The 288,358-nt window shown below is 42.5% G+C and overlaps 5 protein-coding genes and 2 gene segments (V, D, J or C); 4 read left to right on the top strand and 3 right to left on the bottom strand.

Moving 5' to 3' along the window:
* Positions 1-25,655: 25,655 nt before the first annotated feature.
* Positions 25,656-27,154, top strand: LOC140190662 (immunoglobulin lambda variable 3-9-like). The segment is given in 2 exon segments: positions 25,656-25,764; positions 26,844-27,154. Coding segments are annotated over 2 exon segments (420 nt in total).
* A 24,629-nt stretch (positions 27,155-51,783) lies between these two features.
* LOC140190606 (T cell receptor gamma variable 3-like) lies at positions 51,784-53,341 on the top strand. The segment is given in 2 exon segments: positions 51,784-51,892; positions 53,031-53,341. Coding segments are annotated over 2 exon segments (420 nt in total).
* Positions 53,342-124,999: 71,658 nt separating this feature from the next.
* LOC140199073 (immunoglobulin gamma-1 heavy chain-like) lies at positions 125,000-137,228 on the top strand. The gene is made up of 5 exons (XM_072260544.1): positions 125,000-125,071; positions 125,173-125,335; positions 131,966-132,280; positions 133,863-133,940; positions 136,750-137,228. The coding sequence occupies exons 1-5, from the start codon at positions 125,015-125,017 to the stop codon at positions 136,881-136,883; spliced, it is 747 nt and encodes a 248-aa protein (XP_072116645.1). The 5' UTR covers positions 125,000-125,014; the 3' UTR covers positions 136,884-137,228.
* A 13,584-nt stretch (positions 137,229-150,812) lies between these two features.
* On the bottom strand, positions 150,813-186,213 carry stard3nl (STARD3 N-terminal like). 6 transcript variants are annotated; one of them, XR_011886331.1, is made up of 9 exons: positions 186,143-186,213; positions 180,709-180,982; positions 172,053-172,130; positions 171,889-171,966; positions 169,143-169,196; positions 168,920-169,040; positions 168,535-168,633; positions 159,246-159,341; positions 150,813-153,143 (listed from the first exon to the last, which is right to left on the bottom strand). XR_011886331.1 is itself a non-coding variant. In XM_072260516.1 (9 exons), exons 2-8 carry the CDS (start codon positions 180,931-180,933, stop codon positions 159,304-159,306), a joined length of 693 nt encoding a protein of 230 aa, XP_072116617.1. In that variant the 5' UTR covers positions 180,934-180,982; positions 186,143-186,213; the 3' UTR covers positions 150,813-153,143; positions 159,301-159,303. The 6 variants fall into 6 exon arrangements, 2 of the variants coding, with proteins under 2 accessions (XP_072116617.1, XP_072116627.1); XR_011886334.1 differs by having other exon boundaries at positions 150,813-153,140; XR_011886332.1 differs by lacking the exon at positions 186,143-186,213 and adding an exon at positions 181,369-181,486.
* A 30,628-nt stretch (positions 186,214-216,841) lies between these two features.
* epdr1 (ependymin related 1) lies at positions 216,842-234,987 on the bottom strand. The gene is made up of 3 exons (XM_072260492.1): positions 234,687-234,987; positions 228,933-229,141; positions 216,842-218,764 (listed from the first exon to the last, which is right to left on the bottom strand). Exons 1-3 carry the CDS (start codon positions 234,956-234,958, stop codon positions 218,574-218,576), a joined length of 672 nt encoding a protein of 223 aa, XP_072116593.1. The 5' UTR covers positions 234,959-234,987; the 3' UTR covers positions 216,842-218,573.
* Positions 234,988-247,015: 12,028 nt separating this feature from the next.
* Positions 247,016-263,072, top strand: LOC140190535 (secreted frizzled-related protein 4-like). Its single transcript, XM_072247228.1, has 6 exons — positions 247,016-247,439; positions 247,760-247,831; positions 248,609-248,674; positions 252,798-252,996; positions 261,125-261,188; positions 262,893-263,072. The coding sequence occupies exons 1-6, from the start codon at positions 247,016-247,018 to the stop codon at positions 263,070-263,072; spliced, it is 1,005 nt and encodes a 334-aa protein (XP_072103329.1).
* Positions 263,073-275,122: 12,050 nt separating this feature from the next.
* Positions 275,123-287,866, bottom strand: LOC140203787 (uncharacterized). Of its 2 annotated transcripts, XM_072269983.1 has the most exons (4): positions 287,741-287,817; positions 285,116-285,257; positions 284,536-284,774; positions 275,123-276,849 (listed from the first exon to the last, which is right to left on the bottom strand). In XM_072269983.1, coding segments are annotated over exons 2-4 (1,053 nt in total). In that variant the 5' UTR covers positions 285,118-285,257; positions 287,741-287,817; the 3' UTR covers positions 275,123-276,037. The 2 variants fall into 2 exon arrangements, with proteins under 2 accessions (XP_072126084.1, XP_072125996.1); XM_072269895.1 differs by lacking the exon at positions 285,116-285,257 and having other exon boundaries at positions 287,741-287,866.
* Between the last annotated feature and the right edge of the window lie 492 nt (positions 287,867-288,358).

The following is a 288,358-nucleotide window of genomic DNA, read 5'->3' as shown; positions in this document are numbered from 1 at the left end:
ACGAAAGGATATCTCTTTGAGCCCTACTGAATATGCAGACTGGGAGATCGTTTCGCTGAACACCTACGCTCTGTCCGCCCAAGAAAGCAGGATCTCCCAGTAGCTACACATTTTATTTCCACGTCCCATTCGCATTCTGATATGTCTATCCACGGCCTCCTCTACTGTAAAGATGAAGCCACACTCAGGTTGGAGGAACAACACCTTATATTCCGTCTGGGTAGCCTCCAACCTGATGGCATGAACATTGACTTCTCAATCTTCCGCTAACGCCCCACCTCCCCCTCCTACCCCAACCGTTATTTATTTATTTATATACACACTTTATTTTTTTCTCTCTCTCCTTCTTCTCCCTCTGTCCCTCTCACTATACCCCTTCACAAATAAACAAATTAGATATCGTCCTTTCAAATTTCACAGCGGAAGCCAATGTAAAGTAATATTTACTTACAGGTTCTGCCCAGGTGGAATAATTAAACCCACCTTAATAGGGAAAGATGAACAGAATCACAGACATGGCACAGATGGCATTCGGTTCATCAAACATCCCACCCAACGGAACGTACACGGAATTCGGTCGCGGCGACGGGGGCGGATGCGAGACAGGTCCAGGGTCGGTACTTTCAGAGCGCGTGTGGGGAGAATATCGCTCTCCTTGTTCTGTCACAGACTCCGGAGACAAAAGATTAGACAAAGTGAAGGTCAAGACGGAGAAACCGGGGGTGTCTGTGAGAATTATCTCCATGTACTCCTGACGTCTGAAGGCGCCGAGCAACACCCCAACCCACCTTTTCCCGTCCGCCGCTCTGAAACCACTTGCTCCAACTGTGGTGTTCGTCGGGAAATTTCGGGAATGTCACAAAACATCGATAAAGGGAGGATAAATATTTTAAATATGTTGACGTGTAACTGAAAAGACAACTGGCAGGAGATGACTAATTTGGGGAAAGTTTTGTGATGGACCGGTACCAGATCGGTTAGCGTAGAGCCAGCGACCAAGGTTAAATTCCATCGTTGTCCTGAAAGGAATTTCTACATTCTCCTGTGACCGCGTGGATTTCTTCCGACTCCTCCGGTTTCCTCCTATGTTCACAAGACGTAAGGATTAGTAGGCGCCCAAAGCAACATACACAAAATGCTGGAGGAACTCAGCAGGCCAAGCAGCATTTATGGAAAAGAGTAACTAGTCGACGTTTCGGGCGAAACCCTTTTTCAGGACTGGAAAGGAAGGGGAGAGTGTCAGCGTGAAAAGTCATTCAGCATCTGCAAAATTTCTCCTGTTTGCGGGTTAGTAGGTTCACTGATCACATTGATAGAATTGGATGGCCCAGGCTTGTTGACCCCGAAAGGCCTGTTATCGTGATGGATTTATTCACGTTAAGCGAGAGCAAGTTCGAAACCCAAAAAAAATCGTCCAATGAACTGCTGTGCAATTCTAACAAAATCTCATTTTATGCAGAGGAAATAATAGTGTTGTGTTCAAATGGGGTTGGAAGGCGTGGTCTGTGACACGTTGAGAGAAAGTGGGACGTGAAGCGTGCTGTTATTTATAACTAGCCAGACCACGTCTAAATCCGTGTCAAATACAGTCACAACTCGACAAACACCATGCGGCTGGGTTGCGTGGCTTTTGTGATACTTTTCCTCCGTTAGTTGATTGATTTTCATCCGTTTAGTCTCTGTTTGTTTCAGACTTTTAAACACGTTATGACTTTGATTTCTGTTTCCACAGGCAGATGTCTCGGTGCTGAATTGATACAGTCTCCGATGTCCATCACCAGAAATGTGGGCAAACGTGCCGACATGAGCTGCGATCTGGGGTCAGCGAATACGGACTATATCCACTGGTACCGGCAGCCAGATGGGCAACGCCCGGTCAGGATCCTCTATTACAATAATGGGGGCATCGTACGCGAAGCTGGAATTGATAACCGATTTACAGCGTACAATGCTGGACCAAAGCAGAATATGCTAACTGTGACCCGTCTCGAGAAAGAGGATTCCGGCATCTATTACTGTGCCTTTTGGGACCCACAGAGTTAAAGTGCAACCGGAGCTGCTGACAAAAACTCTTCCTCAGGGTAGAGGTCACACGAATCTTTTCCGACTCAGCAAATTCGCGGATTACGCCATAAATGCCATCACTTTTCTTCGGATAAAGAACTCTATCCAATTCCACGAAAGTTACCCGATCAGCCTTAGCGAGAGTCTATTAATTTACTCCCGTCGCTCGGGAACAGTAAATTGAGAGAATATTTCCGCAGGGTAAGAGAACCCAAACTAGAGACGATAGATTTAAAGTGAGCGGGGAAAGATCTGTAAGAGAACTGTGTGGTAGGTTCTTCAGGGAAAGGGCGGTGGACACAGGCAACAAGCTGCCAGTGAAAGAGTTAGAGGCAGGAACCATCCTGCCATCAAGAGATTTAAAAGTAATTTGGGCATTTACATGGATAAGAAAGGTTCAGATAAATACGGGTTAAATGCAGGTGATCAGTAAGGACGAGTTAGGCTGAAGGGCCTGATTCTGTGCTATTGAGCTCAATGGCCCTTAGAATTGTTTTAAATCACTACACGGTCACCAGTCAGACTCCTTTATTCCGTGGTAGACAGTCCCAACATATCCGATCTCTGTAACTAAAATCCTCCAATCCCAGAAACATACTTGTGAATCTTTTCTGCGTCCTCTCTAGTTCAATCACACACAAATAATTAAGCAATAAATACTGAGGAAATGAGGTGAATATCCTTGACAGTGAGCCCATATATTGTGGGAAAATTTCAGTGATGTGGCAACTGAAGTTACACAATTTGGTTCAAGAGCCTGATTGTGGAGGGGTAATACCTGTTCCTGAACCTGGTGGTGTAGTTCTGAGGCTCCTGTACGTACTTCCTGATGGGAGCAGTGAGAGGGGAGCATGGTCTGCAATGTGGGGGAGGGGTGGGGTGTCTGGCGTTTCTGATGACGGATGTTGCTTTCCTTAAAACATCACTTCTTAAACATTTCCTCGCTGTGGATGTAAGTGATACTGGACTTTAGTCACTGAGGCAGGTTACCATGTTCTACTGAGGCACCAGAATAAGTAAAGTCTGATTGAAGCAGATTTGGTACATCAGGCAAAGAGACAGGTTAAAGATCAGTGAACAGTCCAGCCAGTTGATTAACACTGGTCTGTAGTATTTCGCCAGGTATCATGTCTGGGCTGGATGATATTCCTGAAGGCTGCCAGTACATCAGCCTCAGAGACTAAAATCACTCGATTCTGGCGCTGTGAATGTTTGTTTTGGTTCCTCCATGTTTTGACGGTCGAAGCAAGCACAGACGGCATTGCGTTCATCTGGAAGTGAGCCCTGTTGTCACCTTTGTCACTTGATTTTACTTCATAAGAAGTGATAGCATTCATGCCCTGCCACAACTATTGACTATCCGTTGTTGATTCAGGTTTAGTCTGGCAAATAAGGAGTCTTTGCCCATAAGGAGGCTTTCCAGAGAATGTACCAGAACCTCTTGTAAGTTTATTGGTCACCAGACTTGAATGCCTCTGACCTGGCCCTCAGCAAATTGCTGATTTTATGGTTCATACAAGGCTTCTGTCGGGAAAAGACTCTGAATGATTTTCTGGGGAGACACTCGTTTACAACTGTTATTCTGAAGTCGATAATGTAGGTGCCCATTGAACCTACATGGTGCAGGTGTATTTATTCAGATCCATAGATGTGTCCTTGACAATGGCCCAGACCATTCGAAGGAATACCGTATAGAAATAACCACTCCCTCAACCAACTCATCGTTGTCCTTTTCTCTACAGATTATATCCAGTTCCTTGATTTGCCTCCCTCATTGCTTGACCTATCCCTCACACGGATATTGGCTTTTAATGAATAATGTGCAAAGGCACCCTGGGCCCTCTGAACATACACACCTTGCAAACTCCCATCATTCGAAAGAAAGTTACGATTAAACGGGATAGGATGACATCATATTTTCCACTATTCACCTTCAGCATCAAAAATTCCTTTGGATACTACAGTGGGGGGTGGCGGAAGAATGACCTATCAGTGCACAGCAGCAGCAGTCAGCCCAGTGGCAGTATGGCCGGCTCTGTGGCTCAGCAAGGAAGGGTAAAATCAGGTAGAGAGATAGTGATAGCAGACTCAGTAAATGGGACTGGACAAGAGATTTGAGGGCCGTGACAAAGACGCAGAATGGTGTGCTTATTGGTTCCTCTCCAGTTTGGGTGAAAAGTGTCCTCTTTGCAGAGATCCCACCTGCCCTGGAATGGAGTTCAGTGATCCAGAAACTCTGAAGCCCTCTCCCATGCACCATCTGCTGAATCACATGTTTCTTTCTTTTGAAATCTTTTTATTAATAATTACTGAAAATCAACAGAAATTACATTAAATTAGTCAAATCAACATATCAATATATACAATGAGAGTTAAACTATCAAATAACTGATTAACCAAGCTAAACAGTATACCAATAATAATAAGAAAAGACAAAATGTTAAAACTATTTCTTTTTGGGAAAGAAGAAAGAAGGAAAAAAGGAACCTCTACTAGGTAAAACAGAAAAAAAATCCCTACACCCCAAAAAAAAACAAGAAAAAAAACCATTGGGAGCACAACCCCAGAGCTATACGCCATGCAAGCTTCCATAAAATAAAAACATCAATCTGCCAACCAAAACCAATTACACAAGAATCAGATGGCGACCACCTTAATTAACTCAGATCAAATGGTCGTTGCGGGAAAAAGAACCCACCTTTTCTCAAAGTCAAATCGAGGATCAAAAGTTTGACTTCTAATTTTCTCCAAACTAAGATATAACATCACCTGAGAGAACCATTGTATCAAAGTGGGAGCAGGGGCCTCTTTCCATTTCAATAAAATTGCCCTTCGGCCAATAATGTGACAAATGCAATTACACGTTCGTCTGATATGGAAATACCGTGAATATATTGAGGAAATATACCGATCAAAACTGTCAGTTTATAAGTCATATGTTAAACTGCACAGTCTTCCTTATTTTTTACCTCACTACAATGAATAGCTTCATACAATCTCCATCTTGGAGGTCCTGTCTTTTAACTTCGTACCTTATTCCCTAAACTCATTTTGCAAGTTCTCGTCATGTTTCCTGCTTATATCATTGGTATCAATATGTACCATGACTTTATCGCTTCTCACCCTCTCCCTTAAGATGGCTATGGTCAATTCAAGATATCTCTGATCCTCTATACCTGGGAGGCAATATACCATCCAAGAGTCTTTTCTTGTCTCAGGTCATCCTGTCTGTTTCACTAACCAGTGCCGACCAATGACCTCCATCACTACTACTGCCCGCTTCTTCCTCCCCCACCCACCTTCCTTTCTGAACCAAAGAGACATACTGATTGCCAAGACCACAGACCACTGTGATAGGTCATCTCCCTAAAACTATATAAAATGCTACATTTGTTGAGGGGAAAGGCCACAGGGGTATTCTGCACTGTCTGCCAATACCCCTTCTGTCACAGTGGCGGGGGCATAGGGAGCAAGGGTGGACCCAAATGCAAGACACATCTTGTGAGGTTAATTAAATTTAGTTTATTGTTCGATATCAGGAGAGCTAGGTAGGAGCAGGAGTGGCGAACTGGACAAGGACTGAGGACTACAACTAGGCTGGGACCAAGAGTCTGGGCTAGGACTCGGAATCGGGTCCCAGAACTAGAGGAGACATGAAGAGGCTAGGGTATGGACTCTGAGCCCAAGACTGGGCAAGGACCCAGTACCTGGGTCTTGCCTCGAGCTCGGACCCCAGAACCAGGAATGGCTAGGGAGAGGAGGAACATGGGAACACAGAGCCTTGGTCTCAGGAGAGCAGGTACATGGAACCATGGACACATACACAGAACACAGAGTCGGGACCCCTCCTTGGGTACAGGACATAGGGCCGGGACTCATGACCCTCCGCGAGGCAACGGCAAGACGGCCTGACTTACCCAACGGAGGCGAGGACAAGACAAGACAGAACATGACCCCCTGCGGGGCAACGGCAAGACGACCTGACCTACCCCACGGAGGCGAGGACAGGACAAGACAAAACATGACCCCCCACGGAGCAACGGCAAGATGGCCTGACTTACCCCACGGAGGCAAGGGCAAGACAGGACAAGACCAACACGAATGAACACCAGACAGTACCTATCTAGCTCCGGCGATGGAACTAGACTGAAGTGCAGGCGGGGGCTGCAGACGAGAGCTAGAGGCGAGAGGGGAAGAGAAAGGATTCAAACAAGGGGGTAGGACAGGAATCACAGACCGCCAGGGACAGGACTTGACTCAGAGCTGGGAAGCCACCAGGGCAAAGACTTGACTTGGTGCTTGAATGCCGCCAGGGACAGGACTTGACTTGGTGCTAGAATGCCACCAGGTCCAGGCCTTGACTTGGTGCTAGAATGCTGCCAGAGAAAAGACTTGACTTGGTGCTAGAATGCGGCCAGGGTAGGGCTTGACTTGGTGCTAGAATGCCGCCGGGTAAGGCCTTGACTTAGTGCTAGAATGCCACAGGAGCCAGGACTTGACTTGGAGCCTCCGGGTAGTGGCGAGCTCTCGAATCAGCCCGGGAACAGTAGACAGCGGTTCTTGATTAACTGACGGAACCACCTCGTTGAGGAAACTTTGCAGGCTCGCTTTGGTCTCGCTGTATAACAATAAAGAAAGAAGTTTGAAGAACTTAAACTTGTAGAAGTTTATAATATCATGAGGGGTATAGACGGGTCAGAGCCTCTTCGCCAGGACTGGAGAGACAAAAACTAGGGGACGCTGATACAAGATAGCACAGAAGAGCGTTAAAGGAGATCTAAAAGATAATTTCTTTATGCAAAGGATAGTGAGCTGCCTGAGGAAGTGGTTGAGATGGTACATTTGTAATGTTTAAGATGTATTTGCATAGGTAAATGGAAGGAAAGGGCCTGAAGGACTATGACTCAAATGCAGCAGCTGGAACTAGCAGAGAGGATGCTGTGGCCAGCATAGATGATTGGGGCTGAAGGGCCTATATCCAGGCTCTGTTACTCAATGACTCTATGAAATAAATTCATAAAATGCTTAAAATACTCATATGGACAGATGGCATCTGTGTAAAGAGAAACAGAGTTAAGGGAGGTCAAAGATAGCATGAAAGCAAAATAGAGGGCAGGAAGTCTGTAAAAGGACTAGAATAGATTAGGAAAATGGACAAAAAAGTGGCAGATGGAACACAGTGTAGGGAAGTGTATGGCCATGCACTTTGGTAGAAGGAATAAGGACATAAAATATTCTCTGAAGAGAGGGAGAATGCAGAAACCGAATGTGCAAGAAGACTTGCGAGTTCTCGTGCAGGATTCCCGAAAGACTAACTTGCTGTTTGAGTTGGTAGTGGAAAAGGCAAGTGCAATGACAGCAATCATTTCGAGGGGTCTGAAATATAATCAGAATAGAATGGGAATCACGCTTTATATCACTGACATCGGTCGTGGAATTTGTTATTTTGCAACTGCAGAACAGTGCAAAATACAATAAAAACTATAAATTACAATAAGATATATAGTAAATTAAATAAGTAGAGAAAAAGAGAGCAAAGCAAAAGAAAATATTGAGGTAGTACATGTGGATTCATTGTCCATTCAGAAATCTAATCAATAAAAAATCGCAACGTTGAGTATTTGAGAGATCGGTAGACTATATATGGAGTATTGTGAGTAATTCTGGGCTCCATATCCGAAAAAGAATGTCCTGGCATTGGAGACGGTGCAGAGAAGGTTTAAGAGAATGGTTCCAGGAATGAAACGGTTATCACATAAGGAAAGTTTGATGGTTCCCGGCCTGTTCCCGCGGGAGCCTGGAAGACTGAGGGATATCTCTTTGAACCCTACTGAATATGCAGACTGGGAGATCGTTTCGCTGAACTCCTACGCTCTGTGCGCCAGAGAAAGCAGGATTTCCCAGTAGCCACACATTTTAATTCCACGTCCCATTCCCATTCTGATATGTCTATCCACGGCATCCTCTACTGTAAAGATGAAGCCACACTCAGGTTGGAGGAACAACACCTTATATTCCGTCTGGGGAGCCTCCAACCTGATGGCATGAACATTGACTTCTCAAACTTCCGCTAATGCCCCACCTCCCCCTCGTACCCCATCCGTTATTTATTTATTTATATACACACTTTATTTTTCTCTCTCTGTCCCTCTCACTATACCGCATGCCCATCCTCTGGACTTCCCCCTCCCCCTTTTCTTTCTCCCTAGTCCTCCTGTCCCATGATCCTCTCATATCCCTTTTACCAATCAACTGTCCAGCTCTTGGCTCCATCCCTCCCGGTCCTGTCTTCTCCTATCATTTCGGATCTCCCCCTCCTCCTCCCACTTTCTAATCTCTTACTATCTCTTCTTTCAGTTCATCCTGACGAAGGTTCTCGGCCCGAAACGTTGACTGCACCTCTTCCTGGAGATGCTGCCTGGCCTGCTGCGTTCATCAGCAACTTTTATGTGTGTTGCTTGAATATGTAAAGGCCTGGGCGATGAGAGGATTTTTCCAGTAGTGGGGGAGTCCAGGACCAAAGGGCACAGACACATAATTCAATATCATTTCAGAACAGAGATGAGGAGGAATTTCTGAGAATCTGTGAAATTCATTGCCACAAACTGCTTTGGAGGCCAAGTTATTGTGTTTATTAAAGCCGAGGCCGATAGGTATTTGATTAGCTATGGTGTCAAAAGTTACTCGGAGAAAACAAAAGAAATAGTTCTGAAAGGGAAAGGTAATCGATTAACCTAACCTGTCCTAAAGGAGTTATGGGAAGAAGATGTTAACGAATGAGTTGATTTCAGGAGAAGGTTTACAACTAGGACTTGGTTAGTTATAGCACTTGGAAGTTTACAGCGACAGGAAAGAAGGTCATGGGAACTCAATAAAGGACGTACACTGCCCAGGCAGGCACCGCGGTAACGTAGCGATTAGTGCGACGCTATTACAGCTCCGGGTTGTGAACTGTTCCGTGATTAGGTTAGGATTAATAGGTTTGTCGGGGGTGATTGGGCCTACTTCCTGATGTATCGTTAAATAGACAAATTAGACATCGTCTTTACAAATATCACAGCGCAAGCCAATGTAAAGTACTATTTAATGACAGGTGCCACCCATTTGGAATAATTAAAACCACGTTAATAGGGAAAGATGAACAGATTCACAGACATGGTGCTGATGGCATTCGGTTCATCAAACATCCCACCCAACGGAACGTACACGGAATACGGTCGCAGCGACGGTGGCGGATGCGAGACAGGTCCATGGTCAGCACTTTAAGAGCGCGTCTGGGGAGGAAATCGCTCTCCTTGCTCTGTCACAGACTCCGGAGACAAAAGATTAGTGAAAGTGAAGGTCAAGATGGAGAAACAGGGAGTGTCTGTGAGAATTATCTCCATGTACTCCTGACGTCTGAAGGCGCAGAGCAGCAACCCAACTCACCTCCCCCGTCCGCCGCTCCAACTGTGGTGTTCCGCAGGAAATTTCGGGAATGTCACAAAATATAGAGAAAGGGAGGATAAATATTTTAAATATGTTGAAAGAATTGAAAAGACAACTGGCAGGAGATGACTAATTCGGGGAAAGTTTTGGGACGGACCGGTACCGGATCGGTTAGTGCAACGCTATTATAGCGCCAGCAACCCAGGTTAAATTCCGTCATTGTCCTGAAAGGAATTTGTACGTTCTTCCTGTGACCGCGTGGATTTCCTCCCACGTTCACAAGACGTAAGGATTAGTAGGCGCCCAAAACAACATACACAAAATGATGGAGGAACTCAGCAGGCCAAGCAGCAATTATGGAAAAGAGAAAATAGTCGACGTTTCGGGCCGAAACCCTTTTTCAGGACTGGAAAAGAAGGGGAAATCCTTCAACATCTGCAAAACTTCTCCTGTTTGCGGGTTAGTAGGTTAATTGATCACATTGATGGAATTGGGTGGCCCGGGCATGTTGGCCCCGAAAGGCCTGTTACCGTGACGGATTTCTTCATGTTAAGCGAGAGCAAGTTCAAACCCCAACAAAATCGTCCAATGAACTGCTGTGCAATTCTAACAAAATCTCAATTTATGCAAAGGAACTAATCGTGTGTCGTTTTCAAATGGGGTTGGAAGGCGTGGTCGGTGACACGTTGAGAGAAAGTGGGACGTAAAGCGCGCTGTTATTTATAACTGGCCAGGCCACGTCTAAATCCGTGTCAAATACAGTCACAACTCGACAAACACCATGCGGCTGGGTTGCGTGGCTTTTGTGATACTTTTCCTCCGTTAGTTGATTGATTTTCATCCATTTACCCTCTGTTTGTTTCAGACTTTGAAACACGTTATGACATTGTTTTCTGTTTCCACAGGCAGATGTCTCGGTGCTGAATTGATACAGTCTCGGATGTCCATCACCACAACGGTGGGCAATCGTGCCCTCATGAGCTGCGATCTGGTCACAGCGAACACAGACGCAATCCACTGGTACCGGCAGCCAGATGGGCAACGCCCGGTCTGGATCCTCTATTACAGTAATGGGGTCAACGTACGCGAAAATGGAATTGATGACAGATTTACAGCGAGAAATGTTGTACAAAAGCAGTATATTCTAACTGTGTCCCGTCTCCAGAAAGAGGACTCCGGCACCTATTACTGTGCCTATTGGGACCCACAGAGTTAAACTACAACCGGAGCTGCTGACAAAAACTCTTCCTCAGCGTAGAGGTCACACGAATCATTTCCGACTCAGCGAATTCGCAGCTTATGCCATAAGTGCCATCACCTTTCTTTGGATGAAGAAATCTATCCAATTCCACGGAAGTTACCCGATCAGCCTCATCGACAGTCTATTAATTTACACCCGTCGCTCGAAACAGTGAATTGGCAGAATATTTCCGCAGAGTACCAGAGCCCAAACTAGAGACGATAGCTTTAAAGTGAGCAGGGAAAGATCTGTGTGGTAGGTTCTTCAGAGAAAGGGCGGTGGGCACAGACAACAAGCTGCCAGAGGAGGAGTTAGAGGCAGGAATCATTCACAGATTTAAGAGTCATTTGGGCATCTACATGGATAAGAAAGGTTCCGAGAAATACGGGTTAAATGCAGGTAAACGGGACTGGTTTACGTGGGTACCTTGCTCGGTAAAGACGAGTTAGGCTGAAGGGCCTGATTCTGTGCTGTAGAGATCAATGCCCCTTAGAATTGTTTTAAATCTCTGTACGGTCGCCAGTCAGACTCCTTTATTCCGTGGAAAACAGTCCCAACATATCCGATCTCTATAACTAAAATCCTTCAATCTCAGAAATATACTTGTAAATCTTTTCTGCGTCCACTCTAGTTCAATCACACACAAATAATTAAGCAATAAATACTGAGGAAATGAAGTAAATATACTTCGCAGTGAGCCCATATGTTGTTGGAACATTTTAGTGATGTAGCAATTGAAGTTATATCATTTGGTTCAAGAGCCTGATTGTGGAGGGGTAATACCTGTTTCTGAACCTGGTGGTGTAGTTCTGAGGCTCCTGTCGGTACTTCCTGATGGGAGCAGTGAGAGGAGAGCATGATCTGCAATGTGGGGGAGGGGTGGGTGTGTGGCGTTTCTGATGACGGAAGTTGCTTTCCTTAAAACATCACTTCTTAAAACATTTCCTCACTGTGGATGTAAGTGATACTGGACTTTAGTCATTGGGGCAGGTTACCATGTTCTTCTGAGGCACCAGAATCAGAGAAGTCTGATTGAAGCAGATGGGTGCATCAGACATAGAGACAGGTTAAAGATCAGTGAACAGTCCCACCAGTTGATTAGCACTGGTCTACAGTACTTGGCCAAGTATCATGTCTGGGCTGGATGATTTTCATGGGTTCATCTTTCAGAAGGCTGCCCGTACATCAGCCTCGGAGACTAAAATCACTCGATCATCTGGCGCTGTGAGTGTTTGTGATGGTTCCTCCATGTTTTGATGGTCAAAGGAAGCACAGACGGCATTGCGTTCATCTAGAAGTGAGCCCTGTTGTCACCTTTGTCACTTGATTTTACTTCATAAGAAGTGATTGCATTCAAACCCTGCCACTACTATTGACTATCCTTTGTTGATTCGGGTTTAGTCTGGCAAATAAGGAGCCTTTGCCCATAAGGAGGCTTTTCAGAGAATGTACCAGGACCTCTTGTAGCTTTATTGGTCACCAGACTTGAATGCCTCTGGTCTGACCCTCAGCAAATTGCTGATTTCATGGTTCATACAAGGCTTCTGGCTGGAGAAGACTCTGAATGAGTTTGTCAGGAGACACTCCTCTAAAACTATTTTTCTCACATCTCTGATGTAGGTGTCCAGTGAACCTACATGGTGTAGGTGTATTTATTCAGATCCATAGAGGTGTCCTTGAAAATGGCCCAGACCACTCAAAGGAATTCCATATAGCAATAACCACTCATATGCCTCCCTCGACCACCTCGTTGTTGACCTTATCTCTGGAGATTATATCCAGTTCTTTGATTTTCCTCCCTCATAGCTTGACCTATCCCTCATACGGATATTGGCTTTCAGTGAATAATGTGCAAAGGCACCATGTGCCCTCTGAACATACACACCTTGCAAACTCCCATCATTTGAAAGAAAGCTACTATTAAACGGGATAGGATGACATCATATTTTCTAATATTCATTCACTTGAGCAACAAATATTCCTTTGGATATGACAGTGGGGGATGGGGGAAGAATGACCTGTCAGTGCACAGCAGCTGCAGCCAGGCCAGTGGCAGTTTGGCCGGCTCTGTGGCTCAGCAGGGAAGGGTAAAATCAGGTAGAGAGATAGTGATAGGAGACTCAGTAACTAGGGATTGAACAAGAGATTTGGTGGCCGCGACAAAGACGCAGAATGGTGTGCTGCCTCCCAGGTGCAAGGATTAAGTAGGTGTCAGAGCAGCTGCAGAAGAGGTAGGGTAACCAGACATAGGCCGAGATGTACATTGACACCAATAACATAAGTAAAAACAGGGAGGAGATTTTGCACAGTAAGTATAGGGAGTGCTGGAAGAGGCCACAGAGCATGTGTAATCTCTGGATTACTCCCAGTTCCGCGTGCTAGTTAAGGCAGAAGTAGGATGAATGAGTGGTTGAGGATCTGGTGTAGCGGCAGGGTTTCAGAACATTGGATCATTGGGATCTCATCTAGGGAAGTGTTGCCTTGTACAAAAAAGATCGGTTAAACCTGAACCCAAGGGTTATCAATATCTTTGTGAGTAGGTTTGCTAGAGCTGTTGGAGAAGGTTTAAACTAAGTTACCAGGGGATTGGGAACAGGTGTGACGGGGCTGAGGATGGGGTAGTTGATGCAGCGTGTAGCGAGACTGTGAGAAATGTCAGGCAGATGATACTAAAGTAATGCTCTCTCCTGCCAGTTTAATGTCTCTGAGGTCAACGCCAGTCTAGGTCACATCTTTCCTCGCACAAGCATAGCTGTCCCAGTAATTTGGGGAATAGAAACAGGTGAGAACTGTCAAACAGTCAGATCCAGGCCCAGATCGAGAAGTTCCTAACCAACTGTTTGCCCCTGCCCCTGTGTATTCCTAAATGTTGGTCTGGGGTCACTCTTCCCATCTGGTTGGCCATCCAGGGATTCAACAGACCCTGGAATTCATAAATAGATAATTTACAGTGCAGATTGTTATTAATGAATATGATATAGTTGGGATCACAAAGAAATGGCTCCAGGGTGACCAAGGATGGGAGCACAACGTTCAGGGATATTCAATATTCAGGAGGGATAGACATGAAAGAAAAGGAGGTGAGGTGGCATTGCTGGTTAGAGAGGAGATTAACACAATAGAAAGGAAGGACATAAACCGGGAAGATGTGGAATCGATATGGGTAGAGCTGCATAACACTAAGGGGCAGAAAACACTGGTGGGAGTTGTGTACAGGCCACCTAACAGTAGTAGTGAGGTTGGGGATGGCATTAAACAAGAAATTAGAAATGTGTGCAATAAAGGAACAGCAGTTATAATGGGTGACTTCAATCTACATGTAGATTGGGTGAACCAATTTGGTAAGGGTGCTGAGGAAGAGGATTTCTTGGAATGTACGCTGGATGGTTTTTTGATCCAACATGTCAAGGAGCCAACGAGAGAGCAGGCTATTCGAGACTGGGTATTGAGCAATGAGGAAGGGTTAATTAGTAATCTTGTCGTGAGAGGCCCCTTAGGTAAGAGTGACCATAATATGGTGGAATTCTTCATTAAGATGGAGAGTGACATAGTTAATTCAGAAACAAAGCTTCTGAACTTAAAGAAGGGTAACTTTGAAGGTATGAGACGTGAATTAGCTAAGATAGACTGGCAAATGACACTTAAAGGGTTGACGGTGGATATGCAATGGCAAGCATTTAAAGATCGCATGGATGAACTACAACAATTGTTCATCCCAGTTTGGCAAAAGAATAAATCAAGGAAGGTAGTGCACCCGTGGCTGACAGGGGAAATTAGGGACAGTATCAATTCCAAAGAAGAAGTATACAAATTAGCCAGAAAAAGTGGCTCACCTGAGGACTGGGAGAAATTCAGAGTTCAGTAGAGGAGGACAAAGGGCTTAATTAGAAAGGGGAAAAAAGATCATGAGAGAAAACTGGCAGGGAACATAAAAACTGACTGTAAAAGCTTTTATAGATATGTGAAAAGAAAAAGATTGGTTAAGACAAATGTAGGTCCCCTACAGACAGAAACAGGTGAATTGATTATGGGGAGCAAGGACATGGCAGACCAATTGAATAATTACTTTGGTTCTGTCTTCACTAAGGAGGACATAAATAATCTTCTGGAAATAGTAGGGGACAGAGGGTCCAGTGAGATGGAGGAACTGAGCGAAATGCATGTTAGTAGGGAAGTGGTGTTAGGTAAATTGAAGGGATTAAAGGCGGATAAATCCCCAGGGCCAGATGGTCTGCATCCCAGAGTGCTTAAGGAAGTAGCCCAAGAAATAGTGGATGCATTAGTGATAATTTTTCAAAACTCTTTAGATTCTCGACTAGTTCCTGAGGATTGGAGGGTGGCTAATGTAACCCCACTTTTTAAAAAAGGAGGGAGAGAGAAACCAGGGAATTATAGACCGGTTAGCCTAACATTGGTGGTGGGGAAACTGCTAGAGTCAGTTATCAAAGATGTGATAACAGCACAATTGGAAAGCGGTGAAATCATCGGACAAAGTCAGCATGGATTTGTGAAAGGAAAATCGTGTCTGACGAATCTCATAGAATTTTTTGAGGATGTAACTAGTAGAGTGGATAGGGGAGAACCAGTGGATGTGGTATATTTGGATTTTCAAAAGGCTTTTGACAAGGTCCCACACAGGAGATTACTGTGCAAACTTAAAGCACACGGTATTGGGGGTAAGGTATTTATGTGGATAGAGAATTGGTTGGCAGTCTGGAAGCAAAGAGTGGGACTAAACGGGACCTTTTCAGAATGGCAGGCGGTGACTAGTGGGGTACCGCAAGGCTCAGTGCTGGGACCCCAGTTGTTTACAATATATATTAATCACTTGGATGAGGGAATTAAATGCAGCATCTCCAAGTTTGCGGATGACACGAAGCTGGGCAGCAGCGTTAGCTGTGAGGAGGATGCTAAGAGGATGCAGGGTGACTTGGAAAGGTTAGGTGAGTGGGCAAATTCATGGCAGATGCAATTTAATGTGGATAAATGTGAAGTTATCCACTTTGGTGGCAAAAACAAGAAAACAGATTATTACCTGAATGGTGGCCGATTAGGAAAGGGGAGGTCCAATGAGACCTGGGTGTCATTATACACCAGTCATTGAAAGTGGGCATGCAGGTACAGCAGGTGGTGAAAAAGGCGAATGGTATGCTGGCATTTATAGCAAGAGGATTTGAGTACAGGAGCAGGGAGGTACTACTGCAGTTGTACAAGGCCTTGGTGAGACCACACCTGGAGTATTGTGTGCAGTTTTGGTCCCCTAATCTGAGGAAAGACATCCTTGCCATAGAGGGAGTACAAAGAAGGTTCAACAGATTGATTCCTGGGATGGCAGGACTTTCATATGATGAAAGACTGGATGAACTAGGCTTATACTCGTTGGAATTTAGAAGATTGAGGGCGGATCTGATTGAAACGTATAAGATCCTAAAGGGATTGGACAGGCTAGATGCAGGAAGATTGTTCCCGATGATGGGGAAGTCCAGAACGAGGGGTCACAGTTTGAGGATAAAGGGGAAGCCTTTTAGGACCGAGATTAGGAAAAACTTCTTCACACAGAGAGCGGTGAATCTGTGAAATTCTCTGCCACAGGAAACAGTTGAGGCCAGTTCATTGGCTATATTTAAGAGGGAGTTAGATATGGCCTTTGTGGCTAAAGGGATCAGGGGGTATGGAGGGAGGGCTGGTGCAAGGTTCTGAGTTGGATGATCAGCCATGATCATACTGAATGGCGGTGCAGGCTCAAAGGGCCGAATGGCCTACTCCTGCACCTATTTTCTATGTTTTCTATGTTACATGGCTGCCTATGTCCCAAGATGTCCACGACTTTGTCTCTCCCTGTCCCATTTGTGCCCAGAACAAGACATCACATCCGCTTCTTGCTCGTTCACTCTATCCACTGCCTGTGCCTCTCTGCCCTAGGTCCAAACTCTCAGTGGATTTCATTACTGGTCTGTGTCCGTCAGATGGAAACACTACCATCCTGATGGTTGTCGACCAGCTCTCTAAAGCAGCCCACTTCTTTGCTCTCCCCAAGCTCCCATCGGCTCATGAAACTGCCACTTTGTTGGTTCAGCTTTTGTTCAGGCTGCACAGCTTCCCCCAGGACAGCAGGCCTGACTGAGGGGCACAGTTCATGTCCCATTGTTGGAATGCTTTCTGTTCTCCTTTGGGAGCCACAGCCAGCCTCTCATAACTTTTCCACCCACAATCTAATGGCCAGACTGAGAGAGTGAATGAAGAGCTGCAGACAATCCTGCACGACCTCCTCTCTTCCGACTCCATGACGTAGAGCTCCAAACTCGGAGACTGCCCACAATAAGCTGGACTAGCATGCCCTCCTGTGAATGGCAAAATGGAGTCCAGCCACTGATCTTCCCAGACCGTGATTGACATGGGAGTTCCTGCTGTTGAACAGTTGGTACAAAGCTGCAAGCACACATGGAGATGGGCCAGGGCTTCCCTGCTGCACACTCAGAAACTATATGCCCAGCAGGGTGATCAGCTCCTCCGAGTGGTGAGGCTTCTCAATACAGGGAGAAGGCCTGGCTGGTACCTAAGGATCTTCCTTTGAATGTTGGGAGCCGCAAGGTTGCCCCACGCTACCTGGGACTATTCACAGTGGGGAAGGCTATCAATCGATCTTCCTCGAGACTGCGCCTGCAATCATCTGTTAGGATTTACCTAGTATTCCATGTTTGCAGCTCACTCTGGTGACTTCCTCCCACCTTGCTCCAGTTAGACCCTCACCCTCCTCTCATCTTGGTGGATGGGTCACTGGTCTATTTCTCCTGGTGCCTCGCCCAGTGTGGGACAGGGTCCAGTACCTAGTGGACTGGGAGAGATAGGGCCCAGAGAATATTTCTTGGGATCCAATTCGTGACTTCCTGGACAAGTCACTCATCCAGGACCTCCAGCCAGGCACAGGTCTCTAGTGCCTCTGGAGCTGTGCCTCGTGGCGGGGTAGGATTGCGGGGGTTTGGTAAGGGTGCTGTAAAAACCATGGACTCTGCCGTGGAGTGGGCAGCTGAACGCGATCATCAGCAATCACGCTCGTGAGAATGCACATTGCACCCTAATTTCACTCCCTCAGTCTTGTCGAGTCTTGACTCTGTTACGTAACCGGCAACAATGAATATCAATTGAGTCAGATTATATAAAAACAACCAAACATTTATTAAACACTGATAAACAATAAAAAACAAACGAAAACCGTAACCGGAAGTTAACAGCTATGTGGCCGTTCAACAAACAGCCTCTCAGTATTGGTTCTTAAAGCGATAAATGCGAAAACAGTTCTTAAAGCGTTAAAGTCAAATACAGTTCTTACGATGGTGAATTCGGAAGTCCAAGAGATTTATACATTCAATTGGGAGAGACTCCACTGGAGAAGGATTTCTTCATAGACACGACTTTCCTGCTGGTTCTGTCCAAAGGATTCACGATGAAGGAAATAAACGGCTTAAAAACAACTGACCTTTCTTCTGGCGAGCAAATCCTGCATGAACTACCTTGCTCTTTTGGCAGGAGTTATCTGTGATGCAAGTCGCTACTTCTTCAACGAAGACTCGGTAAGGTCCATCCTTTGTTAACTGACGAACGATACCAACTTCTCTTAATCCTTCAGGTCCTGCACTTCCATAGCATCTTCACTCTCCAATACTATTTAAAAAGTACATCAATAAATCTGGCAGAAATGGGTAAACTGCCAGTCCAGCACTATTGTACCTTACAATAGAACGTAAAACCTCCGTTTTAAAAATGAAACTGCGTCATGAAACAGATACGCAATGGAACGGAGACTCTGCCCAGCACTCTAGCTGGAAAACTAACTGCGTCTCCAGGCGTCCTCCCTTTTATACCCGTGGTGAACATGTCATCACGTGACCTCACATCGGCGGCAAAATTACATCAGGTGACCTCCAAAAGACCATGACATCATTCTCACAAGCAAGTCACAAGATCTCCATGAGGTATGTAACAACTGAAGCACAACGACGGCGACACTCCCCTGCTTACCTTAGCCCACTTTCCAAGATAGAAGACACCAATTTAGATTAACGCCTTAAAGGAGTGGTACTAACTTACTATTAAGTTACTGCTTCTGAAGCTCAGTGTCAGCGTTAGATTTTCAGTTTCAATTTTAGTTTGTAGCCCTATTGGCTTCGCATTTATTATTTTCCTTTTATTTTGTACCGTTCTTATTAAATTTCGGTTTACCCAGAGTCAGTGTTGAGAACCCTGTTATTAATTATTATGTAAATAATTTGGATGTGAATGTATACAGCACGATGTTCACTATACCCTCAATCTTGATATCATCCAGAAATTTGCTGATTCAGTTTAACATATTGTCATTTAAATCATTAATATAAGTGACCAACAACAATGGATCAAGCACCGATTCCTGCAGCACAGCACTAGTCACAGGCCTCCAGGCAGAGAGTCAAACACTAACCACCATTCTCTGGCTTCTTCCGCTAAACCAACTTTGAACCTAACTGACAACCTCATCCTGAATACCAGGCGACTTAATCTTCTTGACAAGTCTGCCATGTAGTAATTTATCAAAGGCTTTTCTGAAGACCATTGTGTTTCCTTCATCAAATTTCTTGGTAACCTCCTTAAAAAAATCTCTATAAATTGTGTTTGTAGTTATACATGACTTATCATGCATTAAGCCATATTGCTTATCACTTTTCAGGCCCTGTCTATCGAAACACTGGTACATGTACAGCCTATCCATGAAAAAAACTTCCGAAAAGTTACCCACGACTAATGTCAGTTTCACCAGGTTATAATTTCCTGTTCATTCTTAGAAACATTCTGAAACGTTAGCGACCCTCCAGTCCTCCAGTACCTCACACATGGGTAAGGATGTTTTAAATATTATTGCCTTGGCCCCTGTAATTTCTGCACTAGCGTCCCACAAGTTTGGAGGGGACACCTCGTCATGACTTTGGGACTTATTCACCCTAAATTCTTCTCAAGACAGCAAGCACTTCCTCCTCTGTAATCAGAACATGGTCCATGACCTCTAGTGTTTTGCCAGATTCTATAGTATCTGTATCAGTCACCTGAGTAAATGCAAACACAAAAATAAACCGCTTAATATTTTTTCGCATCTCATTTAGCTTCATGCATATATGACCAACTTGATTTTCAAGGGGACCAATTTTGTCCCTTGCTATCCTCTTGCTCCCAGTACCTATAGAACGCTGGTTTACCTTGTCTGCTAGAGCAACCACTTATCCCTTTTCAGCCTTCCTGATCTTTCGCTTGTGATCTCTTGTATGTCTTAAATTCCTCAAGTGCCCTATTTAACACCAGCTGCCAATACCTGATATGAGCTTCCTTTTTGTTTACCAGGTCATCAATATCCAATGATAAATAAGGTTCCCTCAACCTGCCAACCTTACTTTTTATCCTAATAGAAATATACATATTGTGTACTCTCAATACTCAATTCTGCTGAAGACCACCCACCTGCCAGTGTGTCTCTGTTAGAAAACAGCCTATCCCTATCCACACCTGGCAGGTTCCGTCTGATGCCATCAAAATTGCTCTTCCTCCAGTTTATAAACTTAATTTGAAAGCAAATCCTATCCAATCCCCCTAATTGTTTTGAAGTCGAAGGAACTATGATCATTATTTCCAAAATGTTTCCCTATTTTCACTTCTCTTACCTGCCCTGTCTCATTACCAAAAAAGAAATCTAATATTGCGCACTCTTTAGTTCAGAATTCTGCATATTGATAATGAAACTTTCTTGAACACACTTGACAAACTCCATCTCATCCAGTTCTTTTTCAGAATGGGAGTCCCAATCAATACGAAGAAAGTTAAAATCACCCACTATCTCAACCTAAACACTAGAGATTCTGCAGATGCTGGAAATCCGGAGTAACACATAAAAAATCCTGGGGGACCTCATGAGGTCAGGTTTTCCCATAACATGTAATAAATCGTCAACGCTTCAGGCCAAGACCCTTCATCAGGACCCTTCATGAGACCTGATGAAGGGTCTCAGCCAAAACCATTGACTGTTTATTCCTTCTGCAATTGCGGCCTTCCCTGCTGAGTTACTCTTGCATCCTGTATGTGTTATTGTAACAACCTTATATTTCTTGCAACCGTCTTCTATCACCATAGGAATTTGTTTATCCAAATCCTGCTAACTATTAGAAACTCTACAAAGTCCCATTAACGTGATCATCCATTTTTTATTCTACAGATTCATGAAAATTGCCTTGGCACATGAGCCTTCTGTATGTCATCTGAGCATTGCTGTTACATTATCTCTGATGAGTAATTTGAGTACTCCCTCCCGCTCTAATACCTTCTTCTCTGACACGTCTAAATCAGCAGAATGCCAAAACATTGTGCTCTCGGTCTTCGCCTTCCTGTAACCATGTCTCAATAATGATTTCAACATCGTAAGTCCACACATGGATTCATGCTCCATGTGCATCAGCCTTACCTACAACCGTCCTTGTCTTGCAATAGATGCCACTCAGAACATTTATCCACCCTGCTCAATCTTGCAGTTTCCATCTCTGCTTAAAAACGATAAATGCCGCAGATGCTGGAAATCAAATGCAACATTCAGAAAATATTTGCTCGTAGTCATGACATCTCTTTTTTTCCACAACCACTTCATTGCTGTCCTTCCACTCTGAATACCATCCCTGTTACACATTAGTTTGAACACTTCCGAGCAGGATTAACAAACCTGCCTGTAAGGATATTGGTTCCTCTGCAGTTTGGGTGAAAAGTGTCCTATTTGCAGAGATCCAACCAGCCCTGGAATGGAGTTCAGTGATCCAAAAACTCTGAAACCCTCTCCCACGAACCACCTGCTTAGTCACAAGTTTCTTTCTTTTTATAACCTTTTATTAAATATTTTTGAAAATAATCAAAAAATACATTAGTCAAATCAACATATCAATATATACAATAACAGTTAAACTATCAAATAACTGATTAACCAAGCTAAACAGTATAGCAATAGTAATAAGAAAAGTGAAAATGTTAAAACTATTATTTTTGGAAAAAAGAAAGAAGGAAAAAATAACTCCTACCAACTAAAATAGAAAAAACACACTACGAACCAAAACAAAACGAGAAAAAACCCATTGGGACCACGACCCCGGATCTATACGCCATGCAAGCTTCCATAAAAGAGAAACATCGATCCGCCAACCAAAACCAATTACACAAGAATCAGAAGGGGACCACCTTAATTCACTCAGATGAAATGGTAGTGCGGGCAAAAGAACCCCATCTTTCTCAAAGTCAAGTCGAGGATCAAAAGTTCAATTTCTAATTTTCTCCAAACTAAGACATAACATCGCCTGAGAGAACCATTGTTCAAAGTGGGAGCAGAGGCATCTTTCCATTTCAATAAAATAGCCCATCTGGCCAATAATGTGACAACTACAATTACATGTTGGTCTGATATAGAAATACCGTGAATATATTGAGGAATTATACCGAACTAGACTGTCAATTTATAAGTCACATGTTAAACTGCACAGTCATCCTTATTTTTTACCTCACTACAATGCATAGCTTCGTGCGATCTCCATCTTGGAGGTCCTGTCTTTTAACTTCGTACTTTATTCCCTGAACTCATCTTGCAAGTCCTCGTCACTTTGCCTGCTTATATCATTGGTATCAATATGTACCATGACTTATCGCTTCTCACCCGCCCCCCCTTAAGATGGCTATGGACTCAATTCAAGATATCTCTGATCCTCTATACCCGGGAAGCAATATAACATCCAAGAGTCTTTTCTTGTCTCAGGTCCTCCTGTCTGTTTCAGTAGCCAGTGCTAACCAATGACCTCCATCACTATGACTAGCCTCTTCTTCCTCCCCCACCCACCTTCCTTCTGAACCAAAGAGACACACTGAGTGCCAAGACCAGTGACCACTGTGACAGGTCATCTCCCTAAAACTAGATAAAATGATACACTTGTTGAGGGGAAGGGCCACAGAGCTATTCTGCACTGTCTGCCAATACACCTTCCCTCTCTTCATGATCACCCAGCTACCTGTTTCCATCAACACTATCTCTCTGTAACTCCTACGAACTCCTCAATTTTCTGAATGATCTGAACGTCATCTCGCATCAGCTCCAATTCCCTAATACGGTTTGTAAATGTGGATGCACTTATCGCAGGTATAGACATCTCCCTAACTTCCACGTTATGCAAGAGAAGCACACCACTGCTCTAGCTTCTATTCCCACTGGTCTCTCTGTATAACAATAAAGAAAGAAGTTAGAAGAACTTAAACTTGTAGAAATTTATAAAATCATGAGGGGTATAGAGGGGTCATAGCCTTTTCCCCAGGATGGGAGAGAGAAAAAACTAGAAGACACTGATACAAGATAATAGAGAAGAGATTTAAAAGAGACCTAAAAGGTAATTTCTTTCTGCAAAGGTTAGTGAGCTGCATGAAGAAGTGGTTGAGATGGTGCATTTGTAATATTTACGATGTATTTGCATAGATAAATGGAAGGAAAGGGCTTGAAGGACTCTGACTCAAATGCAGCAGCTGGAACTAGCAGGGAGGATGCTGTGGTCAGCATGGACAATTGGGGCTGAAGGGCCTCTATCCAGGCTTTGTTCCTCAATGATTCTATGAAGTAAAAACATAAAATGCTTAAACTACTCATATGGACAGATGGCATCTGTGTAAAAAGAAACAGAGTTAAGGGAGGTCAAAGATAGCATAAAAGCAAAATAGAGGGCAGGAAGTCTGCAAAAGGACTAGGACGGATTCGGAGAATGGACAAAAAGGTGGCAGATGGAACACAGTGTAGGGAAGTGTATGGCCATGCACTTTAGTAGAAGGAATAAAGGCATAAAATATTCTCTGAAGAGAGGGAGAAAGCAGAACCTGAATGTGCAAGAAGACTTGAGAGTTCTGGTGCAAGATTCCCAAAAGGCTAATTTGCTGTTTGAGTTAGTAGTGGAGAGGGCAAATCCAATGACAGCAATCATTTCGAGGGATCTAGAATATAATCAGAATAAAAATGGGAAGAGGTTTAATATCACTGACATAGGTCGTGGAACTTGTTATTTTGCAGCTGCAGTACAGTGCAATATATAATAAAAACTATAAATTACAATAAGATATTTATTAAATAAGTAGAGAAGAAGAGAGCCAAGCAAGACAAAAATATTGATAAATTACATGTGGTTTCATTGTCCATTCAGGAATCTAATAAATAAAAAACTGTAATGCTGATTCTTTATAAGAGATTGGTAGACTACTTTGCTGTATTTTCAGTGATTTTTGGCCTCCATATCCGAGAAAGAATGTCCTTGCATTAGAGAGGGTCCAGAGGAGGTTTAAGAGAATGGTTCCAAGAATGGAAGATTTATCACATAATGACGTTTGATGGTAGCAGGCCTGTTCTCGCTGGAGCCTAGAAGACTAAGGAATATCTCTTTAAAACCTACTGAATATGTAAAGTCCTGGACGATGAGAGGATTTTTCCAGTAGTGGAGGAGTCCAGGACCAAAGGGCACAGACACATAATAGAACATAATTTCAGAACAGAAACGAGGAGGAACTTCTGAGAATCTGTGAAATTCGTTGCCACAAACGGCCATGGAGGCCAAGTTATTGGATGTATTCAAGCCGAGGCTGATAGGTACTTGATTAGTCATGGTGTCAAAGGGTATTCGGAGAAGACAACGAAACAGGTCTGAAAGGGAAAAGGAAGCAGATATGATTAAATGGCTGACCTGACTCAATCGATCGAATGGCCTAATCCTGCTCCTGTGTCTTATCGTCTAACGGCTGGGAGAGCGATTGCAGTCGGAGCATGTACACAGGAAGTGTCTGAATTGATTAACCTAACCTGCTAAAGGAGTTATCGGAAGGAGAAATTGTTAACGCATGAGTTGATTTAAGGAGAAAGACTTAACAATAGAACCATAGAAACTACAGCACAGAAACAGGCCTTTTGGCCCTTCTTGGCTGTGCCGAACCATTTTCTGCCTAGTCCCACTGACCTGCACACGGACCATATCCCTCCATACACCTCCCATCCATGTATCTGTCCAATTTATTCTTAAATGTTAAAAAAGAACCCGCATTTACCACCTCGTCTGGCAGCTCATTCCATACTCCCACCACTCTCTGTGTGAAGAAGCCCCACCTAATGTTCCCTTTAAACTTTTCCCCCCTCACCCTTAACCCATGTCCTCTAGTTTTTTTCTCCCCTTGCCTCAGTGGAAAAAGCCTGCTTGCATTCACTGTATCTATACCCATCATAATTTTATATACCTCTATCAAATCTCCCCTCATTCTTCTACGCTCCAGGGAATAAAGTCCTAACCTATTCAACCTTTCTCTGTAACTGAGTTTCTCAAGTCCCGGCAACATCCTTGTAAACCTTCTCTGCACTCTTTCAACCTTATTTATATCCTTCCTGTAATTTGGTGACCAAAACTGAACACAATACTCCAGAATCGGCCTCACCAATGCCTTATACAACCTCATCATAACATTCCAGCTCTTATACTCAATACTTCGATTAATAAAGGCCAATGTACCAAAAGCTCTCTTTACGACCCTATCTACCTGTGACTTGGTTGGTTATGGCACTTGGACGTTTACAGCGACAGGAAAGAGGGTCCCTCGATAAAGGACGTACACTGTCCAGGCACCGCGGTAACGTAGCGATTGGTGCGACGCTATTACAGCTCCGGGTTGTGAATTGTTCCGTGATTTGGTTAGGGGTAATAGATTTCTCGGGGGTGATTGGACCTACTTCGTGCTGTATCGCTAAATGAAAAAATTAGATATCGTCCTTTCAAATTTCACAGCGGAAGCCAATGTGAGTTAATATTTACTGACAGGTTCTGCCCAGTTGGAATAATTAAAACCACGTTAATAGGGAAAGATGAACAGATTCACAGACATGGTGCAGATGGCATTCGGTTCATCAAACATCCCACCCAACGGAACGTACACGGAATACGGTCGCGGCGACGGGGGCGGATGCGAGACAGGTCCAGGGTCGGTACTTTAAGAGCGCGTGTGGGGAGGATATCGCTCTCCTTGCTGTGTCACAGACTCCGTAGACAAAAGATTAGAGAAGGTGAAGGCCAAGATGGAGAAACCGGGGGTGTCTGTGAGAATTATCTCCATCTACTCCTGACGTCTGAAGTCGCCGGGCAACACCTCAACCCACCTCCCCCGTCCGCCTCTCTGAAACCACTTGCTCCAACTGTGGTGTTTGGCGGGAAATTTCGGGAACATCACAAAACAGCGATAAAGGGAGGATAAATATTTTAAATATGTTGACGTATAACTGAAAAGACGAACGGTCCGGATCGGTTAGTTTAACGCTATTATAGAGCCAGCGACCCAGGTTAAATTCCGTCGTTGTCCTGAGAGGAACTTATACGTTCTTCCTGTGACCGCGTGGGTTTCCTCCGGCTGCTTCGGTTTCCTCCCACGTTCAAAAGACGTAAGGATTAGTAGGCGCCCAGAGCAACGGGCACAAAATGCTGGAGGAACTCAGCAGGCCAAGCAGCATTTAGGGAAAACAGTAAATAGTCGACGTTTCGGGCCGAAACCCTTTTTCAGGACTAGAAAGGAAGGGGAAATCCTTCAGCATCTGCAAAACTTCTCCTGTTTGCGGGTTACTAGGTTAATTGATCACATTGATGGAATTGGATCGCCCGGGCTTGTTGGCCCCGAAAGGCCTGGTATCGTGATGGATTTCTTCATGTTAAGCGGAGCAAGTTCGAACCCCGAAAAATATCGTCTAATGAACTGCTGTGCAATTCAAACAAAAACTCATTTTATGCAGAGGAAATAATAGTGTTGTGTTCAAATGGGGTTGGAAGGCGTGGTCTGTGACACGTTGAGAGAAAGTGGGACGTGAAGCGTGCTGTTATTTATAACTAGCCAGGCCACGTCTAAATCTGTGTCAAATACAGTCACAACTCGACAAACACCATGCGGCTGGGTTGCGTGGCTTTTGTGATACTTTTCCTCCGTTAGTTGATAGATTTTCATCCGTTTACTCTGTGTTTGTTTCAGACTTGTAAACATGTTATGACTTTGATTTCTGTTTCCACAGGCAGATGTCTCGGTGATCAATTGATACAGTCTCCGATGTCCATCACCAGAAATGTGGGCAAAACTGCCATCATGATCTGCGGTCTGGGCAAAGCGAACACGGAGAATATCTATTGGTACCGGCAGCCAGATGGGCAACGCCCGGTCCTGATCCTCTATTTCAATAATGAAGGCAACGTACGCGAGGATGGAATTGATGACAGATCTAAAGCGACAAAAGATGGACCAAAGCAGAATCGTCTAACTGTGGCCCGTCCCGAGAAAGAGGATTCCGGCACCTATTACTGTGCCTATATAGACCCACAGAGTTAAAGTACAACCGGCGCCGCTGACAAAAACTCTTCCTCAGCGTAGGGGTCACTCGAATCATTTCCGACTCAGCGAATTCGCAGCTTATGCCATAAATGCCATCACCTTTCTTTGGATGAAGAACTCTATCCAATTCCACGAAAGTTACCTGATCAGCCTCATCGACAGTCTATTCATTTACACCCGTCGCTCGAGAACAGTGAATGGGGAGAATATTTCCGCAGGGTACGAGAGCCCAAACTAGAGACGATAGATTTAAAGTGAGCGGGAAACATCTATAAGATATCTGTGTGGTAGGTTCTTCAGGGAAAGTGCGGTGGGTACAGTCAACAAGCTGCCAGAGGAAGAGTTAGAGGCAGGAACCATCGAGAGATTTAAAAGTCATTTGGGCATCCACATGGATAAGAAAGGTTCAGAGAAACACCGGTTAAATGCAGGTAAAAGGGACTGGTTTACGTGGGTAACGTGTTCGGTAAGGACGAGTTACGCTGAAGGGCCTGATTCTGTGCTGTACAGCTCAATGGCCCTTAGAATTGTTTTAAATCTCTGCAGGATCGCCAGTCAGACTCCTTTATTCCGTGGGAAACAGTCCCAACATATCCGATCTCCGTATCTCAAATCCTCCAATCCCAGAAACATACTTGTGAATCCTCTCTGCGTCCTCTATAGTTCAATCACACACAAATAATCAAGCAATATATACTGAGAAAATGAAGTGAATATCCTTGACAGTGAGCCCATATGTTGTGGGAACATTTCAGTGATGGGTCAAGTGAAGTTATACCCTTTGGTTCAAGAGCCTGATTGTGGAGGGGTAATACCTGTTGCTGAACCTGGTGGTGTAGTTCTGAGGCTCCTGTACGTACTTCCTGATGGGAGCAGTGAGAGGGGAGCATGATCTGCAATGTGGAGAGGGGTGGGGTGGGTGGTGTTTCTGATGACGGATGTTGCTTTCCTTAAAACATCACTTCTTAAAACATTTCCTCACTGTGGATGTAAGTGACACTGGACTTTAGTCATTGGGGCAGGTTACCATGTTCTACTGAGGCACCAGAATCAGAGAAGTCTGATTGAAGCAGATGAGTACATCAGCCAAAGAGACAGGTTAAAGATCAGTGAACAGTCCAGCCAGTTGAATAGTACTGGTCTTTGGCCAGGTATCATGTCTGGGCTGGATGATCTTCATGGGTTCATCGTCCAGAAGGCTGCCCGTACATCAGCCTCAGAGACTAAAATCACTCGATCGTCTGCACTGTGAGTGTTTGTTTTGGTTCCTCCATGTTTTGACGGTCGAAGCAAGCACAGACTGCATTGCGTTCATCTGTAAGTGAGCCCTGTTGTCACCTTTGTCACTTGATTTTACTTCATAAGAAGTGACAGCATTCAAGCCCTGCCACAACTATTGACTATCCTTTGTTGATTCAGGTTTCGTCTGGGAAATAAGGAGGCTTTGCCCATAAGGAGGCTTTCCAGAGAATGTACCAGGACCTCTTGTAGCTTTATTGGTCACCAGACTTGAATGCCTCTAATCTGACCCTCAGCAAATTGCTGTTTTCATGGTTCATACAAGGTTTCTGACGGGTGAAGACTCTGAATGAGTTTGTGGGGAGACACTCGTCTACAACTGTTTTTCTAATGTCCATGATGTAGGTGCCCATTGAACCTACATGGTGTAGGTGTATTTATTCAGATCCATAGATGTGTCCTTGAAAATGGCCCAGACCTTTTGAAGGAATTCCATATAGAAATAACCACTCATATCACTCCCTCAACCAACTTATCGTTGTCCTTTTCTCTGGAGATTATATCCAGTTCCTTGATTTGCCCCCCTCATAGCTTGACCTATCCCTCATACGGATTTTGGCTTTCAGTGAATAATGTGCAAAGGCACCCTGGGCCCCCTGAACATACACACCTTGCAAACTGCCATCAATTGAAAGAAAGCTACGATTAAATGGGATAGGATGACATCATAATTTCCACTATTTATTCCCCTCAGCATCAAATATTCCTTTGGATACTACAGTGGGGGGGGGTGGAGGAAGAATGTCCTATCAGTGCACAGCAGCAGCACCCAGGCCAGTGGCAGTATGGCCGGCTCTGTGGCTCAGCAGGGAAGGGTACAATCAGGTAGAGTGATAGTGATAGCAGACTCAGTAATTAGGGATTGGACAAGAGATTTGGTGGCCGTGATAAAGACGCAGAATGGTGTGCTGCCTCCCAGGTGCAAGGTTTAAGGAGGTCTCAGAGCGCCTGCAGAAGAGGTAGGGTAACCAGCCAAAGGCGGAGGAGTACATAGACACCAATGACATAGGTAAAAACAGGGAGGAGATTTTGCACAGTAAAATCCCCGCTGGAAGAGGCCACAGAGCATGTGTAATCCCTGGATTACTCCCAGTTCCGCGTGCTAGTTAGGACAGAAGTAGGACGGATGAATGGCTGAGGATCTAGTGTAGCGGGCAGGGTTTCAGATCATTGGATCATTGGGATCTCATCTAGGGAAGTTATGCCTTGTACAAAAAAGATCGGATAAACTTGAACCCAAGGGGGATCAATATCTTTGTGAGTAGGTTTGCTAGAGCTGTTGGAGAAGGTTTAAACTAAGTTAGCAGGGGACTGGAAGCAGGAGTGATGGGGCTGAGGATGGGGCAGTCGATGCAGCGTGTAGCGAGACTGTGAGGGAGATTAGGCAGATGATACTAAGGCCGATGCTCTCTCCTGTCAGTTTGATGTCTCTGAGGTCAACGCCAATCTAGATCACATTTTTCCTCGCACAAGCATAGCTGTTCCAGTGATTTGGGGAATAGAAACAGGTGAGGACTGCAGAACAGTCAGATCCAGGCCCAGATGGAGAAGTTCCTAACCAGCTGTTTGTGCCTGCATCTGTGTGTTCTGAAATGTTGGCCTGGGGTCACTCTGCCCATCTGGCTGACCATCCAGGGATTCAACAGACCCCAGAATTCATAAAGAGATTATTTACATGGCAGTCTATGTCCCAAGATGTCCACGACTTTATCTCTGCCTGTCCCATTTGTGCCCAGAACAAGACGTCACATGTCAAAACAGGGGACGTTGGGAACGGACCCAAATGCAAGACACAGACACTGAAGTACTAGGGACAGGACTAGGATGCAGGACCTGGGATAGGACATGGACAGGAAACAGGGAAACCGGACAAGGAACTATGAACTAGAAGTCTGTCTTGGGATCCGAGCCAGAGACTGGACAAGGACCCAAAACTTGGGTCTTGCCTCGGGTTCGGGCCCCAGAACCAGACAAGGACATGATATGACTACAAGACAGGAGGGTGGGGTCTTGAGGCTTGAGCTTGGAAGCAGGCTGGAGTCTTGAGACTTGAGGTTGGAGACAGGCTGGGGTCTTGAATCTTGAGCTTGGAGACAGGCTGGGGTCTTGAGGCTGCAGGCTGGGGTCTTGGGTCTTGAGGTTGCAGGCTGGGGTCTTGGGTCTTGAGGCTGCAGGCTGGGTGCTGGGTCTTGGAATGCGGTGGCTGATAACTCGGAGGCTGGAGCTCGGAGACAGACTGGGAACTGTACATCAATATAGACCGGGACTCATCTTTAACACGTCACTAACATGAGACTAGACAGTACATAGACATAGAGCCGGACTTATCCTTAGACAAGCCCCTGGGACTCATCTTTAACAAGACACCAACATGAGACTGGGCAGAACATAGGCATACAGCCGGAACATAATTAGACAAGCCGGGACTCAATTTCATCTCCACACCAAGGTGGGAAAGGTCCCTCCATCGGGTAACGGCAGAACGGCCTGACTTACCCAACAGAGACAAAGACAAAACAAGACGGATCCCCCCGCAGGGCAACGGCAGAATGGCCTGAGTTACCCCACAGAAGCAAGGACAAGACAAGACAGATCCTCCCGCAGGACAACGGCCAAACCGCCTGACTAACCACACGGAGGCGAGGACAGGAAGAGACACACACATCGAAGAACGACAGACAGTTCTATCTCTGCTTCGGGGTTGCTCCGAGTCGCAGTTAAGGTCAGCGATCTCGGCTGGCTACGGAAACAGCTGGATCCCTCCCTAGCTTGGAGTGGCTGACGGCCACTCAACTGGTCCGGGAAACAGCAGAATCCATACCGCAAAGATATCTCCGACTACTGACAGCAAGGCTCCATGAGGGGATGGTTCCCCAACGCGGCCTAAAGATGAAAAGTGACCGCTCCAGCCTTCCACCGGCAGGTTGCTCCCAAGAGATCCTGACAAGACAAATCAACAGCCCACAGTCGTCCCCAAGGCTATACATATTCTAAGCGTCAGGATGGGAATCAGAAGCCTATGATTAACCAAACCGAAACAAGGGACAGCCGGAAGACCCGGAGTCCTTAGTCCCTGGACCGGACCATGACCCGGAATGTGGACTTAACGGACCGGATTATGACATCACATCAGCTCCTTGCTGGTTTCCTCTATCCACAGCCTGTGCCTCTCTGCCCCAGGTCCAACCTCTCGGTGGATTTCATCACTGGTCTGTGTCCATCAGATGGAAACACTATCATCCTAGTGGTTGTGGACCAGCTCTCTAAAGCAGCCCACTTCATTGCTCTCCCCAAGCTCCCATCGGCTCATGAAACTGCCACTTTCTTGGTAAAGTTTGCGTTCGGGCTGCACAGCTTCCCCCGGGACAGCAGGCCTGATTGAGGAGCACATTTCCTGTCCCATTGCTGGAATGCTTTCTGTTCTCCTTTGGGAGCCACAGCCACCCTCTCATCACTTTTCTACCTGCAATCTAATGGCCATACTGAGAGAGTGAATGAGGAGCTGGAGACAATCTTGACTCCATGACGTGGAGCTCCCAACTCAGAGATTGCCCATAATAAGCTGGACTAGCATGCCCTCCATTCAATGGCAAAATGGATTCCAGCACTGATCTTCCCAGACCGTGATTGACACGGGAGTTCCTGCTGTTGAACAGTTGGTACAAAGCTGCAAGCACACATGGAGATGGGCCAGGGCTTCCCTGCTGCAGACTCAGAAACAATATGCCCAGCAGGGTGCTCAGCTCCTCCTAGAGGTGCAGCTTCTCAATCCAGGGAGAAGGCTTGGCTGATATCTAGAGATCTTCCTTTGAATGTTGGGAGCTGCAAGGTTGCCCCACGCTGGCTGGGACTATTCACAGTGGGGAAGGCTATCAATCGATCTTCAGGGAGACTGTGCCTGCAATTATCTGTTAAGATTTACCTAGTATTCCATGTTTGCAGCTCACACTGATGACTTCCTCCCACCTTGCTCCAGTTTGACCCTCTCCCTCCTCTCATCTTGGTGGATGGGTCACTGGTCTATTCCGTGCAGCACCTCCTGGCGTCTCGCCCAGTGTGGGGCAGGGTCCAGTACGTGGTGGACTGGGAGAGATAGGGCCCAGAAAATCTTTCTTGGGTTCCAATTCGTGACATCCTGGACAAGTCACTCATCCAGGACCTCCAGCGGGCACAGGTCTCTAGTGCTTCTGGAGCTGTGCCTCTTAGCGAGGTGGGGTTGCGGGGGTGGTGACGGCGGTGATCTGTGGAAACCATGGACTCTGCCGTGGAGTGGGCAGCTGAAAGCGATCATCAGCAATCACGCTGGTGAGAACATTACAGTCAATTAGGGATGCATTACAGTTTTATTTAACTTCCTTCAGTCTTGTCGAGTCCTGACTGAAGCACAATGACGGCGACACTCCCCTGATTACCATAGCCCACTCTCCAAGATTGAAGATTCCAATTTAGATTGATGTCTTAAAGGACTGGTACTAACTTACTATTAAGTTAGTGCTTCTGAAGCTCAGTGTCAGCGTTAGATTTTTAGTTTGAATTTTAGTTTGTAGCCGTATTGGCTCTGCATTTATTATTTCTTATTAAATTTTAGTTTATCAAGGGGTCAGTGTTGGGACCATTGTATTTAATTATTCTGTAAATGATTTGGATGCAAATATATACAGCATAATGTTCACTGTACCCTCAATCTTGGTATCATCTGCAAATTTGCTGATCGAGTTTAACATATTGTCATCTAAATCATTAATACAAGTGACCAACAACAATGGATCAAGCACCGATTCCTGCAGCACAGCACTAGTCACAGGCCTCCAGGCAGAGTGTCAAACACTAACCACCATTCTCTGGCTGCTTCCGGTAAGCCAACATTCAACCCAACCGACTACTTCATCCTGATTGCCAGGTGACTTAATTTTCTTGACGATTCTGCCAAGTCATAATTTATCAAAGGCTTTTCTAAAGACCATTGTGTTCCCTTCAACAAACTTCTTCATAACCGCCTTAAAAAAAATCTCTATAAATTAGTTGGACATGACTTACCATGCATTAAGCCATATTGCTTATCTCTTTTCAGGCCCTGTCTATACAAACACTGGTACATGTACATCCTATCCATGAAAAAACCTTCCGAAGATTTACCGACGACTAATGTCAGGTTCACCAGGCTCTAATTTCCTGATTATTCTGAGAACCATTCTTAAATGTTAGCGACCCTCCAATCCTCCAGTACCTCATCCATGGGTAAGGATGTTTTAAGTATTACTGGCCAGGGCCCCTGTAATTTCTGCACTAGCCTCCCACAAGTTTGGAGAGGACACCTCGTCAGGACTTTGGGATTTATTCACCCTAAATTCATCTCAAGACATCAAGCACTTCCTCTTCTGTAATCAGAACATGTCCATAACCTCTCGTGTTTTCCAAGATTCTATGTTATCTGTGTCTATCTCCTGAGTAAATGCAAACACAAATATAAACCATTTAATATTTTTCTGCATCTCTTTTAGCTCCATGCATATATGACCAACTTGATCTTCAAGGGGACCAATTTTGTCCCTTGCTATCCTCTTGCTCTCAGTATCTATAGAACCCTTGGAATCTGGTTTACCTTGTCTGCTAGAGCAACCACTTATCCCTTTTCAGCCTTTCTGATCATTCGCTTGTGTTCTCTTGTATGTCTTATACTCCTCAATTGCCCCATTTAACACTAGCTGCCAATACCTGAAATGTGCTTCCGTTTTGTTTACCAGGTCCTCAATATCCCATAATAAATAAGGTTCCCTCAACCTGCCAACCTTGCTTTTTATCCTAATAGAAATATACATATTGTGTACTCCCTATATTCAATTCTGTTGAAGAACAACCACCTGCCAGTGTCTCTTTGTTAGAAAACATCCTATCCCAATCCACAGCTGGCAGATTGCTTCTGCTGCCATTAAAATTGCTCTTCCTACAGTTTAGAATCTTAATCTGAAAACCAATCCGATCCAATCTCCCTAATTATTTTGAAGTCAATGGAATTATGATCACTATATCCAAAGTGTTTCCCTATATTCACCTCTGTCACCTGCCCCGTCTCATTTCCGAAGAAGAGGTCCAATATTGTGTTCTCTTTAGTGGGAATTCTGCATATTGATAATGAAGTTTCCCTGAACTGTCATAAGGAAGTGGCTTGGAACGGACCCAAGTGTAAGGCACAGACACTGACGTACTAGGGACAGGACTAGGATACAGGGTGAGGGTAAGGACATGGATACGAAAACCGGGAACCCGGAACACGACTGGACAAAAGAGCTAGGAGCCCGGGCTTGGACTCCGAGCCAGAGACTGGACAAGAACCCAGTACCTGGGTCTTGCCTCTGGCTCGGACCCCAGAACTAGGCAAGGACGAGGCTTGGACTGCAGGCAGGACGAGGTTGGAGTCTTCAGGCTTGAGGCTAGAGACTAGAGGCGAGGCTTGGCACGAGGAAGGAGTCTGCAGTCTTCAGGCTTGAGGCTAGAGACTAGAGGCGAGGCTTGGCAGGAGGAAAGAGGCTGAAGTCTTCAGGCTTGATGCTAGAGACTAGAGGCGAGGCTTGGCAGGAGGCAGGAGGCTGAAGTCTTCAGGCTTGATGCTAGAGACTACAGGCAAGGCTTGGCAGGAGGCTGGAGTCTTCAGGCGAGGCAGGAGGCTGGAGGCTGGAGATGAGGCGAGGCTTGGCTGGAGGCTGGAGACTTCAGGCGAGGCTGGGCAGGAGTCTGGAGGCTAGAGGCTTGGCTGGAGACTGGAGACGAGGCGAGGCTTGGCTGGAGGCTGGAGACTTCAGGTGAGGCTGGGCAGGAGGCTGGAGGCTAGAGGCTTGGCTGGAGACTGGAGGCTAGAGGCTCCTCCTAGGCAGGGTGCGGTACTCCTGGGCAGGACGCGGATCACCACCCGATGGAGGCAAGGGACAGGAAGGGACAGAACCAACTGCAGGTAATGGCAAGACGGCCTGGCTTACCTGACGGAGGCAAGGGACAGGAAGTGACAGAGCCAACTGTAGGTAATGGCAATACGGCCTTCCTTACCCAACGGAGGATAGGGATAGGAACGGACAGAACCAGAAGCAGGGTAATGGCAAGACAGCCTGACTTACCCAGCAGAGGCAAGGGACAGGAAGGGAGCTAGGTACAGTATGGCTCCAGGACAAGACTGCAGGCGAGACGAGGCGAGAGTTACCAGCAAGACAAGGCAAGGCTTCAGGCAATGCAAGGCGAGACGGGAACTTCAGGTGAGGTGAGAGTTACCGGTAATACAAGGCAGGGCTTCAGGCGAGGAAACAGAAGGCACAGGAAGGGTTGCAAGGAGTAAGGACAAGAACAATCCAACAGCTACACCCTGGTCTCTGAAGGTATTTATGCAGCCAGCCCCAATGAGCATCAGCTGGCTCAATTAGAGGTCAACAAGAACAGAAACAGGGTAGACAGGAAGTCCTGGAGCAAGGGGTGATGGACCGGACCGTGAACCGTAATACAGACTTCACGGACCGGACCATGACATGAACACATTTCACAAACTCTATCTTATCCAGTTCTTTTACAGTTTGGGAGTCCCAATCAATATGCAGAAAGTTAAAATCATCCACTATCTCAACTTGAACACTGGAGATTCTGCAGAAGCCGGAAATCCAGAGTAACACATAAAAAATCCTGGCTGAACTCATGAGGTCAGGTTTTTCTAAGAAAAGGAACAAAGCGTCAATTGTTCAGGCCAAGACCATTCATCAGGACCCTTCATGAATCCTGAGGAAGGGTCTCAGCCAAAAACATTGACTGTTTATTCTTTTGTAGTTGCTGCCTCCCCTGCTGAGTTACTCTTGCATCTTGTATGTGTTACTGTAACAACCTTATATTTCTTGCAACTGTCTGCTATCTCCCTATGAATTTGTTCCTCCAAGTCCTGCTGACTATTAGAAACTCTATAAAGTCCCATTAACATGATCATCCATTTTTTATTCCACAATTTCATGAAAATTGCCTTGGCAGATGAGCCTTCCGTACATCATCTAAGCATTGCTGTGACATTATCTCTAATGAGTAATATGAGTACTCCCTCCGCCTTTAATACCTGCTTCTCTGACATGTCTAAATCAGCAGAATGCCAGAACATTGGGCTGTCAGACTTCCCCGTTATGTAACCATGTCTCAATAATGGTTTCAACATCATAAGTCCACACATGGCTCCATGCTCTATGTGCATTAGCCTTGGGGTGTATGGGGTGTCAGGAAGGGGTAGCACCTCTGGTGGGGGAACATGTCCCGTCCTTTTCAAGCCAGTTAGTCCACCTTTGATCCCCACCTGGCACTCAAATCTCACCTGTGCCTCCCCGTAGCAGTTTGCATGCGACAGCGGCCACATCCCGGGCGACGGCTTCGACAAGCCGGCTAAACCAGGGGAGGGTAGCCGACGGGTCTCAAACCTTCAGTGCGATAAGAGAGTTGTCTATCCCAGCATGTGAAGACAGACTCCGGCGGATTGAGCGGACAAGACCAAAGGTCCAACGGTCAAGAAGACGGTCTCTGCAAGCGTCATAGAACGTGTAGAGCAGGTCAAATAGTCATAGCCATACTTTATTAATCCCGGGGGAAATTGGTTTTCGTTACAGTTGCTCCATAAATAATAAATAGTAATAGAACCACAAATAGTTAAATAGTAATATGTAAATTATGCCAGTAAATTATGAAATAAGTCCAGGAGCAGCCTATTGGCTCAGGATGTCTGTCCCTCCAAGGGAGGAGTTGTAAAGTTTGATGGCCACAGGCAGGAATGACTTCCTATGATGCTCAGTGTTGCATCTCGGTGGAATGAGTCTCTGGCTGAATGTACTCCTGTGCCCACCCAGTACATTATGTACCAAGATGGCATGCAACTTAGACAGTATCGTCTTTTCAGACACCACAGTGAGAGAGACCAGTTCCATCCCCCAAATATCACTGGCCTTACGAATGAGTTTGTTGATTCTGTTGGTGTCTGCCACCCTCAGCCTGCTGCCCCAGCACACAACAGCAAACATGATAGCACTGGCCACCACAGACTCGTAGAGCATCCTCATCATCGTCCGGCAGATATTAAAGGACATCAGTCTCCTCAGGAAATAGAGACGGCTCTGACCCTTCTTGTAGACAGCCTCAGTGTTCTTTGACCAGTCCAGTTTATTGTCAATTTGTATCCCCAGGTATTTGTAATCCTCCACCATGTCCACACTGACGCCCTGGATATAAACAGGGGTCACCGACAAGACACAGAAGATGTCCTGGTCATCTACTGCACCTAGTCCCATCTCCAGTCGTCTCGACTCTGTCTTGCCACTGGATCCAGATGGGAATTGGGTAGAGAGAGTGAGGCTGACGCTGTGCAACTCTCCCTCACTTAAATCCAAACCACGCGCTAGTCTAAACGCCATAATACTGGTGTCGAGGTCTTCATCGACGTCGACGATGGACGAATGCATTAGCCTTACCTACAACTGTCCTTGTCTTGCAATAGATGAAACTCAAACTACCCAGCTCAATTTTTCAGTTTCCATCTCTGCTTAAAAATGAAAAATGCTGCAGATGCTGGAAATCCAAAGCAACATCTACAAAATCTTTGATTGTAGTCATTACATCTCTTTCTTTCCACAACCACTTCATTGCTGTTCTGCCACTCTGGATACCATCACTGTTAAACTTTAGTTTGAACACTTCAGAGCAGGATTAGCAAACCTTCCTGTGAGGATATTGGTTCCTCTCCAGTTTGGGTGAAAACTGTTCTAATTGCAGAGATCCCACCTGCCCTGGAATGGAGTTCAGTGATCCAGAAACTCTGGATCTATGAAACCCTCTCCAATGCACCATCTGCTTAGTCACGTGTTCAACTGCACTGTCTTCCTAATTCTTTACCTCACTAGCATGGATAGCTTCATCTCCATCTTGGAGGTCCTGTCTTTCAACTTCGTACCTTATTCCCTGAACCCATTTTGCAAGTCCTCATCACTTTTCCTGCTTATATCATTTGTATCAATATATACCATGACTTATTACTTCTCACTCTCTCACTTAAGATGGCTATGGACTCAATTCAAGATATATCTGATCCTCTATACCAGGGAGGCAATATACCATCCAAGAGTCTTTTTCTTTTCTCAGGTCCTTCTGTCTGTTTCACTGACCAGTGCTAACCAATGACCTCCATCACTACTACTGACCTCTTCTTCCTCCCCCACCCACCTTCCTTTCTGAACAAAAGAGACATACTGAGTGCCGAGACCACTGAGCACTGTGGTGGGTCATCTCCCTAAAACTATATAAAATGATAAACCTGCTCAGGGGCATGGCCACAGGGGTATTCTGCACTGTCTGCCAATAACTCTTCCCTCTCTTCATGATCACCCAACTACCTGTTTCCAGCAACACTGTCTCTCTGTAACTCCTATGAACCCCTCAATTTTCTGAATGAACTGAAGGTCATCTAGCATCAACTCCAATTCCCTAGTACAGTTTGTCAATGTGTCATGGTCCGGTCCATGATGTCCATATTCTGGTTCACAGTCCGGTCTATCAACCCTTGCTCCAGGTTTTCCTGGCTACCCTGTTTCTGGCTTGTTGGGCTCTAATTGAGTCAGCTGATGCTCGTAGGGGCTGGCTGCATAAATACCTTCAGAGACCAGGGTGTGGCTGTTGAATTGTTCTTGTCCTTACTCCTTGCATCCCTTCCTCTGCCTTCTGTTTCCTCGCCTGAAGCCCTGCCTTGTCTTGCCGGTAACTCTCACCTCACCTGAAGTTCTGTCTCACCTTGCTTTGCCAGAAGCCTTGCCTTATCTTGCCGGTAACTCTCACCTCACCTGAAGTTCTCGTCTCGCTGTCATGGTCCGGATCGGGGTCCCTTTAAATTTACCTTGTTTATGTTACAATTCGAACCATTGATTCTCTGTTTTCCCATGTCCCTCGACTTTGGTAATTAGAGGCAATTAATGCTCGGCTGAACCGGTAGTTTATCTTCTCCGGCTTTCAGCCGTTCGGCGCAGGAGCATCTGCAAAGTCATTTAAGGTACGGTGTGCCGATGTCATCTGGACGGAGCAAGCCTAGTTTCTGCCGAAACGAGTGCCGGTAATTCGCCTTTTCCTCACCAGAGCAACCCTGTCCAGTTACCTCGCCAAATCGAGCCTGCAAAGTTTCCTCACTGAGGTGGGTCCGTCAGTTAACCCGCCAGAGGGAATCAAGAAACACTGTCTACTGTTCCCTGGCCGAGTTGAGAGCTCGCCACTATCCTGAGGCTCCAAGTCAAGTCCTGTCTCCGGTGGCATTCAAGCACCAAGTCAAGTCCCGGACCTGGCGGCATTCAAGCACCAAGTCAAGTCCTGACCTGGCGGCATTCTAGCACCAAGTCAAGTCCAAACCCTGGCGGCATTCTAGCACCGAGTCAAGACCCGGCCCTGGCGGCGTTCTAGCACCGAGTCAAGACCCGGCCCTGACGGCGTTCTAGCACCGAGTCCAGACCCTGTCCTGGCGGCGTTCTAGCATCGAGTCAAGTCCCGGCCCTGGCGGCGTTCTAGCACCAAGTCAAGACCCGGCCCTGGCGGCGTTCTAGCACCGAGTCAAGACCCGTCCCTGGCGGCGTTCTAGCACCGAGTCAAGACCCGTCCCTGGCGGCATTCTAGCACCGAGTCAAGACCCGTCCCTGGCGGCTTCCCAGTTCTGAATCAAGTCCTGGCCCTGGCGGTCTGTGATTCCTGTCCTACCCCCTTTTCTGTATCCCTTCTCTGCCCCTCTCGCCTCTAGCCCTCGTCTGCAGCCCCCGCCTGCACTTCGGTCTAGTTCCATCTCCAAAGCTAGATAGGTACCGTCTGGTGTTCATTCGTGTTGGTCTTGTCTTCTATTGTCCTCGCCTCTGTGGGGTAGGTCAGGCCGTCTTGCCGTTGCCACGCGGAGGGTCATGAGTCCCGGCCCTATGTCCTGTACCCAAGGATGGGTCCTGGCTCTCTGTTCTGTGTGTGAGTCCCGGCCCTATGTCCTGTAGCAAAAGAGGGGTCCCGGTTCTCTGTTCTGTGTATGTGTCCATGATTCCATGTACCTGCTCCCCCGAGACCGAGGCTCTGTGTTCCCATGTTCCTCCTCTCCCTAGCCCATGTCATGTCCTTGCCTGGTTCTGGGGTTCGAGCCTGAGGCAAGGCCCAGGTACTGGGTCCTTGCCCAGTCTCAGGCTCTGAGTCCATACCCCAGCCTCTTCATGTCTCCTCTCGTTCTGGGAGCCGATTCAGAGTCCTAGCCCAGACCCTTGGTCCCAGCCTAGTCGTAGTCCTCAGTCCTTGTCCAGTTTGCTACTCCTGCTCCTGCCTAGCTCTCCTGATATCGAACAATAAACTAAATTTAATTAACCTCACAAGATGTGTCTTGCATTTGGGTCCACCCTTGCTCCCTATGCCCCCACCATTGTGACACTTGCCTTCCATTGCCTGAAGCCTAGCCTTGTCTTGCTGGTAACTCTCGCCTCACCTGGCCTGCAGACTTGTCCTGGAGCCACCCTGTACCTAGCTCCCTTCCTGTCCCTTGCATCCGCCCAGGTAAGCCAGGCCATCTCGCCGCTACCTGTGGTTGGTTCTGTCCCTTCCTGTCCCATGCCTCTGTCGGGTGGTGATCCGCGCCCTGCCCAAGTGTACCACGCCCTGCCCAAGCGAACCACGCCCTGCCCGGGAGGAGCCTGCCCGGCCTCAAGTCTGAAGGCTCCGGCCCGCTGCCCGGCCTCAAGCCTGAAGGCTCCGGCCCCCAGGCTCCTGCCTCTTGCCAAGCCTCGCCTCAAGTCTCTGGCCTCCTGCCTCCTGCCTAGCCTCACCTCAAGTCTCTGGCCTCCTGCCTCCTGCCTAGCGTCGCCTCAAGTCTCTAAGACTCCAGCCCCATCCTGCCTGCCAGCCAAGCCTAGTCCTTGCCTAGTGCTGGGGTCCGAGCCAGAGGCAAGACCCAGGTACTGGGTCCTTGTCCAGTCTCTGGCTCGGAGTCCAAGCCTGGGCTCCTAGCTGTTTTGTCCAGTCCTGTTTCAGGTTCCCGGTTTTCCTGTCCATGTCCTTGCCATCGCCCTGTATCCTATTCCTGTCCCTAGTACTTCAGTGTCTGTGTCTTGCACTTGGGTCCATTCCTAGCCACCGCCTTATGACGCAATGTGGATGCACTTATCACAGGTACAGACATCTCCCTAACTTCCACGTCATGCAAGAGAAGCACACCACTGCTCTAGCTTCTATTCCCACTGGTCTCTCTGTATAACAATAAAGAAAGGAGTTAGAAGAACTTAAACTCGTAGAAGTTTATAAAATCATGAGGGGTATAGACAGGTCATAGCCTTTTCCCCAGGATTGGAGAGGCAAAAACTAGAGGACACTGATACAAGATAATAGAAGAGATTTAAAAGAGACCTAAAACATAATTTCTTTATGCAAAGGATAGTGAGCTACCTGAGGACGTTGAGATGGTGCATTTGTAATGTTTAAGATGTATTTGCATAGGTAAATGGAAGGAAAGGGCTTGAAGGACTATGAGACTAATGCAGCAGCTGAAACTAGCAGGGATAATGTTGTGTTCAGCATGGACCATTTGGGCCGAAAGACCTATATCCAGGCTATGTTGCTCTATGATTCTATGAAATACAAACATAAAATGCTTAAAGTATTCATATGGTCAGATTGTTCACCAGATTGTCTTGATCACAAAGACATCCTTGCCATAGAGGGAGTACAAAGAAGGTTCAACAGATTGATTCCTGGGATGGCAGGACTTTCATATGATGAAAGACTGGATGGACTAGGCTTATACTCTCTGGAATTTAGAAGATTGAGGGGGGGATCTTATTGACACGTATAAAATTCTAAAGGGATTGGACAGGCTAGATGTAAGAAGATTGTTGGGGAAGTCCAAAACGAGGGGTCACAGTTTGAGGATAAAGGTGAAGCCTTTTAGGATCGAAATGATGGAAAAATTTCTTCACACAGAGAGTGGTGAATCTGTGGAATTCTCTGCCACAGGAAACAGTTGAGGCCAGTTCATTGGCTTTATTTAACAGGGAGTTAGATATGGCCCTTGTAGCTAAAGGGATCGAGGGTATGGAGAGAAGGTAGGCACAGGGTTCTGAGTTGGATGATCACCCATGATCATACTGAATGGCAGTGCAGGGCCGAATGGCCTACTCCTACATCTATGTTCTATGTTTCTATGGTATCTGTGTAAAAAGAAAGAGTCAAGGGAAGTCAAAGATAGCATAAAAGCAAAAGATAGGTCAGGAAGTCTGGAAAAGGACTAGGATAGATTATGACAATGGACAAAAAGTGGCAGATGGAACACAGTGTAGCGAAGTGTATGGCCATGTACTTTGGTAGAAGGAATAAAGGCACAGAATATTCTCTGAAGAGAGGGAGAAAGCAGAAACTGAATGTGCAAGAAGACTTCAGAGTTCTGGTGCAGGATTCCCGAAAGGCTAACTTGCTGTTTGAGTCAGTATTGGAGAAGGCAAATGCAATGACCGCAATCATTTTGAGGGGTCTGGAATATAATCAGAATAGAATGGGAATCAGGTTTAATATCACTGGCATAGGACGTGGAACTTGTTATATTGCAGCTGCAGTACAGTGCAATATATAATAAAAACTATAAATTACAATAAGATATATATTAAATTAAGTAACTAGAGAAAAACAGAGCAAAGCCAGAAAAAACAGTGAGGTAGCCCATGTGGATTAATTGTCCATTCCGATACCTAGTAAATAAAAAATTGTAATGTTGAGTCTTTATAAGAGATTGGTAGACAATATATGGAGTATTTTGAGCAAATTTGGCTCCATATCCGAGAAAGTATGTCCTGGTATTAGAAAGGGTCCAGAGGAGGTTTAAGAGAATGGCTCCAGGAATGAAAGGGTTATCACATAAGGAACGTTTGATGGTACCAGGCCTGTTCTTGCTGGAGCCTAGAAGACTAAGGGATATCTCTTTGAAACCTACTGAATATGTAAAGGCCTGGATGATGAGAGGATTTTCCAGTAGTGGGGGAGTCCAGGACCAAAGGGCACAGACACATAATAGAACATCATTTCAGAACAGAGACGAGGAGGAATCTCTGAGAATCTGTCAAAGTCATTGGCACAAACGGCCATGGGGGCCAAGTTATTGGGTTTATTGACGCCGAGGCTGATAGGTATTTGATTAGTCATGGTGTCAAAGGGAACTCGGAGAAGACAAAGAAATAGGTCTGAAAGGGAAAAGGTAACAGATATGATTAAATGGCCGAGCTGACTCAATGGATCGAATGGCCTAATCCTACTCCTGTGTCTTATCGTCTTACAGCTGGGAGAGCGATTGCAGTCGGAGCATGTACACAGGAAGTTTCTGAATCGATTAACCTAACCTGTCCTAAAGGAGTTATCAGAAGGAGAAATTGTTAACGAATAAGTTGATTTAAGGAGAAGGTTTGCAGGGGGTGTGCAACTAGGACTTGGTTAGTTACGGCACTTGGACGTTTACAGCGACAGGAAAAGAGGGTCCTGGGCATTCGATAAAGGACGTACACTGCCCAGGCACCGCGGTTGCGTAGCGATTAGCGCGACGCTATTACACCTCCGGGTTGTAAGTTGTTCCGTGACTGGGTTAGGGTTATTACCGTTTTTCGGGGGTGATTGGGCCTACTTCATGCTGTATCGCTAAATAAACAAATTAGATATCGTCCTTTCAAATTTCACAGCGGAAGCCAATGTAAATTAATATTTACTGACAGGTTCCACCCATCTGGAATAATTAAAACCACGTTAATAGGGAAAGATGAACAGATTCACAGACATGGTACAGATCGCATTCGGTTCATCAAATATCCCACCCAACGGAACGTACACGGAATACGGTCGCGGCGACGGGGCGGCTGCGAGACAGGTCCAGGGTCGGCACTTTAAGAGCGCGTGTGGGGAGGATATCGCTCTCCTTGCTCTGTAACAGACTCCGGAGACAAGAGATTAGACAAAGTGAAGGTCAAGATGGAGAAACCGGGGGTGTCTGTGAGAATTATCTCCATGTATTCCTGACGTCTGAAGGCGCCGAGCAACACTCCAACCCACCTCCCCCGTCCGCCGCTCTGAAGCCACTTGCTCCAACTATGGTGTTCGTCGGGAAATTTTGGGAATGTCACAAAACCGCGATAAAGGGATGATAAATATTTTAAATATGTTGACGTGTAACTGAAAAGACAACTGGCAGGAGATGCCTAATTTGGGAAAGTTTTGGGACGGAACGGTACCGGATCGGTTAGTGTAACGCTATTATAGCGCCAGCAACCAAGGTTAAATTCCGTCGTTGTCCTGAAAGGAATTTGTACGTTCTTCCTGTGACCGCGTGGGTTTCCTCCCACGTTCACAAGACGTAAGGATTAGTAGTCGCCCAAAGCAACGTACAATAAATGCTGGAGGAACTCAGTAGACCAAGCAGCACTTACGGAAAAGAGTAAATAGTCGACGTTTCGGGCCGAAACCCTTTTTTCAGGACTCAGATGACCAGAATCCGTGAGAAGTCCTTCAGCATCTGCAAAATTTCTCCTGTTTGTGGGTTAGCAGGTTAATTGATCACATTGATGGAATTGGATGGCCCGTGCTTGTTGGCCCCGAAAGGCCCGTTATCGTGACGGATTTCTTCATGTTAAGCGAGAGCAAGTTCGAACAGGAAAAAAAAATCGTCTAGTGAACTGCTGTGCAATTCTAACAAAATCTCAATTTATGCAAAGGAACTAATCGTGTGTCGTTTTCAAATAGGGTTGGAAGACGTGGTCTGTGACACGTTGAGCGAAAGTGGGACGTGAGGCGTGCTGTTATTTATAACTAACCAGACCACGTCCAAATCCGTGTCAAATACAATCACAACTCGACAAACACCATGCGGCTGGGTTGCACGGCTTGTGTGATACTTTTCCTCCGTTAGTTGATTGATTTTCATCCGTTTGCTCTGTTTGTTTCAGACTTTTAAACCTGTTCTGAGTTTGATTTCTATTTCCACAGGCGGATGTCTCGGTGCTGAATTGATACAGTCTCCGAGGTCCATCACGAAAAACGTGGGCAAAACTGTCGTCATGAGCTGCGATCTGAGCAGAGTGAGCACGGACTATATCCACTGGTACCGGCAGCCAGAGGTCACACGAATCATTTCCGACTCAGAGATTTCGCAGATTATGTCATAAGAGCCTTCACCTTTCTTCGGGTAAAGAACTCTATCCAGTTCCACGAAAATTACCCGATCAGCCTCATCGACAGTCTATTCATTTACACCCGTCGGTCGAGAATAGGGAGTTGGGAGAGTATTTCCAAAGGGTACGAGAGCCCAAACTTAGACCCTCTCCCTCCTCTCGTCCTGGTGGATGGGTCACTGGACTATTCCTCCTGGCGTCTCGCCCAGTGTGGGACAGGGTCCAGTACCAAGTTGACTGGGAGAGATAGGGTCCAGAGAATCTTTCTTGGGTTCCAATTCGTGACATCCTGGACAAGTCACTCATCCAGGACCTCCAGCGGACACAGGACTCTAGTGCCCCCGGAGCTGTGCCTCGTGGCGGGGTGAGGGTGGTGATCTATAAAAACCATGGACTCTGCTGTGGAGAGGGCAGCTGAAAGCGGTCATCAGCAATCAGCTCGTGAGAATGCACGTTGCAGCCAATTAGGGTTGCATTGTAGTTTTATTTGACTCCCTTCAGTCTTGTTGAGTCTTGACTGAAGCACAACTACGGCGACACCCCCCGAGTACCTTAGCCCACTTTCCAAGATAGAAGACTCCAATTTAGATTGACGCCTTAAAGGAGTCGTACTAACTTACTATTAAGTTACTCCTTCTAAAGCTCAGTGTCAGCGTTAGATTTTTAGTTTGAATTTTAGTTTTTAGCCCTATTGGCTTTGCATTTCTTATTTTCCTTTTATTTTGTACAGTGATTATTAAATTTCAGTTTACCCAGGGGTCAGTGTTGGGACCTCTGTCATTAATTATTCTGTAAATGATTTGGATGTGAATGCATACAGCACGATGTTCACTATACCCTCAATCTTGGTATCATCCGCAAATTTGCTGATCCAGTTTAACAATATTGTCATTTAAATCATTAATATAAGTGACCAACAACAATGGATCAAACACCGACTTCTGCAGCACAGCACTAGTCACAGGCCTCCAAGCAGAGAGTCAAACACTAACCACCATTCTCTGGCTTCTTCCGCTAAGCCAACATTGAATCTAACTGACTACCTCATCCTGAATGCCAGGCGACTTAATTTTCTTGACGATTCTGCCATGTCGTAGTTTATCAAAGGCTTATCTAAAGACCATTGTGTTCCCTTCAACAAACTTCTTGGTAACCTCTTTAAAAAAATCTCTATAAATTAGTTAGACATGACTTACCATGCATTAAGCCATATTGCTTATCTCTTTTCAGGCCCTGTCTATCCAAACACTGGTACATGTACATCCTACCCATGAGGAAACCTTCCGATAATTTACCCACGACTAATGTAAGGTTCACCAGGCTCTAATTTCCTGTTTATTCTTAGTACCGTTTTGAAATGTTAGCGACCCTCCAGTCCTCTACTACCTCACTCATGGGTAAGGATGTTTTAAGTATTACTGCCAGGGCCCCTTTAATTTCTGCACTAGCCTCCCACAAGTTTGGAGGGGACACCTCGTCAGGACTTTGGGACTTATTCACACTAAATTCCTCTCAAGACAGCAAGCACTTCCTCTTCTGTAATCGGAACATGGTTCATGACCTCTAGTGTTTTGCCAGATTCTATGGTATCTGTGTCTGTCTCATTTCATACTTTTCATACATTTCATACTTTTCCGCATCTATTTTAGCTTCATGCATATATGACCAACTTGATCTTCAAGGGGACCAATTTTGTCCATCTCTATCTTCTTGCTCCCAGTAACTATAGAACCCTTGGATTCTGGTTTAACTTGTCTTCTAGAGCAACCACTTATCCTTTTGCAGCTTTCCTGATCTTCCGCCTGTGTTCTCTTGTATGTCTTATATTCCTCAGGTGCCCCATTTAACACTAGCTGCCAATACTGATATGTGCTTCCTTTTTGTTTATCTGGTCCTCAATATCCTATGATAAATAAGGTTCCCTCAACCTGCCAACTTTGCTTTTTATCCTCATAGAAATACACATATTGTGTACTCTCAATACACAATGCTGTTGAAGACCAACCACCTGCCAGTGTCTCTTTGTTAGAAAACAACTTATCCCAAGCCACACCTGGTAGATTGCTTCTGATGCCATCAAAATTGCTCTTCCTCCAGTTTAGAATCTAAACTTGAAAAACAAACCTATCCAATCTCCATAATTATTTTGAAGTCGATGGAATTATGATCACTATACCCAAAGTGTTTCACTATATTCATTTCTGTCACCTGCCCTGTCTCATTTCCGACAAAAAGATCCAATCTTGTGCTCTCTTTAGTTCGGAATTCTACATATTGATAATGAAGCTGTCCTGAACACATTTGACAGACTCCATCTAATCCTGTTCTTTTACAAGGTGGGAGTCCCAATCAATATGAAGAAAGTTAAAATCACCCACTATCTCAACCTAAACACTAGAGATTCTGCAGATACTGGAAATCCGGAGTAACACATAAAAAATCCTGGTGGGACTCATGAGGTCCGGTTTTCCTATAAAAAGGAAGAAAGCATAAAAGCTTCAGGCCAAGACCCATCATCAGCACCCTCAATGAATCCTGATGAAGGGTCTCAGCCAAAAACATTGACTGTTTATTCCTTCTACAGTTGCTGCCATCACTGCTGAGTTACTCTTGCATCTTGTATGTGTTATTGTAACAACCTTATATTTCTTGCAACCGTCTGCAGTCTCCCTAAAAATATGTTTGCCCAAATCCTGCTGACTATTAGAAACTCTATAAAGTCACGTTAACATGATCATCCATTTTATATTCCACAGATTCATGAAAATTTCCTTGGCAGATGAGCCTTCTGTATATCATCTGAGCATTGCTATGAAATTATATTACTTATGTAAGAGTAATCCTTCTCCCTTTAATACCTCCTTCTCTGACATGTCTAAATCAGCGGAATGCCAGAACGATGGGCTGTCAGTCTTCACACTCCTGTAACCATATCTCAATAATGGTTTCAACATCGTAAGTCCACACATGGATCCATGCTCTATGTGCATCAGCCTTACCTACAACCGTCCTTGTCTTGCAATAGATGAAACTCAGAACATTTATCCACCCTGCTCAATCTTGCAGTTTGCATCTCTGCTTAAAAACGAGAAATGCCGAATATGCTGGAAAGCCAGAGCAACATCCACAAAATATGTGCTTGTAGTCATTACATCTATTTTTTTTCAACAACCACTTCATTGCTAGTCCTTCCACTCTGGATACCATCCCTCTTAAGTATTAGTTTGAACACTTCTGAGCAGAATTAGCAAACTTTCCTGTGAGGATATTGGTTGCTCTCCAGTTTGGGTGAAAACTGTCTTATTTACAGAGATCCCGCCTGCCCTGGAATGGAGTTCAGTGATCCAAAAAATCTGAAGCCCTCTCCCATGTACCATCTGCTGAATCACATGTCAAACTGCACAGTGTTCCTTATTTTCTACCTCACTACAATGCATAGCTTTGTGCGATCTCCATCTTTGAGGTCCTGTCTTCTAACTTGGTAGCTTATTCCCCGAACTCATTTTGCAAGTCCTCGTCACTTTTCCTGCTTATATCATTGGTATCATTATGTACCATGACTTATCGCATCTCACCCTCCCCCTTAAGATGGCTATGGACTCAATTCAAGATATCTCTGATCCTCTATACCTGGGAGGCAATATACCATCCAAGAGTCTTGTTCTTGTCTCAGGTTCTCCTATCTGTTTCACTAACTAGTGCTAACCAATGACCTCCATGACGACTACTGGCCTCTTCTTTCTCCTCCCCCCCCCCCCACCTTCCTTTCAAAACCAAAGAGATATACTGACTACCGAGACCACTGACCACTGTGGTAGGTCATCTTCCTAAAATTATATATGATGATACACTTGTTGAGGGGAATGGCCACAGGGATATTCTGCACCCTCTGCCAATACCCCTTCCCTCTCCTGATGATTACCCAGCTACCTGTTTCCAGCAACACTATCTCTCTGTAACTCCTATGAACTCCTCAATTTTCTGAATGATCTGAAGGTCATCTAGCACCAGATCCAATTCCCTAATACGGTTTGTAAATGTTGATGCACTTATCGCAGGTATAGACATCTCCCTAACTTCCACGTCATGCAAGAGAAGCACATCACTGCTCTAGCTTCTATTCCCACTGGTCTCGCTGTGTAACAATAAAGAAAGAAGTTCGAAGAACTTAAACTTGTAGAAGTTTATAAAATCATGAGGGGTATAGAAGGGTCATAGCCTTTTCCCCAGGATGGGAGAGACAAAAACTAGAGGACACTGATACAAGATAATAGAGAAGAGATTTAAAAGAGAACTAAAAGATAATTTCTTTATGCAAAGGATAGTGAGCTGCATGAGGAAGTGGTTGAGATGGTGCATTTGTAATATTTAAGATGTATTTGCATAGATAAATGGAAGGAAAGGGCTTAAAGGACTATGACTCAAATGCAGCAGCTGGAACTACCAGGGATGATGCTGTGGTCAGCATGGACGATTGGGGCCAAAGGGCCTCTATCCAGGCTCTGTTACTCAACGATTCTATAAAATAAAAACATAAAATGCTTAAAATACTCATATGGACAGATGGCATCTGTGTAAAGAGAAACAGAGATAAGGGAGGTCAAAGATAGCATAAAAGCAAAATAGAGGGCAGGAAGTCTGCAAAAGGACTTCGACAGATTAAGAGAATGGACAAAAAAGTGGCAGATGGAACACAGTATAGTGAAGTATATGGCCATGCACTTTGGTAGAAGGAATAAAGGGACAGAATATTCTCTGAAGAGAGGGAGAAAGCAGAAACCGAATGTGCAAGAAGACTTGCGAGTTCTGGTGCAGGATTCCCTAAAGGTTAACTTGCTGTTTGAGTCAGTAGTGGAGAAGGCGAATGCAATGACAGCAATCATTTCGAGCGGTCTAGAATATATTTAGAATAGAATCGGAATCAGGTTTAATATCATTGACATATGTCGTAGAATTGGTTATTTTGCAGCTGCAGTACAGTGCAATAAATAATGATGCCTATAAATTAGAGAAAAAGAAAGCAAAAAAAAATATTGAGGTAGTACATGTGGATTCATTGTCCATTCAGAAATCTAATCAATAAAAAATTGTAATGTTGTGTCTTTCAGAGACCGGTAGAATATATATGGAGTATTGGGAGTAATTTTGGCTCCATATCCGAGAAAGAATGTCCTGGTATGAGAGAGGGTCCACAGAAGGTTTAAGAGAATGGTTCCAGGAATGAAAGGGTTATCACATAAGGAACGTGTGATGGTTCCCGGCCTGTTCTCGCTGGAGCCCAGAAGACTAAGGAATATCTGTTTGAACCCTACTGAATATGCGGACTGGGAAATCATTTCGCTGAACACTTACGCTCTGTCCGCCAGAGAAAGCAGAATCTCCCAGAGGATCCACATGATAGAACGTTCTTTCAGAACAGAGACGAGGAGGAATTTCTCAGAATCTGTGAAATTCGTTGCCACAAACGGTCATGGAGACCAAGTGATTGGGTTTATTAAAGCCGAGGCTGAGAGGTATTTGATTAGTCATGGTGTCAAAGGGTATTCGGAGAAGTCAACGAAATGGGGCTGAAAGGGGAAAAGGAAACAGATATCATTAAATGGCCGAGCTGACTCAATGGATCGAATGGCCTAATCCTGCTCCTGTGTCTTATCGTCTTACGGCTGGGAGAGCGATTGCAGTCGGAGCATTTACACAGGAAGTTTCTGAATCGATTAACCTACCTGTCCTAAAGGAGTTATCGGAAGGAGAAATTGTTAACGAATGAGTTGATTTAAGGAGAAGGTTTGCGGGAGGTTTACAACTAGGACTTGGTTAGTTACGGCACTTGGACGTTTACAGCGACAGGAAAGAGGGTCCTGGGCATTTGATAAAGGACGTACACTGCCCAGGCACCGCGGAAGCGCAACGATTAGCGCGTCGCTATTAGACCTCCGGGTTGTAAATTGTTCCGTGACTGGGTTAGGGTTAATACCGTTTGTCGGGGGTGATTGGGCCTACTTCGTGCTGTATCGCTAAATAAACAAATTAGGTATCGTCCTTTCAAATTTCACAGCGCAACCCAACGTAAAGTAATATTTAATGACAGGTTCTGCCCAGTTGGAATAATTAAAACCACGTTAATAGGGAAAGATGAACAGATTCACAGACATGGCACAGATGGCATTCGGTTCATCAAACATCCCACCCAACGGAACGTACACGGAATACGGTCGCGGCGACGGGGGCAGATGCGAGACAGGTCCAGGGTCGGCACTTTAAGACCGCGTGTGGGAAGGATATCGCTCTCCTTGCTCTGTCACAGACTCCGGAGACAAAAGATTAGACAAAGTGAAGGCCAAGATGGAGAAACCGGGGGTGTCTGTGAGAATTATCTCCATCTACTCCTGACGTCTGAAGGAGCCGAGCAACACCCCAACTCACCTCCCCCGTCCGCCGCTCTGAAGCCACTTGCCCCAACTGTGGTGTTCGGCGGGAAATTTAGGGAATGTCAACAAAATATCCATAAAGGGAGGATAAATATTTTAAATATGTTCACGTATAACTGAAAAGACAACTGGCTGGTGACGTCTAATTTGGGGAATGTTTTTGGACGGAACGATCCCAGAGCGGTTAGTGTAACGCTGTTACAGCGCCAGCGACCCAGGTTAAATTCCATCATTGTCCTGAAAGGAATTTGAACGATCTTCCTGTGACCGTTGGGTTTCCTCCGGCTGCTCCGGTTTCCTCCCATGTTCAAAAGACGTAAGGATTAGTAGGTGCCCAAAGCAATACACAAAAAATAATGGAGGAACTCAGTAAGGCAAGCAGCATTTATGGAAAAGGGTAAATAGTCGACTTTCCGGACTGAACCCCTTTTTCAGGACTGGAAAGGAAGGGGAGAAGTCAGCGTTCGAAGTCCTTCAGCAACTGCAAAATTTCTCCTGTTTGCGGGTTAGTAGGTTAATTGATCACATTGATGGAATTGGATGGCCCGGGCTTGTTGGTCCCGAAAGGCCTGGTATCGTGACGGATTTCTTCATGTTAAGCGGAGCAAGTACGAAACCCAAAAAAATCGTCCAATGAACTGCTGTGCAATTCTAACAAAATCTCATTTTATGCAGAGGAAAAAATATGTGTGTGGTTTTCAAATAGGGTTGGAAGGCGTGGTCTGTGACACGTTGAGAGAAAGTGGGACGTGAAGCGTGCTGTTATTTATAACTAGCCAGGCCACGCCTAAATCCGTGTCAAATACAGTCACAACTCGACAAACACCATGCGGCTGGGTTGCGTGGCTTTTGTGATACTTTTCCTCCGTTAGTTGATTGATTTTCATCCATTTACTCTCTGTTTGTTTCAGACTTTTAAACACGTTATGACTTTGATTTCTGTTTCCACAGGCAGATGTCTTGGTGCTGAATTGATACAGTCTCCGATGTCCATCACCAAAAATGTGGGCAATCATGCCGTTATGAGATGCGATCTGGGATCAGCGAACACGGAGGTAATCCACTGGTACCGGCAGCCAGATGGGCAACGCCCGGTCAGGATCCTCTATTACAGTAATGGGAAGACCAGACGCGACGATGGAATTGATAACAGATTTACAGCGAGAAATGTTGTACAAAAGCAGTATATTCTAACTGTGAGCCGTCTCGAGAAAGAGGATTCCGGCATCTATTACTGTGCCTATTGGGACCCACAGAGTTAAACTGCAACCGGAGCTGCTGACAAAAACTCTTCCTCAGGGTAGAGGTCACACGAATCATTCCCGACTCAGCGAATTCGCAGCTTATGCCATAAATGCCATCACCTTTCTTCGCATAAAGAACTCTATCCAATTCCACGAAAGTTACCCGATCAGCCTCATCAACAGTCTATTCATATACAGGCGTCGCTCGAGAACAGTGAATTGGGAGAATATTTCCGCAGGGTACGAGAGCCCAAACTAGAGACGATAGATTTAAAGTGAGCGGGGAAAGATCTATAAGAGACATGTGTGGTAGGTTCTTCAGGGAAAGGACGGTGGGTACAGACAACAAGCTGCCAGAGGAAGAGTTAGAGGCAGGAACCATCGAGAGATTTAAAAGTCATTTGGGCATCTACGTGGATAAGAAAGGTTCAGAGAAATACGCGTTCAATGCAGATAAACGGGACTGGTTTACGTGCGAAACTTGCTCGGTAAGGACGAGTTTGGCATAAGGGCCTGATTCTGTGCTGTACAACTCAATGGTCCTTAGAATTGTTTTAAATCTCTGCACTGTCGCCAGTCAGACTCCTTTATTCCGTGGAAAACAGTCTCAACATATCCGATCTCTATCACTAAAATCCTCCAATCCCAGAAACATACTTGTGAATCTTTTCTGCGTCTTATCTTTAATAATTCAGCAATAAATACTGAGGAGATGAGGTGAATATCCTTGACGGGGACCCCATATGTTGTGGGAACATTTCAGTGATGGGTCAAGTGAAGTTATACCATTTGGTTCAAGAGCCTGATTGTGGAGGGGTAATACCTGTTGCTGAACCTGGTGGTGTAGTTCTGAGGCTCCTGTCGGTACTTCCTGATGGGAGCAGTGAGAGGGGAGCATGATCTGCAATGTGGGGGAGGGTTGGGGTGGGTGGTGTTTCTGATGACGGATGTTGCTTTCCTTAAAACATCACTTCTTAAAACATTTCCTCACTGTGGATGTAAGTGATACTGGACTTTAGTCATTGGGGCAGGTTACCATGTTCTTCTGAGGCACCAGAATCAGAGAAGTCTGATTGAAGCAGATGGGTACATCAGCCAAAGAGACAGGTTAAAGATCAGTGAACAGTCCCGCCAGTTAATTAACACTGGTCTTCAGTACTTGGCCAGGTATCATGTCTGGCCTAAATGATTTTCGTCTTCCAGAAGGTTGCCCGTACATTACCCTCAGAGACTAAAATCACTCGATCGTCCGGCGCTGTGAGTGTTTGTGATGGTTCCTCCATGTTTTGACGGTCGAAGCAAGCACAGACGGCATTGCGTTCATCTGTAAGTGAGCCCTGTTGTCACCTTTGTCACTTGATTTTACTTCATAAGAAGTGACAGCATTCAAGCCCTGCCACAACTATTGACTATCCTTTGCTGATTCAGGTTTCGTCTGGCAAATAAGGAGGCTTTGCCCATAAGGAGGCTTTCCAGAGAGTGTACCAGGACCTCTTGTAACTTTATTGGTCACCAGACTTGAATGCCTCTGACCTGGCCCTCAGCAAATTTCTGATTTCATGGTTCATTCAAGGCTTCTGGCGGGAGAAGACCCTGAATGAGCTTATGGGGAGACACTCGTCTACAACTGTTTTTCTAATGGCCATGATGTAGGTGCCCATTGAACCTACATGGTGTAGGTGTATTTATTCAGATCCATAGATGTGTCCTTGAAAATGGCTCAGACCACTCGAAGGAATTCCATATAGCAATAACTACTCATATGCCTCCCTCGACCACATCGTTGTTGTCCTTATCTCTGGAAATTATATCCAGTTCCTTGATTTGCCTCCCTCATAGCTTGACCTATCCCTCATACGGATATTGGCTTTCAGAGAATAATGTGCAAAGGCACCCTGGGCCCTCTGAACATACACACCTTGCAAACTGCCATCATTTGAAAGAAAGCTACTATTAAACGGGATAGGGTGACATCATATTTTCTACTATTCATTCCCTTCAGCATCAAATATTCCTTTGGATACTACAGTGGGGGATGGGGGAAGAATGACCTGTCAGTGCACGGCAGCAGCAGCCAGGCCAGTGGCAGTATGGCCGGCTCTGTGGCTCAGCAGAGAAGGGTAAAATCAGGTAGAGAGATAGTGATAGCAGACTCAGTAATTAGGGATTGGACAAGTGATTTGGTGGCCGCAACAAAGACGCAGAATGGTGTGCTGCCTCCCAGGTGCCAGGATTAAGCAGGTCTCAGAACAGCTGCAGAAGAGGTTGAGTAACCAGACAAAGGCGGATGTGTACATTGACACCAATGACATGGGTAAAAACAGGGAAGAGATTTTGCAGGGCCACAGAGCATGTGTAATCTCTGAATTATACCCAGTTCCATGTGCTAGTTAGGACACAAGTAGGACGAATGAGTGGCTGAGGATCTGGTGTAGCGGGCAGGGTTTCAGATTGTTGGATCATTGGGATCTCATCTAGGGAAAATATGCCTTGTACAAAAAAAGATCGGTTAAACCTGAACCAAAGGGGGATCAATATCTTTGTGAGTAGGTTTGCTAGAGCTGTTGGAGAAGGTTGAAACTAAGTTAGCAGGGGATTGGAAGCATGAGTGATGGGGCTGAGGATGAGACAGTCGATGCAGCGTGTAACGAGACTGTGAGGAAGGTTAGGCAGATGATACTAAGGCCGATGTTCTTTTCTGTCAGTTTGATGTCTCTGAGGTCAACGCCAATCTAGATCACATCTTTCCTCGCACAAGCATAGCTGTTCCAGTGATTTGGGGAATAGAAACAAGTGAGGACTGCCGAACAGTCAGATCCAGGCCCAGACGGAGAAGTTCCTAACCAGCTGTTTGTCCCTGCCTCTGTGTGTTCCTAAATCTTTGCCTGAGGTCACTCTTCCCATCTGGTTGGCCATCCAGGGATTCAACAGACCCTGGAATTCATAAAGAGATGATTGACATGGCAGTCTACGTCCCAAGATGTCCACGACTTTGTCTCTGCCTGTCCCATTTGTGCCCAAAACAAGACGTCACATCAGCAACTAGTGAACTGGGAGAGAAAGGGCCCAGAGAATCTTTCTTGCGTTCCAATTTGTGACATCCTGGACAAGTCTCTCATCCTGGACCTCCAGTGGGCACAGGTCTCTAGTACCCCTGGAGCTGTGCATCATGGCGGGGTGGAGTTGCAGGGGTGGTGAGGGTGGTGATCTGTAAAAACCATGGATTCTGCCGTGGGGTGGACAGCTGAAAGCGGTCATCAGCAATCACGCTCGTGAGAATGCACATTGCAGCCAATTGGGGTTGCATTGTAGTTTTATTTAATTTCCTTCAGTCTTGTTGAGTCTTGACTGAAGCACAACAACGGCGACACTCCCCCGATTACCTTAGCCAACTTTCCAAGATAGAAGACTCCAATTTAGATTGACGCCTTAAAGGAGTGGTACTAACTTACTATTAAATTACTCCTTCTGAAGCTCAGTGTCAGAGTTAGATCTTTAGTTTTAATTTTAGCTTGTAGCCCTATTGACTTTGCATTTATTATTTTCCTTTTATTTTGTACAGTTCTTATTAAATTTCAGTTTACCCAGGGGTCAGTGTTGGAACCTCTGTTATTAATTATTATGGAAATGATTTGAATGTGAATCTATAAAGCACAATGTTCCCTATGCCCTCAATCTTGGTGTCTTCCGCAAATTTGTTGATCCACTTTAACATATTGTCATTTAAATCATTAATATAAGTGACCAACAACAATGGATCAAGCACCGATTCCTGCAGCACAGCACTAGTCACAGGCCTCCAAGCAGAGAGTCAAACACTAACCACCATTCTCTGGCTTTTTCCCCTAAGCCAACATTCAATCTAATTGACTACTTCATCCTGAATACAGTACCAGGCAACTTAATCTTCTTGACGATTCTGCCATTTTATCAAAGGCTTTTCTAAAGCCCACAGTGTTCCCTTCAACATACTTCTTGGTAACCTCCTTAAAAAAGTTCTCTATAAATTAGTTAGACATGACTTATAGAGCATTAAGCCAGTGTTCCCGGGCCGCGGACCGCTTCCGGGCCGCAATGCATGACCAACCGGGCCGTGAGGAAACGATGTGAGTCAGCTGCACCTTTCCTCATTCCCTGTTACGCACTGTTGAACTTGAACATCGGGTTGCCATCTGTCCCGTCTTTGCCGGGACATCCCGTATATTGGGCTAAATTGCTTTGTCCCATACGGGCCCGCCCGTGTTCCGTATTTCACCCGCTAACGTAGAGTGTTCCTTTGAAACCGTTCGTGCCGAAATGGCGTGAAGCGAAGAAGCATGTACCATTAATTTATATGGGAAAAAATTTTCAGCGTTCCCAGACCCAAAAAATAACCTACCAAGTCATACCAAATAACAAAAAAACCTAAAATAACACTAACATACAGTAAAAGCAGGAAAGATATGATAAATACATAGTCTATATAAAGTAGAAATAATGTATGTACAGTGTAGTCGGGAAGATGAAGCCAAAACCGACAGGCGGGGGGTAAAAAAAATTGGCACATACGCGCATGCGCATGCGCACGGAGGTGCTCGCGCAAGGCTTCATAGGCATGGTAGTCTTTCACGGGGTAAATCTTAATGTCCCGTATTGGACTTCAACTTTTGTCCCTTATTTGAGAGTGAGAAAGTTGGCAACCGTAACTGTAAAAGAAATGTTGAGGTGAGTTTAAGCCTACTTGAACAACCCCCGCCCCTCGTTCGGTCAGTCCGCAAGAATTTTGTCAACATTAAACCTGTCCACGCTGCAAAAAAGGTTGGGGACCACTGCATTAAGCAATATTGTTTATCACTTTTCCGGCCCTGTCTATTCAACACTGGTACATGTACATCCTTTCCATAAGAACAGCTTCCGATAATTTTCCCACGTCTAATGTCAGGTTCACCAGGCTCTAATTTCCGATTTATTCTGAGAACCATTCTTAAATGTTAGCGACCCTCCAGTCCTCCAGTACCTCACCCATGGATAAGGACGTTTTAAATATTACTGCCTTGGCCTCTGTAATTTCTGCACTAGCCTCCCACAAGTTTGGAGGGGACACCTCGTCAGGACTTTGGGACTTATTCACCCTAAATTCTTCTCAAGACAGCAAGCACTTCCTCTTCTGTAATCAGAACATGGTCCATGACCTCTAGTGTTTTCCCAGATTCTATGTTATCTGTGTCTGTCTCCTGAGTAAATGCAAACACAAATATAAACCATTTAATATTTTTCTGCATCTCTTTTAGCTCCATGCATGTATGACCGACTTGATCTTCAAGGGAACCAACTTTGTCCCTTACTATCCTGTTGCTCCCAGTACCTATAGAACCCTTGGATTCTGGTTTAACTTGTCTTCTGGAGCAACCACTTATCCCATTTCAACCTTCCTGATATTTCGCTTGTGTTCTCTTGTATGTTCTAAATTCCTCAAGTGCCAAATTTAACACCAACTGTCAATACCTGATATGTGCTTCCTTTTTGTTTACCAGGTCCTCAATATCCCATGATAAATACGGTTCCCTCAAACTGCCAACCTTGCTTTTTATCCTAATAGAAATATATATATTCTGTACTCTCAATACTCAATTCTTCTGAAGAACACCCACCTGCCGTGTATCTTTGTTAGAAAACAACCTATCCCTATCCACACCTGGCAGATGGCTTCTGAAGCCATCAAAATTGCTCTTCCTCTAGATTAGAACCTTAGTCTGAAAACCAATCCTATCCAATCTCGCTAATTGTTTTGAAGTCCATGAAATTATGATCACTATATCCAAAGTGTTTCCCTATATTCACTTCTGTCACCTGCCCTGTCTCATTTCCGAAGAAGAGATCCAATATTGTGCTCTCTTTAGTTAGGAATTCTGCATATTAATAATGAAACTTTCTAGAACACATTTGACAAACTCCATCTCATCCAGTTCTTTTACAGTGTGGGAGTCCCAATCAATATGAAGAAAGTTAAAATCAACTGCTATCTCAACCTAAACACTAGAGATTCTGCAGATGCTGGAAATCCAGAGTAACACATAAAACAACCTGGAGGAACTCATGAGGTCAGGTTTTCCCATGAAAAGGAATAAAGTGTCAATGTTTCAGGCCAAGACTCTTCATCAGCACCCTTCATGAGAACTGATAAATGGTCTCAACCAAAAACATAGATTGTTTATTCCTTCTGCAGTTGCTGCCTTCCCTGCTGAGTTACTCTTGAATCTTGTATGTGTTACTGTAACAACCTTGTATTTCTTGAAACTGTCTTCTATCTCCCTATGAATTTGCTTGTCCAAATCCTGCTGACGATTAGAAACTCTATAAAGTCCCATTAACATGATCATTCATTTTTTTATTCCACAAGTTCATGAAAATTGCCTTGGCAGATGAGCCTTCCGTACATCATCTCAGCATTGCTGTGACATTATCTCTGATGAGTAATATGAGTATAATCTCCCCCTTTAATACCTGCTTCTCTGACATATCTAAATCAGCAGAATGCCAGAACATTGGGCTGTCAGTTTTCACCCTCCTGTAACCATGTCTCAATAATGATTTCAACATCATAAGTCCATACCTGGATTCATGCTCTATGTGCATCAGCCTTCCTTGTCTTGCATTAGATGCAACTCCAAATATTTATCCACCCTGCTCTATCTTGCAGTTTCCATCTCTGCTTAAAAACGAGAAAATGCCACAGATGCTGAAATCCAAAGCAACATACACAAAGTATTTGCTCGTAGTCATGACATCTCTTTCTTTTCCCCCAAAAACTTCATTGCTGGTCCGGCCACTCTGGATACCATCCCTCTTAAACATTAGTTTGAACACTTCCGAGCAGGATTAGCAAACCTTCCTCTAAGGATACTAGTTCCTCTCCAGCTTGAGTGAAAAGTGTCCTATTTGCAGAGATCCCACCTGCCCTGGAATGGAGTTCAGTGATCCAAAAACTCTGAAACCCTCTCCCACGAACCACCTGCTTAGTCACATGTTTCTTTCTCTTTAAATCTTTTTATTAATTATTATTGAAAATCAACAAAAAATACATTAAAGTAGTCAAATCAACATATCAATATATACAATAAGAGTCAAACTATCAAATAACTGATTACCAAAGCTAAACAGTATACCAATAGTAATAAGAAAAGAGAAAATGTTAAAACTACTATTTTTTTGGAAAAAAGAAAGGAGGAAAAATGAACCCCTACTAACTAAAACACAAAAGAAACTACTAACCAAAACAAAACGAGAAAAAAACCCATTGGGAGCACAACCCCAGAGCTATACGCCATAGAGGCTTCCATAAAAGAAAAACATCGATCCGCCAACCAAAACCAATTACACAAGAATCAGAAGCGGACTACCTTAATTAACTCAGATGAAATGGTAGTGCGGGCAAAAGAACACTACCTTTTCTCAAAGTCAAATCGGGGATCAAAAGTTCGTCTTCAAATTTTCTCCAAACTAGGACATAACGTCACCTGAGACAACCATTGTATCATAGTTGGAGTAGGGGCATCTTTCCATTTCAATGAAATAGCCCATCTGGCCAATAATGTGACAAATACAATTACATATTGGTCTGATAGAGAAATACGATGAATATATTGAGGAATTATCCCGAAAAGCACTGTCAATTTATAAGTCACATGTTCAACTGCACAGCCTTCCTTATGTTTTACCACACAACAATGGATTGCTTCATGCGATCTCCATCTTGGAGGTCCTGTCTTTTAACTTCGTACCTTATTCCCTAAACTTATTTTGTAAGTCCTCATCACTTTTCCTGCTTATATCATTGGTATGAAAGTGCACCATGACTTATCGCTTCTCACCCTCCCCCTTAAGATGGCTATGGACTCAATTCAAGATATCTCTGATCCTCTATACCTGGGAGGCAATATAACATCCAAGAGTCTTTTCCTGTCTCAGGTCCCCCTGTCTGTTTCACTAACCAGTGCTAACCAATGACCTCCATCACTACTATTGGCCTCTTCTTCCTCACCCACCCACCTTCCTTTCTGAACCAAAGAGACATACTGAGTGCTGAGACCACTGACCACTGTGGTAGGTCATCTCCCTAAAACTAGATAAAATGAAACACTTGTTGAGGGGAATTCCCACAGGGGTATTCCGTACTGTCTGCCAATACCCGTTCCCTCTCTTCATGATCACTCAGCTACCTGTTTCCAGCAACACTATCTCTTTGTAACTCCTATGAACCCCTCAATTTTCTGAATGATCTGAAGGTCATCTAGCACCAGCTCCAATTCCCTAGTACAGTTTGTAAATGTGGATGCACTTATCACAGGTATAGACATCTCCCTAACTTCCACATCATGCAAGAGAAGCACACCACTGCTCTAGCTTCTATTCCCACTGGTCTCTCTGTATAACAATAAAGAAGGAAGTTAGAAGAACTTAAACTTGTAGAAGTTTATAAAATCATGAGGGGTATAGACAGGTCATAGCCTTTTCCCCAGGATTGGAGAGACAAAAACTAGAGGACACTGATACAAGATAATACAGAAGAGATTTAAAAGAGACCTAAAAGGTAATTTCTTTATACAAAGGATAGTGAGCTGCCTGAGGAAGTGGTTGAGATGGTGCATTTGTAATATTTAAGATGTATTTGCATATGTAAATGGAAGGAAAGGGCTTGAAGGACTATAACTCAAATACAGCAGCTGGAACTAGCAGGGAGGATGCTGTGGTCAGCATGGACGATTGGGGCTGAAGGGCCTCTATCCAGGCTCTGTTACTGAATGATTCTATAAAATAAAAACATAAAATGCTTAAAATACTTATATGGCCAGATGGCATCTTTGTAAAGAGAAACAGAGTTAAGGGAGGTCAAAGATAGCATAAAAGCAAAATAGAGACAGGAAATCTGCAAAAGGACTCGGACAGATTAGGACAATGGACAAAAACGTGACAGATGGAACACAGTGTAGGGAAGTGTATGACCATGCACTTTGGTAGAAGGAATAAAGGCACAGAATATTCTCTGAAGAGAGGGAGAAAGCAGAAACCGAATGTGCAAGAAGACTTGAGAGTGCTGGTGCAGGATTCCCTAAAGGTTAACTTGCTGTTTGACTCAGTAGTGGAGAAGACAAATGCAATGACAGCAATCATTTCGAGGGGTCTAGAATATAATCAGAATAGAATGGGAAACAGTTTTAATATCACTGACATAGGTCGTGGAACTTATTATTTTGCAGCTGCATTACAGTACAATATATAATAAAATCTATAAATTACAATAAGATATATATTAAATTAAATAAGTAGAGAAGAAGAGAGTTAAGCAAGAGGAAGATAGTGAGGAAGTACATGTGGATTCATTGTCCATTCAGTAATCTAATAAATAAAAAAATTGTAATGTTGAATCTTTATAAGAGATCGGTAGACTACATATGGAGTATTTTCAGTGATTTTGGGCTCCATATCCGAGAAAGAGTGTCCTGGCATTAGAGAGGGTCCAGAGGAGGTTTAGGAGAATGGTTCCAGGAATGAAAGGGTTATCACATAAGGAACGTTTGATTGTACCAGGACTGTTCTCGCTGGTGCCTAGGAGACTAATGGATATCTCTTTGAAACCTACTGAATATGTAAAGGCCTGGACGATGGGTGTCCTTCTCACGTCCACATCTCACATGAGAGGCACATTACCATCTCAGGAGGCATTGTAAAGACCAACTGCAAACAAGCTTGTCCTCCGCCTCTTCTCGTCGAAGCCTCTCAAGTCAAAGCCTCAAAGCTCTACTCCTTCACTGGCCCACTCACTCACTGGCCGCTTTCCACAGGCCGCTTCGCTTGAGCTATCCCTCTATTTATCTGTTTGAGCTATTCAAAATGCATGGTCAGCTGACCTCGATTCCCAATCAGCTTCTTTCTGCTGAGTCTGAGCTATTCAAATCTCGATTGTCCAATCAACGACTTTCTGCTGATCTATTCAAATCTGGATTGACTTGATTGTACAGACCAACTGCCAAAACTGCCAGAATCTCTCGAGTCAAATCCTCAAAGCTCCACTCCTTCACTGGCCCACTCACTCATGTCTGGCTGGATGATTTTCATGGGTTCATCTTCCCGAAGGCTGCCCGTACATCAGCCTCAGAGACAAAAATCACTCGATCATCTGGCGCTGTGAGTGTTTGTGATGGTTCCTCCGTGTTTTCACAGCCGAAGCAAGCACAGAAGGCATTGCATTCATCTGGAAGTGAGCCCTGTTGTCACCTTTGTCACTTGATTTTACTTTATAGAAGTGATAGCATCCAAGCCCTGTGACTACTATTGACGATCCTTTGTTGATTCAGGTTTGGTCTGGCAAATAAGGAGGCTTTGCCCATAAGGAGGCTTTTAAGAGAATGTACCTGGACATCTTGTAACTTTATTGGTCACCAGACTTGAATGCCTCTGATTTGGCCCTCAGCAAATTGCTGATTTTATGGTTCATACAAGGCTTCTGGCGGGAGAAGACTCGGAATGATTTTGTGGGGAGACACACGTCTACAACTGTTTTTCTCAAGTTCATGATGTAGGTGCCCATTGAACCTACGTGGTGGAGGTGTATTTATTCAGATCCATAGATGTGTACTTGAAAATGTCCCAGTCCACTCAAAGGAATTCCATATAGCAATAACCACTCATATTACTCCCTCGACCGCCTCGTTGTTGTCAATTTCTCTGGAGATTATATCTAGCTCCTTGATTTGCCTCCCTCATAGCTTGATCTATCCCTCATGTGGATACATGTATTGGTTTTCAGTGAATAATGAGCAAAGGCACCCTGTGTCATAGGGTGGTGGCTGGGAATGGACCCAAGTGCAAGACACAGACACTGAAGTACCAGGGCCAGGACTAGGATACAGGCTGAGGGCAAGGACATGGACACAAAAACCAGGAACCTGGAACAGGACTGGACAAAAGAGCTAGGATCCTGGGCTTGGACTCTGAGCCAGAGACTGGACAAGGACCTAGTACCTGGGTCTTGCCTCTGGCTCGGACCCCAGAACCAGGCAAGGACGAGGCTTGGCAGGCAGACAGGACGAGGCTGCAGTCTTCAGGCTTGATGCTAGAGGCGAGACTTGGCAGGAGGCTGGAGTCTTCAGGCTTCAGGCTTGAGGCTAGAGGCTAGAGGCTAGAGATGAGGCAAGGCTTGGCAAGAGGCTGGAGTCTTCAGTCTTGAGGCTAGGCAGGAGGCTACAGTCTTCAGGCTTGAGGCTAGGCAGGAGGCTGGAGTCTTCAGGCTTGAGGCTAGGCAGGAGGCTGGAGTCTTCAGGCTTGAGGCTGGGCAGGCTCCTCCGGGGCAGGGCGCGGTTCACCAGGACAGGGCGCGGTACTCCTGGGCAGGGCGCGGATCACCTGGGCAGGGCAGGGCACGGTACTCCTGGGCAGGGCGCAGTACTCATGGACAGGGCGCGGTTCACCACCCGATGGAGGCATGGGACAGGAAGGGACAGAACCAACCGCAGGTAATGGTGAGATGGCCTGGCTTACCTGGGTGGAGGCAAGGGATGGGAAGGAAGCTAGGTACAGGGTGGCTCCAGGACAAGACTGCAGGCGAGACGAGGCAAGAGTTACCGGCGAGACAAGGCAAGGCTTCTGGCAAAGCAAGGCGAGACGAGAACTTCAGGCAAGACAAGAGTTACCGGCAAGACAAGGCAGGGTTGCAGGTGAGGAAACAGAAGGCAGAGCAAGGGATACAAGGAGTAAGGATAAGAACAATCCAGCAGCCACAACCTGGTCTCTGAAGGTATTTATGCAGCCAGTCCCAACGAGCATCAGCTCCCTTAATTAGTGCTTAACAGGAACAGAACAGGGTAGACAGGAAAACCTGCGGCAAGGGTCGATGGACCGGACTGTGAACCGCAATACGGACTTCACGGACTGCACCATGACACCCTGGGCCCTCTATACATACACACCTTGTAAATTGCCATCATTTGAAAGAAAACTACTATTAAATGGGATAGGACGACATCATGTTTTCTAATATTCATTCCCTTCAGCAACAAATATTCCTTTGGGTACTACAGTGGGGGCTGGGGGAAGAATGATTTATCAGTACACAGCAGCAGCAGTCAGGCCAGTGGCCGTATGTGGCTCAGCGATGACGGGTAAAATCAGGTAGAGAGATAGTTATAGGAGACTCAGTAATTAGGGATTGGACAAGAGATTTAGTGGCCGTAACAAAGACGCAGAATGGTGTGCTGCCTCCCAGGTACTAGGATTAAGGAGGTCTCAGAGCAGCTGCAGAAGAGGAAGGGTAACCAGACAATGTCCAAGGTGTACATTGACACCAATGACACAGGGAAAAACAGGGAGGAGATTTTGCACGGTAAGTATAGGGAGTGAGGGAAGATGCCACAGAGCATGTGTAATCTCTGGATTACTCCCAGTTCCATGTGCCAGTTAGTGCAGAAGTAGGACGAATGAGTGGCTGAGGATCTGGTGTAGCGGGCATGGTTTCAGATTGTTGGATCATTTGGATCTCATCTAGGGAAGTTATGCCTTCTATTAAAAAGATCGGTTAAACCTGAACCCAAGGGGGATCAATATCTTTGTGATTAGGTTTGCTAGAGCTGCTGGAGAAGGTTTAAACTAAGTTAGCAGGGGATTGGGAACAGGAGTGATGGGGCTGAGGATGGGGCAGTTGATGCAGTGTGTAGCGAGACTGTGAGGGAGATTAGGCAGATGATACTAAGGCCGATGCTCTCTCCTGTCAGTTTCATGTCTCTGAGGTCAACACCAATCTAGATCACATCTTTCCTCGCACAAGCATAGCTGTTCCAGTGATTTGGGGGAATAGAAACAGGTGAGGACTGCTGAACAGTCAGATCCAGGCCCAGATGGAGAAGTTCCTAACCAGCTGTTTGTGCCTGCATCTGTGTGTTCCTAAATGTTGGCCTGGGGTCACTCTTCCCATCTGGTTGGCCATCCAGGGATTCAACAGACCCTGGAATTCATAAAGAGATGATTTACATGGCAGTCTATGTCCCAAGATGTCCATGACTTTATCTCTGCCTGTCCCATTTATGCACAGAACAAGACGTCACATGTCACAACAGGGGGTGTTCGGAATGGACCCAAATGCAAGACACAGACACTGAAGTACTAGAGACAGGTCTAGGATGCAGGACCTGGGCTAGGATACGGACAAGAAACAGGGAAACCGGACAAGGATCTATCAACTAGGAGCTTGTCTTGGAATCCGAGCCAGAGACTGGACAAGGACCCAGAACCTGGGTCTTACCTCTGGCTCGTGCCCAGTCCAGAGAGTGGTGAATCTGTGGAATTCTCTGCCACAGGAAACAGTTGAGGCTAGTTCATTGACTATATTTAACAGGAAGTTAGATGTGGCCCTTGTGGCTAAAGGAATCAGGGGGTATGGGGAGAAGGCAGGTACAGGGTTCTGAGTTGGATGATCAGCCATGATCATACTGAATGGCAGTGCAGGCTCGAAGGGCCAAATGGCCTACTCCTTCACCTATGTTCTATGTTTCTGTATTTCTATGGTATCTGTGTAAAGAAAAACAGAGTTAAAGGAAGTCAAAGATAGCATAAAAGCAAAAGATAGAGCAGGAAGTCTGCAAAAGGACTAGGACAGGTTAGGACAATGGACAAAAAATTGGCAGATGGAACACAGTGCAGGGAAGTGTATAGCCATGCACTTGGTAGAAGGAATAAAGGCACAGAATATTCTCTGAAGAGAGGGAGAAAGCAGAAACTGAATGTGCAAGAAGACTTCAGAGTTCTGGTGCAGGATTCCCGAAAGGCTAACTTGCTGTTTGAGTCAGTAGTGGAGAGGGCAAATGCAATGACAGCAATCATTTTGAGGGGTCTAGAATATAATCAGAATAGAAAGGGAATCAGGTTTAATATCACTGTCATAGGTTGTGGAACTTGTTATTTAGCAGCTGCAGTACAGTGCAATATATAATAAAAACTATAAATTACAATAAGATATATATTAAATTAAGTAACTAGAGAAAAAGAGAGCAAAGCAAGAAAAAAAGTGAAGTAGTACATGTGGATTCATTGTCCATTCAGATATCTAATAAATAAAAAGTTGTAATGTTGAGTCTTTATAAGAGATCGGTAGACTATATATGGAGTATTGTGAGTAATTTTGGCTCCATATCCGAGAAAGAATGACCTGGCATTAGAGAGGGTCCAGAGGAGGTTTAAGAGAATGGTTCTAGGAATGAAAGGGTTATCACATAAGGAACGTTTGATGTTACCAGGACTGTTCTCGCCGAGCCTAGAAGACTAAGGGATATCTCTGTGAAACCTACTGAATATGTAAAGGCCTGGACGATGAGAAGATTTTCCAGTAGTGGGGGAGTCCAGGACCAAAGGGCACATTTCAGAACAGAGACGAGGAGGAATTTCTGAGAATCTGTGAAATTCGTTGCCACAAATGGCCATGGAGGCCAAGTTATTGGGTTTATTAAAGCCGAGGCTGATAGGTACTTGATTACTCATGGTGGCAAAGGGTATTCGGAGAAGACAATGAAATAGAGCTGAAAGGGAAAAGGAAACAGATATGATTAAATGGCCGAGCTGACTCAATGGATCGAATGCCCTAATCCTGCTCCTGTGTCTTATCGTCTTACGGCTGGGAGAGGGATTGCAGTCAGAGCATGTACACAGGAAGTTTTTGAATCGATTAACCTAACCTGTCCTAAAGGGGTTATCAGAAGGAGAAATTGTTAACAAATGAGTTGATTTAAGGGTAAGGTTTGCAGGGGGTGTGCAACTAGGACTTGGGGAGTTATGTCACTTGGACGTTTACAGCGACAGGAAAGAGGGTCCTGGGCATTCGATAAAGGACGTACACTGCCCAGGCACCACGGTAGCGTAGCGAATAGCGCGACGCTATTACAGCTCCAGGTTGTAAATTGTTCAGTGATTGGGTTAGGCTTAATACCGTTTGTTGAGGGTGATTGGGCCTACTTCATGCTGTATCGCTAAACAAATAAATTAGATATCGTCCTTTCAAATTTCACAGTGGAAGCCAATGTGAGTTAATATTTACTGACAGGTTCTGCCCATTTGGAATAATTAAAACCACGTTAATAGGGAAAGATGAACAGAATCACAGACATGGTGCAGATGGCATTCGGTTCATCAAACATCCCACCCAACGGAACGTACACGGAATTCGGTCGCGGCGACAAGGGCAGCTGCGAGACAGGTCCAGGGTCGGCACCTTCAGAGCGCGTATGGGGATGATATCGCTCTCCTTGCTCTGTCACAGACTCTGGAGACAAAAGATTAGACAAAGTGAAGGCCAAGATGACAAACCGGGGGTGTCATGAGAATTATCTCCATGTACTCCTGACATCTGAAGGCGCCGAGCAACACCCCAACTCACCTCCCCCGCCCGCTGCTCTGAAACCACTTACTCCAACTGTGGTGTTCGGCGGGAAATTTCGGGAATGTCACAAAACCGCGATAAACGGATGATAAATATTTTAGGTATGTTGACGTGTAACTGAAAAGACAACTGGCAGGAGATGACTAATTTGGGGAAAGTTTTGTGACGGAACGGTACTGGATCAGTTAGAGTAATGCCAGCGACCCAGGTTAAATTCCGTCATACTCCTGAAAGGAATTTCTACGTTCTTCCTGTGACCGCGTGGGTTTGGTCCGGCTGCTCCAGTTTCCTCTCACGTTCACAAGATGTAAGGATTAGTAGGCGCCCAAAGCATCACACACAAAATGCTGGAGGAACTCAGCAGGCCAAGCAGCAATTACGGAAAAGAGTAAATAGTCGAAGTTTCGGGCCGAAACCATTTTTTCAGGACTTAGATGAACAGAATCACACCCATGGTGTTGATGGCATTTGGTTCATCAAACATCCCACCCAAAGGAAGGGGAGAAGTCAGTGTGAGAAGTCCTTCAGCATCTGCAAAATTGATGGAATTGGATGGCCCAGACTTGGTGGTCCGGAAAGGCCTGTTATCGTGATAGATTTCTTCATGTTAAACGAGAGCAAGTTCGAAACCCAAACAAAAAAAATCATCCAATGAATTGCTGTGCAATTCTAACAAAATCTCATTTTATGCAGAAGAAATAATAGTGTCTTTTTCAAATGGGGTTGAAGGCGTGGTCTGTGACATGTTGAGAGAAAGTGGGACGTGAAGTGTGCTGTTATTTATAACTGGCCAGGCCACATCTAAATCCGTGTCAAATACAGTCACAACTCGACAAACACCATGCGGCTGGGTTGTGTGGCTTTTGTGATACTTTTCCTCCGTTAGTTGATAGATTTGCATCTGTTTACTCTCTGTTTACTTCAGACTTTTATTTTTTTTTAATTTTTTATTTTTATTTGGATAACGAATTCACAAGTATCATGGACTTTTTTCACATGTATAACCTTTTCCATTTTTCTTTGTATATGTATAAAACTATAATTATTTATACATTCCTAAGTACACATTAAGATGATATAAAAAGAAAATAGACACTTAAATAGATAATTATGTGCAGTTGAAATTCTAATCTATTAGGCTAAGTAATGATATTAGTTGTTAAGAAAAATAGTAATAATAGTGGATTAATAATAATTTCTATATATCTCTCCTGGACCATTTCTTCTGGTCCAAAATGTTGTATGTAAGCCTATGTAACAACCATTATAACACACATTAAAGTTGCTGGTGAACGCAGCAGGCCAGGCAGCATCTCTAGGAAGAGGTACAGTCGACGTTTCAGGCCAAGACCCTTCGTCAGGACTAACTGAAAGAAGAGTGAGTAAGGGATTTGAAAGTTGGAGGGGGAGGGGGAGATCCAAAATGATAGGAGAAGACAGGAGGGGGAGGGATAGAGCCAAGAGCTGGACAGGTGATAGGCAAAAGGGGATACGAGAGGATCATGGGACAGGAGGTCCGGGAAGAAAGACGGGGGAGGGAGGGGGGACCCAGAGGATGGGCAAGAGGTATATTCAGAGGGACAGAGGGAGGAAAAGGAGAGTGAGAGAAAGAATATGTGCATAAAAATAAGTAACAGATGAGGTACGAGGGGGAGGTGGGGCCTTAGCGGAAGTTAGAGAAGTCGATGTTCATGCCATCAGGTTGGAGGCTACCCAGGCGGAATATAAGGTGTTGTTCCTCCAACCTGAGTGTGGCTTCATCTTTACAGTAGAGGAGGCCGTGGATAGACATGTCAGAATGGGAATGGGATGTGGAATTAAAATGTGTGGCCACTGGGAGATCCTGCTTTCTCTGGTGGACAGAGCGTAGATGTTCAGCAAAGCGGTCTAACAACCATTGTAGGTGTTTATATCCTAACTTGGTCATGTTTGCTCCTACCCCCAAACATAATTATCCAATCCCTATCTACTTATTTACTTAATTTTATCATTTTTTATCCCTTTCCCAAATCTTTTCCTTTATTTGTGTTAATTCTTTATTTTCCAAAAAAAAACAAAAACAGTAAACATTTAGACCAGGGGTGTTTACGTTAGCAATATTACTGTGTTGATAAGAAGCGCAGTATAAATCATTAGGAGAGTCATCTAAAGTCTGCTCGCTTTGGGGTTATATATTCAATCCATTTATTCCAAATTTGATAAAATTTTTCTTTTTGAATTCTCAGGGAGTAAGTCATCTTTTCCATTTTAAATATTTCCAAGATAATTTCGTGCCAATCTTCTAATGTAGGTGGTATTGGATTTAGCCACTTTCTGGTGATTGATTTCTTACTTGCTGCTAAACGGGCCTGAAGCAACTTTATATCTTTCTTCTGTTCAAGAAACAATACATGCCCCAAATAGAACGTCTCAAAGTTCAGAGGTATCTGGGTCTTAAGTACCTTAACTAATGTTCTATGAATACCTTTCCAAAATAAACTTAATTTAGGGCAATCCCAGAAAATATGGAAATGATTTGCCTCCTTGGAGCCGCACCTTCTCCAACACGTCACTTTTGTGTCTTTATATTTTTCCTGATATGGTGTCTTGAAGTATCTTATAATATTTTTCCAACAATGTTTTCTCCAAGTCAAAGAATTAGTCGAAGACCACTGAAAGCTACATATTTTCCCCCAAGCCTCCTCTGAAAGTACCAACCCCGCTTCTTTCTCCCACTTCTCTTTAATATACAATGTGTTTACATTTTTAGCATGGGACAGTGCATTATATAATCGAGAAACTGATTTACTTGGTATTGAACTGCAAGCCGAATTCAGAATCTTGAAAAATTCTAGTTCTACTGTTGATAGGTCTGTATATCTACAACTCTGGTTAACATTGTGTCGTACTTGAAGGTACCTAAAAAAAATCATTGTGTTCTAGGCCATGTTTGTCCTGCAGGAATTGGAAACTTTGTAATACTCTTTTATGTGTAAATGAGAGGTAGGTTGTAAGACCTTTCTTCATCCATAGTTCAAATCTTTTATCTCCTCTGTTGGGAAGGAATTTGGTATCATATGCACACCATCTGAAAAGTTTTAACATGTTATCGATTCCACATGAATTAACCACCTTCTGCCATATTTTTAATGTAAGATTTATCCAGCTGATTTTCAACTTTTCCAACTGGGCCATCAATCCTTTGTCAGCTATTGAGGCCTGTAGAGGAAAACTGTCAACCAATCCAAATTCTAGTCCCTTCCATCTAGCCTTATATTCCCTATTACACCAATATAACAGAGGGGTTATCTGTGTAGCATAAAAATAATTTCTCAAGCAAGGAAGTACCATACCTCCTCCTTCCTTCCCTAACTGTAAGGTGTTATATCAAATTCTAGGTTTCTTTCCTTGCCAGATAAAGCGGGAAATCCATTTGTCCCATTCTCTGAATTGATTATCATCCACCTCCACAGGTAAAGTCCAAAAAAGATACAGTAACCGAGGGAGAATATTCATTTTTATGGTAGTTATCCTTGAATTTAAACTTAAAAAGGGGATAAGATTCCATCTATGCATATCTGCATCTATCTCTGAAATTAATGGCCCATAATTTACCTGTGACAGCGTTGAAAGATCCTTCGGCAGGGTTATTCCTAAATATTTTAATGATTTAGCTTCCCACTTAAGATCATATGTATCCTGCAGTTTTTCGGATGGTGTATAATTTAGGGACATAACCTGCATTTTCTTTACATTTATTTTATAACCTGATATTTTCCCAAAGTCATCCAACAGTGTAAACAACCCTATAAATGATTTTTCTGGTTCACTCAGATGGACTAAAACATCATCTGCGAATAACGCCACTTTCTGTTCAATCCCTGCCACCTTGATACCTTTTATGATTCCGCTTTGTCTTATTAGTTGGGCAATATATAGCGCAAAAAGGAGAGGAGAAATTGGGCATCCCTGTCTAGTGCCTCTCTCTAAAATAAACAAGTCAGAGAGATCCCCATTTATCTTAATTCAAGCTGTAGAGCTGTCATGTAGAGTCTGGATTACTTTAATAAACTTTTCTTGAAAGCCGAATCTTCCTAACACTCTGTATAGGAATCCCAACTAACTGAATCAAAAGCTTTCTCAGCGTCTAATCCCACTACCATTGTCTCTGTCTCGTTCTTAATAACTTGTTCTAGTACGTGTAGAGTTCTCCTTATGTTGTCCTGTGTTTGTCTTTGTTGAGTAAATCCAGTCTGGTCTAAGTGGATTAGGCCACGTAAAAACTTTTCCAATCTGCACGCTAATATAGGTGTAAATAATATGTAATCTAAATTAAGAACACTAATTGGCCAATAATTACCACATTCTAGTTTATCTTTACCCTCTTTAGGAATAACTGAAATAATCGCTTCTCTCCAGGAAGGTGGAGTTTCTCCTCTCTGCAAGACCCAATTAAAGGTGTTAAGTAGTAATGGGGCGAACTGTGACTTCAGCCATTTGTACCACTCTGGGGTAAACCCATCAGAACCTGAAGACTTTCCAGCCTTTAATCTAGAGATGGCCACATTTAGTTCTTTGACAGTTACTGGTTCTAATAGGCATTCATTTTGTAAATCTGTAAGCTTGGGTAGATCTAAAGAATTCAATAAAGTGTCTATATAGGCCTCATTGGAGGCCCGGGGTTGGGAGTACAGCTCTCAATAATATGTTTCAAAACTCTCTTGAATTTTCCCTATTGTACTCTCCACAAGCTTCGTCTTTGGATTCTTTATTTTATGAGTTGTATTGTCTGCTTGTTGTTTTCGTAATTTATATGCTAATAATTGAGCTGATTTACCTCCTACTTCATAATTCTTTTGTCTCAGGTAAAGAAAATTTCTTTGAGTTTCCAATGTATAAATATCATCAATTTCACTTTGCAATTTTCTAATTTCCTGTTTTAAATTAGAATTACTTTTGTTGCTATCTACAACTTGAAGTTGTTTTAATTTTTCTTGAAGGTCTGCTAATTTTTGTGCATTGATTTTTTTCATGTGAGTGGTAATGGAAGTAATTTTTCCTCTCAGTACAGCTTTCAATGTATCGCATAAGATCACTGGTGATGTTTCTCCCGTGTCATTCAGGTCTAGGTATTCTTTGATTTCTCCCCTTAATCTGTCCATTACTTTCGGGTTATTGAGTATATGTGAATTTAACCTCCACAGTGTTTTCCTCATTTTCCTTTCCAGGATTAGAGACATAGAGACTGGGCTATGATCTGACAGATCAATTGTAGTAATATTACAGTTTTTTATCCTGAGTCTATCTGTATTAAAGATAAAGAAATAGTCTATCCTTGAATATGCTGAATGAGGGAAAGAGTTATCTGTATAATCTTTACCAGTGGGGTGTAATTCCCTCCACACATCTATAATTCCCAACTCCTCCATCAATAAATTTATTTTCTGAGTCAGAGGTTTATTCTGAGTAACGATTCTTGAAGAATCTAATGCAGGATTTAACCTAATATTAAAATCCTCTCCACAGATTACTACCCCTTAAGAACTGACCATTAGGTCAAAAATGTGTCTATAGAATAACCATTCACAATCTGGTGGAGCATAAACATTCAGCAATGTTATTTCTGTACCTTCTATTCTTCCTGTAATTTTTACAAATCGTCCACCTTTGTCTTCAGTCTCTGAAATATGTTCATAATTAAGAATACTTGATATTAAAATAGCTACCCCTCTTTTGTGGCTCAATTTATATGATGAATAAAATACATGCTTAAAGCCCATTCTTTTTAATTTTTCATGTTCGGGTTGGCTCATATGTGTTTCCTGAAGGAAAGCTATTTGTGCCCTCTCTTTTTTCAATTTAGACATAATCTTATTTCTTTTAATTGGATTCAAAACCCCATTAACATTATAGGAAATTATTTTTATCAATTCAATTTGCATTTTTCTCTAGTAGAAAAAAAACCCTCCTTTTCTAACCAAACAGTAAGCAATCCCTTCTCAACAGTAAACCAAAACATATAACCACATCCTAGACATTTTTGAACGTGTAACATTTGAAAATTTTTCCCGACTTCCCACAGTGAGGCCGGAGCACCGACCCGCCTCAGTTCAGAGGAATAACCTCTATCTTCACCCTGTGTTAGAGGGCCCTCCGCAGTTTGCATAATCATAGAGAATTTTCTCCTATTTATGTCTCGACCATATTGCTATCATTCAAGTTATTCCGTCTAGTTTATTTTCAGTTATCAGCTTTCATTTTACTTTTAAATCCGATTTACTCTTTTCAGTCATTTCTCTTAATTAATCTGTATTCTCTGTACATTCGCGTCTGAATATTTGCAGCTTTTCCTTGTAGTTTGACACTCTGGTTCGTGTGGAGCGTCCTCGCCCCACTGACTGCCACGACTTCTGCCGAATCCTCTCCAGTAGCGACTCCGGTTGGGTAATAACTTTAATAGGTAGTCCCCGATCCGCCAGGTCTGACGTTGCCTCCTCCACCGTAGCGTAAGTTTTTGTTCTTTCATCGTAAAAGACTCTCAGCCGAGCTGGATACAGGGTCTGGAATCTGATGTGGTTTTCCTTCAGGACCCTCTGTGTTTCAACATATTCCTTCCGTCTGGCAAGTATCCCCGGTGCGTAATCGTGGTCAAAGCTGATTTTACAGTTGCTCCACATGAAACCTTTATTTTGCCATGCCCGTTTAAGCACCTCTTCCTGCGATCTGTAACTGAGAAATCTGACTAGAATTGATCTGGGCTGGGCGCCTGCCGGGGGTAGCAGTGCCAACGCGCCGTGAGCCCTTTCTATCTGTAGGTCTTTTGCGTCCGGTATATCAAGGTTCTCTCTAAGCAGCTTCTCCACGAAGGGAATCATCAATCCGGGTTTACCTTCAGTTCCTTCGGGAACTCCGTAGATCCTCACATTTTCCCTTCTTGAGCGGCCTTCTTGGTCTGTTAGCTTCCACTGGAGCTGCTCTTGTAGCTTCAGCATTTCTGCTATCACTTCCTCTGCGTTTTGTAGCTTCTCCTCAATTCCTACAATCCTCGCTTCGGCTTCATCTATCCTCGAATTAGTTTTTAGTATTTCTCCTTTAATATCTTCCAGCTGTTTATTGTTATCTTGTCGGAACTCGCGAATCTCTCCGAGAATCAAAGACAGATTCACCGATTCCTCCTCATTATCTCCGTCCTGGCTTGCCGTGGGAGAGCTAGGACCGTTGCCTTGCTGCGTCTCTTTGTGTTTATCAGCCTTCTGAGCGGACTTTTTAATCTTGTTCTTAGACATCATCCTTGCCCCCTTTATTAATGTAGTTATATAATATTAAGTATTTGTCTAATTTCGATTTGGAGGCAGTTTACCTTTTTTGTCGAGAGACCTTTTCCTTACGCCGCCATTCCCTTGATGACCCGGAAGTCCAACTCCCTCGGAATCCTTTTGTTTTAGACTTTTAAACATGCTCTGACTTTGATTTCTGTTTCCACAGGCAGATGTCTCGGTGCCGAACTGACACAGTCTCCGATGTCCATCACCAAACAAGTGGGCAAAACTACGGTCGTGAGCTGCGATCTGAGCAGAGTGAGCATGGACTATATCCACTGGTACCGGCAGCTAGAGGTTACACGAATCATCTCTGACTCAGAGATTTCGCAGCTTATGCCATAAATGCCTTCACCTTAGTTCGGATAAAGAACTCTATCCAATTCCACGAAAGTTACCCGATCAGCCTCATCGACAGTCTATTCATTTACACTCGTCGATCAAGAATAGGGAGTTGGGAGAATATTTCCAAAGGGTACGAGAGCCCTAACTTAGACACTTTCCCTCCTCTCATCTTGGTGGTTGGGTCACTGGTCTATTCCTCCTTGCGTCTCGCCCAGTGTGGGACAGGGTCCAGTACCTAATGGACTGGGAGAGATAGGGCCAGAGAATCTTTCTTGGGTTCCAATTCGTGACATCCTGGAAAAGTCACTCATCCAGGACCTCCAGCGGGCACAGGTCTCTCGTGCTTCTGGAGCTGTGGACAGGTGGGGTTGCGGGAGTGGTGAGGGTGGTGATCTGTGAAAACATGTACTCTGTTGTGGAGAGGGCAGATGAAAGCGGTCATCAGCAATCACGCTGGTGAGAATGCACATTGCAGACAATTAGGGTTGCATTGTAGTTTTATTTAACTCCCTTCAGTCTTATCGAGTCTTGACTGAAGCACAAAGACGGCGACACTCCCCTGATTACCATAGCCCACTTTCCAAGAAAGAAGACTCCAATTTAGATTGACGCCTTAAAGGAGTGCTACTAACTTACTATTAAGTTACTGCTTCTAAAGCTCAGTGTCAGCGTTAGATTTTTAGTTTGAATTTTAGTTTGTAGCCCTATTGGCTTTGCATTTATTATTTTCCTTTTATTTTGTGCAGTGGTTATTAAATTTCAATTTACCCAAGAGTCAGTGTTGGGACCTCTGTCATTAATTATTATGTAAATGATTTGGGTGTGAATGTATACAGCACGATGTTCACTTGTCATTTAAATCATTAATATAAGTGACCAACATCAATGGATCAAGCACCAATTCCTGCAGCACAGCACTAGTCACAGGCCTCCAGGCAGAGAATCAAACACTAACCACCATTCTCTGGCTTCCTCCGCTAAAACAACATTGAATCTAACTGTCTACTTCATCCTGAATACCAGGCGACTTAATCCTCTCGACGATTCTGCCATATCGTAATTTATCAAAGGCTTTTCTAAGGACCATTGTGTTCCCTTCAACAAACTTCTTGGTAACCTCCTTAAAAAAAATCTCTATAAATTAGTTGGACAGGACTTACCATGCATTAAGCCATATTGCTTATCTCTTTTCAGGCCCTGTCTATCCAAACACTGGTACATGTACATCCTATCCATGAAAAAACCTTCCGAAGATAAACTGACGACTAATGTCAGGTTCACCAGGCTCCAATTTCCTGATTATTTTTAGAACCATTCTTAAATGTTAGCGACCCTCCAGTCCTCTACTACCTCACCCATGGGTAAGGATGTTTTAAATATTACTGCCAGAGTCCCTGGAATTTCTGCACTAGCCTCCCACAACTTTGGAGAGGACACCTCATTAGGCCTTTGGGATTTATTCACCCTAAATTCTTCTCAAGACAGCAAGCACTTCCTCTTCTGTAATCAGAACATAGTCCATGACCTCTAGTGTTTTGCCAGATTCTATAGTATCTGTGTCTGTCTCCTGAGTAAATGCACACACAAAAATAAAACAGTTAATACTTTTCCGCATCTATTTTAGCTTCATGCATATATGACCAACTTGATCTTCAAGGGGATTAATTTTGTCCATCTCTATCTTTTTGCTCCCAGTACCTATAGAACCCTTGGATTCTGGTTTAACTTGTCTTCTAGAGCAACCACTTACCCTCTTTCAGCTTCCTGATCTTTCGCTTGTGTTCTCTTATATGTCTTATATTCCTCAAGTGCCCCATTTAACACTAGCTGCCAACACTGATATGTGCTTCCTTTTTGTTTATCTGGTCCTCAATATCCTATGATAAATAAGGTTCCCTCAACCTGCCAACTTTGCTTTTTATTCTAATAGAAATATACATATTGTGTACTCTCAATACACAACACTGTTGAAGACCAACCACCTGCCAACGTCTCTTTGTTAGAAAACATCCTATCCCAATCCACACCTGGCAGATTGCTTCTGATGCCATCAAAATTGCTCTTCCTCCAGTTTAGAATCTTAACTTGAAAAACAATCCTATCCAATCTCCATAATTATTTTGAAGTCGATGGAATTATGATCACTATATCCAAAGTGTTTCACTATATTCATTTCTGTCATCTGCCCTGTCTCATTTCCGATGAAGAGATCCAATCTTGTGCTCTCTTTAGTTGGGAATTCTACATATTGATAATGAAACTTTCCTGAACACATTTGACAAACGTTATCTAATCCAATTCTTGTACAGTATGGGAGTCCTAATTAATATGCAGAAAGTTAAAATCACCCACTATCTCAACCTAAACACTAGAGATTCTGCAGATGCTGGAAATCTGGAGTAACACAAATAACGTCCTGGAGGAACTCATGAGGTCAGGTTTTCCTATAAAAAGGAAGAAAGCGTAAAAGCTTAAGCCAAGACACTTCATCGGCACCCTCAATGAATCCTGATGAAGGGTCTCAGCCAAAAACATTGACTGTTTATTCCTTCTGCAGTTGTTGCCTTCCCTGCTGAGTTACTCTTGCATCTTGTATGTGTTATTGTAACAACCTTATATTTCTTGCAACTGTCTGCTGTCACCCTATGAATTTGTTTGCCCAAATCCTGCTGACTATTAGTAACTCTACAAAGTCCCATTAACATGATCATCCATTTTATATTCCACGGATTCATGAAAATTGCCTTGGCAGATGAGCCTTCTGTATATCATCTGAGCATTGCTATGACATTATATGAGTTATGTAAGAGTAATCCCTTCCCCTTTAATACCTCATTCTCTGACTTGTCTAAATCAGCGGAATGCCAGAACGATGGGCTGTCAGTCTTCACACTCCTGTAACCATATCTCAATAATGGTTTCAACATCGTAAGTCCACACATGGATCCATGCTCTATGTGTATTAGCCTTACCTACAACCGTCCTTGTCTTGCAATAGATGAAACTCAGAACATTTATCCACCCTGCTCAATCTTGCAGTTTGCATCTCTGCTTAAAAACGAGAAATGCCGAATATGCTGGAAAGCCAGAGCAACATCCACAAAATATTTCCTTGTAGTCATTACATCTATTTTTTCTCCACAACCACCTCAGTCTTCGTCCTTCCACTCTGGATACCATCCCTCTTAAACATTAGTTAGAACACTTCCGAGTAAGAAAAGCAAACCTTCCTGTAAGGATATTGGTTGCTCTCCAGTTTGGGTGAAAACTGACCTATTTGCAGAGATCCCGCCTGCCCTGGAATGGAGTTCAGTGATCCAAAAACTCTGAAACCCTCTCCCATGCACCATCTGCTGAATCACATGTCAAACTGCACAGTCTTCCTTATTTTCTACCTCACTGCAATGCATAGCTTTGTGCGATCTCCATCTTGGAGGTCCTGTCTTTTAACTTTGTAGCTTATTCCCTGAACTCATTTTGCAAGTCCTCGTCACTTTTCCTGCTTATATCATTGGTATCATTATGTACCATGACTTATCGCATCTCACCCTCCCCCTTAACATGGCTATGGACTGAATTCAGGATATCTCTGATCCTCTATACCTGGGAGGCAATATACCATCCAAGAGTCTTGTTCTTGTCTCAGGTCCTCCTGTCTGTTTCACTAACTAGTGCTAACCAATGACCTCCATCACGACTACTGGCCTCTTCTTTCTCCTCCCCAGCCACCACTTTCCTTTCCAAACCAAAGAGATATACTGCCTGCTGAAAACACAGACCACTGTGGTAGGTCATCTCCCTAAAACTATATAAAATGATACACTTGTTGAAGGGAATAGCCACAGAGGTATTCTGTACTATCTGCCAAAACTCCTTCCCTCTCTTGATGATCACCCAGCTACCTGTTTCCAGCAAAACTATCTCTCTGTAACTCCTATGAACCCCTCAATTTTCTGAATGATCTATTCCCACACGTCTCACAATAAAGAAAGAATTTCGAAGAACTTAAACTTGTAGAAGTTCATAAAATCATGAGGGGTATAGAGGGTTCATGGCCTTTTCCCCAGGATTGGAGAGACAAAAACTAGAGGACACTGATACAAGGTAATAGAGAAGAGATTTAAAAGAGACCTAAAAGGTAATTTCTTTATGCAAAGGATAGTGAGCTGCCTGAGGAAGTGGTTGAGATGGTGCATTTGTAATATTTAAGATGTATTTGCATAGGTAAATGGAAGGAAAGGGCTTGAAGGACTCTGACTCAAATGCACCAGCTGGAACTAGCAGGGAGGATGCTGTGGCCAGCATGGCCGATTGGGGCCGAAGGGCCTAAATCCAGGCTTTGTTACTCAATGAAACTATGACATAAAAACAAAAAATGCTTAAAATACTCATATGGACAGATGGCATCTGTGTAAAGAGAAACGGAGTTAAGGGAGGTCAAAGCAAAATAGAGGGCAGGAAGTCTGCAAAAGGAGTCGGACAGATTAGGAGAATGGACAAAAAAGTGGCAGATGGAACACAGTGTAGGGAAGTGTATGACCATGCACTTTGGTAGAAGGAATAAAGGCACAGAATATTCTCTGAAGAGAGGGAGAAAGCAGAAACCGAATGTGCAAGAAGACTTGAGAGTTCTGGTGCGGGATTCCCTAAAGGCTAACTTGCTGTTTGACTCAGTAGTGGAGAAGGCAAATGCAATGACAGCAATAATTTCGAGGGGTCTAGTATTTATTCAGAATAGAATGGGAATCAGGTTTAATATCACTGACATAGGTCGTGGAACTTGTTATTTAGCGGCTGCAGTACAGTGCAATATATAATAAAATCTATAAATTACAATAAGATATATGTTAAATTAAATAAGTCGAGAAGAAGAGAGCAAAGCAAAAAAAAAATAGTGATGAAGTACATGTGGATTCATTGTCCATTCAGAAATCTAATAAATAAAAATTGTAATGTTGAGTCTTTATAAGAGATCGGTAGACTACTTATGCAGTATCCTCAGTGCTTTTGGGCTCCATATCCGGCAAAGAATGACCTGGCATCAGGGAGGGTCCGGAGGAGGTTTAAGATAATGGTTCCAGGAATAAATTATCATATAAGGAACATTTGATGGTAGCAGACCTGTTCTTGCTGGAGCCTAGAAGACTAAGGGATATCTCTGTGAACCCTACTGAATATGTAAAGGCCTGGACGATGAGAGGATTTTCCAGTAGTGGGGGAGTCCAGGACCAAAGGGCACAGACACATAATAGAACATCATTTCAGAACAGAAACGAGGAGGAATTTCTGAGAATCTGTAAAATTCGTTGCCAGAAACGGCCATGGAGGCAAAGTTATTGGGTTTATTGAATCGGAGGCTGATAAGTACTTATTTAGTCATGGTGTCAAAGGGTATTCGGAAAAGACAACGAAATGGGGCTGAACGGAGTAAAGGAAACAGATATGATTAAATGGCCGACCTGACTCAATGGATCGAATGGCCTAATCCTGCTCCTGTGTCTTATCGTCTTACGACTGGTAGAGCGATTGCAGTCGGAGCATTTACACAGGAAGTGTCTGAATCAATTAACATAACCTGTCCTAAAGGAGTTATCGGAAGGAGAAATTGTTAACGAATGAGTTGATTTAAGGAGAAGGTTTGCGGGAGGTGTGCAACTAGGACTTGGTTAGTTATGTCAATTGGACGTTTACAGCGACAGGAAAGAGGGTCCTGGGCATTCGATAAAGGACGTACACTGCCCAGGCACCGCGATAGCGTAGCGATTAGCGCGACGCTATTACACCTCCGGGTTTTAAATTGTTCCGTGATTGGATTAGTGTTAATACCGTTTGTCGAGGGTGACTGGGCCTACTTCGTGCTGTATCGCTAATTTAGCAAATTAGATATGGTCCTTTCAAATTTCACAGCGGAAGCCAATGTAAATTAATATTTACTGACAGGTTCTGCCCAGTTGGAATAATTAAAACCACGTTAATAGGGAAAGATGAACAGAATCACAGACATGGTGCAGATGGCATTCGGTTCATCAAACATCCCACCCAACGGAAAGTACACGGAATTCGGTCGCGGCGACGGGGCGGATGCGAGACAGGTCCAGGGTCAGCACTCTGAGACCGTGTGGGGAGGATATAGCTCTCCTTGTTCTGTCACAGACTCCGGAGACAAAAGATCAAAAGATTAGACAAAGTGAAGGCCGGGATGGAGAAACCGGGGGTGTCTGTGAGAATTATCTCCATCTACTCCTGACGTCTGAAGGAGCCGAGAAACACCCCAACCCACCTCCCCCGTCCGCCGCTCTGAAACCACTTGCTCCAACTGTGGTGTTCGGCGGGAAATTTCGGGACCGTCACAAAACATCAATAAAGGGAGGATAAATATCTTAAATATGTTGACGTATAACTGAAAAGACAACTGGCAGGAGATGACTAATTTGGGGAAAGTTTTACGACGGAACGGTACCGGATCGGTTAGTGTAACGCTATTATAGCGCCAGCGACCCAGGTTAAGTTCCGTCGTTGTCCTGAAAGGAATTTGTACCTTCTTCCTGTGGCTGCGTGGGTTTCCTCCGGCTGCTCCGGTTTCCTCCCTCGGTCAAAAGACGTAAGGATTAGTAGGCGCCCAAAGCAACATACACAAAATGCTGGAGGAACTCAGCAGGCCAAGCAGCATTTATAGAAAAGAGTAATTAGTCTTGGGCCGAAACCCTTTTTCAGGACTGGAAAGGACTGAGAGAAGTCAGAGTGAGAATTCCTTCAGCATCTGCAAAATTTCTCCTGTTTCCGGGTTAGTAGGTCAATTGATCACATTGATAGAATTGGATAGCCCAGACTTGTTGGCCCCGAAAGGCCTGTAATCGTGACGGATTTCTTCATGCTAAGCGAGTGCAAGTTCGAAACCAAATAAAAATCGTCTACTGAGCTCAATGGCCCTTAGAATTGTTTTAAATCTCTGCACGGTCGCCGGTCAGACTACTTTATTCCGTGGAAAACAGTCCCAACATATCCGATCTCTATAACTAAAATCCTCCAATCCCAGAAACATACTTGTGAATCTTTTCTGCGTCCTCTCTAGTTCACTCACACGCAAATAATTAAGCAATAAATACTAAGGAAATGAGGTGAATATCCTTGACAGTGAGCCCATATGTTGTGGCAACATTTCAGTGATGGGTCAACTGAAGCTATACACTTTGGTTCAAGAGCCTGATTGTGGAGGGGTAATACCTGTTCCTGAACCTGGTGGTGTAGTTCTGAGGCTCCTGTGCGTACTTCCTGATGGGAGCAGTGAGAGGGGAGCATGATCTGCAATGTGGGGGAGGGGTGGGGTGGGTGGTGTTACTGATGACGGATGTTGCTTTCCTTAAAACATCACTTCTTAAAACATTTCCTCACTGTGGATGTAAGTGATACTGGACTTTAGTCATTGAGGCAGGTTACCATGTTCTCCTGAGGCACCAGAATCAGAGAAGTCTGATTGAAGCAGATGGGTACATCAGACATAGAGACAGGTTAAAGATCAGTGAACAGTCCCACCAGTTGATTAGCACTGGTCTTCAGTACTTGGCCAGGTATCCTGTCTGGGCTGGATGATTTTCATGGGTTCATCTTCCGGAAGGCTGCCCGTACATCAGCTTCAGAGACTAAAATCACTCGACAGTCAGGCGCTGTGAGTGTTTGTGATGGTTCCTCCATGTTTTGATGTTCGAAACAAGCATAGAAGGCATTGCGTTCATCTAGAAGTGAGCCCTGTTGTCACCTTTGTCACTTCATTTTACTTTATAAGAAGTGATAGCATTTAACCCCTGCCACAACTATTGACTATCCTTTGTTGATGCAGGTTTACTCTGGAAAATAAGAAGTCCTTGCCCATAAGGAGGCTTCCCAGAAAATGTACCAGGACCTCTTGTAGCTTTATTGGTCACCAGACTTGAATGCCTCTGACCTGGCCCTCAGCAAATTGCTGATTTCATGGTTCGTACAAGACATCTGACGAAAGAAGACTCTGAATGAGTTTGTGGGGAGACACTCGTCTACAACAGTTTTTCTAATGTCCATGATGTACGTGCCCAGTGAACCTACATGGTGTAGGTGTATTTATTCAGATCCATATGTGTGTCCTTGAAAATGGCCCAGACCACCCGAAGGAATTCCATATAGCAATAACCACTCATATCACTCCCTCAACCAACTCGTTGTTGTCCTTATCTCAGGAGATTATATCTAGTTCCTTGATTTGCCTCCCTCATACTTTGACCTATCCCTCACACAGATATTGGCTTTCAGTAAATAATGTGCAAAGGCACCTTGGGCCCTCTGAACATACGCACCTTGCAAACTGCCATCAATTGAAAGAAACCTACTATTAAACGGGATAGGATGACATCATATTTTCTACTATTCATTCCCTTCAGCAACAATGGATGGATTTCATTGATGGAATTGGATAGCCCGGGCTCGTTGGCTCCGAAAGGCCTGTTATCGTGACGGATTTATTCATGTAAAGCGACAGCAAGTTCGAACGCAAGAAGGCCGTCCAGTGAACTGCTGTGCAATTCAAACAAAATTTCATTTTATGCAGAGAAAATTCTAGTGTCGTTTTAAAATAGGGTTGGAAGGCGTGGTCTGTGACACGTTGAGAGAAAGTGGGACGTGAAGCGTGCTGTTATTTATAACTAGCCAGGCCACGTCTAAATCCGTGTCAAATACGGTCACAACTCGACAAACACCATGCGGCTGGGTTGCGTGGCTTTTGTGATACTTTTCCTCCGTTAGTTGATTGATTTTCATCCATTCACTCTCTGTTTGTTTCAGACTTTGAAACACGTTATGACTTTGATTTCTGTTTCCACAGGCAGATGTCTCGGTGCTGAATTGACACAGTCTCCGATGTCCATCACTAAAAATGTGGGCAAAACTGCCGTCATGAGATGCGATCTGGGCACAGCGACCACGGACTATATCCACTGGTACCGGCAGCCAGATGGCCAACGCCCGGTCAGGATCCTCTATTACAATAATGGGGCCAACGTACACGACGATGGATTTGATAACAGATTTGAAGCGAGCAATGCTGGAGAAAAGCAGAATATTTTAACCGTGACCCGTCTCCAGAAAGAGGACTCCGGCACCTATTACTGTGCCTATTGGGACCCACAGAGTTAAACTACAACCGGCGCCGCTGACAAAAACTCTTCCTCAGCGTAGAGGTTACACCAATCATTTCCGACTCAGTGAATTCGCAGCTTATGCCATAAATGCCATCATCTTTCATCGGATAAAGAACTCTATCCAGTTCCACGAAAGTTACCCGATCAGCCTCATCAACAGTCTATTCATTTACACCCGCCGCTCGAGAACAGTGAATTGGGAGAATATTTCCGCAGGGTACGAGAGCCCAAACTAGAGACCATAGATTTAAAGTGAGAGGGGAAAGATCTATAAGCAACCTGTGTGGTGGATTCTTCAGGGAAAGGGCGGTGGGCACAGACAACAAGCTGCCAGAAGAAGAGATAGAGGCAGGAACCATCGAGAGATTTAAAGTCATTTGGGCATCCACATGGATAAGAAAAGCTCAGAGAAATACCGGTTAAATGCAGGTCAAGCGGACTGGTTTACGTGGGTAACGTGCTCGGTAGGGACGAGTTAGGCTGAAGGGCCTGATTCTGTGCTGTACAGCTCAATGGCCCTTAGAATTGTTTTCAATCTCTGCAGGATCGCCAGTCAGACTCCTTTATTCCGTGGGAAACAGTCTCAACATATCCGATCTCTATCACTAAAACCCACTAATCTCAGAAACATACTTGTGAAACTTTTCTGCGTCCTCTCCAATTCAATCACACACAACGAATTAAGCAATAAATACTGAGGAAATGAGGTGAGTATCTTTGACAGTGAGCCCATATGTTGTGGGAGCATTTCAGTGATGGGTCAAGTGAAGTTATACCATTTGGTTGAAGAGCCTGATTGTGGAGGGGTAATACCTGTTCCTGAACCTGGTGGTGTAGTTCTGAGTCTCCTGTACGTACTTCCTGATGGGAGCAGTGAGAGGGGAGCATGATCTGCAATGTGGGGAGGGGTGGGGTGGGTGGTGTTTCTGATGACGGATGTTGCTTTCCTTAAAACATCACTTCTTAAAACATTTCCTCACTGTGGATGTAAGTGATACTGGACTTTAGTCATTGAGGCAGGTTACCATGTTCTTCTGAGGCACCAGAATCAGAGAAGTCTGATTGAAGCAGATGAGTACATCAGCCAAAGAGACAGGTTAAAGATCAGTGAACAGTCCCACCAGTTGATTAGCACTGGTCTTCAGTACTTGGCCAGGTATCCTGTCTGGGCTGGATGATTTTCATGGGTTCATCTTCCAGAAGGCTGCCCTTACATCAGCCTCAGGGACTAAAATCACTCGATAGTCTGGCGCTGTGAGTGTTTGTGATGGTTCCTCCATGTTTTGACGGTCGAAGCAAGCACAGAAGGCATTGCATTCATCTGGAAGTGAGCCCTGTTGTCACCTTTGTCACTTGATTTTACTTCATAGGAAGTGATAGCATTCAAGCCCTGCCACAACTATTGACTATCCTTTGTTGTTTCAGGTTTCGTCTGGCAAATAAGGAGGCTTTGCCCATAAGGAGGCTTTCCAGAGAATGTACCAGGACCTCTTGTAACTTTATTGGTCACCAGACTTGAATGCCTTTGATCTGAACCTCAGCAAATAGCTGATTTCATGGTTCATACAAGACATCTGACGGGTGAAGACTCTGAATGAGTTTGTGGGGAGACACTCGTCTACAACTGTTTTTCTAATGTCCATGACGTAGGTGGCCAGTGAACCTACATGGTGTAGGTGTATTTATTCTGATCCATAGATCTGTCCTTGAAAACGGCCCAGACCTCTCGAAGGAATTCCATATGGCAATAAACACTCATATGCCTCCCTCGACCAACTCGTTGTTGTCCGTATCTCTGAAGATTATATCCAGTTCCTTGATTTGCCTCCCTCATAGCTTGACCTATCCTTCGTACGGATATTGGCTTTCAGTGAGCCCTCTGGACATACACACCTTGCATCTGCCATCAATTGAAAGAAAGCTACTATTAAACGGGATAGGATGACATCATATTTTCAATATTCATTCCCTTGAGCAACAGATATTCCCTTGGATACTACAGTGGAGGATGGGGGAAGAATGACCTGTCAGTGCACGGCAGCAGCGGCCAACCCAGTGGCAGTATGGCCGGCTCTGTGGCTCAGCAGGGAAGGGTAAAATCAGGTAGAGAGATAGTAATAGAAGACTCAGTAATTAGAGATTGGACAAGAGATTTGGTGGCAGTTGCAAAGACGCAGAATGGTGTTCTGCCTCCCAAGTGCTAGGTTTAACGAGGTGTCAGAGCAGCTGCAAAAGAGGTTGGGTAACCAGAAAAAGGCCGAGGAGTACATTGACACTGATGAAATAGGTAAAAACAGGGAAGAGATTTTGCACAGTAAGCATAAGGAGTGCTGGAAGAGGCCACAGAGCATGTGTAATCTCTGGATTACTCCCAGTTCTGCGTGGTAGTTAAGGCAGAAGTAGGATGAATGAATGGCTGAGGATCTGGTGTAGCGGACAGGGTTTCAGATTGTTGGATCATTGGGATCTCATCTAGGGAAGATGTGTCTTGTACAAAAAAGATCGGTTAAACCTGAACCCAATGGGGGTTAATATCTTTGCGAGTAGGTTTGCTAGAGCTGTTGGAGAAGGTTTAAACTAAGTTAGCAGGGGATTGGGAAAGGAGTGATGGGGCTGAGGATGCAGCGTGTAGCGAGACTGTGAGGAAGGATAGGCAGATGATGCTAATGCCGATGCTCTTTCCTGAAAGTTTGATATCTCTAAGGTCAACGCCAATCTAGATCACATCTTTCCTCGCACAAGCATAGCTGTTCCAGTGACTTGGGGAATAGAAACAGGTGAGGACTGCCGAACAGACAGATTCAGGCCCAGATGGAGAAGTTCCTAACAAGCTGTTTGTCCTTGCCCCCGTGTGTTCGTAAACGTTGGTCTGGGGTCACTCTTCCCATCTGGTTGGCGTTCCAGGGATTCAACAGACCCTGGAATTCATAAAGAGATGATTTACATGGCAGTCTATGTCCCAGGATGTCCAGGACTTTGTCTCTGCTTATCCCATTTGTGCCCAGAACAAGCCGTCACATCAGCACCTAGTGAACTGGGAGAGGCAGGGCCCAGAGAATCTTTCTTGGGTTCCAATTCGTGACATCCTGGACAAGTTTCTCATCCAGTAACTCCAGCGAGCACAGGTCTCTAGTGCCCCCCGGAGCTGTGCCTCGTGGCGGGGTGGGGGTGGGGTGGTGAGGGTGATGATCTGTAAAAACCATGGACTCTGCTGTGGGGTGGGCAGCTGAAAGCGGTCATCAGCAATCACGCTCGTAAGAATGCACATTGCAGACAATTGGGGTTGCATTGTAGTTTTATTTAACTCCCTTCAGTCTTGTCGAGTCTTGACTGAAGCACAGCGACGGCGACACTCCCCTGCTTACCTTAGCCCACTTTCCAAGATAGAAGACTCCAATTTAGATTGACGCCTTAAAGGAGTGGTACTAACTTACTATTAAGTTACTCCTTCTGAAGCTCAGTGTCAACGTTAGATTTTTAGTTTGAATGTTAGTTTGTAGCCCTATTGGCTTCGCATTTATTATTTTCCTTTTATTTTGTACAGTTCTTCTTAAAATTCAGTTTACCCAGGGGTCAGTGTTGAGACCTCTGTTATTAATAAATACGTAAATGATTTGGATGTGAATCCATAAAGCACGATGTTCACTATACCCTCAGTCTTGGTATCATCCGCAAATTTGCTGATACAGTTTAACATATTGTCATTTAAATCATTAATGTAAGTGACCAACAACAATCGATTAAGCACCGACTCCTGCAGCACAGCACTAGTCACAGGCCTCGAGGCAGAGAGTCAAACACTAACCACCACTCTCTGGCTTTTTCCGGTAAACCAACATTCAATCTAACTGACTACTTCATCTGAATGCCAGGCGATTTAATCTTCTTGACGAGTCTGCCATGTCGTAATTTATCAAAGGCTTTTCTAAAGCCCACTGTGTTCCCTTCAACATACTTCTTGGTAACCTCCTTTAAAAAATCTCTATAAGTTAGTTAGACGTGACTTACAAAGCATTAAGCCAGTGGTCACCAACCACCGTCCGCGGACCGCTTCCGGGCCGCAAAGCATATGCTACCGGGCCGTGAGGAAACGATGTGAGTCAGCTGCACCTTTCCTCATTCCCTGTTACGCACTGTTGAACTAGAACATAGGGTTGCCAACAGTCCCGCATTTGCCGGGAAATCCCGTATATTGGGCTAAATTGGTTTCTCCCACAGGGGATCGCCCTTGTCCCGTATTTCTCCCGCAAAGGTAAAGCGTTCCTTCGAAACGTTCGTGCCGAAATGGCGTGATGCGAAGAAGCTACTATTATTAATTTATAAGGGAAAAATTAATGAGCGTTCCCAGACACAGAAAATAACCTACCAAATCAGACCAAATAACACATAAAACCTAAAATAACACTAACATACAGTAAAAGCAGGAATGATATGATACATACACAGCCTGTATAAAGTAGAAATAATGTATGTACAGTATAGACGGGAAAATGAAGGCAAAACTGATTTGTGGAGAAATAAATCCGCACGTACGCGCATGCTTACCTCGCATACGCGCAGGCGCACAGAGGAGCCCGCGCAAGGCTTCATGGTCATGGTAGTCTTTATTTATTGGCGGAAACCCAAGTGTCCCGGATTTGACTGCTACTTTTGTCCCTTATTTGGGAGTCAGAAAGTTGGCAACCCTAACTGTAAAAGACATGTTGAGGTCAGTTTAACCCTTAATTTTCTCAAAACTAAGACATAATATCACCTGAGAGAACCATTGTATCAAAGTGGGAGCAGAGGCATCTTTGCATTATACAATTACATGTTGGTCTGATATAGAAAATTCCGTGAATATATTGAGGAATTCTACCGAACAAAACTGTCAATTTATAAGTCAGATGGTAAACTGCACAGTCTTCCTTATTTTTTACCTCACTACAATGGATAGCTTCGTGCGATCTCCATCTTGGAGGTCCTGTCTTTTAACTTCGTACCTTATTCCCTGAACTCATTTTGTAAGTCCTCGTCACTTTTCCTGCTCATATTATTGGTATAAATATGTACCATAAGTTATGGCTTCTCACACTCTCACTTAAGATGGCTATGGACTCAATTCAAGATAAGTCTGATCCTCTATACCTGCGAGGCAATATACCATTCAGAGAGTATTTTTCCTTTCTCAGGTCCTCCTGTCCGTTTCACTGACCGGTGCTAGCCAATGACCTCCATCACTCCTACTGGCCTCTTCTTCCTCCCCTCCCCCCGCCCCAAATTGCATTCTGAACCAAAGAGACATACTGTGTGCCGAGACCACTGACCATCTCCCTAAAACTATATATAATGATACACTTGTTGTGGAGAATGGCCACAGGGCTATTCTGCACTGTCTACCAATACCCCTTCCCTCTCTTCATGATCACCCAACTACCTGTTTTCAGCAACACTCTCTCTCTGTAACTCCTATGAACCCCTCATTTTTCTGAATGATTTGAAGGTCATCTAGTATCAGCTCCAATTCCCTAATACGGTTTGTAAATGTGGATGCACTTATCACAGGTATAGACATCTCCCTAACTTCCACGTCACGCAAGAGAAGCACACCACTGCTCTAGCTTCTATTCCCACTGGTCTCTCTGTATAACAATAAAGAAAGAAGTTAGAAGAACTTAAACTTGTAGAAGTTTATGAAATCATGAGGGGTGTAGACGGTTCAAAGCCCTTTCCCCAGGACTGGAGAGACAAAAACTAGACGACACTGAGACAAGATAACAGGGAAGAGATTTAAAAGAGAACCAAAAGATAATTTCCGTATGCAAGGGATAGTGAGCTGCCTGACAAAGTGGCTGAGATGGTGCATTTGTAATATCTAAGATGTATTTGCATAGGTAAATGGAAGAAAAGAGCTTTAAGGACTATGAGACTAATGCAGCTGCTGGAACTAGCAGGGAGGACGCTGTGGTCAGCATGGACGATTGGGGGCGAAGGGCCTATATATCCAGATTCTGTTACTCAAAGGTTCTATGAAATAAAAACATAAAATGCTTAAAATACTCATATAGACAGATGGCATCTGTGTAAAGAGAAACAGAGTTAAAGGAAGTCAAAGATAGCATAAAAGCAAAAGGTAGAGCAGGAAGTCTGCAAAAGGACTAGGACAGATTAGGAGAATGGACAAAAATGTGGCAGATGGTACACAGTGTAGGGAAGTGTATGGCCATGCACTTTGGTAGAAGGAATAAAGGCACAGAATATTCTCTGAAGAGAGGGAGAAAGTAGAAACCGAATGTTCAAGAAGACTTGAGAGTGCTAGTGCAGGATTCCCTAAAAGCTAACTTGCTGTTTGAGTCAGTAGTGGAGAGGGCAAGTGCAATGACAGCAATCATTTCGAGGGGTCTAGAATATAATCAGAATAGAATGGGAATCAGGTTTAATATCACTGTCATAGGTTGTGGAACTTGTTATTTAGCAGCTGCAGTACAGTGCAATATATAATAAAAACTATAAATTACAATAAGATATATATTAAATTTAATCAGTAGAGAAAAAGAGAGCAAAACAAAAACAGTGAGGTAGTACATGTGGATTCATTGTGCATTCAGAAATCTAATAAATAAAAATCGTAATGTTGAGTCTTTATAAGGGATCGGTAGACTATATATGGAGTATTTTCAGTGATTTTGGCTCCATATCCTAGAAGGAATGTTCTGGCATTAGAGAGGATCCAGAGGAGGTTTAAGAGAATGGTTCCAGGAATGAAAGGGTTACCACATAAGGAACGTTTGATGTTACCAGGACTGTTCTCGCCGAGCCTAGAAGACTAAGGGATATCTCTGTGAAACCTACTGAATATGTAAAGTCCTGGACGATGAGAGGATTTTCCAGTAGTGGGGGAGTCCAGGACCAAAGGGCACAGACACATAATAGAACATCATTTCACAACAGAGACAGGAGGAATTCCTGAGAATCTGTGAAATTCATTGCCACAAACGGCCATGGAGGCCAAGTTATTGGGTTTATTGAAGACGAGGCTAGTCATGGTGTCAAAGGGTATTCGGAGAAGAGATCGAAATAGGTTTGAAAGGGAAAAGGAAACAGATATGATTAAATGGCTGAGCTGACTCAATGGATCGAATGGCCTAATCCTGTTCCTGTGTCTTATCGTCTTACGGCTGGGAGAGCGATTGCAGTCGGAGCATGTACACAGCAAGTTTCTGAATTGATTAACCTAACCAGTCCTAAAGGAGTTATCGGAAGGAGAAATTGTTAACAAATGAGTTGATTTAAGGAGAAGGTTTGCGGGAGGTTTACAACTAGGACTTGGGGAGTTATGTCACTTGGACGTTTACAGCGACAGGAAAGAGGGTCCTGGGCATTCGATAAAGGACGTACACTGCCCAGGCACCACGGTAGCGTAGCGAATAGCGCGACGCTATTACAGCTCCAGGTTGTAAATTGTTCCGTGATTGGGTTAGGTTTAATACCGTTTGTCGAGGGTGATTGGGCCTACTTCATGCTGTATCGCTAAATAAATAAATTAGATATCGTCCTTTCAAATTTCACAGCGGAAGCCAATGTGAGTTAATATTTACTGACAGGTTCTGCCCAGCTGGAATAATTAAAACCACCTTAATAGGGAAAGATGAACAGATTCACAGACATGGTGCAGATGGCATTCGATTCATCAAACATCCCACCCAACGGAACGTACACGGAATACGGTCGCGGCGACGAGGGCAGCTGCGAGACAGGTCCAGGGACGGCACTTTCAGAGCGTGTGTGGGGATGATATCGCTCTCCTTGCTCTGTCACAGACTCCGGAGACAAAAGATTAGACAAAGTGAAGGCCAAGATGAGAAACCGGGGGTGTCTGTGAGAATTATTTCCATCTCCTCCTGATGTCTGAAGGCGCCGAGAAACACCCCAACCCACCTCCCCCGTCCGCCGCTCTGAAACCACTTGTTCCAACTATGGTGTTCGTCGGGAAATTTCGGGAATGTCACAAAACATTGATAAAGGGAGGATAAGTATTTTAAATAAGTTGACGTATAACTGAAAGACAACTGGCAGGAGATGACTATTTTGGGGAAAGTTTTGTGACGGAACGGTACCGGATCGGTTAGTGTAACGCTATTATAGCGCCAGCGACCCAGGTTAGGTTCCGTCGTATTCCTGAAAGGAATTTGTACGTTCTTCCTGAGACCGCGTGGGTTTCCTCGGGCTGCTCCGGTTTCCTCCCACGTTCAAAAGACTTAAGGATTAGTAGCCGCCCAAAGCAACATACACAAAATGCTGGAGGAAATCAGCAGGCCAAGCAGCATTTATGGAAAAGAGTAAATAGTCGACGTTTCGTGCCGAAACCCTTTTTCAGGACTGGAAAGGAAGGGGAGAAGTCAGCGTGAGAAGTCCTTCAGCATCTGCAAAATTTTTCCTGTTTGCGGGTTAGTAGGTTAATTGATCACATTGATGGAATTGGATGGCCCGTCCTGTTGGCCCCGAAAGGCCTGTTATCGTGACGGATTACTTCATGTTAAGCATGAGCAAGTTCGAACCACACCCCCCCCCCCCCAAAATCGTCTAATGAACTGCTATGCAGTTCTAACAAAATCTCATTTTATGCAAAGGAAACAATAGTGTCGTTTTCAAATGGGGTTGGAAGGCGTGGTCTGTGACACGTTCAGAGAAAGTCGGACGTGAAGCGTGCAGTTATTTATAAATAGCCAGGCCACGTCTAAATCCGTGTCGAATACAGTCACAACTCGACAAACACCATGCGGCTGGGTTCCGTGGCTTTTGTGATACTTTTCCTCCGTTAGTTGATTGATTTTCATCCGTTTGCTCTCTGTTTGTTTCAGACTTTGAAACACGTTATAACTTTGATTTCTGTTTCCACAGGCAGATGTCTCGGTGCTGAATTGATACAGTCTCCGATGTCCATCACCAGAAATGTGGGCAATCGTGCCCGCATGAGCTGCGATCTGGGCACATCGAACACGGACGATATCCACTGGTACCGGCAGCCAGATGGCCAACGCCCGGTCAGGATCTTCTATTACAATAATGGGGGCATCGTACGCGACGATGGAATTGATAACAGATTTTCAGCGAACAATGCTGGACAAAAGCTGTATTTTCTAACTGTGACCCGTCTCGAGAAAGAGGATTCCGGCACTTATTATTGTGCCTATTGGGACCCACAGAGTTAAACTGCAACCGGAGCTGCTGACAAAAACTCTTCCACAGCGTAGAGGTCACACGAATCATTTCCGACTCAGCGAATTCGCAGCTTATGCCATAAATGCCATCACTTTTCCTCGGATAAAGAACTCTATCCAATTCCACGAAAGTTACCCGATCAGCCTCATCGACAGTGTATTCGTTTACAACCGTCGCTCGAGAACAGTGAATTGGGAGAATATTTCCGCAAGGTACGAGAGCCCAAACTAGAGACGATAGATTTAAAGTGAGAGGGCGAAGTTCTATAAGCGACCTGTGTGGTGGATTCTTCAGGGAAAGGGCGGTGGACACAGGCAACAAGCTGCCAGTGGAAGAGTTAGAGGCAAGATCCATCGAGAGATTTAAAAGTCATTTGGGCATCTACATGGATAAGATAGGTTCAGAGAAATACCGGTTAATTGCAGGTAAACGGGGCTGGTTTACGTGGGTAACGTGCTCGGTAAGGACGAGTTAGGCTGAAGGGCCTGATTTTGTTCTGTAGAGCTCAATGGCCCTTAGAATTGTTTTAAATCTCTGCACTGTTGCCAGTCAGACTCCTTTATTCCGTGAAAAACAGTCCCGACATATCCGATTGCTAAAACTAAATTCCTCCAATCCCAGAAACATACTCGTGAATTTTTTCTGCGTCCCCTCTAGTTCAATCACACACAAATAATTAAGCAATAAATACTGAGGAAATGAGGTGAATATCCTTGACGGGGACCCGATATGTTGTGGCAACATTTCAGTGATGGGTCAACTGAAGTTATACCATTTGGTTCAAGAGCCTGATTGTGGAGGGGTAATACCTGTTCCTGAACCTGGTGGTGTAGTTCTGAGGCTCCTGTCGGTACTTCCTGATGGGAGCAGTGAGAGGGGAGCATGATCTGCAATGTGGGGGAGGGGTGGGGTGCGTGGTGTTTCTGATAACGGATGTTGCTTTCCTTAAAACATCACTTCTTAAAACATTTCCTCACTGTGGATGTAAGTGATACTGGACTTTAGTCATTGGGGCAAGTTACCATGTTCTTCTGAGGCACCAGAATCAATGAAGTCTGATTGAAGCAGATGGGTACATCAGCCAAAGAGACAGGTTAAAGATCAGTGAATAGTCCCACCATTTGATTAGCACTGGTCTTTAGCACTTGGCCAGGTATCATGTCTGGCCTAAATGATTTTCATGGGTTCATCTTCCAGAAGGCTGCCCGTACATCAGCCTCAGAGACTAAAATCACTCAATGGTCTAGCGCTGTGAGTGTTTGTGATGGTCCTTCCATGTTTTGAAGCTCAATGCAAGCAAAGAAGGCATTGTGTTCATCTAGAAGTGAGCCCTGTTGTCACCTTTGTCACTTGATTTTGCTTTATAAGAAGTGATAGCATTCAAGCCCTGCCACAACTATTGACTATCCTTTGTTGATTCAGGTTTAGTCTGGCAAATAAGGAGGCTTTGCCCATAAGGAGGCTTTCCAGAGAATGTACCAGGACCTCTTGTAACTTCATTGGTCACCAGACTTCAATGCTTCTGATCTGGCCCTCAACAAAATTGCTGATTTCATGATTTATACAAGGCATGTGGCGGGAGAAAACTCTGAATGAGTTTGTGGGGAGACACTCGTCTACAACTGTTTTTCTCAAGTCCATGATGTACGTGCCCATTGAACCTACATGGCGTAGGTGTATATATTCAGATCCATAGATGTGTCCTTGAAAGTGGTACAGACCACTCGAAGGATTCCATATAGCAATAACCACTCATATGCCTCCCTCGGCCATCTCGTTGTTGTCCTCATCTATGGAGATTATACCAGTTCCTTGATTTGGCTCCCTCATAGCTTGACCTATCCCTCATATGGACATTGTCTTTCAGTGAATAATGTGCAAAGGTACAGGACTCGGATGCAGGACCTGGGCTAGGACATGGACAAGAAACAGTGAAACCGGTCAAGAAACTATGAACTAGGAGCCTCTCTTGGGCTCCAAGCCAGAGACTAGACAAGCACCCAGAAACTGGGTCTTGCCTCGGTCTCGGGCCCCAGAACCAGGCAAGGACATGACATGACTACAGGACTGGAGGCTGGGTCTTGAGATTTGAGCTTAGAGACAGACTGGGGTCTTGATGATTGAGCTTGGAGACAGGCTGGGGTTTTGAGCCTTGAGCTTAGACACAGGCTGGGGTCTTGAGGCTGCAGGCTGGGGTCTTGTGCCTTGAGGCTGCAGGCTGAGAGCTGGGGTCTTGGAATGCGGAGACTGATAACTCGCAGGCTGGAGCTCGAAGACAGACTGGGAACTGTACATCAACATAGAGCCGGGACTTATCCTTAGACAAGCCGGGACTCATCTTTAACAGGACACCAACATGAGACTGGGCAGAACATAGACTTACAGCCGGGACTCAATTTCATCTCCAAATCAAAATGGGAAAGGTCCCTCCGTCGGGTAACGGCACATGGCCTGACTTACCCAACAGAGGCAAGGACAAGACAAGACAGATCCCCCCGCAGGGCAACGGCAGAACAGCCTGACTTATCCCACGGAAGCGAGGATAAGAAGAGACAAACATCGGAGAACGACAGACAGTTCCATCTCTGCTTCGGTGTTGTTCCGAGCCGCAGTTACGGTCAGCAACTCAGCTGGCTACGGAAACAGCCGGATCCCTACCTAACTCAGCTGGTCCAAGAAACGGCAGAATCCATACCACAACGACAACTCCGACTACTGACAGCAAGGGTCCATGAGGGGATGGTTCCCCAACGCGGCCTAAAGATGGCAAGTGGTCGCTCTAGCCTTCCACCGGCAGGTTGCTCCCAGGTGATCTTGACAATACAATCCAGCAGCCCACAGTCGTCCACAAGGCTACTTATATTATAAGCCCCATGGTGGGAATCAAGTGCCTATGATTAACCCAACCGGAACAAGGGACAGCCGGAAGACCCGGACTCCTTAGTCCACGGACCGGACCGTGACCCGGAATGCGGACTTCGGGGACCGGACCATGACATCACAGCAGCTCACTGCTGGTTTACTGTACCCACAACCTGTGCCTCTTTGCCCCAAGTCCCACCTCCCGGTGGATTTCATCGCTGGTCTGTGTCCGTCAGATGGAAACACTATCTTCCTGGTGTTTGTGAACCAGTTCTCTAAAGCAGCCCACTTCATTGCTCCCCCAAGCTCCCATCGGCTCAGGAAACTGCCACTTTCTTAGTTCAGCTTGTGTTCGGGCTGCACAGCTTCCCCCGGGACAGCAGGTCCGACTAAGGAGCACATTTCCTGTCCCATTGTTGGAATGCTTTCTGTTCTCCTTTGGGATCCACAGCCAGCCTTTCATCACTTTTCCACCCGCAATCTAATGGCCAGCTGGAGAGAATGAATGAGGGGCTGGAGACAATCCTGACTCGATGACCTGGAGCTCCCAAGTCAGAGATTGCTCATAATAAGCTGGACTAGCATTGCATGGCAAAATGGATTCCAGCTACTGATCTTCCCAGACCGTGATTGACATGGGAGTTCCTGCTGTTGAACAGTTGGTACAAAGCTGCAAGCACACATGGAGATGGGCCAGGGCTTCCCTGCTGCACACTCAGAAACTATATGCCCAGCAGGATAATCAGCTCCTCAGAGAGGTGAGGCTTCTCAATCCAGGGAGAAAGCCTGGCTGGTATCTAGGGATCTTCCTTTGAAAGTTGGGAGCCTCAAGGTTGCCCCAGGCTACCTGGGACTATTCACAGTGGGGAAGGCTATCAATCGATCTTCCTAGAGACTGTGCCTGCAATTATCTGTTAAGATTTACCTTGTATTCCATGTTTGCAGCTCACAGTGGAGACTTCCTCCCATCTTGCTCCAGTTAGACCCTCTCCCTCACTCATCTTGGTGGATGGGTCACTTGTCTATTCCGTGCAGCACCCCCTGGCATCTCGCACAGTGTGGGGCAGGGTCCAGCACCTAGTTGACTGGGAGAGATAGGGCCCAGAGAGTCGTTCTTGGGATCCAATTCGTGCCATCTTGGACAAGTCACTCATCCAGGACCTCCAGAGGGCACAGGTCTCTCGTGCCCCTGGAGCTGTGCCTCGTGGCGGGGTGGGATTGCGGGGATGGTGAGGGTGGTGATCTGTAAAAACCATGAACACTGCTGTGGAGTGGGCAGCTGAAAGCGGTTATCAGCAATCAGCTCGTGAGAATGCACATTGCAGCGAATTAGGGTTGCATTGTAGTTTTATTTAACTCCCTTCAGTCTTGTCAAGTCTTGACTGAAGCACAACGACGGCGACACTCCCCTGCTTACCTTAGCCCACTTTCTAAGATACAAGACTCCAATTTAGATTGATGCCTTAAAGGAGTGGTACTAACCTACTATTAAGTTACTCCTTCTAAAGCTCAGTGTCAGCGTTAGATTTTTAGTTTGAATTTTAGTTTGTAGCCCTATTGGCTTCACATTTATTATTTTCCTTTTATTTTGTACAGTGCTTATTATATTTCAGTTTACCCAGGGGTCAGTGTTGGGACCTCTGTCATTAATTATTCTGTAAATGATTTGGATGCGAATATATACAGCACAATGTTCACTATACCCTTAGGCTTGGTATCATCTGCAAATTTGCAGAACCAGTTTAATATATTGTCATCTAAATCATTAATATAAGTGACCTACAACAATGCATCAAGCACCGATCCCTGCAGCACAGCACTAGTCACAGACCTCCAGGCAGAGAGTCAAACACTAACCGCCGTTCTCTGGCTTCTTCCGCTAAGCCAACATCGGAATGAACTGGCTACCTCATCCTGAATGCCAGGCGACTTAATCTTCTTGACGAGTCTGCCATGTCGTAATTTATCAAAGGCTTTTCTGAAGACCATTTTGTTCCCTTCATCAAACTTCTTGGTAACCTCCTTAAAAAAATTCTCTATAAATTAGTTAGACATGACTTACCATGCATTAAGCCGTATTGCTTATCTCTTTTCAGGCCCTTTCTATCCAAACACTGGTACATTAACATCCTATCCATGAGAAAAGCTTCCGATAATTTACCCACGACTAATGTCAGGTTCACCAGGCTCTAATTTCCTGTTTATTCTTTGAACCATTCTTAAATGTTAGCGACCCTCCAGTCCTCCAGTACCTCACCCATGGGTCAGGATGATTTAAATATTTCTGCCAGGACCCCTGTATTTTCTGCACTGGCCTCCCACAAGTTTGGAGAGGACACCTCGAGAGGGTTTTGGGACTAAATCACCCTAAATGCTTCTCAAAACAGCAAGCACTTCCTCTTCTGTAATAAGATCATGGTCCATGACCTCTAGTGTTTTGCCAGATTCTATGGTATCTGTGTCTGTCTCCTGAGTAAATGCAAACACAAAAATAAAGCATTTAATATTTTTCCACATCTCTTTTAGCTCCATGCATATATGACCAACTTGATCTCCAAGGGGACCAATTTTGTCCCTTGTTATCCTCTGGCTCCCAGTACCTATAGAACCCTTGGATTCTGGTTTACCTTGTCTGCTAGAACAACCACTTATCCCTTTTCAGCCTTCCTGATCCTTCGCTTGTGTTCTCTTCCATTTCATATATTCCTCAAGTGTCCCATTTAGAGTGAGAGGGGAAAGATCTATAAGAGACCTGTGTGGTAGGTTCTTCAGGGAAAAGGCGGAGGGTACAGGCAACAAACAGCCAGAGGAAGAGATAAAGGCAGGAACCATCGAGAGATTTAAAATTCATTTGGGCATCTACATGGATATGAAAGGTTCAGAGAAAAACAGGTGAAATGCAGGTAAGTGGGACTGGTTTACGTGGGAAACTTGCTCGTTAAGGACGAGTTAGGCTGAAGGGCCTGATTCTGTGCTGTAGAGCTCAATGGCCCTTAGAATTGTTTTAAATCTCTGTACTGTCGCTAGTCAGACTCCTTTATTCCGTGGAAAACAATCCCGACATGTCCAATCTCTATAACTACAATCCTCCAATTCCAGAAACATACCTGTAAATCTTTTCTGCATCATCTCTAGTTCATTCACATACAAATAATTAAGCAATAAATACTAAGGAAATGAGGTGAATATCCTTGACAGTGAGCCCATATGTTGTGGCAACATTTCAGTGATGGGTCAAGTGAAGTTATACCCTTTGGTTCAAGAGCCTGATTGTGGAGGGGTAATACCTGTTGCTGAACCTGGTGGTGTAGTTCTGAGGCTCCTGTACGTACTTCCTGATGGGAGCAGTGAGAGGAGAGCATGATCTGCAATATGGGGGAGGGGTGGGTGTGTGGCATTTCTGATGACGGATGTTGCTTTCCTTAAAACATCACTTCTTAAAACATTTCCTCACTGTGGATGTAAGTGATACTGGACTTTAGTCATTGAGGCAGGTTACCATGTTCTTCTGAGGCACCAGAATCAGAGAAGTCTGATTGAAGCAGATGGGTGCATCAGCCAAAGAGACAGGTTAAAGATCAGTGAACAGTCCCGCCAGTTGATTAGCACTGGTCTACAGTACTTGGCCAGGTATCCTGTCTGGGCTGGATGATTTTCATGGGTTCATCATGCAGAAGGCTGCCGCACATCAGCCTCAGAGACTAAAATCATTCGATCGTCTGGCGCTGTGAGTGTTTGTGATGGTTCCTCCATGTTTTGACGGTCGAAGCAAGCACAGACGGCATTGCGTTCATCTGGAAGTGAGTCCTGTTGTCACCTTTGTCACTTGATTTTACTTCATAAGAAGTGATACCATTCATGCCCTGCCACAACTATTGACTATCCTTTGTTGATTCAGGTTTCGTCTGGGAAATAAGGAGGCTTTGCCCGTAATGAGGCTTTCCAGAGAATGTACCAGGACCTCCTGTAACTTTATTGATCACCAGACTTGAATGCCTTTGGTCTGACCCTCAGCAAATTGCTGTTTTCGTGGTTCATACGAGGCATCTGGCGGGAGAAGACTCTGAATGAGTTTGTGGGGAGACACTCGTCTACAACTGTTTTTCTGAAGTCCATGATGTAGGTGCCCATTGAACCTACATGGTGTAGGTGTATTTATTCAGATGCATAGATGTGTCCTTGAAAATGGCTGACCATTCGTAGGATTTCCATATAGCAATAACCACTCATATGCCTCCCTCGACCACCTCGTGGTTGCCCTTATCTCTGGACATTATATCCACTTCCTTGATTTGCCTCCCTCATAGCTTGACCTATCCCTCATACGGATATTGGCTTTCAGTGAATAATGTGCAAAGACACCCTGGGCCCTCTGAACATACACACCTTGCAAACTCCCATCATTTGAAAGAAAGCTACGATTAAACGGGATAGGATGACATCATATTTTGTACTGTTTATTCCCTTCAGAAACAAATATTCATTTAGATACTACAGTGGGGGGTGGGGGAAGAATGACCTGTCAGTGCACCGCAGTAGCTGCCAGGCCAGTCGGAGTATAGCCGATTCTATGTCTCAACAGGGAAAGGTAAAATCAGGTAGACTCAGACGAACAGCATCACAGACATGGTGTTGATGGCATTCGGTTCATCAAACATCCCACCCAAAGGAAGGGCAGAAGTCAGCGTGAGAAGTCCTTCAGCATCTGAAAATTTCTCCTGTTTGCGGGTTAGTAGGTTAATTGATCACATTGATGGAATTGGATGACCCGGGCTTGTTGGCCCCGAAAGGCCTGTTACCGTGACGGATTTCTTCATGTTAAGCGAGAGCAAGTTCGAACCCAAAAAGTTCGTCTTATGAACTGCTGTGCGATTCTAACAAAATCTCATCTTATACAGAGGAAACAATAGTGTGTCGTTTTCCAATGGGGTTGGAAGGCGTGGTCTGTGACACGTTCAGAGAAGGTCGGACGTGAAACGTGCTGTTATTTATACATAGCCAGGCCACGTCTAAATCCGTGTCAAATACAGTCACAACTCGACAAACACCATGCGGCTGGGTTGCGTGGCTTTTGTGATACTTTTCCTCGGTTAGTTGATTGATTTTCATCCATTTACTCTCTGTTCGTTTCAGACTTTTAAACATGTTCTGACTTTGATTTCTGTTTCCACAGGCAGATGTCTCGGTGCTGAATTGATACAGTCTCCGATGTCCATCACCAAAAATGTGGGCAAAACTGCCGTCATGAGATGCGATCTGGGCACAGTGAACACGGAGAATATCTTTTGGTACCGGCAGCCAGATGGGCAACGGCCGGTCAGGATCCTCTATTATAATAATGGGGGCAACGTACGCGACGATGGAATTGATGACAGATTTACAGCGAGAAATGATCGACAAAAGCAGTATTCTCTAACTGTGGCCCGTCTCGAGAAAGAGGATTCCGGCACCTATTACTGTGCCTATATAGACCCACAGAGTTGACATGCAACCGGCGCCGCTGACAAAAACTCTTTCTCAGCATGGAGGTCACACGAATCATTTCCGACTCAGAGATTTCGCAGCTGATGCCATAAATGCCATCACCTTTCTTCACATAAAGAACTCTATCCAGTTCCACGAAAGTTACCCGATCAGGCTCATCGACAGTCTATTCATTTACACCAGTCGCTCGAGAATAGGGAGTTGGGAGAATATTTCCAAAGGGTACGAGAGCCCAAACTAGAGGGTATAGCTTTAAAGAGAGCGGGGAAATATCTATAGGAGACCTGTGTGGTAGGTTCTTCAGGGAAAGGGTGGTGGGTACAGTCAACAAGCTGCGAGAGGAAGAGTTAGAAGCAGGAACCATCGACAGATTTTAAAGTCATTTGGGTATCTAAATGGATAGAAATGTTCAGAGAAAAGGGAAAAATCAGTTAGAGAGATAGTGACAGGAGACTCAGTACTTAGGGATTGGACAGGAGATTTGGTGGCCGTGACAAAGACGCAGAATGGTGTGCTGCCTCCCAGGTGCAAGGATTAAGCAGGTCTCAGAGCAGCTGCGGAAGCGGTTGGGTAACCAGACAAAGGCCGAGGGGTACATTGACACCAATCACATGGGTAAAAACAGGGACGAGATTTTGCACAGTAAGTATAGGGAGTGCGGGAACAGGCCGAAGAGCATGTGTAAAATCTGGATTACTCCCAGTTCCGCGTGCTAGTTAAGGCAGAAGTAGATGAGTGAGTGGTTGAGGATCTGGTGTAGCGGCAGAGTTTCAGATTGTTGGATCATTGGGATCTCACCTAGGGAAGTTATGCTTTGTACAAAAAAAGATCGGTTAAACCTGAACCCAAGGGGGATCAATATCTTTGCGAGTAGGTTTGCTAGAGCTGTTGGAGAAAGTTTAAACTAAGTTAGCAGGGGATTGGGAAAGGAGTGATGGGGCTGAGGATGGGGCAGTCGATGCAGTGTGTAGCGAGACTGTGAGGAAGGATAGGCAGATGATACTGAGGCCGATGCTCTCTCCTGTCAGTTTGATGTCTCTGATGTCAACGCCAATCTAGATCACATCTTTCCTCGCACAAGCAAAGCTGTTCCAGTGATTTGGGGAATAGAAACAGGTGAGGACTGCCGAACAGTCAGGTCCAGCCCCAGGTGGAGAAGTTCCTAACCAGCTTTTTGTCCTTGCCTCTGTGTTCCTAAATCTTGGCCTGGGGTCACTCTTCCCATCTGGTTGGCCATCCAGGGATTCAACAGACCCTGGAATTCATAAAGAGATGATTTACAGAGAAGATATATGTCCCAAGATGTCCACGACTTTATCTCTGCCTGTCCAATTTGTGCCCAGAACAAGACGTCACATGTCATAACGAGGTGGGCGGGGGAGGGGGGGTGCATTCGGAACGGACCCAAATGCAAGACACAGACACTGAAGTACTAGGGACAGGACTGGGATGCAAGACCTGAGCTAGGATATGGACAGAAAACAGGGAAACCGGACTAGGAACTATGAACTAGGAGCCTGTCATGGGGTCCGAGCCAGAGACTGGACAAGGACCCAGAACCTGGGTCTTGCCTTGGGTTCGGGCCCCAGAACTAGGCAAGGACATGACATGACTACAGGACAGGAGGGTGGGGTCCTGAGCCTTGAGCTTAGACACAGGCTGGGGTCTTGAGGATGCAGGTTGGGGTCTTGAGGCTGCAGGCTGGGGTCTTGGGTCTTGGGTCTTGAGGCTGCAGGCTGGGGTCTTGGGTCTTGAGACGGCAGGCTGGAGTCTTGAGGCTGCAGGCTGGGGTCTTGGTTCTTGAGGCTGCAGGCTGCGGTCTTGGGTCTTCAGGTTGCAGGCTGGGAGCTGGGGTCTTGGAATGCACAGGCTGATAACTCGGAGGCTGGAGCTCGGAGACAGACTGGGAACTGTACATCAACATAGAGCCGGGACATATCCATAGACAAGCCGGGACTCATATTTAACACGACACCAACATGAGACTGGACAGAACATAGACATAGAGCCCGGACTTATATTTAGACAAACCGGGACTCAAGCTCATCTCCACACCAAGGTGGGAAAGGTCCCTCTGTCGGGTAACGTCAGAACGGCCTGACTTACCCAACAGAGGCAAGGACAAGACAAGACAGATCACCCTGCAGAGCAATGGCAGAAGGACCTGACTTACCCCACGGAGGCAAGGACAAGACAAGACAGATACCCTGCAGGGCAACGGCAGAACGGCCTGACTAACCACACAGAGGCGAGGACAAGAAGAGACAAACATTGAAGAACGACAGACAGTTCCATCTCTGCTTCAGGGTTGCTCCGAGTCGCAGTTATGGCCAGCGACCTCGGCTGGCTGCGGAAACAGCCAGATCCCTACCTAGGTCAGAGAGGCTGACGGCCACTCAGCTGGTCCGGGAAATGGTCGAAACCATACCACAAAGACAGCTCCGACTACTGACAGCAAGGCTCCATGAGGGGACAGTTCCCCAACGTGGCCTAAAGATGGCAAGTGGCCACTCTAGCCTTCCACCAGCAGGTTGCTTCCAGGGGATCACGACAAGACAAACCAGCAGCCCACAGTCGTCTGCAAGGCTACTTATATTCCAAGCCCCAAGTTGGGAATCAGGTGCCTATGATTAACCCAACCAAAACAAGGGACGGCTGGAAGACCCGGAGTCCTGAGTCCACAGACCGGACCGTGACTCAGAATGCGGACTTCACGGACCGGACCATGACATCACAGCAGCTCACTGCTGGTTTGCTCTATCCATTGCCCGTGGCTCTCTGCCCCAGGTGCAACCTCTCAGTGGATTTCATCACTGATCTGTGTCCGTCAGATGGAAACACTATCATCCGGGTGGTTGTGGACCAGTTCTCTAAAGCAGCCCACTTCATTGCTCTCCCCAAGCTCCCATCGGCTCAGGAAACTGCCACTTTCTTGGTTCAGCTTGTGTTCACGCTGCACAGCTTCCCCCGGGACAGCAGGCCTGACTGAGGAGCACATTTCCTGTCCCATTGTTGGAATGCTTTCTGTTCTCCTTTGGGAGCCACAACCACCCTCTCATCACTTTTCTACCTGCAATCTAATGGCCATACTGAGAGAGTGAATGAGGAGCTGGAGACAATCTTGACTCCATGACGTGGAGCTCCCAACTCAGAGATTGCCCATAATAAGCTGAACTAGCATGCCCTCCATTCAATGGCAAAATGGATTCCAGCCACTGATCTTCCCAGACCGTGATTGACACGGGAGTTCCTGCTGTTGAACAGTTGGTACAAAGCTGCAAGCACACATGGAGATGGGCCAGGGCTTCCCTGCTGCACACTCAGAAACTATATGCCCAGCAGGATAATCAGCTCCTCAGAGAGGTGAGGCTTCTCAATCCAGGGAGAAAGCCTGGCTGGTATCTAGGGATCTTCCTTTGAAAGCTGGTAGCCTCAAGGTTGCCCCAGGCTACGTGGGATTATTCACAGTGGGGAAGGCTATCAAGCGATCTTCCTAGAGGCTGTGACTGCAATTATCTGTTAAGATTTACCTCGTATTCCATGCTTGCAGCTCACACTGGTGACTTCTCCCCACCTTGCTCCAGTTAGACCCTCTCCCTCCTCTCATCCTGGTGGATGGGTCACTGTTCTATTCCCAGCAGCACCTCCTGGCACCTCGCCCAGTGTGGGGCAGGGTCCTGTGTCTAGTGGACTGGGAGAGATAGGGCCCAGAGAATCTTTCTTGGGATCCAATTCGTGATATCCTGGACAAGTCACTCATCCAGGACATCCAGCGGGCACAGGACTCTAGTGCCCCAGGATCTGTGCCTAGTGGTGGGGTGGGATTGCGGGGGTGGTGAAGGTGGTGATCTGTAAAAACCATGGACTCTACTGTGGAGTGGGCAGCTGAAAGCGGTCATCAGCAATCAGCTCGTGAGAATGCACATTGCAGACAATTAGGGTTGCATTGTAGTTTTATTTAACTCCCTTCAGTCTTGTCGAGTCTTGACTGAAGCAAAGCGACGGTGACACTCCCCTGCTTACCTTAGCCCACTTTCCAAGATAGAAGACTCCAATTTAGATTGACGCCTTAAAGGAGTGGTACTAACTTACTATTAAGTTACTCCTTCTGAAGCTCAGTGTCAACGTTAGATTTTTAGTTTGAATGTTAGTTTGCAGCCCTATTGGCTTCGCATTTATTATTTTCCTTTTCTTATGTACAGTTCTTCTTAAAATTCAGTTTACCCAGGGGTCACTGTTGGGACCTCTGTTATTAATTATTATGTAAATGATTTGGATGTGAATCTATACAGCACGGTTCACTATACTGTACTCTCAATCTTGGTATCATCCGCAAATTTGCTGATCCAGTTTAATATCTTGTCATTTAAATCATTACTATAAGTGACCAACAACAATGGATCAAGCACCGAATCCTGCAGCACAGCACTAGTCACAGGCTCCAGGCAGAGAGTCAAACACTAACCACCATTCTCTGGCTTCTTCCGCTAAGCCAACATTGAATCTAACTGACTACTTCATCCTGAATGCCAGGTGACTTAATCTTCTTGACGAGGCTGCCATGGCGTAATTTATCAAAGGCTCTTCTAAAGACCATTGTGTTCCCTTGTCAAATGCAGCAGAAGAAAGAAGCAATTGGATTTGAATTAAAAGGAAAGACAACAACTGGGCTGCAAGATGAAGACAGGAGGATATGGAACAGAGGGGGGTGTATCTGGGATGCCAGTAGCACCGTTGAGCCCTCTGGAGACGTTGTGAGCTTATCAACAAAACATCAAAGATGACGTACCTACCCCCCGCCATCACCACTCCAAACCCACCGCCAACATTGAGAGTACCAACTTACCATACGGATTGAAACATCAAGTCCTAGTAGCTCTGCTACTTCAACAAACTTCTCGGTAACCTCCCTGAAAAAATCTCTATAAATTAGTTAGACATGACTTACCATGCATTAAGCCATATTGTTTATCTCTTTTCAGGCGCTGTCTATACAAACACAGGTACATGCACATCCTATCCATGAGAAAAACTTCTGATAATTTGCGCACGACTAATGTCAGGTTCACCAGGCTCTAATTTCCTGTTTATTCTTAGAACGATTCTTAAATGTTAGTGACCCTCCAGTCCTCCAGTACCTCACTCATGGGTATGGATGTTTTAAATATTACTGCCAGGGCCCCTGCAATTTCTGCACTAGCCTCCCACAAGTTTGGAGAGGACACCTCATCAGGCCTTTGGGATTAATTCACCCTAAATTCTTCTCAAGACAGCAAGCACTTCCTCTTCTGTAATCAGAACATGGTCCATGACCTCTAGTGTTTTGCCAGATTCTATGGTATCTGTGTCTGTCTCCTGAGCAAATGCTAACACAAAAATAAAACATTTAATATTTTTCCACATCTCTTTTAGCTCCATACATATATGACCAATTTGATCTTCGAGGGGACCAATTTTGTCCCTTGCTATCCTCTTGCTCCCAGTACCTATAGAACCCTTGGATTCTGGTTTACATTGCCTGCTAGAGCAACCACTTATCCCTTTTCAGCCTTCCTGATCTTTCGCTTGTGTTCTCTTGTATGTCTTATATTCCTCAATTGCCCCATTAACACTAGCTTCGAATACCTGATATGTGCTTCGGTTTTGTTTACCAGGTCCTCAATATCCCATGATAAATAAGGATCCCTAAACCTGACAACCTTGCTTTTTATCCTAATAGAAATATACATATTGTGTACTCTCAATACACAATTCTGCTGAAGACCACCCACTGCCAGTGTCTCTTTGTTAGAAAACATCCTATCCCTATCCACACCTGGCAGATTGCTTTTGATGCCATCAAAATTACTCTTCCTCCAGTTTAGAATCTTAATCTGAAAACCAATTCTAGCCAATCTCCCCAATTATTTTGAAGTCGATGGAATTTTGATCACTATATCCAAAGTCTTTCCCTATGTTCACCTCTGTCACCTGCCCTGTCTCATTTCCGGAGAAGAGATCCAATATCGTGCTCCCTTTAGTGGAAATTCTGCTTATAAAGCGGGAGGAAAAGATGGCAGCGCGCCGCGCATGCGCGGCTCTCCGGTGAAAAATGATGTTGTGTCTGTTAAATAGGGGCCGTGGACAATTCTGATTTGATAGAGAATGCACGTGAAAGCAGGGAGGAACATCTGGAGACATTTCTGAAACGCCCGTCCGCTGCTGTCGTAACTGTGTGGTCGGGAATCTTTCCGGGGGTAGGCCTCAAAATCCCCGGCCTTGCCTGCTTTTCGCGACCGAGAAGGAGGTCGAATCGTTCGGACAGAGATGGCGCTCAGTACTCGGTGTCGGAGAGCTGATTAGAGCTCGAAGTTTTCGGATGACTCATGGTCGGATTGTGGTCGGCATAGCAGGGAGAGTTTTTCTTCCTTCTCCCGTCTGCGTGAGATGTGGGACATTTGAAAAACTTGGAGCTTTACTGGGCTCACGGACTTCTTCATCAAGTTATGGTATTGTTACACTGTTTGTAACTATATGTATAATTATGTGGTTTTGTCAGTTTTTTCAGTCTTGGGTTGTCCTGTGTTTTGTGATATCACACCAGAGGAAATAATGTATCATTTCTTAATGCATACATTACTAAATGACAATAAAATGGGACTAGGTGTCTTCATAATCTTATTGATAATGAAACTTTCCTGAACACATTTGACAAACTCTATCTCATCCAGTTCCTTTACACTATGGGAGTCCCAATCAATATGCAGAAAGCTCCAATCACCCACTATCTCAACCTGAAAACTAGAGATTGCAGATGCTGGAAATCCAGAGTAACACATAAAAAAAACTTGGAGGAACTCATGAGGTCAGGTTTTCCTAAGAAAAGGAATAAAGCATCAATTCTTCAGGCCAAGACCCTTGATCAAGACCCTTCATGAATCCTGAGGAAGGGTCTCAGCCAAAAACATTGACTGTTTATTCTTTTGTAGTTGCTGCCTTCCCTGCTGAGTTACTCTTGCATCTTGTATGTGTTACTGTAACAACCTTGTATTTCTTGCAACTGTCTGCTATCTCCCTATGACTTTGTTCATCCAAATCCTGCTTGACTATTAGAAACTCTATAAAGTCCCATTAACATGATTGTCCATTTTTTATTCCACAATTTCATGAAAATTGCCTTGGTAGATGAGCCTTCCATACATCATCTAAGCATTGCGATGACATTATCTCTGATGAGTAATATGAGTACTCCCTCCCCCTTTAATACCTGCTTCTCTGACATGTCTAAATCAGCAGAATGCCAGAACATTGGGCTGTCAGACTTTGCCGTCATGTAACCATGTCTCAATAATGGTTTCAACATCGTAAGTCCACACATGGCTCCATGCTCTATGTGCATTAGCCTTGGGGTGTATGGGGTGTCAGGGAGGGGTAGCATCTCTGGTGGGGGAACATATCGCGTCCTTTTCAAGGCGGTTAGTCCACCTTTGATCCCCACCTAGCACTCAACTCTCACCTGTGGCTCCCCGTAGATGTCTGCACGCGACAATGGCCACACCCCGGGCAACGGCTTCGACAAGCCAGCTAAACCAGGTGAGGGTATCCGACGGGTCTCAAACCCTCAGTGAGATAAAAGAGTTGCCTATCCCAGCATGTGAAGACAGACTCCGGCTGATTGAGTGGACGAGACCAATAGTCCAATGGTGAGGAAGGCAGTCTCTGCAAGCATCGTGGAACGTGTAGAGCAGGACAAGACACAGAAGATGTCCTGGTCATCCACTGTGCCTAGTCCCATCTCCAGTCGTCTTGACTCTGTCTTGCCACTGGATCCAGATGGGAATTGGGAAGAGGGAGTGAGGCTGACGCTGCACAATTCTCCCTCACTTAAATCCAAACCACGTCCTAGTCTCGACACCATAATAATGGTGTCGAGGTCCTCAATGACATTGACGATGAATGAACGCATTAGCCTTACCTACAACCGTCCTTGTCTTGCAATAGATGAAAGTCAGAACATTTATCCACCCTGCTCAATTTTGCAGTTTCCATCTCTGCTTAAAAACGAGAAATGCCGCAGGTGCTGGAAATCCAAATCAACATCCACAAAATCTTTGATTGTAGTCATGACATCTCTTTTTCTCCACAACCAATTCATTGCTGTCCTGCCACTCTGGATACCATCCCTCTTAAATATTAGTTTGAACACTTCCGAGCAGGATTAGCAAACCGTCCTGTAAGGATATTGGTTCCTCTCCAGTTTGGGTGAAAACTGTCCTATTTACAGAGATCCCACCTGCCCTGGAATGGGGTTCAGTGATCCAAAAAATCTGAAACCCTCTCCAATGCACCATCTGCTTAGTCACATATTAAACTGCACTATCTTTATTATTTTTTACCTCACTAACATGGATAGCTTCATCTCCATCTTGGAGGTCCTGTTTTTCAACTTCGTACCTTATTCCCTGAACTCATGTTGCAAGTCCTCATTACTTTTCCTGCTTATATCATTTGTATCAATATATACCATGACTTATGGCTTCTCACACTCCCCCTTAAGATGGCTATGGAATCAATTCAAGATATGTTGGATCCTCTATACCTGGGAGGCAATATACCATCGAAGAGTCTTTTTCTTTTCTCAGGTCCTCCTGTCTGTTTCACTGACCAGTGCTAAGCAATGACCTCCATCACTACTATTGGCCTCTTCTTCCTCCCCCACCCACCTTCCTTTCTGAACCAAAGAGACATACTGAGTGCCGAGACCAGTGACCACTGTGGTAGGTCATCTAACTAAAACTATATAAATTGATACACTTGTTGAGGGGAAGGGCCACAGGGGTATTCTACACTGTCTGCCAATACACCTTCCCTCTCTTCATGATCATCCAACTACCTGTTTCCAGCAACACTATCTTTCTGTAACTCCTATGAACCCCTCAATTTTCTGAATGATCTGAAGGTCATCTAGCACCAGCTCCAATTCCCTAATACAGTTTGTAAATGTGGATGCACTTATCACAGGTATAGACATCTCCCTAACTTCCACGTCATGCAAGAGAAGCATATCACTGCTCTAGCTTCTATTCCCACTGGTCTCTCTGTATAATGATAAAGAAAGAAATTAGAAGAACTTAAACTCGTAGAAGTTTATAAAATCATGAGGGGTACAGAGGGGTCATAGCCTGTTCCCCAGAATTGGAGAGACAAAAACTAGAGGACACTGATACAAGATAATAGAGAAGACATTTAAAAGAGACCTAAAAGATAATTTCTTTATGCAAAGGATAGTGAGCTGCCTGAGGAAGTGGTTGTGATGGTGCATTTGTAATATTTAAGATGTATTTGCATAGGTAAATGGAAGGAAAGGGTTTGAAGGACTCTGACTCAAATGCAGCAGCTGGAACTAGCAGGGAGGATGCTGTGGTCAGCATGGACCATTTGGGCCGAAAGACCTATATCCAGGCTATGTTGCTCTATGATTTTATGAAATACAAACAGAAAACGCTTAAAATATTCATATGGACAGATGGAATCTGTGTAAAGAGAAACAGAGTTAACGGTGGTCAAAGATAGCATAAAAGCAAAATAGAGGGCAAGAAGTCTGCAAAAGGACTCGGACAAATTAGGAGAATGGACAAAAAAGTAGCAAATGGAACACAGTGTAGGGAAGAGTTTGGCCGTGCACTTTCGTAGAAGGAATGAAGGCACAGAATATGCTCTAAAGAGAGGGAGAAAGCAGAAACCAAATGTGCAAGAAGACTTGAGAGTTCTGGTGCAGGATTTCCGAACGGCTAACTTGCTGTTTGAGTCAGTAGTGGAGAAGACAAATGCAATGACCACAATCATTTCGAGCAGTCTAGAATATATTCAGAATAGAATGGGAATCAGGTTTAATATAACTGTCATAGGTTGTGGAACTTGTTATTTAGCAGCTGCAGTACAGTGCAATATATAATAAAAACTATAAATTGCAATAAGATATATGTTAAATAAGTAGAGAAAAAGAGAGCAAAGCATGAAAAAAACAGTGAGGTAGTACATGTGGATTCATTGTCCATTCAGAAATCTAATAAATAAAAAGTTGTAATGTTGAGTCTTTATAAGACATTGGTAGATTATATATGGAGTATTGTGATTAATTTTGGCTCCATATCCGAGAAAGAATGACCTGGCATTAGAGAGGGTCCAGAGGAGGTTTAAGAGAATGGTTCCAGGAATGAAAGGGTTATCACATAAGGAACGTTTGATGGTACCAGGCCTGTTCTCGCTGGAGCCTAGAAGACTACAGGATATCTCTTTGAAACCTACTGAATATGTAAAGGCCTGGACGATGAGAGGATTTTCCAGTAGTGGGAGAGTCCAGGACCAAAGGGCACAGACACATAATAGAACATCATTTCAGAACAGAGACGAGGAGGAATCTCTGAGAATCTGTGAAATTCATTGCCACAAACGGCCATGGAGGCCAAGTTATTGGGTTTATTGAAGCCGGGGCTGATAGGTATTTGATTAGTCACATTGTCAAAGGGTATTCGGGGAAGACGAAAAATTGGGCTGAAAGGGGAAAAGGAAACAGATATGATTAAATGGCTGAGCTGACTCGATGGATCGAATGGCCTAATCCTGCTTCTGTGTCTTATCGTCTTACGGCTGGGAGAGCGATTACAGTCGGAGCATGTACACAGGAAGTTTCTGAATTGATTAACCTAACCTGTCCTAAAGGAGTTATCGGAAGGAGAAATTGTTAACGAATGAGTTGATTTAAGGAGAAGGTTTGCGGGAGGTTTACAACTAGGACTTGGTGAGTTATGGCACTTGGACGTTTACAGCGACAGGAAAGAGGGTCCTGGGCATTTGATAAAGGACGTACACTGCCCAGGCACCGCGGAAGCGCAGCGATTAGCGCGACGCTATTACAGCTCCAGGTTGTAAATTGTTCCGTGATTGGGTTAGGTTTAATACCGTTTGTCGAGGGTGATTGGGCCTACTTCGTGCTGTATCGCTAAATAAACACATTAGATATTGTCCTTTCAAATTTCACAGCGGAAGCCAATCTAAAGTAATATTTAATGACAGGTTCTGCCCAGCTGGAATAATTAAAACCACGTTAATAGGGAAAGATGAACAGAATCACAGACATGGTGCAGATGGCATTCGGTTCATCAAACATCCCACCCAACGGAACGTACACGGAATACGGTCGCGGCGACGGGGGCGGATGCGAGACAGGTCCAGGGTCGGCACTTTAAGAGCGTGTGTGTGGAGGATATCGCTCTCCTTGCTCTGTCACAGACTCCGGAGACAAATGATTAGGCAAAGTGAAGGCCAAGATGGAGAAACCGGGGGTGTCATGAGAATTATCTCCATGTACTCCTGACGTCTGAAGTCGCCGAGCAACACCCCAACTCACCTCCCCCGCCCGCCGCTCTGAAACCACTTCCTCCAACTGTGGTGTTCGGCGGGAAATTTCGGGAATGTCACAAAACAGCGATAAAGGGATGATAAATATTTTAAACATGTTGACGTGTAACTGAAAAGGCAACTGGCAGGAGATGACTAATTTGGGGAAAGTTTTGGGACGGAACGCTACCGGATCGGTTAGTGTAACGCTATTATAGAGACAGCGACCCAGGTTAAATTCTGTCATTGTCCTGAAAGGAATTTGTGCGTTCTTCCTGTGACCGCGTGGGTTTCGTCCGGCTGCTCCGGTTTCCTCCCACGTTCAAAAGACGTAAGGATTAGTAGCCGCCCAAAGCAACGTACAATAAATGCTGGAGGAACTCAGTAGACCAAGCAGCATTTATGGAAAAGAGTAAATAGTCGACGTTTCGGGCCGAAACCCTTTATCAGGACTCAGATGAACATAATCACAGCCATGGTGTTGATGGCATTCACTTCATCAAACATCCCACCCAAAGGAAGGGGAGAAGTCAGCGTGAGAAGTCCTTCAGCATCTGCAAAATTTCTCCCGTTTGTGGGTTAGCAGGTTAATTGATCACCTTGATAGAATTGGATGGCCTGACCTTTGGGCCTCGAAAGGCCTGTTATCGTGACGGATTTCTTCATGTTAAGCGAGTTAAGTTCGAACGGGAAAAAAATTGTCTAGTGAACTGCTGTGCAATTCTAACAAAATCTCAATTTATGCAAAGGAAATAATTGTGTGTGGTTTTCAAATAGGGTTGGAAGGCGTGGTCTGTGACACGTTGAGAGAAAGTGGGACGTGAAGCGTGCTGTTATTTATAACTAGCCAGACCACGTCTAAATCCGTGTCAAATACGGTCACAACTCGACAAACACCATGCGGCTGGGTTGTGTGGCTTTTGTGATACTTTTCCTCCGTTAGTTGATTGATTTTCATCCATTCACTCTCTGTTTGCTTCAGGCTTTTCAACATGTTCTGAGTTTGATTTCTGTTTCCACAGGCAGATATCTCGATGCTGAATTGATACAGTCTCCGATGTCCATCACCAAAAACGTGGGCAAAACTGCCGTCATGAGATGCGATCTGGGCACAGTGAACACGGACATAATCCACTGGTACCGGCAGCCAGATGGGCAACGCCCAGTCATGATCCTCTATTACAGTAATGGGGTCAACGTACGCGACGATGGAATTGATAACAGATTTACAGCGAGAAAAGATCGACAAAAGCAGTATACTCTAACTGTGGCCCGTCTCGAGAAAGAGGATTCCGGCACCTATTACTGTGCCTATATAGACCCACAAAGTTAAAATTTAACAGGCGCCGCTGACAAAAACTCTTCCTCAGCGTAGAGGTCACACGAATCATTTCCAACTCAGCGAATTGGCAGCTTATGCCATAAATGCCATCACCTTTCTTCGGATAAAGAACTCTATCCAATTCCACGAAAGTTACCCGATCAGCCTCATCGACAGTCTACTCATTTACACCTTTCGCTGGAGAATAAGGAGTTGGAAAAATATTTCTCGAGGGTAGGAGAGCCCAAACTAGAGGGGATAGCTTTAAAGTGAGCGGGGAAAGATCTATAAGAGACCTGTCTGGTCGGTTCTTCAAGGAAAGGGTGGTGGGTACAGGCAACAAGCTGCCAGAGGAAGAGTTAGTGGCAGGAACCATCGAAAGAATTAAAGACATTTGAACATCTACATGGATATGAAAGGTTCAGAAAAATACGGGTTAAATGCAGGTAAACGGGACTGGTTTACGTCGGTAACTTGCTTAGTAAGGACAAGTTAGGCTCAAGGGCTTGATTCTGTGTTGTAGAGCTCAATGGTTCTTAAAATTGTTTCAAATCTCTACTGGAATCTCCTGTTCCTGAACCTGGTGGTGTAGCTCCTGTCCGTACTTCCTGATGGGAGCAGAGAGAGGAGAGCATGATCTGCAATGTGGAGGAGGGGGGGGGTGTCTCTGATGACGGATGTTGCATTCCTATGACAACCCTTCTTGTAGATGCTGTCAGTGGTGGGGTTGCTTTATGCGTGATGGACTGAGCCATATCCAGTAGCTTTTGAAGGCTTTCCATTCAAGGGTATTGATGCTTCCATACTATGCTGTGATGCAGCCAGTCAATACATTATTCATCACGCATTATAGAAATTTGTCAAAGTTTTAAATGTCATACCAAATCTTCACAAACTCCGAAGGAATTAGAAGCACTGCATTTTTTCTTTGAAATAGATCTTACGTGCTGTGCCCAAGACAGGTCCTCTGAAATGATAGCACCAAGAAATTTAAAGTTGCTGACCCTCTCCACCTCTAACCTCCAGCAAGAATTCGCTCATGGACTCCTGATTTCCTCCTCCTGAAGTCAATAGCCAGCTCCTTGGTCTTCCTGTGACTGAGATAGAGATTGTTAGACTCAGTCAGATTTTTAATCTCCCTGCTATATGCTAATTCATCATCTCCCTTGATTTGACGTATGACAGTGGTGTCATCAGAAACATTGAATATGGCATTGGAGATGTGCTTCGCCACACAGTCATGTGTAAAGTGAGTAGAGCAGTGGAATAAGCACACAGCCTTGTGGTGCACCTGTGCTGATGGAGATTGTGGGGAATATGTTCTTGCCAATCTGAACTGACTGGGATCTGCAAGTGAAGAAATCGAAGATCTCGTTGCACAAGGAGGTATTGAAGCCAGGTTCTTGAAACTTATTATTAATGAGTTCTAGGGGGGTGATGGCGTTGAATGCCTGTAGCTTGGCATTCACAGAAAAGAGCATCCTGATATATGCATCTTTGCTGTGCAGATGGTCCAGAGTTGAGTAATGAACCAATGAGATGACATCTGCTGTGGACCTGTTGCGCCACTGGGAAAATTGGAGTAGACCCAATTCGCTTCTTAGGAGGAGTTGATCTGTTAAAATGTCATGTAAATGTTTACATATCATGGTAAAAACTCATTTCTTAAAACATTTCGTCACTGTGGATGTAAGTGATACTGGACTTTACTCATTGGGGCAGGTTACCATGTTCTTCTGAGGCACCAGAATAAGTGAAGTCTGATTGAAGCAGATGAGTACATCAGCCAAAAGAGACAGGTTAAAGATCAGTGAACAGTCCAGCCAGTTGATTAGCACTGGTCTACAGTACTTGGCCAAGTATCATGCCTGGGCTGGATGATTTTCATGGATTCATCCTCCTAAAGGCCGCTCGCACATCAGCTTCAGAGACTAAAATCACTCGATCGTCTGGCGCTGTGGTTGTTTGTGATGATTCCTCCATGTTTTGACGGTCAAAGCAAGCATAGAAGGCATTGCGTTCATCTGGAAGTGAGTCCTGTTGTCACTTATGTCATTTGATTTTACTTTATAAAAGGTGATAGTATTCAAGCCCTGCCACAACTGTTGAGTACTCTCCGTTGATTCAGGTCTAGTCTGGCATTGCCACTTTGCCCGTGACGTAGCTTTCCAGAGAATGTACCAGGACCTCTTGTAACTTCCTTGGTCACCAGACTTGAATGCCTCTGATCTGACCCTCAGCAAATTGCTGATTTCATGATTTGAACAAGGCTTCTGGCGGGGGAAGACTCTGAATGATTTTGTGGGAGACACTTATCTACAGCTGTTTTTCTGAAGTCCGTGATGTAGGTGTACATTGAACCTACATGGTGTAGGTGTATTTATTCAGATCCATAGATGAGTCCTTGAAAATGGCCCAGTACACTCGACACAATCCCTTATAGCAATAGTCGCTCATCTGCCTCCCTCGTCCACCTCTTTGTTGATATCACAGAGCAGCTGCAGGAGAGGGAGGGTGAGCAGATAAAGGCCGAGGTGTACATTGACACCAATGATATAGGTAGAAACGGGGAAAAAGTTTTGCACTGTGAGTATAGGGAGTGAGGGAAGAGGCTGGAGAGCTTATGTAATCTCTGGAGGTTATATCCAACTGCTTGATTTATCTCCTTCATAGCTTGTTATGTCTGATACTAGCTTTTAGTGAATAATGTGCAAAGGCACATCGGGCCCTCTGAACGTACACACCTTGCAAACTGCCATCATTTGAAAGAAAGCTACTATTAAACGGGATAGGTTGACCTTTTCAGAATGGCAGGTGGTGACTAGTGGGGTACCGCAAGGCTCAGTGCTGGGACCCCAGTTGTTTACAATATATATTAATGACTTGGATGAAGGAATTAAATGCAGCATCTCCAAGTTTGCGGATGACACGAAGCTGGGTGGCAGTGTTTGCTGTGAGGAGGATGCTAAGAGGATGCAGGGTGACTTGGATAGGTTGGGTGAGTGGGCAAATTCATGGCAGATGCAATTTAATGTGGATAAATGTGAAGTTATCCACTTTGGTGGCAAAAATAGGAAAACAGATTATTATCTGAATGGTGGCCGATTAGGAAAAGGGTAGGTGCAACGAGACCTGGGTGTCATTATACACCAGTCATTGAAAGTGGGCATGCAGGTACAGCAGGCGGTGAAAAAGGCGAATGGTATGCTGGCATTTATAGCGAGAGGATTTGAGTACAGGAGCAGGGAGGTACTACTGCAGTTGTACAAGGCCTTGGTGAGACCACACCTGGAGTATTGTGTGCAGTTTTGGTCCCCTAATCTGAGGAAAGACATCCTTGCCATAGAGGGAGTACAAAGAAGGTTCACCAGATTGATTCCTGGGATGGCAGGACTTTCATATGAAGAAAGACTGGATGAACTGGGCTTGTACTCGTTGGAATTTAGAAGATTGAGGGGGGATCTGATTGAAACGTATAAGATCCTAAAGGGATTGGACAGGCTAGATGCAGGAAGATTGTTCCTGATGTTGGGGAAGTCCAGAACGAGGGGCCACAGTTTGAGGATAGAGGGGAAGCCTTTTAGGACCGAGATTAGGAAAAACTTCTTCACACAGAGAGTGGTGAATCTGTGGAATTCTCTGCCACAGGAAACAGTTGAGGCCAATTCATTGGCTATATTTAAGAGGGAGTTAGATATGGCCCTTGTGGCTACGGGGGTCAGGGGGTATGGAGGGAAGGCTGGGGCGGGGTTCTGAGTTGGATGATCAGCCATGATCATAATAAATGGCGGTGCAGGCTCGAAGGGCCGAATGGCCTACTCCTGCACCTATTTTCTATGTTTCTATCATATCTTCTACAGTTGATCCCCCTCAGCAACAAGTATTCCTTTGGATACTACAGTGGGGTGTGGGGGAGAATCACCTATCAGTGCACAGGAGCAGCAGCCAGGCCAGTGGCAGTATGGCCAGCTCTGAGACTCAGCAGGGAAGGGTAAATTCAGGTAGAGTGATAGTGATAGGAGACTCGATAATTAGGGGTCCAACAGGAGATTTGGGGAAAAATCAAAATGGGTGATAAATACAGGACTGGAAGCGTTATAGTTGAATGCACATCATATACAGAATGAGGTCGATGATCTTGCAGCACAGTTGGAGATTGGCAAGTGTAATGTGGGCATCACTCTATGGTGGCTGAAAGGTCATAGTTGGGAGTTTAGCATCCAAGAATGTATATTGTATCAAAAGGAGAGACAGGTAGGCAGAGAGGTTGGGATAGCTCTGTTGATAAAAATGCTAGAATTTTTTGATAGGACGAGATGACATAGGATTGGAAGATGTAGACACCTTCTGGGTAGAGTTAAGAAACTGCAAAGGTAAAAAGACCCTGATGGGAGTTATATACAGGCCTTCGAACCATAGCCAGGATGTGGGATACAAATTACAACGGGAGATAGAAAGGCACGGGGTAAGGGCAATGTTTTGATAGTCACGGGGGGGTTTCAATACATGGGTAGGCTGTAAAATCAGGTTGGAGCTGAATCCTAAGAGATTGAGTTTTTAGATGCCCACAAGATAGCTTTTTAGAGCAGCTTGTGGTTGAGTCCACAAGGAGGAAAGGCAATTCTAGACTGGGTGTTGTATAATGAACCTGATATGATTAGAGTGCTCAAAGTAAAGGAGTCCTTTAGAGTCAGTGATCATAATATGATAGAATCTGCCCTGCAGTTTGAGAGGGAAAAAATAAAGTCAGATATGTCAGTGTTACAGTGGAGTGAAGGTAATTGCAGAGGCATGAGAGAGGAGCTGGATAAAGTTGATTAGGAGGAGACACTAGCGGGGATGATGGCAGAACAGCAATGGCTGGGCAGTTCTGAAGATTCAGGATAGATGCCTCCCAAAGAGGAAATATTCTAAAGGGCAAACACGAGGAAATCTGCAGATGCTGGAATTTCAAGCAGTACACTTAAAAATTGCTGGTGAACGCAGCAGGCCAGGCAGCATCTCTAGGAAGAGGTACAGTCGACATTTCGGGCCGAGACCCTTCGTCAGGACTGACTGAAAGAAAAGACAGTAAGAAATTTGAAAGTGGGAGGGGGAGGGGAGATCCGAAAAGATAGGAGAAGACAGGAGGGGGAGGGATGGAGCCAAGAGCTGGACAGGTGATTGGCAAAAGGGATATGAGAGGATCATGGGATGGGAGGCCTACAGAGAAAGAAGGGGAGAGGGGGCAAGGAGTATAGTGAGAGGGACAGAGGGAGAAAAAGGAGAGAGAGAAAAAAAATAATAATAAATAGATAAATAACGGATGGGGTACGAAGGGAAGGTGGGACATTAATGGAAGTTAGAGGAGTCAATGTTCATGCCATCAGGTTGGAGGCTACCCAGACGGAATATGAGGTGTTGTTCTTCCAACCTGAGTGTGGATTCATCTTGACAGTAGAGGACGCCCTGGATAGACATATCAGAATGGGAATGGGACGTCCTTACTCCTTACTATTAGTCCTTACTCTTAATAATTACTCCTTTGGCTCCTCCCACTTCCTCCAAACTAAAGTGTAGCCATGGGCACCCTAATGGGTCTCAGCTATGCCTGCCTTTTTGTTGGCTTTGTGGAACAATCAATGTTCCAAGCCTATACTGGTATCTGTCCCCCACTTTTTCTTCGCTACATCGATGACTGCATTGGCACTGCTTCCTGCACCCATGCTGAGCTCGTTGACTTCATTAACTTTGCCTCCAACTTTCACCCTGCCATCAAGTTTACCTGGTCCATTTCTGACACCTCCCTCCCCTTTCTTGATCTTTCCATCTCTATCTCTGGAGACAGCTTATCTACTGATGTCTACTATAAGCCTACGGACTCTCACAGCTACCTGGACTATTCCTGTTCTCACCCTGTCTCTTGCAAAAATGCCGTCCCTTTTTCGCAATTCCTCCAACTCCACCACATCTGCTGTCAGAATGAGGCTTTTCATTCCAGGTCCTCCTTTTTTAAAGAAAGGGGCTTCCCTTCCTCCACCATCAACTCTGTTCTCAAATGCATCTCTCCCATTTCACGCATATCTGCTCTCACCTCATCCTCCCGCCACCCCACTAGGAATAGGGTTTCCCTTGTCCTCACCTACCACCCCACCAGCCTCCAGGTCCAACATATAGTTCTCTGTAACTTCCGCCACCTCCAACGGGATCCCACCACTAAGCACATCTTTCCCTACGCGACTCCCTTGTCCATTCGTCCCCACCCCCCATCCCTTCCAACCGATCTCCCTCCCGGCACTTATCTTTGTAAGTGGAACAAGTGCTACATATGTCATGGTCCGGTCCGTGAAGTCCACATTCCGGTTCACGGTCCGGTCCATCGACCCTTGCTCCAGGTTTTCCTGTCTACCCTGTTTCTGATCCTGTTGAGCACTAACTGAGGCAGCTGATTCTGTTTGGGGCTGGCTGCATAAATACCTCCAGAGACCAGGGCGTGGCTGCTGGATTGTTCTTGTCCTTACTCCTTGTATCCATTCCCCTGCCTTCTGTTTCCTCACCTGAAGCCCTGCCTTGTCTTGGCGGTAACTTTCCCTCACCTCGCCTGTAGTCTTGTCTTGGAGCCACCCTGTACCTAGCTCCCTTTCTGTCCCTTGCCTCCACCAGGTAAGTCAGGCCGTCTTGCCGTTACCCTGCGGTTGGTTCTGTCCCTTCCTGTCCCTTGCCTCTGTCGGGTGGAGATCCGCGCCCTGCCCAGATGATCCCCGCCCTGCCCAGGAGTTCCGTGCCCTGCACAGGAGGTCTCTAGTCTCAAGCCTCGCCTCAGGTCTCTAGTCTCAAGCTTCACCTCAGGTCTCCAGCCTCGTCCTGCCTGCCAGCCAGGTCACTTCCTTGCCTAGATCTGGGGTCCGAGCCAGAGGCAAGACCCAGGTACTGGGTCCTTGTCCAGTCTCTGGCTCGGAGTCCAAGCCCGGGCTCCTAGCTCTCTTGTCCAGTCCTGTTCCGGGTTCCTGGTTTTCGTGTCCATGTCCTAGCCCTCACCCTGTATCCTAGTCCTGTCCCTAGTACTTCAGTGTCTGTGTCTTGCACTTGGGTCCGTCCCCAGCGTCCATCCTATGACAACACATGCCCTTACACTTCCTCCCTCACCACCATTCAGGGGCCCAGACAATCCTTCCAGGTGAGGCGACACTTCACCTGTGAGTCTGCTGGGGTGATATACTGCGTCCGGTGCTCCCGATGTGGCCTTCTATATATTGGCGAGACCCGACGCAGGCTGGGAGACCGTTTCGCTGAACAGCTATGTTCTGTCCGCCAGAAAAAGCAAGATCTCCCAGTGGCCATACATTTTAATTCCACGTCCCATTCCCATTCTGATATGTCTGTCCACAGCCTCCTTTACTGTAAATATAAAGCCACACTCAGGTTGGAGGAACACCTCATATTCCGTCTGGGTAGCCTCCAACCTGATGGCATGAACGTTGACTTCTCTAACTTCCGTTAATGCCCCACCTCCCCCTCGTACCCCATCCGTTATTTATCTATTTATTATTATTTTTTTCGCTCTCTCCTTTTTCTCCCTCTGTCCCTCTCACTATACTCCTTGCCCATCCTCTGGGCTTCCCCCCTCCCCCTTTCTTTCTCCCTAGGCCTCCCACCCATGATCCTCTCATATCCCTTTTGCCAATCAACTTTCCAGCTCTTGGCTCCATCCCTCCCCCTCCTGTCTTCTCCTATCATTCTGGATCCCCCCCTCCCCCTCCCACTTTCAAATCTCTTACTAGCTCTTCTTTCAGTTAGTCCTGACGAAGGGTCTCGGCCCGAAACGTCGACTGTACCTCTTCCTAGAGATGCTGCCTGGCCTGCTGCGTTCACCAGCAGTTTTTATGTGTATTGCTTGATATTCTAAAGGGAGAATGAGGGGAACTATGGCTGACAGAGGAAGTTAAAGAAGCTTAAAAGGAAAAGAAATGGTTTATAATACATGTAGCAAAAAATAGTAGGAAGGTAGAAGATTGGTATGCTTTATTTATTTATCTATTTATTTAGCATTACAGCGCGGCATAGACCCCTCCGGTTCTTCGGGCTGCACAGTCCCAGCATTCCCCGACATACCCAATTAGCTATAACCTACTCACGGGACAATTTACAATGGCCAATTAATCTACCTGGTAGATCTTTGGACTATTGGAGAAAACTGGAGGATCTGGAGAAAACCTATATATTCCATATGGAGGACACACAGAGAATCCTTTCCGAACGGTGCTAGAGTTGCACTCCGAACTGCGGAATGCCCCGAGCTGTAAAGACGTCGCACTAACCACTACGCTACTGTGGCCCCTTAGAAAAAAAACAGAAAGTATCTAAAAAAAAACATAAGGAGGGGAAAGATTAAATATGAAGATAAGTTAGCCAATGACGTGCAAGAAGATACAAAACGGTTTTTTTTTCAGATATATAAAGAGTAAAAGAGAGACGAGAGTAGTTATCAGACCACTGGAAAATGACGCTGGAGAGGCAGTAATTTGGGACAAAGGAATGACAGATGAACTTAAGTATTTTGGATCAGTCTTCACTGTGGAAGACACTAGCAGAATGCCAGAAATGTGAGAGTCTTAGGGGGAAGTGAGTGCAGTTGCTATTATTAAGGAGATGGTGCTTAGGAAGCTGAAAGGTCTGAAGGTAGATAAATCTCCTGGACCAGTTGGACTACACTCCAGGATTCTGAAAGAGGCATCTGAATCGATTGTGCAGACATTACCGGGAAGAGCTGTTTCAGCCAGTAACCGGCAGGTGCAAGTACTCTGATGGGAAGGGACGTCAAGAATCACTAAATTGGTTGTGTATGTAGTAATAAAGGCAAATGAAAAGGTTAACGGGTGAGGAACATTTGATGGCTCCGGGTCTGTACTCACTGGAGTTTAGAAGAATGAGAGAAGATCTCATTGAAACGTATGGAATATTGAAAGGTCTGGACAGAGTGGATGGGGAGAGGATGTTTCCTATAGAGGGAGAGTCTAGGACCAGAGGGCACAGCCTCAGAATACAAGGACGTCCCTTTATTACAGAGATGCGAAAGAATCTCTTTAGCCAGAGAGTGGGGCATCTGTGGAATTCATTGCCTGGGACGGCTGTGGAGGCCGACATTGGGTATATTTAAAGCGGAGGTTGATGGGTTCTTGACTGATGAGAGTGTCAACGGTTTCGGGGAGAAGAGGAGAATGGGGTTGAGGGGGATCATAAATCGGCCATGATCGTATGTGCAGCAGACTCGATGGGCCGAATGGCTTAATTCTGCAACGAGACTGCAGATTGGTGCGTGGAATCTTCCATACAATAACGAAGCCATCGGATACCTTCTTGGCTATTACTCAAATGATGGTTATTTTAAAAGTTGCTCCTTGTATCCGGTTAAGATTCGTGTCAGGGAGATCCGGATTTACCGGGAAGAGCTGTTTCAGTCAGTAACCGGCAGGTGCAAGTACTCTGATGGGAAGGGACGTTCTTGTCAAGGGGTGTATCACCGTGATAATGATAATAGTCTACACTTTGGTACGGGAACCAAACTCATCGTCACAGGTAAGCCTCTGGAACTTTCCGAAACATACTCACGCTCTCAAGTAACTTGGTTACTAGCGAGGATAGATGAGGGCTAGGTTTATGAGAGAGTACATAGTTTTGCTTAGAGCTTATTTGGGGCCGGATTGGTTATTGTATAAGCGTTGAACATTGTGCCACCTCTGGTACTTGGAGAAAAATATTCGGCGGCGGGACTCGGCTGTTCGTCACAGGTAAGTCTGGAGTGACCCAGCGAACGGGGGTGAACTGTTGAAGGTTCCAACTCCTTAAGGGTGGCCAATGAGGGAGAGAGGGTGAGCAGATTAGAGAGCGGGGAATGGATGGGAAGTCGAAGGATGTAGGGATGAAGTCTGGGTGCGAATCCTCCCGCTGAGAATCAGGCTCCTGATGGGATCCCTTGGAGCTGTTTCGATGCAAAGGGTTTGGGGGGAAATATCTTCGGTGTTTGCACTAGACAAACCTACACAAACGATTTAACCTCCATTTGTTTTAATCCCGCCAATATTACTAAATTTGGTAGCGCGAAAGCGATGGAATAAGATGATGATAATGTGTTGTGTCACAGCGAAACTCAGGGAGATTGTGATTTCGACCATTTGGGTCGACTTTCGCGTTGCTGATGGCAATTCTATAACAAGCGCCGCACTTCTAAAGTAAGCCGAGAGTTCGGTAACGTTAAACAAATCATTCAATGCCTCTGGCATGTACAGTGGCGGTCAGTACCCACAAATTATTGCAAAGTTTGTAGGAAGCCAAGTTTGCAGAGGGGGACCGTGTTGCTCCAACCCAAATACTTAAAACGTTAGAAAAGTAAATTCTGGAAATCTGAAATAGAAATGGAAAACGCTGGAAACACTCAGCACGTCAGATAGCATTTGTGAAGAGAGAAACACTTAATGTTACTGATCGAAGGCCCACCTCCGACCTAAAGAATTAACTATTTCTTTTTTCCCAGCGCTTTACGTTTGTATGTCTCTAAAGCATTTTGTACACTTTCTGAAATCAGCTCGTCTTTAAACTAGTCACATGCTGCAGATTTTCTTCGAAGTCTGCAGTTAATTGGCCGAAAACCCCCAAAGCTGCTTGAATGGGTGCAGAATAGATAGATCGTCGCTGGTTTCCACGTTCGAGCTTTTGGTTACGGCTTTGTTTCCCCGCAAGGGAGCCTGACTGTTTCTTGCTAAAGTCTCCGTAAAAAATATCAGTTTTAATCGGCGGTGGTCTTCCGCAAGTCTTCCAATCCAATAAACGTTGAAGAAATCAGATCACACACAATTAACAGCAGTTTCAAACACAGCTCTTGTCAGGATTCGTTATTTCAGTTTCTCAAAAGTAGCTCAAAGTTTAATCGACTTAGTTTCAGGGATACTTTTTGGGCTCTGAGACGGTGAGCATTTTGTAACTTCCCGGCGCCAAAAACCTATTGTGAACCCATGTTATTGCGGGAAATGCCCTTTTTATTCCGCAGCAGAGTGTGTGCAAGGTCTCAAATAGTTAATAACTTTGCTAAGTTTCTAGTTTAGAATCTCGGGTTGTGAAAACCCAAAGAGATGGCCCTCAGGAGAGAAGGGTTCCAGGCACATGCTGAAAGCAGAGGTTGAATCGTGGGTTTCATCTGAGCAGTTTTCTATATTCAGACATAGGTTAATTGCTTCAGTTAAGACAGTGAGTCGCCTCAGTCCAAGATATTATTAACTTCTCCACTCAGTTGAGAAAAGATAACTGCAAATTGGCAGCACATTGGTTCTAACTTGAAAACGCCTGGGGGGTAACATTACAGAGAAACTGGCTGCTATTCCATTCAGCGAAATGCACAGGCAAAGTGCATAGGATCGAGGGGTATTTAGCAATTTACATCCAATATTTGCTTGGTGATCGATGGTTATGCTTACAATTTGGAGAAGATTGTTAAATTAAGATTTTAAAGGGGATTTTATGAATACTTGACAAACCATGGCCGAGTTAGGAACTGTCAGTATAACTTCGTTCTGGTAGGTCATTTCTGATTAACTTGATTGAGTTTTTGAGGAGGTGAAAAAGTGATTGATGAAGGTAGAATAGTGGATGGTTATATTTCAGTAAGGCGTTTGCTAATGCCCCTCACAGTAGGCTCATACAGTAGATTAAGATTCACGGGATCCACGGTAACCTGGCCGTTTGCATTCAGAATTAGCACACACATCGAAGACAGACAGCAGTGGTCGATGGGACCTGGAGGTCCGAGACTAGAGGTATTTCGTAGGGATTTGTATTTGGACCTCTGTTGTTCACGTTATTGATTAATGTATTCATCTATTCATTCGTTTAATTCGTTAATTATTTATTTATCTCTCCATTCATTTATTTACTTATTATTTATCTGTCTATTATTTATGTATCTATTGTTTCCCTCTCAGTCATTTTTTTTTAGTTGCTTCCTTGTCTGCTTGTTTCAATGACCTTGATGAAAATGTAGAATAGAGTACTCTAGACATCTCCCCTCGGTTCAGATGAGCCGTTGTACATGACGGTTCAAGGAGTCGTGAAAAAGATTGGCGTTGTGGATAGTACAGAGCAGTATACACACCAGTTGCAGATCTGGGTGGAGAAATGGCAGATGGAGATTAATCTGGCCAAATGCGAAGGGTTGCACTTTGGTAGATTAACTGTACAGGGATAGTGTTTATGGCAAGACTGTTAAGAGGTGCATCATGGAGTCCAAGTACATACTTCCCTGAAAGTGGCTGCACAAGTTGATCGGGCGATAAATAAAGCGCAACGCGTGTTTGCCTTTACGAGTCGAGGCATTTGAGTTCAAAAGTCGGGAAGTAATATCACAACTTAATAAAACTGTAGCATCTGGAGTATTCTATTAAATTGTCATCGCCCGTTATCGGAAGGAAGTGGAGGCTTTGGACGGGAGATTGAAGAGGTTTACTAGGATGTTGCTTGAATTAGAAACTATCTTCGATAAGGACCGTTGGAACAATCTTAGGTTGTTTTCTCTGGAATGATGCGGGCTGACGGGAGACCTGATCGAAGTTTATAAGATTTGGGAGGCACTTACTGTTTACACTGATAGAACATTTCCCAGGGTCGAAATGTCTAATACCAGGAGCGAGCATTTCATTTGAGAAGGGCTAAGTTCGATAATATGCAGGACAATGTTTTGCACGGAGAGCGGTGGTTGCCTCGAATGTGCTGACAGAGGTGGTAGTAGAGGCAAATAAAAAATATTTAAGAGGGCCGTGGATAGGCGCGTGGTGTGCAGAAAACGAGGCTACATGGCTATTGCGTAGGTAGAAGGGATTAGTTTAGTTAGGCATTTAGTTACTAGTTTAAATGGTTTAACACAATATTGTGGGCCAAAGAGGCCGTTCCTGTGCCCTACCGTTCTATGCTGTATTGTGATCTTGTGACTTGTAGTGTTTCACGGGTACCAAAGATGGGACCACTGCTGTTTGTTGAGCACATAATGATCTGGATGTGAAAGTAGGAGGTAGGGATGGTAAGTTTGTAGATAACACGAAAATTAACGATGGTGAAGTGTCTTCTGCCGCATAGTGAAATCCGTCAGTTAATCAGATGCGCGGGGAATGGCTAATAGGCTTGACTACTGAAAAATGTGAGTTTATGCGGTGCATGTTCGCATGGCTGAAACATTCGCAGTGATTGATAAGGTCCTTGAAAGTACTAAAGAATAGAGGACCCTTACTGTATATGTCCAAGATCCAAGCACGGATTGATAAATCAGCTGAGAAGGTATACCGAGCATTTGCATTAATCGGGACATAGAATATAAGTGCATGGAAATGGTACAACTCTATAAAAACCCTGGGCCACAGCTGGAATATCATGTGCAGTTCCAGTCATCAAACTACAGGATGGGTACACAGTGGCATGCAAAAGTTTGGGCACCCCTGGTCAAAATTTCTGTTACTGTGAATAGCTAAGCTAGTAAAAGATGAACTAATTTCCAAAAGGCATAAAGTTAAAGATGACACATTTCTTTAATATTTTAAGCAAGAAAACTTTTTTTCCATCTTTTACAGTTTCAAAATAACAAAAAAGGAAAAGAGCCCAAAGAAAAAGTTTGGGCACCCTGCATGGCAGTACTTAGTAACACCCCCTTCGGCAAGTATCACAGCTTGTAAACACTTTTTGTACCCAGCTAAGAGACTTTCAATTCTTGTTTGGGGGATTTTCGTCCATTCTTCCTTGCAAAAGGCTTCTAGTTCTGTGAGATTCTTGGGCCGTCTTGCATGCACTGCTCTTTTGAGGTCTAATCACAGATTCTCGATGATGTTTTGGTCAGGGGACTGTGAGGGCCACGGCAAAACCTTCAGCTTGCACCTCTTGAGGTAGTCCATTGTGGATTTTGAGGTGTGTTTAGGTTCATTATTCTGTTGTAAAAGCCATCCTCTTTTCATCTTAGGCTTTTTTACAGACGGTGTGATGTCAGCTTGCAGAATTGTGTTGGTATTTAATTGAATTCATTCTTCCCTCTACCAGTGAAATGTTCCCCGTGCCACTGGCTACAACACAACCCCAAATCATGATCGATCCACCCCCGTGCTTAACAGTTGGAGAGGGGCTCTTTTCATGAAATTCTGCACCTTTTTTTTTTCTCTAAACATACCTTTGCTCATTCTCTAAACATACCTTTGCAAAAAAAAAACTTTTTGGCCGCAATGAGGAAAGGTATGTTTGGAGAAAAAAGGTGCAGAATTTCATGAAAAGAACCCGTCTCCAACTGTTAAGCACGGGGGTGGATCGATCATATTTGGGCTTGTGTTGCAGCCAGTGGCACGGGGAACATTTCACTGGTAGAGGGAAGAATGAATTCAATTAAATACCAGCAAATTCTGGAAGCAAACATCACACTGTCTGTAAAAAAGCCAAAGATGAAAAGAACATGGCTTCTACAACAGGATAATGAACCTAAACACAACTCAAAATCCACAATGGACTACCTCAAGAGGCGCAAGCTGAAGGTTTTGCCATGGCCCTCACAGTCCCCTGACCTAAACATCATCGAGAATCTGTGATTAGACCTCAAAAGAGCAGTGCATGCAAGACGACCCAAGAATCTCACAGAACTAGAAGCCTTTTGCAAGGAAGAATGGGCGAAAATCCCCCAAACAAGAACTGAAAGACTCTTAGCTGGCTACAAAAAGCGTTTACAAGCTGCGATACTTGCCAAAGGGGGTGTTACCAAGTACTGCCATGCAGGGTGCCCAAACTCTTGCTTCAGGCCCTTTTCCTTTTTTTGTTATTTTGAAACTGTAAAAGATGGAAATAAAAAAGTTTTCTTGCTTAAAATATTAAAGAAATGTGTCATCTTTAACTTTATGCCTTTTGGAAATCAGGTCATCTTTTACTCGCTTAGCTATTCACAGTAACAGAAATTTTGACCGGGGTGCCCAAACTTTTGTATGCCACTGTAATTGCACTGGGGAGAGCACCTAGGTCATTCACCACAGGTTATCTGGGATGAAAGCTTTCTGTTATGAAGGGAGAATGGACAGAATGACCTTGTTTTCCTTGGAATGATGAAGGCTGATGAGGACCTAATTGACATACATGCGAATGGATGCTACATACTCTGTAGGAAAAAACGCTGTCTATGAAGAGGGGCACTACAAAGATGGAATAAGTTTCGATTGATACCTGATGGCCGCAATGAAGCAGCGGGCTTAAGAGCTACCGTATCACACTGAGGACGAAGATAGTCGTCCTGCCCGACCTGTGCTGTCCCAAAAGCCTCTTTTGCATAAGTCTCTCCACAGGGCCTTGAATTTATTTCATAGAGTCATACAGCACAAAAACAAATCCCATTTAATGTGTGTTCAATAGGAAGCCATTTCAATCTATGAGAGCATTTATCTGTTCAGTCAGCAGCCATTTTACTGCCAATAACAAAACCATGGTGGTCTTCTTTACATTTTCAATCACTTTGTTATTAATAATATCATTGAAATAAAGGAGTAGATTTGGTAAAGGCTAATAATTTCCACAGGCAGATATCATTGTACTTCATGGTGAATGCATGACTATGATGTGTTTCAAATGACTTCTTCTCCTAGGACCATTTATCAGGAGCGCTGCGTAAGTAGGGTCCCTGGTATTATTAAGGATCCCACCCATGCATCTCAAGATGCCCGTCCATATCGTTTATCCTTGATATCTTTCTAAAACTGTGGCTTCCATGTTCGGCTGTCTTTTAAGTATTGTTATTGCACCTGCTTCAACCTCTTCAGCAACTCGTTCCATTTATGTACTGCCCGCTATGTAGAGGAGTTGACCCTCAAGAGCCTGTTAAATATCTCTGCCTTCACTAACCTATTACCTCTTCCCTACCCTATTTATTGATGCCCCTTCTCTGGGGCAAAAACTGAGTGCATTCACCTTATCTCTGCTGCTCCACCCAGACTCTCCTAGAACGGTAAGCACTTGCTTTAGTAAGTATCAAAACTTCCATAATTGTCGCATTATGTTTATTTTCTACAAATTTCATTCCAAAGTAAATCTCCTCAGATTTTTTTTTATCACCGTTAGATTTCAAATTGTTTCATCCTGTCCGCAGCCGCTCGTGTAGGTGTCGATGTTGGAATTTATAATCACTGTAAAGCATCATATTTTTACAAATAGATGTGAAACCCCAGTCTCCGATACTTCGTCTTTTCCAACCCGATCGTAAGGATCTGGAGGAAGAGAGTAAATTTTTTGTGGCTTGCCTGGTGACCAACTTCTTCCCCGAAGTGATCAAAGTCAACTGGGAAGTCCCTGAAATCCAAAGTCGAAAAATTCTGACAGAGCCGGTGAAGAAAATGAGCAAAGGTAACTACTCGCTGATTAGCCGCATGGAAATCTCCAAAAACGAATGGAACCAGGAAACGATCACTTGCAGGGTGGAGCACGAGACGGGAAGCAACAAAGTATCAACTAACAGTGAAAGTAGAAGCGGTAAGGTCCACAGCTAATTTCGCAGAGTTTATGCAAATTCTATTTTTATTTTTCATCTGTCCTGTACAGTTTCAACTTTAGACGAACCCCTTGTAATTGTAGCCCTTAAATCCGTCTTATTAAATATATTTCCAAGAAGCAGCGCTGATAAAATTATACCGCTGCCCTCCATTTAATGCACTTTGGTGTGAAGGTCAGTTGGCTTGAAGTTCCCTATCAAACTTACTCCATTTTCCTCCAATTCACCAACACTGTTCTCTCTAATCTACGTGGGTATGCGGTCTCGCAGTAACTGAAATAATCCCACGCATTGGCCCTTATTGCCGCGCTGTTGGAGTTTTCTTTTATATAAAGTTAATATAATTTTGAGATTATATTAATATAATTTTGAAATCTGTTAATATAATTGTGAAATACCCTGTAATTAATTGTGTTAATGAAAATAGTCCATATTATTCCATAATAAACGCACCACAACCATTTATTTTGAAACATTTTAGGGTTTTAAGGTTGTCAGTGTTTACACAGCACCGTTACAAATTGTAACAAACACAGATTGTAAGTCAACAGCTGATTGTTAATCAACTGCCGGCCCGCTGAACGCTGACGTTTTCATTCAAAATATTCATAGTATGCATATTCCGAAACTAATTTAAATTGCTGTGCAGTTGTAAGGAAGAATAGATAGAACATTGTTTGCCACCCGGCTCCGAACCCAATGTCGGACAGACTAAATGCTATATAATCACATAGCGATTAAATATAACAACAGGAATGGTATTAGATATACAGACATCAATGACTTTCCTGTTTCAAATTATAAGTGTGAATTTTCTTCCGACGCCGGAATTTGGCTGGAGTCCAAAGTTACAAATGTTCTCCGAAATACTCTCATATTTGAGACTCAAATGACATAAAGATGATAAGCCACCCACTAGAGTGGGATTTTGGGCTGGCTGGTGGCGCAATGACATCGGCACCGAACCCTGGAGCGGAGGTTCCCGGGTTCGAAACTAACCGGGTCTGCCCCCGAGTACGCTTTACATCCGTGCCGGGTTGACTGTCTCGACCTCGTAAAATAAAGGGAAAATACTGCGCAAATGTCTGTGTCAGGAGTGGCGCGCCACACAGTCTCTCTCTCGCTCCGCGCCTTGTAAAAAGCCATGAAAAATCCATCATCACTGACGCACACGCCAAAAAAAAAGTGGGATTTCATTTCTGGAGCATTCTCCCGTGCGTAACCTCGGCGGAAGGGAATGTGGCAGCAAGTTGTAAGTGTCATTTGTTTTGACTTTAGAGCGCAAGCGGGGACATTCTCTAGGTGAACAGGTCTGTATGGGATTCCGTGTAAAATGTGCGGGATTGGCCAGTTAATTGCAGCATCGTTTCGGCACAGACTGGGTCCGGAGGGAGCAGCGTGGGGATAGTCGAGCTGAGGGTTAACGAGATGTGCCCCAATAAACATCAGTTAATGCACCCACCAATGCCAGTAGTTCGGTTCCGCACTCATTTACCCAGTCTCGATTTGCGGATCATTTTAAATAAGGTTTCTGTTTATTTTTTTCGCTTTGCCACCCTGTAGCTAATTCCGAAAACAATGGTCATGAAGCAGCCACCTGCCCATCCGCCGAGGAAGAATTACAGAAGAGCACGGATGAAGGTAATCACTGTTTCATATTTTAGGATAATCCATATATAATCCAGTCCCATATATAATCCAGTCTGTGCGCAATAGTAAATAGTGCAGTCCCTCAAACGGTGAAGCTGAGCTCATGTCAGTGATAGGGAACCTATGGGAGAAGATTCTTGGGGACAATGAAAAAACATAAGCTAATTAGGAACAGTCAACATGGTTTTGTATGCAGCAAGTTATGTTTTACAAAATTAAATTAGTATTTTTAGGGTGATGAAGCTGATTGAGGAGGTTAGGGCAGCTGTCTACACGGATTTTAGTAATGCTTTCGAGAAGGTCCCTTATGGTAGAATGATCCAGAAGATTAAGATGCATGGAATCCGAGGTGATTTAATAGTTTGGATTCAGGATTGACTTCCCCACAGAAAACATGAGGTACTAGTGGAAGGGTGTTATTCTGTCTGGAAGTCTGTGGCCAGTGATTTTCTCCAGAGATCAAGGAATATTTATATATTAAAAAAACAACAATTATGTGAGGCAAAGATTGGGTAGATAGTCTTATTTCCATGGTAGAAATATAAAATACCAGAAGGCATAACTTTAAGATAAGGGGTGGTTGTTTAAGGAGATGTGTGAGGAAAATCTTTTAACAGTAATATGTGTCTGGAATTGGCTGCTAAATACGATAATGGCATTAAACAAACCTTAAAAGAGACATGAAGGTGAGAATAGAGGGATATGGATCATATTCAAGCAGAAGGAATTTCGTTTAATTTGACATCACGTTCGGCATAGTCCACATGGAACGAAGGGCCTGTTCTTACGCTGTAGTGTGCTTAATAAATGTACTTAATAAATCTGCTGACTTCCAGCACCAGAAAATGACCAGATGAATTTCTGCGTTCTTACTAAGCTATAGCAGCCTCTGTAATGTCCTTAGAGAAAGCGAGTTGGCAGTTTGTGAGACACACCTCCAGTCACTGGCACTCACTGTCCCCAAGGCGACTTAGAGAGACATCTAAGTGCACGAACATCAAGAATAAGGATGAGGAACAGGAATAAAAAATATGGAAAATAGAAAACAATTAAAAAGAAGCTCCAAAAAATTAATTAATAAGAAATAGAAAAGAAATAAATTATTCTGCAGACACATCAAAATAAAGGAGATGTCAAAATATTGTAGACATAGACATAGACCCCTAATCAAATATGCACCACATCCATGCATACACCATGGTGCATCTTGATACATTCACTGCTGATGACATCGAAATAACAAAAAATAGTGCTTTGTCTAAATACTTACCAAAAATAAAATGACAGAAATAACACAGGAATAGATCAAATTAGACCATGAAAAAGTTTAAGAAGTAAATTTGAAGATAATACATAAGTCTCCTGGGTAACATGAATTGTACACGTTAACTGTTTGGGGAAAAATAGAAGACAAACTATTATATACATACGGAGGTTTATATATATTTTAACTATCGCTAAACGAACATTCTATTCAAGCAAACGGAACTTCCTTTAAAAGTAGATTTTTAAAAAACATAACAAAGGAATTGGCAGAAAGTTCTTCAGCACGAAACATTTGGGGGATTTTCCTGTTCCTTTGTGGGAGATAAATAGTACATATTTAGAAAACACATCTTCATTCATTTCTAAACAGTCGAGAATGCTTTCACTTCGTGCACTTGTAAAGTAGGTATAAATTGCACCTATCTCTGGAAAAAAAAACAGATGCCAAACAGGGTAATGCACATGCTTGTGAAGAAGGCGAATGTAATGTTGGCATTCATTTCTAGAGGTATGGAATATAAGAGTAGGGATGTGATGCTGAGGCTCCATAAGACGTTCGTGAGACCACACTTGGAGTATTGTGTGCAGTTTTGGGCTCCTTATTTTAGAAAGGATATACTGACCTTGAAGAAGGTTCAGAGAAGATTCACGAGAATAATTCCAGGAAGGATAGGGTTGCCTATGAGGAACGTCTGGCAGGTCTTGGGCTGTATTCTCTGAAGTTCAGGAGAATGAGGGGGGATCTCGTAGAAACAGTCTGAATGTTAAAAGGCCTGAAAAGATTAGATATGGCAAAGTTATTTCCCATGGTAGGGGATTCTAGGACAACAGGGCAAGACTTCAGGATTGAAGGACGTCCATTTAGAACTGAGGTGTGGAGAAATTACTTTAGTCAGAGAGTGGTAAATCTATGGAATTTGTTGCCACGAGTGGCTGTGGAGGCCAAGTCATTGGGTGTATTTAAGGCAGAGACAGATAGGTTCTTGATTAGCCAGGGCATCAAAGGGTATGGGGTGAAAGCAGGGGAGTGGGGATGACCGGAAGAATTGGATCAGCCCATGATTGGGTGGTGGAGCAAACTCGATGGGCCGAATGGCCTACTTCTGCTCCTATATCTTATGGTTTTATGGTCTAAAATGCTGTAAGAGTTCATCAGGTCTGTCTGTTTAGCATTTATGGAAAGGAACAAAGAGTCGACGTTTTGGACCGAGACCCTTCATCAGATCTTGCCTCGAAACGTCGATTCTTCATTCATTTCCATAAATACTGCCTGACAGACCTGCTGAGTTCCTCCAACATTTTGTGTGCGCTACTCTGGATTTCCAGCATCTGCAGAATTTCTTGTGTTTATGAGACGTCAAACAGGGTTTCAGATCATGGGTAGTTGACATTACTGGACACAACTTTAGCCGCTGCTATTTTCCAAGGGGCAGCTATCCGCGCCATGGCTTTTACAACGCCCAATATATTTGTCGTTACATAGAAACATTAACGAGAAGCTAATAACTTTTGCATCTTTAAAATTTTCATTTAGAAACATCTTCCACTTCACTGCGGGTCGCGATCGTGACATATACCGCTCTACTGACGAAGAGCGTGTTATACTGCTGCATCATTTCGTTCGTCGTTTACAAGATGGACTACCGCGGTACGAAGAAGTCAACGTAACTCGCATTACGAACAATGTATAGTTTGATAATGTCTTCCATTTCAGTGTAAGCTTTCCCTCTGATTTCTTCGAGGTATACCAAGAATTTTTACATCCTGTTGCAAGCCACATGGCTTTTGGGCGAGAGATGGGGCAAGTTTCCGGGTGACTACAGTGCAAAATAGCTAGAAACAGCAGCATGTTTTCCTCTTGTGGGAAAATGGTTAGGGTTGTTCTTCAAGCGATTTTTAATGCTGAATGTTTGCTATTAGTTTGCCGGCTTTTATATTGTCATGTTATTTTGCATTTATCATTGTGTAAATCAGACAATAAACTAGTCAGTAAGATTTATTTTGGACTTTCAATGCTTTACTCGTGATTGGTTTCGTTTTTATTGACGAAACATGCAGAAAATACTGAAAACACCCACCAGGTCAGACAGCATCTGAATAGAGAAATATATTCAGGTCGAAATCCCTTCATCAGAACTTGAAAAGCGAAATAAAATAAGCCCCGTATAAGGCGTCGAAGGTGACAAGGCCAAGGAAACGAGAAAGCTATTAGCGTTCAAGACCGGTTTTAAACGCGTATCTTGAGCATGATTCGGATGAACCCAACAAAATTCGGGATAGGAGCAGAGCGCCCCTAAACTTACACTACACCCCGCTTCTTATTATGTTAACTCCAGCCCGTGGAATAGGGAACCACTTCGGCTCAACAGAGTATCAGTCAGCAGTTGGCGATGTTCGACGGAGCGATTTACCCTGGACACATCTCTTTAAATAGAGGTCCTCGGCTTAAGTTATAAATACAAGAATGTACCCTTGACAATGCAGCTTTCCCTCGGTATATACACACTTGGAGCAGGGTTAAGACATCCTGATTCTGTCTTCCATATACCTACGGTAACCTTTCGCTCCCTTGCTCATTAAGAACCCAGGCAGCCCTGTCTTTAAAATTTTCAGAGCTCCGCTTCTACGGCCCTCTGAGAGAAATGCAGAACACCGCTCCCGTTTTCATAGACGATTCTCTATTTTAAAAGGGAGATCCGGGTTCTAGTTCCAGAAGCAGGAGCCAACCTCCTCACATCCACTCGGTCACCACCTCCCCCCCCTCCCCCCACCACCACCACCACCACCACCAGTCTTATGTGTTTCAATCGTCTCCTCTCTGCCAAAATCCAGCCGATAAAGTAAAACTTCTCTGAACCGCTTCAGACAACTCGTTTAAAATACATCCCCTCCCCCACACACACACACACGTGTAAAATTCCAACTTTTTTTTAGTATGCCTGGAAAGACAGCCACGTGCGTATCATTTATTTGGATACCCGGACCTAGCCTATCGAGGCGAGAGACAAAGATCAAAGTCTGATGCTTATCAAAGGTACTAGGACTATTCACCTCAATTCAGCTTCAGATTTCCAAACTAGCGCTGACTGCGCTCCAATACATTTATCTGGCCTAATGTGTTGGCTGCTGACATAGAATAAAGTACTAATAAAACTAATAAAAGTACTAATAAAACTCTGAAGCCACCCATTTAGAATCGTGATCGTCTATTTAAAATAATTTACATTAAGCTTCACCCAACCTGACATTAGCCCAACACACATACACACATTCTACTTTAACTGCATTTCATAGATGAAACATGATTCAAAGTGAGGTGTGATGCACACAAAATGCTAGAGGAACTCAGCAGGCCTGGCAGCTTCTGTGGGAACAACTGATCCTGATGAAGGATTTCGACTCAAACGTCGGCTGTTTATTCCTCTCCATCGATGCTGCCTGGAAAAAAAAACTAGCTTAATCTACAATTACTATTTAGAACACTCAGCACCATCTCTCCAAAAAGTGATTATCGCAATATTTACAAACAAACTCACTGCAACATCCAGGGGACAAAGGGCTCTGCTGATCTCAACGCGTTAATCTCAGCAGTCAAAAATAAAACAGAAATAAGCTTTAAGTACTGGAAATCTGAAATAAAAATCAAACATTCAGCAGGGCGGGTGGCATCTGTGGAGAAAATAACAAGGTTAATAATGAAAACTGTCCAAACTCGAAATGGGTATGCGCCTATCAGTGAGTTTTCTGAGCAATGGACAGAATTGGGATTTAATACAGAAATTAATTTTGTCTCTGTAATTGTTTTTTATTAGTTGTGACGACAACAGCTTCATATTCAAAGAGAAGTGTATCTAACAAATTTGAAAGAATATGAGTTAATCTGCGAGTATTAGCATTACATTCTAACACCGGTTTATCTGGCTTCAAGTGACTTGATTGTGCCGGACTTGACATCACTTCAGTACCGGGGTCAGCCTTATTGTCAACACAGAATATTCCGGCCTCTGCTGGATTTCTCTTTTCTGCGACTTGCGCTCATTCTCTAGTGAAAAGAGAGCCCGTGGCACAAGATGACTTTTCTCTATTGCAATAAGTTTAAACAAAATTAGAGCGTGAAAATCATCGCGCGGCAGAGGAATTCGCATTGATACAGTAGCATCGACGGGGTTCACATGGTTCCATCTGATAACCTAGTACTGACGGGATTCGCATCGTTTCATGATGAAATCTGTTCTCCTGTGTGTTTACTACATTTCACAATTTATATTCTGACTAACATTTTACAACGTTACTCCAGATCTTTTATGACATTAGTCCTTTTCTCGACAAGACACTTCTAATTTACATTATGTTAATGTTCATTTCTGAACAGACCTTCATACTTCTTAAATATTTAAATAAATCGACCAGTTCGGAGATAGCTGGGAAGTTTATCTTAGTTAAAGGACGGTGGCTTTCAATAAAAGCAGACACAAGTTCTGGAAATAAAACGCAGTAGATTTGCAGCAAGGTTCTACTTTAAAAGATATTCGGCGTTTAACTTTATTCCAATGTTCACGTTCATAAATTGAGGTTCACTGAAGTTCAACTAATTAGATAAATTTGAGTTTGATTCTGCTTATAATATCTATTAAAATAGTATTTGAACGCTTTGAAGATTGATTTATTGTTTATCGCTATAGCTGGCTGCCCTTCTCTCATATAAATGTAATATTTCATCTTACTGTGTGCGTTTGTGATTTAATTTTAAAAATAAGATTACTGTAAATGAACCTAATGAACAAATACAAATGCTGGAGGAACCTGATATAATTTTTTAAAAACAGAAAATGAGGGAAACATCTGGCCAAACAGCGCCAGTGGAGAGTGGAACAGAGATAACGTCTAGGAGGATGAAGTGTCTCTGATTTGCTGTGCTATTTCTCTTTCCACTGATTTTGCATGATTCGTTGAAAGTTTCCAACATTCTGATTTTTTTTATTTTTAAAAATTACAATAGGATGTGTAATAGGGTATGCCAATAAATCGACATCGTTTGTATTAGACAGATTATACTTGAAAAAAAACATAAAGGGATTTAAAGTTCACAGATATCAGAAATGATCTAAAAAGACTGACTCTGTTTTCTTTCTCCAACGATGGTTTAAAACTGTTTCAGAAACTGGAATCCCCAGGATACAGAGAACACGAGTTGCGTTCGCAGAGTACGCGAGATCTCAGCGCCCCGGTAGGAATTTCGGAGGGGGAATATTTACTGGTCACCGAAGACAGCGGGTCTGGCGGCATGTGTGAAGTAGAGAGTGTGGGAGACGAGTTGGGGCTTGAAGTGTAATGCCGTTTGTACGACTCTGAGACTAAGAGCGTTGGGTTCATTTTTCTATCGAAATTCACTCGTGTTAAAAATTACAAAGAACTGAAATCTAAGCTTAGTGAATATTGTAAACCAGAGTGCAGAAGACAACAAACTGTGCAAATGTAAATATAAATAAATAGCAATAAATAACGAAAACATGAGATAATGAGATAAAGAGTCTTGAAAGTGAGATTATTGGTTGTGGGAACATCTCAATGGATAGGCAAGTGAGTGGAGTTCTGTTGAAATAGTTGTGGGAAAATTTCGATGACTCGGGCAAGGGAAGTTGAGTGAAGTTATCCCCATTTGTTCACGAGACTGATAGTTGAGGGGTAGTAACTTCTTTTGAACCTGGCAGTGCTAGTCCTGAGGCCCTTGTACCTTCTACCTGATGGTAACAGTGCGCTTTGCTTGTTACGGAAAATATTACAGCAGTACTCAGGCAGGACAGATTAGAGGGCTTGTCTACTGAGTTCTTATAGGTGGAGCTGAGAAACAGGAAAGGTATGGCCACATTAGTGAGATTGTATTACAGACACCCAATAGTCAACAAGAATTGGAAGAGCAAATCTGCAGAGAGATAGCAGGCAACTGCAGGAAACATAAAGTTGTGGTGGTAGGGAATTTTAATTTTCCATATATTGATTGGGACTCCCATACTGTTAGGGGTCTAGATGGTTTAGAGTTTGTAAAATGTGTTCAGGAAAGTTTTCTAAATCAATATATAGAGGGGCCAACTAGAGGGGATGCAATATTGGATCTCCTGTTAGGAAACGAGTTAGGACAAGTGACGGAAGTCTGTGTAGTGGAGCACTTTGGTTCCAGTGATCGTAACACCATTAGTTTCAACTTGATCATGGACAAGGATGGATCTGGTCCTAGGGTCGAGGTTCTGAACTGGAAGAAGGCCAAATTTGAAGAAATGAGAAAGGATCTAAAAAGCGTGAATTGGGACAGGTTGTTCTCTGGCAAAGGTGTGATCGGTAGGTGGGAAGCCTTCAAAGGAGAAATTTTGAGAGTGCAGAGTTTGTATGTTCCTGTCAGGATTAAAGGCAAAGTGAATAGGAATAAGGAACCTTGGTTCTCAAGGGATATTGCAACTCTGATAAAGAAGAAGAGGGAGTTGTATGACATGTATAGGAAACAGAGAGTAAATAAGGTGCTTGAGGAGTATAAGAAGTGCAAGAAAATACTTAAGAAAGAAATCAGGAGGGCTGAAAGAAGACATGAAGTTGCCTTGGCAGTCAAAGTGAAGGATAATCCAAAGAGCTTTTACAGGTATATTAAGAGCAAAAGGATTGTAAGGGATAAAATTGGTCCTCTTGAAGATCAGAGCGGTCGGCTATGTGTGGAACCAAAGGAAATGGGGGAGATCTTAAATAGGTTTTTTGCATCTGTATTTACTAAGGAAACTGGCATGAAGTCTATGGAGTTAAGGGGAACAAGGAGTGAGATCATGGAAACTATACGGATTGAAAAGGAGGAGGTGCTTGCTGTCTTGAGGAAAATTAAAGTGGATAAATCCCCAGGACCTGACAGGGTGTTCCGCCGGACCTTGAAGGAGACTAGTGTTGAAATTGCAGGGGCCCTGGCAGAAATATTTAAAATGTCGCTGTCTACAGGTGAGGTGCCAGAGGATTGGAGAGTGGCTCATGTTGTTCCATTGTTTAAAAAAAGGATCGAAAAGTAATCCGGGAAATTATAGGCCGGTAAGTTTAACATCGGTAGTAGGTAAGTAATTGGAGGGAGTACTAAGAGACAGAATCTACAAGCATTTGGATAGACAGGGACTTATTAGGGAGAGTCAACATGGCTTGTGCGTGGTAGGTCATGTTTGACCAATCTCTTGGAGTTTTTTGACGAGGTTACCAGGAAAGTGGATGAAGGGAAGGCAGTGGATGTTGTCTACATGGACTTCAGTAAGGCCTTTGACAAGGTCCCGCATGGGAGGTTAGTTAGGAAAATTCAGTCACTAGGTATACATGGAGAGGTGGTAAATTGGATTAGACATTGGCTCAATGGTAGAAGCCAAAGAGTGGTAGTAGAGAATTGCTTCTCCGAGTGGAGGCCTGTGACTAGTGGTGTGCCACAGGGATCAGTGCTGGGTCCATTGTTATTTGTCATCTATATCAATGATCTGGATGATAATGTGGTAAATTGGATCAGAAAATTTGCTGATGATACAAAGATTGGAGGTGTAGTAGACAGTGAAGAAGGTTTTCGGAGCCTGCAGAGGGACTTGGACCAGCTGGAAAAATGGGCTGAAAAATGGCAGATGGAGTTTAATACTGACAAGTATGAGGTATTGCACGTTGGAAGGACAAACCAAGGTAGAACATACAGGGTTAATGGTAAGGCACTGAGGAGTGCAGTAGAACAGAGGGATCTGGGAATACAGATACAAAATTCCCTAAAAGTGGCGTCACAGGTAGATAGGGTTGTAAAGAGAGCCTTTGGTACATTGGCCTTTATTAATCAAAGTATTGAGTATAAGAGCCGGAATGTTATGATGAGGTTGTATAAGGCATTGGTGAGGCCGAATCTGGAGTATTGTGTTCAATTTTGGTCACCAAATTACAGGAAGGATGTTAATAAGGTTGAAAGAGTGCAGAGAAGGTTTACAAGGATGTTGCTGGGACTTGAGAAACTCAGTTACAGAGAAAGGTTGAATAGGTTAGGACTTTATTCCCTGGAGCGTAGAAGAATGAGGGGAGATTTGATAGAGGTTTATAAAATTATGATGGGTATAGATAGAGTGAATGCAAGCAGGCTTTTTCCACTGAGGCAAGGGGAGAAAAAAACCAGAGTTAAGGGTGAGGGGGGAAAAGTTTAAAGGGAACATTAGGAGGGGGCTTCTTCACAGAGAGTGGTGGGAGTATGGAATGAGCTGCCAGACGAGGTGGTAAATGCGGGTTCTTTTTTAACATATTTGAATAAATTGGACAGATACATGGATGGGAGGTGTATGGAGAGATATGGTCCATGTGCAGGTCAGTGGGACTAGGCAGAAAATGGTTCAGCACAGCCAAGAAGGGCCAAAAGGCCTGTTTCTGTGCTGTAGTTTTTCTATGGTTTCTATGGTTTCTAAAAGAGCATGATCTGGGCGGTAGCAATCTCTGATGATGGTTGCTGCTTTCCTATGACAGCGTTTCATGTGGATGTGCTTAATGGTTGGGAAGGCTTTATCGGTGATATAATAGGCCAAATCCACTACCTTTTCTAGGATTTTCATTCAAAAGCATAGGTTTTTCCATATCAGGCCATGATGCAGCTAGTCAATACACTCTCCACTACACATCTAAAGGAGTTTGTCAAAGTTTTAGATGTCATGCCGATTCTTCGCCAACTCCTATGGAAGTACGGGCGCTGCCATGCTTTCTTCACAATTGCACTTACGTGCTCGACCCAGGACAGGTCCTCTGAAATAGTAACAGTAATAGTACTTTAAAGTTGCTGATCCTCCGATGAGGACTGGCTTGAGGACCTTTGGCTTCCCTCTCCTGAAATCTACAATCAGTTCCTTATTCTTATTGACAATGAATGAAAGGCTGTTGTTATTACACCACTCGGCCAAGTTTTAAATCTCCCTCCTGTACTCTAATTATGCAAAAGACAAACCGTGCAAATACTACAATAAAAATGATGATGATAATAATAATAATAATAAAACAATAGACATTAAAAATTTACACAACAGTCAGATAGGATAAATTTTAAGGATAAATTTTCATGAACAAATCAGAATTCAGCACTCCACACGAGGAATTGCAATTCTGGTACGTACACACCACTAAACTTAAATGAGAGCACAACCCAGAAAATGAAGAAATTATCATTGCTGAAGAAAAAGTTAACCAATGGAAGAGCATGACCATCCATAGAAGACATCCCTATGATCTGAGCAGTTTTACTCAATCTGGTTACTTTCACAGGAACAATCAAGTGGCAAACATCATTTACTAAAACCCTGTTTTAAAATACAATCTCGCAAAAGAAACCATACCTTACTAAAAATAGAAACTTGATCCAGTTTTAGAGTTAGAGACTGACAAATTATATTGTGACGGATCCGTTAGTACAGATAGGACAATCCATAATAACCACCCGGATATAATAATAATACAGGATAAACAAGCAAGAAAGACTTACTTAATAGATATAGCATTCTAAGCACACATATTATACAAAAATCAATCATTGAAAAACACCAGAAATATGCTGAATTAAAAGAGAAAATTGAAAGACTATGGAACATGTTAACCAAGCTGAGATATCATAATGCAGAGCAAGCTTTCTATTTGCTGCTTCTGAATTACCATGTGTTATCATTTCAATAGGTACATTTAATGTCAGAGAAATGTATATAACATATATCCTGAAATTCTTTTTCTTCACAAACATCCACAAAAACAGAGGAGTGCCCCAAAGAATGAATGACAGTTAAATGCTACAACCCCAAATCCCTTGAAAATGTGCATTGAATGTAGATTCTTATTGGTCAAAATTCAGCCTCTGAACTGAACTGTGGTTTCTTTTTACAAATGACCAGACACCTAACACTGTTTAGCGAGCATTAGTAGATGTACATGATTCACCATCCTCCAACCTGCATGAAATCTGACTACAAATCTGCTTTCAATACTCTTATTCCCAGCAAACACATCACCAATCACCAGACCCTGGGAGTTAATGCTTCCCTCCGGAACTAGATCTTTGACTTTGTGACCAACAGACCATGATCACTAAGGATAGGCAGCAACACATCTGCCACGATTAGTCTAAACACTGACACTCCACAAAGTTGGATCCTCAGCCCCCTACTTCACCCTCATGACTGTGTGGCCAGATTCTGCCCTACCTCCATCTACAGGTTTACAGTTGACACCTCTGCAGTGGGCCTCATCTCAAATAACGATAAGTTGAAATACAGGAAGGAGGCAGAGAGTTTAGTGACAAATTATCATGACAACTATCTCAAAGCCGCAAAACAAAATAACTGGTCATTGACTTCAGAAAGGCGGGGGATGCACATGCTCCTGTCTACATCAATTGTGTTGAGGAACAGAGGATAGGGAGCTTCAATTTCCCAACTGTGCACATCATCAATATCCTATCCTGGTCCAATCACGTTAATGTCTCAGCTAAGAAAGCTCATCAACGCCATTGTTTTCTCGGAAGGCGGAAGAAATTCGGCACGTCTCCGTCGGCTTTTCCCATATTTTTCGATGCACAATAGAAAGCACTTTGTCTGGTTGCATGGCGACCTGGTATGGCGGCTGCTCTGCACGTGACCACAAGAAACCATAAAGTTGTTGGCACTGAACAGCACATCACGAAAACCCTCCCCTATATGAACTCTGCCAATGCTTCCTACTGCCTCAGTAAAGCGGCTAGCATAATCAAAGACCCCAACCACCCCAGATGTTCCCTCTTTTACCCCTCTTATCGGGAAGAAGATACACAAGCCTGAAAGCATGTACCGCCAGCTCAAGGACTGCTTAATGGCCTCCTGAACAGATCTCTTGTACGATAAGATGGTTCTACCTTGTTATAGTCTTGCTCCTGCACTGCACTATTTTGGTAGCTTTTACGCTTTATTCTGCATTGATATTGATTTACTTCATTCTAGCTCAATACTCCGTGTAATGATTTGATCCTTATAAATAATATGCAAGCAACCATCTTGATACATTTGGCAATAAGAAACCAATACCAATACCGATAATTAAAGCTTCATGGTGAATTTGTTGTGTCTTCACAGGCTACGATCCCACTCGTCTGGCATTGATCGCCTGGGGTGGGGGGAGAGGCGCTATTATGTCAGTTGAGGCATTGGTTGCGTGGATAGCCAGAGGCTTTTTCCCTGGGCTGAAATGGCCAACACGAGGGGGCATAGTTTTAAGGTGCTTGGAAATAAGTACGAGGGGTATGTCAAAGGTAAGTTTTTCACACAGAGAGTGGTGGGTGCGTGGAATGCACTGCCAGCGACAGTGGTAGAGGCGGATGCACTAGGGTCTTTTAAGAGACTCTTAGACAGGTACATGGAGCTTAGAAAAATAGAAAAATTTTTAAAATGCGATAGGGAAAAACCAGACAGTTTCTGGAGTCGGTTACATGGTCGGCACAACATTGTGAGCCGAAGGGCCTGTAATGTGCTGTAGATAACTATGTTCTATGAACAGGGTATAGATTGTCCCGATAGTAATATCTACAGCTGTTATCATCCTAAAGATACTACACGATAGCACGCCACTAGAATAGAACATAGAACATAGCAGCAGCTTTGGGTGTTCTGTGGACATGGACCCCAAGATCTCGCTGATCCTCCACACTGCCAGGAGTCTTATTGTTATTATTATATTTTGTCTTCAGATTTGACCTACCAAAATGAACCACTTCACACTTAGCTGGATTGAACTCCATCTGCCACCTCAGTCCAGCTCTGCATTCTATCGATGTCCCTCTGTAACAGCTGACAGCCCTCCAGACTATCCACAACACCCCCAAACTTTTGATTCATTGGAAAACTTACTAACTTACTTTTCTACTTCCTTATCCTGGTCATTTATAAAACTCACAAAGAGGAGGGGTCCCCAAACAGATCTCTGCGGAATACCACTGGTCACCGACCTCAATGCAGAATACGAACCATCCACAACCACCTTTTGCCTTCTGTGGTTGTCAATTCTGGATCCGCAAAGCAAGGTCTCCTTGGATCCCATGCCTCCTTTCTTTCTGAATGAACCTCACATTGGAAACCTTACCAAATGCCTTACTGAAATCCATATACTCTGCATCCACTGCTCTACCTTCATCAGTGTGTTTTGTTACATCCAACAATAGCCTGTGAGTTCCTAGCAATTGAGGAGTGAGTGTATTTGGTTATGCCCGTACCTCAGGTTTTACCAGCTTGAGCCAAGAAAAAAATAATAATAATAAACAAAAAAATTATACTGAGAGTATGAGTTTTAGAGTTCTTGAGTCCACGGGCTGTGGAATCAATTCAGTAAGTGAATTTAGCCCCAATGCTTCAGAAGGGATGGTAAGACATTCATATGAGGGAGAAGAGAATAATGGGTTCCACTAAGAACTGAGAGGAGGGTCATGTAGAGCAGAAACACTGGGGTAAGGATTGGTTGTGGTGCATAGCCAGTTGCTGAGCTGCGGATCTCACGATAGCTAAAATATTATTTAGTGAAGCAAACTCGATGGTCTGAATGGCTTAATTCTGGTCCCATCTATTATGGCTTATTATGATAAACTTTTACAAAAAAAAACAACCTAGTTTGACCTCACGAACAGTATTGTCTCCAGTCTGGACACTGCAATCTATGATGAATCTCAAGGCCATAGAAAGATTGCAGCGGAGGACTACCGCAACACTACCAATGAAGTGAAAAAAAAAATGCAGAATCTAGAGATGCTGCTTTCGTTCAAAAGATGATATAATAAAGATGCTCAAAGCTATAAATGTTGGTAAAAGAACAAACATTAAGATATTTGGCTCCTGTTGTTTTTCCTTTTCACGCCTTGGGGGCGAATCGGGCGACATTTTTTGCAGTTTCCTTCGCTTTTTATGACGGCGAGTTGCTAGCCGGATTCAAACCCGTAACTATTTGCCTCGATCTCCGGTGCTGATGCCTCTACACCACCGGCCAGCAACATTTGGCGTTGGTGAGCTATTACTTTAAATAGCTTGGGTCACTATTCAGAAAGGGTGTGTTTGAATTCGTTGCAATGTAGGCTTTAACATAGAATTTGGACAGGAAGCAGAGTTTCCACGAGCAGAGGTTAGACTGACGAATAGACACTGGAGTTTAGGAGAGGTGATCTCACTGAGACCTAAGATTTTTTTTAAGAGGGCTGAAATCACGAAGTTGAGTCCTCAGGCCGGACTCGGCTTTGTTATATCCAAATTAGAATCGCAGAAAAGGTTTGAGACCTTTAGGGTTAAGCGGAAGAGAAATTTTTCTTTACAGAGTATTATAATTAGTTTTGAAATTCTCGAGTGCTGTGAATGTTCAGTTATTTTGTACATTCAGGCAGGGTTTCGCTGATTTTCGGACGTTGGGGGAATTGGACAATATAGATGAGAAAATTGAGACACATCAGTCGTGGTCTATGAATTTTAGAGCATGTTCAAACGTCAAATTGCCTAATATTTCTTCTATCGATGTTTTTGTATTTTTGGCAAAACAGGGCAAGTGAAGAGGACTTTGTTTTTAAAAGAATGAGTTTCGATGAGGAGTGCAGTACTTGAATCAAATGGGAACAATTCAATAGTAATGTTGAGAGGGGAGTCGGATAGATTCTGAAAAAGAAAATATTACATGTTGTGACAATATCTGTGCACGAGTTCATAAATACCTTGTGCAACTGAGAGGTTTGAATTATTGTGCAGAATGGCAAACGGTTACTTTAGCTTTTCATACCACGGCACGCCACTTCCTTTGCACAAAAACAGATACCTGATTAACAGTCTCCATAGCTGACTAAACAGGAAATCATATTAATTTAATCATAAACTTTAATCTCTAGCTTAGCTTAGCTATGAAAGCTACCACGAGTAAACGGATAAAGGCGTGTCCATCTTTAATCTATTCATTTCAGAATTGGTATCTTTCTTCTATGAATAGCAAGCACATTTAGAGTCAGAGTCATACAGCAAGGATTTAGACTGTGGTCATCCCTAAGTTACAATAGTCAATGTAATGATAATCACCGTGCAATTTAATATGCAGGTGGATTGGGAAAATCAGGTTGGTGATAGATCCCAAAAGAAATATGTAGAATGCATATGAAATTGCTTTTTAGAGCAGCTTGTAGTTGAGCCCACTAAGGAAAGGGCAATTCTGGACTGGGTGGGTGTTGCAAACAAGTGTAGGATGTTGTATTTTGGCAAGATAAACAGTGGATAGGACTTACACAGTGAACAGCAGGGTACTGAAGAGCATGGTAGAACAGAGGGATCTGGGAATAGAGATTCATAATTCCTTGAATAAATAGGGCTGTAAAGAGAGCTTTGGGCATGTTGGCGTTGGGATATTATGTTGAAATTGTACAAGACATTTGGAGTACTGTGTGCAGTTCTGGTCACCTAACTACATGAAAGATAACAATAACATTGAAAGAGCGCAAAGAAAATTTGCAAAGTTGTTGTCAGGACTTGATGACGTGAGATATAGGGCAAGATTGAATAAGTTAAGACTTCATTCCCTGGAGCATAGGAGAATGAGGGGAAATTTGATAGAGAAATATAAAAGTTTGGGTATATAGACAGGGTAAGTGCAAGCAGTCTTTTTCCACCGAGGTTGGGTGAGTGTAGAACTAAAGGCCATGGGTTAAGCATGAAGGAACTTCTTAATTCAGAGGGTGGTGAGTGTGTGGAAAGAGCTGCCAGTGGAAGTGATGGATGCAGGTTTATTTTCAGCATTTGGATGGATTGGATAAATACATGGCTGGGAGGGAGATAGAGGGCTATGGTTCAGATGCAAGTCCATGGCACTAGGCATGGCATTAGTTTGGCACAGATTAGATGGACCAAAGGTCTGTTTCTCTGCTGTAGTGCTCTGTAACTCTAATGAACCAGATTCAATTAGAGAAAGCTTAGGGTAAAGGAAATTTTAGGACACAGTAATCACAGTATAGATTTATGGTCATAATGTGCTAAATGGCCTGTTCATGTGCTGTGGTTTGACATTTGGCAGTCATATGGCAGAGGTGAAGGAATTTGGCAGAGGTGAAGGAATATGCCAGAGTATGGCATTCAGATTATGCCAGAATAGATATTTGTTCTTTAGAAATTACCTTCTGGATCTACTCTGAACCATCCTATTCAGCAGTTACAGTACAACACAACAGAGGCTGTCCTGTGTGTGAAGCTGGGAAATTTTCTTTGTTACTACCAATGCTGTATTGGACACATGCAAATTGGCAGATAAAATTAAGTAGGCTTGTACCTTGTGTTAGTTCACTTAGCACCTGGCTCAGCCCAAGTCTCTATTCTTTGGTCAGTGGTAATACTTCAATGCTTTGAAGAATTTACACAACTATGAAGACGAGCAGTAATGAACAAACAAATCCACAGAGGTTAAGATAGGTAGTTGGTTGAAGAGCAACAGAATGAATTTTCTGAGCTTGCATATTAGAGAATGGATCACTAATCACAGCTGGAGTATATAGTCAAAATGTTATGATGGAAGTTGCATAAACATTAAGCCAAGCACTGAATGGACATTCCTAAAATATTTCCCATTTTAATTACATTTTCTGAAGTAAATATTAGTGAAACGATAATGCATTTATTACATTAAAAAAACAAGCCATGACTGGAGATACAGATATTGCATGCAGAACTTTTTTGCACACCCTTGCATTTGTTGACGTTTTTTATTCAGACAATTATTTGTAAGCTAATCATAAAGTGATCAAACTGCTGACATTAAGCACAGAAGAAACTCGATTCTTTTGTGTAGAATTAGATCTAGCATCACTAAGAAGCAGGACCATTTTTTTTCCATTCCATCACTATTCGATCTCATTCCCACTGTAGGATGTCTTTTTGAAAGACAGCTCACAAGGAAGAAACTCAATGAATAGAGATACAATAAAAAAAAATCACTGGGCTATAATCCACTGTTAGATATACATAGAAACATAAACATTAGGAATATTAATTCAGTTGGAACTTTACCTTAAAAATATGATCAGAATACAAATATTGCAAGGTTGCAGACAGAAAAAACACATCAGCTGATAAATTGAACAGATAATTATTCAATCATTTTGAACAAAGAGCCTGCTCTTGAAGTTGTTTGAGATAAAACAATTAGAAATTCCAATAATTTGATTTAAATATAAAAACATTTCTCGATTGCAATTAAAAGTGGATATCACATATGAAATATGATGTAAATGCAAAGCTTTGGGAATAGCCACTAAGTAATTCAGTATCAGTGCATGAACTGCAGTACTCCAATATCTCACTGAATTGATTAACATTAAATAACTGATTTGCAAAACTTGTTTGAACAGGTGTACTTAATTGCACCATAACTTTACTTAAGACATCAAACTATATTAATAAAGCCAAATTATGATCATCACTTCAAATCAAAGCTATTACATTAATCTGTGCAAAACTGAGAATAATTAACAAAAGTACTCTTTAGATGAGGTATACTCTCTGCCCACCATTCTACAACACTGCTCTCATTCTATGGGGAGCTGTGGACAAAGGAATCATCTGTTAAAGAGATATGCTACTAATTAACTCTTGTTACCTCCTGTTGCCCTGGAAAGAGAGGATGCATCCTTACCAATTCTTGTTTATAATCAAACTTTCAGCTGTCTCAGAGTTTTGAGAAGCCAAAATCTGATGGTCAAGTAAAGCACATATTTGATTCCTTCCTAGGTAGTGATTACTGAGTAGTGATTAAGAATTTAAAGACCTCAGTGCTGGAGGCAGGTTGTAGAAGAGGTTGAGAAGAGGTGGCTAGCCCATCTATATGCAGTTCAAAGGGCATGGAAGCTTCCTTAGGGCAGGGTCAGAAGACATGTTGCTTTACTGAAGCAAGGGAGGTTAAAAAAGACAGGTGTCTTCCTAGGGGTAGTGGTCAGACAATCTTGGTACAATATCATTGCAAAATCTTAACGTTTTCCACAGCTGCAGGAGAGAGATGAGCTAGGAACTGCTAGAGCTTTGCCAGGTACAATGTTCTTTATCAGAGAGTCTATTTGACTGCAAGCAAATAAAATGCTGCTTTTTAAAACTTCTATTTCAACTATCACAAAGCATGGAATATTCTAGACCAAAGATGGGAATTTTGTACACCCCTAATCACAGAGGGAGCTGGGTCACTGAGTGCTCAGCAGAGAGTGCTGCCGCTGAGTCTTGTTACAAGCTGCCATACAGAACACATTACTATTGTTAAGAAATACAAATAACTTTTAAGAAGCTTCCTTAATTCTGAAGAAAGTTATGACATGCAGTGACACTCTGGGAACATGGGTGACAAACACATGCAGCAGGGCACTCATGCAGTGCTCCCTTTCATACTTACCTTTACAAATAAGGCAAAGTCTGAAAACAGTTCAGAACATTTTATCATTTACTGTGTTTGGCCAATTTCATTTAAAATAATGAAAGACCAAACACAAATAATCAAGAATCATAGTGCAACATAATGCTTAAAATGAACAGGCCCAAATACATTGGACAGATAATCTAATCACACCCTTCAATAAACCTTCAAAGTTATTTTAAATAGAATTATTAATCATGAAATAATTGATTCCAAACCAAAATTACATATTTTGGAAACTAATCGTGCAGGATTGCGTGATTAGAGTATTGGTTTAGTAAAGGGAGGATAAAGAAATCATTTCCAAGATGGCAGAAGGCAGTATAGCGATGAACTCCCAACAGCTGAAGGGTTCTTGAGCACAGTGAATCAAGTCTTGCTATTGGCTAAACACGGTCATACCCAAGAATAATTCAAGTCTCAGGCAAATCTCAAAGCTCTGCTATTTCAAAGAGTTCCAATATTTGCTTCAGACTGAACTTTATCCACCTGCTGAGGGAGATGCGGAGAGAGAGCAAGAAGAAATTACATTAGAACAATTTATACTTGGCTGAAAATACAATACTGCAATCAATGCACAGATCTATATAAAAATTTCAGTTTACATTTTCAGAAAGGACTAGTGAGCTGTAAAGAGGCGGAGAGGAGATTTTAAAAGTTGCAGCCTCTGGCAGTGAGTAAAAGGAAGCCAGATTCTAGAGGAACAACCATTTAGGAGCAGCTGTGTTTGAGGAATAATTGCTGGAACTTTGGCTTATGAGGCTTCAGCGAGAGGCTGAGCTGAGATAAAGGTAAGAACAGGAAAGGTCATTTAATTTTATTACCCACTTAGTGAAGTCAGGATGGCAGCCGGGGCAGTTGAATGCTGGTCCTGCAGGATGTTGGAGATCAGGGAGACTTCCAGTGTAGGGAGTGCAGCAAACTACAGCTCCTGGCTAACCTTGTCAAGGTAACGGAGCTGGAGTTGGATGCACTCAGGATCATCTAGGGTGCCGAGAGCACAAATAACAATTTTACTAAGATAGGCACGCATCAGGCTATAAGTAGTTGGATGACCACAAGGCAAAGGGGACAGGCAAGCAGTGCAGTATTTCCTCTATGGCTATACACTTCACTAACAGATAAGCCTTCTTAGATACCATTGGGGATGGGAAATTACCTTTCAGGGAATAGCAATAATAATCATGCCTGTGCCTCTACAACCAATTCTAAGACTCAGCAAGAAAGAGTGCAGTCAGAGAGGGTAATAGTGATAGGAGACTTGCTAGAAAGGGGAACAAGAAGAAATGGTGGTCAGAAGAGATGCCAAGATAGTGTGATGCCTTAGGGGTCCCAGGGTCAAAAAGGATGTCTCCAAGCAATTGCAGAACATTCTTAAGCGGAAGATGAGCAGTAAAGCAGCACTGCATACATTGGTAGATATGACTAGTTTTTTTTAAAAAAGGGAATAAGCTTCTGCACCATGAATATTGAAAGCCAGGTCTGAAGGTAGATGAATCACCTGGACCAGATGGACTACACCCCAAGGTTCTGAAAGAGGTAGCAAAGAAATTGTAGAGGCATCAGTAATGATCTTTCAAAAATCGCTAGATTCTAGAATCAACACACATAAAAGTTGCTGGTGAACGCAGCAGGCCAGGCAGCATCTCTAGGAAGAGGTGCAGTCGACGTTTCAGGCTGAGACCCTTCGTCAGGACTAACGAGATGCTGCCTGGCCTGCTGCGTTCACCAGCAACTTTTATGTGTGTTGCTTGAATTTCCAGCATCTGCAGAATTCCTGTTGTTTGCGTTTAGATTCTAGAATGATTCTGGAGGATTAGAAAATGACAAGTTGTCCTTCCACTCTTCAAGAAGGGAAGAGGCAGAAAAACATAATAGGCCAGTTAGCCTGGCTTCAGTAGTTGGAAAGATGGTGGAGTCTATTAGTCAGGATGAGGTTTCAGGGTACTTGGGGACACATGACAAGATAGGCCAAAGTCAACAGTTTCCTTAAGGGGCAAACCTTGTCTGACAAACCTGTTGGAACTCTTTGATGAAATAACATTCAAGATAGACAAAGGAGAGTCAGTGGATGTTTTTTACTTCAGTTTTCAGAAGGTCTTTGACAAGGTGCTGCATACAAAGCTGCTTAACAAGATAAGAGCCAATGGTGTTACAGGAAAGATACTAGCATGGATAAAAGATTGGCTGACTGATAGGAGGCAAAGAGTGAGAATAATAGGGGACCTTTTCTGATTGGCTGCCAGTGACTAGTGGTGTTCTGCAGGGGTTGTTGCTGGGTCAGCTTCTTTACATGTTTGTTATATGTCAATGACTTGGATGACAAAATTGATGGCTTTGTGGCCAAGTCTGTGGACAACATGAAGATAGGAAGAGGGGCAGGTGGTGTTGAGGAAGCAGAGAGGCTACAAAAGGACTTGGACATATTGAGAGAATAAGCAAGGTGGCAGATGGAAGATATTGTAAGGAAGTGTATGGCCATGCACTTTGGTAGAAGGAATAAAGACGTGGACTACTTTCTAAGTGGGGAGAGAATTCAAAAATCAGAGGTGCAAAGGACTTGGGAGTCCTTGTGCAGGGTTCCCTAAAGGTTAACTTTCAGGCTGATTCAGTGTTAAGGAAGGCAAATGCAATATTAGCATTAATTTCAAGAGGACTTGAATACAAAAGCAAGGTTATAATCCTGAGACTTCATAAGGCATTGGTCAGACCTCACTTGGAGTATCAAGAGCAGTTTTGGGCCCCTTATCTAAGAAAAGATGTGCTAGCATTGGAGAGGGCCCAGAGGAGGTTCATAAGAATGATCCCAATAATGAAAGGGTTAACATATGAGGAGTGTTTGATGGCTCTGGGCCTGTACTCGCCGGGATTTAGGAGAATGAAAGAGGATGTCATTGAAACCTATCAAGTATTGAAACACTTCGATAGAGTGGATGTAGAGAGGATATTTTCAATAGTCTAGGACCAGAAGGCTCAACCTCAGAACAGAGGGACATCAATTTAGTACAGAGATGAGGAAAAAATTGTTAGCCATAGGGTGGTGAGCCTGTGGAACTCTCTGCCACAGCCAGCCATGCAGGCCAAGCTACTGGGTGTATTTAAGGAGGAGATTGTTAGGTTCTTAATTAATCAGGGCCTTAAAGGTTACAGGAAGAAGACAAGAGAATGGGTTAAGAGGGATAATAAATCAGCCATGATAATATGGCACAGCAGACTCAAGGGCCAAATGATCCAATTCTGATCCCTGTGCTACATGCTAGTGAGGACAGGAACAAGGAAGGTAGCCCAGATGAATGCATGGCAGAGGAGCTAATGGAGGAGCAGAGATTCAGGTTCTTTGATCATTGGGATCTCTTCTGGAGCAAAAGTAACTTGTACAAGAGAGATCAGTTGTACCTGAACTGGAGGGGAACAAAAATGCTGGGATGGAGATTTGCTAACACTACTGGAGTTGGTTTAAATTAAATTGGCAGGGTGTTTGGACCCTCAGCAGTAGTGAGACAGATGAGAAATATGAGGTAAGTAATGCAGTCAACGAGAGCAAGTTTAGTAGACAGAATAGTCAGGAGCACAGGAAAGAGAGAGGAAAAATAACTACATTAAACTGTGTTTATTTCAGTGTAAGAGGCTTAACAGGCAAGATGGGTGAAATCTGCTTCTGGATTGGCTTTGGGAACTGGGATATTACTGCCATAACAGAAACACTGTGGAGGAAAGGGCAGGACTAGCAGCTCAATGTTCCAGGGTACAGATGCCACAAGGAGGTCAGAGAAGCAGGTAGGAGAGGAAGGGGATTTCTCTTTTAATAAGGGAGTACATAATAACAGTGCTCAAAGAGGATGTTCCTTGGGGGATCATTCAGTAAGGCCATACGAGTAGAACTTAGAAACAAAGGGATGGCCACTTTAATAGGACTATACTGTACCTCCCACTCCTCCCCCCTTAGTCAATGGGAATTAGAGGAACAGCTCTTTTCCGATTTTGCAAATAATTGTAACAATAATAGGATAGTATTAGAGGGAGATTTTAACTTCCCTAATATTGACTGAGTCATTCATAGGATAGGGTGGAATTTGTTAAATGTGTTCAAACAGAAGCTTAATCAATATATCGAAGACTCTAATGGAGAGGGTACAACACTAGGCCACTTCTTTGGGAGCAAGGCAGACCAAGTAACTCAGTGTCAGTCACATCATTATGTTCATTTTAAAATAGTTATAAAGAAAGATGGGACTCGCCCACTAGTTAAGGTCCTAAAAAAATAGGGCAGGGTCTATTTTAGAGGCATTACGCAGAATCTTGCACAGATTGATTAGGCAGGTTCCAAGCTCAAAGTCAAATTAGATTTATTATCAAAGTACATGTATGTCACCATATAAAACCCTGAGATTCATTTTCTTGTGGGCATACTCAATTGGTGAGACTACTTGTAGGTAAAGAAATGACTGGCAAGTGGGAGACTTTCAAACAAGTGATTTAAAGAATCCAGGGCAGCATAATCCCGTTAGGGTGAAAGGCAAGGCTGGCAAGTTTAGGGAACCCTCTTAAAGAACAGCATGACCATCTACTATGTATGGAGCCACAGGAAAAGGAAGATATTTAATTAATGTTTCTCAGTTTCTTTTACCGTGGAGAAAATGGTAGATGCTAAGGAAAACAGTGAAGTGAGTGATAATGTCTTGGACCACATAAGATTGACCAGGCAAGAGGAGCTGGTGGCCTTAGAGTGTATTAAGGTGAATAAATCCCCAAGGCCCAAGTGCATCCTTGGACCTCGTGGGTAGCTCAGAGGTCCTTGCATTAATATTTGCTTCATCTTTAGCCAAAGGTGAAATTTGGGAAGACTGGAGGGGGGATGAGGATGCTAATATTGTACCATTATTTAATAAAAGCTGCAAGGATAGCACAACTGCCACTTGATCACATTAAATGGCCTATGTTTGTATTTGCTTGAGTTTAGGAGACTGAGGTGAGGGATACAATAGAAATTCACAAAATGCTGACAGGATGCAGAGAAAGTAGTTCCCCTGTCTGAGTCTGTGTCTTGGGTTCATAGGACAAGCAACTTAGGGCTGTAATAGGAAGCAACTTAGTTACTCAGAGGGTGATGGACTATGTGGAGGCTAGGTTGCTGAATATAAGGCATATACTCTATTTCTAGATGTAAAAGGAGTCAAAGGTTCTGGGGAAAGCAGGAATATGATCATACATAATCATACTGAATGGCAGAGCAGGTTTGATGGATAAATAGGCAGCTCCTGCATTGTCTTAAAAATATCCAAGGAATCTTCCCAGTACTCTTTGAGCAAATGTGATCCAAAGGTTGTTCAAAAGCTTTCAAATGTAGAGGAATTTATTCTCTCAGTGGGTCATGAACTATTGGAATTCTTTGCCTCAGAGCTGTGGAGTATATTCAAGGTGGGGACTGACAGAAATTTAAACCACTACAGTCAAAGCACACAGGGAAAGAGCAGGCAATAGCATTGAGGCCCACACTGGCTTAGCCATGATCTTACTGAATGACAAAGTAGATGTAAAGGGGTGCTCTTTTTTCTTAATTTTCACAATATCCAAAATTGCCTTATCCATCTTAAATGGGTGACCCTTCTCCCAGATTTTAAACAATGATCCCTTCTTTCTCTCACAACAGGAGACATAATCTCCACATCCCCTGAATATTCCAATTAAGTCTCCCCTCTCACTTTTAAACTCAGCGGATGCAAGCATAAAGAGAGTTAAATTTAGTACATTTAATACCCAGTTCTTGCATTAATTATTAAATTCTGTTTGTTGTGAACCTAAAGCCGTATCATGTCTGGGCTGTGCAGCACAACAGGAAATAATGTCAGTTTGTTCAATTCAGCAAGAACACATCCTAGCAGTGTGGTGTCAGGGACTTTGAATTCAAATGCTATTTGCATGCACATTTCGTAACAGCCTGTCACCAGGTGCAAACAGACACATGGAAAACATCTGCATCAAGAACTCTTGTGACACAAATAGTCCGTTAATGCTGGTTTCAGTACTGGGAATTATTCAACGGTTTAGTGCAGCTGGCAACTTACTTGCTGCTCAGCTTAGCAGTAAGGGATTCCCCAGACAACTTTAGGGCCAACAACAAAATTGAGGGAAACGTAAAATATCATTTAAAAAAAAAAAGTTGGGTAACATCTGTTGATATAAGAAAGGATACCAACATGAAGCATCAGCTTATTTGCTCTCTGCACAGATGCTGCCTGAGATGCTGAATGTCTAACGGCATTTTTTATTTTAGTTTCATATTTCCATATCTGTGGTATTACTGGCTTCAGTCACCAAAAATGTTCACCATACTTGCTCCAAGAAAATAAATGCTTAGAACCTTAGATGCGGATTCAAAGTATCACACTTGAATACAGTAAGTCAGGCAGCTGTAGAAAAAGATAAAAAGGCGGAGGAAAGAACAGCAGTGGGGTAGGATGTAACAAAGAGCACTTAAAAATAAGAGCCCCCATCAATTCCATCCCAAGACAGCAGTGAAGAATGTTTCAGGAATAGCGTCCATCTCCCTGAACAATGAGACCATGCAGCTCTTAAGTCACTTCAATCACTCACAGGCTAGAAGTTGAGCAAAACAAAGAGGAGTCAACTGATGCACCATTTTCCACACCTGCTAATGTGCTGGATACTCGGTATCATTTTCTTCAGAATCTATAAATAAAGAACAGGTTATTGTCAGCTTCCTGATCATAGGAACACATGGCATAGAAAGTTGCATTCTGGCCATCAGTATTCATGCAGCTGAAAGCTGGCTTCAGTACAGTTACCATTCAAGTCCGTGTGTGGAGTCACAGATTGGATAAAACAGCAAGCTCCTTTCCATAAACAACAAGTTTTTTTTTTAATGACAATTCAATAGTGTTAAGGTAATCAATACTAACATGTTATTCCAGGTTTTTTTCAAAATTTCCCCTGCTACTGTGATGCAAGATGAACATCTCCCCAAATCATCAATCCAGGTTTTTATTTTACTGTTGCATCCAATATAAGATTGTCTATCTTTAATCAACGTTCTCCAAGCAAAGAATTCTAAAGCTAATGCAAACTAAGCTGCCTTTAAACAGATCTCAGTTACTTTTTATTTATTAGCCAATACTTTTAAACAGTGAAAATTTGTTTTTGTATCTCAGATCATTACATACGTGTTTCCTCACCACTGACTGGCCTAGAATTTAAGGAATGATTTTAAAAAGGCATATTACATTCTTGGTTTATAGATTGAACAAAAGCAAATCTATGCTAAATCTGTATAAGATCACTGGCTGAGCTCCAAATGAAGTATAATGGCAAATTCCAGACATTAAGAAGATTGTTAGAAACTAAGTGAGATTGAAGGAGACTTTTATTAGAATAGGATCAGAAATGTGGTTCCTTGATAACATGGAGAATAAGGGGAAAAAAATTGGGATGTTCCTTAAAGCAAAATGTTCAGAGAAGAAATTTAACAGAGCTTCAATGCTCAGAAACTTTGAGTAAATAAGGAAATGTTTCCAGTGACAGAAGGTTCAGTAATCAAATTAATCAAGTTTTAGTTATCCAAACTGTGCTGTCTGCAATCATAGCTGAAGTGGGCTCAATTTTCTGCTGACAAATGGATAAACCCATTAGGTATGGTGGAACAGCAGGCAAGTAAGACTAATAAAGCAGAATCATCAAGGAACAGGCACAAATGGTCTCCTGTGCTATAATATTCCACCTAAATCAACTTAAAATTTTCTAATAAAATATCTCAACTCTAAGCTTTTAGAATTTCGACACAGGAAACAGCAATCTGGCGGATCAAAAGTGTATCTACCGATTACCTCAGCATTCTTCCTGCAGCGAAGTGCAGAACAGATCTCTGACTGTAGATCTACCGCCCCCTAGCAGCCTTTCAAATGTTTCTGCTGATTTAAGAGAACAGGGCAGAAAGGGTTGCCAGAGATAAATAGGTTCTTTTATTTTTTTTTAATTTCTATGCCATAAATTAAACATTTGTATCTTTACTGTCAAATTTTTAATGCTGTGCTGGCAGGGTAGAAGGCATAAGGCCAGAATAAGGAGTGGGGCAAAAAGTGGGAGGAACAGAAATTGTGGGAGCAAAAAGAGGAAGAAGAGAGAGGGAAGAAGAAAAAAAAGAGAAAAGTTAGTATGTCTGTCTCCAAACTTGGTGAAGTAACTGTGGTCTGGCTGAAAACAGTATACCTCCTTGTACTCAACACCTGTAACACTGAAACCTTTGCCCAGACAACAGTCAAGAGCCACAGCATATGGGAAACACTTGCTGTGGTTTAACCACAACTCTATAGAAATGAGCTACTATGGGAAACTAGCTCCGGTATCAGAGAATCAGTACCACAGAGGAGTCAATGCAAGCTTTAACTCTTTTCTGTATGAAATATTTGCAAGGTAGGGAATGTGGTAAACAGACTGGAGTCCTATCAGAAGGTCAAATGCCATTGCAAATATATCCTACAGACACCATTAATCTGTCTACTTAACACTACCAGTCTAACTCAGGGAGGCGATTGATCCTTTGCAAAATCAAACCTCATCAGCTACTACTAAAATTAAGATCAGGAATCTAACAGTTAACAGCACAAATATATAGAAGGGCCAGTCACTGTAGAACAGCTGTTTAAAATGCGACGATCATATTGAGAATCAGCAGCAGCTTCCCTTATGGTGGCGAGAACTGAACCCACTCTTAATGAGCATACTAGAAAGCAGAAGTGTAAATTTTAACTGACGCACTGTTTTAAAGATTCAACAAGCACTTACAAAATAAACTTTAACACTACTTTAAGATCAAAATTGCAGTGGTAAGTACAAATCTCAGGAAACAGCTCAACAAACTTTTGTCAATTAGGGAAATGATAGGTTGCTATTTTCTGCTATTGGTCCAGAATACAAGTTATACCAACAAAAATATAAATTGGATATTTATGTATATTTGTGTATAAGGAGGTTATTCTGGCTCATTCACTGAATATGTGCTCTTTAGACCAACAGATATAGAGATCACCGACAATACAGCAGCCAAAATCAACCCAAAAACACAATTATTCAATTTGCAGCATCCCCCTGTTTAGAACTCAGAAGTGGTTAGACATGATCATATTTGAACCACTAATAATCCTACTGTTATTCTATAACTATAAAAACTTTATTCACACATCTTCAACACGTTGACTGGGACTACACTACTGTAAAAGGATAGAACTTATCAAATGTGTTCAGGAAGTTTTCCTTAATCAGTATATAGAAGTCCCAACTAGAGAGTGGACATTAGGGAATGAGACAGAGCAAGTGACAGAATTTTGTGTAAGGGAACACGATGCATCTAGTGGTCAAAATGCCATTAGTTTCAAAGTAAATATGGAAAAAGATCTGCGGTCCAGTCCACGGGTTGCGATTCTAAATTGGAGAAAGGCCAATTTTGATGGTATCAGAAAGGATCAGCCACGTGTGAATTGGGAAAAGCTGTTTTATGGCAAAGGTGGACTTGGAAAGTGGGAGGCCTTCAAAGTGAAATTTAGAGAGTACAAAGCTTGCATGTGCCCATCAGAATAAAAGGTAAAGATAACAGGTTTAGGGAACTTTGGGTTTTCAAGAGATATTGAGGCCCTGGTTAAGGGGAAAAAAGATGCATAATAGACATAGGCAGGTAGGAACAAATGAGGTGCATATGGAGCATAAGAAATGCAAGTGAACACTTAAGAAAGAAATCAGGACAGATAAAAGAAGGCATAAGGTTGCCCTAGCAGACAAGTTGAGGAAGAATCCCAAGGCACACAACAGGAATTCTGCAGATGCTGGAAATTCAAGCAACACACATCAAAGTTGCTGGTGAACGCAGCAGGCCAGGCAGCATCGCTAGGAAGAGGTACAGTCGATGTTTCAGGCCGACTGTACCTCTTCCTAGAGATTATGCCTGGCCTGCTGCGTTCACCAGCAACTTTGAAGAATCCCAAGGGATTTTACAGGTATGTCAAGAGCAAAAGGATCATAATGACAAGATTGGTCCTCTGAAGATCAGAATAGTAATCCATGCCAAAAGAGAAGAGGGAGATCTTAAATGAATTTCTGTGTCTGTATTTACTCAGGAGATGGACATAGTCTATAAAATTGAGGTAAAGAAGCATCGACTTCATGGACCCTACACAGATTACAGAGGAGGTGGTGTTTGCTGCTTTGAGGCAAAAGCCTGACAAGGTGTTCCCTTGGATCCCATGGGAGGCAAGTGCAGAAAATGCAAGGATCCTAGCAGAGATATTTAAATCATCCTCAGTGACAGATCAGGTAGTGAAGGATATCTAACATTGTTCCGCTGTTTAAGAAACGCTCTAAAAATAAACCAGAAAATGGTAAGTCAGTGAGCCTGACATCAGTAGTGGGAAAGTTATTGGAAGTTATTCTAAGGGGTCGGATATATGACTATTTGGATAGATATGGACTGATTAGAGATAGTCAGCATGGCTTTGTGTGTGGTAGGTGGTGTCCAACCAATCTTAAGAGTTTTTTTTTTGAGGAAGTTACTAGGAATGTTGATGAAGACAAGGCAGTGGATGTTGTCTACATGGACTTTAGCAAGACACTTGACAAGATCCCACATGGGAGGTTGGTCAAGAAGTTCAGTCACTCAGCATTCCACATGAGGGAGTAAATTGGATTAGGCATTGGCTTTGTGGGAGAAGCCAAGGAGTGGTAGCAGATGGCTGCCATTCTGACCGGAGGTCTGTGACCCGTGGTATGCCGCACAGATTGGTGCTGGGTACTTTGTTGTTTGTCATCTCCGTCAATGATCTGGATGAGAATGTGGTAAACTCGTTCAGCAAATTTACAGATGACACCAAGATTGGGGGGTGCAGTGGACAGCAAGGAAGACTATCAAAGCTTGAAGCAGAATCTGGGCCAGCTGGAAAAATGGGTTGAAAACGGTTTATGGAATTTAATGCAGACAAGTGTGAGGTGCTACACTTCGGAAGGACCAAACAGAGTAGTGCTTTAGAACAAAAGGAGCTGGGAATGCAGGTCCATAATTCATTGAAAGTGGTACCACACATAGATAGGATCGTAAAGAAAGCTTTTGGCACATTGGCCTTCATAAATAAATGTTTTGGGTACAAAAGATGGAATGTTATGTTGAAGACATGGCTCCAGGTTGACCAAGGATGGGAGCTCAACATTCACGGATATTCAATATTCAGGAAGGATAGACATGAAAGAAAAGGAGGTGGGGTAGCATTGCCGGTTAGAGAGGAGATTAACGCAATAGAAAGGAAAGACATTAGCCAGGAGGATGTAGAATCGATACGGGTAGAGCTGCATAACACTAAGGGGCAGAAAACACTGGTGGGAGTTGTGTACAGGACACCTAACAGTAGTAGTGAGGTTGGGGACAGCATTAAACAGGAAATTAGAAATGTATGCAATAAAGGAACAGCAGTTATAATGGGTGACTTCAATCTACATATAGATTGGGTGAACCAAATTGGTAAGGGTGCTGAGGAAGAGGATTTCTTGGAATTTACGTGGGATGGTTTTCTGAATCAACATGTCGAGGAACCAGCTAGAGAGCAGGCCATTGTAGACTGGGTATTGAGCAATGAGGAAGGGTTAGTTAGCAATCTTGTCGTGCGAGGCCCCTTGGGTAAGAGTGACCATAATATGGTGGAATTCTTCATTAAGATGGAGAGTGACTAGTTAATTCAGAAACAAAGGTTCTGAACTTAAAGAAGGGTAACTTTGAAGGTATGAGGCTAAGATAGCTAATTAGCTAAGATAGATTGGCAAATGATACTTAAAGTGTTGACGGTGGATATGCAATAGCAAGCATTTAAAAAACGCATGGATGAACTACAACAATTGTTCATCCCAGTTTGGAAAAAGAATAAACCAGGGAAGGTAGTGCACCCGTGGCTAACAAGGGAAATTAGGGATAGTATCAATTCCAAAGAAAAAACATACAAATTAGCCAGAAAAAGCGGTACACCTGAGGACTGGGAGAAATTCAGAGTCCAGCAAAGGAGGACAAAGGGCTTAATTAGGAAAGGGAAAAAAGATTATGAGAGAAAGCTGGCAGGGAACATAAAAACTGACTGTAAAAGCTTTTATAGATATGTGAAAAGAAAAAGATTGGTTAAGACAACTGTAGGTCCCTTACAGTCAGAAACAGGTGAATTGATCATGGGGAACAAGGACGTGGCAGACCAATTGAATAACTACTTTGGTTCTGTCTTCACTAAGGAGGACATAAATAATCCTCCGGAAATAGTAGGGGACCGAGGGTCTAGTGAGATGGAGGATCTGAGGGAAATACATGTTAGTAGGGAAGTGGTGTTAGGTAAATTGAAGGGATTAAAGGCAGATAAATCCCCAGGGCCAGATGGTCTGTATCCCAGAGTGCTTAAGGAAGTAGCCCAAGAAATAGTGGATGCATTAGTGATAATTTTTCAAAACTCTTTAGGTTCTGGATTAGTTCCTGAGGACTGGAGGGTGGCTAATGTAACCCTGCTTCTTAAAAAAAGGAGGGAGAGAGAAACCAGGGAATTATAGACCGGTTAGCCTGACATCGGTGGTGGGGAAAATGCTAGAGTCAGTTATCAAAGATGTGATAACAGCACATTTGGAAAGTGGTGAAATCATCAGACAAAGTCAGCATGGATTTGTGAAAGGAAAATCATGTCTGACGAATCTCACAGAATTTTTTGAGGATGTAACTAGTAGAGTGGATAGGGGAGAACCAGTGGATGTGGTATATTTGGATTTTCAAAAGGCTTTTGACAAGGTTCCACACAGGAGATTAGTGTGCAAACTTAAAGCACACGGTATTGGGGGTATGGTATTGATGTGGATAGAGAATTGGTTGACAGACAGGAAAAACAGAGTGGGAATAAATGGGACCTTTTCAGAATGGCAGGCAGTGACTAGTGGGGTACTGCAAGGCTCAGAGCTGGGACCCCAGTTGTTTACAATATATATTAATGATTTAGACGAGGGAATTAAATGCAGCATCTCCAAGTTTGCGGATGACATGAAGCTGGGTGGCAGTGTTAGCTGTGAGGAGGATGCTAAGAGGATGCAGGGTAACTTGGATAGGTTAGGTGAGTGGGCAAATTCATGGCAGATGCAATTCAATGTGGATAAATGTGAGGTTATCCACTTTGGTGGCAAGAAAGGAAAACAGATTATTATCAGAATGGTGGCCGATTAGGAAAAGGGGAGGTGCAACGAGACCTGGGTGTCATTGTACACCAGTCATTGAAAGTGGGCATGCAGGTACAGCAGGCGGTGAAAAAGGCAAATGGTATGCTGGCATTCATAGCAAGAGGATTCAAGTACAGGAGCAGAGAGGTTCTACTTCAGTTGTACAAGGCCTTGGTGAGACCACACCTGGAGTATTATGTGCAGTTTTGGTCCCCAAATCTGAGGAAAGACATTCTTGCCATAGAGGGAGTACAAAGAAGGTTCACCAGATTGATTCCTGGGATGGCAGGATTTTCATATGATGAAAGACTGGATCGACTAGGCTTATACTCGCTGGAATTTAGAAGATTGAGGGGGAATCTTATTGAAACGTATAAAATTCTAAAGGGATTGGACAGGCTAGATGCAGGAAGATTGTTCCTGATGTTGGGGAAGTCCAGAACAAGGGGTCACAGTTTAAGGATAAAGGGGAAGCCTTTTAGGACCGAGATGAGGAAAAACTTCTTCACACAGAGAGTGGTGAATTTGTGGAATTCTCTGCCACAGGAAACAGTTGAGGCCAGTTCATTGGCTATATTTAAGAGGGAGTTCGATATGGCCCTTTTGGCTAAAGGGATCAGGGGGTATGGAGAGAAGGCAGGTACAGGGTTCTGAGTTGGATGGATCAGCCATGATCATACTGAATGGCGATGCAGGCTCGAAGAGCTGAATGGCCTACTCCTGCACCTATTTTCTATGTTTCTATGTAAGTCGTATACAACGTTGGTGAGGCCTAATTTGGAATATTGTGTGCAGTTTTAGTCACCTACCCACAGGAAAGATGCAAAGAAGGTTAAAAGAGTACAGAGAAAATTTACAAGGATGTTGCCGGGACTGGAGTTCATGAATTATAAGGAAAGATCGAATCAGTTAGGACTTTGGAATGTAGAAGATTGAGCGGAGATTTGATAGAGGACACAAAATTATGAGGGGAATAGAGAGGGTAAATGCAAGCAGGCTTTTTCTGCTGAAGTTGGGTGGGACCATAACTAGAGGTCATGGATTAGGGGTAAAAGGTGAAAAGTTTGAGAGATGTCTCTACTCAGAGGGTTATGAGTGTGGAACGTGCTACCAGCATAAGCAGTGCTTGCGAGCTCAATTTCAAAGTTTAAGAGACGTTTGGAAAGGTACATGTATGGTAAAGGTGTGGAGGGCTGTGGTCCTGGTGCATGAACTGGATGGGCCAAAGGGCCTGTTTTCTGTGCTGTACTTTTCTATGACTCTATGACCATGACAAGAAAACATCCTATGTTCTGTAAAATATACAGCAGCAATGAGAAAAACCATTACAGTGAAGGTTATGAATTGGTCTAGACTGCTGACTAGAGTGACAGTGCAATTTCTGGAGAGAGTATCACTTTGGCATTGAAGCAATGTGAGAAAAATGTAAGAAGAGTGCATGGGTAAAGGACATGACTGCTTCTGCTGTACGTCTCTAGTTGTTACCACGTGCACTGCCACTGGAAGAACTGGCTCATGCCAGTAACATTAGTGAAGGTTGATTCATGTAGGTGTACACTTCAATTATCAATACATATTTGGGCAGAACTTAATCAAACCTTGATATTCTTAATGCAATTAATGAACAGTAAAACACAATTTGTGGGGTATTTGCCATAAACATACCATTATTAACCTATAGAGCCAAACACAATTAGACACGACCAACCTGCTCTGTGATTTTTATAAATTGCTTGGATGAGGAAATGGAAGGATATGTAGTAAGCCTGTTGATGACAAAAAGGTTGATGTTGTGGATAGTGTAGAATGTTGTAGGTTACAACAAGACATTGATAGTGTGCAACGCTGGGAAGAAAAGTAGCAGATGGAGTTTAATCCAGAAAAGTGCAAAGTGATACTTTGGAAGGTTGAACTTGAAGGCAGAGTACGGGGTTAATAGCAGGGTTCTTTACAGTATGGAGGAACAGGGGAATCTTTAAGTTCCAATCCACAGAATCTTCAAAGTTGCCACACAAGTTGACAGGATGGTTAAGAAAACAAATGGTGTGTTGGCTTTCATTATGCATGGGATTGAGGTCACGAGCCTCAAGGTAATGTTGCAGCTCTATAAAACTGGTTAGACTACACTTTGAGTATTATGTTCAGTTCTGGTTACCACACTATGGGAAGGTTGTGAAAGCTTTAGAGAGGGTGCAGAGGAGATACTGCTAAGATTAGAGAGCATATCTTTATGAGGAAAGGTTGAGTGAGCTAGGGAGAGGTAACCTGATAGAGGTGTATAAGGCGATCAGAGGCATCGAGTGAAGAGCCAGCGCTTTTACCCCCAGGGCTGAAATGGCTAATACAAGAGGGTATCATTTTAAGGTGAATGTTGGAATGTATAGGGGTTTGCCAAAAATAGTGTTTTTTTAATCCCCACATACAAACAATCTTGGGTGTGTGGAACGTGCTGACAGTGGTGGTGGTAGATGCAGATATATGAGGAACATCTATGAGACTCTTGGATAGGCATATAGATGAAAGAAAAATGGAGGGCTATGGGGAGGGTAGTGTTAGTTTGACCTTGGAGTAGGTTAAAAGGGCAGCACAATATTGTGGGCTAAAGGACCTGTACTGCACTGTACTGTTTTATGTTCTATCCTTCATCAATACTCACCCACAATAGATTCAGGCGGAGAATAAAACTGGCCATCTGAGAGAGGGCCAGGTAGGATGAGAGGTGCATGTTCTGATACATCAGATACAGTAAAGACTCCTGGAACAGAACGAACAGAATTGAGATAATGGACTGGCAGAATAACTACATTTATAATCATCACCTTGGAAGCTGTAACTTGGCTTACTAACTCAGGAGGTACAGTCCTGTCTAAATACATTGCCAATTCAAAAATAACTCAGCAACAATAGAATTCATAAGAACAGGTAAAACAAATAGTCACATTGGTAATGTTGTAAAGGTAATGTAAAATTCAGTACTGGGGATCCTCAGTTATCAGGACTTTCAGGGGTAGTTTAGAAGTAAATTGAGAAAATTTACTAACTGTTTTCATCCTTTGCCTCTTGCGGCAAAACTTTAAAATCCAGGAACCAGGTCTCAATCCAGGCAAGTATGAAGGAGATTATTGGCAGCAAATAGGCAAAGGCTGTTCCTTCTACCAAAAGCTAAAGTGTAATGAGACATGTTCAAGTTAAAGAAACTAGCATCAAAAGGCAATTTCAGTACAGATCTCTTCTAAAGAGGCTTGTTGTATGGTTACTACATACCTTGGAAATGATAACCTTTGCAATTAGAAAGGCACTGGTAACGGCTGTTGTAACCTAGAACAGAAGAAGCATTCCCAGTCACAGTAGAGCACGAAGCTATGGGAGCTCAAACATTTCTGCACTTAATCCAAATATTCTTTCAACCCAGCATGCTTACAGCAAAAGGTAATTACCAATGCCCAATTACCCTGACTGTTTCCAGCATGTCCATGCTGTTCAATAGTCTATGCAGCAGGGAAACAAAATTTCAAGAAAAATGATAATCCAACAGATCATTATTACTCATTAGGAGTCTGGATGCAAAGTCTATAATTACCTAAGCAATGGATTTGCGTCAAAGTAAATTTATTAACAAAGTACATACCATATATTCTGGAGTATAAGCCGACCCCCCATTTTCAAGGTTAAAAAAGTGACTTTTTCATGTTACCTTTGTATAAGCCAACCCTTTTTGTAGAGGTTTTTGATTTAACCAGAAAAGATCACAAGATCTCACATGCCAGTACTCAGCTTTGCCAGATCCGGAACCTGGAAATTTTGTGAACCAGTACTTGCTAAGAAAACAGGCCTACACATTATAGAGCGTTATAAGCAAATTCTCAATAAATGAATCAGGGAGGGAAGTTTTGAATTAGGTTCCCAATGGTAAAGAACCCTTGAAATGTAACCCCCCTGAAACCATTTAGCGCCCATTGTAATTTCGTTAAGACATAACCTGGAGTGGTGGAATCCGTCCGTGTACTCAGTATTGAGTTTGCGAACACCACGTACAAAAGATTAAAACGAACACGATAGGATGCTGGCTTCAAGCTGAAGGTTGTTGATTTTGCTAAAGGAACGAATAATTCTGCAGCTGCTAAGAAGTTTAGTGTAAACGAGAAACAAGTGAGAGAGTAGAGAAAGGCAGAGGACACACTGAGGGAAATGCCAAAGACGAAATGTGCAAACTGCGGGAAAACATGCCAGTGGCCAGAACTGGAAGAAAAAGTTTTAGAGTGGATGAATCACCAGCGATCGTCTGGATACATTGTTACCAGAGAAATGATTCGAGTTCAAACGTTGAAATGGGCCGAAAAACACCGTGAGGTCAGCGAAAATTTCAAAGCTACGCGAAGTTGGTGCACCAGATTTATAAATAGATGTGGTCTTGTGTTGAGACAAAAAACAGATTGCTCAGAAAGTTGCCTAGCGACCCTGAGAATAAGATTATGGCCTTCCAATCGTTTGTAATCAAGCATCGAAAGGCACATTCTTACCCGCTCTCACTGATTGGTAACATGGACGAGACGCCAATGTTCTTTGATTTTGCTGGCAACCGCACTGTCAAACAGAAGGGGGAGAAAACAGTCCTTGTCAAAACAACTGGACACGAGAAGCAACATTTTACTGTCGTGTTAATGTGTATGACTGACGGGACCAAACTACCACCGACAGTGATTTTTAAGAGGAAAACATTCCCAAAGAAAGAAAAATTCCTACGGGGTGTTGTTGTTTACATTTAAGAACACGGCTAGATGGACGAAGCAGGTTGCTCGAAATGGGTTAAAGAGGTGTGGCATCGATATCCCAAAGGTTTCAGGAAGGAAAAGTCGCTACTTGTCTGGGACATGTTCAAAGCGAGACAAAAGCAGCATTGAAAGCTGAAAATACGGGCATTACAGTCATCCCCGGTGGTTTGACGTTCCTGCTCCTGCCATTAGATGTGAGTTTAAACAAACTATTCAAAGAATTCATGCATCGACAGTGGAACGAATGGATGATGTCTGGAAATCAGTCATTCACTCCAGCGGGAAATATGAGGGCCACATCTTTAGCTACAGTTTGCGAATGGGTAGTGCAATCGTGGGAGGAAATGGAGGCCAAGTGCATTGTGAAGGCCTTCAAGAAGTGCAGCATCAGCAATGCTTTGGATGGCACTGAAGATCATTTGCTTTGGGAAGAAGATGATGGAGATTTGGCAGCCAGTAAAGCTGCAAATGACGATGTCAAAGCAGAAACTGACAATCCTTACGATGATATGGTGACTGCCGAAGAATGGGACGCGATTTTCGGAGAGTCAGATAATGAAGAGTGTGAGAGTTTCAAGCTCTGAACATTTGACGACAACAGTGTGTACAAGTAAAATGAGAAACAGAATGTGTTTTGTAGATCTTTTCTTTTGTGTAGATTTCATAAGCGTTTGTATTTTCTTTTGTATTTGACTCAAAAACAGCCAATAAATACGACCTGTTTTCCGTGTATTCGTTCTTCCAAAGTTGGCACCCCCTGTACAAGCCAACCCACTAATTTTAGGACCAAATTTTAGGGCTAAATTCTCAGCTTATATACCTGAATTTATGGTACATGTCACCATATACAATTCTGGGATTCATTTCCTTGTGGGTACTCACAGTAAATACAAAGGATCACAATAGAATCAATGAAAGACTGCACACAAGACAGACAAATAACCAATGTGCACAAGATAACAAACTGTGCAAAAACAAAAAAAATAATAAATAAACAAGAAATATTGAGAACATGAGATAGGAGGTTCTTGAGAGTGAGTCCATAGGTTGTGGAAACAGGTCAGGTGATAAAAAGCAAAGCATAAGAGAAATTCTCCCTGCAACAAAGGGCCATAGACTCATATTCAGATTACACATTTGTAAAAATATCTACTTTCCTGATTTGAAGAGTTAAGTTTCTGGTCCTCATTTAATAGATGTCCAGACACTTTCCTATCACAATATGCAAGAACACTCACCGCAATTACCCACCAGTGTTGTAACCTGCAGAGGGCGTACGCAAAAACTAACATAAGGAATCGGAACACTGCGAGTAACTGCAAAGATAAAGAGAAGTAGATAAAGATTGCTCCAGGTTTAAGATATATTAAAAGCTTTCAAGAGAATGAGAAAATCTACTCACAAAAATATCAAAGTAAGAACTGTGGAAATCATAACGTATGACTTCAGTTTTTAACCTACGAATTATGCCACCATCTACCTAGAAAACAAAAAGATAGTTGAATCAGTCTGGCAGTAGTTGTCATTGAAACCAGGCTGGCAATTATTTTTAAACTTAGTAAGTTCAGATACACAGGAAAAAAAAACACTCAAGGAAAGCCCAACTTATTAATAATTAGTGTAACAAAATGTATTCTGTTTGTGAATTCTGAAGTGCGCCACTATTAATCCCACACCGGCACAATGTTGCTGAAAGCTTGAACTAGAGCTTTGGATCTAATGCTGTTCACATTGCCAACCTACTCTGATTGGAATAAATGAAGAATTCTGGCACTACCTTCATAATTTAGGGTTACTATGCTCCAGACACACTTTCAGTGAACTAATATTTTAAACATTTTTAAATTTAAAAGGATTTTGCAGAAAATGTAGAAATGTGCCTAACTCTTTCAGAAGACTTGCATTGATGTGATGAGTTGAATGATCCCCTTGCCTATAATTCAGGATTTTTCACAAACACGTTGTCCAATTTTTAAAAGAAACCTTCAGTAAGTTAAATACCTCAATAAAAAGAAAGGAAGAAATTATTAGGTTATATAGCCCCAAGCTTACTCTACTATTCTATAAAATCATGGCTCAAAGTTCAAAGTAAATTTATTATTGAAGTACACACGTCACCACTTGCTTGCATCATAGAGAGCACTCTCTTCAGTTACCTGATGAGGTAACCGTGGCCTTTGGCCAGGAGCAGATGTCGACAGGTTGTGCCCAACCCTTAACCTCTACACTCTCCAGCTGGCAGTTCAGCAGTGGTGGCCAAGTCACTGCCCATCTGCTCCTGACTTCCAGCTCAACTCCTCTTGCCTGCTCCATATCCAGCAAGAGGCCCTTTCTGCTTCCTCCCCCATCCTGTTTGGTCTTTGCTCTTTTCATCAAGGTCCAGTACAGACAGCAACCTCCATACTGACCTTGCCGGGAACCCCCTACAGCTGATCTCCATGGGTAATAGTTATGTCTATCATCCTTTGTCCTTGTATTTCTCTGGACTGAGGACTGGTACCTCTCGCGAGCTTTCTTGCATCCTTCCTCTCATGGTACTGTGGACTCCACCAGGATGATTTTCTTATCTTCAGTGGACCACAGTATGACGCCTGGTCGAAGTGTGGTTTCCACCACCTCAGGGAACTGCAGATTCCTCCTTACATCAAACCTCATCTCCCATGTTTTCAGCAGATTCGATTTAGGCCTCTTTGATATGACTGGCATGACCCTCTTTTTGATGAAGATGATTGCCCTGTTTGCCTCTTTGCTGACGGGTCTCTTTTTACACCTCTCCTGCTCCAGTGTGTCAGCAAGGGACAGCAGGATCTTGTTGTGGCACTACTTTTACTGTCCTGATAGTGTGTTCCAGTGAACCCCACAGACCACAAAGCTTGCAGTTAGGCTCCTCTTTCAGCCTCCATATGTGCAACTGTGATGGTGTAGGGAGAGTGTCATACACGGACCATAAGAGGACGGCAATGCAGAAGGGTTCCAGTCTCCAAAGCTCTGCCTAAGTGACCTTACACTTGGGAAGATCCCATTTTCTCCAGGTGCCCTGTGACTGCCAACACCACTGCCTTTCATCCTCACAGTTCATACAACCCAGGATTCATTTTCTAGTGAGCATATTCAATAAGTCCATAATAGAATAGTAACCATAACAGAATCAATGAAAGACTGGACTAACTGGGCAAAAGAGCCTGGTTGAGGGTAGTAACTGTTCCTGAATCTGGTGGTGAGAGTCCCGAGGCTCCTGTACCACCTCCCTGATAGCAGCAGCGAGTGGTGGGGGTCCATATTTCCAAGCTGTATGACTCTGTGCCTATTTATCAGTCTTCTGGGGTCTTGCTGTAGCTAAGGGTTACAAAGACCTGTCAAGGCCCCAGTAAACTCCCATGGCCTCTCGGTATATTACGACAGATCCCTTATGCCCCAGGAGAATTATTCACCTTAATGCTGTTCAAGAGACCGAACACCACCACCTTCTTGAAACCAACATGCCCTACAATATCTGACCTCAATATCCTCCATGTCCTACACCAAGGCAAATACTGATGTAAAATATTAATCTTGTACTTCTCAATTTCCTCTGGCTCCTAACACAAATTCCCTCTTTGCCTACGAGTGGCCCTACCCCATCCCCAGCTACCCATGTTAATGGATGTATTAAACACCTTTGGATTCTCTTTAATACTTCTCACCAAGGACAATTCACGTCTTCTTTTAGCCCTTCTGATCCCGTCTCGAGTTCACTTCTGCTTCCTTTACATTATTCAAAGGCCCTGTCCAATTTCAGTGAGCTGAACCTTAAACATGCTTTCTTCTCCTTTTTGACAAAATTTCTCAAAGGTTCCAAACCTTTTCATCCTTACTTTTCTTCCTGACAGGAAGATGCTCCACCTGCATTCTGACTAGCTGCCTTCAAACAGCTCCCATGTGGACTTGCCCAATAACAGCTGCTCCCAAACTACTATCCCCAGCCCTTGGTTAATGCTGTTGTAATTACCCTTCCCCCAATTTAGCAAATTGCGTCAAGGTCTATTCTTAGCCTTAACTATATGAAAACTGAAGGAGATATGATCGCTCTTTCCAAAATGCACTCCCACTAAAACTCCAATTTCACAATACTCTCTTGCCCACCTTACAAATGCCTGTCTTGTATATAGCCCATCCATACAAACGAGTATTTTGGAGACAAGCAGGAATGGATTGTCAGCTGCTGCAGGAATTTTCAGCCACCTGGGAATTTAGCTCATCGTCACATCTCCACTCTGTGAACGGCTGGGTTATCTGCATACTGTTTCAAGAAGCCCTCCTGGATGCACCTAACAAATTTTGCCCCATCTCAGCCTCTGGTACTAAGGGATCCCAGTCAATATTGTGGAAATTAAAGTCACCCAATATATAACCCCTGTTGCTTTTACATTTTCTACAATCTGCCTATATGTCTGCTCTTTTATCTCCCACTGGCAATTGGAAAAACTATAATGTAACTCAAGAGTGATTGCACCTTTCTTATTCCTGAGGTCTCCACATATTGCCTCACTTAATGAATCCTCTCTAAGTGCAGCTGTAACATTCTCCCTGATCACTCATGCAATTTCTCCATCTCTTTGACATGCTTCGTTATCAAGTCTAAAATCTCCGAATCATGGAACACTGAATTGCCGGTCCTGCCCATCTCAGGTTACATCATAGTCCCATCGCAAGGTTACAATGTTACAGTCAGATGTACTAATCCAAGTTCTAAACTCATATGCCTTACCCACGATACTGGTTGAATTGCAATAAATTTGCTTCAGCCTATCAGTTCCATCATTAACCTGGCACTGTCTGTCCTTCCCTTCAGCCTCACATGACCTAACATCTACCTTCTCCTCAATCCTTCCATTCACTGACGTACCATTCTGGATCCCACCATGCCCCGTGTACTTGAAGCCTTCCCTCCTGCACCAGCTGCTTCAGCCACAAATGTAACTACCATATTCAAATCTCTTGTGGCATTTCCTAGCAAAACAAGGAGTAATCTTGGGATTACAACCTTAGAAGTCCTATTTTTAAACATTCTGCCTCACTTCCTTAAATCTCTTTGAACATAGTACCATTGGTACCAATACGGACTACAACCTTCGGCTGCCCTTTTAGATGTCCACTCAGACATCTTTGATCCTGGCACCAAGGAGTCACCATCGTAAAGTCCCACTGACTGCCACAGAAACAAATGACTGTGCCCCTGACTAACGAGTCCTCCATCACCAACAGTTTAATGTGTTGATAACTATCCTCCGTAATCCCCTTTACCTTCCAAATTGGTTAAGGAACTTGTATGTTTACATTCTGCGGCACAGGATTAGAACAAAGACCGCTCTGCACGCTAACTTTAGCTGGTTTGAAAGCTCTTTCTACAAGGTGTAAAGGGTCACATTTTGTACATTATACTTCATCTGTGATTATCTTAATCTGAGTAGAACTGAATGTGAGCAATTTGCACAGTTTCAGTTCATTTAAAGACAAATGAATCAGCGTTGATTTGATAAACAAATAAAACTAAAACTAGTGACGTTAGAACAAGTCCAGCTCTCTGGGACGGCAACACAGAATCGCCACCATCGTGCTGTGCAGCAGAGGTAACAGCAGGAAGAATTTTTTTTTTCTGGAATTAAGATCAACAGAATAAGCAGAGAAGTCTACTGACTGTATCAAATACAGAATGGCAATTGCTACAGAACTGAGAAAAAAACTGAATCACCCAATGCAAGATTTACTGTAAGGAGACTAGAGATATCTGTGCTCTTGCCAGCTTTTTGTAAAAGAAGTTGCTTTATGTTTAGATTCTGGAATTATTCAGTGATTTCCCATGAGGCTACTATTTTTAAGTGACGTGGAATGCAAGAATGATGGCTCCATCTGAGGCAGAACAAGGTAACCAGATACTGATATAAAGATTTACCTGATAGTTTTATTGTATTTCAGGTTGGAGGTAGAAATGTAAAATTATGAAATGGAGCTTAAAAGTACGACACCAGCACAATTGCAAAATTCAAAACAAAGGCTTCTCTGACTACTGTAAAGGAAAATAGATACACTAAAAGTACAATATGGAGCTCTGGCCAGGATAAACAGAATAAAGTTGCTCCCCAAGGATTACAGGAGGTAAAAGAAAGCATTACTGTCATTGGGAAAGTGAATAACAGAGTGAAAGTCTTCAAGCACATACCAGTAGAAGGAATGCACACAACAATTCTGTTTAACACTTTCTATGCAAACAGAGTTGCTGATGGTATAGAACTAGGGTTGGAAAGGGAGGCAGCGCAAAATCTCAATGAAAAGTCTTATATAGAAATTAAGAATCATTTCCTGTTATTTAACTTATCTAGATAAATATTCTACACCAGCCTTTCTCAACCTTTTTGCCCTGGAGGAACCCTTGAAATAATTTTCAGGTCTCAGGGAACCTACAACACAATACAGGCCCTTTAGCCCACAAAGTTCTGCATAAAAATTATTATTTCTACAGCTCATGGTACGTTAGTGTCATCAGGAAGTTGTAGATATAATGATCCAAAAATAATTGTCAATGCTCTTTTGAATACAGAATGAATTTTAGCCAACCTTTCTTGAAAAAAAGTAGTTAAGTTTAGCTTATCTTTCTTGAAATTACTTTCTCTTTCATAAATTTTAAAAACTCATAAGGCAAACATAACAAACTTCTTAATTCTGGGTCGAACTTGAGATAAGCACACACAGATTGAAATTATATCATTTCTCTCCTTGCTCGATGCTTGTTAAACAAGAAAAGGCTTGCTCACACATGTAAGAAGTTGTAAACTGCAGTAAAATGTTCATTGCTTTCTTATGAATGGTAGGATACTTGTCTTTCACAGAAATCCAGAACTTGTCCAGGGGCAGGGTCAGTAAATCTCATCTTGAGTGCATGATCAGAGTGCAGCTCAAAAAGTTCTTCCTCTTCTCTCAAAGTCAAGTTTCAGAGGAAGGGTCCCTCACTCAGTCAGACACTTGTGTTGAAAGGGAGGAAAAATACTGTTCAATTTTGTTCTGCAGTTCTTCCAGGTGGTTTTCAATAAGACTCGAGACTTTCTGATATCCTTCCTCACTCTCAAGCCTAAGCAGCAATTTCCTTTTGCAGCTTGATTTTTTTCCAAAGATTGAGTTACCTTTTAAATTCAAGAATGTTGTCATTTGAAGTCAAAGCATTTTCTCCAGAGCTTTGCAGAGACTTGTTCAACTGGTTCATATGATGAAAAAATATCTGTTAAGTAGACTAGTTTTTGCAGACATTCTTCATCTTCAAAGCACTTAGCAAAATCCATCCTACTATTTTCTTGAAAGTACTCCTACAATTCACCTTTCAGCTCAAACACCCTGTTGAGAACTCTTCCTCTGCTAAGCCAGTGGATTTCTGTATGTAGCAGGAGACTCATGTGCTCTTCGTCCAGGTTTTCACAGTTTTTTTTTTTAAACATCCTCGAGTGAACTGGTCTTAAACCTACCAAATAACTTGCTTCCTGAAACTTTTTACAGACTGTAGCCTTACTTTCAAAAGCTCTAATCTGTTTGTTTTTAGATTCCAATAGTCGTTGAAAATAATTAGCATTTTTACATGTCATACAGCTGTGACTTGTAGTTAAGTGTCTTTTCAATATTGCTGGAGCCATTAGTGCATTTGTAAGTTGTTTGCCACAGACTAGGCACAATGGAATAGGCAACCTGGATCACCAGTCCATGTAAAACCCTTTGATAAGTAGCTTTCATTATAAGAATATGGTACTGGCTGATTAGTCCTGCCTACTGCTTTTGTCTCCAGGACCCAGAAGAGGCGGGTGGACTTCTTCTGGGGCAACAGGAGGCATTGGGTCTCTGCTGTGGTCCTGAATCTACCAATCACGGAGGGCGATCAGTCATTAGGGTGTGTGCACATCCAGCTGGTGGCTCTCCACTTCAGGACCCTGCAGAGTCACCTACACGGTGACCACCGTCCAGGACAGCATGCAATGGCGGCGCACCTTCTCCACTGGGACACTGCCTGCAGGAGCGCACACGGCTTTGGGCAGACAGCATCAGCCGCGCCACTTTGAAGCAATTGCCTCCCTTTTACAGAGAGCTGTTGAGGGTATGGGGTCTAGCCTCATCCAGACAGCGTGCTCCTGTGCCACTGGGGGACGGTGCTCTAGCTGCGAGGGGGACTGGTCCCCATCCTATCATGGTGGGTGTCGAGGGGGCTCAGGAAAGTGGAGGGGATCCGCCTGCACCACCCAATGGGCCAGAGGTACTCATCAGATCCAGGGCTCGGGATACCAGGGAGGAGGGGATCCCACATAACGTGAGCCATCTCGCAGGGATGGCAACTGTGCCCTTCCGTGATGCTCCAAAGCATTTCTTACACGGGCTGCTCTTGCACACCTTTCACTTCCTTGCCTTCACCTGCCAACCAGACTCACCTTGACGATCTGTTTTACCGTGCAGCTGCGGAGGAGGAGGAGGAGGAGGAGGTCCCCAGTGGAAACCCTGTACACTGGGGACGTTGGGTGGAAGGTGTTGCCCAGGGCAGTACCGTTCAACAGGTTTTTAAGCAGGTTCACTGCCACCCCATCCACCTGTCCATTCTTTGGCCAGGAGTCAGCGCACCACACTTACATCGAGTGAGAGAGGTTGCAGCCCTTGTTTGAGTATCTGAAGGGGATGCCACTCAGGTTTTGGTTACACCTCAGCCCACACTCCTTGTATATGGGGCACCCAGTAAGGAGAGGGACAGGTTGTGAGGAGGATCTCCTGGCAGACTTGCTCCTGGGCCTGATCAAGATGGCCATTCACGGGTCCAGGTGGCGGAAGGCCAAAGGCTCTGCCCTCTTCTGACAATAAATTCATACCCAGCTGTCCTTGGAGAGGGAGCATGTGGTCACAATGGGTACAGTGGGAGATTTCTGGGAGCAGTGGGCCCCCCAGGAAATTTACTGTTTTATAGACAGTAGTAATCATATTTTAATCTGAATGTATTCACTACCTTGTAAATACTTAATGTTTGTACTTTTGTGTATTTGTTGTGTAGACACACTTTTATAGTTTTGTAAAAAATAAGGATCAACTTTTTTGTGTCCATTGTTGCACTAGTGCAGTGAAATGACTTAGAAGATTGTAATTCTTCATCACTAACCTTATCAGAATTGTCGGTAGGCCTAGGCCTAGAATCCTCCTCTTCCAACTCACACCTCCCCTTCAAAAATCGCCACACAGGACTGTCTTTAAAATGAAAATTTCCCTCCAATTTTCTACTACACTGGTAGTTTGTTCGCCACCATAAGTCAGTCGGCAGTCCGTAAGGGGAAGTTGGCAGAGATAATTCAGGATGGAGAGACTGACGTCACAGCCCAAATTGGGCAAGTCCATTACGCACTTCACACTCATCAGCCTACCGTCCTCCCTTCCATACAATACATCGCTCATCAATTATCAGCCTACTGTCCTCCGCTCCGTGTAATACAGCACTCCCCTATCTCACATCAAAAACTGAGAATAAACAAACACGGCCCTCCTGCGCACTGCCATACTGGGCTAAGGGGCCTCTAATGATATTTGCTCGGTCACTGCCCACCACTACGAGCGCTGTTACTGCATGTTGCGCAAAGTTTTAAATCATCATCTCTCGCCGAACCCCTAGCGACCTTTCACGGAGCCCCCAGCTGAGAAACCCTGCTCTAGACCAATGATGCAAACTCAATTGGCTAAATTTTCACATCATGCAATTCTTATGTACGATTTTGCAATAAACAACTTTCTGACCAAATCACAGCTGACGTTTAAAATGCAGAGCGTGTAGAAACCATGAAGGAAACAGTTGGCCTTAAATCCACCCACAACTGTCCAAAGCCCGTCTACAACTACATCCATGTTACCGAGGTCCTGCCCTCAGTGTTTACAACCACAAGCCTGGCTTCCAATCAGCTGCTATGTAACCCTACAATAAAACCCTGTCCTTTGAACAATCTGTTTATTATATTAAAATATATTAAAATCTGTTTATTGACACACAAATCAACAAGAAAGAGTTTAATACTTACATTCAATTCGATTATCCACAGCAAACCAACAAATAAAAGGTCAAATGTAACAAATAAACAGAAAGTCCTCCTGACATCAGAAATGACCCGTTTACCACTAGATGTGTATGGGTCTAACCTAGCTGTCACTTGGGATGCAGTGATGGATTGTACAGTACTGAGGGAGGCATTGGGACCAAAACAATTGACTCCAGCATTTTCCTGGCCAGTGGGCAATCTGCTCATATTGCAAAGGCCTGCCACCGATCATTCACCCATTCACCATCACCACAAGCTGCAAAAGAACAGAAAGACAAGAACTCAGGATTGCAGAGCTAAAGTAATTTCGTAAAGACTGTCAGCCCTGAATGAAGCCAAACGTGAGAAACCCATTGGTAGTGAACAGTAAATATGGGGTATCACATAGCACAGCGGAATCACCCTGTTTTCCCACTCCCCCCATATTTACCCTTGTAAATAATCTGTCCCCTGATCTCTGTCAGGTTTAAGCTCTAACAAAGCTCTACTATCATTTTTAATGCAGAATAACACCACAGGCACTTCCCAGTAATATTAACAAAAATTAATATCCTCACATAAGATAGTGATAGACAGCCAAAAATATGACACACTAGGTCAGTCTTGAAGATGAAAAGGAAGAAAGGAAAGAAGAATAAGGACCTTGGTAGCTGATGACTGAAGTATGCCAGAGATGTGGATCGAAATTTCTCTCCTTGCTCTGTATCAAAATTCCTTGTGTTTTTCAGCTTTGGGGAACAGTGCTTCCCATGAAAATAATTAATTTCACTAAAGGGTACAAAAATATTATTTTACTTTCATCCCACAAATAGAGAAATGTACTCACTTTAATGAAATACTGCTTCTGACCTTAAAATAGCAGAGGTGTCAATTTTGCTATTCAGCTTTCTCTTTGTTAATATATCATACGACTTATACTAATAACACCTGTTACATGCCCTTTAACAGAAAGGTTCTAAAGGGACAGAGCAATCTGGGAGCATATGCACAGAAATCCTTAAAAGTGGCACATGCACTTGAAGCCACGGATAATTAGAAGCACAGAGTATAAACATATGGAATTAATGCTGAACCTGAATTAAAACACTAACAAAGTTTTGCATCCAATTATTTTCACAAAGGGGGAACAGAATAGACTTACTGGAAAAGTTTCAGAGATGATGGACTTCAGGTATAAGGTCTCTTTATAATTTACTAATAATGGACTCAGCAAAAATCTACAGAGTAAGTAGAGATGCAGTAACAAGGATAGATTTGATTGTAACAAGAGGTGTTGTTTTTAAACCAAAAAATAGTTTAACTGTAGAAAAATGAATAGAGGTGCTCTCCAAGGGTGAACCATCTTTTTGATGTATATTACTGACCTGCATTTGAGTGAACTGGGAATACTGGGAGCAGGAGAAATGAGCAGTAGAGTAAGCACACGTGTCAAAATCCAAGAAGATTATGCGAAAGGACCACACCAAGAGTAGGCAAGGGAAAATGCAGGGCTGATAATCATCAAAATAATGATGTACTATTGCACCAAGGGATAGTTCAGCAGACTTATTTTGGATCAAAGCAAATAGAAAACAATACAGCAGGCCTTAAAGACAGAGCCTATATTTAATCTAGAGGAAGTGAATCTACAGTCAACCAAACACAAAAGTGACCTTGCTGCAGTCGCTCCAAGGGTTAGTCTCTGAGATTCCAAGAAACAGACTGTATCCATTGCCTCAGTTATTTATTGCTTCTTTTTATGACATGAAATTTACTCGTCTAATCTGTTGTGATTGTAACTCCTGTACTTGTGCCTATAGTGGTTTTCAGTACCATCCATGAATGCATCAGTCATCTACCCAGTCTACTCCAACACCCATTTCTGAGCAGGAAAAAAGCAGCAGGCTCACAGTTCCTCATGTAGAGTTTCCTCTAATTCACACAATATCCTGATCTGGAAGCATAATGCCATTCTTTCATTGTTATGCAGACATCCCACCTCTCCCGGAACTTCCAGGAGTCTCCCGCATATTAATAGTGGCTCCCTGACGACCACAAATTATATACAATATCACGGAAATCAATTTTTTTTGAGAGCGAGAGAAAAGCAAGCGAGAGCGCGTGAGCGAGAGCGAAGGCAAGCGAGCGCACGAGCCAGACAGCGAGAGCGAGCTAGTGAGACAGCGAGAGCGAGCGAGCACGCCATTGCCGAGTGTTCCAAAAAAAATAAAACGTACATCAACCCAGACTACACTAAAGTGTACCCTAAAGTGCACCCCTGCCTAATAGGGGTCAAAATAATGACAGTGTTGCTCGCTGCACTGTTTGCAACAATGACTTTTCTATTGCCCATGGTGGGTTAGACTGTAAAAGACGTGTTGAGGTGACTTTAACAGGTGTCACTCGTTCATTAGCATAGCTAATGTAATTTAAACTAGCTGGCTGGCTGCTAAGGAGCTACTCTATTGCAGACATTCCACCTCTCCCGGAAGTCTCCCGCAAATTGATGGTGCTACCTCCCTGAAATGAGCTTTTGCAGGGTGGGATGTCTGGTTATGTAATCTAAATCCTGGAACTACCCACCCAATAGTACTGTGAATATATATCTATATACACACAAACACCTACATACATATACACACACAGTGGCATGCAAAAGTTTGGGCACCCCAGTAAAATTTCTGTTACTGTGAATAGCTAAGTGAATAAAAGATGAACTGATTTACAAAAGGCATGAAGTTAAAGATGACACATTTCTTTGATAGTTTAAGCAAGAAAACTTTTTTTTATTTCCATCTTTTGCAGTTTCAAAATAACAAAAAAGGAAAAGGGCCGGAATCAAAAGTTTGGGCACCCTGCATGGCAGTACTTGGTAACACCCCCTTTGGCAAGTATCACAGCTTGTAAATGCTTTTTGTAGCCAGCTAAGAGTCTTCCAATTCTTATTTGGGGGATTTTCGCCCATTCTTCCTTGCAAAAGCCTTCTAGTTCTGTGAGATTCTAGGGCCGTCTTGCATGCACTGCTCTTTTGAGGTCTATCCACAGATTCTCAATGATGTTTAGGTCAGGGGACTGTGAGGGTCATGGCAAAACCTTCAGCTTGCGCCTCTTGAGGTAGTCCATTGTGGATTTTGAGGTGTGTTCAGGTTCATTATCCTGTTGTAGAAGCCATCCTCTTTTCATCTTCGGCTTTGTTCACAGACGGTGTGCTGTTTGCTTCCAGAATTTGCTGGTATTTAATTGAATTCATTCTTCCCTCTACCAGCAAATGTTCCCCGTGCCACTGGCTGCAACACAAGCCCAAAGCATGATCGATCCAACCCCATACTTAACAGTTTGAGAGGGGTTCTTTTCATGAAATTCTGCACCATTTTGTCTCCAAACGTACCTTTGCTCATTGCGGCCAAAAAGTCCCATTTTACCTTCATCGGTCCACAGGACTTGTTTCCAAAATGCATCAGGGTTGTTTAGATGTTCCTTTGAAATAGAACTGTATTGTTCAACTGTATTCATGTATTGTTCGATGATAGATTGGAAAATGGAAAAGGTGAGGAAGCAGGGCATTGCAGACAGTTAACATTCATTAGAAAGTATTACAAATTATCAAGAACTTATAGCAGGGTATCTAGAAGAATTCAAGTTAATCAGGCAACTTATTTTGTGAAGGGAAAACTTATGCTTGACCAATTTAATGGAGTTCTTTGAAGAAATGCTGTTGATAAAATCAGTCAAGTGATACAGTTTTCGGTAAGATATTTGATATAGCGCCAGATGAAAGGTTATTGCAGAAAAAAAAAAGGAAAAATGACAGAATTTGTTTCCTGCAAAAGGGATCAAATACAAAAAAAAGTAAACACGAAGAAATCTGCAGATGCTGGAATTTCAAGCAACACACAAAAAAATTGCTGATGAACACAGCAGGCCAGGCAGCATCTCTAGGAAGAGGTACAGTCGAAGTTTCAGGCCGAGACCCTTCGTCAGGAGTAACTGAAAGAAGAGCTAGTAAGAGATTTGAAAGTGGGAGGGGGAGGGGGAGATCCAAAATAACAGGAGAAGGCAGGAGGGGGAGGGATGGAGCCAAGAGCTGGACAGTTGATTGGCAAAAGGGATATGTCCCTGTCCCTCTCACTATACCCCTTGCCCATCCTCTGAGCTTTTTTACCCCCTCCCCCTTTTCTTTCTCTCTAGGCCTCCTGTCCCATGATCCTCTCATATCCCTTTTGCCAATTAACTGTCCAGCTCTCGGCTCCATCCCTCCCCCTCCTGTCTTCTCCTATCATTTCGATCTCCCCCTCCCACTTTCAAATCTCTTACTAGCTCTTCTTTCAGTTAGTCCTGACGAAGGGTCTCGGCCCAAAACGTCGACTGTACCTCTTCCTAGAGATGCTGCCTGGCCTGCTGTGTTCACCAGCAACTTTTATGTGCGTTACAAAAAAAAAGTCATGCTTCTCATGTTTGGCCTGTGTGAGAATGTATCTGAAATACTGTGTGCAGTACTGGTCTCTTAATTTAATACATTAAAAACAACTCAAAAGCTTTACTCATCTAAACCCTGAACTACGTGGAAGGAAATAACAAAGCATAATGCACAGGATGCAGAAAACATTGTCAAAGTTTAAACAAATCATTGAGTTAGAATTAAAGGGTCAGAGAGATCTTGGAAGGTTATAAGACCTGAGAAGGAAAGTTTAGAGGAGAGGAAACTTTTAAATGAGGTGTTGCTTAACTTGTAGCCAGTTTGGTGAACAAAACCTACCACACAGCAGTATAACCTCATTGTTGAAGAGGAGCAAGCAAATCACACTAATAATGTGTATGAATAATTGCCTGAATATATCGGTCACGTGGGCAAGAGCATCGGCACTGGATAAGATGAGGAAGGGATGGAAATACGTAGTCCAAGCAATAAACCCAATATGTGGTCCAAACCCACCTGCGTCAAATACCATGGTCATGGACAGTCTGGTTCAAGTTCTGGCAGTTACCACAGCCAGATTTTTTTTGTTTAAAAGTATGTAATTTGTGATACAGACTGGTTTATAGATAACAGCTAATGTTCTAGAGGAGCAGTACTGGTTTACAGCCCGACCATCAGAAACCGGCAGAAAAAGTGAAGATGCCGAGCATGCAGGTGAACTTCAGATAATCCCAGTACCAGGGGCCGGTGAAGTGATAGATTTAACTCATGGCAATATGTTAGCACTTTAAGTCTACAAAGGGCAGAACGAGATGTAAACAGGTTCGCCCCGCCCAGCACAGCATCCCCAGCACCCGAGATAAGCTCCCAGACACAAATAGGGAAACGAGCGGCCCTAGAGAGGGTCCGTTCCATTCCGCCCAGCCCAGCTCAGCGACCAGACTCCCAGCAACCAGCTCCTTCAGCGCACGATCACTGAGCCTCGGCCTATAGCCCACCACAGCCCGAGCCTGTCCTTACCTGAACGCCGGGGACGGAGGGTTGAACGCAGCGGAACTACTGCTCGGGGGAAGGGATTGCAGACGAACCGAGAGGATCACATGATTAACTCTGGTTCCGCCCAGAACTGATAGAGGGCGAGGGGGGTAGAATTTAAGAGCCGTGTGGCAATGGAGCTGGGAATAAAAATGTGGTCGTAAGTATGTTGTTGCGTGGAACTTCGTCGAATGCCTCGCAAGAATATTTCACCAACCTGCCCTCATCAGTCCAGATGAATAGCTGTTCAAATAACTCAGTCAAATTCATCAGACACATTTCCCATTCACAAAGCTGAGTTTACTAATCTTACTTGGTTATCATGGACGAACTCGGTCGAATGATGGATTGGCTAGTGATGGGGCGAATGAAGGAGGGAGTTGAATAGAGAGGAAGGTAGGAGTGGGAGGGGGTGACACGGAGAGGGAAAAAGTATGGAAAGGGGAGAAGTGAAAAGGGATGGAGGCAGGAAGTGAGAGGGTGAAGGTGGGTGGGAGGGAGTAGAAAGGGGGAGGATGGGGAAGAAGAGGGAGAAAGGCAGGTGGAAATACAGTAGAGAAATGATTGAAGAGAGTAGGGTAAAAGGAAGGATGGGGATTGCTGGAAAGGTGATAGGAGTTTGTTGGAGAAAAGGTAGAGGGAAGGGCAGAGTAGAAAGGAAAAGGAGCGCTTGGTCTGTAGCCTATGTGCTTTGTCAATTCAAGTGCATACCCAGTTGCTTTTTAATGTTTTTAGAGTATTTGCCTCCACCGTCTTCTTGAGTCCAATTCCAGATTACAATCAACCTCTAGGTGAAAAACACCTGAATCATTTTATGATAGGAACCATTTTTCACAAAATTCAACCAGCACAGCTGATGTTTTCTCACTGTCGGAAATGCATTCAACAAAGTAAATCTTAACACAGTTTCATTTTTATTGCTGCAAATTCAAGCTCTCAGCCGTAGCAAACCACCATTGTTTGATGGCCTCACAAAAATATGGGTCTGCAAGTCTGGAGTTGGCAATTAAGAGACAAGTCAATAATGGGAACCTTATGCAGCTATCTTCAAACTAACTGGGAGACTCATTCCACACCAACTCAAGTGGCTCAGAGAAAGTTCAGGCTATGTATGCAGTTGATCTAAAAGAAAAATCACTTGATTCTTTTTACTACAGACATTTCCATTATAAATCACAAGTGGCAGTTTTTAGCTCCATAAATGCTGCCTGACCTGTTGAGCTCCTCCAGCATTTTGTGTGTGTTGCTGTGGATTTCCAGCATCTGCAGAAGCTCTTGTGTCCATCATCATATCACTGATGATCGTCTTTGTTTTTTTTTTGGTGGTACTTCAGTCCTCAAGTTGGAGGCAACGAAAACAAAGACACTTTAGAGGCACAGGCACTTCAAAATGTCCAATCACTCTCTGATGTCTTTCACACAAGTGATCTCAGTTGTTGGTGGAGTTGAACTCTCCTACTGTTACAAACCTATTGAGTTGTAAGAGACCCCACATTCTGTGTACTTTCCTACAATGTGTCTACATTTCTGCTGCTGACCATTGGGAGTCCTATAGTATATCCCCAGAAAAATGATCATTCCTTTTTTGATTCTAAGTTCCAGCCACAGGACTTCATTTGAAAAGCAGTATGTAATATCTTCTGTCATTTCTACAGAGGGAGACTCCTTAGTCAATATTGTAATGCCACTTATTCTTTTGCATCTCTACCCTCCCTGCCCATTGCACCTGAACATTTTACAGCCTGAATCGAGTTGTCACTCCCACCTTTTCAGCCACATCTCTGTGTTGGCAACAATGTATTCCAATCATGCTTTAAGGTGATCAATGCTTCCGGTTGATCTGTCTTACCAATCAGAGTCCTTGCACTAAAATAAATTCAATTTAGCTTAGCGTTCCTCCCTTCTGCAATATCACATACATTTCTGCTTCGCCTATTGGACTAAAATTGCATTTATCCTATATTTAACCGCAACTCATCCCCACTCCCACCCGTCCCACAACTGTACATCTCCAAAAAGATGTCATAATGAGGTGTATGTAAAGTAGTTTTTCCTTGGTGAGTCATATTACAGAGAATCCCATGGCATTTTATACAAGAGGGTTGCTAGGGTGAGGATAGGATAGGACTAATCAAGAGCAAAGGAGTGAAATTACACCCGAAGCCTGAGGAAGTAGGTGAGGTACTAAACTGGTATTTGCATCAGAGTTCACCAGCGAGGACAGTGAGATCTGGGGAGGTCTGCTGATATTCCTGGGGATGTTGATATGAAAGAGGAGGAGTTGCTGGCTTCCTTGAAGAACATTAATATGAATATCCCCACATCTAGATGGGCTGTCTCCCTGATTATGGAGAGAAACACAAGAGGAAATTGCCTGGGTCCTGACAGAGATCTTTCTATCTTCTTAAGCCAAAGGTGATGTCCCAGAAGACTAGTGAATAGTCAGTGCTGTTCTTCTGTTTAAGAAGGGGAATATAGACAAACCGGGAAATTATTACTTATTCTGTAAGCCCGCGAGCCTTATATCAGTGGTAGGGAACTTACTGGAGATGATTCTTAGGGAGAGGATGTACTTGTGTCAGAAAAAGCATACACTCATGTGGGATAGTTGACAGGCCTTTGTGTAGAGGAGGTCATGATTTACAAAAGGTGAAGATTATTACTGATGAGAGTAGGGAAATATACCGTAAGTTGTCTACATAGATTTTAGTAAAGGTTTCAACAATCTTTTTGATAGCATGTGGTCCAAAACATCAAGGCACATGGGAACTATGGATTGGTAAAATGACCAAGATTCAATAATTCAGAAACAGCTTCTTCCCCTCCTCCATTAGATCTCTCTATGGTCCATCAAAATTACCTTGTTATGACTTTCTGTTGCACTATTTATGTTTTCATTTATAATAATTTTTAAAATGTCTTTTCTCCATACTACTGTTGCAAAACAATAAATTTCACATCATATAAGTCAGTGATTACAGATTCTGATTGGATTCAAAATTGGCTTGGCCACAGAAGACGGAGGGTAGTGGTAGAGAGTGTTGTTCTGAATGGAGATATTAGTAAGTTTGCAGACGGCACAAAAAGTGGGGGAGATGTGGATAGTGAGGAAGGTTGTCAAAGGATTCAGCGGGATTTAGAAAAGCTGGAAATAAGGGCACCGAAATGGCAGATAAAATTTAATCTGGACAAGTATGAGTTGTTGCACATGGGAAGGTCAAATGTCAGAGGAAAGTGTACCATAAATGACTGGACCCATAGGGGCACTGATGTACAAAGGGATCTTGGGTTGCAAGTCCATACTTCCTGAACATGCAGCACAAGTGGATATGTTAATAAACAGTATGCTTGCCTTCGTCTATCAGGGTGTTCAGTCCAACAGTTGCGAAGATAGGCTGCAGATATATAAAACCTTACTTGGACCACATTTGGAATATTGTATGCAGTTTTGGTCACCACATTATAGGAAGGATGTGGAAGCTTCTCTGAATGTACAGAAGAACATATCATGGGAAAGCTCTCTGGATAAGAGAGTATTAGCTATAAGGAAAGGTCCGACAAACTTGGATTGCTTTCTCTGGAGTGTCACATACTGAGAGGAGACCAAAACTGTACAAGATCATGGGAAGCACAGATAGGGTAGGTAGTCAGAGTCTTTATGCCTAGGGAGGAAATGTCAAATATTAGAGGGCATACTGTAGCTTTAAGATGAGAAGGGGAAGTTTAAAGGAGATGTGTGGGGCAAGTTTTTTTTACACAGACAATGATAAGTACCTGGTATGCCTGTTAGGAGAAGTGATCTTATCAGATACAATAGTAACATTTAAGAGGCATTTAGACAGACCACATGAACAGACAGGGAATGGAGGGATACCTACCATATGCAGGCAAACGTGCAGTTCAAATTGGCATCATGGTCAGCACAGACCATGGTGTGAGGAATGTTTAAAAGCAATTTACTATTGTATTGTTCTGTGTTCTAAGGATGTTGCAGCCATTCGGTTTTTACAGCGCCTGAGATCAAGTAGCTCTCTGCATGAGGGAAGTTAATTCAGAATCAGAATCAGATTTATTATCATTGACTTATTTGAAATTTGTTGTTTTGCAACAGCAGTAGCGTGCAGACGTATAAAATTACCATCAATTATAAAAATAAATAAACTACAAAAAAAGTAGTGTTCATGAGCTCATGGACTGTTCAGGCAACTCATGGCAGTGGGGAAGAAGCTGTTCCTGGTTGGGTCTTCAGGCGCCTGAACCTCTTCCCTGAAGGTAATAATGAGAAGGGAGCATGTCCTGGAGAGTAAGGATCATTAGTGATGAATGCTGGCTTCTAGAGTTATGCCCCGTGAAGATGTCCTCAGGGGTGGGACATAATGGAACTGGCTAAGTCTGCACCACTCTGCAGGTTCTTGTGGTCCTGTGCATTTAGGCTCCATACCAGGCTATGATACACCAGTTGGAATGTTCTCCACCTTACGTCTATAAAAATTTGCAAGAGTCTTTGCTGACATACTAAATCTTCTCAAACTCCGAACAAACTAAAGTTGTTGGGAAGCCTTCTTTGTGTGGGACTGAGGGTAGATCGTTCAAGATGTGTTAGCACTGATTGCTGTGGGAAAGCTCATTTAACCACTTGCAAACACCAACAATCTAGCCTACAGGGTATAGTTCCCATCTCTGATGAGATGCAATGCACCTTTGGTTCGCAGGGCTATAAAGCTTAGAAACACCCCGTGGCACACCCTATTCATGCTACCATGACGTCTACCTCAGCTAATCTCATTTGCCTGAATTTAGTCCATACCTCTCAAAACCCTTCCAGTCCATGTACCTGTCCCAATATTGTAATTGTACCTGCCTTGCCCACTTCCTCTGGCAACACAGGCTATGTACCCACCACCCTCTACGTGAAAAACCTGCCTCATAGACCCCCTTTGAAACTTTACCTCAGACTTTCCTAGCTAAAAGTCTGTGATTCTTTACACCATCTACGCCCCTCATAGAGGCAGGGTCAGCTGTGTCCTGATGCAGGATCACTACCCGAGACTTTGAAAATTCCTTTTCCTCTGGAGATGGTACTCAACCCATTGATTTCCATCAGCAAATTGTTTTATATCCCTCATTATTTAGTAAACCTTTATTAGCACCACCCCCCGCCCCACCTCAGCCTCCTTCACTCCAGGGTAACGGCACAATAGCATCGTGGTTAGTGCCGGGAGTTCAAAGTTCAATCCCAGTGTCCTCTGTAAGGAGTCTCTACATCCTCCTTGTGGAAAGCGTGCATTTTCCCTAGATGCTCTGGTTTCTTCCCACAGTTGAAAGACGTACCGGGTACGTTAATTGGTCATTGTAAATTGTCCCATGATTAGGTCAGGGTTAAATCGCAGTTGCTGGGGTGGTGCTACTTAAAGGGTCAGAAGGGCCTACTCTGCCCTGTGTTGCTAAATAAACATAGAGTTAGATAGTCCCAGCCTATCGAGTCTCACCTTAGTATAATTCAAACCCTCTAGTCCGGACAACATCCTCGTGAATCTCCTCTCAACCCAGTATAGCACAGTCATATTCTACCAATAGTTTGGCAGCTAGAACAGCGTGCAACACTCCAAATATGGTCTTATACAGCTGTAACGACATTCCTTACCAACAAAGCCCTCACATGCACTTTCTTCACCCACTGTCTACCTATTTTATTCTGAACTGCATATTCCTTCAAGAACGTAGTCTATTCCTATTCTCCAACTAGCAACTGTCCCCAGGGCCTGGGCATGGAGGGCATGTTTCCAATGTCGGAAAATCTAGGACCAGCCCGCACAGCCTCGGAATGGAAGGATGTCCCTTTCGAACAGAGATGAGGAGGAATTTCATTAGCCAGATGGTGGTGAATCAGTGGGACTCATTTCCACAAAAGGATGTGAAGGCCAAGTCATTGGGTATATTTAAATTGGAGGTTGATAGCTTCTTGATTAGTAAGACCATAAAAGTTCATGCAGAGAAAACAGGGGAATGAGTTTGAGAGGGAAAATAAATCAAACGTGATCAAATGATAAAGAAGACTCAATGGGTCGAAAGACTTACCTCTGCTCCTACATCTTATGGTCTTCTGCCCTTGCCATTCACTTAGTTTATCTTCCCCTGGTTTAACTTCTCAAAATCTATCAATTACAACATGCCTGAGTTAAATTACATCCTTTGTCTACTTTCCTAGTTGACAATAGACAAACTTCTCTTTACCCTCAATTTTGGAGTCATCAGTGACATTTACAGGAGAGCTTCACACAATGTTGCCTGAAATGAGATATTGGATAGCCTGGGATTGTTCTCACCATATCAAAGAAGGCTGAGGAGTGACTCATGAGAGGCATAGATAGGATAGGTAGTTACTGTCTGTCATGGCGGGGGGTCTAAATCTAGAGGTCACAGCTGAGAGGGGGGAAAGTTAAAGGAGATCCGGGGAGCAAGATTTTCACACATGGTGGTTATATTGGATGAGCTGCCATAGGTGGCGGTGCAGGAAGATACAAGTCCAATGTCTCAATAGCATTTGGACAGGAACTTAGGAAAGAAGTAGGGTGCTATGGGACTATTGCAGGCAAATGGGATGAGCATAGAAGGACACCATGATTGGCAAGGCTGAAAAGTCTGTTTCTGTGCTGTGTAACTCTATGTCAGTGCCTCCTTGTCCCTGACACTTACCAAGGTGATTTTCACATTTCAGATTTCCAGTATCTGCAGTTTTTGTGCTCATTTACAAGGGAATATGGCAAGCATCTCAGAGAAAATAATTTGTATGACTCTTTCAATGTACTTGTAAACTAGCTGCTTTTGTATTATTTACCACCAGAGGGCCACGTGGACTTCAGATTCTCTGGTGATAGAACCGGACTTCATAGTTGGTTTTGAGAACATTGAATATTGAACAGTACAGCACAGTGTAGGCTCTTCGGCCCTCTATATTGTGCTGACTTTTCAACCTACTTCATGATCAATCTAACCCTTTAATCGCATGCTCCCTCCTACATAGCCCTCCATTTCCCTTTCATCATGTGCCTACGGTTCTCCTAAACACCCACAGTGTACCTGCCTCTACCAGCATACCCAGCAGTGTGGTCCATGTACTTACCGGTCCCTGTGTAAAAAGCCTACTCTGACATCCCTCCTATACTTTCCTCCAATTACCTTAAAAGTACGTCCTCTCGTATTAGCCATTGCCGCCTGGTTAGAAGGCATCGGCTGTCCACTACGTCCACTATGCCTTCTACCACCTTTATTTGTGGTGCCTTTTGTTTACAATTGTGTATGTCAACATTGAAAACATTTGTAACACAATTTGTAACGCTTTACATATTCAGGCATCTGAGAGCATGTTATTCACAAACACCAGGAGGATTTATCAAAAACATCCCTTTTGCATTTGTTGTTTGTATGACAGACCTGCCAAATTAGGTGTTTCAACCAGATAGTTCTGTGTATTAAATGTAATGATTAAGGCACTCATTAGCACGAAGGACCATTCTGGCTGTATTTCTTCAAGTATTGACTTGTTGGATCTTCTTGCTCTTCAACGAGCTCTTACTACTTTCTACTTTCGACTACTATGCTGTAATTATAATGAGATAGGAACAAGAGCTCTACAGAGAGAGAAACATGCACAGGTTTCTTGCGACCAGTGATCCCCAGTGCAAATTTTCTGGCAGAATTAGTTTTCTCTCCCTTTAATTCTAGATTCATGTGGGCGGGTGGCCAAGTAGTTAAGGCATTCATTTAGTGATCTGAAGGTCGCTAGTTCGAGCCTCAGCTGAGGCAGCGTGTTGAGTCCTTGAGCAAGGCACTTAACCACACATTGCTCTGCGACGACACCAGTGCCAAGCTGTATCGGCCCTAGTGCCCTTCCCTTGGACAACATCGGTGGCGTGGAGAGGGGAAACTTGCAGCATGGGCAACTACTGGTCTTCCATACAATCTTGCCCAGGCCTGCACCCTGGAAACCTTCCAACGAGCAAATTCATGGTCTCACGAGACTAACAGATGCCTATTCTATTCAATTCTAGATTCAAAAAAGCATCAAGGAGTTAAATAAAATAGTCCTGGACTGGTTCTCCAAATGGAAATGGTGGCGTACTGGTAATAATTACTGGACTAATAATCCAAAGACAGACATTCATGACCCAGCTTTTAAATTCAACTAAGTAAATAACTAAATTACATAAACAAGACTGTTGGAGAAAACCGGATTCTTGTAAATCAGGAATTTCCAACTTTTTTTACGCCATGGGCCAATAGCATTAAGCAAGGGGCCTGTGAACCCCAGGTGGCAAAGCCCTGCTGTAAATAAAACATCTGGTTTACTCATCTTCTTTAGGGAAAATAAATCTGCTGTTCTTACCCACTCTTTACAAGGCACTAAACTCACAACAATGTAATCAACAACTCCAGGACAGTCATTCATTCAAGCAGAATGTAAATTAAACTGGATGAACAGCTCACCGTCAGCCAATGAACTAAATTAACACATTACAGAATTGCATCCTAGTTTATTGGCCTTGCAAAGTTCTCATGATCATTTGAGGGAGAAATGTCATACCAACAAATCAAACACTAGCCAAACAAAGACAAAGCCCCACTCTCAGCTTTCCACAGGGGTCACTTTCTTTGTGAATACCTTGTCCATCTGTCGCTCCCCACTGACCTCCCTCCCGGCACTTATCTCTGCAAGCTGGGCAAGTGCTGCACCTGCCCCTTCACCTCTTCCCTCACTACCATTCAGGGTCTCAAACAGCTTGTCTAGGCGAGGCAACACCTCCATCAAGTCTGTCAGGGGCATCTAATATAGTGCTCCCAGTGTAACCTCCTCTGCTTCAGTGAGACTCAACGTAAATTAGGGGACGATTTTGTTGAGCAGTTTTGTTCCGCCTGCAACAGGCGCTACCCATTTTGATTCTCCTTCTCATTCCGTTTCCAACATGTTTTACTATGGTCTCCTCTACTGCCATGATAAAGTCGCTCTCAGGTTGGAGGTACAGCACATCATATTCTATCTGGGTAGCCTCCATCCTGGTGGCATGAACATTGATTTCTCTACTTTCTTCCCCCTCCCCCTTCTTCCATTTTCTGTTCTAGCCCCACTGTTACCCCTTCTCTTCTCCTCACCTGCCTATCATCTCCTTAGGGTGCTCTCCTCCTTCCCTATCCTCCATGGTCCACTCACCTATCCAATTAGATTCCTCCTTCTTCAGTCTTTTACCTTTTCCACCAATCATCTCCAAGCTTAATATTTCATCACCTTTCTCCCACACTTGGCTTCACCTATCACAAGCCAGCTTGTACCCCTCTCCAGCAATCCCCCTCCCACCCCCACCTTATTATTCTGGCTACTTCCTCCTTCTTTTTCAGTCCTGATGAAGAGTCTCGGGCTGAAATGTCGGCCGTTTATTCCTCCCCATGGATGGTGCTTGACCTGCTGAGTTCCTCCAGCATCTTGTGTGTGTCACTCTGGATTTCCAGCATCTGCAGAATCCCTTGTGTTCAAAGATACATTCTAGACTCATCTAACGTGAACCCAAAGGATGCACAGTACAAGTGGTAGCAGAAGGTCACCCCAGGAGTCTTGAACACCCCATGGTTTCCACACCACCACTGATAAATTGCTATGACCTGCACCCCACTCTGATAGCCCCATTTGCTCTCACTTTCCCAACTTAATTGGATCCTATCCCTGCATTCTCCAACTGGTGTAGCCCCAACCTCCAGTTTAATAACCCAGAACATTGTTCCATCTTTACCAAATATATCCCTACCCACCGTCATGCCCATTCTGACAGTTCACTCTAGGTCTTCGTATTTTCATTACCTAACAATTTGCTGATATGTTGAAGGTGTGGTAGGTCCTCAGAAAAATTAGTCTACTTCCAGTCATGTTACTGGAATAAACTTACATGATATGGAATTACTGTTAAACTTATTGCAGCCCTTAAGCATAGAATGAATCTATCCTTGAAACCTCCGAGCCTTGGATGCATTTTGCTGTATATAATCTGTCCAGACATGCTTATTCCAATATTTGAGCATTCTAAGTCCTTATGTTCCTCTTGCTACAACGTTTCAATTTCTGTTACCTGGGAATCTGCTCCTCTGGCACCAGCAAGTTTCTATGAAGGAATCACTGTGTTCCTGATGTCAGGTTATTCTTTTCAAATAAAACTGTCTGTGGATTGACTGAGTGCCACAAAATACCTCACCTGGTTATAAATCTCGTGCTGTTTGCAGCTGTAGCTGAGATTGACATACTCATCATCACAATCTCCAAAGCCAGCTTCATTTCGAAAAGGAAAACTTAATTTGCTCCAAGCACTGTTGCTATAAATCATGCACCGTTCTGTTTTTCAATCATACTAGGTAATTGCTGTACATAATGTGCATTGGTTGAAAGTTGTTTATATTTGTCCACAGAAGATCCAAGTAAAAATGTATTCACTCATTAAGACAGCACTGGATTTATAACTAATTTACTAACTTATGTGTTTCTTGCCCTGCAACTAAAGTATACAACAATATCAACAGAATTTAACAGAGAAGAATTGAATTATTCTTCTGGAAGAACAATTCCACTTAGTTTCCCCATGATTTGTTTATTTTTGCTAACATCCATTTTCCACAACCTCCTAGTTGTCTCAAAATTAACACCACCTTACTGCTATATCCAAATATGATTATGGACTGACCATTAAAAGCCATTCAGTTTTTCTAAGAAATTTGTAGCCAGACCCAAGATCAGAACTTATCACTAAGTTGTTATTTTATGCTTAACATTAAAGTGGTCCGAGTGGAATGTCAGGGTCTGCAAAGCGGCTGCAAAGAATATGAATGGGCCTCAACCTGGAGTTACCAATAACCTGGACAGAGGCAGATTTAGTCCCAGTGCTACTGACAGGCTGCCTGCATCTGAGAGGGTTGACCTGTAGGTGTGCTTGACTTGTCAATTTGATAGGAGTGCATGATGTGAACTGTCTGTTGCAGCACTGCCGATGGATACTAGTTATTCACTACCATGCCTCAGGGCAATTATACAGCAAGGTACAAATGAGTACTGCAAAATTCTTCTGCCATTGTCTTCTAACAAGAGTCAATTCACATCTGTTTTAGAAGTGACTTCCCAAGTGCTTGGTGGTCGCAGAGCACCCGATTAGATTAAAGGCAGATATCCACACACTATTATGGGCCTCTGTTCCGAGGTGTTATGAAAATTACAGACCGCCACGGTGATGGTGACACAGAGTTTATAACTAGTACTCTTGTGGTATTTAGAGTTCAAGGTTCAAGATTGTTTAATGACATTTTCTGTACACACATGTAAAGGAGTACAAAATAATTGTTACTCTGGAACAAAAAAAAACACAAAAGATAAAGAACACAACAACAATAATAATAATAACAACACTATAAATACATTAAGATAGCTTATATTGTTGTCCATAAAGTGACACTAGGCTGTACGCAATGTGACGAACAGGAAATTATAAAGTAGCGGTGGAGTTAGTGGGTGGAGATGTTGATCAGCCTTACAGCTTGGGGAAAGTACCTGTCTTTGAGTCTGGTGGCCCTGGTGTGGATGTTATGTAGCTTCCCCTCTGATGTGAGTGGGATCCTTCATGACGTTACTGGCCCTTTTCTGGCACTTTTCTGTGTATATGTCCTTGATGGCGGGTCCACTGGTGCCAGTGATGCTTTGGCCAGTTTTGACTGCCCGTTGAGGAGCCTTCCCATTCGCCACAGTGCAGCTTCCGTGCCAAGCAGTGATACAACTTGTCCGGATGTTCTCTACCATACATCTGCAGAACGCGGTTAGGATGGATGAGCAAAGTCCAGCTCTCTTCAACCTCCTCGGACTGACTTTGTAGGATGTGTCCTGGAACCATGAGAAGGTTGTTAGTGAAGAGCACTCCCAGGCGTTTAAAACTGCTTGCAGTTTCCAGTGCTGTGCCACTGACGTAGAGGGTGAATGTGGGCTCTCCTGAAATCGATAACATCTCCTTTGTTTTGTTGACATTAAGGAAGGAATTATTTGCCTGGCACCAGGTGTCGAGCTCTTCCACCTCCTCTCTGTCGGCTGCCTCATCGCGGTTGGTGATGAGCCCCAGCACTCTGGTGTCATCGGCGAACTGGATAACGTGATTGCTCAGGTGTTTGACTGCACGGTCATGTGTGAGCAGAGTGAACAGCAGTGGGCTCAGCACATATCCTTGGGGGTCCGTGTTGAGGGTGATGGGGAGGGAGGAATGGCTACGGCATCTGTTAAGAGTGTACAAAGTGTCAGGAGGCACTTAAAAAGGAAAACTAAGAAAGCAAAGAGAGGTCTCCAAATATCAATGGTGGACAGAACTAAGACAGACCTGAAGGTGTATTATGAGAATTAAGAATAAAAGAATAACCCAGGGAGAAAATAGGGCTAATTTGGGACAACAGGAGCAAATGGTATGTGGAGACAGAATGTATAGATCAGGTCCTGAATGAAATTTCCAATTGATATTCACAGAGGAAATGGGGAATTCAGTGAATGGGTAAGAGAAAGTTGAGTGCAGAAATCAATAAATAAAGAGGAGTTACTAATGCCTTGGAAGGCTTAAAGGTGGATAAATTCTCAGGACCAAAGTGTCAGAAAAAAGCCGGGGAAGAGATTGCTGGGACTCTGGCTGAGATTTTTAAATCCCCCTGGCCACAGATCAGGTACCAGATAACAGGAAGACCTCAAATTGGTCCTCCTTTTCAAGAAAGGCAGCTGAGAAAAGCCTAGTATTTATAAATCTGTGATTCTAAGATCAACAGTTGGGACGTTATAAGAAAATTTTCTGAGGAGCAAGAAATAATCACTTAGACAAGCAAAGACTAATCAAAGGAAGCCTGTATGGTTTTGTCAAGGGCAGATGATTCTTCTTCTTCTTCTTCTTCTGTTGTTTTATGGCAGTTAGCAAACCAGCTTTTAGGCGCATTACCGCCATCTGCTAGACTGGAGTGTGGATCGTTGGATAAACAGAAGGGAAAAGAATTACATTCCCTATATTCTGTATAATAAACCTGAGTCTTTCAGATACTTCATGATACGGATCTGTATTTCTCTTGAATTCCCACTTAAAATGTCTTCTATACCAACATCAGTCAAGGGCAGATCCTGTCTCACCAACCTGACAACATTTTGGAAGAGGTAACAAAGTGTGTTAGTGAGGTAGTAGAAACCAGATAACTATTTTCTGTCCTTCAGAGCCATGTATCTATTTCCTGTCTGTATTGTATTTTGTGGTGCGTTTATTATGGTAATCTGTCACGTGGGCCGGGGCGAGATAGAAACAATTAAGTGTAGTGATGTATTCACGCTTTGTCTTAGTTTAGTCTAGTGATGGAGACAAGTGAGCTGCAGGGGAATTATTTTTTTTTTGTTGACTGCTGATTACATCAACGAGATTGCTAGTTATGCTTAATATCACTTAGTTATATCGCTAATATTGCTATTAATAATATCGCTAATTAGAACGCTTAGTTACGCTAATTCGAACGCTAAGATTGCAATATCGCTAATTTAGTTTCGTTTTTTTTATCGCTATAAGATTGTTCGTCTTTGCTGGATTTGTAATAAAGGATCGAACATACCTTTCTCGGTTTAAAAGTGCGTCATAGAGCGTTGATTACCCTGACTTAGTCTCTCCGTGGTTTTGGTTTGTTTTTAAGTAACCGCTATGGAGGACAATACAGTATACGTGTTTTACGTGAACTTCACTAGGGATTGTGACAAGGTACTACATTGGGGACTAGCTCAAAGGTTGGGACCCATGGATAATTGGCAAATCAGATGCGAAATCCACTTAGCACATGGAGACAGAAGGTGATGTTTGTTTACGTGATTGAATGCATCTGACTGATCGTATTCGGGGATTGGTGCTGGGACTATTGCAATAAATCCGAATGCTTGAATGTCTGCTGTGGGAGACGTGATCAAGTTTGCTGGTGGTATTGTTCTTGCACTATGATTCCATGACTCCTGGGGCACCAATCTCTTTAAATTTCATTTGCATTTAATTTTTCACAACTATTAGTGCATTTTGAACATCATTGAAATAATTAAGCCAATAATGACATATACTACAATTCCTTTCCTTCTCCCCACTGACAACACCCCCGCCCCCAACTACACCCACAATCAAACCTGGCTCAACTGTCTATTTTTCCCCTTTTTCTACACATCAGCCTCTGTTCCCCCCCCCCCCAGCTCCATCTGCTCATCAACCCACCCCCCAAACCTTTCTTGGTTCTATCTGTCACCTACCAGCCCCTGCCTCACCTCCCCTCTCCTCCAGCAACTTGTTTTCTTTTTGCTCCAGTTTCCAGGATTTGGATTTTTTTTTTGTTGGCAAACTACAATAGTGCTGTGCCACAGATATCACTACTGGAGCCTCCACTATTTGCAATTCCTATTAATTCTTATTAATCATTTAAATGAATAGACTTTGAGTGAATGCTGTACAGAGATATCTGGGCAACCTCCAACATAAAACACAGTTAACAGGTAGATTTAACTAGTAATTGGTCTTCATTGCAAATAGGATAGAATATAAAAGTAGGAAGCTCTTGCTACAACTGTGGTTTGGTATGGATATCAGGGAGATTCCATTGTATTACTACATACAATTAGTTGCCTCTCGGGTACCTCCTGGCCACCGAGTGTACGTTTGTGACCGTCTGCTGTTGTAGCCCATCGGCTTCAATGTTCAATGTGTTGTGTGTTTGGAGCTGCTCTTCTGCACACCACTGTTGTAGCATGTAGTTATTTGAGTTACCTTCCTGTCAGTTTGAACCGGTCTGGCCATTCTCCTCTGACCTCTCTCATTCACAAGGTTTTTACACCCACAGAACTGCCACTTTACTGGATGGTTTTGTTTTTTTGCACCATTCTCTGTAAACTCTAGAGACTGTTGTGTGTGGAAAATCCTTGGAAATCAGCAGATTCTGAGATACTCAGTTCACCCTATCTGGCACCAACAATCATGCATGGTCAAAGTCACTTGGGTCACATTTCTTCCCCATTCTGATATTTGGTCTGAACAACAGCTGAACCTCATGGTGATGTCTGCACTACTCTCTCTATACCCATGACTGTGTGGCTAGGTATAGCTCAAATACCATCCATGTATTTGCTGATGATACAACTACTGTTGGTAGATTCTCAGATGGAGATGAGAGGGCGTACAGGAATGAGATATACCAACTAATGGAGTGGTGTCGCAGCAACAACCTTGCACTCAATGTCAGTAAGACGAAAGAGGTGATTGTGGACTTCAGAAAGGGTAAGTCGAAGGAACACATACCAATCCTCATAGAGGGATCAGAAGTGAAGAGAGCGAGCAGCTTCAGGTTCCTGTTTGTCAAGATCCCTGGTCCCAACATATCAATGCAGCTATAAAGAAGGCAAGACAGTGATAATACTTCATTAGGAGATTGAAGAGATTTGGTATGTCAACAAAAACTCTCAAAACCTTCTATCGATGTACAGTGGAAAGCATTCTGATGGGCTGCATCACTGTCTGGTATGGAGGGGTACTACACGGGACCAAAAGAAGCTGCAGAGGGTTGTAAATTTAGTCAGCTTCATCTTGGGTACTAGCCTACAAAGTACCCAGGACATCTTCAGGGAGCAGTGTCTCAGAAAGGCAGTGTCCATTATTAAGGACCTCCAGCACCCAGGGCATGCCCTTTTCTCACTGTTACCATCAGGTAGGAGGTACAGAAGCCTGAAGGCACTCAGTGATTCAGGAACAGCTTCTTCCCTCTGCCATCCAATTCTTAAATGGACATTGAACCCTTGGACACCACCTCACTTTTTAAATATATATTATTTCTGTTTTTGCACAATTTTTAATCTATTCAATATACATGTACAGTAATTTATTTATTTATTTCTTCGCCTGTATTATGTATTGCATTGAACTGCTGCTGCTAAGTTAACAAATTTCATGACACATGCCGGTGATTATAAACCTGATTCTGATATACTGTAAGTGTTAGCGAGCAGGGGTACAAGTGTATCTAATAAGTCTCATATGTAGCTGAGTGTATAGTATTGAGACTGCAGGTGCTAGCCCTGATGCAGGGTTTTGCCCAAAACATTAACAAAAACTGTCCTCCCACAGATGCTCCTCGACCCACTGAGTTCTTGCAGCAGATTGTTTGCTGATATAGCTTTGGTCTCCTTTATTTAGAGAGGGATATACTTGCAGAGAAGGAGGATAGATGCCTAGGTTTAAAAGGTTGTTTTGGATAAGTAACAGGTTAGGCCTACGCTCACTGTATTTTGGAAGAATTGCATGATCTAATGGATATAGTTAAGATTCTAGGGGCTTAACATGGTCTATGCTAAGAAGATTTTTTCCTTCAGAGGAGAATTATGAACTAAGAGGAATAGTTTCAGAATAAGTGGTAACTCATTTCATATGGTGACGAGAAGGAATTACTTCCGTCAAGCAACAGAGACACGACTAAAAAAACGAAGAAACACCATATCTGGGCCCCGGAGGGTACCTGTGGTCATACTATAGATCTGTAGAAAATGAGAGGAGTCAAATGAGAAGTAGTTCAAGGTGAGAACAAGTTCAGCCAGGTGGATGAGTGTGTTGGTGGAGGAGAAACGGTAGATTTTTGTTGAAGAAAGAAATGGAGGGCTTTAAATTCTACTTGATGGGGGATGGTGGTGCATAAAGAGGTGGACATTGACAGTAAGGAGGAGCAAGTGGGGGTCAGTTCAAAGAATCACACACACCTCCTCCAATCTCATCTGCTGCATTTGGTGCTCTGGATGTGGCCTCTACATTGGGGAGACCAAGCGTGAGTGTTACAGATCTACAGACAATTAGAACAGAAAAAATAAAGTGGAGGGATGACTAACAGATTTATGATGTTTTTAAATTTATTTTAACCAGTTATGGTTGAAATTTTCATCAGCTTTTATACATTTTTATTTGATTTTGGACTCCATGGTCATCCTTTCTGGGGATCAGTGACGCCAAGAATCATTACTTATATAACCTGTGATTATATCATTATTTACTAGGTAACCTGTCAATACAGTGATGAAGAATTATGAATGAGGGAAGAATTGACAGCAGTGCTTGTGACCATGACCATTTCATGCCCATTTTAATGGTGAATGGAGGAAAACAGTCACATTAACAGATGGTTCAAGGCCCAGTAGCCAGATTTAAAATTTTATTCATAGGTTGCAGGGGAAGGTGGGGAAAAACTTTACATAGATTAGATTAGATTAAGTATTAAGTAGTGGAAGTATTTATGATATGGAATTCAACGTCTGCAGGGGCTCTGGAAATGGAGTTCACCAGGATTTGCAAAAAGAAACTGGACAGACAACTGAGGGAAAATAATTGTGGGGTAATGGGAGAAAACTGGCAGAATGAGAATGGTGAGATATTCTACAAGGAGCTGACACAGGCTCCATGCTCTGAATTACCTCCTTGTATTCTGTAACAGTTTAGTGAACAGCTTGGTCGCAGAGTAATGAGCACATCGCTTTTCAGCTCTGGTGCCCAGGTTCAATCTCACCACTGTCTGTAAGGAGTTTGTACGTTCTCCCTGTGACCGGCGTGGCCTTCCTCCAGGTGCTCGGGTTTCCTCCCACATTCCAAAGACATACAGGTTAGTTGGTCACACGGGAGTAATCAGGCAGCACAGGGTTGCTGGACTGTACCGTGCTGTATCTCTAAATAAAGTAAAAAATAAAACAGTTCTCTCATTCCACCCACATCTTCATTAAAATGACATTCAGCCTCTAAGTTTCCCCAGCATTTATAAATTCAATTGACAATCTGTCAAAATGCATTACTAAATGCAAAAGCTGTTTTCAAATTCTTACAAACCTAGACTCTGGTTACGGTGGTGCAGGTGCACTAGGCACTAGCTGTAATGTCTTTATCAATGTGGAATTGTATGTTGTTGATCAGGCATCACAACCCATTAGACAGTGGTCAGGTAACATGTTCCAGTAAAAATATCAAAACTCCATGTTATGAAGATGAAATAATTAAGTTTAGTACATCTGCAGTGCCAGTCCAAGTTTGCATTTTCTGTGAAGTGGTAACCAGGACGACATGTTACACATTCAGAGTAAATCACATCACTTAACTTACTAACAGGTAACTAATATATCGTAATTTTAGTTCCTATCCCTCCTTTTCAAGATCTTTTCTCAGCATAGAGCTGTTCAAGCATTCAGATTTCTGAGTTCTCTACTTCACAGTCAGTCTAGGCTCAATGTGAATCCTTTGTTAATTACTATGTGTAAGTTTCTTTCTTATAAATGTGTTTAGAAGTGCAAATTGTTTTACAGGCTATTGCATTGAAGAACAGAGAAAGATTTTGTGTTTTTCCATTTTTTTTCCTTTGGAAATTGTTTAGTTCCATTGTTTTTTCCTCTTCATTTTAATGCCATTTTGGCTGAGATTAAAATGGCTACAAGATTAACCACAGTAATTAGACTTTGCCCCATTCTCAGTTGAATACATGATGACTGGATTTTATATATTCTCTTTTATTTTTACGAAATGAATAATATTCCAGTTGTCCTTTTATTATAAAAGGACAAGTATCAACCAAAGGCCATCCTGCGTTGTTCAAAGGAAGTTTTCACCCCTTTATCAAATTGTGAATCCTTGCAGAAAAACAATTCAAACAATTCCCATTCATCTGGGTGAGGAAGCCGGGCTGCTCTTCAGAGATTCCCAACTTCAGGATCTACCAAGGATTTAGTAAATTTGATATGCCTGTTCCCTAGTGCTTTAAGGAGCAATGATGAATAATAGCAATGGAACTGATCAGCTTAATCCTTTGACTTTACCTGCCCTGAAATATGGGATTTAAAAAAAGGATACTTAGAAGTTAGTAGGAGAAATAGTCCTTCTTTTCTGCAGTCTAGCAGAACAGGTAACTGATCCCCTTTGCTTTTTATTTTCCTTATCTTCTCTCAATTCTTCTTCCCCATCCCAGTGTTATTACTTTTTCAACATCTCTCCCCACCCCTTCATTTGAACATTGCCTCTCCACTTTCCCTTTTTGTTTATGTTTCTCATCACTAGTCCAGATCCTTAAGAAACATTTCACAATCAGCACCAAGGAACACAGGTACTGGCAGATTGTTTGCATTACAAGATATTTCTCCTACTTAAACCATAGTACAGTCGTAATACACTTTTGCGATGTTATACAGTAGTATATTGAATTTTCTAATGAGCTGGTAACTTTAAAGGGAGCACAACCTCATGAGTTTACAGGTGATGTAGGAAGGCCTGTGGTGAATTAAACGAAATGTTTGAATTGAGCTCCAATAAGTTTTAAAAAGCACTGGATGTTAGGGGCCCAGTAAACTTAAATGTAACACAGGAAAAAGAACCTGTTAGCCAGATGCCAAACCATTGGCTTTTCCAAACATTCTGAAAGTGAATTTTCATTGAAATGTATCAAGTTTTTTATTCAGACGTAACTTGTCTACAGATGCTCTCTTTCAATACTGCTAGAAACACCTGTCTGATAACCACATGATAGGTTTGGGCAAAGATAGACAAAATAGATGAATTCAAGTTGAACTGAGAATGACTGCCTTGAAATCAAGGAGTATAACTGACATCAAGGGCAAGCAGGGACAAAGTTCTCTACTAGAAAGTCATATAAGCAGAGAGGGGGAAAAAAAGTTTTGTTTGTTAAAGCCAAGTTTACCATCCCCAGGATATCCTTATGATACGCCAAAGCTAAATCATATTTGTTGTTTCAATAGTTCATTTTCGTGATAAGCATCAATTTTTCCAGCTGACCTCAGTGTTAAGTTCCATTCCTAACTCCTCAGACACAGCAAAACTTGGAAAACGCTCAAGCTCGAGTTTACCTACTGGCAACATTCATGCCACAGGAGTACCAATTAATGACAATCTGGAGATTATATAGTCAATAACTCACCTCCTAAATTGATAAAGTCATTCTGCTGTTTAGAAGTCACAGATCAATATTGCTGAATACTGCCCACTTGGCTAGTTGAGTGCAATGCCAAGATCACAAAAGGAGCTCAGTATCATCCAGAAATAAGAACATGCATCCACCTGGATCAGAGATCCATGCTAGTCTGGAAGTTGAGGCCCAAAGCATTCCAAGGCAAGCAATCCCAGAGATTGAGTCAGTCAAGGCCTGAAGGTCAAACCCAGAAATGATGAGTCCTGGGGTTGAGGCCTGAAGGTTAAACCTGTCATCAGTGAGTCCTTGGATAGATATCCAGAGGTTGCTGAAGTCTGGAGGGCAAAGCTGAAGGTTGAAGTCCAGGACTCAATGAGTCTAGAGGTAGAAAGCCCAAAAGGTCAAAGAGCGAAGTTGATGAGTCCAGGGGTAAAAAGCCCAAAAGGTCAAAGAGTGAAGTTGATGAGTCCAGAGATAGAAGTCCAAAAGTTGAGTCTGCAAATCTGGACCAGGGACTGGAAGTTGGAGGCTGGAGTCTGTGCATCTGAGATTCTTAGGTCAAGGACTGGAGGCCCAGAGGTGGCCTGTCTTGGGGTTGGAGGCCGGTGTGTGTGTGTGTGGTGGTGGGGGCGGGGAGGAGCTAATTTTGCTATTGTTGTCTTATTTTGTTCTGCTGAACATTGTGGTATACTATGTTAGTGCTGCAATGTGTGGTGACATTTACAGGCTGCCTCCTGCACATCCTTGGGTGTGTTGGTGTTAACATAAATGACTCATTTCACCTTATGTTTCAACGTACATGATCAATAAATCTGAATATGAATCTAAATCTTCTCCTAGCTGTGCAAGTTTCCATTAAATGTATTAATTTCACTTAAGCCTCAGGAATTAGACTCAATGTTTCCCTGTTAAGCAGTGGCTTGCCAGTCTGATTCAGTAATTGCGAAGTAAATTTTTTAAAAATGCCGGAAATATTCAGTGAGTCCGGCAGCACCTATGAAGAAGGAAGTAAATTTGGCATTTAAGGTTGATGGCATTTAATCGGAACTTGGAAAATTTGGAAGGGCAACATTTTAAAAGTATCAGTGGAATATCTGTAGTACGGAAGAGAATAAGAGAAGATGAATGACATGGATAGATGTCAAATGAGAGAAGACAGTAAAAGGTTGTTAATGGAAGTTAACATTGCTGGAAGAAAATCTAAAGAGGGACTGAAAGCAGTGAAAAGAAAGAATGAAACAGAAACAATTTTGTGAGCTACAGAACATAATAATTGTTAGTAATCTGAAATAAGGATGAAAGGTGAGAAAGCACAACAGTTCAGATAGCACATATTGCAGTGGGAAAAAGAGTAAATTTTACAGGTTGACTTTTTCGAACATCCTTCTTCATTTCAGATTTTCAGTCACTGTTGTGATCTATATCATAGTTTGTTAGTTTGCTGGTTTGGGTTCTTGCTTATTTCCTGTTCTGATATATCACCTTCAACACACTTTCTCCAAATAAATAATTAAAGTCAAAAATATGAGCACTAGTAAGCCATTTAGCCCTTTGACCCTGCTCTGTCATTTAATAGGTCATGGCTGATACATGATCAATATTCCCACTTTATCCCCTTATTCCTTGATGCTTTTTGCCTAGAGGTGGAAATAGGCAAAAAACAAAAACAGTACACAATTTCATCAAAGGAACTATGATTCTGCAGAAGAAATAATAAAGAGAAAATTTGAATTAGTTTGTAAATTCTGTGGAGTTATTTCAGAGCACTAATGTGCATAAAATTTAAAATTCCAGTTTGAGCTCCTACAGCAATTCAGATACCAGGTTCACACTGACCCACACATATTAATCCCATCTCTCAGCGGGTGATCCATAGCCTTCTTTACCAAGGCAATTCAAGTGTTCATTTAGATAAACTTCATCTAAAACACCACTTCCACCCCTCTCTCAGACAATGCAATCCCGGTATTCTGTGGGTGAAAAAAAATCCAGCTCAAATCCCATTTAATTCTCTTACCCTTTATCTTACATCTGCCATCTAGTTTTAGCTACCTCCAATATGGAGAAAAGTATCCATCTATACCCTTCATAATCTTATGTATCTCAGTCATGTTCCTTCTTAACCTCCTCCACTCCAACTGAAATGCTCCATCCCAAGCAACATTCTGGTAAATCTCTTCTGCAGGCTGTCCATCATATTTTTCCAGAAATGCAGCTGAAGTCCGATTTTTTTATTAGTTCAGTATATAACTTTCCAGCTCCTGTATTTATTGCCCTGGCTATTGAAAGCCAGTATCCTATGTGGGCACATGGCCAAGTGGTTAAGACATTTGTCTAGTGATCTGAAGGTTGCTAGTTCGAGCCTCAGCTGTGGCAGCGTGTTTGTGTCCTTGAGCAGGCACTTAACCACACATTGCTCTAGTGTCTGTGCGAGGAGTGGCTCCCCACAGAGACTTCCAATCTGTGCCTTGTAAGGCATGAAAATGCCTAACACAGGCTTCTCATGGTCTGAATCGACATTCCCATCCTATAGATCTGCTTAACCAAGCTTCCATTGCACTGCCATCTTCAAGATTCTTTGGACTTGTACACCAAGGTCTCTCCATTCTTCAATAAACCCCAGTGCCCTGCTTTATGTCCCAGACTCATTTGTACTTTATTTGTGAATTTCGCCGAGATTTTATCATGTATTATAAGATTTACAATATCAGATTCAGAGGGTGCTTTATAGATCGGATGCTGAAAGTATGTGCAGTTTATGAGCTAAAATTTCAGAACTAGCAACTTAAGGTGAAAATAAAGAGGGATTTCTTGCTATACGCAAGAGTTATTAAATGTAGTCATGGCCAAATTCTGGCAAATATTTGATCAAGAGAATATTGGGAGAAAAAGTGATTTTGAGGCTTTACATGGACAAACTGTGAAATGAAAGTTTTCAATAACTGAAATCAATTAATTTTGCCAACACTGATGAAAGTCAACCCTCTACAGAATCAGAAATAAAAACTGTAAAAATCTGTACAAAAACACCCTTAGTTTACTCCTCAATGATAACCTTTAGATTTACTATTTGAAGAACATGTTGACATTAGTCATTAACTCTCCTGTTGGAGAGACCCAGGAGATAGGGATGGCAGGCAGGAGGACAGTGGTTGGAAGGGATGATGGTTAAGGAGTTACTCATTTTTGTGCCACTTGATGGAGAGCCTGATGAATTGGCTGGTTTCGTACCACTCTAATTTACTATTCCAATTCCCAGTTTGCTGTGATTTCAACTTCACAGCACTCTGGATGAGGAGTCCAAAATTGCTGTGTCCATAGAAAAGTCTGAGGATTTCTTTGTGGGTCTTTGATCTGTGGTTTCAAACAGATGCATACTAGTTCTGCTTGTGCCATACCAGTTAATTTCTATAGAATGCAATACCAACTTGGCGCAACCTCTAACCCCCTTCACCTTCACAACCCACTCCCACCACCATCATCATCATCATCAGGTGTCATGCCCAGTTTGAGCTTTGACTGCCATGGCCCACACACTCCTGTTTCAGGTCAAGTGGATCAATTCATTGGTATTCATTTCCAGTTCTCTGGCTGCTGTCTCCGTCATCATTTGCCTTTGTCTTCCTCTTGCTTTCTTCCCTTCAATCTTTCCCATAATTACCATGCATTCTAACTCCTCTTTCCTGATCACATGTCCAATGAAGTTATCTTGCCTTTTCATGATCTCATACATTATTTCTCTTTTTGCGTTTGCTCTGTTCATGCATCCTCGTTAGATATTCATTTCGTCCATGATATTCTTTGTATCCTCCTCAAAAACCACATCTCTGCTGCTTCAATTTGTTTCCTCATGTTACTAGATATTGTCCAACATTCTGAGCCATATAACATAACTGGATAAACGTAACAATTCAGTACTCTGAGGCAGGTTGCCATGCCTAGTTTAGTATTGGTCAGTATACTCTTCATTCTCATAAAGGTGTCTTTTGCCATCCCTATTCTTCTTTTAATGTCCAAGTTGTGCCTGCCATCTGATGTCATCCAGCTTCCTAAGTAGCAAAAGTTCTGTACTTGTTTTACGTCTTCCCCATTTATTCCCACTCCCACCACCAGGTATTTTTATAGCTTCATAGCCAAACTGATCAATTGTTGTAGGGATTTATAAATTTCAGTTGAGACATTCCTAATATTTGACATCATTGAATTCAGGAGTAGGAGTAAGATGACGAGTAGGTTACCTGGTCTCTTCAATGTGATCAGTCTGATGTACTCCAGGCCTCAACTTCTTCTTAATGCCAGATCCCCATGGCCTTCAATCCTTCAATCTTTCAAAAATTCATCTTACTTTACTTAAAATGCTTCTGATGAGTTAACCTCCATGAGTTTCTGGGACAGAGAATTAAGAGATTTGCCATTCTCTGCTGCAGAGCTGGTATAATTCCGGCTATCCTGCACATCTTCAGCAAGACGTTAGATTAATAAGCATCTTACAGGCTCAGATTTTACTTTGAGGTTCTATCTGGCTCCTCATTTCTAATTTTGGGGTCTACATGATCGTTTTTCTCTTTTAAATACGTCTGGATTTGAACAATTTGTTTAACTATTGGCAAAAGGATACATGACACTCTCCACCAGTTGATGAAATTAATTTCTATTTTAGCACTTCTTTGCAATAAATTCCACACTAAAATCAGAGAGTGTACTGTTGTGATTTTTATAAACACCTCTTTTAATGACTTTGGTAATAGAAGACTTTTTATTTGAACTTGTGTAATCACAGTAGGAGTCCTCCTTGGTTAAACACTCTGCCTGGTCCCTTGGAGAAAGCTCTACAGATGGTGTGAGCTCATTCTTTTTCATGCTGAGGTGTTGCCTTGTTTCCACAGGATATAAAGTATGAGCTGATGTGAAGAAACTAGTGCAACAGGAACTATTACCTAAATAAGAACCACAAAGTAGAACGTTTTATGTTGCCAACATAAGTAGCTTAGATTCTGAACAATAAAATATATCAAACTCATCTGATCAATATACATATTATTATACAAGCTAATTCAGTTTTTTTGTCATTTAAATTACTTGTATTAAAATTAACCTATTTGAAAATGTAGTTCTTAGTTGTCTGTGATACTTTTAAACAATCAAATAATTTGAAAAAAAAAGCACAATGATACCAGGTCACTCACATTTTTTATTTGTTGTTACACTGAAAGCATCTCATCTTGGATTCATCATAAAATGCTTAATTAGAATTTGATTATGGTGTTTAACTGCTATTTTAAGAACTAGTTTTCATATTTTGGAAAAATAATATTTGTCAAGTTCTAAGTATGAGGCTGTAAATTATATTGCAAATTAATTTTACACAATTGTTTGAATAGTTTTCTCAAATTGGTATTATGTAAACTCAGAGAACAGTGGTCTTAAGAGTTTGGGCTTCGATGACTGATAGTTGTTAGTAAATTGGGTCTGTAGCGTCTTCTCAGTACTGTCCTTTGATTAGACAGCGTGTCATTAGTGCCAGTCAGTAGGGTGGCTAGTGACTACTTTCACTTTTTATAGTTCATGAAGAGTATGGAAGCAATACAGCTGGTGAACTTGGTCCCTTAGAATTACCACAGTGATATACAACTAGCAGTCTTGGAGCTTGAGCACTGACTAAAGACTGAAAGTTACATGGAAAGCCCATTTTTTTTAAAAAAAAGAGATGGTCATGCTGCAGCTTAAGGAAAAGGAGTCAAAAAGGAATGGTGACTTCCAGACAGAGAATATGAGCCAGGCAGACAGTCAGTAAACCTCTGATGCATCTTGATCAATTGGCATTTCAAATGGTGAGAGTGACTTTATCTCTGAAAACTCCAGACAGATCTGATGTGGACGTAAATCCAAGATGGTGTGTCTACATTACTGGATCTGGAGCCAAGGGTCTTATCAATAGTTGCAGGCCATTCTACATTGGGCTGGTAAATTGTCATTTGTTCTAACAACACAGGAAAAAGATAGATGAAGTGCCGCAAAATAAATTTAGGAAGCTAGTTCACAGATTAATCAGAATCAGAAATCAGCTTGATTATTATTGACATCTGTAGTGAAGTCTGTTAACTTGTGGCAGCTGCACAGTGCACAACATAAAATTATTCAAGCTACAATAAATAAATGGAGCATAGGAGTAGTAACCAGGTAGAGTTCATGGACTGTTCAGAAATATGATGGCAGAGGGGACAAATTTGTTCCTAAAACATTGAGTGTGAGTCTTCAAGCTCATGTACCTCCTCTCTGATGGTAATAATGAGAAGAGGACATGTCCTGGATGGTAAGGGTCTTTAATCAGGATCAGAATCAGGTTTAATATCACAGGCATATTTCATGATGTTTGTTGTTTTGTGCCAGCAGTGCAGTGCAATAAATAATAATAAAAAAAACATAATTTACAAAGAGAAATATACATAGTATTTAAATTAAATAAGTAGTGCAAAAAGAGAGAGAATAAAGAAAAATAGTGAGGTTGTGTACGTGGGTTAATTCACCATAAGCTGTTCCGAAAACATTGAGTGCACGTCTTCAGGCTCCTAAGCCTCCTCCTGAATGGTAACAATAAGAGGACATGTCCTGGGTGTTGGGGATCTCTAACGATAGATGGAGCATTCTTGAGACTTCGCCTTTTGAGGATGTATTCAATGTTTGGGAGGCTAGTGCCTATGATGGAGCTGGCTGAGTTTGCAAACTTCTGCGGATTTTCCCAATCCTGTGCTGCCCCTCCATACCAGATGGTGATGTAACCAGTTAGGATGCACTTCATGTACATCTGTAAAAATTTGCTGGCGTCTTTGGTGACATACCGGGTCTCCTCAGACTTCTAATAAAATATAGCTGCTGTCATGCCTTTTTGTAATTTCATCAATGTGTTGGGCTCAGGATAAATCTTCAGAGTTGTTGACACCCAGGAACTAGAAACTGCTCACCCACTGCAGATCCTCGTTGAGGACTTGTGTGTGTTCCTTCGACTTTCCCTTCCTGAATTCCATCATCAATTCTCTGGTCTTGTTGATGTTGGGTGCAAGGTTGTTGTTGTGACACCACTCAACCAGCTGATCTGTCTCAATGCTGCATCTCTCCTCGTCAACATCTGAAATTTTACAACAATATTTGTGTCACCGGGAAATTTATAGATGGTGTTTAAGCTGTGCCTAGCCACACAGTCATGGGTGTGGAGAGAATACAGCAGTGAGAGAAGCACATATTCCTGACGTGCACTAGTGTTGTCAGCAAGGTGGTGTTATTTCTGATTTGCACTGTGGTTTTCCAATGAGGAAGTCAAGGATCCAGTGCAGAGGGAGGTACAGAGGCCCAGGTTTTGCAGCTTGTTGATTAGTACTAAGGATGAATAGTAATGATTATACTTCTTAAGGAATTGCCTCTTGAAGATGTCCTCAATGGTGCGGAGGTTTCTGCCGATGATGGAGCTGCCCAAGTCCACGATCCTCTTTTAATCCTATACATTGGAGCCTGATGTACACCTTGCTGTTGTCTAAGTGTTCAAAAGCCAGGTAGAAGTCAATGAGATCACACCCACTGTAGACCATCGTGGTGTTAGGCAAACTGCAGCAGGTCCAGGTCTTGCTCAATTGGGAGTTATTTCTAGCCATGACCAACTTCTTAAAGCACCTAATCGCAGTAGATGCAAGTGCAAATCGGGTAAGGTTGCTCACCCTGCTATTTTGTACACTGGTATGATTGCTGTCCTGAATCAGGTGAGAATCTTCGATTGCAGCATTACTGCAATAGAATTTGATGATGTCCTTGAACACTCCAGCTAGCTGGTCTGAACAGATTTTCCGTACCTATCAGGTACACCACTGAGAACTAATGCCTTTCAAGCGTTCATCTTCATGAAGAATGTTCTGATGTCAACTTCCAAGACAGATCACAGGATGGCCAGATGCTGAGGGCATATGCACAGGTGTAATGTTATACTCTCTTTTGAAACATGCATGAACATCACAGCCAGCTAGGTTTTGCCTTATAGAATGTTATGGCATGCAAAGCCTGCCATAGCTGTCGTGCATACAGTTGGGTCTCTAATTTCACATGGAATTGATTTTTTTTCTGCTCTCATGATGGCCTTCCCTCGGTTGTACCTGGACTTCTTGTAGTGCTCTGAATCACCAGTCTCAAATAGCACAGATCTAGCCCTCAGCTGACTGCAAATCTCCTGTGTTCAATCCAGGTTTCTGGTTTGGGAAAACTTCATATGTTCTCAAATGCAAATGCATGCCATGAAGTTAGCGATGACTGTGTTGTATTCATTTAAATCCGAAGATGAATCCCTGAATATGGTCTGTCCACCAATTGAAGAGAAACCTGTAAATGCTCCTCCGCCTTCCTTGACCATACCTTCGCAGTCCTCACCACTGGTGGTGTGGCCCTCAGTCTCTGCCTATATACTGGGAGTAGAAGTACAGTTACGTGATCAAACTTGCCAAAGCACAGGGGTGGGCTAACATGGTATGCATTCTTAATGGAGGTATAACAGTGATTGAATGTGTTGACTCTACTGGTTCTGCAAGGTAGCATGTTGGTGGTAGTTTGTCCGAGATTTCTTCAAGCCAGCCCGGTTGAAGTCCACTCCCCCACCCCCCAATGATCGGAATGCATCAGGGTTCACTGTTTTGTGTTTGGTGATCACATGCTCAGTTTCTTGAGTGTTAGCATGACCTTTACCAGGTTGTAGTCTTTGGGTTAACTCTGCCATGTATGGTCCCAAGCCCCGCTGTGAAAGGAAGAGGGTTGTGTATGGGGCTAGCAACCCCATTCTGTAAAAACCTAGAACTACAGAAGCTCCAAAGACTCTCCCAGGGAGAGGATGATTTTCGCCTATAAGACATATGAAGTGTTGTGGTGGAAGCTGCAAGTCTGTGGAAGCCATAGGGCTGATCAACCTTCTAAAAGAGAGAACAGCCAAAGGATACCTGGCAACATGACCTTGAAGCTGATGCCAAGAAGATCTATTTGTTCTATACTTGGGGACAACCTGACCAGGGCAGAAGACTCTAGTGAGCTTCTGTCAGTGGCCCATGCCCCAGAAAAGCTGATGGTCTTAATCACCACCTCTGGATTGATTCCTATGCCTCACACTCAGTGAGTGATAGAAAGACATGTCAGCTGTGTGTCTAAAGGGATGTGTAGGAGGCAGGGATTCAGTATCCTGGATCATTGGAACTGCTTTTGGGGAAGTTGCAACATTTTACTATAATAATCTGGAGGTACCTGAATGGAAATGGATCCAAAATCCTTGCAGGGATGTTTGCTGATGCTGCTGGAATGGGTTTGAACTAATTCGGCAGCAAATTCACTCCCCCTCTGACCTTGCTGTCTGTACAAATCTGCACTGTTTCAATAAGCTCCTTACATTGAGGCAGAATTGAGGCCAGGAACATCAACTCATCTCAGTCGACTATCTATTCATTTCCATTGATGCTGCCTGACTGGCTAAGTTCCTCCAGCATTTGTGTGTGTTGCTTTGGACTTCTTGCATCTGCAGACTTTCTCATGTTTACCATCTTCTACCTGCTAGGTTATATTGTTTTCCTAATTTTTCCAAATTATATTATGTTCAAATTCCATCTTACAAATTCTCTACCTTCCTGTCTCATCTCTGACAAAAACATCTTTTTTTCCACCACTGGCAGCCAGCCTTTATCTCCCTTGCCTCTCAACACCAGAATGTTTCACTGAACCTCTAAATACATACAGATAATGCACCAAACTTGGTTCAGACACCATCCACTGTCTGATTATGCCTCTGTGATGCACCTTAAGAATTTTTTTTTACTAAATTATAAAACAAATTCTATTGGTTAATGCTATAAGCTTTGATTGTGGTGTCCTTTGGCTCTCTTGACATCTCTTCTTGGGGTTATATACTTCTCTCCCTTTCAACCCAAATAGCTTTACCACATGTATTTTTGGTAAGGTAATGGTCAACTCTACTCCTTATAAACATTGTATGCATCTTCTCCAATTCTAGCACAGCATCTTTTCCCTTTTCCTCTCTGCTATCATTTAGCTCTTTCACTTTACAGCTCCTCCAGCAAGAGCATCTCCATCCACTGTATGACACACAGTGGTATCATATTCTTGGTCTAAACCCTATCAGGGATATGCCCCTTCCACTTCACCCCCTTCTATGTAACTTACTAGATTTGATTTCTATTTTTCCTCCATTCTGATGAAAGGCTGGTGACCTTTATAAGGAGGCTGCCTGTTCTCTCGAGTATTTCCATCATGATGTCACTATTTAAAGTAGTTTCCTGTAGAGTTCAACAAATAAAGTAAATTGTTAAACCCAAGTAATTTAAGGAAACACATTGTTGAATAAGAGGCTTCCGTTCACAGTGGCCTCACTCTAAGGAAAGTGCAATCCAACATTAACTCAGGTTACTTCTCCCTGGTGTAAACATATTGGAACTGCCACAGGCTTTTTTTTTTACAATAACGTACTGGATGAAGAAACATGCACATTTTAAAAAACTTCCATTATCAATTTGTGCTAAATAGATAATGAAAACTGTTGCTGAAAAATCAAATATGATCAATATTAATCTTTAAATTATTTCAAATTTATCTGGTTAAGTATTTACCTATACCCTAGACGCAAGAAAAAATACATGCAGAAAGAAACCTTTCATGATGTTCAGAGAATTATTTTTATTTTACAGGCCATCAATTATTAGAAACAACCAGCATCTCATATTAAACATGGAGAAACTTAATGCATGCATACTGTAATTCAAATTGCTGGATAAAATGTAGCAAATAATCTGCTGGATGAACTCAGTGAGGGGAAAGTTATCAAAATTCTACATCAAGACTAAGAGTGGAGAGGGGAATATAGCCAGTAAAGGGCGGGGGGGGGGGGGGGGGGAGTTGGTAAGCAAAGACCAGAGAGGATTACTGTACTGATGGGGTGAATGATGATGGATAGATGGAGCCAGACAAGGAAGGGGACGGGTGGAGCTGAAGTCATACATACATGGATAACAATGAAGGTAGACAAGTAAAGAAGCAGAGGCACATGGATTCAAGTGCGGGAGGGGAGAGTGCAGGAAGAGGCTGAGGGGATGGTGATCATCAGGAACACAGAGGTTACTGGTGTTGAAATTTAATGTGAGGAAAGTGATCATAGGAACCATTAGGAATGAGGTGAAAGGCACATGGAACCAGAACCAGATTGGGTGGGGTGTGGTTGGTGAGATGGGGGGGGGGGGGGGAGAGCAGGCAGATGAGATGTGTGGATTATGGGTTGATGGAACTGGGAGGGGAGTATGGAAAGGAGACAGGGCAGGGAAGAAACTCACTGGAGGTGATGGTCACCTGAAATTGAGAAGTTTAATGTTCGTACTATTGGGCTGTATATTGCTCAGGTGGAATACAAAGTGTTGTTCCTCTAGCTTGTGTTGGGCCTCACTCTGGTTGTCAAGAACAGACAGGTTAGTGCGGAAATGGGAAAGGAAGTTGAAACATCTGCTCAAGCGGCTGAGTTCCACTTGCAGATTGTGTGTTACTCCAGATTTCAGTATCAGCAGTCTCTTAAGTCTCCTCTGGAGAAGACATGTTATGTTAAAATGTACAATCAGAAACAACATGAAGTTCATTATAACTCTACTGCAAAGTAACAGATGCTTCAAAGCAATATGCCTATTACTGTTTTTGAACAGTAGAGGAAAGGACATTATTTGTGAAAATGAATGTGATCTGTGACTAACACAGTACTGCTGAGACACAAAAATGAACACCCCTTCAAAGTGTTCAAGTTTATTCTCTTCTCTTTAATTTACAGTCACAAATTTCAAAAGTAAAATTGGAAAGATAATGCATCTCCTGTAAGAGAAGGACCAATTGTTTGGCCCTTCAGTCAAAAGTAGATATTGTTACTTGAATGCCGTACGATATTTACCTTTCTTCAACACAGCTAAAGCTTTCAAAAGAATACTTTGATAATTTCAACCTTTCTAAACACATTATAATATCATTTGCAATGCATAAATATCCAAGTGCTTTAATATGTCATTTGAAAGTAACTGCAGTACTCGGTCATGTAGTGCTTTATTTGGGTTACATCATTGCCCACACTTGTAAGCAGATATAAAGAGCCAACTACAACAAGATGAAATAATTTGTACAATTCTGTTAACGTATCTCAGTAATTATTTTTCCAGACACAAGCCCAGATCCAAGGTATGATTACATAACAGCTTAAGCTGGAAGAGAATACCCATTTTTTCTTGAAAACAACATATTGATCAGCATTTTATTTGAGAGAGAAATAACCAACAGTTCCCTTATACATCACCACTCAAAAAGAGATTGTTAGTGACAGGAACACTATAAATCATGGTTTTGTTCTACAGGCCAATACCTATACTCAGCAGTCATCATTCATCTCTTCTGGGCTAGCTGCCTGACAGGTGCTGGGTGGGGTGAACACAGATGGATCGCTAATCCCTAAATGCAGATCAAAAAAGCGTGTAGAACTTGTAACATTGTAGCTCTTGGTATAAGTTTCTTGCACTGGATAGCAATCCTTTACAGTGTAAACTCCAACCCATGTTTCAACTGTGGAAAACAAGCAGAAATACAAAAAAAGATAAGAGTAGCCCAATGTTATTTTGAGATATAATCAATCATTTACATACCAAAATTAAAACAGGAAATTATAACCCAAAACAAAACGTAGATCAACTGGGAAAGTGGGCAAAAGAATTGTAGGTGGACTACTTTGGGAAGTTAAGACAGGGTAGGAGTTGCACAGTAAATAGCAGGACATTGGGGAATACCATACAGCAGAGACACTTCGGAGTACAAATACAGTTTACCAAAAGTAATGACAGAGGTACAGTATATAAGGTGGTGAATAAGGCGTATGATATGTCTGCCTTCATTGATGGGGCATTGACTACAAGAGTTGAGATGTCATGCTACAGCCTCTGGTGAAAGAGACCTGGAATATTGTGACAAGAGAGAATCTGCAGATGCTGGAAATCCAAGCAACACACACAACATGCTGGAGGAACTCAGCAGGCCAGGCAGCATCTATGGAAAAAAGTGCAGTCGGCGTTTCAGGTCCTGCTGAAGGGTCTCGGCCAAAAATGTCAACTGTACTTTTCCCCATAGATGCTGCCTGGCCTGCTGAGTTCTTCCAGCATTTTGTCTGGAATACTGTGTGCAGTTCTGGTAGTCACATTAAAGGAAGGCTGTGATTAAGCCAGAGAGAGTGCAGAAAAGACTTAAGGATATTGCCAGGATTGGTAAGCTTGAGTTATGAGGAGAGACTGGATAGGCTGGGACTGTTTTCCCCTGGAGTGAAGGTTGCTGAGGAGTGAGGGGTATAGATAAGGTAGATGGTCACAATATTATCCAAGGGTAGAGAAGACTAAAGCTAGTGGGTATTAGACAATAGATGCAGCAGTAGGCCATTTGGCCCTTCGAGCCAGCACCACCATTCACTGTGATCATGGCTGATCATCCACTATCAGCATCCAGTTCCTGCCTTATCCCCATAACCTTTGATTCCGCTATCTTTAAGAGCTCTATCCTTCTCTATTTTGAAAGCATCCAGAGACTTGGCCTCCACAGCCTTCTGGGGCAGAGCATTCCATATATCCACCACTCTCTGGGTGAAAAAGGTACTGGTGCAAGTTGAGAAGGGATAGATATAAAGGGGACCCAAGAAGTTAAGTTTTTGATACAGAGGGTGTTGAGTATATGGAACAAGCTGCCTGAGGAAGTGGTAGAAGAGGTACATTTACAACACATTAAAAATACATCGAGACAACTTCATGAATCAGAAGCTTTCAGAGCAGGGGTCGGCAACCTCTTTGCCTCTGTGGTCCGAATCGCGTTTAATGAGCGGATGGTGGGCTAGATAAATGCCATAAAAAACGAAATATGGGAATTATCCATTCAAATACATCTAGTTATGTTCTGCCTCAAATTAATGAATAACGCATGCTAGAAAATCATTTGTGCTCAAGGTTTCCTACCCTTGTTTTAGAGGAATAGGAGTCAAAATGTAGAGAAATGGGACAAGCTTAGAGAGGCTCATTTCTGTGTTATGTAATTCTATGACTCCAAGGTCAGATAGCAGCCGTGGAAAGAGAAAAAATGTTTCAGGTCTGGGCCCTTATCAGAACTGGGAAAGATATAGATCTGTTTCCACAAATACTGCTGGACTCGCTGAAAGTATTTGGTTTTTATTATAGATTTCCAACATCTACAATTGTTAAATTTTAAATTGTCAAAGTGCATTCCCTCACAGTTAACCTGCCTGCTAACTTGTTATGATTCAGGTATTGGAACACCTCCATCTCTCCAAACTTCACTCATTTGCAGTCTCTCAGTTTAGATAACAATTTGACTTTTACTTCTGTGTAAGTTATGGTAAGGCAAGAGTTTAAGACAACATCTGGGTAAGAATAGTCTGGGGCAGTTGCAGTCAAGTAAGACTGCCTCGGTTCACTACAGATGAGATAGGAATAACGGAAAGATCTGAAACACACCCAACAACTAAAGGATAAATGCTTCACTAACTTCAAAATATCATCGTTTGTCAGCTTGAAGTTTTGATTGACTTTTAATACCTCAGTTGAGAACGGTGATTGATCTTGTAAGGAATTCAAACATATACAGTACAATTTACCAAGTGGTCAATATGGGTAACTGATATGTCAATTCTGTCTGTAAAAAAAATAGCAGCATCTGTTCAGACTTCAGAACAGTGTGTGTAACAGGGGCCCACGCCGATCTTCTGGTGTACAAGTGAAATAAAAAGAATGTTTCAGGTGTATGTGTGTGTGTGTCTGTGTCTGTGTGTGTGTGTGTGTGTGTGTGTGTGTGTGTGTGTGTGTGTGTGTGTGTGTGTGTGTGTGTGTGTGTGTGTGTGTGTGTGTGTGTGTGTGTGTGTCCTGGGCCCAGTTATTTCAGTTACTTTATTTTATTATCAGTGATGACAACTTCTCTTACTGAAGTGCATAACATCACATTTTGTCATATTAAACTTCCTTTGCCAGGTTTTCACCAAATTATTCATTTATTTAGTCTCTCCTCCCCCTCCCCCACCCCACACACAAATTCTACAACAGCAAATTTAATTTTACATCTCAAATTATTGGGTAGTGATCTGTGAATTCTGTAAGGGTGAATACCTATAATCTGAATATCTTACCCTTTTATAAAATATCACAATAGACTATTTCACCTATTTTCATATCATCTGCAAACTTGGAAACTCTACATTTGTCCACTCAACCATGTCAATAATGTAAATAGTAAGTGATTTCAGGCCAAGAACAATTGCCAAGATACTCCATTTGTTTTATCCTCCAACCAGAAAAGGACCCATTTCTCCAACTCTGTTTTCTATGTGATGGCCAGTTTTCAATCGATGACACTTTTGGTACTTTGGGCTTTTAATTCAAGCACTGGCCTCTTTTGAGGCATGCTGTCAAATGCCTTTTGGAAATCTAAATACAGTAGATTTCTCTCTTTCAATGCTCCATGTCATATCTTCAACAAATTAAAGCAGATTTATCAAGCATGATTTACGCCTCATACTGACCCATGAGCTATTTCCTCTTTAATTATTGAATTTTACAAGTTAATTTACAAGAGGGTCACCTTGGCTGATTTCCAATCTTCCAGTACCTTCTCTGAATTCCAGTACCAATTCTGAACATTTTCAACCAATTTATCCACTATCTCTTCAATTTAAGTTTACATTAACTTATGCTTGTCCTCCTCTTATAATGTACAGTATTGTTGCAAAAGGTAATTTTGTTGGGATTTGTATGCTGTGTATGTACACCTATAATAAGCTTGAACTTAAGGCAGTCCTTTTAAGCCTTTGAGCACAAACTACAAGGTTCCAGTGATTTTTTTTTCCCCTTTAGTACGGTGAGTTTCTTGAATATTTTATCTTTTGTGATTGGGATAGTTACAAGATCCCTCAACTATTACCTTAGGGATTTTCATACAGTGCTCTTTAGTGAAGATCGATGGCAAAGGATTGATTTAACGTGTCTGCCATGCTAATCAGTAGGAGTAAACAGGTCAACAAATAGACAGGCAAGCTAAGCCCTTAGCAGACATGTTATGTCTGAAGGTCAACAATGCAACAAGTCAGGACGTTACTATATTGCTTTTGGCGACCTCAGAAGAACTTCAGCAAATTGCAAGCATCAGAGGGAAGCTGTGGATATATGCAAAAGCGACTGAGGTCCAAGATAGTGACTGGAGAATAGGACAGCAGGGGAGTGAAGGGCTGAGTGAAGAATTTAGAGGAAGAATGCATCCAGAAGTGATGATAGGTGTCACGTTGTCTGCCAGGAAAGCCATGAAACAGCAAGAATAAGAGAAGAGCACCGAGAAAGGAAGAAATTATTGACTCAGGTTCAAAAGCAGACCTGATGAGGTTTTGTTTGAGTTGCAGGTAAGACAACAAATTAACAGACCAAGGCTTGAACCGAGAAATTTCTGCCTGAAAGGTCAAATCTGAGCATGAGGGACATAACTGAGCATGAAACGTTAGTTGATTAATTGAAACTAGTTAGTTTGACACCAGCTGATGGCTGATTTTGGTCATCCCAGCTACACATAAACCAAGAAGGAATCTTCAGCAGCTAGCCAATGCTAAGGGTAGGAAATAAAAACAACATTCATGGTTTAATTTAACATTCCCACAAAAAGTACAGAGCAGAACATCAAAGTTAAAGACCCAAGAAAACAAGTTAAATAGAGAACAAGACAAAAAACAAGAACAAAGACCCAAGACACCAAGAGGTTAATGAAGCAGAAAACCAAGGAATGGAGAGCATGTGAGTGAAATCAGGAAAAAAAAAGGTCATTATCAAATTGGCACAACAAATATTAAGAAAAATCCAGAGATGATTTCTAAGTTCATAGAGGTATTGTACGAAAGGATAACTAAGGAAAGAATAGGGTCTATTAGGGACCACAAGATAGGCACACATAGAGTCATGTGTGGGTATGGTTCTCAATGAGTATTTTGCAACCATCATCACAAGATGGGATGTCATTGCTGTAAGCTAAAGACACTAGTTTTTCAAATATTGGATGGAATAAACACAGCAAAAGAGATTTACTATTTTTGAAAGTGGATAAATTACTAGGTCCTGATAAAATATATCAAAAGTTGTTAATAGCAAGGAAGGAAATTGCAAATGCTTTGACCATCAATTTTTAATCCTCTCTACCTATGGTGGCACAGGGACCAATCCGATGACTGCAGTGTACCATCTGTAAAAGTGACTGAAAGTATAATCCAAGCTATTGTAGCCTTTCTATGAAGGGTTACCTGACTTAAAACATTAACTCATTTCTCTCTCCACAGATGCTGCTTGATCTGCTCAGTTTGTCCAGTGCTTTGATTCCACTTCAGATTTGCAACTTGTGTTTTTTTAATTAAAAGCCAGTTAGTTTAAATTTGTTGGGCAAATTATTGGAATCTGTTTAAGGGACAATACACTAATGTTCATTTAGAAAGATACAGATTAATCAAGGATAATCAATCTTGATTTATTATAGGAATATTGTGTCTGACTAACTAATTTATCTTTTTGAAACGATGTAAGTAATCTTACAGGAAATATGGTTGCATTGGAGTAGGTGCAGATGAGATTTATGAGGAGGCCGTCAGGAGTGGAGAACATTAATATTAAAGATTCTAAAGACAGGATACACTGGGGTTGTTTTCTTGGGAATAGGGCTTTTGAAGAGATTCCTAATTGAAGTAGACAAAATTACAAAGGGTCTGGATTAAGTAATGGAGGAGTCAAAAATCTGGAAGATGGGGAAGTGTAAATTTAAGGTTGTCAGTAGAAGTAATTAAGAGAGTGAGGAAAAATTATTTTCACCCTGAGCATGGATGGAGTCTACAACTCATCATTTCAAAGATTAGATGAGGCAATAACCTGCATCACTTTGGATGTGCACCTGAACACCAATGATATACAGGGCTAGACCAAGTGCTGTAACGTGGGATTTAGCTAGGTAGCACTTTCTTAACTAGTGTGGTCAATGTTTCCTTTGATGCTGTAATTTTCTAAAGATACCCATCATAAAAATCACAGTGTGGGGAGGGTGTTTGCAAAACTTATGGACAGAAGATACATCACGAATATGTGTAGTACAGCAATGTGATTTCATTGCTGCATCACAATTCTGAATTTGGATGTAAATGATTACATTTTATGTAAAAGTCTAGATAAATTTAGACTACAGTGTTTGAAGATGAAGAAGAGATTTCTTTCTTGGCCAGAAAATTGATAGTCTATGGTGGTTTGAGATTCTTCATTGGATTTATTTGGAATAATGTTAAAATAATCTTCTAGCTATAATTTACAAGGCATAGAAGTATTAACTCAATATAAAACAGTGATGCTTTTGTTTTCGTACAAGATTTTTAAAATTCCTATCTAATTTTTAAACCAGACTTAAGATAGTTATAACTAGACTGCATCCAGCCATCTTTTAAGTAATTACCTAAAATGAAACAGGTACCAAATTTCCTGCAACTGAGAAAAATCTAACCTACTTAAGCAATGACAAAGTTTGGAAATATGGCTAAAGGGATTAGGAGTAAGTAGCTTAACCACTCCTCTATCAGCAGACCTCCTGCTAATAGAACCCCAGTCTTGTTTGGCAACTATTCAATTTCTAAGCAGTAGAGTGCCAATACCAGCCATAAAATGCAACTTACCATACACTAAGTGAGTACTTTTCATGACAGAATAAAATTACTGTTTCAAATAAGATCATTTCTAATTCCAACATTCAATCTAAAATTTGGACTTCCTTCTGAAGGAATCTCAATTCCCAACACTGCAAATTCTCAACAACTTTGCTTCTACAGCTGCAAAATTCTAATCTCAGTATTTTTCACAGCAAAAAGTCTGATTGAAATTCTTAAAAATCAGACACAGTAGAATATACGCAAATACTTTTTGCGTAATATTCAAACTAAATAAGCTATTTTCATATTTACAGAACAAACAGAATGCTTTTGCAGCCAAGTTCAAAGTTTGAAATCAAAATTTACTTTGGACAGACCTTGACATATCTAGCCTCTAGCCAACAGCTAAATAGAAACCTACCTTCTACTAAACTTGCATTTTCAAGAAATTTTTACAGGATCCAAAAGATAGAAAATATATTCAAAACTAGAAACTGCACTTCATAAAAATTTAAAACACAAAGTTGAAGCTTATTTAAATTCTGGACATATTAGCCTACGCACACAGCATGCAGCAATTGCATTCTGATCTGTAAAACAAATTATTAAACTATTTGCCTTTTCAGCAGCATAAGCAGTACTGGATGATAACAAGTAAATATTTAATGTCTTTTTAAAAACATTAGCCTTTGAGATTATATAGATATTTAGACAAGAGAAGATCAATGAGATGAATAAAAGATTTGTATTTATATTTATCAGTTGGGCCAACCTGGCAAATTGAATGTGTTATCTTAAAACCTCTACCTTAATCTACATAGGCCACGAGTTGTTTTTTTGGTTCAGGAGATCACATTATGCTTTAAATATATTCCCACAATGGCCAAGAACTAGTTTGTCAGCCCTTCCATATCTATTGCAATAAGTTTATAATTATTGCCATATGATACAATGAATCAGATCAAAAACAGCATAACAAAAGACATCCAATTCCACAGGTTGGGAATTGCAGCAGGGCTAATTTGGAGATGGGGGGAAATTGGGTAGGTCAATTGGATGAGCTTGTTTGGAGGAAAATGAACAAATGGCAAGTGAAAAGCTTTTAAGATTGAGATATCAAGAGTTTGGGGGCAGCATGTTCCTCTTAAGGTGAAGAGTAAACCTGGCAAGTTCAGGCAATCCTGGCTGACAAGAAATATTGCAGCTCTAGTCAAGAAAAAAAAAGTAAGCATGCATCTGGTTCAGGAGGTGGGGGAGTGTATCCCTTGATGACTAAAAAAAGATTAAGAATATACCAGTGAGAGAAATCAAAACAAAGAGAGGATACAAGATGCATCTGTCAAGGTAGGGTTAAGGAAAATCCCAAGAGGTTCTATAGCCATATTACGAGTAAAAGGTGGCTAGAAAGAGAGTAGGTCCCCTGAGATTAGCAGGGCCACCTATGTCTTGAGCCACAGGAAATGAATGGGATTTTTAACAAATTTCTCCTCAGAGTTTAATGCTTCACAGTGCATTAAGGTGGATAAATCCACAGGACCTGAATGAGCTTGTGGGAGGCTATTGAAGAAAAGTGAAGAAAATGCCGAGATTCTTTGCTTCATTGATAATCACTGGAAGTCCCCAGAGGTGACTAACGTTGTCATGTTGTTTAAGGGCAGCAAGGACAAGGTAGGGAACTAAAGGCCGATCAGCCTGACATCAGATACTAGGGGGGAATTCAAAGCCATATAAATCTACCAGCATCTGGATAGGCAGTCTAATTAGGTGGAGTCAGCATACGTGCGTGGGAAATTGTGGTTGACAAATCTTGTAAATTCATTGAGGTAACTAGAAGTATAGCTGAAGGTAGGGCAGTGGGTGTCATCAAATTGGTCCGCAGCAAAGCTTTGACAAAGTCCTGCATGGCAGGCTGCTGTAGAATCCAGAGAGGTGCTAGTAAGGTGGATTCAAAATTAACTCAAAGGTAGGAAGAAAAGGGTGGTGGTTGAATGTTATGGAAACTGGTGACTAGGAGTGTGCCGCAGGGATCAATGTTGGGACCGTTGTTCTTCATCATTGATAAAAATGATTTGAATGTGAATGTACATGGCTCGATCAGTAAGTTTGCAGATGATACAAAATTGGAAAGTGTTGTTGATAGTGACGTAGGTTCTTGTGGATTACAGTGGGGTTTTAAGCACTTAGAGAGGTGGGCTGAAGGATGGCAAGTAGATTTTAATACGGATAAGTTTGAGGAGATGTATTTTGGATAGTCTAATCAGATGAGGTCTCATATTATGAATTGAAGGGCACTAGGGATTAAAATGGAACAGATTACAAGTGGCATGTTCATTGAAAGCAGTGTCACAAGTAGACAAGGTGGCGAAAAAGGTGTTTAGCATGCCAGGGCACTGAGGATAAGAGCTGGGGTATTATGTTGCAGTGATGTACGAGTTGCTCATGAAGCTGTACTTGGAGTACTGTTTACAGTTTTGGTCACCCTGTTAAGGTAGTTACATTGGAAAGAGTACAGAAAGAATTTACAAGAATGTTGCCAGTACTGAAGCAAATTATGAGAAGTATAGACAAGGTGGATTATGTCCAAAATTAGGGCACATAGATTTAGGATGGGAGGGGAGAGATTTATAAGGGACCCAAGGGGCAACCTTTTCACCATACAACGTCTGGTGAATAAATGGAAAAGTTTGCCAGAGGAAACGGAAGAGGCAGGTTTAATAGTATCGTTTAAGAAGTGCTCAGCTAGGTACATTAAAGGGAGGGGCCTGGAGGGAGATGTGATGAATGCAGAAAATAGGGACACCATACTCGGTATGGACAAAAGAGCCTGTATCCATTCTGTATCACTCCATGACACTTTATAACTGCCATCAAACACTAGAAACATTCTTTAATGCACACCAATATTTGAAACTACCACTATACTCAATAATTTAAATGATCCAGTAGCTTAAAACAAAACCAGAAGACACAAGTGACAGGAGAGTTAGGACATTCAGCGGCTGAGTCTGCTCTGCCATTCCATCACAGCCGATTCACTACACCGCTCAGTTTCATTCTCCTGCCTTCTCCATGTAACGATTGACGCCCTGACTAGGCAAGAACCTATCAACCTCCACCTTAAATACACCCAATGACTTGGGCACCACAGCCGCCTATGGCAATGAATTCCACAGATTCACTCCCCTCTGGCTAAAGAAATTCCTCATCTCTCTTCTAAATGGACCTTCCTCTACTCTGCGGGTGTGACCTCTGGTCCTAGACTTACCCATATAGGAAACATCCTCCCCACATCCACTCTAGCCAGACCTTTCAATATCAAATAGGTTTAAATAAGATCCCCGCTCATTCTTCTATACTCCGGTGCGTAAAGGCTCAGACCCATTAACCTTTTCGTTCCTGGAATCAAATATAACACCTTCAGTCCTGTATTCATCGCCCTTTTAAATGTTGGCCCCATGTTACACATCAACATCCCACTGGCTGCAAATTTGCCCCGTCATCTGCCTGTCCTTCCTCACAGTTGCATTAGACATGACATCTACTTGTATATCAAAACAAGGTTTTATATAGAGCTATTCAGAATATCAGAAGTTCTAAATTTTGGAAGGCTAACCAGGATATTATTGCAGATGTCAATATTGAATTCAGTGGAAGTATTCAGTTGATTTATACAAATTAAGATATCAATAGCCTAATAAAATACTAAGTTTTAGGTTTTAACTCTTATCCCTCATTGCATGTAATGGTGCCTTTGTTAATATTTGTTTCTATTTGATTACTCTCAGAAGAGTTCATTGGGTCAATGGGAAATGTATGTGGTTTTGATATTGTTGCAATATTTTAATATCAATGAGACTTATAGTAGGGGGATTGCATCACACATCAACTTTGTGTTGCATATCTGCATCCACTGGGAATAAAATTGCATTGAAGTTCACTGGAAGAAATCCCAGTCTTAATATCTTCAATACTTGTAGTCTCAATCAGCTAAAGTATCACCATCTAATGCACCTCTACAAATAGCATGCTACTTACATTGACGAGCAGGTTTCCTATCGGACCATTCTTGAACCTCAATCTGGTCTCCTGGCCCACCGATGTTGTACTGATCTTCATACGTGGAGTTATCAGGAATATCATATGGGTCCCATGGCTGAGGAAGAGGCAGTTTGGTACACTGCATTGTCACTTGCTCAATCTTGAAAAGCACTGGGTTTTTAAACAAATAAATGTATTCATAAAATCTAGAAGGAACAAAAAGAAAGTCAGGGGCCATATAAAGAGATATTGGACATCTGAAAGAAAAACAGAAAATAATGCAGATACTTTAATGACTTACCTCAATGTTGTCAAATTATGTAAATTCTGCATGTGTTTCTTAAAAGTTACCAACAGCCTATCCATGAAATCTTTTAATGAAACCCGATCTCCCATAGTTTATTTTGTTTAGATTTGGAATCCTAGCTTCAAGATGAATTACTGCACCTTTCATCTTAATGACTTATGTCATGGTCACTACTTCCTAATGAACTTTGCCCTACAAGTTTAACTAACATTGTCTTATTGAAAAACACCCAGTCAAGGATAATCTTCTTCCAGTTGGCTGCTCAACAAAATGATACAAAAAGTCATCCCACACACTACAGGAATTCTTCCTCTGGAGTATTACTGCAGATTTAGTTTGTCTTGACTATAAGCAAAATAAAGTTACTAACAATTATATTAGCATTGTCCATGATACATTCACCCTTCATTTCCTGTTTGCTGTCCCCTGTATTACCACAATAATTTGGTGTTTCAAGGTGTATAGACAACTTCAAACAATAATTTTCATGTTTTTGTTTATTTGCTCCACGCAGGCCCACTCCTTTACACAGGTACTGGAAATGACATGAAACAATTTTGAATCTTGAAATTGACTTTATTCTTTACTAGCAGCAACACACTAACTGGTTTTTCCTTTTTTTAAGTTCACAGATATGATAAAAGAATGCACGCTGAATGCAGAAACTAGTAGGTTGAAAGATGACAACCAAGGAAACTACTTTTGTTTTGTAATGAGGCAGGATGGGCTGGTAGGGGAAAACAGATACAAGAAGTCTGAGAAAATAAGCAAATGCTTCATCGACCAACACAGAAGGGAAAACAAGTTTCCTGAAAGAGTGGAAAACTTAAAATGTCCTGAAACAGACGATCTCATCGTGAAAGCAGATGCAACAGAAAAACTGGGAGAAAGGGAGGTCATCATGATAAGAGACAGTGTGAAGAGGTGTAGTCATAGAGTCTTAAAGGAGGGAAGCAGGCCCTTCAGCCCAAGGTCCATGGGGACTGTGTTGTCCAGTAAGCTAGTACCATGTGCCTCCATTTGGCCCATGGCCCTCTAAACCCCTATCCCCATACTTAACAAGATAGCTTTTAAACATTGCTAATGTGCCTGCCTCAATCACTATTTTTGGCATCTCATTACAAATACGCAACCCTTTGTATGAAAAAGCTGTTCCTGGTATCCCTTTGAAATTTCTCCCTCTCATCTTAAACCTATGCCACCCCCACCCTTGCTAGGGGGAAAAAAACAATGTGCTTTCACTCTGTCTATGCCACCCATGATCTTATATACCTCTTCAGGTTATCTCTCAAATCTCGTGTTCCAAGGAATAAAGTCATAGTCTATGCAAACCCACCTTCCAACTCACCACCGCCCCCCCACCAGCTCATCCAGGCAACATCCTGGTAAACCTTTTCTACACCATTTCTAGTTTAATAGCATCTTTCTTATAATAGGGTGACCAAACTACATAATACTTCCGAACTCCTGTACTCAGTGTCCTGACCGATGAAATCCAGTACCCTAAGCACCTTATTCATCACCCATCTTTCAGCAAGCTATGCAGTTGCACTCTGCAGGGCCCTCCCATTCACTGTACAAATCCCACCCTGGTTCAACCTTGCAAAAATGCAATACCTCACATTGATATGAATTGAAAGCCATTTACTAATCCCCATCCCATTTACCATCTGATCAACACTCCCCTGTAATTTTTTATGACCTTCCACACTGCCAAAACACCAGCTATTTTAGCATCATTTGAAAACTTGCGGACACTCAAATCATACACAAAAAAGACAAAGGTTTCAGCACTGACCCGTGGCACACTACAAGTCACAGGCCTCCAGTCTGAAAAATAGCCCTTGACCATCAGCCTTTGTTTCCAGCTGTGAGCCAATTATTAATCCCAATTAGCTATCTCCCCCGGATCCCATGTTTACCTTCCAGGCTAGTCTGCCATGTGGGACCTTTTCAACGGCTTTGTTAAAGTCCATGTAGACAACATCCACTGCCCTAAAAGAACTCCAAGAGATTTGTCAGACATGACTTCCCACACATAAAACAGTGTTGAGTGCCCTGGATCAGAATCTGTGTCTCTAAATTTTGGTAGACCTGTCCCTCAGAATCCCCATGTCAGACTAACTGCCCTATAGTTTTCTGGTTTATTTTTTGCAACCCTTTTTAAACAATGGCACCACATCAGCCACTCCGCAGTCCTCCAAAGCTCACTTGTGGTCAGAGATGAAGCAACAAATCTCTGTCATTTCTTCATTAGCTTCCCACAAGGTCTGAGAATGCACCAGGCCGGGCATTGGAGATTTACCATTTTAATGCACTTTGGCTGGTGGGGTGGAGCTATGTCTCTACCGAAGGAAGTGCAAGGCACTCCTTCCTACCCCTAACCTACAGGTGACCCTTGGGCAAGGTGTAGCACCTGCTTAGTTCCCCCCCCCCCCCCAAAATCAGGGTCACTCAAAGCCATGGGAAGAGGTGGTGGATGGTTGTATGAGCAGCTGGTGCATATCACAAGTCCTGGGTATGCAACCAGTGACGCAGACAATCTCTGAAGAGTATTGATAATGGCTGAGGTCAACTGTCTTGTAAAGACACTGCCCAGAAAGAGGAAAGGGCAAACCACTTCTCTAGAAAAATTTCCCGAGAATGATCATGGTCTTAAAGACGATGATCGTCCACACCATCCGACACGGCCCATAATGGTGATAATGAATGTACTTTAAGAACTCCAATACCTCTTCCCTGCTAATCTGTGTGATCCAAGACACCATCACTGATGTACCTTATTTCTTTAGCCTCTATTGCTTTCCACAATAGAAAATGAGGAGGAATATTTATTAAGAAGTTTTATCCATTTCCTCTGGCTCCACACACAGACAGCTATACTGATATATAGGGGGACCTGTTCTTTCCCTAGTGATCACCATTTTAATATACCTATGGTATATTGTGTCACCTCGCATACCAGATCCCTCTCATCTCCTCTTTTTGACCTCCTAACTTCTCTCCTAACTGTATTCCTACACTTGTAAACATTAAACGATTCACCAGTTCCCAATTGCTTACAGTGCATGACTCCTTCATTTTCTTAACCTGAGCATCAATACCTTTCCTCAACCAGAGTTCCTGAAACTTACCAGCCTTGCCCTTCAGCACATCAACTCCTCCCTGAGAAGCAACTTGGATCTAGTACAATTTGCTTACCATCACAACAGGTCTTCCTAGAACATTTGTATAGCACAGACACATACATTAGGATGCTCTTCATTGACTACAGCTTGGCATTCGTTACTATTATCCCCTCAAAACTAATCAATAAGCTTCAAGTCCTAGGTCTCAGTACCATTTTGTGCAACTGGGTCCTCATACAGACACCAGTCAGTTCAGACTGGCAACATTTCCTTCACAAGCTCCCTCAGTTCAGGTGCACAAGGCTGCGTGCTTAGCCCCCTGCTCTACTCACTTTATACTTATGACTAAGGCAGTTTCAATGTCGTATTTAAGTTTGCCAATGAGACCATGGTCATTGGCCAAATCAAAAGTGGTGAAAAAAACAGCATATAAGAGGGAGATTGAAAATCTGCCTGAGTGGTGCCATAACAACAACTTCTTACTCAAAGTGAGCAAGATCAAAGAGATGATTATTGACTTCCAGAGGAGGAAACCCGAGATCTTCGGGAGATCAAAGCTGGAGAGGGTCGGTAACTTTAAATTCCTCAGTGTTATCATTTCACAGCATTTGTCCTGGGTCCAACACACCAGCACAATCACGACGAAAGCACAGCAGTGCCTCTACTTTCTTAGAAGTTTGTGAAGATTTGGCACGTTGTCTAAGACTCTGACAAAATTCTATAGATGGGTTGTATATTGACTGATTGCATCACAGCCTGTTATGAAACTACTAATGCTCTCGCACAAAAAACTGATAAAAAAGTAGTGGACACTGCCCAGTCCATCACGGGAAAAGCCCTCCCCACCGTTGAGCACAATAATATGAAGCACTGTCGCAGGAAAGCAGCATCGATCATCAAGGACCCCCACCCTCCAGGCCATGCTCTCTTTTTGCTTATGTCATCAGGAAGATGGTACAGGAACCTCAAGAACTGCACCAGCAGGTTCAGGATCAGTTATTACCCTTCAACCATCAAGCTTTTGAACCAGAGGGGATAACTTCATTCATTTTCATTCGCCCTATCACTGAAATGTTCCCAGAAGCTAAGGCCTCAATTTCAAGAAATCTTCATCTCATGTTTTTGATATTTATAACCTATTTATTTATTATCTTTCATTTTGTATTTGCGCAGTTGTTGATTTTTTCACATTGGTTGCTGCCTGTCCTGTTGGGTGGGGTCTTTCATTCATTCTGTAGTGTTTCTTGTTACTGTGAATGCCTGCAAGAAAATAAATCTCAGGGTTGTACATGTGACATGTGTACTTTAATCATAAATTTACTTTGAACTTCACCTTAACAAGAGCACACAGGTTTTCTAAGGCTCCACTTAGCAGACACTCCTTTCCCTGCAAACAATCCCACCAAGTCAATCTCTAGAAGATCTTACCTAAAGGCTCCAAAATTTGCTCTGCTCTAGTGCAGGACCTAACCTGCCAATCAATTGTATCCTTGTCCGTAACTACTTTAGAGCTAATAGAAGTGTGGTCACTGGAACCAAAGAGCTTACTGACAGACAGTTCTGCCATTTGCCCTGCCTTATTCCCCAGAAGCAGGTCCTGTATTGCACCCTCTCAAGTACTGTAGGACCCTCTCTGTACAGTTAAAGGAAACTTCCTTCCACACATTGCAAAGTGCAGTCCAGTAGCTGAAGGAGTTATTGGGATTATAGTAAATGTTAGGGGATAATATGTCTCTTGAAATAGAGATGGATAAATTCCAGTAAAGGGCAGAAGTGTCAGAAATGGTCTAAAGGAATTTGACAGCAGGTGTAAGTTAGATATTAAAATTAACAAATTTAGAAATCTGACTCTTTCAGGGGTGGTATTATTAATCTCTTATTGTTGTGAACAGTGGGCAGTTAAAGTCTGAATGCTTTACTGAGAATTGCTCACTCCGCAGCTGATTGGGAAAGCCTATTATTAGTCAAACGATACAACTCAGCTTTAACTCCACTGGAAAACATGTACCAACAACTCGTTTCAGGATATCAGCGGGCATATAGGTGCAGTGCAGATCCTGGCACATTATTTCTGAAGCCTCATAAATGCACTGTCATCACACAGCGTCGTTAGCCTTCCGCAGTATTTGTGCGAGCAGTACAGTATACCTACAAAAGAAACGGCCTCTCTAAGTGTTATTCCGTAGGTAAGAATCATAAACACCCATTGCAGATAAACAGGGCAATAGAGCTATGTATTATCCTAAGCCCTTGGGTAACACAGGGCCCCGAGGAGGAGACAGGGGTAGCGGCCATCATGCCCGGGATTACACCTACTTTTTGCAGGGGATGTGGCCCTTCTTCTCATCCACGATCCGGATGCGCTGGTTTTTCCCGTCGTACGAGATCAGCACTCGGCTGTTCCTACCCGTCTTGTGATTATACACGACAGCTCGGCCTTCCCACTGCTGAGGGGCTTGGCACGGCTTAGGCTGCACCGACACCGCGGACTCGAACACCCGGGTGGGTCGGGATAGGCAGGACACGGACATCAGCCCGCAGTACAGCAGCGGCCACACCAAGCCCGCACGCAGCCTGCCATCAGCCATGGCGACACCAACTGACTGCACGTGACCGAGGTGCGGCCAAAGAGCGGAGCGGGGGGGGGGGTCAACGGTCACGTGAGTGGGGTCGGGGCGGAAGAGGTCAGCCCTCTGGTAATGACACCCATGGAGCTGAGGGGCAAGTGGGTGGCTGTCCGCTGCTAAACGCGGTTATACAGTGCAGGTGCTGGAAAGCAGCAAACTCATTCTCCTTCCCTGGAGGACCTGTTCTTATTTCTAGCCTCCGGAGTAATGAATGAGTTTTGTGACTGGCGATTTTTGTTTTGGAAAGCTTTGAATTTTATATCCCCCAAAAATCTAGAAGTTGGAGGTGACGATGGGTTTTCTGTCATTTCTCTTGTGCATACTTTAGACCATTTTCAAACAGTGAAAATGAAATTCGGTGTCATTTAAACAATTTCTGAGAGGCGCTTTCCTTTAATGGGGCTGAGAGGCTGGCTCTTTAAATTTGAAAGAAGTAGCCCTGGAACCTGCTACTCCTGTGTACTGTACCACACTGTGGGAAGGATGTGATTGAACTGAAGGAGAGGCAGAGGAGGATCCCAGTGGACCTGGGATGGAGCATCACAGTTTACGAGGATATGCTGATTTATTGCTTTGTAAATGAGAAGCTGAAGATTGAGGTATACAAAATTATAAGGGGCGTAGATAGGGTAGATAATGAGAAATTGTTCCCCTAGCTGATTTATAACTACAGATTATAAAGGATGAGAGATTTGAGGAAGAATGTTTTTCACCTAAATAATGGCTGAACTGTCTGCAAATGTAATGATGTCAGGAAACGTAGAGGAGGTTTGACCAAAACATAGGGCAGCAGAGACAATTTAGCAATGAGTAGTCACATCAATAATAAACTACAAAATAACAGGCCACAAAACAGATAGAAGATGCTTAACATGACAAGGTAACTGAAGGCTTGGAGCAACTGTTGAAAGTTGGCTGGCTTGATGGGTGAACAAAATATTGTCTGTCTGTCTGTGTCTTGTTCTATGGCGGTTGGCACCCAGTTTAATGGTGCTTTACCGCCACCTTCTGCTCCGGAGTGTGCAATAGACGTACATTCTAAATCCCTTCACCCAATCTCTCTCTCTCTCTCTCTCACACACACACACACACACAAACACACACACACACACACACACACACACACACACACACACACACACACACACACCTATACTTTATCCTCCCATCTTCGGCCATCCTAGTACCCTATTCCTGTTTATCCGTCATAACCTATAAAAAAAAAACCCTGTACCTCTTAAGAGAGCTAAAAATACCCTAACCTGTGCTCTCTCACCCATGCCCAGCAACCGTTTGAATATGAATTCCTGCACCCCCAATTCCCTTAGTTTAATTCTCATCATCTCTCTCTGTATCCCATTCTTGCTGCAACTCAGAACTACATGTTGTACTGTCTCCTCTTCCTGACAGTCCTCACACAATCCTGTCTGGTGTTTCCCTATCATTTTCAATGTTTTGTTTAATGCACAGTGTCCCAGCCTTAACCTAGTCCACACAGTTTCCTCTCTTCTGTTTCCACTACCTACCCTGGTACCCGCAACACTCTTTTGTATTTGATATAAATGCCTCCCTTTCCCCTTCCTGTCCCATCTTTCTTGCCACATTTGGTTGATTTTTTCCCAGATTACACACTTAACCTCTGCTTTACTGATACTAATGTGCATTTCTATGTTTTCTTTCTTTAAAGCCCTCTTTGCAAACTCATCCACCCTCTCATTCTCTTTCACCCCTACATGTGCTGGAACCCATACAAATTTTACCTGACCTCCCTGATTTGCAATTCTTGCAACTGACTGAAGGTCTTCATAAAGTACATCTTGCCGACTGTTTGTGTGAAAAGACCTTAAACTTGCTAGAACTGAGGCTGAATCTGAGCATATCAATGCTTTGATTTGTCTGGCTTTCAGCACCCATTGCAACGCAACCAACACTGCCAGCACCTCCACTGTAAACACCCCTAACTTATTAGATGTTCTTCTGCTGATTCCAATTTCTTTTGCTGGTATAACCACCCCAAACCCTATCACTCCTGTTTCAGGTTCCTTCGCACCATCCGTATAAATGTGAGTATAATCACTATACTTTTCCATCACATGACAGTTAAATGCGAACAAAATATTGTGGATGAGAGCAGGTGATGAGTTGAAAAGTGGCACATGACTCCTACTAGCAGGGCAGAGACTAGGAGGTGCCAGTTTGTGCAGGTCTGACAGATGGAGGCGGACACTGTGACAACAATTAACAAAAACAAATTAATTTAACTTTTATTCAGTGAGCATCTGAAAACACCATGGTGCAGAAAGCTCTAACCAAACATAGATAGATGCCCAGGTGAGCAGCATTTGGGTTGGGGGGAGGAACTGTTGACATATTGGATCAAAACTCTGCAGATTGTTTGTTGCTCCAGATATCAATATCTGCTGTCCCTTGTATCTCCTTAGATTGGAAACAGATAGCCAAAAGGCATTTTTCCATGCTGTATGAATCTATGATGTTAAGGTCATAGATGTGTACACTGTTGAGTACGTTCAAGACTAAAATCAATAGGTCTTTGGAGGATATGGAAATTGATCAGCAGGTGGATTTGAGATAGTGGGTAATAATATTATTAAACCACTGCACAAAGAGCAATGTGGTCATGCAGGCAGAGTTTAGGAGGCTTGGGAAGAAGTTAAAAAGGAGGACTTTGCAGTGAGTAATCTCTGGATTACTACCAGTGCCATGTGAAAACGAAGTAAATGAATGCTGAAGATGTGGTGTAAGAGGTTAGACAATTCCTGAGGAATTGGAATCATTTCTGAGGGAGGAGGTACATCAAAATAGATTGCACCCCAACAGAAACAGGACCAATGTCCTTGCAGCAAGTAGAGTAAGGAAAAATTACAAGCTGTAACTAAAGGTAACAAAATTAATACAAGTTGTAAAAACACAGTTGAAATTAAATTAAATCAGCACAAATATTCCTGTGTGTGCATGGTTTCCTCTGGGTGCTCCAGTTTCCACCCCCAGTCCAAAGGTGTATCAGTCAGTAGGTCAATTGGTCATTGTGTATTGCCCTGTGTAGCTTAGGTGGATTGCTGAGACAGCTCGTTGGGACAGTGGAACCTGTTCCGTGCTGTATTTCAAAATAAATAAAAAATATATACAATGAAAGTGAAAATGTATTAAGATACAGTTAAGAGAGCTGGATCTGTTCTATAGGCCAACCATGTGAGAAGGAATGGAGTAGCAAAATTAGAGAAATGGAAAAGCAAGTTTTAATGGGTGGCTTTATTAAAGAGGGTGAAGAGTTTCTAAAATGTATTGAGGGTAAGTAATGTGTTCAGGATAATTTTCCAGCACAGCATGTTTTTGGTACAACAAGGAAGGAGGCATTTCTGGATCTGGTTCTAGGGAGTGAGGTAGAGCAAGTACACTGTTTCATTACAGGAACATTTAGAAGATAATAATCATATCATTATATTTTTTGGTGAGCTATGGAAAAGGAATAGAGGTGGTCCAAAATAAAAAAAATAATTGGAGGGAGACTAATTTCAATGGAATAAGAGACAAAACTGTAACAAAACATTGCCTTTAAGAAGGAGATGGTTTGGGAATAGTTGAAGGTCATTCCCATGAGAAAAAAAGGTAAAACAAACAAATTCAAAGCTCCTTGGATAATGTGGTGAGTAGTTGTTGTTCGGATGAGAGGCAGGTGAACCATGTCCTTCCCCTGGGATTGGTGTCTATATTAGTGACTTAGACCTGTGGAATCAAGCCACGTTTGCTGATGGTATTGCATTATGTACTGTGAAAAGAATGATAGATTACAGCAGGATATAGACAGGCAATTGAACTGGATAGAGGCTTGGTAAATGATGTTTAATGTGAAGAAATTATCGGTGATGCTTTTACATTGAGAATGAGAAGAGGCAATATAGAATCAAAGTTAACCAACACAGATACATACCCATCAGCCCAATTTGCCCATGCCCGCTAAGGTGCCTTCCTTAGCTAGTCCATGTACTTGCATTTGGACCTTTCATATCCAAATATATTTTGGACTTCATAATTGTACACACTTTTAACATTTACACTGACCTCTAGTTCTATGTATCCACCAGCCTCTGCCCTGCAAGTCCCTCCAAGTCTTTCCCCTCTCACCTTGAACCAGAGGTTCCCAACCTGAGGTCCACAATAACCCTTGCTTAGTGGTATTGGTCCATGGCATAGAAAAAGGTTGGGAACTGCTGCCTTAAACCCACGCTCTCCAGTTTTAAACCTCCCTACTCTGGGGAAAAGGACTGTAAGTATACATCTTATCTATTCCCTTCATGATTGTAGAAATGCCTTTAAGGCCACATCTGAGGCTACATCCACACGAGACCGGATAAATCTGTAACCAAAGATTTTCTCTTCGTTTTGACCCTCCGTCCATACTGAAACGGCGTTTTCCTCCCCCGAAAACGGAGCTTTTCTAAAACACTCTCCAGAGTGTTTAAATCTGAAAACGCCGGTTGGGGGTTGTAGTGTGTACGGGGTAAAGGGAGGTTTTAAAAAACCTGTCGTCCTTTTCATCGGTGAAGAGACTATGGCTGTAGGAAATGTTTCTAGGGTGACCCCTCTGTTGGAGTGGGGAAGATGTTGGTGGGTCCACCCGGGGGTCTGTGTGTCCGTATGTGTAGCTATTGTAGCGGCTGTGAGGCTGGTATTGTGGTGGTGAAAAGTACTGGGGGGGGGGGGAGAGCCATCATATTACTCATCATTGCAAATCCCTCTGCAATAGAGTTAGTCAGTTTTTCAATGTTTGTTGTCAGCCAGGTCATAATGTCCGTGAACTCCCTGTCGGTTGCCTCCATACGCTCCAGTATTTGCTTTTTTAGTTTTAAGTCCTCCTGCATGAGCGCCAACAGCTGTCCATCATTTGGCAATTTCCTTTTAAGTTTTTCCGGTCTGTAACTGGACAAACGTGCACCAAGTATATTGTTTCCTCTTTGCTTGTTTTCTGTAGATGTGTGCTGCACATGCCCAGTAGGAGGAGATTCGCCCAGATACCCGTTTAAATGTGGATGGACGTATTTTCAAAAACGCCTGGTGTGGACGCCTATCGTTTTTACATGAAACCGGCGTTTTCAAAATTATCCGGTCTAGTGTGGACATAGCCTCAGTCTCCTTCACTCTAGTGAAAGCAGACCCAGCACGCCAGCCATAACCCAAGCCCTCCATTTCTGGCAATATCCTAGTGAAATTCTCCTGCACTCTCTCCAGCTTAATCACATGCTCACTGTAGTACGGCTATCAGAACCGTACATAAAATGATAGATATTAAGGAGGTGCAGAAGCAATGGGAATTTCACTATGTGTGCACAAATCCCTGGAAGTGGCAGGACAGGTTGATAAAGCATTAATAAATCACTCACAATTCTGGACTTTATCAGTAGAGTCATATAAAGGCAGATAAGAACATACAGTATACCATAAAAACAAAGATAATATAAAAGTAGAGAATCCACACTGAACAGCATCTGAAGTAATATGTTCATTTTTAGCTGCTTTCATTATGGGGAGGATGAGAAATCACAGGAGAGGGTCTTAGAGTCATACAGTAGAGAAACTAGCTCTTCAGCCCAACTGGTCCATGCTGACCAAGACTCCAATCTAAGTTGGTCCCTTCTAGCTGTGTTTGGTCCATATGCCTCTAAACCTTTCTAGGGAGGGTCCTGAAAAAATTGTGGGAATGGTTGATGGACTAAAGGACTTCACTAAAAAGGATAAATTTGAGAATCTGGGTCTCCTTTTGTTGGATCAAGTACTAAAGGTTACATGCATAAAATAAAAATAGAAGATTTTTTTTCCACTAGTGGTGCCCCACAACAGTTTGTGCTTGGGCCCTCACTGTTCATGCCTGAATAAATTGGATTTGAATATGAGAGGCATGGTCATTAAGTAGCAGATGGCATGAAGATTGGTGGAGTTGTTGATAGTGTGGAAAGTTGTCTCAGGCTGAACAGAGATATTAGTGTGTTTGTGGAATAGACTGAAAAATAGCAGATGGAGTTTAATCAACTCTCATAAAATCGGTGTACAGATGAATCTGAGCTGATGCATTTTGGAAGCGCCAATGAGGCTAGGATACACATCATCAATGGTAGCACGTTGGGGAGTATTGACAAACAGAAGGACCTTGAAGTACAAGTCCATGTATCTTTGAAGATGGCAATGTAGGTAGATAACATGGAGAGAAAGGGACATGGGATACTGGTCTTCATTGTTTGGGGCACTGAATACAGAAGTAAGGAGGCTAAGCATCAAATCTATAAAACCTTGGTTGGACCTGAGCAGGAGAACTGCCTGCGGTCTGATTACCAAGATGTGGAAGGATGTTCCTGTGCCATATGACTGATTCGATGAGCACACCTTTATTCCCAGCTGTTGCTGGCATCTGAAATGCACTATCTTTAGACGTAGTGGTAGAAGGTCCAATAGAACCATAGAACACTACAGCACAGAAAACAGGCCATTTGGCCCTTTTAGTCCGTGCCAAAACTTTATTCCGCTAGTCCCATTGACCTGCATCCAGTCCATAACCCTCCAGACCTCTCCCATTAATGTATCTATCCAATTTATTCTTAAAACTTAAGAGTGAGCCCTGCACAGCCAATTTCAAATCCAGTTTGCAACCTCTCCATGCATACCTAGTGTCTGAACCTTCTGAACTAACCTCCCATGTGGGACCTTGTCAAAGGCCTTACTAAAGTCCATGTAGACAACATCCACAGCCTTTCCTTCATCTACTTTCTTGGTAACCTCCTCGAAAAACTCTACAAGATTCATCAAACACGATCTACCATGCACAAAGCTATGCTGACTATCCTTAATCAGCCCTTGGCTGTCCAAATACTTGTATATCCAATCTCTCAGAACACCTTCCAATAATTTATCTACTACTGATGTCAGGCTCACCAGCCTGTAATTACCTGGTTTACTTCTGGAGCCTTTTGTAAACAATAGAACAACCTGAGCTACCCTCCAATCCTCCAGCACCGCACCCGTGGCTAAGGACATTTTAAATATTTCTGCCAGGGCCCCTGCAATCTCTACACTAGTCTCTCTCAAGGTCCGAGGAAATATCATGTCAGGCCCGGGGGATTTATTTACCTTTATTCGCTGTAAGGCAGCAAACACCTCCTCCTCTTTAATCTCTTTCTGTTCCATGACACTACTGCTTATTTCCCTTCCTTCCATATATGCTATGCCAGTTTCCTGAGTAAATACTGATGTAAAAAAAACTGCTTAAAAACCCCCATCTCGTGAGGCTCCACACATAGACAACCACTCTGATCTTCTAGGAGACCAATTTCGAACCTTACTATCCTTTTACTTTTAATATACTTGTAGAAACCCTTCGGATTTACCTTCACATTATCTGCCAAAGCAACCTCATGTCTTCTTTTTGCCTTCCTGATTTCCTTCTTTAGTATTTTCTTACATTTTCTATACTCTTCAAGTACCTCATTTGTTCCTTATTGCCTATACTTGCTATACACCTCTCTCTTTTTCTTAACCAGATCACCAGTATTCCTTGAAAACCAAGGTTCTCTATGCTTGTTAACTTTACCTTTAATCCTGGCAGGAACATGCAAACTCTGCACACTCAAAATTTCGCCTTTTGCTGATGACAATAAGATTGGAGGTGTTGTGGACAGAGAAGAAGGCTTTCAAAGCTTGCAGAGGGGTCTGGACCAACTGGAAAAATGGGCCAGAAAATGGCAGATGGAATTTAATGCAGACAAGTGTCAGGTGTTGCATTTTGGAAGGACAAATCAAGGTAGAACATACACAGTAAATGGTAAGGCACTGAGGAGTGCAGAGGAACAAAGGGATCTGGGAGTTCAGATACATAATTCCCTGAAAGTGGCGCCACAGGTAGACAGGGTGGTAAAGAAGGCTTTTGGCATCCTGGCATTCATAAATCGAAGTATTGAATATAGGAGTTGGGATGTTATGGGGAGGTTGTATAAGACATTGGTGAGGCCAAATTTGGAGTATTGTGTGCAGTTCTGGTCACCTAACTATAGGAAGGATATCAGTAAGATTGAAAGAGTGCAGAGAAGATTTATTAGGATGTTGCCGGGTCTTCAGGAGTTGAGTTACAGGGGAAGATTGAACAGGTTAAGACTTTATTCCTTGGAGTGTAGAAGAATGAGGGGGGATTTGATAGAGGTTTACAAAATTATGAGGGGTATAGACAGAGTAAATGTGAGTAGGCTCTTTCCACCTAGACTAGGAGACATAAATATGAGAGGACATGGCTTTCGGGTGAAAGGGGAAAGGTTTAGGGGGAACATTAGGGGGAACTTCTTCACTCAGAGAGTGTTGGGAGTGTGGAACGAGTGGCCATCTGATGTGGTAAATGTGGGCTCACTCCTTCCGCTTACCGAACAAATCCTTGCCAGAAAACAACTTATCCAAATCCGCTCTTCCTTGATCTTTTCTCCTTTCCACAAAATTGGCCCTTCTCCAATTTAGAAACTCAACTCGAGGACCAGACCTATCCTCATCTATAATTAACATGAAACTAACGACATTATGGTCACTGGACCCAAAATGTTTGCCTACACATACTTCTGTCGCCTGGCCTGTCTGGTTCCCTAATAGGAGATCAAGAATTGCATCCTCTCTCATAGGTACCTCTATATATTGATCTAGAAAACTTTCCTGAACACATCCCTCCCCCTCTATCACGTCTGAAACAACGGAACCCCGGAACATTAAGCTGCCAGTCCTGCCCCTCCTGCAACCAAGTCTCACTAATAGCAATAATGTCATAATCCCACGTGCCAATCCATGCCCTAAACTCATCTGCCTTACCTACAATACTCCTTGCAGTATCTTAAATCTAAATAATTCATCAGGTAACATGAGGTGGGAATGGGATATAGTGAGGAGTTTGTTTACCTTCAAGAGATCAAGAAAGCCAAATGTGGGTAGGTGAGGAATTTATCAACAGTTTTCTTTATTCCTGGTTGGTTCATTTCACAGGCAAAACATCTTTGAAACCATTCCTCCAATTGGTGACATTATCACCCTAATCAGCAACTTTATGCAACCCTTGTGTAAAGAATTGTTGCCAGTTAGCTAAGATGGGCAGTGTCCAATGTGGCCTTTTAGGGGAAAATGGATATGTGTATATGTTGGAGAAAAATGTGCAAGGCCATAGAGAATAGACTGGTGTGTGGAACTAGAAATTTGTTCTGTTAGAAGGCCAGTGCCGACATGTTGGCCTGAATGGCTTCTTTCTCGGTTGTATCCATTCTTCGATCATACAGCAGAGCTGACCAAAGGAGCCAAATTACTCCCTTTTAAGTTCCTATATTTTAGTCATATTGGAATCAGAATTAGTTCATTATTGTCCCATGCACTGAGATCGAGTGAAAAACTTGTGTTTGGTGCTAATTTAGTTGGAAACAATACCCGTGACACACTTTAACTATCTTCTGTGCTGGAGGATTCCACAGATTGACCACTCCATGGAGAGGAAGTGTCTCCTTTCTCAATTTGAAGTGGTCTGCCCCATATACTTAGACTGATCACTGGTTCTATTCTTCCCCACCATCAAGAACATCTTACCTGCATCAAATCTGTTCAGTGATGTTAGGGTTTTAAAAGTTCCTCTGAGATCTCCTCTCATTTTTCTAACCTGGGAAAAATACAACTCAAACCAATCTCTTTTTATACATTAGTTCTGCCATCCCAGAATTGCTCTGGCAAATCCTAGTTGCAGTCCCTCATTCTTCAAGATTGCATACGGTATTCTGGGTATGGTGCCATCAAGGTCTGTTTAATCTTATTAAGATTTCCTTCATCCTGTACATTTCCTTTTGCTTTGAAGACTAGTATATCATTTGCCACCTTAACTTCCCACTGAATCTAATTACTTACATAATCAACTGGTGTACAAGGTCTCACCCCTCCCCCTTCTGACATCTTGCCACTAAGGTAGTAGAATTATGGAATCACAGAAACCGGACCCTTCAGTCCAACTTGCCTACGCCTGTAATATCTATCTGTTTTAATCCCATTTGGCTGCATTAGGCAATATCTCACTACATCTAACTAAGTACCTGCCTTTTAAACATTGTAATTTTATCTCCATCTCTGTGCCCTCCGGCAGTGTGCTCCAGATAATCAGAATCAGGTTTAATATCACTGGTATATGTCATGGAAGTTGTTGTTATGTGGGAGCAGTACATCGTAATATATAATAAAAACTGTAAATTACAGTAAGTGTACAGTATATATATATTTTTTTAAGTTAAATTAAATAAGTAGTGCAAGACAGGGAAAAAGTAGTGGGATAGTGTTCATGGGTTCACTGTCCATTCCAAAATCGATAACAGAGGGAAAGAAGTTCGTCCTGAATTGTTGAGTGTGTGCCTTCAGGCTCCTTTGCCTCCTCCCTGAAGGTAGCAATGAGGAGAGGGTATGTCCTGGGTAGTGGGGATCCTTAATGATGGACGCTGCCTTTTTCTGAGGCATCACACCTTCAAAGTGTCCTGGATGTTAATAAGGCTAGATGGAGCTGACTGCGCTTACAACTCTCTGTAGCTCATTCGATTCTGTGCAGTGCTTCTCCCCCAGCCCATACTAGATGGTGATGCAGCCTGTTAGAATGCTCTGTAAGGTACATCTACAGAAATTTGTGAGTGTCTTTGGTGATGTATCCATTCTCCTCAAACTCCTAATGAAATATAGCCACTGTCATGCCTTCTTTGTAACTGCATCGATATGTTAAGCCCAGGATACATCCCCGGAGATATTGACCCAAGAACTACAAATTGCTCACCCTTTCTACTTCTGGTCCCTCAATGAGGACCGGTGTGCACTCCCTCATCTTACCCTTTCTGAAGTCCACAATCAATTCTTTGGTCTTGCTGACACTGAATGCAAAGTTGTTGCTGCCACGCCACTCAACCAACAGATACATCTCACTCACGTAAGCCTCCCTGTCACCATCTGAAATTCTGCCAACAATAGTTGTGTCATCAATATATTTATAGATGGCATTTGACCTGTGCCCAGCCACACAGTCATGGGTGTAGAGAGAGTAGAGCAGTGGGCTGATCACGCATCCTTGAGGTGAGCATTGTTGATAATCAGCAAGGTGGGGAGATATTATTTCTGATCCGCACAGACTGTGGTATTCCATTCAGGAAGCAGAGGATCCAGTTGCAGAGGAAGATACAGAGGCCCAGATTTTGGCGCTTTTTGATCAGAACTGTAGGACTGATTGTGTTAAACACTGAGCTGTAGTTAACTCACTGACCTTGTGTGTGGAAAAACTTACCATCAGATTTACTTGGAATTTTCTCCCCTTTCATCTTAAACTCTTTCATGTTAGACTTCCCCCACCTCAGGAAAAGGTCTCTGACTATCTTATCCATGCTCCTCGAGAAGGTCATCATCTTTTATGGTAGATTTCATTTCGGAATGTATTTTGAAATACGTATATGGAGTTCTGGTCCGACACCTCCTGTGGTAAGAATTTAAGATTGATTTTACCCAATCCAAATTTCTCAACTTTGAATCCTAAACATCTATAACATAGTCTATCGATGGAAGTTGGATTGCTGCATCAGACATAGTGGGCTACATTTAATGTTTTTGGCGGTATAATATTTACATCTGTATCATAGGACAATAAAATTTAAGAGCATTAAAAGCAGATAGAGATTATGTTAAAAAGACATGTTAGCATGAACACGCCATTCTGTAGCTCACTGGACGCCGGATTCATTAGCATAAATTCCACGGGCGTGTTTTCATTTAACCTGATAGCTCCCGAGGGTCCCAGGTTGACGGCAGGACCTACTTTCACTCATTGTCAAGTTCACCGCCAGCCTTCAATTGGTTGCTCCACTTAAATGCAAGCAATAGAATTATCATCCCCACCTACCTGAACCGATGTGTTTTTTAGCTTTAACACAAGACGGTATATATACCGTGTTAGAGCTGGTCAGTTGATCGGCGCTTTGCAAGATGTTACCAGTGATTGCTGCAATCTGCCTTTGGCTTGGCGCACGAGTCTTCGAGCCGATTAAGATCCCGATGTGCAAAGCAATGCCCTGGAATATCACGCGAATGCCCAACCATCTACACCACAGCACCCAGGAGAATGCTATTCTGGCTATAGAGCAGTACGAGGATTTAGTGGACACCAGCTGCAGTCCGGTGCTGCGCTTCTTCCTCTGTGCGATGTACGCGCCCATCTGCACTTTTGAGTTCCTGCACGATCCCATCAAACCATGTAAATCCGTTTGCCAGAGTGCAAGAAATGGTTGCGAGCCTATTTTGAAAAGGTACAACCACAGCTGGCCCGAGAGTCTGGCATGCAGCGACTTACCCGTGTACGACCGAGGGGTCTGCTTCGCTCCCGAGGCAATTGTCACCGATTTATCCGAGGGTGAGATATCAAACATTCCAGGTTTTTAGTGAAGAGCTTTATAAGTACTTAAAACAGAATATCTACACCCCATCAACAACATATTAAAATCTGGTTCTCTTCCCATTTAAACCGTGAACATATTATTTCAAATAAAACCTAAGTAAAACGAAAATATTACAAATTCCATCAGAAAAAAATCGTGATAACTTTTTACTAGTATTTGTCAATTACAAATATCGCTGGTATGTCAAGGGTTTACTGTACCTTGTATTTAACTAAATGTGGAGACGGTAATGCATGTAATAAATTCAACCTTGCGCTCTTATTTCCGCCCCCAGATGCAAAGTGGATGGAATTCACCGGGGATGTGGTTGTCCCGAAAGCTTCTGAGTGTAAGAGTTGGAATTCAAGTGAGTGCCAGGAAATTATCCGGCCTGCTTGTGTAACTTGATAGAGGGTCCCATATAGTGGTACCGCTTCTCGTGGTCTTTATTCCAGAGAGAGTGAGGGAAAAACAAACTTAAGTTTTCTTTAAATTAAGGGCATTTCGCCTCTTTGATCCTTCGGGGGAATTCGTGGCGAACTGTTTCAATTGTAAGAAATAGGCCGTTGATCGATCATGGAGGCTGATGATATCCGGAAAGAAAGAGGCAGACATGACTTGTAGCAGAATCGAGTACCATTAGTGAACAGGGTTCAGGCATGCAAAGCAGTGGATACTGTCCTTCGCCCCTTCGACTACTGTCGCCCATATAGCCCACACGTGGAGCTCTTTGTGTGTACTAGTGAACTACAAACATTGTGACTATTCAGATGTGAGAAGAGCGAATCCATCTATTATTTCACTCTTAACTCCTTTTGTTTTGGGAATTCTAAAACAAAATCAATCATACATACTGCAGTATATATATAAAAACATTTCGCGGATTTAGAACATTTTGGTTTACAGGTGATTTGTTAGATATTTCCACGTGCCCCTCTGCTTCACTATCCCTCTATAAAATACAACAATCATTTATTTCCCCTGTCCTGTTTAAACTACACAGATACAATATTTGCTATTCCTTTTCCATTATTGGTTCTGACAGAGCAGTTATTTAATGCTAGTACCTTATTATTTATATATTTATATATCTTCAGCATTATATTCTTCCCTTTCATTATAATAAGTTACTATCTTTCTACAGATCGGTGTAAATGTAGAAAAGTTAAACCAACACTAAAAACATATTTGGGCAAGAATTATAACTATGGTAAGTGATGGCTACTTATATCAGGTAGTATTTTGTTGTAAAACCCACCACAGCAGAATTCCTACCGATGAAGTTTCTTTTAAACAAACACAGCTTCTAGATCTTAAAATCTGTGACTGTATTTTAAATTGGCAGCAGTCCTGGTTCTTGTTTGATTGCAGAGATGCACCATTACATTTTATAATTTCAGAAGCTAGAAACTGAGAACACCTTCATAAACTCTCAAGCACTTAACCCAATTAGCACACACAAGCCCATATGTCTGCCAAGCTCTTTTGTGGCACTTTAAAGTATTGACTCATTAGATTTGAACTGAATATAACTTGTATTTTGTAACTTCAACAGTAAGCATCTATTTCCTTAGTCCAGTGAAATTCACCCCAAAAGACTGAAGAGCTTTACTATAGATTCTCCCCAACTCCTTTGGTAAAACCCCAGCCCATATCCCAGGTTTAAATATAGAACATAGAATATACAGAGTACAGTGGAGGACCTAGACCTTCAGCCCACAGTGTTATACCAAACTAATTAAATGTGTAACTAATCCCTTCTGCCTACTGAGTACAGTACTCACATCCCTTCATTCCCAGCACGTTCATGTGCCTTTAACAGTCTCTTAAATGCCCGCACTGCTACCCAAGCAGTGCATTCCAAGAACCCACCACTGTCTGTTTTTTTTTAAAACTTGCCCTGCTCATCTCCTTTGAACTCCCCCTCCCCCCTCCTCTCCTTTTTCTATTCCCAATTCTGGTTACCCTCACATTCCTTCTCCTCCTGGTGCCTCTCCTTCCATTTCTCTGATGGTTCACTGTTCTCTCCTGTCAAATTCCTGCTTCTTCAGCCCTTTACCTCTTCCACCCATCACCTCCCAGTTTTTTTTCCTTCATTCCCCCTCCCTCGCCTCACCCACACACCCACCTTCCACCGTATTTGGTCTCACCTATCATTTGCCAGCTTGTACTCCTTCCCTCCCCTGTCCCACCTTGTTATTCTGGCTTCTTCCCCCTTCCTTTCCAGTCCTGATGAAGGGTCTCAGCCCAAAACATCGACTGTTTATTCTATTCCATAGAGGCTGCCTGAAATGTTGAGTTCCTCCAGCATTTTACATGTGTTGTTTGAGATCTCCAGCATCTGCAGAATCTCTTGTATTTAGGTAAACTCTTTTCTTTAACTCCCCTCCCCCCCCCAGTATTTTTCTCAATCTATGTCCCCTCATTATTGACTTCTCTCCGAGAGGCAATGGACGTTCCAGCTTAATGTTACTGTATCTCATTCTCTCATAATTTTACACCTCACTTAATACTTCTTCACCTAGGTGACTTTTCATTGTAACTGAAGTTAATCAGCCCAGGTAATATCAGTTTAATTCTCTGCACCCACTTTACAAAGGCCTGTACTGTGTGTGGTAGAGTCTTGTCCAATTCTGGTGTGATTTTGCTGAGTTTGTGTTGTGCTCCTTGGCAATAAATATTCTATATGCCTTCTTAAGCACCTTATCAACCTGTCCTGTCACCTTGGGATCCCATGGAAATTCAATCTAGCATCCCACTATTTTTTTACTTTTTAAGATTATATCATTCCTTGTGGATTCCCTAGACCTGCTTGCTCTCCCCTACTGCATCATATCACATTTTCCAGAATGATTTCTACTTTGCATTTCTGTGTTCTCTAAGCTTAAACATTTCTGTGTTTGTGCTGTCCAGAACTATATTACCCTCCACCACCCATTCTGCCAATTTTACAAACTACTTAGTTGTTGTCCCTACATTTAAGATCAAATCATACCTCAAAAAGCAAGGAACCCACTACATTCAGCCTTTCATTAATTAAAACCGTTGACCACTACCCTTTTCTTTTTCACACTGAGCCATCCTTTAATCATTTTCCCTCGATCCCATAAAGTGTATTCTTTCCAAGTGAATCCATCATGTGGTACTTCATCAAATAGCTTACTGAAAGCCATTTAGACAGAATAAAACGCAATTGACCCTCATTTTTATTTCCTCAGGAAGTTCTGTCATTAGTCCTTCTACATTTCCATGCTGATTATCCTGTGTCTAATAAATTCTCATTTTTATTGTTACTCAGAATTATTTTTTTTCTAGTAAGTTGTCCACCACCAGTGTTAAGCTGTTATTCAATACTTAAATTTTTTTGGCAAGTAAAATCAAGGACAGTATTTACTTGCTCTAATGTTTTTTTTTAACAATGGTACCATAGCAACAATCTTCCAGTTTGCTAGCATTATGCCTATTACCAAATAGAGTGGGGAAAATCATGATAGAAGTCTCTTCTACTCCAAATGTTTAACCAAGAGTGCAGATTTATCCATTATTAAAGATAAATGCATAGACATTGTATATTAAGGGATTTCGTATCCTTATTAAAGATACTAAATTCCTTTATAATCCATGTCTCTGTGTTTATCAAATCTAATTCTTCATAGTTTTCATCTTTTGTATCAATGATCTGCATCATTCCACTCTTCCCCATTAATCCCACTTAGAATACTGTATGTCTCAGAAAAAACTCCTCATTCTTCTAAAATCTTGTACATATAGGCAGACTTGCTCATTTGTTCTTCAAAGCTAACCTACCACTGTCTCCAGAAATCAGTTTTGTTAGTTATGATGTAGTGTCTCCAGACGCGGAGACCTTAACTGTGTATATACACAGACATACAGAAACACACAAAATGGTCTCATCAAAGTACTGAAAATTAACTAGTCTGGATTAGGCATTAGTATGACCAGTTGAAAAGATGTATCTGAAAATTGCTATGCAATAATTTTCTCAGTTTTGGATGTGCACATGGAATGTGGGGGCATGCTGTTTACAAGATTTTAACAACTTTTTGACATTTGGTATTCAAATACACACGGTACTTCCAGATACAGTAGCTGGTTCTCTGCCTGAATGTTCCAATGACCAAGTATGATCCTCACATCTAGTGGAGTCTGTATTTTCTGCCTATTAATGCATAGGTTCCCCAGGTGCTCTGAGTTCCTCCCATATCCCAAAGGCATGCTGATTGATAGGCAAATTGGCTACCTTCAATTACTCTTAGTGTAGGTGGGTGGTAGGCAAATAAGAGTGCATTTAATGAATGTATGATATAGAGATGGTGCAGAAAAATAAGTGGGAGAATGGGATTGATGGATGACCATAAATAATGTAAAATAAGTATAAATATGAGAAATGAGGTTTGTGCAGAGCAGCATTTACTCTGCTTTGACATTTTATTCAAATCAGAACACCAAAAACCATACATTGTTGGAACATCCATTTTCACACATTTTAATTGCACTTTTAAAATGTGAATTTTCCAATTAGTTATAAGATTGGTGCAGAATTAGACCATATAGTCTATTGAGTCTGTCTCACCCCGTTCTGCTGGTTTCTCTCCATTATCTTCCTCCCCCTTACCAATCAGGAACCTATCAATCTCTGCCTCAGATACACCCAATGACTTGGTGTCTGCAGCAAGAGTTCCACAGATTCACTATCTTCCAGGCTGAATAAATTCCTCCCTTTTTTTTAGTTTTAAAAGGCTGTTCTTTTATTCTGAGGCTCTGCCCTCTGATCCTAGACTCTCCTGCTGATGGAAACATCCTCTCCACAATGTAAAATTTGTGCCGGTGGTGTATTGAATTGTTAGAGGATTTTTTTTTTCAGAAAGTATTCTTCAGGTTCTTCAAAAGGAGAGAACAAAAATAACTTGTATTAGTTTTGGTGGACTTCAAATCTAAAAGGTATTATTTTAACAGTCTTTTAGTCCATCATAGCCAAGTATTTAAAACTGTGGAAGAAAGGATCAAATAATTATTGTGATATATGAAAAATCAAAGCTAATTATTGGAGCCTTTTAATTTGATAGCTATATTATCAAAATATTTTCAGAATAATTGTTGCTATATTAAGGATTTCATAAAGATTAAGGTCAACATTAGATTAGAATAAGGTTTATAATTGAGGTTGAATGAAATCGCCTCCTGCAATTAAGCAATTTAAATTGCTTAAATGTTACTGAACAGACTCTGAGTCGTGATTTTCTAAACACAACATATCAATGATTTGGAAAATAATTCCTGAGTTTTCCTTTGTCTTTTTATTTTCACTTCAGTTATTCAGGCCAAAGGAAAAGAAGTGAGCAGAAGTGGCTGTAATGAAATCACTACAGTGGTGGAGGTGACAGAGACCTTCAAATCACCAGCACCTATCCTGCAACCTTATGTAACCCTCCTCACCAATTCGTCATGTTTGTGTCCTCAGCCGCCACCCAACCAGGACTCGCTTATCATGTGCTATGTTCTCCGCTCACGGTAAGTGGTACTGGTCTTTGATGAAACTCTACATGCATGGAATGAAGATTGTCTGCTGATTCACCAGACAATCAGCACCTTTGTAACAGATGTCACATAGTTTTAAACAGATTGATTTTCAGTCTAAGAGGGAATATTAACATTTGAAAATTGCTCTGTTTTAGACTACAATTCAACATGGGAAAGCCAAGTTGGATGGCATGCTTCAGGAACGGATAATGGAACTGGATTGTTGTGTATTATTTATATTACTTGTGTACTCAATCATTATAGAACTTCCAAATTTTATTCTGCATTGGCTATGATCTCATGGAATAAAATTTAGAGACTGTAAGAGTGATCCATACTGTTTGTGAGTAGCACTGTTAAGTAACAGATTTGTTTACTCTTAAGATTCTTCATATTTAAAGTGCTTCAAACTTCCATAACTTTTCATTTTACACATGGATATAATACATTTGGGACATGAAATATTAACAGGATGTATACAGCAAATAGCAGGGACCAGGAGTGTTAACATATAGGATGCAAGTTCATAGCTCTCTGAAAATGTTGACAGGTGTAGATAGAGCAGATGGTTACAGTCTTTCTCATTGAGTGGGGGAGCCTAAGACTAAAGGCATGAGTTTAAAATGAAAAGGCAAAAATTTAAATGAGATTTGAGAAACTGTTCCATAAAAAACGGTTCCATAGAAAAGATTCCATAGAGGATGATGGTGCTGCATAATGAGTTGCCAGAGGAAGTGGTAGAGACAGATACTATTTTAAAAAAAGTTTAACAGGTGTTTGGTCAGTTACGTAGATATGAAAGGGGTGTTACAGGCCTAGTGCAGACAAACGGAATCAGTATAGATGGGCTTCACTATCCGGATGGATGAGTTGGCAAAGACCATTTCTGTGCTGTACAATGTTATCTCTAACTTCGATCTTTAGGATCAACACTAATCGTTTTGCATACTTTGAGTTTTCATTCACGTTTGTCGGGAGGGTTAGTTAAATAACAAGGGGAGAAAAAAGTAGGAGTAAGAAGATCAGAAGGGTTACAGCATTGAAAGAAGACCAGCACATTGAGCTTATAACTGCTCCCTGCAAGAGCAATACATCTAGTCCCAATACCCAGCCTCTCATAGAAACATAGGAAACCTACAGCACAATACAGGCCCTTCGGCCCACAAAGTTGTGCCGAACATGTCCCTACCTTAGAAATTACTAGGCTTACCCATAGCCCTCTATTTTTCTAAGCTCAATGTACCTATCCAAAAGTCTCTTAAAAGACCTATTGTATCCGTCTCCACCACCTTTGCCGGCAGCCCATTCCACGCACTCACCACTCTCTGAGTAAAAAAAAACAACTCACCCCTGACATCTCCTCTGTACCTCCTCCCAAGCACCTTATACCTCTGCCCTCTCCTCAAGCTATACAAGTCCTTTCCTTTCATGCACATTCCAGTTCCTGTTTGAACATGATAATTGAACTTTCCTCCAGCACTACTACTGAAAATGGATATTTCTCATGTCACTCTGTTCTTTTACTGACCATTTTCACCCTAAGTCCTTTGTTCTTGACCTTTCTACCAATTAAAACTGATTTTCTATTAGCTCATTCTAAAATCTTCATGATCTTAAACAGTTCTATCAGATCCCTTTAAACTTTGGGATGAAAAAATCTGCTGGAGGAAATCAATGGATCGGGCAGCATCTTGTGGAAGTAATCAGGTAGTTATCATTTCCTTTTATTGCCTAAACTCCTGAATTCCTCTGGCAGTTTATTTTGCACAGATTCCAGCATCTGCAGTCTCTTGTATCATTACAATTGTCATTCTAAAAGAACAACACCTCAGTTTCTTTAGTCTATCCACATGAAGTCCCTTTTCCCTGCAATCATCTTTTAAACTATGGACAGAATACAACCATTGCGGCCAAACCAGCACTCTATAAAGGTACCTCATGACAACCTGTGCTACTTTTTATAAAGCCCATTTACTCAACCTACCTTGCCACTATATGTTCAAACTATGCACATATATCACCGGGTCTCGTTTCAGAAGTGCGCCTTCTAGTTTCTATTGACATTGTCAAGGAGTGGTGTCTCAGAAAGGCAGCGTCCATTACTAAGGACCCCCAGCACCCAGGGCATGCCCTTGTCTCACTGTTATCATCAGGTAGGAGGTGCAGAAGCGTGAAGGCACAAACTCAGCGATTCAGGAACAGCTTCTACCCCTCTGCCATCCGATTCCTAGATGGACATTGAACCCTTGGACACTACCTCACTTTTTTAAAAAGTATTTCTGTTTTTTTGCACGATTTTAATCTATTCAGTATATGTATTCTGTATAAAGTATACCGAATAAGATTTATTTATTATTTTTTTCATCTATATTATGTATTGCATTGAACTGTGGCTACTAAATTAATAAATTTCACGTCACATGCTAGTGATATTAAACCTGATTCTGATTGTCTCTTTTCATCCTTCCTGGCAAAAATTCAGGTTGTGTCAATCAATGACAATAAATCTGATTCTGATTCAAAATGCAGAAACTCTGGATTTCTGAGAACTAAATTCAATCTCCTAACAGCTCCTTCTACCAATCTGCCAATATCTTCTTGAAATCCATTCACTGCACCTCCCAACTTTGTGTCTTCAAATGTTTTGTTCTGTCCTTAGTTCAGTCATTGTGCTGTGTCACCTTTTTGATGCAAGAAATTGGTGTTGAGATAAATAGGTTATTTTTGTTTTTGTGTATTATTTTCTTATTTCAATCAACCCCTAAGGCAACAGGGACCAATCAGAAAATTGTAGGCCAGTATACATCAGTGGTAGTGAAATTATTGGAAAAGATACTTAGGATTTGCTTGCATTTGGAAAAACATAAACATGTCAGGGATTGTTGGCATGACTTTGAGTGGGAGATGGCATGTCTCACGAATTTGAGCTTTTTGAGGAAAGGATGAATATAATTGATCATGGTATTGTGTTATAGTGACGTAGTAAGTGTGTTACAGTGGATGCTGTTTACATTGAATTTAGTAAAGCATTTGACAAGTCCCTCATGATAGGTTGATTCAGAAAGTTAAGATTCATGGATCCAAAATGAGTTTGTAAAATGGATACAAGATTATCCTGGCCACAGAAGGTGGATGGTATTTGTGGAGGGGTGTTATTCTGACTGGAGGTCTCTGAGCAGTAGTATTCACACATGTATCAGTGCTGGGACCTCTGTTTGTAATATACAGATGACCCTGTTCAACAGCCATTTAGGTTACAGAAATTTGCTCTTACGGAAGCCACAAAACCACTATCCAAAAACTTGATATGGGGAATAAAATTCACTTTTACAGAAATGCTGAGAGAAAAATAAATACATTTTAAAACTCCTGTTTCTTGGCACGTTATTGTATACAGTATATGGAATATTCTGTGAACCTGTTTACGAGGTATGTCCACATTGTCGTGTAAAAGAGAGGGATTTATGTCATTGTGTGTTTATTTGGACAATCTGCTTTCAATGTTGTACAAACAATGAGATGAGACTGTGAAGCTTGTATCAGACTAAGTATGAAATGCTGAAATAGTACATTGACATATTAGAAATGAGCTTTATTGATACAGATAATTGATTATAGAGCATAGAAGAATATGGTGCAGGTGCAGGCCTTTTGGCCCACAATACCTGTGCCAAGAGTGGTTATTGATTAAGAGTGTTGTAGTGACGTGGAGCTGTGAGTACGATTGTTTGGTGGAAATATACAAGAAAATGGGAGCAGGGGTTAGGCCATCTGGCTCCGCAAGTCCGTCCTACCATTCAATATGATTATGGCAGATTTAGTCCAGACTTGAGCTCCTCTTCTGTGCCAGGTTCCCATAACTTTTAATCTTATTTTTCTTTCCTAACACCACTTTAATGAACTAACATCCACAATTCCCTGGGACAGAAAATTCTAGAGCTTACCTACCCTCTGCGGGAAGAGATTTCTGTGCACTACTCTTTTAAATGACTGACCTCTTCTACCTTGAATCCATGTCTCCTCGGTCAAGATTCTCTCACTAATGAAAACATTAGAACCTCTGGCTGGTGGGTGGCTCTTAAAAGTGAGATGGGGGAGTTCAAGGAGAGAAAATTCCCATTAGAGTGAAAGGCTAGACTGGAAGGTGAGACAGTTGGCTGTTTGCTGGCCCTGGCAGGGACTTTGAGTCCATCATTTGTGCAGTCAAAGCAATACCAGATGTGTAAAACCATTATCTGAGAACCTCTGTGTTAACACTGCTTCCTCTGTCAGGTATGAAAGGCATGAGTTGTTTTGTGAGCTTGCTGAAAAGATATCTAACCTTCAGGTGGGAACAAGAGAAGCACCATAGTATAAATGACTATTAGCTTTCGGAGTGTGGTGAGCACTGCCAGCAGCAGCCCTCTATCATTGGGCTCTCCTCGCGCATAATATTTTTACATTTGTAATAATAGTGGACTCTTCCAGTTGGCTGTGTGGATTAAAATGCTGACCTAACATACAGATAGGATTCCTCCTCAGCAACATAATGCAGTGTTGTTACAAAGAATGCTATTTTCAAGTTAGCAATTACACTGACAGATAACCAAACATCAGGTCTTTCTGTTTGAGAACTGGGTATCATCATGAAGCCATCGTTCTTTGAAGAAACATACAAGGGTGGTAATGGAAATTTCTGTCTTTAGCATGTTGTTGCACAGTTCAGATATTTTGTTCCTCTCACAAAGGTTATGCCCTGGGTTGAGAGTGATGACTAAACAATAAATTCAGGTCTGTAACTGAATACACTAATATAGAACATAGACTGTGGTGCTAGAGATGTAGCTTTACATTCAAATCAGATCATCAAACTATTTAAGTCTTGGATGAATGAACCAATAATCATCTATGGCTACTGTCGAAATGTCTACTGAGTCAAAAGGATGTAAGTTCCCTTCTAACCTTGTTGTTATATTGTTTTGCTCCTATCTATCTAATTGCGAGTGTTTTTATGCTGAGGTCTTTCTTGGACCAAGTGGATGCTTGTTCTTGATTTCTTTCTCTTGCTTCAGCTGCTCCTTGTGCTCCTGTGTTTTATACAGACTGGTGCTCCTGTGTTTTATACACACTGGTGCTCCTGGGGTCTGATTGCTGGTACACCACCCGCCGCTACCCCAGCTCAGGCCTCCGGCAAAGTCTGAGGCCATCTGCTGGCTAAGTTATGCAGTGCTTGTAGACCAAGCCAATGTAAGAATCTGCCTGATGAATATATGATGTGCTGCAGGTTGGTTCAGCATTAAAATATCATTTTGATAGATGTTTATGCAGTAAGCTCCTGGAGATGGCATTGTTACAAATAAATTATAAGTAATTTTCAGTATTTTCAGTTTTGAACTAGCTGAACAGGGAATAACCCCAGCTATTCCAGCCCCATAAGGTGGAGATGCTGGAATCGGGAGCAACTTGCAAAACACTGCAGGAACTCAGAAGGTCAGGCAGCATCTACGGAGGGAGATAGGCAGTTGATGTTTTGGGTTGAGACCCTTCATCAAGACTGGAAAGTAGGGAGTATGAAGGAGTGGGATAGGAGTTGGTAAGTGAGAGGGTGATAGGCAGAGGGGGGGCAGGATGGGAATGATATCTGAGGTGATATATATGGAATTGGGAAGTGGAATTAAGATGTCTGGCTGACAGTAGAACATGGTTGGTACAGTGGATAGAGTAAAGCAGACCCCAATTGGTGTCTGGTCTTTCCAATGTAGAGGAGGCCACAGAGGGAGCACCAGATTAATTAAATAACACTGCAGAATTCACATATAAATGACTGCCTCACTCGGAAGGAGTGTTTAGGACCATGGATGGTGGTGAGGGGGAAGGTGTAACACTTCGTGCGGTTATGCAACCAGTGCCTGGGGAGTGAGTGGGGCACGGTGGAGGTCCTCACAATATGGATTGTTTGTAAGTTCTGAAAGAACTGAGGAATCTCTGACAGGTTAAACAAAAATGAAAGTAGCTGACTGCATCCATGCCGTTAGAAAAATGCTCTGATGGTCTTCTACTGGCTAGACATTAAGAAGACTTCTTTCCTATTGAAGAATACTCTGCATTGTGAAATGAGAGCTGTATTGTCTGCATGAGTGGAGAGTATGAATGCCTACATTTTAGGGATATACTGGCAACAAATTGTCCTACACACTATGCTTCCTCCTGCGACTGAAGGTAAAGTTGAGAAGCCTTCTGGAATATAGAGCTTTGGAGACCATAAAACCACAAGCATTAAATGGGGGCCCCTTATTCTGAGACCATCTCTGTCTTGCCCCTTAAAATTCTTATATTTCAATATGCTGACCTTTCATACTTCTGAACTCCATTGAGTAGAGCCCTAATCTGTTTAACCTTTCCTCTTATAAGAGCCACCCCAAACCTGCAATCATCCCATTACACCACCTCAGAACTAGCTCTTTAATCTTTATTCATTAAGGGGACAAGGATTTGTTCATAGTATTCTCAATGTGATCTCTCTAGTGCTTGGCACAATTGCTGCAGGATTTTCTTACTTTTATACTCTGATCCACTTGAAATAAGACCAATATTCTATTAGCCTTCCTAATTCCTGCTGCACTTCTGTGCGTTTTCTGTACTTTATGCATAAGCACCCCCAAATCTCTCACTTTACCTGAACATTTAATATTCTTAGATATTATAATATTTCAGAGTTATAATATATCTAAGTATTCACAAAATAATTATAAACAATTGAAAATATAGCAGGGTTTTATTCTCAACCCTTGATTATGCAAAGGTTATGGAGGGGAGGCAGATAAGTAGAAATAACAAAATTAGGAGATTTGAGGAGGAATGAGTAAATGGGAAAGGGAATAACACAAGGCAAGCCAGTTCTGTAAAACAGTGTGCTCATATTCCTAGGGGGAAAATAATGACTACAGATGTAATTATAAGTAGCAGAAAATCATTAGAATCAGCCAACGTGGATTTTGAAACAGAAAGCTCACCTTGGAAAGAATGGGAACATGGTGGAATGGGAAGAAGCCAGATGTGGCCTACAACAACTTTCATTGAGCTTTTAAAATGATTCCACATAAGCAACCACTGAAGACAATTTATGGATATAGAATTGAATTGGGGAAGGGTAGTAAATTGGATCAAAACTGGTTGCAAGAGAAGGAACAAAGGTGCAGTAAAGGTAACTGCGAGTGATTCTGCAGATGCTGGAAACCCAGAGTAACACATATAAAATGCTGGAGGAACTCAACAGTTAAGGCAGAATCTTTGGAAAGGAAAAGTAGTCAACTTTTGAGGTTGAGACTCTTCAGTGGAACAGGAAAGGAAGGGGGAAGAAAGCCAGAATAAAATGGTAGGGGGAGGGAAAGTAGTAAGAAAGTGAAAGGTGAATCCATGTAGGTGGGTGGGGGAGGGGGATGAAGCTGAGAGGTGGAAATGGTAAAGGGCTGAAGAAGGAGGAATCTGATAGGAAAGGAGAGTGGACCATGGGGAAAGGGAAGGAGGAGGGGCACCATGGGGAGGTGATAGGCTGGTGGGGAGAAGAGGTGAGGGGAAGCCAGAGTGGGGAACAGAAGAAGAGGGAAGGGGGAAAATTGCCAGAAGTTAGAGAAATCAATGTTCATGCCATTAGGTTACAGGCTACCCAAACGGAGCAAAAGGACTAACAATTGTTGGCAATATTGCACTAGTGCATGGTAAGGATATCCTACAAGATACAGTTATGCAGCTATTCCTGTTCACTGATATCAGATGATTTCATCTTACTTCCTAAGGAAGTTGCACTGAGATTTGTAATGAAACCAAGATAGGAGGTACAATAAGTAAATCCAATGAACAAAGGAAATCATTATCAAAAAATGTTATAATCACTCTGGGCATCTCATTGTTGCTTTTCTCTTCATTTCCATCCCTCACCCAAGGCATTGAAAAATGATCAAATTTGTGAAAGGTCACTTCTGTCTAAACATTTGGTGACATCTAAATTGATTATTGTACATAACATATTCATTTGTTTTGTGAATTCAAAAATGTCAAATCTCTTGAGAAATTCTGAAATACTTATTTTCCACAGAATATTATGCGGTGTTCTTAACACCTTATTTCTGATTTCTCATAGACTGATGCTCTTTAATGGCTGTTTAGTTGAAAAATGGAGAGATCAATGGGTGAAACGGTTCAAGGTAAGGTATCTGTACCAAAAGAGATCCAGAGGTAGAAATTAGTTACTTTTCAATACCAGTTACAATGGTGTGTGCCACCCTCTCAGTATTAAAGCGCTGTACAGTATTGTATAAAATCTACACAGGTTACAGAACACTTCTATGCATAATATCATAAGACATAGGACCAGAATTAGGACATTCTGTCCATTGAGTCTGCTCCGCCATCTCATCATGACTGAAATTTTTTTCCTCTATCAGCCTGATTCTCCTGCCTCCTTCCCTTTGACGCCCTTACTAATCAATAACCTATCATCCTCCACTTTAAGTGCATCAAGTGATTTGGCCTCCACTGTCATCTATGGCAATGACTTCCACAGAATCACTACCCTCTGGTTAAAAATATTCCTCTCCATCTCTGCTCTAAAGGGATGTCCTTCTATTCTGAGGCTGTGCCATCTGGTCCTGCCTTTGCTTATCTTTTGCTGAAATCCTCGTTTACTCTTCTGTTGCCTTTATATTTGGCTATTTTAACATTTAATTGGCTGGCCTTTCTCATTCTTCTTTTCATAAAGTTGGGGCCACTAAAAACTTGTTTCCCATGGCCTCGTTCAGATTATCATCTTCGCCAAAGAAGCCCCAAATAAGCAGCACCTCATTTAAAGTTTTCCTATTTCTCTGTGGCATGCTCCTCCCCTTCTCTGCAGTACTATAACCTTTCAGTACATCTAGTTCCCTCACTTCCAGTTCTTACTCATCCTTGAAATTAATCACTGCACAACTGGTGGCAATGCCTTCAAGTGGTCTAGTTCTGGACTCCAAAATTTCCTTCCTAGGTCTTTCTGCCTTTCTACTTTTAATACAACCTTTAAAATCTAAGTTTCTCATAATGAAAGGTATTAAGCTAGTTTATTCAGTAGAAGTTACATTTACTACAAAATTCCCAGCTCTATTCCCAAAGAACTATTCTTGACTTTGCACGATTCTTCACCAACAAAGAATCAGCCATTTCCCAGCATCGGAGTTCATTACACAGCAAGGCAGGTTCAGAAGAGCATGAGGATGCTATCAGTATGAACACAGGAAGGGTGTTAAATAAGAAACACAAAATATTAATAATGATTTATTGCCAAATTTTTGCAAGGCTTTCTAAAATGAGTAGCACAGAGGATGGTGCAGCTGCCCCACAGTTCCACATTTGATTCTGATTTCCGAGCCGTCTGTACAGTTTGTGCATTCCTCCTGTGACTGCAAGTGCATGTATCTTTCATGATTGCTCTAGATCCCAAAGAACTTAAATTTGAACTTGATATGCAGGTTGGAAGTTTATTTCATTAAATATTCCTTGGTGTATGTCAGTGATAAGAGAATGTGGATAGGACAAGTTGATGAGCACGAGAGCAAGCAGTACAGAGAATTAAGCAGACCAAAGAAAATGATGGTATTATTCTGTGATTCGCATGGAACTTGTTGGGACAAATAACTTCCTTTGAGACTGAAAGAACCTTGAGTATAGTCTACCTGACTGAAAATGTCAGAGCCAGAATATCAAAATGTGGTTTTTATTATATCATAGCGCTGTTAAAATTTCAGTAGCATGATGCGACACATAAATGTTGCCTGACAGCTGTCAATAAGGATTAAAATGGAAAAATAGTTGCCATATGCTTTAATAACAGTTGGTGTCTCTCTAAAGTTTATGTTATATTGTTTTGTGTTCCTTAGCACTGGGAACAAAGATTAAACCAACAAAGGCAGTTGCGTGTTACTCAAGAAAGAAACGAAAATGCAGGATACAGTAAACAGAGCGGTGGTCCAAAGATCGCAAAGAATCCGAGCCAAGTTCCTGGCATCCCTGGAAAAACAAACAAAAATAAAAGCAAGAAGAAAACCAAGAAACTATGAACTGAAAAGTTTGTGCACTTGCATTCTGAATATCATATTTTGGCTTCAGAAGCATCAGTAAGTTATAGATCACTTCAATCTAAATAATCCTGGCAGTTATTACAAAACTGCATTTTGAAATGTGTATATATCATAGCATCATCAACATCATAAAAAAGCTGGAGTTTAGTAAAGCAGGCATTGCTAATCATAATCATTGGTTTGCTCAACAATGTGGTTGGCACCTATGAATGTCCTGGTATTTCTAATTTCTCATGTTCCAAAGCAAGGAAACGTGTTTTTGAAGCATTTTTGGCCATCTTATGGTCTTACGTCTGGCTGCCCTGCTACTACTGTTTGCTGTATTGCTTGTTGACAATGTGCTCTTTGAAAGTTTATCTCTACATCAGAATTATTTCTTCCATAGCATAGATATATTGCATTACTTACTTAAGATATTATTCTTCCAATGTGTCAGTTTAATGTTGAGAACCAGTAGATTATCAGTAAATGAAAATTATTTTTAGAAACTGCAGATGCTGGAAATCTGAAATGGAGCACTACGGCATTGTCTGTGCCTAACCATTAATCTCCCTAGTTTCATCAACCTGCACCCAGACCATAGCCCTGCATGCCCCTCCCATCCATTTACCTACCCAAACCGCTCCTAAATGTTGAAGTCAGCCCCGCATCCACCAATTCCGCTGGGAGCTCGTTCCACACTCTCACTACCCTCTGAGTGCAATAGTTCTCCCCCAGGTTCCCCTTAAATATGTCACCTTTCACCCTTAATCCATGACCCCTAGTTGTAGTTTCACCCAACCTCAGTGGGGGAAAAAGACTGCTTACATTTACCCTATCTATATCTCTCATAATTTTGTAAAATCTCCCCTCCATCTTCTAAATAAAAGGGAATAAAGTCCTAATCTATGCAAATTTTCTCTATAACTCGGCTCCTCAAGCCCTGGCAACATGCTTGTAAATTTCAGTCTTACTTACATCTTTCCTGTAGGTAGGTGACCAAAACTGTGCACAATACTCCAAATTAGGCCTCACCAATGTTTTGCACTATTTCACCCCATCTCCTGTACTCACTATATTGATTTATGAAGGAGACTGTGCCAAGAACTTTCTTTACAACCCTATCTATCTCTGTTGCCACTTTCAAGGAATTATAAATCTGTATTCTCAGCCCGCTCTGTCCTACCACACTCCTCAGTGTCCTACTGCTCACTGTGTGAGATTTACCCTGGTTGTCCTCCCAAGCTGCAACACATCACACTTGTCTGCATTAAATACCATCAGCCATTTTTCTGCTTATTTTCCAGCTGGTCCAGATCTTGCTGCAAGCATTGGTAGTCTTCCTTACTGTACATTACACTGCCGATCTTGGTGTCATCCACAAATTTGTTGATCCAGGTTACCACATTATCATCCAGATCATTGATATGGACGAAAAACAACAACAGACCCAGCACCGATCCCTGTAGCGTTTCACTCGTCACCAGCCTCCGATCAGAGGGGCAACATCTAGTACCATTATCTGGCTTCTCCCATGAAGTCAATGTCTAATCTAATTTACTATCTCATCTTGAATGCCAAGTGACTAAACCTTCTTGACCAACCTCCTGTGTGGGATCTTGTCAAAGGCCTTGCCAACATCCATGTAGACAACATCAACAGCCCTGCCTTGATCATCTTTCCTGGTAACATCCTCAAAAACTCTGTAAGATTAGTTAGACATGACTTGCTACACACAAAATAATGTTGACAATCCCTAATCAGTCCCTGTTAATCCAAATACTGTATACTTTAATACCTGCACAATGAACCAGAATTGATTAGAGACCTTAAGGTAAAAGAACCATTAGGGGGAAGTGATCATATATGATCGAATTCACCCTGAAATTTGTGAAGTCTTATGTATCAGTAATACAGTGGAGTAAAGGGAATTAGAGAGGCATGAGAGAGGAGTTGGCCAGAATTGATTGGGAAAGAACACTGTCAGGGATGATGGCAGAGCAGCAATGGCTGCAATTTCTGGAAGCAATTCGGAATGCACATGATATATACATGCCAAGGAGAAAGAAACATTAAAATGAAAGATGACACAACCGTGGCTAACAAGAGAAGTCAGAGCCAACATAAAACCAAAGAGGAGGCATATAATAGAGCTAAAATTAGTGGGAAGTTAGAGGATTGGGAAACTTTTAAAAATGAACAGAAGACAACTGAAAAGTCATTAAGAAGGTAAAGATGAAGTATGAAAGTAAGCTAGCCAATAATATTAGAGAGGATACCAAAAGTTTCTGCAGATACGTAAAGTGTGAAAGAGAGGCAAGTGTGGATATTGGACTGCTGGAAAACAATGCTGGAGAGGTAGTAATGGGGGAACAACAAAGTGACGGACAACCTGAACAAGTATTTTGCATCAGTCTTCACTGCAAAAGACACTAGAAGTATGGTGGAAGATCCAGGTGTCAGGGGGCATGAAGTGTGTGAAGTTACCATAACTAGAGAGAAGATTCTTGGGAAACTGAAAGGAATGAAGGTAGATAAGTCACCTGGACCAGATGGTGTACACCCTAGAGTTCTGAAAGAGATGGCTGAAGAGATTGTTGAGGCATTAGTAGTGATCTTTCAAGAATCACTAGGTTCTGGAACGGTTCCGGAAGACTGGAAAATTGCAAATGTCATTCCACTCTTTAAGAAGAGAGAGAGGCATAAGAAAGGAAACCATTGGCCAGTTAGTCTGACCTCAGTGGTTGGGAAGATGTTGGAGTCAATTATTCAGGATGAGGTCTCAGGGTACTTGGAGGTACATGATCAAATAAGCCATAGTCAGCAAGGTTTCCTCCAGGGAAAATCTTGCCTGACAAATCTGTTGGAATCCTTTAAAGAATTAACAAGCAGGATAGACAAAGGAGAATCAGTTGATGTTATGTACTTGGATTTTCAGAAGGCTTTTGACAAGGTGCCCCACACGAACCAGCTTAATAAGCTACGAGCCCATGGTATTACAGGAAAGATTCTAGCATGGATAAAACAGTGGCTGATTGACAGGAGGCAAAGAATGAGAATAAAGGGAACCTTTTCTGGCTGACTGCCAGTGACTAGTGGTGTTCCACAGGGGTCTGTCGGGAGTTATTCTTTTTACGTTACTTGTCAATGATTTGGATGATGGAATTGATGGCTTTGTTGAAAGGTTTGTGGACAATATGAAGATACGTTGAGGAACAGGTAGTTTTGAGGAAGTAGGGAGGCTACAGAAGGACTTGGTTACATTAGGAGAATGGGCAAGGAAATGGCAGATGGAATACAGTGTAGGAAAGTATATGGTCATGCACTTTGATAGAAGAAATGAAAGGGTTGGCTATTTTCTAAATGGAGAGAAAATACAAAATCCTAAGATGCAAAAGGACTTGGGAATCCTTGTGCAGGATTCCATAAAGGTTAATTTTCAGGTTACATGCCTCCTGCAGCTTAGGGATGACTACTTCCTTGCAGCTTCTATCTATCACCTCCTCAGTCACCTGTATGAGCTGAAGGTTATCAATCTGCAGCTGCAGCTCCTTAACACAGTCTGCAGCTCGGTGCACTTTGTGAAGATGTAGTTATTAGGGAGTCTAGAGGTCTCCTGAAGTTTCCACATCTCATGTAAGGAATATACCACTAACCCTGCACCCATTCTCAGTTCACTTGCTATGGACTAACAAAACAAAAGCTTACTGGAAACTTAATTAATATATTTTTCAGGCTTTACCCGTCTTTATTCCTAAATCCTTTTTTGACTCTCTTGAATCTATTTTATCCTCCTATATATGGAAAAATAAATGTCCTCGTTTAAATAAAATTCATCTTCAAAAACCTAAAAAGTCTGGAGGTTTAGCCTTACCTAATTTTAGGTTTTATTACTGGGCAGTTAATATACGATATCTTATGTTTTGGATATATTATATTAATCATGTAGACTGTCCGGTATGGGTTTCTTTAGAAGCTAATCCTGTTAATAAATTTTCTATTATTTCTCTTCTTGGATCCTCACTTCCTTTACTTGTAAGTAAACTAACTAATAATTTACAGTTAAACGTACTCTGAGGATCTGGATACAATTTAGAAAACATTTTGGTTTATTGAGATTTTCCCTTTCTAGTCCCATTTATTCTAAATTTTTTTAAACTCTCGATGACTGATTTAGTTTTTAAAGAATGGGATAGGTTGGGTATTAGATGTTTTGGGGATCTGTTTGTTAGAGGAAATCTTTTTACATTTGTGCAATTGTTAGCTAAGTATAGCCTACCCAAAACTCACTTTTTTAGATATCTACGAATTAGAGACTTTCTAAGATCTCAATTATGCACATTTCCTGTAAGCTCAGATAAGAACTTACTAGACGTAACTTTTAATTTGACAGCTTTTAATAATGGTTCAATATCTAATATTTATGGTATGTTACTGGAGATGAGGAATGTTCCTTTAGACAAAATTAAGAATTTCTGGGAACAAGACGTACGGACATCAATATCTGAGGAAACTTGGAATGAAATTTTAAACTGGTTAATATGTCATTGCTATGTGCTCGCCATTCCTTCATACAATTTAAGGTGGTACATAGAGTCCATATGACTAAAGATAAGCTATCTCATTTTTATTTGGATATATCTCCCTACTGTGACAGATGCAATAATGGAGAAGCTTCATTAATTCATATGTTTTGGACTTGTCCATGTCATGAAAAATATTGGAAAGAAGTTTTTCAAACTTTTTCTTTACTTTTCAAAGTCAATTTTAAGCCTAATCCTCTGACAGCCCTATTCGGTATTGTTGCAGGATAAGATACCAAGTTGAAGACATCAGATTTACATATTCTGGCCTTCAGCGCTCTTATAGATAAGAGAGTGCTTTTGTTTAAATGGAAAGATGTTTCTCCTCCTACTCATGCTCAATGGTTATGTGATGTTATGTCATGCTTAGATTTAGAGAAGATTCATTGCTCAATCTCTGAATGTTGTCAAAACTTTCAAACATTGTGGGGACCCTTTCTGAATTATTTTCAAAACTTTCAAAACCCTCAATTCGTTGTTTAAATTTAGATGATGGCTATTATTAATTTTTTATTATATGAGAAGGTACTTTAACTTTTTTCCTCCTTAATAAACAGCTTCGGTCTTGGTAGGGGTTAGACTTCTTTTGTAATAAATTAGTATATTTCAATATAACTTTGACTAACCTACATGAATATGGGGTAATGAGATTGTTATCATGAATAGATATAATGTAATTGGTAGTTGTTTTTTTGACCTTTATATATACTTTCTTGTACTCTGTATTCTTCTATGTAGAAACTAATAAAAATATTGAAACAGAAACTTAATTAGAGCCTGTGTCTGTGTTTGTCCAAGCCTGTTCTTGTCAAAAGCCAGACCCGTCTAACACTGTCCCATTCAAACAATGGCCACTCCAACAAATAAAAGTAGAAAATTCCGGAAAAAAATAAGCAAGTTAGGTGGCATATGTAAAAAGAGAAACGGTTAACCTTTCAAAATGAAGCCCATTCATCACACTTGTTTTTAATCTAGATACTACACTCAGTGGCTACTTTATTAGGTACACCTGTACATGTGCTCATTAATGCAAATATCTAATCAGCTAATCATTTGGCAGCAACTCAGTGCATAAAAACATGCATATAGTTAAGTTATTGTTCAGATCAAACATCAGAAAGAGGAAGAAACATGATCTGTAACTTTGACGTGGAATGATCGTTTGTGCCAGATGGGGTAGTTTGTGTATCTCAGAAACTGCTGATTTTCTGGTGTTTTCACATGCACCAGTCTCTAGAGTTTACAGAGAAAGCTGCAAAAAAAATCATCTAGTGAGCAGTAATGCTGTGGGGAAAATGCCTTGTTAATGAGAGAGTTCAGAGGAGGATGGCCAGATTGGTTCAAGTTGACAGGAAAGACAACAGTAACTGAAATAACCACATGTTACAACAGTGGCGTATGGAACAGCATCTCTGAATGTGCAACATGCCGAACCTTGAAGTGGATGGGTTATAGCAGTAGACCACAACCATACACTCAGTGGCCATTCTATTAGGTACCCCCTGTACCTAATAAAGTGGTCACTGAGTGTATGTTTTAATTGAAATTGGATTTTTAAAGTTTGAAAAGATTACACCATTTTTTTATTTTTGCAAGATAGCACATTAATGAACACATAATTATGCTTAGTATTTATGGAAATTGAATAAAGTAATAATATTGGTACCTGAAACATAGTTAATAAGATGCAAAATAAAATTAACCTTTTTTTGAATTCAAAAGTATAAGGTGAAAATTAAAAGCACCAAGGAAGCAACAACTTTGGTTGTGGTGGTTTTTGTGGCATGTGATGATTTGCTCAGTGGAATTGCTGGAACAGGTTTCTCTTTTTGCTATCAGCAAAGGAACCATGAATCATAATGATGTTCATTCATTGATGGCTGACCTTCCTGCACTTGAAAAAATGAGTTTTGTGCCCTACCTAAGAGTAGCATTCCTTCAACTTTTAAATTCCTAGAACTCAATATTCCTCTGTATAAAAATACGAAATAAACATTGATAGCAGATTTGCATGGTTCTTTTTTAAAAATCTTTTTTTCTCTATGGTATGTTTTCAATTAATCTAGGGTCCCACTGTTCTGGTTTTGATGGTGTTTAGAATAAGCACAACTTTTTTCCCTTAAAAATGCAAGAAAAGTGTTCCATAATAAAGAATTAAGAAATTAATGAAAGCTCTTCATTTGTGTGTATGTGTTTTTTTTAGTGTTTAGTCACTAACATGGATTGTACAAAATATTTATCGGCCAAGTTTATGTAAATTTCCTTATTAATAGTAACTGCAATTAAGTTTGAAAAATCAGAAATATTTGGAGGACAGAACCATCTCTGTTCAAGACAAAGTAACAGTAAAAAGAAATCTATGGAAAAAGTTCATCAATAAATGAAGCATGGAATGTATTTCAATTAGAGGTCTGGAGAAATGTACATTCTAAATTGCTTGTTGTTTGACGAATGCATTAGTTACTCCAGGGATGTAGGTTCTAGAATACAAGCCTGATCTAACCACTGATATAGATATAGAACAGCACAGTACAGGCACTTGGGCCCACAATGTTGTGCCGACCCTCAAACCCTGCCCCCCATATAAGCCCCCACCTTAGATTCCTCCATATACCTGTCTAGTAGTCTCTTAAACTTCACTAGTGTATCTGCCTCCACTACTGACTCAGGCAGTGCATTCCACGCACCAACCACTCTCTGAGTAAAAAACCTTCCTCTAATATCCCCCTTGAACTTCCCACCCCTTACCTTAAAGCCATGTCCCCTTGTATTGAGCAGTGGTGCCCTGGGGAAGAGGCGCTGGCTATCCACTCTATCTATTCCTCTTATTATCTTGTACACCTCTATCATGTCTCCTCTCACCCTCCTTCTCTCCAAAGAGTAAAGCCCTAGCTCCCTTAATCTCTGATCATAATGCATACTTTCTAAACCAGGCAGCATCCTGGTAAATCTTCCCTGTACCCTTTCCAATGCTTCCACATCCTTCCTATAGTGAGGTGACCAGAACTGGACACAATACTCCAAGTGTGGCCTAACCAGAGTTTTATAGAGCTGCACCATTACATCACGACTCTTAAACTCTATCCCACGACTTATGAAAGCTAACACCCCATAAGCTTTCTTAACTACCCTATCCACCTGTGAGGCAACTTTCAGGGATCTGTGGACATGTACCCCGAGATCCCTCTGCTCCTCCACACTACCAAGTATCCTGCCATTTACTTTGTACTCTGCCTTGGAGTTTGTCCTTCCAAAGTGTACCACCTCACACTTCTCCGGGTTGAACTCCATCTGCCACTTCTCAGCCCACTTCTGCATCCTATCAATGTCTCTCTGCAATCTTTGACAATCCTCTACACTATCTACGACACCACCAACCTTTGTGTCGTCTGCAAACTTGCCAACCCACCCTTCTACTGCCACATCCAGGTCATTAATAAAAATCACGAAAAGTAGAGGTCTCAGAACAGATCCTTGTGGGACACCACTAGTCACAATCCTCCAATCTGAATGTACTCCCTCCACCACCACCCTCTGCCTTCTGCAGGCAAGCCAATTCTGAATCCACCTGGCCAAACTTCCCTGGATCCCATGCCTTCTAACTTTCTGAATAAGCCTACCGTGTGGAACCTTGTCAAATGCCTTACTAAAATCCATATAGATCACATCCACTGCACTACCCTCATCTATATGCCTGGTCACCTCCTCAAAGAACACTATCAGGCTTGTTAGACACGATCTGCCCTTCACAAAGCCATGCTGACTGCCCCTGATCAGACCATGATTTTCTAAATGCCTATAGATCCTATCTCTAAGAATCTTTTCCAACAGCTTTCCCACCACAGACGTAAGGCTCACTGGTCTATAATTACCCGGACTATCCCTACTACCTTTTTTGAACAAGGTAACAACATTCGCCTCCCTCCAATCCTCCGGTACCATTCCTGTGGACAACGAGGACATAAAGATCCTAGCCAGAGGCTCAGCAATCTCTTCTCTCGCCTCGTGGAGCAGCCTGGGGAATATTCTGTCAGGCCCCGGGGACTTATCTGTCCTAATGTATTTTACCAACTCCAACACCTCCTCTCCCGTAATATCAGCATGCTCCAGAACATCAACCTCACTCATATTGTCCTCACCATCATCAAGTTCCCTCTCATTGGTGAACACCGAAGAGAAGTATTCATTGAGGACCTCGCTCACTTCCACAGCCTCCAGGCACATCTTCCCACCTTTATCTCTAATTGGTCCTACCTTCACTCCTGTCGTCCTTTTTTTCTTCACATAATTGAAGAATGCCTTGGGGTTTTCCTTTACCTAACTTGCCAAGGCCTTCTCATGCCCCCTTCTTGCTCTTCTCAGCCCCTTCTTAAGCTCCTTTCTTGCTTCCCCATATTCCTCAATAGACCCATCTGATCCTTGCTTCCTAAACCTCATGTATACCGCCTTCTTCCTCCTGACTACATTTTCCACCTCACTTGTCACCTATGGTTCCTTCACCCTACCATTCTTTATTTTCCTCACCGGGACAAATTTATCCCTTATATCCCGCAAGAGATCTCTAAACATCAACCACATGTCCATAGTACATTTCCCTGCAGAAACATCATCCCAATTCACACCCGCAAGTTCTAGCCTTATAGCCTCATAATTTGCCTTTCCCCAATTAAAAATTTTCCTGTCCTCTTTGATTCCACTGAGATTACCTCAGTATGTTCCAGATTTGTTGGTACACCTCTTCTTCTGCACACTATTTCCAGAGGGATTTTATGGCACGTCCTGAGATTATTTGAAAACTTATCCCTTCATAGGACCATAAGACATAGGAGCATAATTAGGCCATTCAGTTCATCGAGTCTACTTTGCCATTCCAACATGGCTGATCCCAGATCCCGGTCAACCCCATACACCTGCCTTCTCGCCATGCCCTTCCATGCCCAGACCAATCAGGAAACTATCAACTTTCATTTAAATATACCCACAGCCTTGGCCTCCACCGCAGTCTGTGCACAGATTCAGTGCTGTCTAAAAAAATCTTAACTCTGTTCTAAAAGATTACAGCTCAATCTTGAGGCTGTGCCCTCTATTTCTGGATACCCCCCACCACCACCACCACCATAGCAAACATCCTCTCCACATTCACCTTATCTAGTCCTTTCAACATTCAGTAGGTTTCAATGAAGTCCCCCTGCATTCTTCTAAATTCCAGTGAGTACAGGTCCAAAGCTGCCAAATGCTCCTCATATGTTAACCCCTTCATTCCTGGAATCATCCTCGTGAACCTCCTCTTGACTCTTTCGAATAACAACATATTCTTTCTGAGATATGGGGCCCAAAACTGTTGACAGTATTCCAGGTGTGGCCTGACTGGTGTCTTATAAAGCCTCAGCATGATCTCCTTGCTTTTATATTCTATTCCCCTTGAAATAAATGCCAAGATTGCATTTGTCTTTAGCACAGATTCGAGCTGTAATTTAACTTTCTGGGAGTCTTGTATGAGTCTTTGTACTTCTGATGTTTGAATTTTCTCCCCATTTTGGCAATAGGTAAATTGGAAGAATGGGCAAAAAAGTGGCAGATGGAATACAGTGTTGGGAAATGTATGATACAGAAACAAAAGTGCAGACTAATATATGTTCCATATGCCACTCAGATTTACAAGGATGTTGCCTGGATTGGGGAGCATGCTTTAAGAGATTAGGTTGAGTGAATGCGGCCTTTTTTCCTTGGAGTGATGGAGGATGAGAGGTGACCTGATAGAGGTGTATAAGAGGATGATAGGCATTGATCGTGTGGATAGTCAGAGGCTTTTTCTCAGGGCTGGAATGGCTAGCACGAGAGGACACAGTTTAAGGTGCTTGGAAGCAGGTACAGAGGAGATGTCAGGGGCAAGTTTTTTATGCACAGAATGGTGAGTGTGTGAAATGGGCTGCCAGCGACGGTAGTGGAGGTGGATATGATAGGGTCTTTTAAGAGACTCCTGTAAAGGTATATGGAGCTCAGAAAAATAGAGGGCTATGGGTAACCCTAGGTAATTTCTAAGGTAAGGACATGTTCAGCACAGCTTTATGGGCCGGAGGGCCTATATTGTGCTGTAGTTCGCTATGTTTCTAGGATTATCTCCACCTGCTGATGAGGTTTAGGATAAGTTTGAAACAGATGAGGAAAACCTTTTCATTCAGATGGTCGTGATCTTTGGAATTCTCTCTCTCAAAGAACTATAGAAACATAATTGTTGAGTTAATCCAAGACAAAGAGTGATAGATTTCTCCATTGTCTTCTGGGCACTGTCTTTTCAAGATAGGTGATCCCAGCTATTATCAATATTCTTCAGAGATTGTCTGCCTGGTGTAAATGATCGCATAACCAGGACTTGCGATATGCACCAGCTGTTTGTACGACCATCCATCACCCACTCCCATGGCTTCACATGACCCTGATCGGGGGTGAGGTTGCTAAGCAAGTGCTATACGTTGCCCAAGGATTTGGGGATAGTGCAGCAAAATAGCACTGAGGTAGGTTATTAGCTCAAAGGCACAAACGCTCTACCCTGATCTTATGTTCTTTTATTCTTCTGCTCAATGACATTCTTGTGGCTGTGCTTGTAGGCTTGCTAGTCTCTCTGTAACTTCCTGAATAGTCATGAGCATTTTGCAGAAGAGATTTGTCATCTCTGTCATCCAAGATCCACCTATAACTTAACATTTTGTGGCATGAAGGAAACTTTGAAAATTGTTACATAGAAAAAGTTACAAATTCTAAAATAAGTGGATGGTATATTATAAATTAACAAATTGATTTTTCTTCCACAGCCTCCAGCACAATAGGATAATGGCATCCTACGCTACATCATTCAATGATTCCATAGTTTGAAATTAAATCCCAATTGTTCAGGTACAATGAGCATGACAATAATTCTCTACTGTAATTAAAATGTGAATGAAATTATCTGAACATATGATAATGTCAGGAAGCATCAATGGAAGCAGAGGGATGGTCCGTATTTCAGGTCAAAACCCTGCATCAGTCCTGATGTAGTAGCTCAACCTAAAACATTGACCAAACTCCCCCACCACCACCACCCACCATCACAGGTGATGCCTGACCCACTCAGTTCCTCCAGCAGTTTGTTTCTTCTAAAGAACTGTAACTGCCTTAACAACTTCCTAGTATTGAGACAGAAATTGGAAGCTCATCACTAAGTTGGTGTAGACATAAACTTGTGTTCTGTCTTGCCAGAGTCTATCATCATTATGAGACATCACTATGCCCAGAATGGAATATTTGAATTGGAAAGTAAATCAAAAATGACTAATTCAAAAGCAATATTTATTAAAATTTGCCTGACTCTTCACAATAAAGGTCTTTGGCTGGAACAACAAGACAAGAACAATTCAATGAACTATTTATACTTGAGTCATAAAGGTAATAATCAGATTTTTATAGTATTACTAATAAACTGTGGAAATGTTTAGATTTACATTTTTTATGGATTGGCCAATTTCTTTGAAGGACCATGAATATTACTTACAACTAATGTAAAATGATATGTTTATTTTATTCTATTTCAATAATTATCTTGCCTCAAGTCTGTTTTCATACTTCCTGAACCTCCTTGAGATTGCAAGTTAGATGCCAGCTTACAAGTTTCAGATAAGTTTTGAAGTCACAAGAAATATTACTGTTGGGATTAATGATAATATTAACTACACAAATGGAACCATTTCTATTTTAAGACTTGTAAGCTAGGAAGCTTTGATCTTGGCTACATGAATTAGGAAGTGTCTTCTGCGCCAGCAATTATAATCAGCACCAGATTCAATTTGTTAGAAGGGAGCAGTTATGGTAATTGGAAAAACTATATTCAGATGGAAATCTAAATAAAAATAACTGCAGAGGCTGGAAATCTAAAATAAAAGCAGAAAATTCTGTAAACACTCAGCAGTTCAGTCTGGGAGAAATAATGTTTTCTGGCAAAATAACAGTGATAGATCACTTCGCAGGAGAAGGTACTTCTCAACGGCTTTCATCAAAGAGTTTCATAGAACAGAAGCATTTTAATTGCCAGTATTAGTGATAGGTTTATCTTCAGTTACAACATTAATGGGACCAGATGTAGCTTCATTATCATCAACAACAGATACTTCAGTAGGAGCAGGAACACCTTCATTGCTGGCGTCAGCAGATTCAATAGCAGCAGGTACATCTTCGTGGTCTGCATCAAGGGAATTCAATAGGAGCAGATGTACCTCCCTCATTAGCATCAAAAGCTTCAATTGGAATGGACTTATCTCCACTGACAGTATCTGAGGGTATAATAGGAGCAGATTAATCTTCTGTATTGTATTCAGGAGCTTTAGTGAAATATCCTCCATATTTGCATTAGTTTGTATTTGTTTCATTTTGTGTAGACAGGTCTTGAGAATTAGAATCAAAGGCATCTAGGGCTTCACCTTGAGCAGAAAAACTTTCAGTGGTGGAATCAGGGACCTCACTAGGAGCAGAAATATTTTGGGTACCAGCTTTAGGATCTTCACTAGGGGGAGGTAAGTTTTGAACAGTTGAGTCAGAGGCTTCACCAGGAATGGATACATCTCTTGTGCTGTCTTTAGGAACAGATATATCTTCTGTGGTGGAATCAGGAGTATTACCAGGAATGTTACTGGTATTAGGGACTTCACTAGAGACAGACACATCATGAGTAGTAGAATCAGGGTCTTCAACGAATATGGATACATCTGGGACATGCAAAGTTGGGACTTCATCAGGAACTATTAATTCTTGGGTACTGGTTTCAGGAACTTCAGCAAGAGTAGTTCCATCTGCTGTGCCAGCATCAGGGACTTGAGCAGGAGATGCTACATCTTCTGTGCCAATATCAGGTATTTCAACAGGAGCAGGTATGTCACTGGTGCTGATAACAGAGTCTTCACCAAGAACATTAACATCTCTTGTATCAGAATCAAGATCTTCAATTGTTGCAGATGCAGTTATGGTGTTAAAATCAGCAAATTCATCAGGAACAGATATATCTTGGGTCTCAGATGCAATCTTACTATCAGATATGTTTATCTCTTGCTCATCAGTGGGAGCTTCCGTGTCCACAAATTCAGGAGGTTCAATAGCAGTAGTACTAGGTGCATTTGAAGGGGAATCTGATAGTAAAGCTATACTGGAAATAGTTAGTCCCTCATCTGTAATTATAAGTAAACATAACAATTACACTTGGAACTAAAATGACACAGTTGTAATAGTTTATTTAATAATTTCATTTATTTATCATGCAGTGAGCTTCATTGTATATCACAAAATACTTGTCTTACTACTTCAAGTTGTTTCTCTTAACTTTCTCACACTTATTTTACTGTAATCAGAATTGAACCTTGTACTTTTGTTTAGTAGTTGATTTTGAATTTGAGATTTGAGAATCTACCCCTTTTTATGTGTAAGTCACATATAAATGTATTTTGTACATATTTTGAAGTGTTCGTACCTATTTCTGCCATGTTTCATCTGTAATAGAATATAACAAATTATTGTCCTTGAAGATTATGGAATTGAAAAACTTAGTGATTTAATCAATGGCATTTATGAGACTGGAATAATACCAGAAGAGATCAAAAAATCAGTATTCATCACTCTTCCTAAGAAACTTGGAGCAATAGAATGTGAATTACATAGGACCATAAGTTTAAAACCATATAACCATATAACAATTACAGCACAGAAACAGGCCATCTCGGCCCTTCTAGTCTGTGCCGAACTCTTACTCTCACCTAGTCCCACCAACCTGCACTCAGCCCATAACCCTCCATTCCTTTCCTGTCCATATAGCTATCCAATTTAACTTTAAACGACAACATCAAACCTGCCTCAACCACTTCTGCTGGAAGCTCGTTCCACACAGCTACCACTCTCTGAGTAAAGAAGTTCCGCCTCATGTTACCTCTAAATTTTTGCCCTTTAACTCTCAACTCATGTCCTCTTGTTTGAATCTCCCCCACTCTCAATGGAAAAAGCTTATCCACGTCAACTCTATCAATCCCCCTCATAATTTTAAATACCTCTATCACGTCCCCCCTCAACCTTCTACATTCCAAAGAATAAAGACCCAACTTGTTCAACCTTTCTCTGTAACTTAGGTGATGAAATCCAGGTAACATTCTAGTAAATCTTTTCTGTACTCTCTCCATTTTGCTGACATCCTTCCAATAATTTGGTGACCAAACTGTACACAATACTCCAAACTTGGCCTCACCAATGCCTTGTACAATTTTAACATTACATCCCAACACCTATACTCAATGCTCTGATTTATAAAGGCGAGCAAACCAAAAGCTTTCTTCACCAACCTATCCACATGAGATTCCACCTTCAGCGAACTATGTACCAATATTCCTTGATCCCTCTGTTCTACTGCATTCTTCAAAGAGTCATATCACCAAGATTCTTCTAAGAATTTTGATGATGAGCTAAAAGTAAGATACAAGCTGAAATAGGTAAAGAACAATGTGACTTTGTGAAAGACAAAGGTACAAGACACGCAATACTGATGTTAAGGATACAATCAGAATGAGCTATTCAAGTGCAAAAAGATTTGTTTGTTTTATTGACTACACAAAAGCATTTGATAAAGTGAAGCACAATAAGTTGTTTGAAATATTACAGAAAACTCTAGATCTAGATTTGAAAGACCTCCGCCTAATCAGAAATCTGTACTGGGAACAAACTGCTGCTATAAGAATAGATGGAGAAGTGAGTCAGTTTACGAAAATCAAGAGAGGCATTAGACAAGGGTATGTTTTCTCCCCTGATATATTTAATGTGTACAGTGAAACAATATTACAAAAAATAAGAGACATCTTGAGAATCAAAGTTGGCAGTGAAAACAACAATAATTTCAGATATGCAGATGACACTGCAAGTATGCAGTGCAAGTATGGAGGAAGAACTACAAAACTTAATTGATATAGTTGTTGAAGAAAGTGCAAAAATGGGTCTATCTATCAATTGCAAAAAGACAGAATGTATGGTGATATCAAAAAAGGAGAAACCTATCTGCAGGCTGAGAATAAATGGAGAAGATATAAAACAAGTAAAGAACTTTTGCTACTTAGGAAGCTGGGTGAGATCAGATGGCAGGTGTGACATGGACATCAAAAGAAGAATAGGGATGGCAAAGACACCTTTACAAGATTGAAGAGTATACTGACCAATACTAAACTAGGCACGACAACCCACCTCAGAGTACTGAAATGTTACGTTTATCCAGTTATGTTATATAGCTCAGAATGTTGGACAATATCTAGTAATATGAGGAAAGGAATTCAAGCAGCAGAGATGTGGTTTTTGAAGAGGATGCAAAGAATATTATGGATGAAATGAATATCTAACGAGGATGTCATGAACAGAGCAAACACAAAAAGAGAAATAATGTGTGAGATCATGAAAAGGCAACGTAACTTCATTGGACGTGATTAGGAAAGAGGAGTTAGAATGCACGGTAATTATGGGAAAGATTGAAGGGATGAAAGCAAGAGGAAGACAAAGACAAATGATGATGGAGACAGCAGCCAGAGAACTGGAAATAAATACCAATGAATTGATCCACTTGACCTGAAACAGGAGTGTGTGGGCCATAGCAGTCAAAGCTCAAACTGGGCATGGCACCTGATGATGATTCATCTATAAGGAAGATGGACTGTACACTTTTACATTATAAGTGTTTTGTTGCTGTCAAAGGTTGCAGTATTTTGTGCATGAGGTGTTGTGATCTGTGACACTGACTGCCTGTTACCTGATAGAGCTGCTCTATATGGAGATCCCCAGGACATTGTGTGCATTTTAATTTCTATTTAAATCTAAGTCATGGTTTGCAAATTAATCACACTATATGGTTGTACTATAAAGGAGATGGTATTTTGTATTTAAGCTGGTGGCGTAGTGGCATCAACGCTGGACTTTGGAGTGAAGGCTCCCGAGTTCGAATCCAGTCCGCTCCCTTGCACGCTTTCCATCTGTGCTGGGTTGAGCGTTGAGCTAGCAACTCAGCCTCGTAAAAATAAGAAAGCCTGCTAAAAAAAAAAACGCCATCGTGACAGTGTCACAATGGCTCCACTCGGAGTTAAGGGCTTTCTTCTTCTTCATTTTGTATTTAAGGGCAATGTAATAACAGTAAAATGTAAGTATTTTGAAGGAACCGTTTCAGAAGATGATTCCAATATGGATGTTTGTTTTATGTTGTATTATCCATGCATTAATGATGTAAAAAGATACCAGAAATACTGTCTGGTTCGGAAATTGCACCACCTTGGATTGCAAGGCCCTGCAGCGGATTCATCGGGGTCTCCCTTCCTGCCATTACAGGCATTTACACCACACGCTGCATCCGTAAAGCAAACAGCATTACGAAGGACCTCACGCACCCCTCATATAAACTCTTCTCCCTCCTGCCATCTGGCAAAAGGCACCGAAGTATTCGGGTTCTCACGACCAGACTATGTAACAGTTTCTTTCCCCAAGCCATCAGACTCCTCAATACCCAGAGCCTGGACTGACACCAACCTACTGCCCTCTGCTGTGCCTATTGTCTTGTTTATTACTTACTGTAATGCCTACACTGTTTTGTGCACTTTATGCAGCCCTGGGTAGGTCTGTAGTCTAGTGTAGTTTTACGTAGTTCAGTATAGTTTTTGTATTGTTCATGTAGCAACATGGTCCTGAAAAACATTGTCTCGTTTTTACTGTGTACTGTACCAGCAGTTATGGTCGAAATGACAATAAAAAATGAATTGACTTGACTTGAAATATTATAACCCATAGAAATAGGGTAGCAGCCAATTCCTTCCATATATACCTTTAAAATATTTTGAGTTTCCTTGTCTTCTTTGAGTCTTTCTGTAATCTGTGGTCCAATCTTTTTGGTTTCCTTTGTGAATGCCTATGGTACAACAGTGTTTACTTCCTGGGTTTACATTGTTAATGCACCCAGGATAAGTTAGAAGTAAGTCAGCTTGAAGAAATCAATAATTTCTATAAATATTTTGGGACAAGTGTATCATTTTTACTATGTATAAATTCTACAGATGGCCTCTCATGGGATTACCCCCATAAATCTTATCCACTATACTGTTTAACAGTTAAGAAAAATAGCATGATCTTTAGGGAACGTCGCTATCTACCTCCCATCAGTTTTAACATACCTTCCAAGACGCTCTTCTTTCTGAACCGGAAAAAAATTCTCATCTATGTTGTCACTGATCCTTTCAATCCATGTCCTGAACTTTACAAATCACACTTTTATATAGGCTCTTTGGAAATCAATGTAGTTTTGATTATCTGCAGAATGGCCTTAAGCCTTGAACATCTGAATACAGTACTAACTCAGGAGCATGAAAGGTGACCGGTACACCAACTTACACACTGAGTGGCTATTTTATTAGGTACACCTATACATCTGCTTATTAATGCAAATCTCTAATTGGCCAATCATGTGACAGCCACAATGCATAAAAGCATGCAGATATGGTCATGTGGTTCAGTTGTTGATGAAATCAAACAACAAAATGGGGAAGATGTCATCTAAGAGACTTTGACTGTGAAATGATTATTAGTACCAGAAAAGGTGGTTTGTGTATCTCAGAAACTGCTGATCTCCTAGGATTTCATGCACAGCCGCCTGTAGAATTTAAAGAGAATGGTGTGAAAAACCAAAAAAACATCCAGTGGTCGGCTATTCTGTGGGTGAAAATACCTTGTTAATAAGAAGGGTCAGAACAGAATGGCCAGACTGGTTGAAGGAGACAGGAAGGCTGGAGTAAATCAAATAACCACGCGTTACAACATTGGGCGTGTAGAGGAGCATCTCTGAATGCAGAAACCATGAAGTGGATGGGCTACAGCAGCTGAAGACCAAGACATACTGTATACACAGTTATGGAGGTACCTAATAAAATGGACACTGAGTGTATGTCTTATGGATATCTCTGACAGGTAACTGGAAAAACATGTAACGTCAGTTTGGGTGCAGTGCAGGCATGCATTTGTCATGTTGCTGCTGCTCTCCCAGTTAAAAGCACTGGAAGCTGTTGACTCATACACACCAGTTGCTGCCTGAGCTCTCAACTGTAGTTTCATTCACACATTGTCCACTGGGAAGAATGTCAGCACTAATAAAATGAACTCTCCACATACAGTGCCATGAAATGAGAGAAAATTTGGAATTAGGGATGGGTAGTAGGTAAGAAAGAGGAATAAATAGAGAGGAAGAAAGGAAATGGACAAAAATAAAATGCAAAGGGGAGGAAGGGGGATAAACTGTAGAAAGGTATTTAAAGAGTGAGGGGGAAAATTACAATATGGAGTAGCCCTATCAAGCCTCATGCCATGAACATTCTGTTGCCAATTAAATCATCAGGTTCCCAGATCACAACATCCTGTGCACAAATGATGCAACCGTAAACAGTGCTGTATCCATGCAGAAGGAAACCACCCAAAGGTCATTGTGAGTGAGGCAGAAGCAATACCCCAGCAGAAACCTTTAATTCTTCTATGGGTCTGGACTTGTTGCATGATTTACTCTTTGAGCAAATAACAAAGGTCCTGGTTTGTGATGAGAAATTACACCAGTGTTTGGGTGAATCATGTTAAAAAGTGTCCAATCCAACTCTCTGTTGGATAAGACCTGCTAATCTTCCACAATCTCAAAATCATGAAATTCCTCTTTTAGTAATCACTGATGCCACATAAAAATTCAAAGAAGGTTTTACTTCAAGATCGAAGGAGTCAGTGGAAGTAGGTGAATGTTTATGTCTGTGTGGTGCATCCCACGGATGTGAGGATGATAATTAAATGCTCAGTCAGCAGCAGTTTGAAGCATATTAGTTATTTCCATTGAGGGTCTTGTTACCACTTCCTTACAAATCCTTGTCCAGTTTTGGTCTCTGCACAAGGAAGTTAATTACAAAGCTTCCAGATGATGGGGAAGACAGACAGCATCTACATTGCGATGAGCAATAAGCTAGGTGGACCAAAGTTTTGCATTATGCACATGAGGCTGGTAGGTTGAGTTGTACAGTCATAATGCAGAGTCATTAAGTATAGTACCTTCCTTTACATAAATACACTGTGATGAATTCAGTATTAGATTTCACTATAAGATGATACAGTATATTGCTGTATATAATTCAGATGACAATTTGCCATTACAGAATCCACAAATCATTATAGATATGGATTGAAGATCTGATGTTACACAATTTATGTCAGAAAATAGTACTGAGCTAAACACAAATTTAAAAAAAAGACAACTCTTGTCAATATTTTCCAGGGTGTAATGTTATGGAAAATATTATGGTTTTCTAGTAATACAACCTCCCTGTAATGTGGGAGGTGTAATGTAGTTCTGTTGCCCATAACTAGAAAGTAAGTGAAATTCTCTGTATTATCTTGGCTGTCTTGCTAAAGTCATTAAACTTCAGAAAATCTATTAATGCCATCTTAAGGATGAGGGAGCTGGCATTCAGTAATGATGATGCTTCTATTGTGTTGCTATATTCTTGTTTGCTTTATTTTTAATAGGTTAGGCAGTACCCACAATCTCCCACCTCTTCTTTCCATCTCCACCTGGAATAGGGCTCTAATCTTCATTTGAATGAAGGCTTGCCTAGCTCCCTTCTGCATACAGGAAATGCTTGAGAGGTCTCAGGTTTATAAAGGGTCACAGTCATGTGCAGGTGTTTAAGTATGACTGTATCTGGAGAAGCACATTAAGTGCACACATACTACATATGTTAACATTTACATGTGTGCATTGATTACTGGTGGAGATGGAGGAGCCCATACACCCCTGCCCTACCTTATGCACATCTTTATAAGACATCTGATCTTTTTAGTTGTTTGTGGAGCCTTAGTAGCATTGATGTACTGAGGGATCTTGGGCTGCAAGCCCACAGCTCCCTGAAAGTGGTGACACATGTAGGTAGCATGCTGAAGAAGGCATATGGCATCCTTGATTCCATCACTTAGAGTGTTGAGTAGAAAAGTCAAGAAATTGCAGGTGTATAAATCTTTGGTTACACCATGTTTAAAATATTATGTGCAGTTTTGATTACCACATTACAAGAAGAATGTAAAGGAGTTGGAGGTCATGCTAAAGAGGTTCACCAGGATGTTGTCTGGATTAGTGAGTATCAGCTATAAGGAGAGATTGAACAAACTTGGATAGTTTTCTCTGGAACACTGAAAAATGGAGGATGACCTAAAAGGAGTATTTAAGGTGAGGCCGAAGGTTTAAAGGAGATTTATGTGGCAGATTTTTTAGAGAGTGGTTGGTGTTTGGAATATCAGCAAAGTGGTGGAAGCAGATACTTTGGTAACATTTAAGAGGTAATTAGAGGCATATGAACAGGCAGGGAATGGAGAGGTAAGGATCTCACGCAGGAAGATGGGGATAGTTCGATTGCATTATGGTTGACACAGACAAGGTGGGCTAAAGGGCCTGTTCCTGTGCTGTATTGTTCTATCTGCTATGCAGTGGGTAACAAAGCTTCTTGAATTTTCTGCCCGGCAAAATAATGAAGACTGGATTATTAACAATATTTAAAGTGAAAATAGATAAATATTTGAAAGACTGATAAGTTAAGAGTTATGGGGAGCTGGCACGGAAGTGGAGTTGAGACCAACACAGATCATCCATGGTCATATTGAATGGTGAGGTAGATTTGAGAGTCATGGTAACCTATTTTCTAGTATAAATGTTGGGAAATGTATGAAACTAATTACGTACAGAGCTTGATAAATGTTACCACACTGCTTTATAGATGAACATAAATATGCAAACACTACACTGCATTTGGAAATTGGAATCATAATAAAATTACCTAGGACAACACCAAATGAATCTAGAAGTGCATCTCCAAAGAATTTCTTAATGTAGTCCTTAGCATGTTTTGCATTGGAGGTGGTGTGAAGCCCATTTTTTAATATACTAGAGTCAAGCTGAGCCCGAAGGGAATTTGGAAAAGATGTTTTTGCCAGCTGAAGATCTGCAGGTCCCATCAATTCCTTCCATTCCTTAACAGCGTTCTCCTTGGTAAGAATTATAGCCATTAATGGACTCCTAAAACAACCAAAAGAAAATATTAATGAAGTACAAATGATATCCAAAAATGTTACAATACCTTGTTTCTGTATGATCTGATTGAAAAGGTATAAATTTAACACTCATAAACTATATTGTAATCTTTCTTTTTAAATGAGCAAATAAGAAGCACCATTCTATCGCAACACTGTCTCCATTTTAGAAAGGCATCTCAGATTAAATAATAAAATAAAATACCTACCTTCGGGCAATAAAGTTCAGGAATCAAAGCACTTAGTATATGCTTCATGAAATATGTTTGAAAATGGAAGAAAATTATCATAAATATATAATATAAAATCAAAGCATATGTGATTTACATTTGGCAATGTGGTGACGTAGTGGTTAGCACAACGCTTTACAGTACCAGCAGCCTGGGCTCAGTTCCTGCTGCTGTCTGTAAGGAGCTTGTACATTCCCTCTGTGACTGCATGGGTTTCCTCAGGGTATTCTGGTTTCCTCCTGTAATCCAAAGATGTACTATTCAGCAGGTTAATTGGTCATTGTAAATTATCCCTTGATTAGGCTCGGGTTAATCAAGGGATTGCTGGGCGTCGCGACTCAAAAGGCCGGAAGGGCCTAATCCGCACTGTTTCTCAATAAATAAATAAATAAACAAACACACAGACAGACAGACAAACAGTTGAGTGAAGTACTAGGTCAAGACTTCATTTAAATTAATTAGATTTAATGATTTACCTGATTTGCTTCCTATGGTAGTGAATTCTACAGGTTCACCACTCACTGGGAGAAGAGATTTCTCATCAGTTTACCCCTTATCATTAGAATGTAACCCCTGGTCCTGCACTCCCTTGCCTTAAGGATCATCCTTCTCAAATCAAGTCTGTCTAGTCCCCTTAGAATTGTATACAATAGTTTCTATGAGATCCCCTCTCATTCTGTAGTGAACATACACTTAACCAACCCAGTTTAAAAAGCACTAGGAAAGGCAGGGGCTTATTGGGGGCAGTCAACATGGCTCTGTTGATGGGAGATCTTGTCTGGCTAATTTCATTACATATACTGTATTGAGGTCACAACTTAGTTAATGTAGCAAGACCTTTGACAAGGTCTAACATAGAAGGTAACTCCAAAATGTTGGATCACATGAAGTTCAAGACCAATTGCCAGATTGGATCCACAGGTAGCTTGTTAATAAGAGATAAAGGGTAATAGTGGGGGATTGCTTTTGTGTTTGAAAGATAGCGACAAATTGTGCAGGATAGGAATTTGTGCGAGAATCATCACTGTTTGTCATATATAATTTAGATGGGAATGTAGTTGGTACAATTAGTAAGTTTGCAAATGACATGAAAATTCATTGTGTTGTTGAAAATGAGAATAGTCTTTTGTTACAGAATGATCAGCTGCTTCAGAACAATGGAAAATGGAATTTAGCTGCAAGGTGATGCATTTTTGGAGGTCTGATAAGGATAGAGCACACATTGTAAATGGTAGGGCTCTAAGGTGAGGAACAGAGGGACCTTGGTATACAAGTTCACAGATCCCAAAATACAGCAGCAAAGTTAGAGGTGGTAGTGAATACAGCATTCAGGGTGCTAGCTTTCATTTGCCAGGCATAGAATAGAAGAATGTGAAGGTCTTGGTACAACTATATAAAACTTTGGATAGACCACAACTGGAGCTTTGTATGCAGTACTGGTTGACACATACTTAATAAGTAGAATGTGATTGCATGAGAGAAGCGGCAAAAGAGATTTATTAAGATGTTGCCTTGAGAGGAGCATTTCAATACTGGGGAGATACTGGATGGGTGAAGTTTGTTTTGCTCAGAACAGAGGAGACTGAGGGAGAACATGATTGAGATCTATAAAATTGCAAGGGACATTGACAGGGTAAATAGAAGGAAGTATTTATAAGCAATGGAGACAAATTAATAACAGTGGGTAATAAAATATGGTTCTAAAACATATAGAACCAAAATAAAAAAAAAACAAGTAAATGCAGGCATGATTGACCCAATATCTCCTCATACAATTGTCTTTCCACGTCAGGAGTCAGTCTGATGAACTTCTATTGCATTCCCTCTAAGACAAGTGCATCCTTTCTAAGGTCAGAAGAACAAATCTGTTCATAGTACTTTAACAGTAATCTCACTAAAGCCCTGTCTAGTTGGAGCAAGAATTCCTTCTTCTATATTCACATTCTCATATAGTGAAGACCCATATACCATTTTCCTTCTTTACTGTTTGCTGCAATTGAATGTGTGTTTTCAGTGATCAGGATACAAAGACAGCCAGGTCACTTTGTACATTAACATTCCCCAATCTATCACCATTTAAATAATTCTCAGCCTTTCTGTTTTCCCTTCCAAAATGGATAATTTCAAAGTCACCCTCAGCCTTGCTAATGCAATATCACAATACCATGAGTTTATAACCTTTAAGTCATTCTGTTGAAAGGACATCAACCTGAAAAATTCTTTCTCTCTCTGCAGCCTGACATGCTGAATTGTTCCAGCTGCCATAAAATACCTGAAATTAATTATCACAAAGCATAGTTTCTAGTGTCAATCTAATTTCAGATTCTCCTTTAAATAGTCCTATGACTGGTTTTCTGACTTCCAGTTTGTAAATAGTTTGTTTCAAGTCTACATCATTTAAAGAACAGTGACTTAGTTTAGTTTGTTTCTCTTGACATTTTGACAATATTGTACTGAAGTTAAAATGGGAGATTAGAGTTTACCCGTGAAAGAATGTACAATCCATTAGAATAGGGTGCTTTCCAGTTAAGATCTGGTGCTGAACAGGTAACACTTTTGTTTTATGATTTGTCAATATTACATTATCATAGCATGTCTCAGACAATCTCAGGATTACTATTCAATGTGTATTTTTGCAATAATATTCAATATCTTCAGAGTACCACAAAGAGTGGGTGAAATTTTTAACAAGCAAAGTCAATTTACAATCCTAATTACTTACTGAGACACATTTTCAATTAATTGATTGAAGAATGGCTCTTCTTCATAATCCTTGTAGAACTCTGCTGCCATCTCCTGGGACATCACAACGGATTTAATTGCAGAGATTATAAAGCTTCCTTCAAGGATCTTGGCTATAATAACATCTAGTGTTTAAAATGATAAAAAGTAGCATAAGATAAAATGAAAAATTGGAATACAAGCAGATCATTTGATTCATCCTTCAGTAGGATCATGAATGAGCTTCTATCTCAACACCACTTTCCTATCCTATCCCACATGCCTTAGACTTTTTATATCTAGAAACATATTGATCTTTATTGTAAATACAATTGATGACTGAACCCTCTAGTGAGAGAATTTCAAAGATTCATCACCCTCTGAGTGAAGATATTTCAGTCCTAAAAAGTCTAACTCTTACTTTGGAACTGTGACCCTTGGTCAAAATGTCAGAAGATATTTGTTTAGGTACATGGATATGAAGGGTTTAGAGAGATATGGGTCAAATGTGGGCAAATGCGACTAGCTTGATTGGCATCATGGTTGGCATGGACAATTTCAGCTGAACAGCCTGTATTAATCTCTGACTCTAGTTCTAAACTCATCCAGGGAACTATTC

This window comes from Mobula birostris, chromosome 1 (assembly GCF_030028105.1).
Source record: "Mobula birostris isolate sMobBir1 chromosome 1, sMobBir1.hap1, whole genome shotgun sequence".
Classification (NCBI taxonomy): Eukaryota; Metazoa; Chordata; class Chondrichthyes; order Myliobatiformes; family Myliobatidae; genus Mobula; species Mobula birostris.
Note: the sequence above shows the minus strand (reverse complement) of the source record. Positions and strands in the feature narration are given on the sequence as shown.

Bases quoted from the DNA above. Each gene is read 5' to 3' on its own strand.
- LOC140190535 (XM_072247228.1), top strand. From the start codon at position 247,016: ATGTTACCAGTGATTGCTGCAATCTGCCTTTGGCTTGGCGCACGAGTC. The intron at 247,832-248,608 runs GTGAGTGCCAGG...ATCTTTCTACAG, and splicing joins GTGTAAGAGTTGGAATTCAA to ATCGGTGTAAATGTAGAAAA. The intron at 261,189-262,892 runs GTAAGGTATCTG...TGTGTTCCTTAG, and splicing joins AATGGGTGAAACGGTTCAAG to CACTGGGAACAAAGATTAAA.
- LOC140199073 (XM_072260544.1), top strand. From the start codon at position 125,015: ATGTGCAGCAGACTCGATGGGCCGAATGGCTTAATTCTGCAACGAGAC. The intron at 125,336-131,965 runs GTAAGCCTCTGG...TTTTACAAATAG, and splicing joins AACCAAACTCATCGTCACAG to ATGTGAAACCCCAGTCTCCG. The intron at 132,281-133,862 runs GTAAGGTCCACA...GCCACCCTGTAG, and splicing joins TAACAGTGAAAGTAGAAGCG to CTAATTCCGAAAACAATGGT.
- epdr1 (XM_072260492.1), bottom strand. From the start codon at position 234,958: ATGGCTGATGGCAGGCTGCGTGCGGGCTTGGTGTGGCCGCTGCTGTAC. The intron at 229,142-234,686 runs GTAGGTGTAATC...TGTTCCTTCTAG, and splicing joins GGCCACATCCCCTGCAAAAA to ATTTTATGAATACATTTATT. The intron at 218,765-228,932 runs GTAAGTAGCATG...TGTTTTCCACAG, and splicing joins TAGGAAACCTGCTCGTCAAT to TTGAAACATGGGTTGGAGTT.
- stard3nl (XM_072260516.1), bottom strand. From the start codon at position 180,933: ATGAGCAGATTGCCCACTGGCCAGGAAAATGCTGGAGTCAATTGTTTT. The intron at 171,967-172,052 runs GTGAGTAGATTT...TTATCTTTGCAG, and splicing joins GTTCTTACTTTGATATTTTT to TTACTCGCAGTGTTCCGATT. The intron at 169,041-169,142 runs GTATGTAGTAAC...ATTACACTTTAG, and splicing joins CAAAGGTTATCATTTCCAAG to CTTTTGGTAGAAGGAACAGC.
- LOC140203787 (XM_072269895.1), bottom strand. From the start codon at position 287,823: ATGTCCCAGGAGATGGCAGCAGAGTTCTACAAGGATTATGAAGAAGAG. The intron at 284,775-287,740 runs GTAAGTAATTAG...TGGTTGTTTTAG, and splicing joins TTAATTGAAAATGTGTCTCA to GAGTCCATTAATGGCTATAA. The intron at 276,850-284,535 runs GTAATTTTATTA...TTATAATTACAG, and splicing joins TTCATTTGGTGTTGTCCTAG to ATGAGGGACTAACTATTTCC.